The 233,891-nt window shown below is 40.5% G+C and overlaps 7 protein-coding genes across 10 annotated transcripts; 4 read left to right on the top strand and 3 right to left on the bottom strand.

Moving 5' to 3' along the window:
• The first annotated feature begins 32,276 nt into the window (after positions 1 to 32,276).
• On the top strand, positions 32,277 to 41,491 carry LOC118699780 (thioredoxin). The gene is made up of 5 exons (XM_036403951.2): positions 32,277 to 32,423; positions 38,184 to 38,288; positions 38,873 to 38,932; positions 39,747 to 39,812; positions 41,269 to 41,491. Exons 1-5 carry the CDS (start codon positions 32,400 to 32,402, stop codon positions 41,329 to 41,331), a joined length of 318 nt encoding a protein of 105 aa, XP_036259844.1. The 5' UTR covers positions 32,277 to 32,399; the 3' UTR covers positions 41,332 to 41,491.
• Positions 41,492 to 48,645: 7,154 nt separating this feature from the next.
• On the bottom strand, positions 48,646 to 71,668 carry PTGR1 (prostaglandin reductase 1). 2 transcript variants are annotated; one of them, XM_036404015.2, is made up of 10 exons: positions 71,591 to 71,668; positions 59,248 to 59,354; positions 57,365 to 57,410; positions 56,601 to 56,660; positions 55,217 to 55,384; positions 53,323 to 53,440; positions 52,882 to 53,037; positions 51,307 to 51,412; positions 50,172 to 50,290; positions 48,646 to 49,305 (listed from the first exon to the last, which is right to left on the bottom strand). In XM_036404015.2, exons 2-10 carry the CDS (start codon positions 59,351 to 59,353, stop codon positions 49,195 to 49,197), a joined length of 990 nt encoding a protein of 329 aa, XP_036259908.1. In that variant the 5' UTR covers position 59,354; positions 71,591 to 71,668; the 3' UTR covers positions 48,646 to 49,194. The 2 variants fall into 2 exon arrangements, with proteins under 2 accessions (XP_036259908.1, XP_036259909.1); XM_036404016.2 differs by lacking the exon at positions 71,591 to 71,668 and adding an exon at positions 60,024 to 60,146.
• Positions 71,669 to 71,876: 208 nt separating this feature from the next.
• On the top strand, positions 71,877 to 92,846 carry SMC2 (structural maintenance of chromosomes 2). The gene is made up of 25 exons (XM_036403166.2): positions 71,877 to 71,974; positions 72,543 to 72,791; positions 73,692 to 73,841; positions 74,750 to 74,872; positions 75,780 to 75,818; positions 76,001 to 76,111; positions 76,304 to 76,348; positions 76,835 to 77,068; positions 77,713 to 77,862; positions 78,517 to 78,750; positions 79,538 to 79,697; positions 81,563 to 81,680; positions 82,324 to 82,462; positions 82,695 to 82,814; positions 83,128 to 83,332; positions 83,896 to 84,031; positions 85,024 to 85,148; positions 85,950 to 86,143; positions 86,445 to 86,588; positions 86,833 to 87,027; positions 87,590 to 87,790; positions 88,585 to 88,701; positions 89,979 to 90,139; positions 91,337 to 91,484; positions 92,529 to 92,846. Exons 2-25 carry the CDS (start codon positions 72,624 to 72,626, stop codon positions 92,685 to 92,687), a joined length of 3,576 nt encoding a protein of 1,191 aa, XP_036259059.1. The 5' UTR covers positions 71,877 to 71,974; positions 72,543 to 72,623; the 3' UTR covers positions 92,688 to 92,846.
• A 4,103-nt stretch (positions 92,847 to 96,949) lies between these two features.
• ECPAS (Ecm29 proteasome adaptor and scaffold) lies at positions 96,950 to 155,719 on the bottom strand. Of its 2 annotated transcripts, none has more exons than XM_036402711.2 (49): positions 155,658 to 155,719; positions 148,011 to 148,141; positions 144,376 to 144,492; positions 142,712 to 142,830; positions 141,470 to 141,622; positions 139,250 to 139,418; positions 138,638 to 138,777; positions 137,367 to 137,448; positions 137,003 to 137,122; positions 136,747 to 136,832; positions 136,405 to 136,483; positions 135,272 to 135,321; positions 134,648 to 134,714; positions 134,417 to 134,539; positions 133,229 to 133,332; positions 131,998 to 132,121; positions 129,947 to 130,027; positions 128,998 to 129,238; positions 128,365 to 128,456; positions 126,504 to 126,638; positions 124,357 to 124,522; positions 123,772 to 123,944; positions 123,200 to 123,301; positions 121,295 to 121,418; positions 120,242 to 120,387; positions 119,250 to 119,304; positions 118,434 to 118,548; positions 117,445 to 117,510; positions 117,083 to 117,200; positions 115,196 to 115,363; positions 114,247 to 114,326; positions 113,383 to 113,488; positions 112,713 to 112,760; positions 111,618 to 111,739; positions 110,398 to 110,548; positions 109,551 to 109,616; positions 107,785 to 107,874; positions 107,242 to 107,308; positions 106,516 to 106,607; positions 106,360 to 106,426; positions 105,934 to 106,125; positions 104,730 to 104,938; positions 104,209 to 104,252; positions 103,491 to 103,683; positions 102,787 to 102,931; positions 102,085 to 102,190; positions 101,843 to 101,931; positions 100,566 to 100,637; positions 96,950 to 99,763 (listed from the first exon to the last, which is right to left on the bottom strand). In XM_036402711.2, exons 1-49 carry the CDS (start codon positions 155,677 to 155,679, stop codon positions 99,624 to 99,626), a joined length of 5,547 nt encoding a protein of 1,848 aa, XP_036258604.1. In that variant the 5' UTR covers positions 155,680 to 155,719; the 3' UTR covers positions 96,950 to 99,623. The 2 variants fall into 2 exon arrangements, with proteins under 2 accessions (XP_036258604.1, XP_036258603.1); XM_036402710.2 differs by lacking the exon at positions 155,658 to 155,719 and adding an exon at positions 155,292 to 155,360.
• A 2,455-nt stretch (positions 155,720 to 158,174) lies between these two features.
• Positions 158,175 to 166,475, top strand: DNAJC25 (DnaJ heat shock protein family (Hsp40) member C25). Its single transcript, XM_036402859.2, has 4 exons — positions 158,175 to 158,937; positions 159,920 to 160,072; positions 162,022 to 162,492; positions 165,428 to 166,475. Exons 1-4 carry the CDS (start codon positions 158,608 to 158,610, stop codon positions 165,548 to 165,550), a joined length of 1,077 nt encoding a protein of 358 aa, XP_036258752.2. The 5' UTR covers positions 158,175 to 158,607; the 3' UTR covers positions 165,551 to 166,475.
• Positions 166,476 to 177,441: 10,966 nt separating this feature from the next.
• Positions 177,442 to 183,630, top strand: GNG10 (G protein subunit gamma 10). 2 transcript variants are annotated; one of them, XR_004982033.2, is made up of 4 exons: positions 177,442 to 177,613; positions 180,870 to 181,001; positions 181,543 to 181,681; positions 182,757 to 183,630. XR_004982033.2 is itself a non-coding variant. In XM_036402862.2 (3 exons), exons 1-2 carry the CDS (start codon positions 177,533 to 177,535, stop codon positions 180,993 to 180,995), a joined length of 207 nt encoding a protein of 68 aa, XP_036258755.1. In that variant the 5' UTR covers positions 177,465 to 177,532; the 3' UTR covers positions 180,996 to 181,001; positions 182,757 to 183,630. The 2 variants fall into 2 exon arrangements, 1 of the variants encoding a protein (XP_036258755.1); XM_036402862.2 differs by lacking the exon at positions 181,543 to 181,681 and having other exon boundaries at positions 177,465 to 177,613.
• A 1,558-nt stretch (positions 183,631 to 185,188) lies between these two features.
• Positions 185,189 to 233,161, bottom strand: SHOC1 (shortage in chiasmata 1). Its single transcript, XM_036402858.1, has 29 exons — positions 233,093 to 233,161; positions 229,299 to 229,428; positions 228,618 to 228,699; positions 226,848 to 227,032; positions 224,355 to 224,517; positions 222,369 to 222,471; positions 221,510 to 221,666; positions 220,131 to 220,238; positions 216,646 to 216,775; positions 215,727 to 215,821; positions 214,501 to 214,743; positions 212,931 to 213,377; positions 210,454 to 210,579; positions 208,860 to 209,036; positions 206,286 to 206,393; positions 204,503 to 204,690; positions 200,859 to 200,931; positions 200,179 to 200,181; positions 199,360 to 199,429; positions 198,572 to 198,756; positions 197,971 to 198,076; positions 196,186 to 196,297; positions 195,113 to 195,234; positions 194,053 to 194,146; positions 192,865 to 192,996; positions 191,370 to 191,519; positions 190,189 to 190,357; positions 189,412 to 189,969; positions 185,189 to 187,034 (listed from the first exon to the last, which is right to left on the bottom strand). Exons 1-29 carry the CDS (start codon positions 233,159 to 233,161, stop codon positions 186,934 to 186,936), a joined length of 4,386 nt encoding a protein of 1,461 aa, XP_036258751.1. The 3' UTR covers positions 185,189 to 186,933.
• Between the last annotated feature and the right edge of the window lie 730 nt (positions 233,162 to 233,891).

Below are 233,891 nucleotides of genomic sequence, written 5' to 3'. Positions count from 1 at the left end.
TAGTCAGGTATTGCTAGGCCAGATGTCTGGTATGATTTTATTAAATAGCTTGGTTAACAATGTAGGGTAAGGGATAAACAGCTCATTAGTTAATCTTGTTTATTGCAGGGAAGTGCTATAAGCGCATGTGAGAATAAATTATGTGAAGGAAGGATAATCATAATAAAGGGAAATGATGTGAAATTAACATTAGAAATGACAAGTCAGTGCTTCCTGAGGGAAAAAGAAATTAAAAAAGAATGTGCTCCTGGGGAGAGAGGGAAGTGTGAAGGCAGGCTGGTGACCTGGCTAGTCCCACCCCCACTTGCTTTGGATTTCATGCTTGGGAACAAGCAACACTGGCAGAGTCCTAGGCAGATGAGAGGAGAGCAAAACCAAGATGAGCCTATGGCACTGGGGAGATGCAGCAACAGAGCTTGTAAGAATTTTATTTTGTCTTAGTTTTGGTACTATGACTTCTCTCTGGCCAGCACTAGTGAGATAATGTTCCTGCCATTCCTGTGTGCGCTGGCAGCTGGTATCCACATGGGAGGAGGAGGAGTGTCACAAAATCTTGAGTCGCAACACTCTAAAATGGCAGGTAAATAAGGGAAGATAAACACAGCCAGCCAGGGGCAGGGGGCAAGCAGACCCTGTTCATGCCACCAAGGATCACACTACACAGCATCTGTCCAGAGTGCGATTTTGCAACCTACATGTTCCAGAAGCATGAGGTTCTTCTGATTTCATCCCTGGTAGGATTACATAAACCAGATATGAGTGGCTGCCATGTATAAATACTGCTTTTGAGGACACTTCAGGGAGAAATCACTAATGGTAGGTAAAACAAAGGATTGAATGTAAGTGGAACTGATATCTCACTGCACCAAGAAGCATATGAGTTTTCTGGGTTATCTGTGGGGCTCTAAGGAAGCACTGGACTTGATGAGTTGAGTGTAAATCAAGGCATGATACAGCATGATAAGCACACTGTACAGTCAGAGAGCTAAATCCAGAAGGTTTCTTATGTTTCTGCTTTCAAGAAGCTACTGGGGGGTTTTGAGACTTTCATGTTATTCATGAAAAGATGCAAAAGTAGTATAGAATGCAGTTTGGCTGGGCATAAATGACTTGGTACATAGACACCAGCACTCTGAAAACCATCAAGTACTTAAGGACAAAGAATTAGAAAAGGGAGCCCTGTCTACCCATTTACATTTCCCAGAAGATCTGTAATTGAGCCTTAGGGCAATAGAGGTAAAAGCTATGCAGCAAAAGTGAACCAGAATCATAGAATTGTTAAGATTGGAAAATAGCTTTAGTAACACTGAGTCCAGCTGTTAACTTTGCACTACCAAGACCACCACTAAACCAAGTACCACATTTACATGTCCTTTAAATGGCTCCAAGGATGGTGACTTCTGGGCAGCCATTTTCAATGCTTAGCAACACTTTCAGTGAAAAAAAAAATTACTACTATCCAATCTAAACCTCCCTGGTGCAACTTGTTTCCACTTGTCCTGTCACTTGTTATCTGGGATCAGAGAATGACCCTCACCTGGCTACAATCTCCTTTCAGGTAGTTTCCTTTTCTCCAGACTAAACATACCAGCTCCCTTATGAGTCTCCTCATGAGACTTATGCTCCAGAACCCTCCCCAGCTCCATTGCCCTTTTCTGGACATGCTCCAGCACATCAATGTCTTTCTTACATTAGGTGTGCAATGTCAGGTGTACAAGTCTGGGCACAGCATTCAAGGTGGGGCCTCACCAGTGTCCAGTACAAGGGGACAGTCATGTCCCACAGCCCTAGTCCAAAACTATTGCTAAAACAGGCTAGGATTCCATTGTCCTTCTTGGCCACCCGATCTTCCTGCTGGCTCATGTTTAGCCAGCTGTTGACCTGTGGTCATGGTCCTTTTCTGCTGGGTAGCTTTCCAGCCACTCCTCCCTTCATCATATGAGGTTCTTGTGACCCAAGTGCAGCATCTGGCACTTATCCTCATTGAAACTCGTACAATTGGCCTCAGCCCACCATTCCAGACTGTCCAGATCCCTCTGCAATCCCTTCCAGCAGATCAACACTCCCACCCAGCTTGGTGTCGTTTGCAAACTGACTCCAGGTGCAGTCAATCCCTTCATCCAAATCATTCAATAAAGATTTTAAACAGAACTGACACCAACACTGAGTCCTGGGATACACCAGTAGGAACCATTTCCCTGGAAATTGTAGGGGCTTTATTCTACTCCATATCCCTGCCTTTCAGCTCAACTACCCTGAGGACAGCCAATCTTAGTATTAAAGGCTGAAGCAAAGAACACCTGAAGTAGGCTTGAAAAAGAACTTGTCTTCACTGGTGCCAGGTTCCCTGTCAGACCCAAAAAGGCTCAGGACCCTGTCACATTCAACACATTGCTGGGTGCATTGTCTCTCTCAGTCTTTTCCTCATCACCAGTGATTTTTTTTAATCAAAAGCAGCTGCAAATATCCCCAGCAATCATTACTGGGCAACAGCCCTTGTAGTTCAGTGAAATTCAAATCAAGTCAATGATCAGGGTCTCTATGAGGAATCAGTGGGCTAATGCAGGAAGTAACAGCCAGGGTGACCACCTGTAAAAGGACAAGAAGACCACAGCTGGATCTTCCACATTGTCCACCACACCAAAAAATTCCATTGGGAAATAATGTGACATCACTCAATCCAGACAATCTCTGCTATCAGAAAACCTTCACTGCCAATATTCCCCAACAGATGAGTTATTTCTATACCTCCCTCATACACACACATGTGCACAGGGGAGCCACTTTCTGTTACTTGAGGGGAAGTAGCTGGCCTCTTGTGCCAGCTCCACATCTCCCTAGGCATGGATGGAGAATGAGCTGCAGATCAGCTGCCCATGGTTAAAATTACTTCCCCTAATTTAAAAATGTCAAAAGCCGGTTGGTGGGAGATTTAGTTGTGCCCTGTCTAGCCAAGCAGGGAGGCATCTTCAGGACTACAAAGCAGTGAGCCAGATGCACAGCAGCCAGTGCCCTGTAGCCTGGCACAATCTTTCAGGGGCAGCACTGCTCCACACAGCAGCCACGTGGAGAAGCAATGCCCAGCATGTTGTCTCAGCTGCCTTGGGTGCTGAGTGCTGCACAGTGCTCGGGTGCAATCAGCCCTGCAGCAGGGTGGTTTAAGGTCAAAAGTGAGTGCCACACCTCCTGCAGGAAGCAGGGTGCCTTCACCCAGCGGGGAGCAGGGAAAATGGGACCCTGAGCAGACAACCTCGGGTGGGGGGGAGGGGGGTGGGAAGGTCTTGAGGGACCCTGAGGGAAAGTCAGTCTCCGGGGCAACAAAGCTGTTGTCCCTCTGGCAGAAAGGCAGACTGGCAGGAAGCTGCAATGGTCCCTATATCTTGAACTATGCAGCTGTCATGTCAAAATCCAGGCTTGGCCTCCAAGAGGAATGTTATATCCTGTAGGGCATCCTGCTATACTATAACAGGGCTACAGAAACTCCTTGGTCCTCTGTACTCAAAGGCAGAGCTGGCTGCCAGGGCAGTACACCATGCTTTTACATAAGGGTGCCAGAAGCTCAGGCCCCTCTGCCATCCCTGCCTAGATAGGATGAGTTGATGGGATGGGTGCTGCTGCCACCCTCAGTTTCTACCTGCACCCACGCATTGCTGCAGCTGGGTTGGTTTGCCACTCTTCTCTGACAAGATGAGGTGTGGATGTCACTAGGTGTGATGCCAGGCTGGTGTTCTCAGTGTCACGGGGCAGATCCTCTGCAGAGACAGGTGTGAGCTTGGCCAGTTTTCAGACCACAGCCACATGTAATTAATTTCCATAACAAGACTTGCAGGTATTGATGTCATCTACGAAGACGGGGAAACTAAAGTACAGGCAGCAGATAATCTGCCCAACCATGCACTGGAGATGGAGAGATACAGTCTGGGTTGGAGCTGGGACTTCTCAGTTCCTTCCTTAGGCTGTACTGCTGCCAGCCCATGTCTCCAAAGCAAAGCTTGTAATCAGTGGCTGCTGGGGCTCTCAGAGATGTGGTGGGGTGTCTGAGGATGCAGGAAGAAAAGTGCCACATGTCACCACTGACAGGGTGCCTCAAAGGCAGACAGAGGAGTATTCAAGAAAACTTGGGAGAGACACACGTCCAATCACACAGTAGATCATCAGGACCATAAAAGCAGCAAATAACTGGAAGCACTGAGAAACAAAAAAAGAACTGAGTGGGCAAAAAGCTGAGTCTTAGCATGCAATGGGTTTGGGCCTTCAGGCTTACCATTACCTTTCTGCAAGAGTGTGCAGAGCCTTGACTGCTGTAGCTCTCCAGGGCTCTGGGCTGCTTAGTCCTCACAAAATTTCTCTAGAAAATGGCAGGATTTCAGTTTCCCTCAGGCTCTAGCCACTGCATCAGCAGCACTGCCTACCAGATTAGTTACCAAAACTGATGCAACCAGAATTGAAGTACTGCAACTGCATATTCTCTGCTGAAAGTGCCTATTAGAATAGAGGAACAAAAAAGAGAGAAACTCAAAGAAAGCCAGACATGTTGTTTCATGGTGTTCCGTCTTGTCTGGAAGGATTCAGGTCAGACCTGGTGTATCCCTGCTTCTAGGAGGAGGCAGTGTGTAGCAGTCACCATCGCCTCCAACATCCTTGCCCAGGACAGAAACAGTGGAAGGCCTGAGAACAGGCTTTTAGCCCTGGTGATACTTCCCATAGCTACACAACCCAAAATCTGTCTATCTGGGGTCCCAGTAGCCTGTATTTTGACTGCAGACACAGCTTCTGCCTCAAACCATCCTGGCAACCTCCCAAGAGAGGGTCCCCACACTGGGATTTTTGTTGGGGCATTGGATCCTTCATCTGAGTAATGCACAGCTCCCACACCAGTGTAGAAAAGAGGTCTACACTGCATCATAATGAGAAGCTCCTTTACCTTCTCCCTGAAATGATGCTTGCACCCCAGTACCTGAAAATCTTTGCTACCATGGATAAAACAGTCCTGGAAAGTCTTTTCTAAAGGAATTTTGCTCTGCTCTTGGTGAAAAACAACATTTAGCTGCTGTCTTTTTCCTAAAACAGGCTGTTTTCATTGGTCTTCCTCCAAAGCATCTTTAAGAGGAAGTACTGCCTTTACCATATGAGCAAAGCAAGTACATACTGCTCCAGTCTGGCCAAAAAAAAAAGGTCAGATGAAGATGACTGTTTCCCTGCCAGCTTTCTGATGTTTCAGCCAGGATTTGATGCAGTCTGATTGATACGCCCAAATAAAATTCTCATATGAGCTGGCCACATTTCTGAACTCTAGCTTAAATCTCACAATAGGATAGTGAATCTCCTGCAAGTCTGAAACAGCTGCCTGTGCCCTGCCACTTTCTGCAGAAACCTTTTTGCTCCTACACCTTCCCAGTCTCTCCATGCCAGAGTTGAACTGGCAGGCATAGAGTGATTGCCCAAGACACAGTTTCACTTTCTCTGTGCTCTGTGTAACTACAGCTGTATCTTTCTCCCATCTCTGTAACATCTCATACAGCATTTTTGTCTTTTTTCCCCTACCTTTACCCAGTTTGTGTTTTTCTTTCTCTTGGAGATGCAGCAACTATATCCAGCCAGAGCCTTTTGCCTTCATACATATGGTATCAGCAGTTGTGTATCTCCACTAAGTGCTTCAGCAACCTCTGTTCAAAGCAGTGATGCAATCCAGTGAGCCAGGCCAGGGCTCCTGCCGGCCCTGGTGTGGGCTCATGGTGTGCTCCCAAACAAACCACTCATCCCTATCAATTGCCTTGCACACCTTGGACACGAGCTGCTTTTCCTGGGCAGGCACAGACAAGCCCACATGCAGGTATGAGTTGCACAAGGACTTGCACCAAGGGAAAAGCCTTTTCCAGCCCCAGTTATAGGCTGAATCCCAGCCTGAAGCTCCATCCTTTCCATCTTCACAGTGAGTTGACTGCAATGCTGGTGTGTCTCCATGCCCATAGCCCACCAGCCCTGGTTTGGACATAGATCCTGTTCTTAAAGGTGTCTGTAAACACACTTTTCCACTTTCTACTGCTTTTGTTTTGGTTTTTTGTTTTTTTGGTTTTTTTTTTTTTTCTGCAGCACCCAGAGGCTGCTTATTTAATGCCTCAAGCCCCTGCAGAATACAGTGGGAAGTACTGTATATGGGGGTATCCCTGATCCCATGTTCCCCTCCAGTGCATTGGTCTCTGTGGAAAGGAAGGTGGCAGAAAATCCACGCCTTCCAAAATAATCTGTATTTGTTACATCCTTTATCACAGCTGTTCATGGTCCCCCAGGGTGTTTTGGTTCCTGCTTGTCCTAATTTTATTTGTACAAAACCAAGGTGCAAGGAAGGAGGAGGGAGAGGTAAGGAGACAGGGAGAAGAGAATAATATGTTCTTACCCTCCACAGTGCATGCTTCCAAGTCCAGGCATCTCCAAGGCCATCTCTCCAGGGACAGATGGCCTCAGGGCCACCTAGCACCCAATGACTCAACATCCAAAGGTATTCTTGTGTTTACCCTTTTCATGGATGAGGACTCCCAACAGGCACCCTCATGTGGCACCCCCTGCCTCAGCCACCTCTCAGACATCTCTGATCAGCATGCATGAGCAGTATGAGATAACATCTTTCATGTCTTGTGCTGATGATGTAGGCATTTATATTTCTCCTTTTCTATTCTGTGTCCAGAAGCAGCTTTCCAGCTATCAGAAGGGAAAGAAGTTTGCCAGACATACTGCAGGGATGCAAACGAGTTGTTTGCACCTGTCCTTTTTCAAAATAATTCCTTTTATTAACCAAACCACTTTTCCAGTTTGCCAAGATCATTATCATTATTCCAGTGCTTCAGGGCAGTGCATCCCCTGAGTTAATCATCATCTGTAGATGTCAGAAGCACACACCACAGTCCAGCATTCAGGTCAACAATAAAAACAGTAATTGGGACCAGACTGAGAAAAAAAATAATCAAAATAAATCAAGAACTTCTGGAGTTTGCTTGAAGTATCTCATCTCTGTGCCCAGAAGTCATTGTCACCAGATGCATTTGTCCAGCAAAATCTGTACCCACCTTCTAGTAATCTCATTTAAACCATGCTCTGGAAAGGCTCACAGGAGAAAGTATAAAGAGCCTCAGAAGTGCCAAGAGATGTGTCAGGTGTCCTGCTCCAGCATGTCAGCATCACATCTTACCTCCCTTCAGGGGAAATCAGGTTTTTATAGTACAATCTGCTGTGCAGGTGTCATGATGAACATTTTGAGTCTTCTGTTACATTTCCTGCCTTCATCAAATTTTCAGTGGTAATTACAAATAGTTCTGGGATTAACTGAGCCAACTCTTGCATTGTTTGAAGACTAATTTTGTCAGGTCATGACAACCTGTCAGTGTCTCACAGCTGTGCGTTCTTCTTCTCCCCCCCTCCTTGGCTGAAATCTCATTGGCTGCTCTTACAGTTTAACAACTAGCACAAAACGAAGCCTGCACCTCAAAATTAAGACTGATGCAAATACAGAATTAACCATTTTAGCCCTTCCAGTGCCAAAAGTTGCTGCCTGGTCTTCCACTTTAAGTCTCACAGGCAGCTACCACTATAAGTATTTACTGGGAACTAGCAGTATATCTGCTTGTGCTGTCTCACTGAAACCTTGCGTGGAATAAAAACTAGGGGAAAAAGGCAAAAACTAAACAGAAAGAGCTTCTACTCTATTCTTAAAAATTCACTGTGTCTACTGAAAATATACTTCTAATGATCAACAGCAAACTTGTTTTTTCTTGGCATGCCCATGAACCCTCAAGTAGCACAGAAAGCACAAATGTAAGTTTTGGATCTACCTGAGGCATTTGGATCTACCTGAGGTCCCCAATGGAACAGCCTCAAAGGAGAAGTGCTACCCACCTGATCATCTTCTCTGAACATACACTTCAACTTGCAAACTCTGCTTGCATGAAGGTACAGGTGGTAAATGCCAGATATGTTTCAGCTGTCACTACTTCCCCATTTCCATTCATCTGGCTGGCTCCTGCTTGATTCAAACAGTCCACTGCAAACAAGGTAATTTTGCAGGAAGTTCAGCTCTGTGGCTTTGCTTATGAGAATGAGGGTGCTGGACCTTATGCCTTACACTGGCAATACAGCAAGGACAGGGTGCTGTGAAACACAAATTTTGTGTCTGTTTGGTAAGAGGCATAAATTAACAATGTTCACTCAATGCATGAATGCCCTGCTAGTACATTTTCATCCAGACAAACTACAAGCATGAGCTTCATTCATTAGCCTTCCTGTACTGGTGCTCATAAAGCTGGCAACACAAACAGGGCAAGAGCATAATCACTACACTGCTGCACTTCTGGCAAGGAAGGCACTGTGTGCAATGTGCATTTAATGGAGCAGATCAGGATGTGAATGCCAGGCTCAATGGACACCTCTGGGATTTGCCAGACAGGCAGAAGCACTTCAAATGCATCATACCACCAAAGCATTCAAGTGGGATGGGCACTTTTTTTTTGGCAGGTCACCACTACCATCAAATTCATCAGACTTCTCCTTAGCCAGTAGACAGAAAAGTTCATATGCCCCTCTCTCTTCTGACCAGTTGTATTGGTTTTGCATGGCAAGACTTTGGTAGCAAGGTGTGATTTCTGTGAGGAAATGCCAGAAGTTTCCCCTACATCTGATGGAGCCAATGCCAGCCAGTTCCATGACAGAGCTGCCTCAGGCCAAGCCTGAGCCCATTAGCAAGGGTGGTAGTGCTCTGGGATAATTGTAGAAGGGGGATAAACTGCTGCACAACAGCAGCTGAAGAGAGGAGTGAGAATTCTTGAGAAGGACAGTTCTGCAGAGACCAAGGTCAGCGTAGAAGAAGAGGAAGGAGATGCTCCAGAAACCAGAGCAGAGATTCCCCCTGCAGCCCATGGTGAAAACTATGGTGAGGTAGGATGTTCCCAGCAGCCCATGGAGGTCAACAGTGGAGCACATATTCACCTGCAGCCTGTGTAGGACCCCATGCCAGAGCAGATGGTTGCCAAAAGGAGGCTGTGACACTGGGAAGATTTTTTTTCTTTCCTAACGAAGAGCAGAACTAGTATGGAAAGGTTGTGGGACTATAAATGCCCATCATGGAAAAGCCCTTCAGGGGATGCTTTTCCCCCAGCCTCCGCACCACCACAGGCACCAAGGTCTATCCTCAAAGTTCAGTCTGCAGGTGAGGGCTGGGATGCATCGTGGTGAACCTGGCACCTGCACATTTCAAGAGGCTTTGGCGCACTTTGTTTTTCAGTGCTTCTTTGAAAAGGGAGTGATATGTTAAAGCAACAGAAAAGCTTTGGACTTTAAAATAGCTCCATGTTTTGCCTGGAAAAACTCTTCCTGAAGCTGTTAACTGGTCTTCTGAGCTGCTGTTAGTAACAAAGCAGTGGAGGTGATACATTTAAAAAATTAACTCTGTGCCTCATTTACAAAGTCTTTATCCAATGAAACTGCATTTTTTTGAGCCACTTATCTTTCAAAGGAAATGGTTCGAAAACAGAAGGTAAATTCACATCCTGGACTGTCTGGGGCCCCACTTGAAGCCAGACGTTTGGACTGATTGTGACCCTTGGGCACTGCTGAAGTCTACCTAAAAACACTCCCTGCATTTGGAGAGATGCTGCACAATCAAGACCATCCACCTGAGAAATCAGCAGCCTTGTTTCTTTTAAAACATTTAGAGCATTGTCTCCAGACTGTCCAGCCACTTGCTTCCTGTTGGAGCAGTGAGTGGCTTCTGAGAAGGCAGGACTCTCTCCCAACGCCCCCTCAGGGTGCATCCCACATTCTTCTGAGATGCCAGCCAGCAATCACTCCCTACCATCCAGATCAACTACACAGTGTTGTGTAACTCCAGCAACAAGGATTTAACCCAAGGATTTAACCTACACAATGCAGGTGGATTGTGTAGGTGACCATTTTCCTGAAAAGTTCTCCCTGAGACTTACAATTCTGTAAACAACTCTTCCAGAAAAAATGGTTTGCTCAGAAGCATGCACAGCAGAAACACATGTCCAAAACTCTATCAGCTGTAAAATAATAGAGATTCTCAGAGAGTCTCTTGGTTTTACTTATACAAGGCACTGTTTTGTTACCTCATGACTGTACAAGTAGGATAAGAAGGTTTACAAGGAATATGTCATTGAAGGATAAAGACCTGTTGTTGCATTGGGCAGACATATTCAGACAACTACATGAAAACATCGGGATGGTGTAACCATGAGTGATGGTAGCCATCTCTTGCACCATTAGCATGAAGTGGGGTTTGTAAAAGAGAAGGGGAAGGGATTTGCCTTCCTTAATTTTTTTTTTTTTTTGTGACAAATACAATACAAATAATACAAATACAGGTGAATATGGTTCAGAGAAGGGAGATGAGAAATGTTCTCACCTTGACTTTAACTTGGGGAGTTCTTACTGAGTAAAAGGGAATGATAATGAAAAGCATCCCAAACAGTGATTTTCACCTATTCTTTCAGTTGTGTGCCTTGTCTACCCAATGTCCAGTTTTGTACACTGCACAGGTTTTGTGGCTCTATCATGAAAAAGGTTTTTTTGATTGCCAGTTTTCATCATGGGTGGCACCTGCACCTCTCCTTCTCATTCAACAGGGCTAGCCCTGCCCCCTTAAACATAAAATGCCATGAAGGATATTTAATTTCTACCAAAAGCAAAGGTGCTGGGTACTTCCAGTCAGACCCCACCAACAGGCCCAGCACTACAGGGAACTCCAGCACCACTCTGGCACTCATTCCTGGTGGACCACTGCTCCACTGACACAAGTGGATTGGATCATCTACAAGGACCTGTCGTGGCCCTGTTCTCCTTCCCTGATGCATAAGGCCATTAAGACTCAGCATCTGGCCCGAAGGCAATGAAAAGAATTGTCCTTTATTGGGATCATCTGTCTTTGACAGGTATAAAAGCATTAAGCATAATTTAAAAAATGAGAAAGAAGTTGGTCTCAGCTGTCATCAGCTGCTGAGATGCCACTTCCAAGTAAGGGGGTACTAGCCTATCAAACCTCTTGCACAAAAGCTCCTACAGAAGACAGGGCTCCTCTCCATGCAGCAGAGCAGCTTTATGTTTCCTAAAAAGAAGCCACAGTCTGAGCTGCACATTTGGGTTGACTTATTTTGCCCCAACCCAGGCAGTGGGAGAACCAATGGGAGGAGAGTGGTGTGCAGCCACCTCCAGCAGCACAAGGATTAGAGCCTTCACTTTTGCAACCAAAGTCAGAGGGGCTCAGCTTATCCATCAGTCAGGTGAATTCCTTCTCTGTTATTATTAATTTCTTGTTTTCTTGCGGGTTTTTGCTTGTCATGGGTTTTGCCTCTCTGCTATAGGGTTTTCAGATCTCCAGAATGAAGTGAATTTCAGCTGGGTGGTCAACAGCAGGATTTCCTCCTGCAGACCCAGGCAGACCCGCACCAGCTAGATTATCAGGGCTTGGAGCTATAAATTAGCTTTCACCTAAAACCTTTGGTGTTGCAGCTGTGTGGTAAGGGGAAAGCTGGACAGGTGCATGGCTGATGCAGCAAACTCATCTCATGCTGTACTTAGAGGACTTAACTTAGACTGATTTTTCATCTGCCTCCACACCTCAGTGGCAGGGACAGGTCCCTGGGTGTGATTCATACTGCAGGTGGCTAGGCAGTAGCAGGAATCCAGCCTTTTCCTGGGTGACAGCTGAAGCATCAATGGCTAAGCCAGTTAGTAATGAAAAATTTATTTCCACAGCTGCCTCTTCATTGCAACAGCAGCCCCAAGGTTCTACAGAAACCCAAAGAAATACGTGTAATTGCAAAGGCACACCTGCCCCATACTCCTGGCTCTAGCACCAGCGCAGTCCTGCTCTGACCTGCTGAGGCATCACTGCATGTGCCCTGTCTGCAACCACCCCTGGGCACCACTGGCAACAATAAGACCTCGAGGTAGCTGGATCTCTGGTCTGGCTCAGCATGGCCCTTTCTGTGCTCCTGTCTCAGGTAAAGGATTACTGCAGACTCCTATGGCTCCCTTTGAAACCTCCCCATTTTTCAGAACTCCTGGGGTTGAAGAAGCTACATACAGTTTTCTAATAAAAATAATATGTCTGTTCCCTGTTTGCATTTAGTATTCCTATTTAATATCCTTAGTGCATGACAGCATGAAAACACCTGTTTCCTGCTGAAGAACATATCAAAGGCCTAAGTAAAACCAAAAATATTAACTGATAATCTCTGTCTTCTGAAGTCAGAGTTAGCAACTTTCCATCCTTGAGCTCTTTTCCACTCACACCATGTGATTTTTCATTTAAGGAGCCTTTCTCATTGTTATGTTCTGCTTGCCAGAGATTATGATCACACATTCAAGAGCCTTAATCAAACAGCAAGCCTGCCTAACTTGAGCTCTGCACTGGTTGCTAATGAAACCAGCTTTCCATTTGACTTCTACTGGATTCAGTTTGCAAATGCCATTTTCCTTCTGTTTCACAATAAAATTGGATTTCCAGGTGAGGAAACCACCTTGCTCTGATGCAGTGCTAGAGGAGATAAGTCCACAAAGCCATTTATGGCCTCTCTCCAGCCATCATTATGCTTAGTTTTACATTTCCCCTCATGTAAAGTTGATTACAAATATGCACCCATTCATACATATGTGTATGCACACACATGCACACACGTTGGCATGATCAGATGAGGAGGTGGGCAGATCCTCAGCTGAGGAGCTCCAGTTTTCCTAAGCCTGAAACTTGGCAGGAAGACCTGAAGACATCACAGCCCCGTGTCCCAGGCCTGTTGGGGGTTATCCAAAGAACCTGGTGGGGTTTATTGGGAGTACATCTCGCTGTGGTGCAAATGAAAACACATGACCCAGAAAGACTGATATGAAAGCCCCAGAGGCTGTCAGGGGATGTCCTCTTGTTGTTCCAAGGAGTCTAGGGAAAAATGTCCATCCAACAGACCCAGAGTTTTGTCTGCCAAACCCCAGCTGCAGCCAGCTCCCAGCAGATGGAGCAGGCTGCTCCCCAGTCTGAGCCCTGTCCCCTGAATCAGAGTGACTGAAGGGTGCCCTGGTGGACATGTGTGTCAGCACAAAGAACACTTTACCCTAAAACCCTCAGAAAAGGGCTTCTTTAATACCTGAGCTGACTTCTCAGACTGTCAGTCACAAAAGATTTCATTGTTGTTAAAGCAACCAAAATGAGAGTAAGGGGAAGAAGATCAACCTTACTTCCCTTCAGGTCTGTGCTTTCCTGTGATTGATGCAGAATTCTCTGGTACCTCATCACATTTTATTTCACCTGACTTCCATGTCAGGTGGGGCAAAATGTAAAAAGAATCTGAATTATTTATTATTGACCTAACAGGGGAAGAAGAAAATAATGAACAAATTATTATCAAGGAGTTTTTAAAGGAAAATTAAATGTTTCACTGCAGATTAGAAATTCTTTCTGCTGATAAATGAATGCCAGCTGTGACCACTGACAAAAACCTTTTTCTCTCCACTGTCTCAGCTCTGAGGTTTTCCTACAGTGCTGGTACAGTGGTATTTGTGGCACACACCACCACACCCTGGAAAACCCATGTGTGCAGACAGAAACGTGTGGAGGTACACCTGTGCACAGGCACGTGCTGCTGAGCCAAGGAGGTTCCATGCTCCACAAAACCCTGTGCCAGGTCTTGTTGTCAAACTGGGAACTCCATTTTTGATGTCAACACCCGGACAAAATGCCTTGCCTGCAGCAGGAACTTTCCTGAGCATTACCATCAGGATGTGCAGAATGGAGTCCACATTAAAGAAAACATCCCTAGGAAGTTCGCTAAATAAGAAAAAAAAATGTTGAACTGGACCTATTTTGCTGAGTCAGGATGAAGTAAAGGTGTTTGAGAGGAATAAACGCTCCCACTTCTGAGTCATCTGATAAAATCACATCCTTTGACTATCTCTTAGCTCTGCTGATATGAATGACTTATATGGAAAATACTCAGTAATTTGCAGATTGCCAAATTCAAGAAAGCTCTTGGGAATACACAGACTACCTAGTGGATGGGTGTGTGTTGCACCCTGTTTTGTGGATTTACACAAGCTTTCCTTCTGATTTCATTCGTTGACAAAGGAGGAGTGCCACAGCACTGAGAATAAAGCTGAGCTAGTATAAAAATGGTGTATGAACAAAGCCAGATGCCTCAGATTTTGCAAAGCCCAGATAGCAGAAAAGATTTTCTACCAGGACACCTTTTTCAGATCTGAGGCATTGCCCCAGTGATCTGCTACTTCTTGGATGAGCAAACTCGGCCTACAAATACAGCAAGTCCCTAAGAGCCCAGGTATAGGCTAGCAAAACTCTTGGGTTAGGGGAGTGGAGAGCAGGTAGAGGCTGGGGAGCCATCCTGCATGCTCTCAGCCAGTGCCCAAGAGGCTCTTTTGCCCCTCAAAGGTACAAGGGTGACATTGTCACCTCAACAGAAGTCATTAGCAAAGCATTGCCTGTGGCAACTGCATCTGCTCTGGCAGGGTTTGTGGATTTGTGTATTCGAGTATAGAAAGGGAGAGGGATGAGGGAAGATGTCTGTGTCACTAACTGCAGTTCTATTCACTTTGTCCCAGACTACTCTTTTGTTCATCTAGTGTGAATTTGACAGCCATTTTTAGCTGAAAAGCTACACTGGCTTTTAGCATCCTTTTTGTTCCACAGGGAGTGCTCATTACTCAGTGAACAAAAAGGTTTCTGGGTCAGAATGACCTGCTGGCTTGTGCCTTAGGATCAGGCATCTTAACTGCAGTAGGGAGGCTCCCAGCTGAGCACCTCCTTGGGCTCTGAGAGAGCAGAGACTCTTGACCCCTCATTCTCAGGCCATTAGCCAGACAGTGGTCTTGCTGCTTAGGATGAAAGTGAAGCAGAATCCCAGCTCTTGGTACTTAATAACCACCTATAATAAAGACAACTAATGCTACAAAATAGTAAAACAACCATCAGTTAGACGAGAATGTCATTAATGGATATTTTTCCAGCCCTGCTTCAAAGCACAATGATGGGCTTTCAACAGAGTGATTAGAACAATGCCTAGAGTGGAAATATCTCATATGAACCAAGTCCTTCTGGGTGCTTTGGCTGCAAATTTTCCTCACACGCTTAAGGTTCAAAGGATGTGAATAGGGTTCAAAAATTTGGGGAAGGGGAATGATGCACATTTTCAAAAACAACCTCTGGCTCTTCTTAAGAGAGACAACTCAGGAAATACAGTGCTATGGCCTGCTAGAGAGGTGACCTTACCTAAAATTGGCTGTCCAAGGGAAACAGACAAAACTGTTTCATCCTTATCTCTCTGTCCCTCAACATTGCTGTGCTCTGCTACATCCCCATGAAAAAGAAGGCTGCCCTTCAAGCATCCCCATAGCTAAGGGAGGTTTGGGGCCTGCTCACCTTGCAGGAAGTGGAGGGCACTGATGGGACAACCCCATACCCCTGGGAGCACCTTGTGGTGCTAGTGTGCTGTGCTGCACTGTTTCCTGGTGCTGCCTCAGAATCAGGCAGAGACCTGCTAATGCACAGTAAGCACACAAAAGTTGGGATCAGGTGGAGGGAGCAACATTGTGCTGCAATGCTGATCCCAGCAGCAGGGGGACCCTGAAGTAGTGTCCTTGATTCTGGCAGAGGCAACCAGGGTTATTGCTCATGGTGACAGCTGAACAAGCCTCCCCAGTGCAGGTCAGCCCTCAGTACCCTGTAGGTCCCACTCACAGGCAGCCACTCTGATCCTGAAACAAACCCCAAACCCTGAGCACTCAGCTCAAGCCATGCTATCTCTGGGGCTACAAGATCAGATAAACAGAACTGCAGGGTGAAAAGCAGCATCTGCATTTAGGATCAAATTCTGAAGTTCCCCGATGCTTGGGAAGATTTGGTACAAGATACTTTGCCTGGCTTTCTTCCCTTCTTCACCAGTAATCCCTCCCCCACCCAAAAGCAGGTCAAGCATTTGTATGGATTCAGGTGTAATGTTCACAAAAGGAAAAAAAAAAAAAAAACTTACTGGCAGTGCCATAGTCCTGCAAGGATCCTCTGTCTTTAGCAAGCACAGTGGAAACCTAAAGAAGCTTCCTGACTCTTCCTCAGTAGCTTGCTTCAGCAATAAACTGCTGCAATCATATCTTTTCTGGGGAGGAAATAAGGTTCACCTCTTAGCTTCGAAGGAATCAAGAAAATGCATTTCAAAGGAGTGGCTGTAAGTTTGTAACTGCTGTGGTTTGTAAATGCTGTGGTTTAATTGCAGAAGAGCAGCATGTCCAAATGTATCAACATTCAAGGACATTCTGAAGCTCTTCTCTGCCCATGAGTGTGTGTGCTGAAGACAGTGTACTCAGGTAAAATAGCACAGCCTCTGTGCTGCAGAGTTCTGAAAAGTGCTGGGCTTGTTACTTGTCATGGTGGCAAGTTCATTTATTCTACCTACTCCAAAAGGAATGAGCAACATAATGTTTTCTAATTTTGATGTCAGTTTGATATTGCTTAAGGGCTGTAAAACAAAGACTGAGTCACCTCTATTTACAAAGACCCATTGTCAACATTACATCTTGAGCACAAAACCCAAACTACTAAGACCCCCTGCCCAGACTGCAAGAATTTAAAACACCACCAACTCATACAAGTAAGGCAGTCCTGTTGACTGCAAGAGGCTGCCTTTTCAAGGGTCAGACCAGTAAGTAAACCAATATTTGCATGTAATATTTGATAGCTTGGGTACAAAGGAGATGTAAGGCATGAAAAAGATAGACACTTCCCCTTCCTAAAGTCTCTTGTGTGTACTCCAGCTTTGCTATAAAATGAGAAAGGAATCAGACTGCTCCTGGATTTGATTCTTGCACAACCAAAGCCTCAGATACATTGGAATATGAGTCCAGCACAAAACACCCCAAAATATCCACTTATTCAGGATTGTTGGAAACATATACCAGGCATCTAATGCCGTTTCACATGATGGAAGTCACATCAGGTAAGGTCCTACTCAGTAGACATCTTCCCTAGTAGAGATACCCATAAAAAAGGGAGTTCCAATGTATATTTCTACTAATTTTGCCAATCTTTGCCCACTTTACTTAGTGCTAACAGAGTATACAGCAGCTAAACAGGTTATTTTAACATATCAAATATAAAAACACACCTTTTCCTTTGGTTTTCTGGTAAGGATTCTTAGTTTCTGGAAACAATCCTGTTCTACTCAAGCTACCAAATCCATGCCAGCTGATAAAGAGGGATAAGCCAATCCAAGTCAAATACAGACAAATAAAACATCATGTTTTATTGCTGAAAATAGGAGAGGGTTTCTGGCCATCTGCCAGGAAGATAAAGAAGGATTAGCTGGACATTTTTTATTTCAAAACCCTGACTTTTTATCACTGTTCAAATTTCCACCTTGGTATACAATTTGGAGAGGTGGCTATTTCTTATCATGAGCAAATCTATTAATTGCAACAAATACTTAAGAAAAAAATGAGGAAGAAGATATCAGGAAAAAGCAAATCTGCTCCTGAATGGGGAGAAGCAGACTTTGTAGGACAAAATGCGAACGCATCTTGAACTGCAGGAAAGCAATGTGTTTTCTCAAAAATATTCTTCATGCAGCCCTCCATGGCCACTGTATTTAGTGGCCACTTATTATTATCTGTGTCAATAAATAACTGGAGCCTCAGCTTCTCCAGACCTGGACCTGGCTCTCTTGGGAGAAAATTGCATGCAACTCAAACACTGCTCTTTTGATTCTATTTCAGTCCTAAGGGGTCAGCACAGACAGGCCATGATGACAAAGGGCAGGTGCATTTTGAGTGAAATGGGAACTAGAAACTCAAAGTTTACACTGTCATGAGTGAATGGTTTAGGTCATTTAACAAATCACCATCAGCAAAAGTGGGTTTAATATAAATTTGTAAAAACACAACAAAGTTCAATGGCAGGGTCTACTTTAGCACTTACTACCTAGATGAAGCACGAAGGAAAATTGTGTTAGAATCAGTTTAGAATTAATTGTACAGAGGGTGGGGACAAAAAAGGGTAGGAGGGAGACTCTCCCATTGAATAACAAGGTTCAGTGAAGACTCCCTTTCATTTTAAACTCTTGATGAAGCCTAGATGTGGCTGTGCCAAAACTTAGAAGAGTTTACAGCTAAAGGATTTAATATCCCTTAGTCATTTACTAATTTAATACTTACAAAATTATTCATTAGGGTGTACTGTAACCACAGCAGTAAAAATGAGATGGCAACATTTAATCTACACCTGCTTTAGTCTGTACTCACATCTGCACATACACAGACACACGGAAGTATGTACAAAGTTATATGCGCCTGTTTAAAAAAAACCCTCAAGTTCAGTGAAATATGTCAAATGCCTTTGCATTTCTCAATCGTCAAAGAACTGACCTTCCAGGAGGATGGGGTATCAGCCCAGTCCCATGGGAACTTTTGGCAACAGTTTCCAGAGTCCCACATGTGAGAGCTGGTAAGCTCCAAGAGGCATCCCACTCAGAGAGTGTGGTGGGTTGACCCTAGCTGGACACCAGGTGCCCACCAAAGCCACTCCATTACTCCCCTCCTCAAATGAACCAGGGAGAAAGCTGCATCAGTCAAGAAAAAGACAGGAAGAGATTACTCATCAGTTACTACCACGAGCAAAACAAATTTGACTTAGGGAGATTAGTTGAATATATTACTAATAAAAATCAGAGTAGGAGAATCAGAAGGAAAAAAAAATCTTAAAAACAGCTTGCCCACACCCCTCCCTCCTTCCCAGACTTAACTTTATTCCTGAATCTCTATCTCCTACCCCACACTGGTGCAGGGAGACTGGGAATGGTCAGTTCATCACTTACTGTTTCTGCCACTGCTTCCTCCTCAGGGAGAGGAGCCCTTCTCCTGCTGCACAGTGGCATCCCTCCCATGGGAGAAGTCCTCCATTAGCTTCTCCAGTGTGAGACCTTCCCATGGCCTGCAGTACCTCATGAACTGCTCCACCAGTGACTCCCTCATGGAGTCACAAGTCCTGCCAGCAAACCTGCTCCAGTATTGGCTCCTCCCTTCATGGGTCTGCACATCCCTGACAGGAACCTTCTTCAGAGTAGGTTTCCCACCATGGGCCTGTGGATGGTGTATTTTCAGCATCCACCTTCTCCAGCATGGGCTCCTCCATGGGCTGCAAGTGGATCACTGCTCCACAGCAGTTCTCCATGGGCTGCAGGAGAACATCCTGCCTCATCATGGTCTGCACCACAGGCTGCAGAGGAACCTCAGCTCTGGTGCCTGGAGCACCTCCTGCCCCTCCTCCTCCACTCGCCTTGGTGTGCTCCTCTTACATATTCTCACTCTACTCTTCTTTGGCTAAAATTGTTCCTGTGCAATAACTTTTTTTTCCTTCTTAAATATGCTATCATATAGAGGTGCTGCCATGCCACTGAAGGGTTTGGCCTTGGCAGGTCCATCTTGGAGCCAGCTGACATTGGCTGCACAGCCTGGTTTTTGGTAGCAGATGGGGCCACAGAAGCAGCTTCTGTGAGAAGCTGCTAGAAACTTCTACCATGTCTGACAGAGACGATCTCTGATGACTCTGAAGATGGACATGTTGCTGGCCCAATTAGAGATGTTAGTAACACTTCTCTGATGACATATTTAAGAAGAAAATCAAAACAGGGCATCCACAGTTTTTTTTCAGAGGTAGCAAAGCGCCACCTCCAGGGGTCATCCCCAGAGTGGTGCGAGGCAATGTGCTGCCACAGCCACCACCATCTTGGCGTGGCCCACAGCAGGCCTTGCCTGCCTGGCCACCCCAACCAACCATGCTGCAGGTGAACAGGGCAGGGGCAGCAGCTCCCCGTTCCCAGCACCCTGCATGAAGAAAGGTGTTCAATATCAGCAGCGCCATGGCAGCCACCACTGCCCACTTGATGGCGGTGGGGCCGCCTGGCCAGCAGGGCAAGCGTGGTGAGCGACTCCCTGACATGGAACCTAGACAAGATCAACCTCAGCACCGTGGGATCCTGCAAGAATCTTTGAATTAGTGAAACTGGTTGGCAATGGTACCTACAAAGAGCAGTTTTTCTTCTAGTCAGAGAAGAGGAGGAAGAGAGGACATGTGAAAGAAAACAGCATGGCGACACCAAGGTCAGTGGGAAAGGAAGAGAGGGAGGATGTGCTTCAAGCGTTGGAGCTGAGATTCCTCTGCAAGCCATGGTGAGGACTGTGATAAAACAAACTGTCACCCTGTAATGCATGAAGTCCACGGGGCTGCAGAGATCCACTCACAGCCTGTGGGAAAAGTGCTCACGCTGGAGCAGGGGGATGCCAGGGAAAGCTGTGGTCTAGTGGGAGACCCAAACAGAGAGAGAGGCCCTACTTCCAGAGATAGAGAGAGTCTTGCTTCCTAACTAGAAAAGCCCATCCTTAAAAGACTGCACCCCATGGATGAGTTACCCAAGCCACAACAGTTTTGGGAAAACTGTATCCCTGTGGGAGAGACCCCATGGCATAGCAGAAAAAAGACTCCTCTTCCTGAGCAAACAGAAAAAGATTTTGAGTAACTAACTGACCAAACCCCCATGCCCTGTCTTCCTGCACTGCCAGTGGGAAGGAGAGAGGGGCTGGGAGGACAAAAGGTGTTTTAAAGGCTTATTTTCACTTCTTGTTATCCTCCTCTGACTCTAAAGTAAATAATAAATTTACTTTATACCTTTAAATTTGAACCTGTTTTGCCCTTAGAGTTTTTTTTTTTCTCCCAATCCTTATCTCAATTCATGAGACCTTTGTTAATCTTTTTCCCTCCCCTCTGCCCCACTCTAGCGAGAGAGAGTGAATGAATGACTCTTTTGGATGCCTGGCATTTGGCCAGTGTCAAACCATGACAATGGGAGACAAAATCAACGTGAACCACGTACAATAAAAGAGATACACACACACAAAAAAGGCAAGGTACATGCAGTTCAGAAGCCTTTTCTTCTGCTCTGAGCAAAAACACCCAAAAGGCCAGTGCCCAGTCAATGTAAATTAAGACAGAGGTCCTCTTGGAAACACCATCTATGTTTGGAGTCAAGAAACAATAGTGATTGGTGTCAACTGACATTGAGTAGGGGATGTGATCCAAGGACAAAGGCTGGAAATAACTCCCAGGTATAGCAGCTGTCAGTAACAGCCCAGCCCAGAGTGCCCTCACAGTCTTGTCCTCTCCATTTCACCTGCCTTAACAAACTTCCTTTGACTGCCCCCAGACAGACAACCACGGGCCTCACTCTTAAGAGAAGGAAGCCTAGGCTGGGCCCAGACCAAAACCCAGTAGCCAAACTCTAGTTTTCTCTTCGCTCCCCCTCCTGGCCACCAGCTGCCAAATGAAGTGTGTTAGCAGTGACCAGTTTCAGCGCTTTGCTGAACTGCAGCCTAAAAACACTGTCCTAAACCTCTTGGTGCAAGGTGGCTCCCAGAGAGGCACAAGGCTGTAGAAACCTGGTTACTGTCTCCCTATGACTTTATTTTCAGCAGATTAGGAGCAAAGTTTTCAAGTAACAGCACTTGGGAGTGGGTCCAGGCTTCTCACTGGAACATTTTCTTTTTGCACACAACCCTCCCCGCAAAATAAACCAGCTTGTTGCAATGGCAGCATGCTTTTCGTAAGAGCCTGTTGACAAAATCTGGGCTTTTATTCCAATACTGAAAGGAGAAATGAGTCAAGGGAGACCTTAATCTTGTTAAGAGCTCAGAGGACTCTGAAACATTAATTGGCCTGTCTGGACCAGCTCTGGACACTGTTATTGTAGCCTCTATCTCAACTATTGAAATCTGAACTTGGGACCACACACACACACACACAACATTTAATTTCTTGTCTTCACATTGTATATCCTATTTCCTGCTTGACGGCTCTTTTCTTTTAGTTCTTAAAAAAAAACAACATACTTCTCCATTTTGTTTTTTGTATTACTAAGTTTCTGTGCTTTGTAGCTGCTGGGAAGAAAAGCTACGGCTCTAATTGCTTTAGAAGGAAAATACATGAATATGATGCTAAAGAGTAAACTTAGGACTGAAAGTGCTTGTCTGGCATAGACATCATTGTGCAACACAACTTCAAGGGAAGGGTCCTGCAACACATCAAAGTTCAAGTTTACACCAAAAATTTGAGTAAAATCTGAAGAAAATCTCCAAATTTTAAAAAAACTTCTGATTGAGACAAGAATTTCCCCCAGACCACAGTCAGAGGGAACTCTATCTGGAGGAGAGGATGCCTCATCTATCCCTGTACAGCGGTGCTTGCCTGGTGCAGTGCTGCAACACTGGTGGGAAAAGCCAGGCTTTATCAGAAAGCAGATGCCAAGAAGAAGCCCTCCAGCCCATGTGGACTGTCCAGGTGCCCCCCTGTAGAAACCCCCACTGCTTCAACACCACGTACAGACCCCAAACACAGGGTAGTCAGGGAAGAAATTGATGTCTGTCATTGCAGCAGGGCACCTGCACCCAGGTACAGGTGTCCAGCCCATTTGTCTCCAGTGGCAGGCAGCAGTAGTGCACTCATGCAGAAGCATCTTTCATGAGGACAGGGGTGCCCCAAGGCTGTTAATGAGTATCACACTTCTCAGAAATGTCTCATAAGTCATTCCGAAGTTGTCATGAGAGGAAATTGCATGGTAATAAAGCAGAATTATTTGGCTCCTGTTAATTAACCAGAAAGGTGGTAAACATTAACTATCTTTGAGTATCATGTGATGCATAGAGATGTTCAGATTCCTCTCTGAACATCAGCTCAACATTGATGTGGTTTTTTCCATTTGGAGGTTTCTGGAGGTGGGCTCTCTCCAAGATCTTGTAGGATATGATGGCATGCTGAAAGGGAGTTTAATGTCCAGCACAGGAAGGAAAAGCAGCAGCTATGCCTCCCTGCATCATTAATCACTGTCATAGCCTTTGTCCTACAGCAGTTGAGGAACTTGGTATGACAGCACTGGCTACAGCAGCATTCACCTTTCCAGCAGAGCATGAAAATGAAAGGAAGATCCACACATTCCCCTGCATCTTCACTAGGCATATGACCACAGTTTCACTGGGAGGGCCATGGTCCATGTGTGGCATGGCCAAGTAACTTGAAAACTTCTTCTGGTTGGAGAGCTGAGGTTCAGCCTGGCTGTAGAGAGGGTGGAAAGGGACCCATTGCTCCTCTGTAGCACACAGAAAAGCCAAGGCCAGGTCTTCTCCTCGTGCCCTGTTGGTGACTAGAAAAAGGTTCCCTTGTAGTCCTCAGCTCCAATGGACAAAACTGGTGCTGACAGATGCCTGAAATGCATCACTGGCACTCATGTGACTTGTAGCCAGTCACATGAGGTACAAGCTTGGGTACCATCTGTCAGTGGTCACCCTGGTCATATGGAGAGACCCACAAACCACACATATATGTTGGCCAAACAGCTGTGAAATCCTTATGAAAGAGATGACACCTCCCACCAGCATGGATGTGACATTCACAGCATTGCTTCTGCCTGGATGTGACAGGCAGTGATGTCTGATGGATAAGTCTAAGACTAGAAGGCTCCTCTGTCCTGGAGCTCTGGCTGTGCGGTTCCTCAAGCTTGCTGTCATTGCATGAATCACAGCCACCTCCAAGCTTGTGGAAGGGGCAAGAGCACATGTCTCATGAGATAGCCAGCTAGTTTTGTTTCTTCCTGTCTGCTCTAGGGCATCTCATCCCTGTTTTTCAAATGCTTTATTAGAGATGTCTTCAAGGATCCTAAGTTTTTTCTGGGATGTGGTGACCATCTTCCTACTCATCCCTGCATATTTGCATATCCAAAAATATAATTGCTTTGAAAAATGTCAGCTGGACAACTTCCTCGGTGTAAACATGGGTTCTTCAGCACTATTTGTTTGGGCACAGAAATGTAATTGTATGTGCACTTTCAGAAACTGAAGCTTGGGCACATCTCTCTCCAGTGAACATCATGGTTCTGCTAAACAAGTATCTAGGAAATCACAGATTACATGTTATTTAAACTTTACTCCATACACACACACAACCATCCCCTGATCTGAGCCAGCAATAAGAGATTAAGTGCTGCTGGTTTTGGGTAAGAAAATGAGACACTGATGGTTTATGAATGCACTGCATTTGCAAGGCAAGCTTTTCATGGGGGCGGGGCAGGGGTGAGGGGGGAGGTAGTCTACAAGGGTGGCTTCTATGACAAGCTTCTGGAAGCTTCCCCCATGTCCAATGGAGCAACTGCCAGTCAAGGCCAAGCCCATCAGCAGTGGAGGAAGCTCCTCTGGAGTAATAGAAGGGGAAGAAGTTACTGTGTAGGAAAGGAGAGTCAGGAAGAGGAGTGAGAATATGTGAGAGAAGCAACTTTGCAGACACTAAGGTCAGTGAAGAAGGATAATGAAGAGATGTTCCAGGGACCTGGGGTGAAGATCATGGTGAGGCTGTTCTCCTGTAGCCCACAAAAGTCCACAGCAAAGCAGAGATCCACCTGGAGTCCCTGAAGAAATCCAGGCCAGAGAAGGGGAAGAGTGTGAGGAGCCCTCCCCCTGCAGAGAAAAGAGCAGCAGAGACAATGTGTGATAAACTGACTGCTGTCTTCTCCAGCTCCCTGCATTCTGGGGGGATGAGGTAGAGAAATTGGCCAGGAAAAAGGGAGACATAGGGTGGAAGGTGATTCTTTAGCATTTAGTTTTATTTGTTATTATCCTACTCTGATTTGATTGGTAATAAATCCAATTGATTTCTCCTCCAAGTCAAGTCTGTTTTGCCTATGATGGTAATCAGTGAGTGACCTCTTCCCGTACTTATTTCAACGCACAAGAATTCTCTCCTCTGTTCAGCTGGAAAGCAGAATGACAGCTTTGAGGAGCACATGGTCAGCCAGGGCTGACCCACCACAAGAGGCAACCGTACAGCTGCATTTTAAGAGACCAGCCAAGCCCCCCAGCCTAGGGACAGCCATGGGTGCAAGGACAGAAAACACTGCTGAGGCAGTGCTCCAGTGTTCTGAGGTACACCTTGTGAGAGGGATGTGATGCCGTCCCACAGCTAAGATGACATTAAGGCCTTGGCATGCACGTCCAAAGCTAGCTTTCCTTTCTCTTTCCATCATTTTTCCTTCACACTGGTAACAGCTTTACTGCATTGCTACATCTCCAGATACCACATCACCCATTTCAGGGTTGCAGGCAGAGCATGAAAGTAAGAGCTGCATGGAGTCCTGAGAGAGGGAATATACTTGCTCTCCTGAAGCCAGTGAAGATGACCCAGCACCCCAAACCCATTTTAGTTTTTGGAGCAGAGGACCATAGAGGCACTAAGTGTAGGGACCCTGGTGCCAAATTTGTCTCTGCAGTGGTCCAGGGAATGTACAAAACAGGAAAAAAGGAGTATGTGAGCACCACACCTTCCCAACAGGGCCATGAACAACTCTCAGTGTACAAACCACACCACAGGTTTTTAAATCAGACCTGTCAAATGCATCACTGCTGAAGGTCAAAGTCTGTGGGGCTTATGCATCTGGGTCCCTCAGTCTGCAGGTAGTGCAGGAATGTGGAGGTTCGTGTGGCAGATTCAGAACTACATAGAAATGTAGTAATTGACTTCCAGAAGAAAAGATGCAGAGCATGGTGGGAAGAAAAAAAACTAGGAGAGGTCAGGAATTAAGGAAAAAAACAAGACAGGGAAGAGGATGACACTGAAAGAGAAATAAAGCAGAACAGCTCTGGGCAGCAGACAGTCAAAACCAATGTTTGTCATTAGCGCTAGTTTGTAATTTGAATGCAATGCAAAGAAAAATGAAGAACTGAACCTTATTCCCACACCCCTTCTCACACACTGCTTCTTGCAGGCAGCCCAGCGTGGTCTGCCACAGCCAGCTGCCAAAAGGCACTGGACTCCTATACATTCAACTGAGAGATCAGAGCCAGGCTTGATGCAAGGACACCTGAATGGTGGCAGTCAGAACAAACACTTCAGGACCACAGAACAAGATTTGAGAAGGTAGCCAAAGATAATTACAGCTTGCAACTTCTCTATATTACATAAGCACCTGTGTGTGATGTCAATACTTTCAATGCAAATGTGAGCGTTAGTTCACTGGTAACACAACAACTCAGTGTATTTCATTCACAAACTTGCATTTAAGATGAAGAAAACCAAGAGAACCTGGCAAATTGTGCTAGTGGATTGGCTGAGCCCTGTAGATTTCCTGGAAACTCTCTGATGAAAAGGGTCCTGCCCACACAACAATGAACAGACTCATCTCTGGTGAAATATATACATTAGTCATTTCCAGGAACTAACTGTATTTCAGATAAATTCTAAATGAAAAGCACCGAACCAAATCCCTGGTGAACGGGAATTATGTGTGAAAGTTTTTGTAATAGGGAGCCTGCAGGGGTGGCTTCTGTGAGAAGCTCCTAGAAGCTGCCCCCATGTCCAATGGAGCCAATGCCAGCTGGCTCCAAGATGGACCTACCACTGGCCAGATGTGAGCCTGTCAGCAAAGGTGCTAGCACATCTGGCGTAAGAGATCTAAGAAAACACCAAGGTCAGTGAAGGAGAAGGGGGAGGAAGTGCTCCAGGAATCAGAGCAGAGATTCCTCTGAAGTCTTTGGTGAAGACTACAATGTGGCAGTCTCTGCCACTGCACCCCATGGGAGTTCATGGTAGAGCAGAACCTACAGGACCAGCAGTCTGTGGAGGACTTCATGCGTAGAGCAATGGGATGCCCAGGGGAGGCTGAGACCCCATGGGAAGCTCATTCTGGAACAGGCTTCTGGCAGAACCTGTGGAGCCATGGAAAGAGGAGCTTGTACTGGCACAGGTTTGTTGGCAGGACTTCTGACTCCCCCAGGGAACCCCAGATAGAGCAGTCTGTGCTTGATGAATGGCACCCCAAAAAAGGGACCAACACTGGAGCAGTTCAGGAAGAACCCACACTGAAGAAACTCATGGAGGCCAGTCTCCCACGGGAAAGAAGGGAGGGGTGGGGAAAGATGTTTTAAGGTTTGTTCCTATTTCTCATTATCCTATTTGTGATTTTAACTAGCAATACATTAATTTCCCAAAGCTGAGGCTATTTTGCCTATTACAGTAACACTAGTCTGTCCTCAACTCAACCCACAAGACTTTTGGTATAATTTCTCTCCCCTCTGCAGTTCAGAAGGGGGAGTGATAGAGTGACTTTGGCAGCCAGCCAAGGTCAACCCAGCACACCTGGAAGTAAAACACACATCAACTACTTTGTCATCTATGTAAACACCACATACACATTTATTCTGCATGGCCTGCTTCCTCAAAGACATCTCCACATGCATATCTCTACATGTCCTGAAACACCAGTGTTTGCCCATTATAAGGCCAAATCAGCAGATACTGTTCCCCAGACAAAATATTATGAAAATGCACATGTCCCAAAAAAGCAAAAATATCTCACATCCTCTTCAGGAGTTTCCTGGTCCTCCATTCTGCAGATACCCAGCACAAGCACAGCAACCACAAAGTGCTAAATTTCAGCTTCATGCTTTTGCACAGCCTTGAAATTCTCTTTTCCTCTTTGTCCACTGCTATCCTCAAGGTCAAAAGGTCAAGAGCCTTTTAATACCCTCCTGTGCCCCAAAGACTCTTGTTCCTGAGTAGCAGCAGGGGACATTTGGCACAGACAGATTCAGCATCATTCCCTAGGAAAATGTCTTGTAGAAAAAATTCCAGGTCTGCTTGCTCCAGCCTGCTCTGCTACCCAAGGAAGAACAGAGGCTGGGAGCATGGAGGAGATGACTGAGTTTGAGACACTCAAGGCAAATACACAACAGGTGTTAGTCTTGACATGAGACCTGAAGTGCCTCGAAACCAGAGAGTGCAGATGAGCATTCCTATGCTCACAGACCTCCTGTCAGGGTACCTTCTAATAAAAGTCTCAAAAGTAGCAGTTTCATCAGCTCTAGAGCATTTTAAAATTCTTTTTTCCAAAGAACTTACTAAAAATGAAGCAAAACTGAGTGTGAGGGAAGTAACATGGATGTTTTCTTGATTCGCAGAAACACTTTGTTAACCAACATCCCCATAGCTCCTGCAAGGGGAGATGAACTGTGGCAAGATCTTTATTCCCTTTTTTTTTTTTCACATTTTACTCAACTTCTCATTTTTAATCAGACATGCTACACAAAGCATTCAAAGGACTCTGGGCAATTACATCTGCAGTACATCAGCCTGGGAGAGAGAAAGAAGCATGTTTCCCCTGTGACTTATGCTGGCACAACACCTAGCACACTTATCCAATTATTAAACATTTATTGCACCTTTAATACATCAGTTACAAAAGCAAAATTTTCCAGAAGGGCAGGCTGGAAGGAAAGGGAAAGTACAATTAAAGGCTGCTGCTCTGTTGCAGTGTCAGGGCCAGGTGTTACGCTCTCAATTTCCATTTAGGACACTGGCAAATAACCTGGCTTTCCTATGGTAAAATCTGATGTTGCTATGGCTGGACTTGTTGCCTCTAGCAGCTTCCTAATTTCTGCAACTGGATGCACCATTTCTTAATGTTGGACATGACTGACCATCTGTGCCATGGCTGTAGTATTGTTATCCTTGTAGCTGTGCCTTTTACTGAATGACACATTTGAGTGGTCAGGAGACTTAAGAGTGGTTTTAGGAGACAGAAGTTTATCTTAGATATGGTCATGGGAGCTTGGAGAGGTTAACTTCCAAGAAATTAGCACAAGCTGCTGGATCTAGTTTCCTGCTCTTTCTTTCCTTTTCCATTTCCTTTGTTCTTCCTCTTCTTTATCCCTCTTATTTTTGTGTTTCCTCACTCTCCATTGCATGCCTATGAGGAAATGGAACACCAGTGACTATTGTGTGCCAGAGTCCAAAGCCTGCCAAGAGCAGGTTTTTTGTTGGTTAATGGTTTGCAACACCACATTCAGGAAGGACGTCCAGCTGCAGACCTCCAGCCTACCCTGGGTCTCACCACTCCATGGCGTTTTCTCCATCCACCAATACACTCTGGCACACAAAGAAGAAAATACAAAGCAAGCCCTGTAAAGGAGATTCATGGCTCCAAAGCCTTTAAACCACAGACAGGTAAACAGATTTGGAAAGCCATGTGGAGCTGGGGGGAGCATCACACCAGGACCATGTGTCACAGCTTTGCCTCGTTCATCCAGATGGACACCATGATTTACAACCTGCCTCACTGATCATCCTGTCAGGGATTACTGCTGCCCACCTCTCCCAGCAGCTCCGAAAGAACTGAAACTGTAATTTGCTCAGCCTCCCAAACCCTACTGCAGGTCTGACCCTGAGCACACCTTGAGCTCACCTCCAGCTGTGGGTGAAGCGCTTCCCTACTGCTTTTGCCCATGTTGCTCTCACCTAAGAGGTAACAGAAATCAATACAAGCAAAGCCCAAAAACATAAAGGGTGCCTTCCATCACGGTAGCCTTTTTAAAGGTGACTAAAACAAGGCAAATTGAATTCCCACCTGGATGTTTGTGATGATTGTGGCATAGCAAGAGCTCTCCAAAAATACAGTCCTTTTTACTGGCCTACACCTAAGCAGTACTGATTAATTCTCTTGAGGGCACCTAAATTTAGACCTTCTGACTTCCTCTCCCACATGTTTTCCACACATCCAAGGAGCATGGCATGTATATACTTATAGTGCATGGGTGGCTCAAGCATTTGTCTATGTCTCCAGACCTTCTGCAAGAGAAACTATCTAGGGACTGATTTTTGAGGCTTACATTGCCTTTCCACTCTGTCCCTCCTAAGGCCACATTTTCTGATTTCAGAAGCAAGCAAACACACCTTCTTGATTGTTTTCAGTGCTTCCTGGTTCTCGGCCAGCCCACATTTGCAAAGAGCCATCTATTGGCCACCATCCTATCCAGTGACTCCTGGGTATGACACATCATACAGCAGTCTGCTGAAGCATGAAATTCACATGATTTTCAACTTCTCCACAGACAACTCACATATTTTTAACATCCACTCTCCAGCAGCCTGGGGGAGAGATGTTGCATTTGTGGTTGTGAGGAAGGTGGGTGGGAGTGAGGGCACATGAGAAGCTGAGGCCCCTATGGTTGAGTGACTGTGTACATGGGACAGCTACAGCATTGTTGAGCTAAACAATGAGACATTCCACAGTTTAAAAAACAAAATGCAAAAATAATAAGAAAACAGGGTGTGTTTTCTAGGGGTGTAGATTTTTTTTCCCGATTTAGAGGACACACATTCCTCTGTACCATTTTTATTATGTTCTGTCATGATAGTAATTACTATGGTCTAAGAATCAAGCACAGATCACATAAATTATATTACTGTCCAGTTATTTTAGGCATCCATACAACAATCCTACAGCAACATGTTGGACTTCAAACTGCTGTATGCCTAAGCCTGTCAAGTCAAGTGACTGAGCACAGCAGGAGACAAGTGGCCATATATGGCACCTGAGAAGGGAAACACTTCTCCTTCTAGTTTAGATAGGGTTTACCCACCCACACTTGCCTTTAGAAAGCTGTTGGTTTATAAGAATTTATTATCTGGGTGGGTTGTTCCCTGCCTTTGCTTGCACTGGCTTCTGCACCAGCCACACAATGCTTGGCTGAGATGGGGCATTCAGGAGTTGGACTTTGAAGGTAGTCTGGGCTTCTCATTTTATCCTGCCAGGCAGCCAGTTGCAGAGCAAGGTGCCTTGCCTGATGAGGAATTCCTGCTTTCTCTTGAGCCATTGGCAGCAGTTGCACCTCCCCAAAGCAGCACAGGGCACATGTACCAGCTGTGTCTGTCAGCCACAGGCACACGGACACAAGGGCAGCAAGGAAGAAAATATGAATGCCAACAGAAAACACTAAGCCTTCACGATGCTGCTTCCTGGCTCCTCTAGTGATGCCACCAAAGAAAAAAAGCGGAGGCTTATGGCATCTAACAGGAGGGGGAAGAAGCAGGGAGAGCAGCATTCAAAGTGCTTCCAGCAGACAAAACCTATCAGGTCTAGAAAGAGCTAGACAGGAGGTGGCCTGCTGTGGTGCAACTAAAGTTGAGCAAAGGGGATGCAACCACAGGGCCAGAAAAGAGCTTACTAGTTCTGCTGCAGTAGTAGACCACACACTTAAAATTACTTACTCAGTTTCCACCACAAGTAAAGCAACATATGAGAGCACATCCTGTTGGGATGCGTTGGTACCTGTACTCAAGGAAAACTGTCTTTTGTTTTATTTTTCAGGAAGAAGTGTAATTTTTTTATCCAGGACCCGCACTAACTCTTCCCATCCTCTGCTCAGATGTATCCCAGAGCAAATCTTTCACAGGCCGGTAACCCAGCTGCTAAAACCTGCATTTGTAACACACCCGGCACCAATATCCCAACGCCTAACCTTTCCTGTGTTCCGTGCAGTGGGCGCTGGAGTCAGCAACGTCCAGAGTCCAACATTAAACCCTACCGGCGCAACAGAAGGAGAGCAGGGCTGTGGCAGACCTGTTTTGCACTGTGGGGTGGGCAGTGGTGCAGCACGTGGTGAAACAAAGGATGTCTCTAAAACACAGAGAAATAAAGATAGATGGGAACTTAAGGTTCCACCAAGGAGTCCCCCTCGGATGGGAAGGCTAAGTTGTTCCCATGAGGAGTCTTTCTGGTCCTGGCTGAGTCCCTCCATGAGGGGAGCTAGGGGAGACGGTCAGTGTTTAACCCCGGGCAAGCACCGCTCGCCTGGCTGAGCCTTCTGCGCTGCAGGAAGGGCCCACATCCCACAGAGAAACGGCGCCACTCCGTGCTTTTGGTGGTGGGAAGGAAAACAACAAGGGGAAAAAAGGGAAAAAAAAATATTCCCGTGATTTATTCCCGCCTTCCAGCTTTGCAGCAGCCCCACTCTGCCCGCATTACGGGCAACACGAGCTCCCTTTCTCGTAAGGCGAGCAAAAAGCCGCGTCAGGCAGGGCCGCTCCGCGGGGGGACGCGGGGGGGGAGAGGGAGGGCCGAGCACTTCCTGCTCATCGTTACACAGCACTTTTCCAACCTTCCTGGGCTTTCCTTTCTGCCGCTGCTGCTGCCCCGTCCCCATGGCAGCCGGCAGGGACGCACTCTCCCCGCCCGGCCGGGCCTGCGGGCGCAGCTGAGCTCACCTCCCCTCACTCCCCCCAGCGGGGCCCCCGGCGACCCCGGGCCCCAGCGGCGCCGTGGGCGGGGGCGCGCGGGGAGCGGCAGGAGGCGGGTCGGGCCCCGCGCATGCGCGGCGCGCCGCGGCGCTGACCATAAAAGGGCGGCCGGGGCGGCGCGGGAGACGCGCTGGGACGGCGGGAGGCGAGGGAGGAATCCGAGCCGAGTGCGGGAGCGAAGCCCTTGGTTCTTTGCCTTTACGCCACCGACCCTCCTTTCCCAGCCGTCGCCGCTATGGTGAAGATCGTGGGCAACCTGGTGAGTCCGATGGGCGAGGCGGCCATGTCCTTTCGCCGTGCGAGGGACGGACGGCGGGACGAGCATCCCTCCCCGGCGGGCGGGCGAACGGCGAGGGAGCGCTGCTGGGGGCGGCGAGGCAGGCGGGGATCAGTGCTCGGGCTGCCCCGGGCTCTCGGGAGGCCTTGGCCTGCGGGAGATGGCGGGTGAGAGCCCGTGTGCTGCCCGGGCAGGCGGAGCCTGCTTCGCCCATGCGGCGCGAACGGGGGAAGCCGCGCGGAGGGCTCGGCCAGAGCGGAGGGGGGGAACAAAAAACTGCGCGACCTGAGGCTCCGGGGAGTCGGCATGAGCAGGGGGGTGATGCAATTTCACGTTATGACGGGTTGTTGCTCATCGCACTTTAAAGCCTTAAAGAAAACGTTCCGTTTCTCAAGCGGACAGCAGGGTACTAGAGCGACAGGAGGAGAGGACGCAGTCCCAAGCTGCGTCAGGGGAGATGTAGGATGGACATTTAGGAGGACTTTCTGAAAAGTCAAGGTGATTAGGCGTTAGAATGGGCTTCACAGGGAGATGGTTGAGTCACCATCCTCGCCGATGTTTAAAGAAGAACTGGACGTGGCACTGAGTGCTGTGGTGTGGTTGACAGTGTGGTGTTGGGTCGCAGCTTGGAGCAGCTCGATGATTTCGGAGGTCTTTTCCAACCTAACTGATTTTGTGATTCAGTACCTTAATTTAGCAGTCCTGTTTGGCTTATGTACTGATAGCGTGTAGGGGACCAAGTGGCTTTCTTAGATTTTGGCCTAAGTTCTGTTGCATTTCGGAGCAGGACATAATGGAAAAGTTCATCCATTCTTGACTTGAAAGGAGCTGCTAGACCCGATTCCCCATACTTAAGCAGCAGAAGTTGCTGTCATAAGAAGTATTTCCCTTGTTATGGTGCTGTCTGACATATTCACAACCCTAATGCAGCACATCACTGTTTGGATGGTTCTGTGAATGCAAACACATCTGTGGCTCTGAGATACAAAATAGTAATAAAGCCTAGACCGACACATGGAGAATACTCTGCTGGTGATGAAATAGCGTGTGGTCTTGTGCACAGCAGCTGATGTGGTTGATAGACAACAATAGAGTTTTTGTTAGCTGTAACTTAGGAACCCAAGTCTCAAAAAATATTCTCCATGCAAACTTAGCAAGCTCTTCATTTCAGGAAAAATCCTGTTGGGCTAGTCTCACCTTTTTGAACTTGAAATTTGCTGCAAGTATCAGTTTGATCTCATTTTGAGGCATCTGCAAGTGATGCTGTGTGGGCATCCTGTAAGGCCCCAAAAAGTTGCTCAACAAGGTCTTTAACAGGGCTTAGAGTTGTTCTTGTACTCTTAGACACAGGAGAAATACCATCAAAGATATTCTCAAGAGGTTAAAACAACAAAAAAAGACTTTACTGGCGACTTTAGAAAATCAGGGAATTTTGGCAAAAGGTTTAATGCAACATTCGGTCAACATAAAACACTTCTCAAAGCATTAACGTGGCCCCTTCAACTTAGCAAACTCTAAATCTGTTTGATTTCAAGTTACTTAAAAATTCTGTGAGGAGAGAATTAGAAGACGAAAAGAGAGAAAAGACATTAAAAAGGGCCCATATAGCTACTAACTGCTGGGTCCCAGCAGTGTTCAGCTAATAGAAATTCCAAGAGGAGGAAGGGTCAAGACATACGCTAGCAGCAAGTTTGGCCTTAAAAACCCCTTGCCTCCAGTGTGCCCATGACAGGCAGATGCCAGTGTGTCTGGGATACGGGCTCTAGGCATGGGGGGTATGGGGCAGTGCACTGCCTCACCAGAGCCAGGCCTGACCTGCCCCTTCCCCCACGCATCTGCACCTCAAATTATTTCGAGACCTCTGTCTTTCCAGTGTCTCACGCATCCAAGTTTGTTTTCTAGGCTGTGCTCTTCTTCACTTTAAAAATGAAAGGCATGTCAGACCTCTCCCACTGGACCGCACGAGTGGTGGGATCTGATACATAAATATACAAACTAACACTTGTGACCACGGCTCAAAAACCGGTGAATGCAGGAAGCTCCTTGAGAGGAACGAAATGCCTTTCCATTCAGGTCCTTGAGAGAGAATGGTGTGTGAATTCCGCAACCTGGAATTGTTGTTCTGCTTTGTATCTCTTCCCCCTTCTCTGTTTATGGTGGCACAGAAGGGGCAAACTTTTGGTGTAAGGGTCAAGGTTTTTGTTACACGCAGGAACAGGTTAAACATGGCAAGTCAAATCTGGCTCTGCTCTAAGTTAGCTAGGCTTCTGCTATTGTCCTAGCTATGAGCCTTTTTTAATAGTCTGCTGTAGTTAAAGCGAACTTTGGTTACGTGTTCATGGACAGTGTGAGCTCAACAGTCATGCTGACAACAGCATTTTAACATCAGTGACACCCAGAGTATTCAAGCACAGTGCAGCTGGGATTTCTGGATTAATTCTGGTTTTCAGTAAAACAGGTTTGTATTCTTCTTGTATACAAAGGGGAAAGCCCATTCTTGCACTGTCTGCACTTCAGTGAGTGAGAGCTAGATAGAGGTGGCCCTTTTCCCTGCACACCTCTTCAGAAACAGACTAGCTTCTGAAGAATGTCTACTATCAGGGCGCTTGACTGATCCCTCTGTAGTACCTGCTATAGCAGTACAGAGGGAGCTGTATTGGTCGTTTTTTAGTGGCCCTGAGATGAGTGACTAGTGTTAACTTGTAAGAGGGTTTTACCATGGGACATACTGCCTTTTATAGTCAAAGCTAATGAGGTGTAAAAATTTAAAAAGCCACTTATTGTGGCTGCCAAAGCTTTCCTCTTCATTCTAGCTGCCTCTCTTGTTATTTAAGTTAAAGAAAATGCTGAAAAATTGCAGCTTTTCCTATAAGTGATAATTTTAGAAGTGGCCTGTGCTAGGGACTTCAGGCAGTTGAACCTTTGCTTTGTTTATGCTAGCTTCTGTATTTAAAAGCCTCACTAAATTACATAGTAACCATTGGCAGTCAGCCGATGATTGGGCAGTTCAAGGGTGACTTGATATGTGTTGAAAATGTTTACAACCAAGCTTTAATCAAATAAGCCAGATAGTATGGACCTGTATTATCTGTTGCTGAGGGCAGCAGACTCCTCCTTTCAGCACCATCTGAAGGAGGCCAGCAGCCTCCTTTTTGGAGCCCTACCTGGTGCTGGGAACCTTTGGGCCACTAGAGACTTTTCATTGTTAGAGCTTCTTACTTTGTGTTTGTTGAAGGTAGCATGCCCTTTTCTGCTGAATGACAATACAAGTAAAACGGGGTCTTGTGTGTGCTCAGAGAGGTTGTAGTTAAATATTTAAGGGAAAAACAAACAAACAAAAAAACAAACCAAAACCCCCCCTCCCAGAAAAAACATCGCCACAAAGAACAAACCGATATTGACCAGCATGCTAGCTGAGGTTTCCCCTAGTGAGCTGCTACCTGGAGAAAATGCTGTTTAACAAAGCATGAGAAATAGGCTTGTGATGGCAGGTTCCCCTTCTGGTAACAGAGATTTAGTTTTTCAAAAAAAAGCTTGTCACTTTACAGTTAACATTAAAGACAACTAGTGAAGTCAGTTGGACTGGTCAAGCAGCTTGTTTTTTGTTTTGCGCCTGCTACTACTGTCTTCCTTCCTCCGGGGAAATTAAGCTCACTAGAAAAACCTTCAGAACTTCTCACTGTTTCAATATTTTTTAACTTGCAGGGGTAACACCTTTGGACCCAGCATCTTATTTCACTGTCCTGCAACAATTTTGGCTGATAGTAGAGATGATTTGCAGGGTAACACCTGATTTGTAGTCTGGACCAGGTCACCAGTGGTGAATGATATATGTGACCAGCTGTAATTATGATGCTGTCCCACTTTCCCTTTGTTTTGTGCAATAACAAACCTCAGGTGTGTGGCCATATGATGAACACATTCCAAAGCTGGCTTCCTTTGACAGAATACAGTAATTATGCAGCTGGATAGGAGACTTAGGGGTTAAAATAGGATGGTCTAACTGGCAGCTGTGGAATTGGACTCAGTAGAGTGGTGTTCTTACAGTGCAGAGGTCTGAGAAGCTATACCAAAAATCAATAGCAGGATTTCAAGGCCAAAAGTAGTGAAGCTTGATTGAGGAATTTATAAGTACTGGGAGGGAGCAGTGAGTATGGATTGCTGTGTGCAGGAACACTAAAACATTGTAGGTGGGAATGGGCACAGGAACGCATACTATGTCAGTACAGGAGTAGGGGAACCTAGGGAGACAGGAAAACTTGACTTTCCTGTCTCTTTCAGAATGAGAGTAGGTGGTTGGAGTGTTACTATTGGTCTTGTAGCAGAGTAGACTGTGACTGTCCAAGATGCAAGGATAGAAAAACCACTATGTGCCTCTGAAGAGAGCTATGTGGAGAGGGAAGTCTGTTAACAGGGAGATGTAATGCTGAGTGTATTTGAAGTTACAGGAAGCTGTGAAGACTTTCACATAGGATTATGCATACATAAGAATGCTCATGCAGGATCTCTGCTTCCTTGTTAAATATATTCATGTCCAGTTTGACTTTGGCTCCTCAACTGCGTGGCATTCTTTAGCTTACTAGAGTCAAGTTGCAGCTTATTGTGGCTGATTGCAGAACCAGGTATGAATTAGTTAACCCCTGCACTTCAAAACGAACACCTGTGTACGTCTGGCAGTAACCATACTGCTTTCAGTTAGCTGTTGCTGACAGGATTCCAGTGCTTTGCTCCATTAAGCTGGGAGAGACTAAAGCAGCTCTCTTTTTAAGTTTATACCAACAGCTCTCCTGAAGCTTGATTGCCAAGACAACAAAGTTGAAAATTACTGAAGTGGCTTGTACTTTCTTTGACATAGACAGTATCAGAATGTAGGTGATCAGCACTTTCTGCTTCTGCTTGAGATATTTGTTTGCCTTTTGCTAGGATGCAAGTATTTATTGCTTTTAATGTCTTTCAGTTCTGTTAAAGCATTCACTTTTTGACCAGCAAAAATGAGTAATGGCATGTAAGATGTTTAGTTCCAAGAAATATTGTCCAGAGATGATTTGTGTGACTAAGTGCAACACAGACTGGAAGACTCAGAATAAGTATTGGGTGTTTACTTGTGTAGTCTATGTAGTAGTAGTAGCATTGCTACTTGTGTAGTATGTGTAGCATTGCTTTGGCTAATGATGTCAAATGTGGGTTCACTTGGCAAAATAACTATCCTATGAGGTTGCTTTCAAAAACATGCTTTAGAATAAAACACACAATATAATTTCAATGTTAGCCATTGATTGGAAAAGTCACCAGAGTGGATAACTGTACAAAGGTTTGTGTCTGTCCTTTCCAAATTCTGCAGATGAAAGTCTGTTCCAGATGAAGATGAAAGCCTTACTGCCAAGATGAAATGAGGAAATGGATTATAAAATCTAAGGATCGTATTTTGGGGATAACACAGAGCTGTCAGAGTTGAGCATCATGAGTAGAGAATTTCTATCTTGTTTCCACAATTCCATGAGTTTGAGCATTGTGGTTGTTTTCTAATTAGTGAGACATAGGACACTGACTGCTGCTAGCACCAAGAAAAACAATTCATACTGAAGCACAAATGATGGTACAAATAACCCAGTTAAGTGTTTAAGACTTGCCATAATGATTAGTGTGTTAGGTCTGAGAGCAAGCCAGCACTGGGATTAGTCTTATATCATTTAGGAAAGGAGGGGGAAATCATCAATGTGTTGTGTTTTTTTTTTTTTGTAGGTTGAATTTCAGGCAGAACTGCAATCTGCTGGTGAGAAGCTTATAGTAGTTGATTTCTCTGCCACATGGTGTGGACCATGCAAAATGATCAAGCCCTTTTTCCACGTAAGTAGTTTTTCTGGGTTTATTTCTGCATTAAATTGTATATAAATGTTTGTGTTGCTTGAACATGGAGGAAAGTTCTTTTGCCTTATGCGATTTTAAGTCTACCAAGTGAAATAGACTGACCATTGATATAGCTGGGAACTAATATGAGGTTTAGCTTTTGTCCTGGTGCTTACATGCATTTTGGGTACATGGAGACCTGCCAGTTGCATTGCAACCTTCTGTACACTGTTAATGTAACTCCTCCAGCTGTGTTTAGGTGGCCGTGTTATCTCCTGATAAGGTATGAGAAGCTGTGGCATCATTGGGTGATTAGCTGAAGGCTGCAAGAGAAGGCCTTCCACCTATGTCTTAGCATATTTTGGGTCTTTGTGGGGAGAATGTGTTTCCACAGACTCCTCCAGAAACAGTCGGCAGCAGAACAGAAAATTTTTGCTCTGGTAGTCAAATAGCTGCTTTAAGATGATAAAGCATGTTTCACTAGCAGTTTAAGCAGCACCAGGCTTTCCATTTATACAAATGCATCTTTTCAGGAAGCTTTCCTGGGACACTGTAACTGCATAATTCTTTTTATTTCTTTCTAGAGTTTGTGTGAGAAGTATGGTGATGTGATATTCATAGAAATCGATGTGGATGATGCCCAGGTAAGGTCTGGGGTGGTCCTGAAGGAGGACAGCTAAGGACTTGATGCAAGTGACAGCCAAGAATTCAAAATGTCTTCACACATTTTGAATCAAAATCTAAAACAAAACAAGAGTTTACTTCAACTTAAAATTGAAACATAGGGATTTAGCTGGAAAGAATTAGTTTTTTTGCAGGGAACACCTGAACAGAACTAACTATCTGCTGGTTATCAGCACTCTTGAAGTCCTATGGCATGTGTTGGATAACTTGGAAGCAATGACCCTTTACTTTGGGAAGGAGTGTTGGTCTAAGGTCTTAAGCTGCTTTGATGCAATCTTCCTTAAACCTAATGGTTCACAACTACTGATCTTTCTGGTCCCTCCACTGCTCTTGGCACTTTTTCCTCTTTCATTAAAAATGAAATTAGGTGTTGAATTAAGTGCACTATAATGTCTGCTGTATTGCAGTTTCAACATTGTCAAATAGGTACTTGAAAAATGTCATGTGGAAGCCCAAGAGTTGCCACAGGGCTCTTGAGTCTTACAAGCAGACATGTTTTGATGCGGAAGTCTGGCTTTTTCCAAGCACAGAGTACAGGTTAAGGTTTTTGCTACTGCATGAATTAAGTGTTGAAGAAGGGATCTTTAAGGTTTACTTCAGGGAGATGTTAACACTGCACTGGTTTTGCTAGTGATGAACTAGCAGAAGTTCTTTTGCTTTGTCTTGAACAGCAATGGCTTTACTCCATCACCTAAACAGAAGTCAGCTAGAGTGGGTTCTAAATTTAACATACTTAAGAATGCCCAGTTGAAGATGATTTTTTGTCTCTTCCAGGATGTTGCTTCACACTGTGATGTGAAGTGCATGCCAACGTTCCAGTTCTACAAGAATGGAGAGAAGGTAGGCTCTGCCTTTTTGGAACTGGGGCAGGAAAGATAAACACTTGAAAGAAGATTGGGAATGTTGGACTACTTAGTCTGCTTTCTCTTGATTATGTCTCTATGGTACCACTAGCATTAAGACACTCCTGAGAGCAAGCAAGTTCATCTTAGTACCACAGCAGATGTAACCAGCAGTTAACTGGTGATGCAAACTCTGTTGTTCACAGGCAGTGAACTGAGTTAGTTACAAGTCAATCTTACAGACAGTTTCATGAGAGACCATGGGGTGAGATGTCTGTGTTAAGACTGTTTAACACCCTGTCTATCTGCCTAGCACCCTGCCTTTTACTTGGCCAGTGTTTGTTATCTGGGTGCAGCTTGTTTTGAAGAGAGAAATGACTATAGGTGCCTATGGAATCCTGCCCAATCAGAAGTCTCTAACCTGGTTGAGGTTATATACAACAAGCAGCTGTTTAGTTTATTTCACAGAGAGGCTGTATAACCTTTGACGTGAAGGTCCTGTCCCTCTTTAAGGACTGAGCTGACCTCTTTTGTCTGCTCTGCCAAGAGATGGATGAGATGAGATGCAGATTGTGCTCTGACAGCACAGTGTGCTGCCTGTGCAGGGTAGTTTGAGTAGCTCTCTGCATGAACTTGCTGAGCTGATTGTGTTGTCTTTAGGCTTCTAGTTTGCTAAGCAAGCTGAAGGTAGGCTTTTCTGAAGGAAAACAGTGCTTTGGGTGTAAGTTTTGTGACTGAAGGTGATGGAATTGCACCTTGGGTAGTTGAGTGTCACAGGTAGGGTGACTTTCAGTTCAGTATGGGGTCAGTATGAACCTTTGACAGTTCTGTTAGACTGAACTTCTGCAACTTCATGATGTCATTGGAAGAATTGTGATTACAGTGTGACAGTCAATGTGTGGCTTTTTGTATCAAGCAAGCAGTTTCATGGCCTGTAGTGTAGTCTGCTCTCTGCCTTCCATCCCTGTAGATGCAGGAGGACAGAGCTGCAGTTATTAAAACAGCTGATTAATGTTGCCTCCATCTTTCTGCTCTATAAGTAGCAAGAAGATAATTTCTCACAGGAGAAGCCAGGCACAAGGGTAGGTCATTTGGAATAGTCCCTCCAGAACTTGATTGGTAGGGCCCTGAGCAACTCAAGGTGACTTAGAGCTACCTTTGATATGCGGGGACCTTCAGAATCCCTTCAAGCCTCTTTTTGAGTCTAACATAATACTGACCCAGGATTAATGGTAGTCTGGAAGTGAAGTTTGATAGTCTTCGGTCTCAACTTTTGCATGAGTTGAATTGAGTAGGAAATAATTATATGAACATCTGCAAAATACTCTGTGTTTTGAGAGTGGGAAAAATTTTAGTTTTTAGCAGAGTTGAATAGGTGTGTATGGAACTGGATGCTCTGCAACTAATGTTAAGAAGCATTGAATGCAGTTCTAAAAATCAATCTCTCTTTACAGGTGCAGGAGTTCTCTGGGGCCAATAAAGAGAAGCTGGAAGAGACCATTAAAAGTCTACTCTAATCTCCAGCCATGAAGACATTGAAGTGTGACTGCTTTGGCTAAATTACAGCCTGCAACTTTTCTACTTAAAAAAAAATAAACAAGCTAGCTAGATTAAATGATACAAACTATCTTCTTGGTCCATGTATATGAATAAAATAAAGTATAAACTCTTCACTTATGGATATTGTTGTTTGTTTAACAAAAAGCTTAAGAATTTCATAATGTCAGGTGAGTGTCAGGTTTTGCTGTGTTAAAAGAGTACTGTCTGTGTACAAAGACTTCTCAAAGGCAACCTCATCTATTGTTGGCTTGGGATCCATGACAGTTGCTTTAGGAGGAGTCTGCTGCCACCCTACTCAGATGGCAGTCGCTATGCTATAATCTAGTTTACAAATACCAAAAGAGGAGTTGGAGAAAAGAGAGTAGTCACTGGGTGGCATACTTCTTTCATTACATCTTTTTAGTTAAAAGATTTTTAAAATGTTTCAAGCTGCATTTTAGAGTTCAGAGCTCAGACTTGTCCTTCCAGAGCATTATACCAATCCTACCATGGAAGTGCAAGGTAGGACTTGGACTTGCTGTCTTTTTGCCTTTTCAATTTACCTTGCCATTTGTATGTGTACTTTCTGGTTCTATTAGTAAAGAAGTGTGTTTAGTCTGAGTTGGGCTGCTTTGTTCCTAGGCATTAGTCTGGAACAAATGACTGAAGAAGTAAAACTTGTAATGTCTTATGGTCAAGAGAATTTTAGATTTATGTACTCTTGTAATTTTCATTTGATTGCACTGTTGCACTCTCAGAACACATTTGACACTGTGTTGGACAGTAAACTGGACTCTGTGGTCCTCCAATCTTGAATCAGGCTGTCTGGATGAATGCTGACTTGCCAGCCTTTTTGTACCTGCCATTCACCTACTCTTGGCACTGTAACCAAGGGAACAGTGTTTTTTCCACTGTATCAAAATTGCTTCCTTGCTGGCTTGGATGTCCTGTATAAAAACTCAGTGAAGAAGGGAGCAGGGCTGTAGCTATGAGTGAGTACAGCTTAGTGAGCTGTGCTGCTCACTGAATATCACTCATGGAAAACCTAGACTTCCTGCTGCATATGCAGATAGTGTGGAATGAATAAGCCTCTTGTCTTAGTGGTAGGAAACTCACCTATGACTCAGCCTTACACTCACTTCACAGGCATGCATGAATTTCTTGATGTCTCTGGAGGACTGGGAGCCTTGAACAGCTTAATGTATATGTTCCTAATTTGAAACAAGATTTTTCTAGTCCAAGAAGTGGCCACACCCTTTACTTGAGAGTGAGCCATCAAGGCTCTTCTTGGATGTAAGTTCTGAGTTGTGATTATGCAATGAGAAGAACATGGAAAATATTTTCCATATTGTTCTGGCTATTTGACTAAGAGAAGTGCAGCTGCATGTTTGAACTGTTCAAAGGTAAATGGGAAACCACTACCCCAAGTGGTGGGTGCCATGAACAGACTAGTGAGGAGAGAATAAAATGAAGCTGTAGCAAGAATGCACTATGAACACATGCTATCTGCAAACAAGCATTGCTTTTGAAAGCAGTTTCTGCATGCCCTACTTAATCTCTTTGGGCAGTAACTGTGAACAAGAAAGGTTAAAAAAATTCCTGCTGAAAGTTCCAGATGAAGTTCAATAAGAGGCCCTGGCATCCCACTTCATCCTTAAATAATATTGAAGTGTGCTACCACATACAATATTTCTGCTGAGGCAAGACCAGACCAGGTTGTTGCAGAGGAAAAGTGTGGTCAGTGGTGCTTTGCTGCTTGTGTGTTGAATTTAACTTAATACTTCGTTTAGTTTTTTAGTAAAATTATACTCAGCAGTAGCCTTGGACAATCCAGGTGACAGTGACTGGAAATTCAAGTTGTGATTGGAAAGACCAGAATAGCTGGAATACCGCTTGTGCTGAAGCAAGGGGTGCAAAGCAGTTCTTAAAACAGCAGTGAGTTCAGCTTCCTGTGCTGCAGTATCTTCCCCTCCCAAGAGCTGGTATGTAGGCATACTGTGATGAAAATAACTTGCATAGCCTAATTTGAAAAGTGTTCTTTAAGGCTTGGCTCTTTGAGGAATATGCAGTGAGGATCTCCATGTTAGGTAAACTTTCTCTTTAAAGGAAACACATAGTCCTCAAATGCAAAGTTATACCAGAATGTGACTGTAGTTGGTCCTTGCCAAGGATGGAAAGCAAAGCCTATGCTTTGTTTTGGTTATATATAAGGAGCCTGGGAACTCCTCCTAGGAACCCTGGGAGGAGAGAAATCTAGTTCAGGATGGGAACTGGCTTGAATCTTTCAGCAGGCAAGGACAGGGTGGGTGTTTCAGTCTTTAACAAGCCTAGGTATACAAAGGTTTTGTTCTAAATGGAATGAGTATGAATATCCTTGCTAAAGCATAGGGCATATGCCCTCCCACAAGTATTAAGTAATAGAGAGCTGGCTAGGTGCATTTTTTTTGTTTGTTTTTCTGTGTGAAGGTGTGAGGCCAGTATTGCTGTGTGCCAGGCAGTAGCACAGCATTCACTCCTTCATTAAACCCTGTGGTCTTGCATGAACAGAATTAGCTGCTTTGATCCAATGATGTGCAAAGATGCCTGTAAGAGGGAAGTGGGTAGATAGCCAACTGACTTGAATGTTTGGTAGACTTGATGTACGTGGCAGAGAAAAAACAACATAGAAAGGTTTCTTTTGGGAATAAGGGTTTCAGGAAGAAGTTTTGCCCCTCAAGCAATGACTACAGTCTGTGTCATTTGGGTATGAAATAGGTGGGATGTGTCCCTTGCTGTCAAACAAGAAAAACAAGATGTTTTTGTATGCAGGCCTGTTACATAGCTTGCTTATAATGGGCTGGCCAACAGGATGAGAAGTACTTCCTTGAGTACAGCAATTAAAACACATAGCTGGAATAATTAAGCTTAATAAGAGAGGACTAACATGAAAGGAAGGGCCAAGAGGTCACAGTGAATGGACATGTGAACTGTGCTTGATCAAATTGCAGTGGCATAGTGACACTCCTTACCTCCATCCAGGGGTTCTGAAAGGACTGTTGTGCACTTGAGGAAGTGTGTGTCATGCATGTGAGGTGCTCAACCACCCACATCTCCAATCTCTTGCAGCAGTCAACCTAACTGCAACTACAGCTAGCCATCTGCTTTCCCTTCTTTTCTTGACCTGAATGAAGACTTTAATTCCCCTCTGGAATGATTCTAGTAAGAGTACTGGTAATAATTTCAATGTTTAATTTCTTAACTGTTCATACATTAAAACTAGTTGGATCTACCAAGATAAAAACTGCATTTTTTTTTACCAATGCCAACTGGCAGAGCAGCTCCTCTGTGTTGTGCTCTATTGACATGCAGCTTTCAGCCACGAAAGGAATTGGCTTGAGGAGCATACTGTTGAAATCCTTGCTGGATTAACTCTGTTGTGTTAGTCCCTGGCCCTTGTTGAAGGGTGGGAGAGTCTGACCTGGTGAAGGTGCAAGATGCTTTTTCCCATATGCTCTTGTTCCTTTCTCACTGCAACTATAGTTTAGAGCTTTTATTTAAACTCATATCACAGAGGGCTTGACTTTGGCCATTGGTTAAGTCCCCTCTGGAGCTGGCTGTCACTGGGTCTATCTGATGAGATGGCAGCTTATGGTCCTCACCAGAAGCCACCCCTGAAGCCTCCCCAGTAACAAAACCTTGGTAAGAATGAACTAGGTGAGTTTGAGAAACTTGGAAACACCTGAGGAGGTAGTGGAGATGGACATCCACCTGAAATGCAGTTTTTCCTCCTACGGTCCAGGTTGGTAGACAGACAAGGTGAGGGAGGCATGGGAGCTGCATGAAGTTCTATTTCTACCTGCAGCTGACAAACACAAGCTTGTGCAGATCACCACAAGGTGGCCACGACTGTCTGTGGGTTTTATACAGTGCGTATACACAGGCAGGCTCTGTGAATGCCTTGTGTTTGTACCTCTCTGACAGTGCTGGGGTGATGGTTGTACCTTGAGGGAATGGGCTAGAACAGAATGGCATGGGGAAAGGTGGGCTCCTACTATCTGGTGGCACTATCTGCCTGGCTTACAGGAATTGAAGTGTCTGTTAATCCTGCTGATAAGGGTGCAGCTGTAGCACCACTCTGCAGGGTTGCTCCAAAGGAGGCTGAGCCCACAATGAGCTAGTGATGATGGGTTGAGGATAGGGACAGGAGACTTCTCCCTACACTGTAGGTAACGGCCAGCAGCAAGCTAACCTGTCTGGAGCAGATGGTGGAGGTGAACAATTAAAGTAAGGGGTCAGGGTCATAGGAGCAAGATAAAAGCAAAGGATCGGAGGTATGGCTTGCTTGCTCCAGCACAGGCAGAGGTGGTGGCAGATTTAAGGTTGGATTTGATCCAGCTGGGGAATAGATCTCACCTCATAGAAATGGATGCTGTGGCTGGGCCATGGTGTGTCATGACTCCTCCTGTGGGCACTGACCCTGGGAGGACCATGAGAGAAACTCATGAGGCAGCAATGGATTCCAGGGATAGCTCCCTGGTTTCAACAACCCACGGCCCTTTGCAACAATTCCCAGTGCTTCCAGAGGCCATCTTTGGTGTGGCAGGCCATGGTGAACTCCTCAAGGAGGTACCCATTATGTCCTGAGCTCAAACAAGTTATTGCCACCAGACCCAGCTTGATGTTGCTTAGGAACAGGACATAAAAGTTACGTATTAGCCTGGTACAACTCTAGAGACTGCTTCATTTTGCACAGGCAAGCATAAGGTGTTAAGCATTTAAACCATGACTCCAGAAATGACTCCAGAAATAACTATATGTATCAATGAAGAGCTACTTGGCCAACAAATTATTAAACCTGCAGCTGTTTACATTTAAGATAAAATAAACTCTTCCTCTTGCTCTCAAATATTACATCCTCAATTAACTGGGATAATAGAGTCTCAAATTCCACTACAACCCTACTTGCAAACTGTAACTTATAGTGGCACAAACATGACCATGTGGACTGGAGAAAAGCAGCAGAAAAAGACCAGAGAGTATCAAATACCCCCAGCTGCAAAGTAATGGGAAAATGACCACTGCACCCTGGTAAGAGCTGACACCCTTTTCCACCTTTGCAGATACACACAGTGGAGAACTGCTGAACTGACCTAGCCCCAGGCAAGCCCTTGGAACACCTTCTGACAGCCAGTGGCACCACTGGAGCTCACCCCTTCCCAGCAAGCCTTTAAGATCAGCTGCAGAGTGATAATGTTAGAAGAGGGGGTGCCTGGCAGAGTGCTGTTCACAGGCCTGTGCAACTGTCAGAGGACAGGTTGGACTGCCTGCAAGGTACTACCTGTGCTCTGCCCCTAAAAACACACTGAGCTATGTACTGGCAGAAAAGCCAATCCCAGCAACACACTGCTGTGTCTTTGTGCTAGGCTGGACCTTGGCACCTTGTTGACTTCATTACCATGGCTGTACTCATAGGATTAGCTTGCTTCACTAGAAGAGTGAAACAGAAAGACCTTCATCCTGACTTGTGCCACTGCTACAAGGAAAAAACCCAAAATTTTTAATATTTCCATTTTGCTTTCAACATGTGGAAAAATCCAGGTATTATTCCACAAACCTAGAACTTTGAGGACAATAAGGCTTACAGTAAGAAACTACTGCAAGACCTCCAAATAGTGCCAGACAGTGAGGGATAACTGTCATTATAATTGTCATTATTCATGTGGTGGCAGTGTTCCAGACGTGTAACAGAAAACTTGGATTTTCAGGAGGATACAGCTATATTCCCCAGAGAAGTTCAGAGGCTCAGAGGTGTGTGGTGTTGGTTTTACATAGAAAAATTATATTTTTATGGTTAAACAGCCTTGCAAAATCAACTGCTATTTATGAAGCATAAAATCTGCACACAGCAAGGGGAATGTACAGATCAGTATTTTAGGAGGAAGCAGGCTGAGCCAGGATTGTTCTAACTGACAAATCTTTCTACAACTCCAACCAAGGGACAGGAACTCCATGTGGCTGTTCTTAGTCCATTTCCTAATCATCACTTTACTTGAAACAAGAGATCATTAATTCACTGGATTTAATTCAGTATTTTAGGAATTGCAAGCCCTCTGGCACAAGCTTGTGTTTGTCAGCTGCAGGTAGAAATAGAACTTCATGCAGCTCCCATGCCTCCCTCACCTTGTCTGTCTACCAACCTGGACCATAGGAGGAAAAACTGCATTTCAGGTGGATGTCCATCTCCACAACCTCCTCAGGTGTTTCCAAGTTTCTCAAACTCACCTAGTTCATTCTTACCAAAGTTTTGCCCTTGGAGAGCAAGAGGAAGAGTTTATTTTATCTTAAATGTAAACAGCTGCAGGCTTCATAATTTGTTGGCTAAATAGCTCTTCATTTATACATATAGTTATTTCTAGAGTCGTGGTTTAACTGCTTAACAGCTTATGCTTGCCTGTGCAAAATTCCTCAACAAAGAGATACCACACAACAGCACACCTCTAGTCAGTGCATCGGAAGCCTACTGACAAGAAGTTCCCTTTTTTGGTTTACCACTTTATGTGATGTGCAATGGTATTAGTCCACAGATCTTCCTCAGTGGTCAGTGTAAAACCACAGCACTGGAACTTACTCAAACTGTCAATTCATTCTCCTCAGAAAACACAATAAAGCTACCAGAACCTCTTACCCACTTGTGTCAAGGTTCATTATTTCCCCAGTGGCCAGCTGACCAGCATTTCAGGGTGTGTTTTGTTAAGTCCACTCAACAAGTATTGTCAATCTACATCTTAAGTAAGTGATCTCTTTTTGTTGACATACACAGCATCTAATCCCGGCACTGCAAAGATAATAAGACTGCTTGGGATCTCTCTTCACGGATCAGTAATGAAACCTTCAAACTAATGAAGAAGTCCTCCACAGTGACTGAAAATGGATCACCATCATCTTCAATGCCTCTATGTATCCCATAGTAAGAGGCCATTGTTCTTTTTCAGAACATCTAAGATATCTACAGTTGCTAATCTCTGTATCTCCTTTGTTTGGCACACTGTGTGTGCTGAACACCAATTTAACACAGTAGGGCCATCATATCCATCTCACCTTCCAGGAGAGCCAAGGTAAACACTATGGCAAGGTCAGCTCCAAGCTTGGACACCAATGACAAGTTTCTCAAGAAAATTAGTAATCTATCCATATCATCTGCATTGAGATCTGCTGGGATGAACAAGTCCTTGTAATATTTTAGCTCTTCTGTGTTAACCATAAAGAAGTGAAAGAGAGAATATTCCACAAATAGAACTATAACATAAGCAAAGTATACATTAAGGTATTTATTTTTCCTTTCCATATTCTCAGAATAACTGAGATAGCTACACTGTTTAATGAAAAAAATTTTTAAAAAGCCAGCTAGAGGTGAAGCTGGAATCCCCAAGTGTTGTTAGCTTAGCTTGCTCTCCGCTCCTTGATATGGGTTAAAAAAAATCCCCCTTGCAAAGTTCTGGGCCAAATCACTGGGTAAAAATTCAATGTGCCATCAGTTAGCAAAGCTTTTCTAATTGATTTTCCTTTCTACAAGCCTGCTCATAGGAAAGTTCAAGCTATTATCAAATCTGTTACAGGTCTGATTTTCAGCAATTTTAAGGCACTTTGTTTTGTGTAGCTCTGGGAAGCAAGTCTCAATTTCTTCACAAGCAAAGCAACTGGAATATACTTAGACTTATTAGTCAAATTATTAACAGAAGTTACCATCAACAAACATCTAGCAAAATGATTGAAACAAACTGATCACATGATTTGACAAGTGAATTAAAAGCATTTGACAGAATCACATTCTGCTGCGCCAGTCTCCCAGGAATATCTGATCTTCACACTTTTACAACAGCTTTTCCAAGATTTTCTCCTTTTAGCATTCTTATAAAAGCCATTGGCATGTTCTCAAATCCTTCAGTGACTTGTTCGTGGCACTTCACCTTCCCCTGTCAAAAGTAAGAAAGAAAATTGCTGAATTTTCATCCACCAAAACAGAATAAACTGCAGCAATATTTTCTCCAGCATATATATTTAATTTGAAACATGCAAGCTGGCATGCACAGGATAACTGCAAAACCAGGTGGGCTCTTGTGAAGATCTCCTTTTGTTGTAAAACCTTTTACCTGGAGTCATAACAGGAAGTAAAAGTCACTGCTGTAAAAATGTACCAGGACAGATTTATTGCTACTTGGTCCCCAAACAATTGACTGGTAGGGGATCTTTTACCCAAAATCAGGCCTGTCTCTACCCATACAGAAGTATGGAATTGCAAATCCAATGATCAAAACCTGACCCACCCCAAAACCTCATGTTTGTAAAAGCTAGAGCCTCTTAGCCTTTACTGGTCACACTCACAAACTTCTCACAGCCATGAACTCGGTTACTAACTCAGCCTCCACCTAGAAAAATAAAATACAAGAAATTCCCTATTAAATCCCTTTAAAGCCCAGCTCCTAATACTATAAATTCATTCTTGCCCGTAACTTCAGCACAATACTACAATGGAAACCCTGGCCCATACTACAAATATCAGATAAGTATTTTTGCATTATTCTGGAAGCATGCTTCTTCAAAGCCTACATGTATTTTGGATTATATCTGAGTCTACAAGCTGATATCACACATCTCAACAAAACAGAAGGGACCAGGCATATCTACTATTTGTGTCCCAAAGAGTCTCAAGGATCAAGGCAGGGAGAAGGAAAGCATCATGCTGTGACCTCACCTAAACAGCTATGACAAGACACCTCTTGCAGAGATGGACTCTGCAGTGTGAGTACACCTTACAAACAGCTGCCCCTTCCTTCCTTACCTCCATGACCCACTTCAGCAGGGCCTGCAGACCTTCCTCCCGGCGGTTGTTCCATCGGGACACCAGAAACCCTTCCATTTGAAGCTCTTTGAAAATCATGGGAAGCTGCACATAAGGGCCTGCAAGAGAAAAGAACCAGCAAGCCACCTGCAATATCAGTTTCATTCAGAATAAGTCCCGATGCATAAAGTGAGCTTTTAGCCAGTAAAGACCACTGAATCACTTCCTTTCAGCCAGAAGCAACAGATATATTTTCCAAAGAGAATTTCCAGCACAAAAGACTGAAGATTCATGGACAGTCACTTAGGGAGAAAAAGGCCTGATCCCTAAAGCTGTGGAGCTAAACAATTCTGAAAACAGAATTTATTTCATTCAGAAATAAAGTGCCTCAGCTTCACCTGAGAGACTTAAGCTGAATCTCAAAAATACTGTTTTAACAGCTTGTTTGATAGCCTGACAGGCTCTCATGCTCTCTCTAACTCTCAGGATCTGAGTTATAAACTCTAGAAAAACAGTTTCCTCAGTCACAAAAATGTCTGATAGCCTCCTCATTACCAAAAGCCTGTTCCATTTTTTTAAAGTGATCTGACAGTCCAAAGCCAGTCAGCTACCAAAGAGAATAGTCCTTCAATTTATTTTGGAAGGCAAATCTGGCAAATTTAATGCTATTGAAAACGAATATTCATTCAGCCACATTTCTCAGCAGTTTTATTAGTAGCTGAAACCTTACTGGAAAAAAAACCAACCCAGAAAGCTTAAGCTGCATCAGCTAAAAACCGGAAGGAAAACCATTATCTCATCTTAAAGTACATACTGCTGTATAAATGGCATCATGACACCACACTTGCTGATCTATATCTGCATAGGGCCATGTGGAGTCCTGTTTTAAGTATCTTAGCCACTCCTTCATTCCTAATCAGCTGATGTTCACCAGTGTGTGCAAAGGTGGATGAGCGCATGTACACACAAGGAGCATGGTCCCAGTGTCCCACATATCCCACAGCAGTAGTTAGTTACCCAAATGTATACACATATATACACTTAAATGGCACAGGGAAGTAAACAGTAGACTGTTGTTATGTATTTCTGCCATCACCAAAGACAAAATCATTTTAGATACAATAAAGACCCTCACCTTTCTGAGGCACAGAGTCATTGTACTGAGAGATGGCACCACAGACTGCAATCCTTCCATATTTCTTCATGTGGTTGATAGCAACACTGGCAAATTCTCCACCCACCTACAAGAACCAGAGCATGTGCAGCATTAGAGACAATTCAGTGTTTAGCATTGGCTGCCAAAATCTGCCAACATTGCATTGTTGCACCAACAGGTTCAATCGGGAAGCAACTTCCACTACCCCAAAGACTTGGTGGCTGCAGAAACCCTTGGATTTACACAGACCTATGAGGACTCAATCTCACTCTTCTAAAAATTAGTTATGAATGTATGGAATTAGTTTTAATTCCAAATCTGCTTCATGATGCTTGGTTTGGAAGCATCAGGCAGGACTAGCACATAGATCCCTCCTCCTAAGGGTGCTAAGAAGCACCAACTCTGCTTTCCCCACACACCAGTATGCAATTTTACATCTTTATATCATGTTGATGCAAACTTTTTACTTTATGGTTCTCATCTCCAAAATAGGGATGTGCTGTGAAAAGAAACTTTTAATAGTGAAAAGCTGTGAGAAAATATACTGCTGTGAGGAGCTCTGCACAAAGTTAGAAGTGAGAATGAAGGGAATGGACAAGACCATAAAACCTATTTAAGACCTTAGCTCCTGCTACAGAGACAAGCACTTTGCCCTGACACCAAACATTCCTTTGAATTGCCAGAGAAAGGCTAAACACCACGGGCCCTCATCCCTGGATTGGCAGAAGCATTTCTAAAAAACATGCTAAAGAGGTGATGATGGTTTCTTTCAAACCAGGCAGCTAGCCAGTATATCAGCTAATACCCCTGTGGCCAGATATTATATTTTTTTATTAGGTATGATACATATGTTAACTGTAGTAGGAAATCAAAAGAGACAGGGGTAGTTCTTTATCTTGAAAGTGAACTGACACAACTTAACTGCATCCATACTGTTAAATTTTCTTAGCCTTCAAAACAAGATGTTCACATTCAAACACTTATCAAGAACAGCACATTGTTCCCATTAATTCCAGCTATATTTGGAAGAGGTCAGAAACTTTCTGAGGGCTGCTCCAGTAGATTTGCAAGTGGGTCTTGCTACTGTTTTGTTTCAGGTACCAAGGCAGCCCCCATGACCACATAATGTGGAGCCATCCATACTCACTCCCCTTTCAGCAACAGCAGAAAACTGCCTGTGGTCGAAGGTGGGGCCAGGAATGGACTGGATCAGTTTCATGTTACTGTGACTGTCACTTCCCAAAATGTGCCACACTTTTCAGAGTGAAGTAAAACCTCTCTCTCCATTTACAAACACTGTCAACAATCCAGCTTTGCCTTTTCGGTTTTGTTCTTTCTGTTAAGTCAGAAAGTCTGCTTAAGTCAGCTGCAGAAATACGTGTGGGAAGAGAACAGAAAAGCAGTAAGCTCCTACAGACACCATTGCTTGATTAAATGGATCTCCACATTGAAATCCTAGTGTAGACTTCAATTAGATGATTACAATATTGAGTTCCTGCTACAGTTTAAAGAAAATGACAGATGCTTAAGGAAAGGCCTTCTCTCTGAACTTACATTGTCAAAGAAACAGTCATAGCCATCAGGAGAGGCTTTATGCAGTGCTTCATCCAGAGATTTAACACTCTTGTAATTAAAGGCTTCATCAAAGCCTATTTTTTTCAGATAGGCAACCTTGTCATCTGAGCCAGCGCAGCCAACCACTTTGCAACCCTGCAAGGAAAGGAGAAAAACATTTATAAACATCCCCTGACAACAGAGGCTGACACTCAGAGTGTGCTAGTTGAAGGGCTCACCCTTTAAGTAAGGCTGTTATCAGTATATGAGCTCCTGAAACATCCAGCTAGATTTGCTATGTACTCAGGAGCTTTTCCATCTCAAGACCCTAGTGTAGGCATGCCTTCAGGAATGCTTGTCCCATGATCATTCATGGCCCTGTTGCCCTGTTTAACACTTATATCTTCTCAGCAGCAAGTATGAGCAGTTCAAGCCACTCACCCCAATTTTAGCGAGCTGCCCCACCACAGAGCCCACAGCACCAGCTGCAGCATTAACCAGGACTGTCTCTCCTGGCTTCATCTTGCAGACTTCCAGCAGACCAAAATATGCAGTGAGGCTGCAAAGAATATGAAATAATGTTCAGTGAGGAATAAAAGATGATAGACACACAGACATGACTTGATCACACGGATCAAAAATATTGTCACTACCAGTACAAGATTAAGTTTTCCTACATTGCAAAATACAAAACTTAATCCAACCTTCTTAATTTGCCTTTTTCACAGCCATCCCAGAAAAAACCCCACAGATACACTGCTGGGAAAGAGATTGAGGCAGAAATCTCTCTAAGGTGAAAACAGATTTCGTTGTGCTCATTAGTCAGAAGGAAAAGCACAGATAACTCTGTGACAGTTCAGTTACATACTGGAAGAGATAGGAAATCCAACATAGACAGAGGTCAGTTGCCAATTGGTATCTACTAGATTAAATTATACTCCTCACAAATCAAAGCAGGCAGAAAAAGGTAAAAAGCTTGCTAATGGGCTCACTGCTCCAGAGGACTACTGTGCTATGGCTACTGGGTGAAACACAGAATCATTAAGGTTGGAAAAGACCTCCAAGATCACTGAGTCCAACCTTTGACCAATTACCACCTTGTCAACTAAACCTTAGCTCTAAGCGCCACATCCAGTTGTTTCTTGAGCACCTTCAGGGACAGTGAATCCACCACTTCCCTGGACAGTCTGTTCCAATGCTTGACAATCTCTTATGTGAAGAAATTCTTCCTGATGTCCAACCTGAACATCCCCTAATGCAGCTTAAGGCCATTTCCTGTTGTCCTGTCACTTGTTACCTGCAAGAAGAGACTCACCCCCATTTGGCTACAACCTCATTCAGGTAGTTGTAGAGAAGAGTAAGGTCTCCTTGAGCCTGTTTTTATCCATGCTCAACAAGTCTAGCTCCTTTAGCTGCTTCTCATCAGCTCTGTCACCCTTCTCTGGATATGCTCCAGCAACTCAAAGTCTTTCTTGTAGTGAGGGGCCCAAAACTGGAAACTGTACTCCAGGTCTCACCAGTGCATTAGTAATCTGTAGGAACTACTAAAGTAGCTCATCGACTGGCCCAGAATCCCACAGAAGTCTTCTAATTTCTAAATTCAAGCTCAGAGCTTCCCACATGGTCTCAACTGAAAGAGCTAAGTGAATTCCTCTATAAGACATCTAGAAAAAACATGCATCTTGAGTGATCTTAAAATGAAATCTGAGAAGCTGTCCACCACACACAATTTTACAATAATTTTGAAAGCCTTCCAGATCATTAGGAAGTCAATGCCAAAATCCTGATCTCCCATAAAAATTACAGAGAATGAAGTAAGGAATGCAAGCAGATGACTGACAGATTCCAATAGTATATACAGATTCCAAAGCACAGCACTTTTGTCTGCTGCAGTACAATTTAAAGAACATCTATTTTGCTGCATGACACAGCATCTGTCTTTTGCATTTTGGGGTTGATTCTGGAAATACAGTGAGAGCTACAGAGCCCACTCAGTAAAAGCAGACTAGTCCAGGTGCCAGTGAAATTTGAAACTTTCCACTGAGTTTAACACAGACTGAACTAGATTCTTTCCAGCTTTTCCTGGATCCTCTTTCCAATCTATTACAGCTCCTCAAGGAGAGGGACAATAATCTCCAAAGCAAATCTCCTCTGATGTTGAGGATGGGATAAACTTCATGCCCTATACAGGCCCAGAGCATCCAGAAGCATGCCTTTTTTAGCAGCATGAATAGGCAGTATGCTGGTAGAACAAGACAAAGGTCAATACAAAAAGGAAGAAACCTCCTGCACACCAAAATCCAGGGGATAGTTGCCTTTTCATCTCCAAACTTACCCTGGCATGCCAATTGTTCCAAGAGCTAGAGATTTGGGGAGTGATTCCGGCCAACTGGAAGGAAGAAGTTGTAGGTCTTTCCCATCAGAGATAAAATGAGTTCTCCAGCCACTGCCAGCCACGACAAAGGCCCCCACTGTGAAAGCAGGATTTTTGCTTTCTACTACCCTGTTTAAAAAGTAAAATAAAATAAAAAAAACAAACCACAAAAAAAAACAAAACCAAAACCACATCCTGTTAGAAACAAATCAATACTGGCTCTTCCATTCTTCCTGTGATTCAGAAAAGAAATATTTCACATAATGATTTTTAATCCATACCTGCTGATGCTGTAGGTGTCAAGTGTTTTTCCTGAAATGTCTACAAGCTCTTATCATGAGGGAAATACTGACAAGATTATTTTAGATTTAGCCCTGCCCACGATAAACCAAATTTTCACACACAAGTGCCAACTGTTTCTTTGACTAGCACCAGTTTGGTTTGAGATCAGACCAGGCTTCTGTGAGTTAGAATGCAGGAAAGAGGATGCTGGGATAAAGCATGGAACAGCAAGGAGTTGCTGACAGGCTGTCTGTTCTCAGACAACCTGCACCTCATTTAAAATTTGAAGATCCTGAAGATGGAACCTCTTGGGGTAATGAAACCAGATAAAAAGCAATATCTAAAATCAGGGAGATATCTATATTAGCATCTCTGTGTCAAATGAAAATTCCACTTTCTTAGCTCAACAAGAAAACTGTGTTGGAAAGGGGTAGATAAGCAGCTTAGAATTATTAGAAGCAGTTGACCTTCTGTTCATCAGCCTTGGTTGTTAATTTATCCCAGCCCTCAATGTTACTGCAGAGAAATGCAAGAGTCAAAGGCCACAGATGTTCCTTGGCAGCAACTTACAGGCAGCACAGCAGGAACAAACCGACAGAGGGAAACATCTGCAGCTACATTACCACAAGCTTGGGAAAAGGATGGATTTAAGGTTAAATAACCCTTTGGCTCAAGCTGTGATGCAGAGATATTTTCAGCTGGAGTAGATAGCATGCATGGTTGCAGACATGCAGCTACTAGCACATCAGGTTTTAAAATGTGAAGGTCAAAATGCGCCATGTACAATGATTGGTCCTTTATGCTTGTAAAAATTGCCTTTGAAGACATTATCACCAGAAACAACATACAGATTTTATCACAGGTATATATATGCTCTCCAGAAAGGCAAAAGAGATTCTTAGAGGAAAAACACATTCCAACCACTCAGTGGTAAGAACATCAGTAGCAGAAGTATGCAGACCCAAGTCAAGGAGGGGTAACATAGGCTGCAGATGTCTGGAGTGTCAGCACACTCCTGTTCTGATCTGCCATGCACACTGATAACAGGAACTGAAGGTCTTACCTGGCAACCTGCGTGCCTATCATTATGTCACCCTCCTTCATGTCCCTTCGACTGTAAGGTCTGCAACACAGGCAAACACAGCTTACTGTGTGAAACTTTAGTAACGTTCCAGACACACTAGGAAGTAGTAGCAGCTGTTTGACCCAGAAAGAGAGTATCTGTTGTTAACAGGTATCAATTAGCTTGCCATTGTAACAGCATGACCGGATGCTTTTCAGAGCCAGCTACTTGGGCATCCTGGGCAGGAGTGCTGGCGGGATGATAGTAATAATCTTCACAGCATGGTCCATCTGTACAAGAAGCCTGAGACCCAGAGAACTATCTCTGAATTTAGTGTCCACGATGCCTCTTCCAACGACCCAGTCTCCCTGTGCTTCAACTACCCCCTATTGGGTATATCAGCAATGTCCAACTTAAAATGCGTGTGCTTAAGTACAAGTTTGCTAAATTAAATTAAGCAGGAACTTCTATGAGGCTGCAGTCTCATTTGAGTACATTGCATTCCAGTTGAAGACATGACAAGGAACAACAGCTGATTCTAAGAAAAGTCTACGGCAGCAGAAATGTTACCCCAAGTCTAGTTAAATCTGGCACAGCTCCATATAGTGAGTCTTGTAATTCACATACATTTTTGAAAAAGCAAACAAAGACATTGGGACACTGATAACAGCAGTGGGTGCTGCCCACTGCTGTTTTGAGGTTTAAATTGCAATTCAAATGAGGCGCTTTAGCCAGAAATTCAGAAAAGACAAAAAGGTATATACCTCATGTAAGGATCAACACTGAGGAACACTGATTCAAGCAGCAACTCTGCAATGAAAGACAAAGCAAATTCCTGAATATTATCAGTGCAGTAGAGCATAGTTTCCCAGCCAATCTTCCAACTAAATTGATATGAACTCTGGACTGCTCAAAATCCCCCTTATCCCTTCTTTGTTTAGGAAAAACCTACCAGAAACAACTACGACATTCTTTAGTTTTGGGTTATTGGTATGCTGCTGAAAAAGAAAATTTCCCCAGTGTAGCTTTAGCTAACTATCTTATTTTCAATCTTGCAATTTTGCATGTATCTCCTCTCTCTACAGAAGAGTGAAGCAGCCAGAATTCCTAAACAAAATTCTCATTTAATTTCAATATATATAAAATGTCATCCCATGATTCAGCCAGAAGAGGGTGGCACAGGTCAAACACAAACTAATTGTCTGCCTTAAAGAGAAAGCATTAGTTTCTCTTTTCTAAATAGCCTAATCCACTTTACTGTCTCTAACAACACTAGTTCTTGGGAAAGACGTTGTTAAACATGTTTTAAACTTCTAATTTACACAGCACTTTTAGCGATTCATCTCCACCTGCTAATATTTTTCATTGCCTGTGCTGCAGGGGTCTAGCTGGAAATGTACTCAGATGTTAAGTACCTTCCCATTACTCGAGAGTGAGCAGAAAAGCCATGTAACATAACATAGCCTTTAAAAGTGTCACTGTAGTGTGAACTTATGCCTCTTTTTGCTTTAGGGATTAAAATATGAAGGAAAAAGTACTCCATGTTCTTAAATACCCACACATATGAAATTTTTAAGTGTATCTGTAAATGTAAGAAGAAATCCATTTTCAAATATTTCAGTTGTAAACATAATTGGTACTTTAATATCCTTCTGGACAATTCCTTCTACACACCTTTTAAAGTGTGGCAAATTTTATAACTGACAAATGGTGGGATGAGTCTCAAAAAAATATAGTACAAATGTCCATATGAAACCAAAAATCAAAGTTTGTTCTTTTACCAACAGCTCTTGCTATTGATATGATGGTAAGTTATCATATTCCTTAATCTCCTCCAAACAGAGAAACACAGGAATAAAAACTGTCTTTTTTTTTTCTATTTATATTCAACATCTCTTCTTGTAGGAACAGAGGAAATAAGATAAGGAATAACAACAAAAAAAAAAAAGATTTTGAATGCGGGCAGAAATCTTTCCATCTTTCTTCTTGAAATAAAAGATCAACCTTCACTGACTCCAGCCCCGAGGTCTTTCAGCTGCAGGCTCATTCCCAGTGTAGTCACTCTGCCCTCCCCTAACACTATCCTCAATATTTTCTCCATCAGCATGAAAACCTCCACTGAAAACCAACTCCTATAGGGTATCATGTTCTCTATCTTTTTCCAAAGGATTTTGAAAATTAAAGTAGATAAAAACATTTTACTAGTAAAACATGTTAGGAACTTAATGCAGTTACTTCACTGGTTCTGAGTCACAGTCCACATCTCTCTCTCTGCATTAAACAAATTGTCTTCTTGTGTTTGTTGGTTTTGAGGCCACATCACTTCTTCATGGTGATTTTCTCCATTTGCAAAAACATTCCAACAATGCTGCCTTTGTCATCAGGCAGCAAGTGTGATCAGGCAGCAGAAAATGTGAAAGGTAGGCCCAGTTGCTGTGTGATGGACTTAGAATTCAATCATTGTTCCTAAGGGACTTATCAGAAGGCAAGGTGTCTTTGAAACCACCAACCCCATCAGTATACTTCCTCATCAATTGTCCCTCTCCCTTAAGGTGCATGGCTTGTGACAAGCCAGCATTTTTTGAAATTGAAATATTTTGAAATAACCTCCAGAAAAATTAGTAATAACAAGTAGCACTCTGCTCACCTCCATCCTTTAGATTTGGTAGCTCTATCTTTTTCAGGTCGAAGTCACTGGTTTTGGGAAAACCATCAAAATGCTTCTTCAGAGCCCATGCCTTGGCAATCACCATCCTGTGTACAAACAAAGACAAAGCACACCTGTCAAAGCAATGCCCAACAGTGCTGGGCTGCTCATGGGGCTGGTTTATATTTCATCAGGCAAAACACCTATCTCAATAATGTACTATCACACAAGAAAGCCTCTGCTTGTATCTGTGGTAATATCACCAGATTAAGAAAATATCAGAAAAGTCTCCTTATTGCATTAGCAACCCAGATCTTCCTCTGACCTGTCAGACCTCTCTGCAAGGGAGACTTCTGGAAGCAAGTCATCATGTGGGAAGTCATTCCAGCAAAATGTACAACTCCCACCCTAAAGATACTAGAGAAGGAAACTCTACTAGTTCTAGGATGAAAAAAATCCCTTTAGAAAACAAAACTAAAAACTCATGTCTATTGCCCCTGGTTACCCATTATCCTAAACTTTTACAAGCTTGAACCAAAGTGCAAATGAGAAAAACAAAGGTAAGTAAGAACTCTTTCTGTGACATTCATCATATTGAAAGAAAATGCTTCTCCAACTGCAAAGCTTAGAGCTTGGAATTGGAAGCACATTGCTACCAGTATTTTCCATGCAAGACAGAAACAAACAAATTACTTGCATTAATTCTAACCTCACATGTCCTCTTCCCTTCTTACACCCATGTGAATCAATAAGAACAAAGAAAGAGAAGCTTATACTTTGAGCAAGCAGGTGAAAACTGGGTCTTCTGCTGACAAGTCAATAACCTTCTGCATCCGCTCAGTCACAGGCTGGACTCCTTCAGTCACACAGACTTATAAAGGGTGTAAATGCCTACTGTACCGCCCTCAGTACACTTCCCTAGAAGTAAACATACCATAAGGCACACCCACTGTGATTCACTTTCTTCCCATTAAGATTTGAGATCAACCCTTCAAACCACCCCCCCAGTTCAGTGCCCAGTCAGCTGCAGAGGTACGTTTTCAAGAACACAAAGCTAAATGCATAAAACCCGCGGTTCTAGAACTCACAAAATACTGCAGTCAGGAGACAAGACTATTACCACAGGAGTTTCTTCAAATTACATTTTTCCCATCCAGCCCTGAAACTCTAAAGAGTTCTACCTCTGTGCAGAAATACCTAATTAAAAATGAATGTCCATTTCATTGCTCAATTCATACCTTAACACAGCAAATCCGTTTGCCACTCATGGTGTGTGCCCTGACATGTTCCCTGTTCTCAGCACAAGGAGAGTTTGCATGGCTAAGCCTCTATCTATGAGCCACCTTAAGAAACAATAGCAAATTTTGGCATTTTGCCCCAACTATGTTGCAATGAAGTAGGTAGCAAGGGAGAAAACTCTGTGCAGGGGATTGTCTTTTGTTCTTTTTGTCAAAACTCACAAGTACAATATTGTAATATGTATTATGAGATAATTTGTGCTTATATGAGATATATATGAAATAAAGTTGTAAATAAAATTGTGCATGTAAAAAAATTCCAAAAAGCCTAAGACCACGGACAGTCAGGGGCAGATTGCCACACAGAAATTGCAAAACTCCAGATGGCAGCAAAGAAAGAAAGCCTAATTAGCAATTGAAAGAACATTGCCATTGCCTGTGCAGAGATAAGCCTTTCCCAAGACTATCCCAGAACACCCAAGAGCTATGAACACTTGATAAGTATCTTCAATCAAGACTGCCAGAGTCCAAGAACATACATCTGAATACCAAGTTCTCCATCAACATTCATTGCTTCCCAGAAACGGCATTGTCCAGCCCTGCACAGAGAAAGGAGACTTCATGCATATGCAGAATAACGAAAAGAACAGAAGAACCTCTGCCTCAGGCGGAAAAAACTGTTTAAAGCCAGCCCTGACAGAAACAGCATTTGTGAGCAGAGGGGGTCCGATGCCATGGAAGTCAGACCGAAGTTCACCCGGCACCGATCCTGGGCTTGACACTGTCCTTTTGATTGTGGCTATTGAAGACTGCATTTTCAGTCATGAAAATAAAATCTTTCATTATTATTATTATAAATTTAGCTTTATCAATTTTTACCTATAACAATATGAATGATGAAAACTCTAAAGAAACCAATATATAGCGACCTGTTCAACTACAAAACCGATGAAGACAGAAGTGCTAATTAGTACCAAGGATCTGAGAAAAAAAAAGCAAAACATGTTTAAAGATGCACATGCAAGTACCAGGGAGAACAGGGCAAGCTCTCCACTATTTAGATAAAAGAGTCTGCCACGAAATCCAGAAACTAACCAGCAGTCGACAACTTTCTGTGATGAAACAGAGATAATCCCTGTTCCACAATGACAAAGAAACAAAACACCAGTGAATGTTTCCTGCACCAGAAGTGTGTGCTGGGGAAATCACCTTTCACAAAATCAAGTATCAAAATTGGAGCATCCCACAACAGGTAAGTGGGCCAGCATTTTTATCTGCTGCTTTATGTATTTGCTTTGGTATCAACAGTGTTTGGCTGTAACAAAAAATACCATGATGCTGCAGCAACAACAAACCAAAGCGAGAAAACATGTTTACAGGAGCAAAAGTTGAGTTCAGAAAAACACAAAACTGATCCCACCCACTAGCTTACACTCACAGGCACTGAGAGGGATTTGTCCCACCTGTGTTCCCTGTATTCAGATAGTTACCCAAGTGCTCCAATCAGAAATGATCAGGGACAAAGGAATGGCTAGGCTGGCAGCCATTCACTGATGTGCCATTTGTACCCCCGGGGAGCCAACAGTGATTCAGAAATGCTTTGTCTTCCATCCTGTCACGTGTTTGTGAATCATCAATACTGAATCCTTGCTTTTTGTCTCTTTTGTCTGTATGCCTTCAAGGCACCAGCCCTGTTTTTTACTTTTCTACTATCCTATCTTAGTAGCTTGAGACTGTGATGGTGGTCACAGGGGTTTTCAGGTGAGGGAAGAGACAAGAATCTTGACTCCATGTTCAGAAGGCTTGATTTATTATTTTATGATATATATTACATTAAAACTATACTAAAAAGAATAGAACGAAAAGTTTCATCTCAGAAGGCTAGCTAAGCTAAGAATAGAATGGAATGAAAACCAAGGTCTGTGGCTCGGACAGAGAGAGAGAGCCAGCTCTGCCGTGACTGGTCACTAATTCCAAACATCCACACGAGACCAATCACGGATCCACCTGTTGCATTCCACAGCAGCAGATAACCATTGTTTACATTTTGTTTCTGAGGCCTCTCAGCTTCTCAGAAGGAAAAATCCTAAGGATTTTTAATGAAAAGACGTCTGCAACATGAGTCTTTCCGTCTGAGTACAGGACAATCTGCAAACCTATGTGCCATCAGTACTGGCGATTTCTGTCTCTCTTCTGTTGTTTCTTCAGGTGCTTCCACTCTTAGATCTCCTATTCACACAAATCCTCACCTTCCTATCAAACATCTCTACTTTTTGGAATACCTGGGTTTTTTTCTGCAGAGCAATGATTCTGCTTAGGAAATATATTGAAACACTAATTTCACTAAACCCTATTTTTTTTTATATTTAGGCCTAATTTTGGAAACAGGACAAATTTTCTGCCTACTATTTCTCTTTTTATTCTACTGAAATCACATCATTATAGCCACTTCAAGGCTAGGAGACTTTCCTGTAGGTCATAAAAAAACCCATAAACAAACCAAACAGAAAACAATACAGACACATGCTTGATTAATGGATCCACAAACTAATTTCAGGTTGACAAACCAAGATAGATATAAAATCATAAGAAGTGGTAAGGACTACATTGCTCAAGCAAGCATATAAAATAACTCCAAAGGATAAACACCAGTGATACAACACTCGTGGGTTCCAGCTAAATTTTACTAGACTAAGTATGTCATAGCCACAATATCAGTTCCAAGAACAGTAACCGGCTCTTGTAAACTGTAATACTACCTTGTTTTTGTTAGCAAAATTAATCCACAAAAGCCAGAGGTTTGTGTCTGGAATATGTGATGTAAAGTAATTCATGCTTGTGTGGAAAATGTATAAAGCAAAAATTGTAAAATAAATTATACATGTAACAAAAATCCAATGAGCTTCAGACAATGGACTGCCCAGAGACAGATTACCACAAAGAAGCTGCGAAACTCCTGGTGGCAGCAGGAAAGAATGCCTCCTCTGCAAGCAAAAGGACATGGCTGGTGTGGAGATGGGCTTCTCCTGGAACCACCTGGGAACACCCAAGGACGATCAGTACTTGATAAGTATCATCAGGGAACACCCAAGGACGATCAGTACTTGATAAGTATCATCAATCAAGATAACCGAAGTCGTCAAGACCATACATCTGAATACCCAACTTCTCCTGACATGATCAGGGCCTGCCACCTCCCAAGAAACAGCGATTGTCCAACACTGCACAGTGAAAAGAAACTTCACACGTATGCAGGGGGACAAAAGAAATTGGGGCACCTCTGCCTCAGGCAGGAAAAACTGTATAAAACAGCCCCAAGGGAGACAGCATTCGTGAACAGAGGCATATCCGAAGTGATAGAGTTCGGATCCAGGTTCACCCAGCGCCGATCCCCGGCTCGACACTGTCTCTTTGGCTGTGGCTATCGAGGACCGCATTTTTGGTCATGAAAATAAAATCTTTCGCTATCATTATTAATTTGGCTTTCTCGTTGTTCATAACATGTCCAAAAAGGAGACAGAGGAGTCCTTTCTAGCTTTATTTTATGCTATGGGGCATTCCCCTGGGATCTCTCTCAAATTTTTGGAGGACACAGACTTCTTTTTTTCCTAATTTCCGAGCTGCATTTTCCTTCTCTCTTTCCCCGTTGGCTGAGGTACTTGAGAGGTACAGACTCTCCGATACACCTGATCCCAAAGATTTCCTGAAGATTTCCCTCTAATGTATAACTCTGCCTTTTAATTTTTAATTCTTACAGAATTTAGGCATTTTTCTTCCCCATTGTTTCTTTCATCTCTTAATGTCTAATTTCGTTTATCAGCTAATCTAAAGTTTATTTGTAAAAGCAAATATCTTTTTCCATTCATCAATTAGTGGAATCCTTCCCATTGTTTCTTTTATCTTCCAGAGCTAGTTTTATCTACTAGAATACCCACAGCTTGTTTGTAAAACAAATCCGCTATTCCTCTAATTTTCAATGTCTGTAGGTTTGAATAACACATTTCTTTTGACAGTTAATTATATCTTAGTTAACCAGGAGTTTTGTGATTTTTAAAAAATTTTGTAATGAATTATATTTAATTAGTTAAAAAAAGTTTGACTGTGATTTTAGCTGGTTTTGATTTAGATCTGTGTTGGCTGAGTGTCAATAGAAAACCCTGAGAAATTACCTCACTGTAACTGCAGGAAGGAACTCCATGGACCCATACCACTTAGAGAACCTAATCAATAGTTGAAGAACAGAATTCAATAAAGACTTATTGAATGGCTATCAAATAACTAGAGATTAATTAAAAGTCATAGAACAAGAAAGATAAGGAGTCAAAGGTCTATACATCCCGGAAAACTTGATTAACACATTGCAGCTGCAGTAAGGGAGCCACTTCAGAGTTGAGTATACCCCAGAAAACTTAATCAATAGGAATTGTCTAACCAGGACAGTAAATTTAATAAAGGACTGTTTAGCTGGATAAAACCTGGGTTATCCATTAAACAGAGATTAAATGCTCTGAAAGTACTTAAAAGAAACAAAACACATATACCATGATGCAATAAATGCAGATGCAGATTTTTGGAGTATCTATAAAAAATCTTGGATGTTATAGTGTATATGAATGCCTGAAAATTGTTGTTTCTTTGAATATGTCTCTGCAAATAAATTGTCAACATGTTCCAAATTTTGACTCAAAACTGTTATTAGGAAGGTACCTCTACCAGCTTTTTGTTGGTAGATTTAAAACTCTTTGTTTCACTTCTGTGTGTTTTCTGTATAAAGTGTTTCACAGACCATTATAATCATTACAGTAAAGAGACTGCTATGATAACTTGAGAACAAACTTTCTCAAGTTAGAAAGAACTGAGCCCAGAGAGTGATAAGAAGACACCTTTAAAAATAAGGTGATGCATTTCTGCTTTTTTTTCTTACAAAAGAACCATCAAAGCTTTTGCTGAAATTGAAGTCCTAGACAGCATTTATTCTGATGTCCTTTAAACCCTCCTTGCCCTGTGGTCTAGCCCACCAAGTTATCAAATAATAAAGACTATCAAGGAAAGAAGTCATGGATTGGGAAGTCTTGCCTTTTTGCACTAACAATATACGTAATAAAGCAAGGACCCCACCTGTGTTCAGACACTGCAGTTGCTGCAAACAGCAGCAGAGAGAAAAGTGAAAGCAAAGCACCTTCACACAGGTAATCATAGCTTAGTCCACAACATCAGCATGAGTAAAGAGGTTCATAACTCAGGGGAAAATGGAAGAGAAGAAGGAAGAGGTGAAAACTGGAAGACCATAATACATACTAGCAACTAGAAAAGAAGAGGCAGACAAGTCTGAGAAAATTGAAATAGACTGAAGAGCTAATGGTGATACCCAAAATCAGGGAATCACCACATTAAAGCAGAAAAGCAGTAAAAGCTTTCAAGAAAGCATGAATCAAATCAGAAAAGTTTACCTTTCTTAAGTAACCTCAGCTGTTATTCCTGATTGGTGTAGTATAGTTTCCCAGCCTGGACTTGCCCAAATCTAACCTTGAGGACAAAATCCTTTCAGAAACCTGTCATGCATTCAATTCAAATTTTGGGTTAGCTTAACAGCTCATCTTCCTGACAGTCACAATTTGCAGATGTGATTGTGGTACTTCTCCTTTTATCTCCATTCTGAAGCAGTTGCACATTAGAAGGGTGTGATTTTTCTGAGGCTAAGTAAAGTGTATCTCAGACATAATTAGTTTGTAGATTGGTTCTGAGGAGAAATTTACCCATCACCACAACAGCAAAGTTTTTCTGGTAATCATCATCTTATCTATTTTCTTCCCCCAGATCTAATTTATTAATCTTCTGCAGCATTTCAAAACAAAGTGCCAGTCAGTAACCAGCATAAGCAACAAAAACCTTAAAAACAAAAAACCAAACAAAAAACAGAAAAGAACCAAGCAAACAAAAAAAAAACCCACCCAAACAAACAAACAAACAAAAAACAAACCACAAAAAAAAACCCCAAACAAACAAAAGAAACAAACCCACAAAAAGCCCCCCAAACTAACATAGAAGGATTTCTTGGCAGTAGATACTGCCAAGGGAGTAACAATCCAGAGGCTACCTCAGGACTTCCCATACACATACAAGGGTTACAAATTACCTGGGAGTGAATATGGCCTCAAATCCTATGTTCTTACAAGCTTTAGCAAAAGCTACCTGTTGTTGCCCTCTGGCTTAGTTCTTACAATTTTTCAATTGTATTTTTTTTCTCCTGTGGTAAGAACAAAGTCAAGGCAAACCACTCCCATGCTACTTTTGGCAGAGACCATACTGCAAATATCCACACAAGCATGACACTGCATTATGAAACAATAAAGCTGCAAATACACTTATGCAATACTATCAAATCTTGGAAGAAGGTCAAAGATTGAAGGCAACTGGTTTTCAGTCTGCTAAATGACTGTACCACCCTGCACTTTGTTATCAGGTTGCAATTCCAACAGAGGTTCAAAGGAGCAAGTTTACATGAGGAAGTGAAAAGGGAAGTCAACACCATCACAGAAACAGGTCAGCTGCATTCAGCCCTCAGAAACTGCACAAAAAGTAAGACCTTATCACTCTCTACAAATATCTGAAAGGAGGTTGTAGCCAGGTGGGAGGCAGTCTCCAAGTAATAAGTGAAAGGATGAGAGGAAATGAGCTCAGGCTGAGCCAAGGGAGATTTAATGTAGGTGCTATGAAAATATTCTTCACAGAAAGTGCTGTAAAGCATTGGGACATGCTGTCCAGGGAACTGGTGGGATCACCATACCTGGAAGTGTTCAAAAAACATGTATATCTGGCACTTGAGGACATGTCTATTACATGGACAAACCACATTCATTTACTGGTGACATGGTGGTGCTAGGTTGGACTTGAGGATCTTAAAGGTCTTTTTCCAACTTTAGCAGTTCTGTGGTTCTATAGGGCACAGCAGCTGATGTGGGCTGACAAAAAAAAGCTGAAGCTACTTAAAGGGCCAGCTGTGCTTTCCCAGTCACTGCATAGCACCCTAAACTTCTTTAAGGCACTTTTTTAACTTCTGCCTTACTTAAATGTTGATACAGGACAAACACATGCTGTAACATCAGTAAATGCAAAATTTCATCAGAAATTTTGCATTTGCTGATGCAAAAATATCCTATAGCCCAATTTCACTTCTTAGATTTGCTGTAGAAATATCCTATAGCCCAGTTTCACTTCTTAGATTTGCAGCAACAGGCCTGTCACTGCCCCACAGAGAGAAATGTTTAATCTGCTTGATTTTACAGCTGCCAAATAAAACTTTGAGTATTTAAAAGCATAGATTTCTACAAATGTTAAACACCCCCTTGCAGTGTACACGTCTTGCAGCATAGTGACTAAGTGAACTTGGAAGAGAAGTGACAAACTTCAAGCTGGTGCTTTCAAGCACCAGAGATCTCTCTGAAGCCCCCTCCTGGACTTCTGTACTATAACAAGGGTAGTTTCACCGTGGAACAAGTTCCTGCTTGCAACATGCACAACCAACTACCCCCACCAGAGGGAAACTCGCTGCTCAAGCCTGCTTAGCATGTATGTACATCTGACCTGTATCTCTTACCCATTATCTTGTAGTATTAAGGAGACTGATAAATGAAAAATTAAAGGGACATGAGAAAAAAAGAAGAGGGATGTCAATGAGAGGAAAGAAATTTTAAGAGTGGAAGCACAGATCAGATTGCACACAGACATGTGAAGCTGTATTACTTTGAAAGATAAAGATTTCACAATGTCTTTAGGCAACCTGTTCTAATATCTGACCTTGACATGGTTTGGCAGGAGGAAATCTCAGGACTCTCCACGTGCCATTGGAAAACACTGTTTAGCAACAACAGTTATCTCTTACTGTGCATTCCCCTCAGATGAGGGGGGTTCCATCCTCTTAACACTGTCCTGATAAGCAGCTAAAGATGGCAGCAGAAACAATAGCTTTTGTTTCTGGATACTGAAGAAAGCCATTTCTCTCTTGGTTTTCCTTCATTATCTTGGTGACTCTACACTGGATCTGTTCATGTGTATCAGGGACTTTCTTCTACTAAGGAACTGAGAACACTGGATGCAGCTGGATCCAAGTTCAGGGTAGTAGGGAAAGATTCTGCTCTTCCAGGTCATGATTGTCTAGGTCTTTCATAAGGATATCAAAAACTATGGCTAGTAATAGGCTGCCAACTGGACAATCCTCCAATTTAGGGACAAGTTTAGGTCACCAATTTGTCTCTGAGGTAGAGCTAGATGAACATTCACATTTACAGACCATAGGAAATATTTCTGTCAGAGCTCACACCCATGACCAGCGTTGATTTACAAGAGGCAAATCTGTTAGGTGTCACGTGTCACTGTAGGATGGCTCCTTTGTCATGACACTGGGACCCCAGGATGCCATTTTTCACAGATGCAATCCTACCACCAGGCCTTCATTTATAGTGGGAAACACTTTGCTACTCCAGTCTCCATGATGCTGTCCATCCATGCTAAGGGTATGGAAAGAGAGGTGGTTTGCCATTGAAGACTGAGGCAAAAAAGTTGTTGAGTACCTCAGCCTTCTCATCCGTTGCTACCCGTTTGCCAGCCTTGCATTTCCCACAGGGGTATGTGTGTGTATGCTTTCTTTGACCTCTCCTATCAAAGTAGCGTACCGGTACCGGTAGACACCCTTCTTGATATTCTTCACACTTCTTGTCAAGTTCAGCTCCAGATGCCCCCTGGCCTTCCTCAGCCCATTCCTACACAATCAAGACTCCCATTACTCTTTCCAGATACCTGTCCCCTGCTTCCACTGCCTCTGCATGTCCTTCTTGCCTTTTTGTTTGCCTCATCCATGCTGATTCCTTGCCTTCCTTACCCAATTTCTTGTGACTGGGGATCACTAGCTCTCATGCTCTATGGAAGGTGTCCTTAAGAATATGTCACCTCTTGTCCAAAAGGACAGTTTCATAGAGGATTCTAATGACTAGGTCCTTGAACAGCTGGAATTTTGCTTCTTGGAAGTTCAATAAATTTATTATAACAATAACAAAATCACTCCTAGATAGCCACCTGCTAAAAATATATTTTCCTTCCTCAAACCATGTGTTATATTCATTCCAAAGTGCTAACTGCATGTTACATAGCTACAACTGGACTTTATATTTCTTAAAATGAAGCACTCAAATTTAGGCCTTGTGAAAAATGCATGTATTTTATGATTGGCTTTTCTCAAATATTAAAATGAATATTATATGTGTTGTGTTAGAAAGTAATGCTGTATTAATTCTCTTAAGTAGTGTGTTCAACATAGTTTTAGGTTATAAAAAAATGTTAAAATAGAAACTATGCTATGTAGGATACTTTTTTTAAAGAAAAGACTCACAGGGAGATAGCAGCCATAGGACACCTAAATCTTTCAGAGAAAAAGAATTTATTGCCCTCTCGTCAGAAGAAACAAACTTCTTCCCACCTCGAAGGCACTGTTAGGATTCAGAGGAAGAAGCTGACGATAACCAGACAGAATCCTTTGTTTAAATGTAATTTATGCATCATGTATGAAGTGTATGAATATGCAACAGGCTATTGCTTTTAAGGGTTAATCCTTTGTTAACGGGTGTCCTTTTTTGGGCTCAGAAAAAGGTACCCGGACGTCTGTAACTCTTTGTATTTATTGTCTCATATTGTACTAATTCAGATTGTCCAAATTATTATTAGTCTAATTGTATTACTATTTTTATAACCATTTTATTACTATTAAACTTTTAAAATTTTAAAAACAAGTGATTGGCATTTTTCACAAGCCTTATGGCATCAAAGCTATTACAGATCTACTTAAGAACTTATTTCTTAATACTTAAGTAATTATTTTTCTTTCCCATATCTTATGTAAATAGGGAGCAAACCTGGCTGTCTTTATAGGATGAAGCTGCTCTCATCAGAATTGGTTCTGCTTTATTTCCATTTCCTTATTTCAGGCTGTGGTTAATCTGGATGGAAAAGGAGCAGCTGGAGCAGGTACAGTACTAGCTCTCCAGCTGCCAGCTCCATCAACCACCCATTAAGAATGACTTTGGCCATTTGAAGAACAACCAGGTGCCACCTTCAGTGTAGTTCAAGCAGCCACCTATAACAGGAACCTTCTTGCAGACAAGAAACACTCAAGCACCTTTGCCACAGGAGGGAGATTCAAAAATCATTTGGGAACACTTTCAGTTTGCCAAATAAAGAGCGGGTTGCATACTTACACAGTATCAATCTGATTCTTGTCCAAATTCAAAAGAATTTTTCCCAGAACGGGTTGCAGATGTAAGCAAGTGAACTGCAGATAAGGGACCATCAAGTACTTCTGGCTACAGTACTTCCAGCAGCAGTGCTGTCACACTAATGCCTTAAACAGCTGCATCCAATATAAATCCTGAAGCAAGCAAATACACTATATTTTTTTCCCTAATGTAATGTTAACCTGCAGTCTGAATTATTTCAAATTACTGAAATAACATCAAACTCAGCAGCCCAGAACATCAAGTTTTACAGCAGATCTCAGCAGTAACACTGTCAAGCTGACAGCTTGAGCCCTCCTGCAAAGTCCTGGTCTATTTACACAGCTCGACAAAAACAGGAATGAGTAAATGCATCCACCCGACTCTACTTTCCTGCTTTGACCAGTGCAGCAATAGGCAGCTACTGTTCTTCCAGGGACACGTACTCACACATTTTGAGCAAGTTCCCCTAATTCTGCTTGAATGGAAGCATGTATGTATAGATTACAGCAACAGATCTGAACAGGCATAAATGGCGCTTGGGTTTGGTTTTTTGGGTTTTTTTTGAGGGGGACAGAGTGGCAAAATAGGAATGCGTGTAGGAAGTATTGAGCAGCACTTCCTCCATTTTGATGTAATTTCAGGGAGGTACAAAGATACTTCCCGCCGCAGCCTGGAGCTACCGCTCAAGCTCCTCAGCCCCGCTAGAGAGCTCCCCAGGAATGCCCGAGTGCCTTCCCGTGCCCGCCCATCTCCCTCGGGGACCACAGGCCCCGGCCGCCCTCCCTCCCTGGGCTGGCTCCCGCCCCCCTCAGAGCCGCAGAAGCCCCTTCCCCGCCGTGCCTGCCGTAGCCTCCGGCCGCGCTCCGCCTGCGCCCGCTCCTCTCCCCGGAGGCGCCAGGCGCGGCCCTGCACCGCCCCTCTCCCGCCGGGGAGGGCAGGCCGGGCTGACGGCGCGGGGCGGCCGCCATCAGGCACCGCCCCTAACGGTTGCGGCTCTCGGCGCCAAAATTTGATCCTGGCGGGCATCGGGGAGCGGCTCCGGGCGCGGGCGAACGAGTGAGGCACTGGCATCGGGGAGCGGCTCCGGGCGCGGGCGAGCGAGTGAGGCACTGGCATCGGGGAGCGGCTCCGGGCGCGGGCGAGCGAGTGAGGCACTGGCATCGGGGAGCGGCTCCTGGCGCGGGCGAGCGAGGCACTGGCATCTGGGAGCGGCTCTGGATAGGGGTGAGCGAGTGAGGCGCCGGGACCAGGGAGGGCAGGAGTGCTGCCCGCGGCCGATTTGGCATCAGAGCCGGCAGGGAGGGCTCGGTGGGGGAGGGTCACTGGCGGGGACAGCGCGATGAAGGTGGCAGGGTTGTGAAAGGGGCTCTGAGGGGTCCTTGTTCGCGGTGCCTCAGAGCCGAGGCTGCCGCTTCCCTGGGATTTACCCCTCGCGGGCGGTGTGGCTGAGCAGGTACAGCAATTCTGCAAGAGAAAAGGGGAGGCTTTGCCGTGTTCTGGAACGTCCAGGGCTTTCCTTCTCCTTTGCTTGCGGCCAGCTTTGCGGCAAACCGTGGTTTTGCCGCGAGTCTGCGCCCAAGCGTCGCGATAAACTTTGTGTGAAGTCAAGGCGCTTAGAAACGCTGAAGTACCGTTGGAATACTGCCTGGATCTGCGGTCTGTTTGGATTTTTTCGTTTATAAATGCATGATATTTTTGTTGTAAAAGTCATACGTTCTTTCCATTTTCTCAGATCTAGTTGTTTGTTTAGCGGTATGATTCATTTGGTTATTCTTTTTTCTTTACTCTGAAGTATATAGGATTAAAATCCGGATACCTTTCTCAGTGCTTCTCAGAAGAATACTTTGCCTGGTCCCTTAGGAACATTGAGAAGATGTACATTAAGTCAATTGTTCTCGAAGGTTTTAAATCCTATGCTCAGAGAACGGAAATTAATGACTTTGACCCGTTATTCAATGCCATTACTGGCTTGAATGGTAGTGGCAAATCCAATATCTTGGACTCCATCTGTTTCGTGCTAGGAATCAACAATCTGTCACAGGTAAAGAGATGGGACATTTAAGAAAAGTCTTTCTTCTATTAGCAACTTCTCATGTTGCTCTAGTGAGTAATCTCCCATGGAAGACCTGAAGTGGTGCTTCTTTGAAAGAAATAGTTTCGTTATTTCAATTTTTCATTGCATGAATCTGGGTGTCTGTCCTTGTTGCTCAATCTTACATTAAGGTCGAGTTACAACTTTATCCACGTACCAAAGTTACACAAACTATGTGACTTGAAACAATAGACTAAAACTAACCACTTAAGAGCTAACAACTTCAAGCCAAAAGTTCCTTTTTGCATCTAAAGGCACTAATTTGCTCATTTGTAATAAATGTTTTCAGTTCTGGATTGGGTCTTAAAATCTGGCTACCTGATTCATAAAAAAACATTTAAAAGTGGTTTTCATGCAATGCCTGCTATTTAAGAGATAATATATATGCTTTATTTTCATTAAAAAGCGTGTGCTTTGACATCAATTTTAATCTCTGTCTGAAGGTGATTTTTCAATTTGCTTTCCTTTCCATCCCTACCTTCCCCCGGTTGTAGACAAAGCCAGCAGGCCTCCAAGGAACACGTTCTGAATCATTTCCCTGTGAACTGCATTAAGAAAAATAAATGCTTGTTAAATAAATTTACTGTCAGCTGGCTTTTTTTAAGATGTAGTCAGTGTTTGTCAGGAGCCTCATACAGAAACAGTTTATCTGCATGAAAACTAGACTGGCACACAATGGTTGTGGTTTTACAATGATAGCACCTTGCAGCTCCCATGTATCAGTTCACATGAACTCATAAATATGCAGCTAGATCTTTGTTTTTTTGGTTAATTTCTCCAAAACCTGCAGTAGTACAATTAAAATGTAAATTTCTGTCCAAAAACTGTTTATCTGTTCCCTGGATTTAGGTGCGAGCTGCCAGTTTGCAAGATCTAGTTTATAAGAGTGGGCAAGCTGGAGTTACAAAGGCAACTGTGTCTATTAACTTTGATAATTCAAACAAAAGTCAAAGTCCACTGGGATTTGAAGCTAATGATGAGATCACTGTGACTAGGCAGGTGAGTCTTTAACATCTGTATTTTTTTCATAACCTATTTACATTTTTACCATGCTCAGGAGTGGTCAAGGAAAAATAGGGTGATTTTTAAAGTCCCTGAGTTTCTGCAGTAGAGACAAGGCTTCTGTGCTGCTTGTAGTGTAGTTAGTTACACAAACTGTAAGAGTAGATCCAGTGTACTAGCTAGAAGTGTTCATAAAGCAAGTTAAAGTTTTCTATCTTGTGGCATTTTCTGCTTTCATATCTTTCCTCTTAAAATCTGGACTCTGTGTTAAATTTGGTCTCCAAGAACAAAGGAATCTTTATTGTTCTGATGAAGATGTTGGGGTTTTGGTTTTTGATTGTTTGGTTTTTTTTTAAAGTAGAGCTTTTGGAAAGCCTCTTGACAATATTGTCCTCAATGACTAATATTTCTTATAATTTAGTTAAATATTTTAAACATCAAACAAGTTCTGTTTTGACATTTGTTATCTTATATAGCGCAAAAGTTCTATTATCATTATAGTGCAAGGATTCCATATCACCAGCGTTTCATACCTCCTTGATGTTTCTCATAGGCAGCTCCTCTAAATACTGACTGTTCCTGGTCCTTGCAGCAGTCATCTGACTCCAGATCCCACCAATCCACTCTTTTATACCACTTGTTCTTATTGGCTACAGGTATGGCCTCTTAAGATCAGGCCTGCTCCTAATCTTTAGTAATTGGTCCAGCTGCAACTTGTTGGGAGATAAGATTTACCCATACTGTATCCCCCTATACATACTGTATCCCCCTACAGATGTTCTGCACAGTTTGCACATACATATGTATGTAAAGATATAGCAGGTGTGATTTCCTGAGATTTTTTTATTCTTTATTACAGTTTATATTCTCACAACACTAAGCAGTTTTTTGTCTTTGTTCTCTAGGTTGTTGTTGGAGGTAGAAGTAAGTATCTTATCAATGGTGTGAATGCTGCCAACAGTCGTGTGCAGGATCTCTTCTGTTCTGTTGGACTCAATGTCAATAATCCTCACTTCCTCATTATGCAGGTATTGTACGCATCTTTATAAAATCCAGAAAGAGCAGAACTTGCAGTAAATTTAAGACAGGGGAGATTATGGGAAAACACTAATTTCCTAGTTAGAGTGGCATCTTATGAAGAAAAAATGAAGTCTGTTAAGTTGTTAATATTTCTAGTACAGCATAGTTTGACCCTAAAACACATCTTTTAGCACAAGACCTCATGTGGCTCTCATGTTGGCAAAACTTTTCCAAAATATGTTTCCATTTTATTTCCTATTTTTTTTTCCTCCTTAACACATAGGTATTGCTTTCATAAATATTATAAAATGGCAGATTTTATTTGCTGTTATTTGTGCTCCATGTTAGACAGTATCTTGAAAGAAGTTGAGATATGTACCTTCTTAAGTCAAAGTTATCAAAAGAAGACTGACAAAGGAGCTAGGCAAATTCCTGAAATATTTGCAAGGAATAATAAAACAGAGCAGGATTTATTGTTTCAAATATAACTATCCCATTTAGATGGCAGAGGTGGGAACAGTTTTGTACATACTTCCTTTCCACCTGTTATGTATGAGCTACATCACCCATACAGCTGGTTTATGATTAGGAGCTTATTCAACATCAGCAACCCAGTAAGACTGTAGGAAAAATATTTGCATTACTCCTTTAAGATGTAATCAGGACTGTGGAGGATTAACCTAAGATACAATGTATGGGCCATTTCAAGTATATTACCTGAAAGAATTACTTATTTGAACTTTAAGGAGCAAAAGAATTGAGTAAACTAGATTATTGTTGTAGCAAATTAATTTTTTAAGTGCTTGAACTTACAATACAATGTATAAAAGTGAGTGGGGGTTTGGGGTTTTGGTTTTTCTTTTTACTACTTCATGGTACACAACCACTGATCTTGTTTTATCTTTCTGTCACCAGGGACAAATTACCAAAGTTCTAAATATGAAGCCACCAGAGGTAGGAGAGTTGTGGGAGTGTTTTTGTCTGAAGTTTTACTGAACTGATTTGAATGATAGGAATCTATATGTTGGGAGGGGGACAACAAAAATAAAGGTTGGAGGGAGATGAGATGTTCAGCTTAATTGAACCAATCTAACGTAAAAAGAAACATCAAAGTTTTTTGCATTGCTTTATTTTAGATTTTAGCTATGATTGAGGAAGCAGCTGGAACTAGGATGTATGAGTCCAAGAAAATAGCTGTACAGAAAACCATAGAGAAGAAGGAATCCAAACTGAAAAACATTCAAATGGTAATACATGTTGTAAAGTAGACTTTCATTCATGTTTGTTAAAGATAACTGAACAAGTAGTTCAATGTTGACTTTGTACAATGTTCTAGAATATTTCATTTCTGTACCTGGAACTAGATATCCATGACTAGACATGTTAAAATTTTAGAGTTCAGTAAAATCAGAATATAAATCTTCTGTTATATGTTTCAGGTCTTAAATGAGGAGATCAGTCCAACTTTACAGAAACTGAAAGAGGTATGGAAAAATTAGAAGGGTGGTAAGTTAGGTCCTTCAAGTACTGAAAAAATACTTTCACAACTACCATGAACCAGTAAGTTTTGGCTAAAACAATAGCATGTTTTCAAGTGCTGCCAAGTCTTGTAAGGGAAAGAATTTTGTCATATTTCCAAATACAGAGAATGTGACATTTTAGACTTCCAGGAAATCCTAGAGAGAGATGTAGGGAGAAGGAAGAAAACAAGAGAACTAGATAAAAATAGATTTAAAAGTGTCTTAGTTCTTAAAAAAACTAAGTCAAGCGGTATTTTTGGTGTGCAATCAATTAGATGAATGTTGTTTTAGCTGAGAATAACATGAAGAATCCATCTTCTTACTTACAAATACTGATGTTTAGAGGTGCTTAAAAGATTTCTGTAGTGGTCTTATGTAACTCTGGTTTTCCATCAAAATTTACAGCTTTTTTTTTTCTCTCTCTCTTTTTTTTTTTTTTTGTCTGTTCAGGAACGAGCATCGTATCTTGAATACCAAAAATTAGTACGAGAAATAGAGCATTTAAGCCGTTTTTGTGTAGCTTATCAGTTTGTTCTGGCTGAAGAAACAAAGGTATCCTCCAGTGATATGTTAAAGGAAATGCAGTCTAATACAGAGAAGATTCAGGAATCAAGGGCTGAAATTGAACAGAAGGTAAAACAACTTAATGAAGACATAGCGGAGATGGAAAAGGAAAAGGATAAGGTAAATGAAAACAGTTGTGCTCCTCTGAATACTTTAGAAGCTGGGAGAAATACAAAGAATTTTATAGATAATATACTATTGAATTTTTATCTTCTGGTGTGTTGCTTAGGTTATGCAGTTATGCTTAGGTTATTTGGTTTTATCTAGAAGACATCCATTTAAAAGGGTGGGTTTTTTGGTCTGAAATGCAAACGAAAAATAACTGAAGTGTAAAAAACTGTTTGACTTCATGTTTTTACTCTATGCATTCAACAGTAAATTTTGCCAGAGGCTTTTTTCTCCCTTTTTGTTGATGTCTCAAAAGAAAAGTAAGCAAGGTTTTGTTTGACAGTAATCAGTATTGATTTTGATTTTGGGGGCAAATTTAATGAGATGCAGGATGGCCCATAGAGTCTTTGAATGTCTAAATCCACCTTCTGTACAGGGACAGTGTCCCATCTTATGGAGTGATGTGGATTTTCAACAGTACCTTCTAGTTAGGTTGGATTTCAGAGGTGAGAGATGGTCTGACCTGTTTATCTTGGAGACTTCTGCCTGCTTGGTCAGATTTCCTTCTACATAAAGCTCTGAACAGAAGATGAAGTACTACAAATACTGCATTGGTTTTACAGGCTAAATTAAATTTCCTTTATTACTGGTTGTAGGAAGCTGGTTGTAAACTCCATGAACTAGAAGCTGCTCTTTCAGCACATCAAAGAGTTAATACAAAAGTACGAAGTGCTCTTGATCTCCAGAAGCAAAACTTAAAAGTTGAAGAGGTTAAGTACAATGAATTGGTAACACGTATGCAGAAGGTGAGATATTTATATATATTTTTCTTTACATACTAAATTCAGATTGTGGAAACAGCTGTTTTTTCTTTTCTGTTATGGTATGAAGAATCCTGTGATTGGCAAGAATTGCATTAAGGAAGTAGAGACTAATGTTAAGGGCTTTGCTTAATTTATTCAGCATAGGTAGTAGGTTCCCTGTAGAAAAAAACATGATGCAACTACAAATAAAGTGCAGCTCCTCAAGGTTCCAAATTTTCTCTTAAGCTCAGCTACAGAAGCTAAACTCTGTAGCTTCAAATGATTATGCTCTCTGGACATATGTTACTCTTAAAATTAAATGAGGAATTTCTGCCTTGCATATTTTTGACAATTAATGGTTTTTTGTGCAGGAGGATAATTTTTTAGATATTGGGAAGAGCAAGATAATTCTCCTAGTTCTTGGGGAGTTGTTACCACTTCCTGTATTTCATCTCTCTGTAAATACTCGGAATACTCATGGGACGAGTAACACATTGGGAAACATGCAAAGACATATCACAAGATCACAAAATCTGAAAAAGGGTCATAGAAATATAGTTGACTAAACTACTTGTTGCTCCTCACCTAAACAACATGAATTTCAAGGTAATAGACTGAGGTTTTCTCTCTCTTTTTTTTTTCTTTGTTTTGCTGAAGGATTCTAAAGCATTACTATCAAAGGAGAAAGAAGTAAAGAATCTAGAGAAAGAACTAAATGTTTTACTGGAAGAAAGTGAAAAAGATGCACATGCTTTAGCTGCAGCACAACAGCATTTTAATGCTGTATCTGCTGGCCTGTCCAGCAGTAAAGATGGTGAAGAAGCTAGTCTTTCAGGACAGATGATGATCTGCAAAAATGAAATTAGCCAAGCATTAACAGAGGCTAAACAGGTAAGAAAAAAAACCTCTCCCTGTCTCAGACCTGCCTTCATGCTTTTGAAAATTGCCTGAAAACCAATTGACACATGCTTGAAAGATCAATGAAAAGAGGTGCAGAATATCTATTCAAGATATTTTACATTTTGGCATATGCATTAAACTAACTTTTTGATAAAATATAAACGAAATATCCTTGCACGGGAAAATGCTGTAGCATTGCTGTGAGGAAGTATTAGAAACTGCCGTTTGAGATATAAAGTAGGATTCACTGTACTCAAGTGATCAATAGTATTGAATAGGAAAAAATTAGGACTGTTGTCCATGATACACAGTCAGAGATTTCGACAGTTAAACTTAATAAAATCAAAATAAAGATGCCTGTGATTGTGAAATGGAGGGCTTAGAAGAAACTATTTTCTCCTTAGTTAAATTGTATGCTCATCACATGACTGAAAGAACCAATGCTTGTATTTCCAAACTTCACTTTCCTTGTCTCACTTACAGAGAAATTCTGCTCTGTAGAGTAACAAGGACAGCTATATCCCATCTTAAATTACTTTGTTTCTTCTCAGAGTTATTAATGTTCTAATATGTTACCGCAGTTAAATAAAAGATCTGTGGTTTTGTGTCCAAATAACCTGTGCCATTATTTTCAAAAGCTAGGGCTGGCTTTGGCATATCTGCAACCAGTGCAAAACTTCATAAATTACATGGACAGTTTGATAGTGCAAATGTTATAAATTTGTGCCTGCAAAATTGTCTTTGAAGATTTCGTTCCACATTTGCTTATTCCTTATAGGCTCAAATGAAATTGAATTATGCACAAAAAGAATTAAAGGCAAAAGAAGCTGAAGTTAAAAAGATGGATGAAGGCTACAAGAAAGACCGAAATGCATTGGAAGCTGTCGAAAAAATGAAAATAACCCTAGAGAAGCAAATAAAGGAGCTGAACTATTCAGGTCTGGATAGACTTCTAATGCATAATTTTGGGTCAATCTGCAAAGGAGTATAAAATTGTCATGAGTTGATCCTGACTTGATGCCAGGTGTTTGCCAAAGGTGTTTTATCACGCCCCTTCTCAAGTAGACAGAGGAGACAATATACTGCAAAATCTCATTGGTTGAGATAAGGACAGGGAGAGATCGCTTGACAATTACTGTCATGGGCAAAATAGACTTGACTTGGGGAAATCAATTTAACTTAATTTCCCAGGCTCTATTTAATTTCTGATTTTCTGTACCTCCTCTCCATGAGTGATGCAGGTGGATAGGGAATGGGGGCTGCAGTCAGTTCCTCACATGTTGTCTCTGCCACTCCTTCCTACTCAGGGTCAGGACTCACACCCTTCCCCTGCTCCACCATGGGGTTTCTCACAAGGGAGGCAGTCCTCCTTGAACTTCTCCAGTGTGAATCCTTCTCATGGCCTGCAGTTCTTCACAAGCTACTCCAGCAAGGGTCCCTCTTATGAGGTGCAGTCCTTCAGGAACAGGCTATTCCAGTGTGGGTGCCCTGTGGGGGTCACACATCCTGCCAGCAAACCTGCTCCAGCATGGGCTCATCCGTCCATGGGTCTGCAGGTTCTGACAGGACCCTGCTCCAGTGTTGGTTTCCACAGGCTACAGGTGGACATCTGCTACACGGCCCACGTTGCTACCTCAGCATGGTTTGCACCACAGGCTGCAGGAGGATCTCACTTCCAGTGCTTGGAGCACCTCCTCCCTGTCCTTCACTGGCCTTGGTGCCTGCAGGACTGTTCCTCTCACATATTGTCACTCCTCTTTCCAGCCACTGCAGATAGGTTTGGCCTTTTTTTCCCCTTCTATAATATGTTTCCCAGATGCTTCACTACCATCAGTGATGGTCTTGGTCTTGGCCAATGGCAGCTCTGTCTTGGAGCTGGCTGGAGGATGCAGAAACAAATGAAAACAAAATAATTTATGCTCTGCTTCCCATCAGGAATTAGGAGGCAGTGTTCAGCCGCTTCCTGTGAAGTAGGACCTCAGTCTGCTGTTTTGGAAGAAAAAGGCCTTAATAATGGATGCTTCCTTCCGTCATCCTTTCTGTTAGCTTTTACTGATGAGAATACCTTCATAATAGTATGGAATATCTGTTGGACCCTATATCCTGTCTATGTCCCCTCCCAACCTGTTGCCCCCTCACAACCTACTGGCTTTTGGAAGGGGACTGGAAGGACAGCCTTGGTGCTGTGCCAATATTCTTAGCAGTAGCCAAAACTGTGTTGCATCTATGCTTTCTCAGTAGAAACACAAAGAACAGCACTACGGGGGCTGCTGTTGGGCATCTCACCCAGCCCCAGTGCAGGAGGGGAATGAAAAATCAAGTACACTGCTTTCATGCATAAATTCCTCTGATGTAAGCTCTGCAAACTCTTAAACTTTCACTGAGAGCAGCTTAAAATAATTTGATTATATCAACTTTGGGCTGACCATTTTGAAGTTTGATGGCACAATTGAATTCCAGCTACAATTTGATGGTGAAAGAGACCAACACCACTATTGCTTCCTAGTTTTCTGTACCTAAAACACTTCTTAGAGTTTGTTTCTTATGCCAGGTAACATTTGTTTCAGACACTACTGTTAGCTGATATTCCAGATCAACCTTTAGAGAAGAACATTACTCTTTAAACTTTTTCTTTGCATGTTTGGTGTCATGATGGTATTAATTTATTTAGTCTGAGAATTTACAAAGAATTTTAAAAGTCCTCTCTACATATATGTAGATAAGCAGTGTAGGATACTAATTTTTAAGCTAATAGATTTCTCTTCTCTGGATATATGTCTACTGCTTGCGTTCAACTCTGAAGAAGAAAAAGGAGAAGCCCTCCTAGCAAAAAAGAAGGCATTGATTTCTGATATCAGCCAGCTAAGAGAACTGAGTGAAAATTTAATGGCAAAATTTCCTCATCTACAGTTTACATACAAGTAAGATCTCAGTGTGATCCTGAAAGACACTTGAAAGGATTTTTGGGGGCATTTTACCACATCATTCTACCAATGTCTTAGCTCTTGCTGTCCTTTTCTTGCTGCCACTGAATAATGTCTGTCTTACCCATGCTGAAAAGTGAAGGGGAAAGTGAGGAAATGTTATAATCTTATTTAAGTCACTAGAATTTAAAACTTTTGTCTGATGGTGTTTCAGTAGCAAAGGTCTAAACTGGGAAATATGAAATCATTGTTTTCTGCCTGTGGACACAAGTAGACTTGCTCTTGGGAGGTCAACTCCAGTCAAATATCTGTATCCCCAGGTTTAATTTTTTGTGTAATGGCCTGAACATACTCCTATAGCTGTGGTAATAACAGAGCCCATTGGAAAAATCCATTGAAAAAATATGGAAATAAATCAGGAATTCCATTCTTTTAATGGCTATGTAACTGACTCTTTATTGTCTAATCTCTTTGTGTGGAGTATTTAATAAAACCATTTTTTCATGGGGTTCTTTTTCTGATAGAATTTAGAATTGCTTATGGGAAAACCCATTATCATGGGGTTTAAATATAAAATTTTTAAGGATGCATGCGAGAAAAACAAACATGATTCATAGTCATAATTTATATTTATTTTAAGACATCCAGAAAAAAATTGGAATCCAAACCATGTGAAAGGCCCTGTTGTGTCTCTTTTCACTGTGAAAGATCTATCCAATGCCAAAGCCCTGGAAGCGGTGGCTGGAGGGAAACTCTATAACATTATTGTGGACACAGAAGTAAGTTTATTTCATTAGCACACAACTCTGAATTTTGAGATATGGTCATATGATTTGGGGTTAGCAAGCATGTGCCTGAATGCATGAGGCGTTAAAACCACCTACATGTTTTAATTGGCTCAAGAAAGTCATGCACAGTTGGTGGCAACAATGTGTTTTCTTCCAATGCCCTATTGTCTTTACAAAATTACTTGTGTACTCAGGTATGCTTTGTAACTATTTTTCATTTGAGGTTACTGGCAAAAAGCTTTTAGAGAAGGGTGAACTAAAGCATCGATACACCATCATTCCCTTAAACAAAATTTCAGCCAGGTGTGTTCAAGAAGACATAGTCAAGTTGGCCCAAAGCTTGGTATGTAAATAAATACACTCTTTACACTATATTGCTTCTGTCCCATTTTAATTTTATTTCTATACTAAAAACTTGAGATTCTTAATGGTTATTATAATAAGAATTTGTACAGAGTTTGAGGATATATTGATTTTGTTTTCCTTTGTATTGTTTCAATTTTGTGAGGTTTAAATGGGTATTAATTATTCCACTTGTAACTGAAATAGTTTTAAAATGTGATTATACTTTTGGACGCGTTATTATCAAAAAACAAATCAAATTTGAGACGTATTAAAACTTAAGGCATACTAATTGCATTTTGTTTGATTTCTAGGCTGGGCATGGTAACTTGTATTTAGCCCTTTCTCTAATTGGATATGAATCTGAACTGCAGAAAGCAATGGAATATGTCTTTGGAACAACACTGGTCTGTAATAACATGGATAACGCTAAGAAAGTGACTTTTGACAAAAGAATAATGACGAGAAGTGTTACTCTTGATGGAGATGTGTTTGATCCTCAAGGAACTCTGCATGGAGGCAATTGCTGGTTCTATTCATATAATACTAATAATATTGTGTGTCTGTTGATATGTTTACTGCTTTTGCATATTTTTTCTAAAAATTAACAGTAACCTTTATGCTTAGATACATACTGGGAATAATATATTTGAGCTAAAGTTGTCTTGAGCTGAAATAATATTAATTAGTTTAAGAAAAAATTAATGACAAACTTCACATAAGGTAATTTAGATTTTCAATACTTAAATCTTATTAGACTGTATAATCCTCTTGGAAGCAAAAGTGCTTTTTTGAAGCAATTCATCATTGGTTTGCAATAATTTCATAAATTATGGAAAGTTAGCTGTTTGCATAAGTCACGCATGTGTAGTATTCGAAGTCTGCAGAACCATGTTCTGTAACAGAGGAAGTAGTTTTCTCTTCTGAGAACTCTAGCTTTAGCCTAGCTGCCTTCTCTGTTTCTCAGCTAAAATAAATCATTAACCTGCCTCATTATTAATGTTTAGAATTTGCAATTACCAGTGGTGAATCCACTGGTTTAATTCCAATTAGCCTGGCTTTTTAATTTTTTCATTGAACAGGTGCATCCTCACAAGCTGCACCAATATTGTCTAAACTTCAAGAAGCGAAAGATGTTGAACTAGAACTCAAGAAAAAGGAATCTGAACTTGAAGCTGTAGAGAATGAGTTGGCAAGCTTGAAGAAGGTTGCTGAAAGGTAAGGTTTGCACTATACAATGTGTATAATTTCTCTTAATGTGACCGAGTAAATTTAATGTAACAAGTTGTTTTGGGAGGCCATAGGCCTTTTAAGAATGTAATATGCAGAAAGTAATTCCCTTCTTCCCTCTCCTCCCAATATAATTAGTAAGTTCAGTAATCAAAAAGCAAATTCAGTTTTTAAATAACACATGCAAAACCCCTTTGTTTTGGATAACACAGGGGGAAAAAAAGGGTACACATTGGTATTTGAAATTGGTTGAATTTTCATGAAGTCCATTGAAGAATGGATCTGTTCCAGACATATTTTAACACCTGTACAGAATTACAATTTGTAGTCAGTCTTATTGTTCTCACAAGGAAATAAAAAGATGTTAAAAAGGATTATCTGAGTGATACCGCTGTAAGCATTTAAATTAAATAATATTAAGTATATTTGATTTTCAGCTACTCAGTTACTGAATACTATATTAAAAGATGGAACAGAAAAATGTATTTATTCAGTTCTGTAAAAATGCCATAAGGAGGGTAGTGTTGCATAACATACTACCTACCAGCTGGATTTATTTTTTCAAATTGTTTTGAGCTGCAGTAGACTTCCAGAAATATTGCTAAGAGGAGGAAGGAACTTTTGCTTCTAGATATCCTTTCTACAGTTCTTCACCCTAACATCTGTCATGCTGCCAGTTGAGAAAAAGGTGATGTCTGAATTGTTGCCAAAATTCCATGAGTTGCATTTGCTTTAATAGGTTGGATCAGGGCCAAACAGCAGGACCTGCATATATAATAACTTACAAGCCTATAAACCTCAAAATTATTATTAAAGCAATTATATTGGATTTTCATTCATTTAAGCTTATTTGCCCTACTGTCATCACTGTATCTCACATGAGAAATGGAATACAGATATTCATCTACCTACTTCAGCTTTGAAAGTGAGATGCTGGTTAACCTTCCATATAGCAGTGTGTGTCACTACTGTCTCCAAAGGTATCAGCAGCTGAAGCAGCAATGGGAGATGAAGTCTGAGGAAGCAGAGCTGCTGCACAAGAAGCTTTGTCAAAGTGCTTACCACAAACAAGAGGAAGAGCTGATTGCCCTGAAGAAAACCATTGGTGACAAATGTGTTCTTACTCTTTTACCTGAAAACTAATTATTGAGAATGAGATGGATATCAGGCTGTTTGAGTAACACATTCTTTATTTAAGAAGTACTTTTCACTTTAAAAATACTAGCTTTATATTTTTGAACATGTAACAAACACAGAATCACAGTATATTTGCATAGAGGTGATTCACTTAAAGGTGGCCATTCTCTTATAGTAAAGGTTATACTTTTATTGAATGTTTTTTATATACTTTGTAATACAGGAAAATACATCTTTGCAGGGAAGTTCAAAAATGGATTTAATCCCATATTTAAGTAATCTTTGCTTTTTTCAAGCCATCTGTACTTAAGGTTAGTAATATAGTTTGCATAACAAGAAAGCATAGGAAAGAAATAGTGTTTTGTATAGCTAAGGAGAGATAAATTTGCACAAAATGCAGCAGCAAGTAAAGTATTTAAAAAATGGACAGAAGTGATACATATCTAGATGTTGTATTCTAGGGATGAGATGGTATCTTGTTAGGGAGCTGTGCTTTTTGATCCTGCAATTTGACATTCTTCCCTCTGTCAAAAAAAAATTGTCATCTTTTCATATTGGCTGTTTGGTCCCCTACCAATAACTGATAGCAACAGCACACTATCTTAGAGTAATCATTGAAATATATGATTATTCAGACTTCAGCAACTAGTGAGTGTTCAACCACTTTTTTTCTGTTGGGGCAAAGAGAGATTTATTTCAGTTGGCATTTAGGATGTAAATTTGAAGACAAGAACAGTGCTCAATCTCAGTACTCTACTTTTTGATTCAGCATCTTGTGAAGAGACATTAAACAAAACTGAAGAGAGCAAAAAGAAGGCAGAAAAAAAATACAAGGAATTAGAGAATAAACTTAAAAATGCAGAAGCAGAGTGTCTAAAAGAGCGAAAAAATGCAGAGCAGAATCTAGATAAAGCCAAGAAAAAGGCAGACACTTCAAGCAAAAAAATAAAAGACATGCAGCAGGTAAAACTTTACTTCTGTTGGCAGTTCTCTCCATGTTAAAAGTGCAAAAATCAGAAAGTTTGATTCTCCCGAGGTTTTAATACTCTCAGTTTTGGGACTTAATATACTGTGTAGTCACTGACTGAGCTTTTTTGTAATTTTCTTTATTTATTTTGTGGGATTACACCCTTGCTCAAGAATGGGTGCTGTTAGTCTTCTACAGTATTCACTACATCAAACTGAATCTTAACTCTTTCCATCCAGCTGAATCTTAATTCTTTGCATTTAAGTATTACTAATAAATTAGAAAACATCTCTCTAGGAAGTCAAAGCTTTAGTTCTGGAACTTGAAGAGCTGAAACAAGAGCAGACCTCCTATAAACAACAGATAACAGCTGCAGAGGAAGCAATCAAATCCTACCAGAATCAAATTGATGCTCTGGTGGCTGAAGTGGCTAAAACAGAGGTAAAACTGAAATACTGTGTTTTATTATCCATTTTGATGTTACTCTGTGTGATCCTCTGAACCTCACATTATAATGTGTATTTTTTTCTGCGGATTTGCTTAGTATACTCAATCAGCCTAGGTAGTTATTTTTTTGCTTCACTTTGGCATGTGAATTTTTTTCTCCTTGCTGTGTCAGTTCTAATAAGGCTTTAATGCCAGCCTTAAAAGAGGCCAATAAATGTCTGCTGATTTGCTTTTTCAGGAATCTGTAGAGAGAGCACAGAAGGAGTTTGCCAAGCAAAAAGAAGTAATTGCATTACATGATAATGCAATTAAAGACAAATCTGCAGAGATGGCAAAATACAGAGAACAAAATAATGAATTACAGCTTAAGATTAAAGAATTAGAACACAGCATCACCAAATGTCAACAAGAAGCTGCTGATGCTGCTGCCAAGGTATTGCAAAATTGTGCTTTTCTTCACATCTTGTGACCAAGAATGGTTATTCCCTTGCCACATGCAAAGGAAATAGCCTTTTTCCTTTAAGCACTATTTGCAGCTCTCAATGTAAAATTTTTATCTGAGGAAGAGGGAGTGGAAATTGTACATTGTAAAAGGCCTGATCTGTATGGAGTAACAGAGGATAGATCACAGTGAGAAAGTGATCAGTAAGAACATTCTGACTGTCTGGACAAATTAGATAACTAATTAAAGAAGGTAGTTCCATGATGCAGTGACATTGGTAGAGTTCAGATGTACATAAAAGTTCTTCAGGTAAGTAAGATGTACATGAAAGCAATAACCTTAAATCTTTAAATCCCTTGTTTGTCCACAATGAAGGAAATCACACAAAGTATTGTAAAGAAATGTACCTGTGCTGCACTAGGGTAGAAGAATTAATGTGGTAATTTCAGATTGTAGGTGGGGTGGAGGTTTTTTTTGCTTTTGTTTGTTTAAATTTTTATTTCACATTTGAGAAGGGTGAGGAAAAAGCTTCAACATAACTTTTTGTTTAAAGGTGGCCAAAATGCTGAAAGAATACAAGTGGATAGCTTCAGACAAGCCACTCTTTGGCCAGCCAAACACAGCCTATGATTTCAAAAGTTGCAACCCTAAAGAAGCAAGTCAGAAGCTGCAGAAATTGCAGGAGCATAAAGAGAAGTTGGGAAGGAATGTGAACACAAGAGCTATGAACATGCTTTCTGATGCAGAGGAAAGGGTAAACGTTCTATGATTTAATCTATAAAAATTGGGCAGGCTGGTCATATGGTGTATTTACAAGATATACAGATATATATAATGTAGCTTTATGTTTTCATGTGCTCTATTTCTCAATATACCAAAAATAAAACTAAACCTTTTTCTGTTTTTTTCATACTAATCTTACATCTTTGAACTCTTCATTGGCACACCAGGTTTTTAGGTTACTCATAATCTTGACCTTGATGATAAAAAATACTCTTTTATTCCTTCCTACCCCAGATCATCCTAAGTTGAAGCATCAGCAAGCTTTGTGGCATCCATTATATTATTTGAGAACTATATACTGAATTAAAAATTGCAGACCAAAAATATGTTCATCTTCAAGCATGATAGCTTGACAGCGTAGCAAGATTGTCTTGAATTAATCCGTATCTTCAGGCTATTCCAGGATTGTCTGGAAACTGCCCACTGACTTTATCCTTCAACTTTTCTAATACTTTTCCTCCTGTCAGCCTCGAGAACTAACCTTTCTTCTATGGAAAAGCAAATGAAACATGATTAACTTGGAAGTGCAACTTTCAGAGCAATGTCCTTCCCCTCTGCTGATTGTTGAAAATTCTGATGCTTTAATTTGCAAAGAATCCCAAAGCTTACATCCCTCATGCAGCTAAATGAATGCACTGGATTTTAATCTTGTGGTTAATGACTATTTCAGAGCTACACAATGATACTGTAAAGCTGTAAGATTAGCACAAAGTGCATTTGAGCACAAGGGTCATTGAAATCAGTCTTTTCTTCTCCTTGCACCAGTACAATGACTTAATGAAGAAAAAAAGAATTGTAGAGAATGACAAGATAAAAATTCTTGCAGTTATTGAAGAGCTTGACCGGAAGAAAAAACAAGCTTTAGATATTGCTTGGAAAAAGGTATGACACTTGAAATTTATCTTCATGTTTTAGTAGAGGATCAGATCTATCTTAGATTACTATTTTGCATATTTCCTTGGGAAAAAAAGGTCTGTTTTCTGAACTAATATCCCTGACCTATATTTAAAAATAACTACTTTATTTCTCCTGTTTATTCCCACTTTGGAGAATAAGACATGAATTCTCTGAGAATTGTAAAGGTCCAGTTAGAGCTGCAAAACTACTTTCTCATTCCCTTTTAGTGTCCACAAACATTTCATGAAGGTTAGAGCATATTGAAATATAGCTGGGTTTTTTTGGTGTGTTGTTTTCTTTTCTTAAACCAATATTTTACCAGAATAAAAATTTTCTGTTGTTATATTGCTCTCTACAGTGCAGGGCTGTGGAGCTGGGGTACTGCTCCTGTTACTGTCAGGATACATAATATTGGGGTAGAGCAATGTCTGATTTGTGTTTCTGTTACCTAGCACTCTGCCTTTTTACCAGGTCTCTCATATAATGAATTATAAGAAAAGTATAAAATTATGCCTTTCTAGATAGAAATCTTTTGACTCTTTCTTTTCTGCTGTACCAACAGAACTTGTGTTTTTTGGCCTTTGAGAAAATTGGTTTTAACTAAGATTAAATTGCACATAGAGGAAGTATCTGCTTAATTATTAATTATCCTGCCGGTACTTAGGATATCACTGATAAAATGGTTCCTTTTCATTGTAAAAATGGTGTTTGGCAGAAATTAGTGAGTTGTAATGCAAAAGCATCACACATGGTGGAATAAGTGTGTTTTCAGATAATTCCTAAACCTAGGAAATTTTAATCTGCATTTACAAAGTTGCATCCCATCCCATACCTGGACATTGCTTAAGTAAACCTGGGAAGAAAAAGAGTGGGGAGGATGCCACCATGTATCTCTTACATGGTGCTTGTATTTTTAGTAGTCCATTAATTGGGAGAAATTGCAATTTGCCAGTTAATAAATCTGAGTTAGGGCATAACCATTTCCCTGGCTGATAGCATAAAGAAGCCTTCCAATACATCTTTCATTGGATCCTTATAAAATGCTTAGTATGAGGTGTCACATATCCTTTGGTGTTGCTTCTCTCTTCAGTACAGAGAAAGTAAAAGCTAGTGTTTTCTCACTGTCCTGTATGTGACATGGGAAGTCACTGTGTTGAACTGGGAAAGAGGTCTCGGTTGTCCTGCTGCTCACCACTAAGTTTTTCACTCTTTGTGCTCTGATCCAAAGCACACTTATACATTTTTTGTGGTCTGACTTCTAGGTGAATGAAGACTTTGGTTCCATTTTCTCAACACTCCTACCTGGAGCCAGAGCTGTGCTATCAGCCTCTAAAACTGGCAATCGCTTTGTTGGTATGGAGTTCAGAGTTGCCTTAGGAAACACCTGGAAGGAAAACTTAACAGAACTTAGTGGAGGACAAAGGTTGGTGAATTAATTTGTTTTCCATTGTCATTGTGTATGTAATTGATATGTCCAAGTAATTAAAGTTCTGAAAAGCAAAAACTTAATATTTTCCTTGTCAAGTCAGGGACTCTGCCTTCCAAATGGACTCAATATTGGAAGCACTATTAATACATTCTGACTTAGAACAATGCTTTACTTAGTATAAGATAACAAACAAGATTTTACTCCTGTCACACAGAAGTGGCAAAAAAAACAATTGAATGGTGAGAAAGCCATATTAAACTCTAGGTAGTACTGACGTAATGTTGAATTAAATGCTCCTCTCCTTGCATTGTAACCACAAAAATCTATATAGGCAAGTGTTTCCCTGGTATAAAGGTATTATCATGACAACAGTTTTCTTCTCCAGTGTCTAAGGCTACTGTGTAGGCATGGGCTTCTTTGCAAGTTCTAAGGAAAAAAGATCTTTACAAACTGAAAAGCAAAAACAGAATTTGGGAAGAAGTGAGACAGGGATACAGAACTTTCTAAGGACAGAATACTTGAAGAACCAGATGTGGAAAAACATAATTGCAAAACTCAGAACTGTAAATCAAACAACAGCATAATTTTAAATATCGTCACCCAACTAATGTGATCTTCCAATAAGAAGAAGTAATATTTGCTTTTTCTAAGAGAAGACTTCATGTTTTGAAATGAGGAAACTATCATTCCATCTCTTCAGAACCGTAGCAGTAATGTGCTTTTGAGGGACTGTTTCAGAATCATAGAATCATTTAGGCTGAACAAACTGTCTTAAGATCATCAAGTTAAACCATTAACTTAACTGCCAGGTCCACCATCTAAACCATCTCGTTAAACCCCGCATCTACATGTCTTCTAAATCTCTCCATGAGTGCTGACTTCTGTTGGGCAACCCATTCAAATGCTTGATAACCAGTTCAGTGAAGAAATTTTTCCTGATATCATTTCCTCTTGGCCTGTCTCGTTATCTGGGAGAAGAGGCCAACCCCCACCTGGTCACACCCTGCTTTCTGTAGATAGCAATAAGGTCCCTCCTGGGCCCCCTTCTCTCCAGGCTGAACAACACCAGTACCTGCTCCTCATCAGACTTGTGATCCAGACCCTTTGACACATTCATTGCCTTTCAGTAAGTGTTTTCAGCCAGAGTCCTTCAAACAAGACTAAATCCTAATTTTCTTGTCTCCATACTAGATCATTGGTGGCTTTATCCTTGATATTAGCCATGCTCCTCTTCAGGCCTGCCCCAGTTTACATCTTGGATGAAGTGGATGCAGCCCTTGATCTCTCCCATACCCAGAATATTGGGCAGATGCTTCAAACTCATTTCAGACACTCCCAGGTACGATCTTGAAATTATTGTGGTAATGGAACGGTCTGGGTTGGAAGGGGCCTTAAAGATTACCTAGGTAATTCTCTGCTATGGGCAGAGACACCTTCCACTGTAAGATTCCGTGCCTGGCAGGGCTGTTTGGGTCTAATCCAGCTAGCATATGAACTATTCAGTGCAATATAAAGACTACTTAGTGCAAATCTCCAAGCACCCTGTGCAAAACACAACTAAAAACTATTCAGTGCAATACAACATTCCACCAGGCCAGATTGCTCAGAGTTCCATCCATTGTTTCCAAAGGCAGTCTGGCACTGAGGACTCTGAGCTGTTTACCTCTTTTATTCTACAGATGTGTGTTATATTTCTGAGTTCTTTCAGCTGAAAGCTAGACTGATATGGCAAGTGGTGAAACTTGAATGTTGTTGCTGCACTGGTTAAAATGGAGCAATAGGGAGGAGTGTCTGTGAAACGCTCAATTTCAAGCATGACAACATCCTGAATTCTTTTTTCCTAGAGATTTTTAACTTGAGGTTAAAGATATTTCATGTTGACCCTCTTAAAATAAGTGAGGCACTACTTATTATGTCCTTATGGAAAGGATCTCTGTATCACTGTGACCTGTATCCCATCAAATAGACTACCCATCTCTATTTGATGCAAGGACTTGACCATTCCAAATTATGAGACTGAGGAGGGGAACCAGTATTGCAAAATTATTTGAGTAGTATCTTTTGACTAGGTAAAATCCTACATTCTTTCATAATTAGTGGCACAGTTATTTCCATGTTTACTTCCACCACAAACAGGCATCCTGCATTGTGGACTGTATCCCAGGCCAGGTGCTGGGATATGGACAGAAGTGTCATTAGCTGCAGAAAAAGTGGGTTTACATTGACCTGTGTAGCACATTCTGTTGTGCCTTGGTTAGTTTTAGAATATTTTTAAAAGATTATTACTGAGGTATTAGCCAAATGAAAGAAAGGAGTCCTCTCTTTGGAAATCTTTTCTAGTGTTGTTGGGATAGCAACATTAAGTGTTTCTGGTTTGTTTTAGTTTATTGTGGTGTCCTTGAAGGACGGAATGTTCAACAATGCAAATGTCCTCTACAAGACCAGGTTTGTGGATGGTGTATCCACTATTGCAAGATACAGTCAGACTCGAAACAAAAAAACGAATCAGCCTGCAAAAGACTTGCAAAAAATAAAACATTGACTGTGAATGGTGAGCTGGGAAGAATTGGTCTTCTACATGCAGTAGAAATCAACTGTTACCTATTGCTTCCTAATGTTTATTTTTATAATGTTATGTTTTTGTATGTGTTAGTTCATATCTGCATTTCATTAAGAACTGAAATAAATAGGAAATAGCCTGTAACAACCTGTTTTGTTAAGTTTTGATATATCAAAAATATCATTTTTATGGTGTGCTGTAATTCCTTTCATTCTTCTGTAATATTTACACATAAATGTATATAAGTAGTAGCTTTGTAAAGTTAAAGCCTTCAGATGAGGAAGAGCTGATTCAGCTACCAGAGTTCTATTCAGAAGACCTATTGCAAAGTGTAGTAACAGTCTTCCTCACCTGACGCTGCTGAGTCAGGGATGGACGGAATGACTCTGTGGTTCAGAAGGCAAAAAAGAGATTCCTTATTGAGAGGTATTTATTAGAGGTTTTATAACCAGGATTGCTCAGGTCTCAAAGTAAAACCCTTTCACACTATTGCTGAACTATGAGTAGCACACTCTGAAGGTACATATCTGTAAACAACATGACCAGAAAGAGAGATCATAATTGTTTTCATTCTTCCTCTCTAAGTTTCCCAGGCCTGAAGCCTGGGAGAATTTTCTTTGACTGAACTGAGAATCTCCACCATTCCCTCTTTTCATTTAAAGAGGGAGCTGGTGTTTGTAAGTCCTCTGCAGGACCCCCTGCAGGAATGAGAACAAACACAGCTCAAGACGTTTGTCAACTGTCAATCAAACCTCTAATCAGACATTGGATCAGAACAGTCAAAGAGATCTCTAACTTGTATTATAAATTCCAAGAAATCAGTTACCAGCTCCAGTATAGTAACAAACCATTGTCAGTCTGCCAAAGGACTGGCAATCTGACTTGTCAAAATCCATTTCCCAGTATGAGCAGATGCCCATGTGGCAGAAAAGAAGGTATTAATAAACATGCGCACATACCCAAATCAGCCAAATTTGGCAAAATGAGACATCTGTTTCCCACAGCTGCAAACCTTTAGGCCTCTGGGATTATCCCAGCCAGTAAGGTGCAGCAGGTCAAGCCTTGGTTGGCTTTCATAGGAATTGCTTTTTGCAGGATGTGTGCACTTTGATAGAATGCAACGCTTTTGGCCTGTGCAGTCATGTCCTGAATAGAGTGATAAAACTGAACTCGGGTCCAAGTTGCATCCTCAAAGTTTTCAAAACAATTGAGTACAATTGACCAAATTCAGAAACACTTGAGAAAAATACTGGAAAGCCATGGCAACAGCCCTTTCTACAACCAGGCTGAGCCTAAGTTGTGACGTTCCAGTCTGATCCGAGCTGTCTATGAATAAATGTCCATGTGTTGGGTTTTTTTTTGTTGGGGTTTTTTTTGGGGGGGGGGCGGGGGGAGGGTGGTGGTTTTGGTTTTTTTTCCCAGAAAGGCCAGGGGGTTTGCAACAGCGGGTTTTATGACCGCGGGGCGGGGCGGGGACCCCGGTCCCGGTGGGCAGACCAAGGACCCCAAACCCGGCCCGCGGGGCGAGGTCTTTGTTTCCACAGCCTGCCGCCACCATGCGGCGAGTGTCCTCGCCGCAGGACTGGCCGAATGCCTCCTCCTCCCCACACTCTGTCCTTCCCATCTGCCACCTGGTCCATGCAGATGGGATGGAGAGGTTTTTCCGGGAACATAGCATTTCACCCTGAAGTTGGGGTTCTTGGCACCACCCACGTCTGCCCAGGACAAGCGCGTCGTCCGCACTGCCTCCTGCGCCTCCTTTCCCCCCGATACAAGTGATTGTTGCCCAGTTCCCTGATTCCCGGCCCACCCCCATCCCCCGGGACAGGAGACCCGCGGCAGCATTCCTGCACACCTGTTTCTCCCACCCCGCAGACGGGAGCGGGGGGGCCGAGGTGCCCCGCGCCCTGGGGGCAGCCCCACAGGGCGACGGCATCTTCTCTCCAACAGGGAGTTGATCCCAGAAAAGCACTGGGTTTCAGTGTTTCGGCACCGGCAGAGAGGAGCTGCGCGGCGCCTCCGCTGCAGAGGCCGCTGTCTCCCTGTCCCCGCCTCAGGAGAGCACGGCTCGGGACCGCCCGAGGAAGGGGAAAGGGACACTGGGCTGAAGGAGGCTAGGCTGGTTGCAGGCTCCGATGCAGGCGGCGGAGCGGAGCACAGAGCTACTGCAGGGGCAGCCGGGCAGTGGAGGGAGCAGCGTTCCCTGGCGGATCGTAAAGGCTCTTCCAGCGCCGCATGGCGCGCCGCCAGTCCCCGCAAAGCGGGCTGTGGGGCGGGCCCCCCGCCACAGCTGCAGAGGCGGCGGGCGCTGGCGCGGGGGGCGATCGGTGCGCCGGCCGCGGGTGCGCGGAAAAGCGGCGCGGCTGCTCCCGCTCCAGGGGCATGTAGCGCGCTGGCAGGGCGGTGGCTGCAGCCGCTCCTGCGCATGCTCGGGCGGAACAGGAGAAAGCTGCTTGAGCCGGGGGCGGAGCCGTCCCGCCCCGTGCGGGGCCGGAACCAGCGGCGCCGGGCGTGGCGGTGGTCGCAGTGCGCGGCTCGGGTCAGCTCTTCCCGAGACCTTGCGCTGAAGGGCTTTAGAAATGCGTCTCCAGGCAGGCAGTGAAAACCTTGCGACCGCATCGCCGGTGGTGGCTGCAGTTAGCAAACAATCACCTAGGGATTCCCAAGTCTCCGAACTGAATGGGGCGCTCACATCTGCTGCGAACCCGCCATCTCTGGCCCAGGCCAGCAGACCGCGGAGCTCTCCATCAGAGACAGCGAGTCTCATGGGCGGGAAAAAAGCTGTCCACGCGATCAGAACTACTTGTTCGTCGCTAGAAAGTTGGTTCCCCTTTTTTAAGGAAAACCCGTCCCTCGGCAGGCATCCACTTCAGGAGACACTCTGCTGTGTTGGGAAAACCACTCATCCCCACTCAGTTCCCGGCCTCTCGGGGCCGATGCCCACGGTCTGAACGGGACCAGTCCTCTCAGGAAGACACGGGGCACAGTCAGCGTTACCTCACTCAGGAGGGCAAACAGCGGCCAAGTCATGAGGGGTCTCCTGCTCCCTCTGTGCTCAGCCTCGGCTGCAATCTCGGCCAGACCCTCCAGGATCCCGTCCTTCAGCCGAGGCTGTGATCACATCGGGGTCACCAGATGACACTGCTGAGTCGGGAATGGACATAATGACTCTGTGGTTCGGAAGGCGAAAAAGGGAGCTCCTTTATTAAGAGGTAGCGTCCTTTTATAGCCAGGATCGCTCAGTGAAATCCGATTGGTCTCAAAGTAAAAACCTTTCACACTATTAATGAACGATGAATAACACACTCTGAAGGTACATAGCCATAAACAACATGAACAGAAAGAGAGATCATAATTGTTTTCATTCTTCCTCTCTAAGTTTCCCAGGCCTGAAGCCTGGGAGAATTCTCTTTGACTGAACTGAGAATTTCCATGCTCGCCTGTCAAATTCCACAGAAAAGCGTAATTGGTATGTAATTGGTTTTTAAGGAGCAAAGCAATCCTCAACAACTAATCCTCCCAAGCTCTTTTTACAATTTTTAACCTGTTATTACTAAATATAAACTATGCTATATAACACAGCCTGGTTGTGTATGTGCTTTCCTTCCTCAAAGTTTTTCACTGAACAGTGCTTTCACAGAATTGAACTGTTTCCCAGTTTTTAACTTACTTGAACGTATCCTGCTACTTTCACTGGCCAGAAATGACATGTCTGTGGGGCTTAAGTCCAAACCAGCTTTATCACAGCACTGCAGAGTAGGTCTCTGCTCACCACAGCCCAGGACCTATGCATGCTCTGTGTATGGTGGGTGCATGGTCTGACAGCATTTCCCTTGCCAGATCATGCTTCAGCCTCTTGGTGGCCAGCATAGGCAAGGTCTGTGTTTGCATGCTGTCCTCTGCTTACCTCATTCGTGTCCCTGAATATTATTTTACTAAGTTTTCAATTTCACGGCCTCATCTACCATGTACATGTAATACATACAAGACTGTATATATAATAAATGCAAAGAATGTGTCTGTAATACAGACACATACCCTAACCCTGCCTGGTTTCAGGAGACCAAGCTATGGGTTCAAAAACACACACTTCCTTCCAGGGCTGCAGAGCCACCATGTGTTTCCATGAGGGGAGGGCAGTGGGCCAGCACGGAGCACAACAGCAGCACACACTGAATCTGGAGCACAGGAACACTATAAAATACCCACTGCAGGAGAAAAAAACACTACCAGTTACTCCAGGGAACAGGTCATGCAGCTTTTATTTAGTTTTTAGCTTTTTGGTAAGCAGGAGGGTTTTCTTTCAGTCAGACCATTCACATATTTGGACAGTACAGATTGCAGTAAATTTGATGGAGATCTTGCAACATTAGAAAACTTTTCTCAATATACATCCATTTAAGCAACAGCTTGTAAGTCAGAGCAGGAGTGCTAGAGTCAAGTCTGCACACTGCACTCCAGGTATACAAAGCATTGCAGCAGCACAAGAAATGCCCGTGCTGGGCAAAGTACAGTGTGTTTTACATAGTGCAATCACTTTTAGAGGAGAAACTCTAGGAAGGCCACATCTATTTATTAATTTTTTTAATTCTATCAAGTTTACAAATGCGAGGGGGGTAGAAGTCAAACCTCTGACTTAATTAACTTTTGTACAGGTAGGTTTTGTGTATAGGCACATGCTTTAGAGAGGAGCTCTGAATCCGCTCTGTAATCACGAGAAAGACATATTGCTTTGTGATTCAGAAAGTGTCATACCATCTCTAACCTTCCTAACACTCTTGGCCAGAGTTGTTAATCCAGCTGTTTTATAGAGTTCCTAGAATACGCTCTTCCCTCTAGTGTAAATCCCCAATAGAGAAATTCAGGTTGCTATTGACAATGATTACAGTTATTCTATGTACAGTCATTTGACCATACTAGGCATTGCCTCTGAATACTCCAGTCCACAGTGAAAGCTCAAATTACCAGAGACATGGAGGCTCTTGCTTTTCTGTTACTGTCACTCACCAATATGAAAAAACCCAAGTCAGACAATGAACTGCTACAGCAAAGCATCACTGGTAATACTCACCTAATACAAAAAAAAAAAAAGAGCACTCATGACACTACATGTCACAGTAAGCAAGTTTTTAAAGATACTGCAAAATGATTTGCCCAGTAAAATTTTAAAATGTACACTGTGCTCAATAGTTCAAACTACACGTAAACAAAGAGCAGCTCCCTGCAACAAGGTGTAAATCAAAACATTGTAGCACCAGCTCCCAGCACCAAGGAGTTGCCCACTGACCAGTTCTAATGTACAATGCAATAGTGCTTGCTGAGGTTTCTGCTACACAAGAGCAACTGTGGGACAGCTCTGCCTATTTCTTCCTGACATTCTCTTACCAGGTGTGCACAAATTGCATTCTTCCCTATGGAGAGCAAGTCAGACAACAAGATTGTTACAGTACCAGAAAACACTGACTGGGGAATGGCACCTGAGGGGAAAGTAGGTACTGCATACCTGAACCTGAATAAATCGGCATGGAGGAAACATGATTTCATCTGAGCAATCCTCTCCTTAAGAGAGCAGATCTAAAAGGAGCTGCAGACTGCAAAAAAAGAAAACAAGCCTCCTGGTGCTGAAAACCATGAACATGATATTGCCCACACTAATGATTTTATTTCACCATCAGCAAAGCATTTATCCCCAAAAAGTTGTACATATACTGGTCAGATTATGGAGCAGTGCTATCTTCACACTATTAAAGTTTGTTGTTATAGTGGTCAGATTTGTCTTTTGTCAGAGGAGGAGGAAAAAAAAGGAGACAGGCAGCAGGGCCACATCACCATATAGCAATTTTACTCCCATGTTAATGCAGATATAATCTTCATAAGTGCAATTGCTAGAAACCAGCATGACTTGGGCTCTGATAAATGACAGATGATTCCATTTCTTACAAATATTGACAAGTCTAAATTGTTACAGGTTTCCAAAGCAAGAACAGGTTTACGAACAGGAAGGGAATAAAACATTACCACTACTATTAAAAAAATGTGTAATTTCAAACTTCAAACGCTCTTCAAAAACATATCTAAAAAAGATTGTTTTCCTTTTTTTTTTTTTTTATTTCCTGGAGCTAAGCAGTGTCCATGCAAAACAATTTTGAGAAGAGCAGTGTTCCACCTGGGTAGCAACTAGGCTCAACTTTGTCCCACACAGCTCAGTAAAGTGCTCTCTTGTGCATCCTTTTGGGGAAAAAGTTCTCATTTAAAGTTTGGGAGGCCAAGGTTGCCAGCTGGGGAAGGCATAGTCTTGGTCAATCCATGCTGAGGTCAGAGAAGGAGGAAGGAGTGAAGTTAACAGTACTCTGCCTTTCATCATGCACAGACAACAGGCTGCAAGGGAGGAGCAAGCAGAAGCAGAGGTGGGTGTCAGATGAAACCCTGCCCCTGGGAAACCACAGGAGTCGAACACAGGCCTCATCAAGGGAAGCATTTTGTTCTCTACAGATAACAAACACCAGCACTACTGGGGAAGACACCAGTTAACAGATCTCTACATAGAAAAAATGTGAAAATGAAATATGGTTTTACTTTCTGTGCTGGTGGATTTTCAACAGTTTTTCTGAAGGACAAAGGGGGTCTGAGTAACATTCTTCTGCCTATTTAAAAAAAAAAATCTTGCCCTTGTGTTTTTTATGCTGCACACTCACAAACATTATAGGGCAGATGAGAGGTATTTGCTGATAAAACAACTAATGATCAGCTTAAGAGTAAAAATAATATTAATGGGGAAAAGAATTTAAGGCATGTTTTATTTTGGCCAGTACTGATGCATCCTACAGAGTAATCTTCATTTCCCCACTTGAGTTTTCAGACCACTGCACTTTTTTGTTTTTGTTTTACATGGCACTTTGAAATTTATGTTTTACAAACTTAGTCAAGATTTTCAAGTGTTCTCTTCAACACAAATGCCCTCTCTTGTAGCTCAGGTCTGCTATCTGATGCCATCGTAGACAATGAACGAATGAGGTGCTCTCTGCTTTCCTGTGTCAGGCTTTCCCACTGTTGAGCTTCTGTGCAGATAAAGACAGACAGACATTGGACATGAACACCAGAAAACAAAACAAAAAATTCCAAAAGGACATTGCTTTCCCCAGATAGGCTAAAAGAGTGACTGCTTCAACCTTTCACTCACAGTTCATACTGCACTTCCAGGAGAACTCAGAGTCACCTGGCTGCTCAGGTGCCTGTGCTGCCTCCTGACAGGGAGTTGCACCTCTCTAGACCAGGTGTCATCGTCTAAGCCTGCAACATGGGACCACGAGGGCCTGAAGAGCCACAAGTTTCCCATGTTGCAAATGGCTCATGAAAGAGGCATGTAAGGTTTTTGCCAGAATAAAGGAAATGCATACCAGAAACCCAAAGGAAAAATTTGCTACATAACAACTGCATATGAACCTGAGACCTAAGAAGACCCCACCCCATGAATACAATTCTGCAAGTCTTGAATACTAAATAATAATGAGAAACCAAACTTGACACTGAAAATGTAAAAATCACTCTTCTGTACTAAGAGGAGCTCTCCCCTCTATGGTGTTTGAACATAACACAGACAGATCTGACAAGACAGTTCTGTGAGCTCCATGTGGGACTCTCCTTGATGAACATTCTCCTCACCAACAGAGATAATATCCAATGGTACTTTAGAACTTGATATTAATTTCAAGGCCTTTCCTACTTCCAAGTCCCAGCTTCCCCAGAATCACCCAGTACTGCAAGCAGAAGGTAAAGTCATCTCTCCAGAGTTCCAGGCCATACAGCCAGGTGCCATCTTTACCAAGCAGTGACTCTTCCAGGTGGCATGGAAAGTCTCACCTTGTAGTCTGGTGAGCAGAAGCTGTATCACAGACAAAGCTTCTGTTCTTATGGATGTGTAGCTTTTGTTTTCTAAAAGATTTAAAGAAAACAGACAAGAAAACCCAAAACCACATTGAGAACCAAATGCATTAACCTTACAAAAAGCAGTCACCTCTGTGATCTCCAGACCACCTTTGCTAACACAGTTCACTGAGCTCTCGTTTGTGCTGTCAGTCTGCAGTTCCCACTTGAACACTAGGCACATTTGAATGGCAGAAAGTCAGCAACTGGAGGCTGAGAAGTCAACTAAACATTGTACATTGCCTCTGCCAGTACCACAGAGAAATTTGTGGTAAATTTCCTTACATATTTCAGTGGGGAACAAAATGCTGCCATAGCTGCAGGGCAATGGCAGACAACTTCTGTGTGTAACAGAATGTTCTAGTGAGTTGTACTGGTTGGAGACCATACAAACGTTAACAAGCAGGATTAAGTAAGGGTACATAAACCCCATGCCAGCCATCAAGCACAAGCTTGTCACAAAAAGTTACTTGGTCTCTGAGCTAAAATCTTACTAAGGTGAGGACCCTAGTCCTCATTCCATGAGGACTGATACCTAAAAGAAACTTTCTCCAAAGGGGTCTCTGAATTGGTAGCTAGCACTAAATTAAGTCCTGTCTTTTAGGCACATCTGAAACAAGACTACATGCAGGTACAAGATATGAGGCACTGTTAGAGTCACAAGACAAGTGGGAACATTACCAAAGTAACAAAGAGGCCCATGACTGTCAGCATGACACACGCAGCACTTATATATGGGTGCCCAGCTCCAGTAGAGCACAAACTGCCTCTGAGCCTTGGAGCTTCATGCACTGGCTATCTGAGAAAATTTGGGGTATCTTTTGAATACTATAATCTTGGATACATAATGCATATGTATCCAAGAAGTCTGAATGGTGGAGGAGAAAAGCTTGTGTTTCATTAAATCAGGATTGCTTGCTTGTGTTCTGAGAGGTTGCACAGTCTGCTGTCTGCCTCTCCCTGCCCTTGCAGAGCTCTCTTGCACCAGAGAGAGCTCTCTTGCTCTCTTGCACACTTCTCTCTGAACTGCACCCTGCATGCTGCTGTCTTGAACACTGCAACTTCACAGTAATCACTACAGTGCAAGGAATGGCTAAATGTTACCCCTGACAACCTCTGCTTATTCTGCATTTCCTCTACCACACAAACCCCCAGAGGACAATGGTATCACAAGCAATTCATCATCCATCACAAATCAGGAGAAGTCCATTTACCTAAAGAATGGGTGATAGAGGAACAGGTTTCCAACAGTATTTCTGTCAAAGCCACAGGGTCAGAGTGCTCCTCATCAAACAGCATTAGCCTGTCAAATGCAAAAACAGTCAGGCATCCTGCATCACTGGGACAGAAGTTTGCTCAACTTCTCCATTCATTCAGTGTCATCAAATTCATAGAACAGTTTCAAGCAAGAAAGAGAAGACAAATCACTGAAGTGGACTGCAGAAAGAAGAATTACCCTTGAAAGTAGGCATTCATGGCTTGTAGCACTCCAAGCTGCACTTTCCATGTGCTGAGTTTCAGACGGTCACACATTAACTTGCAAAACTCTTGGCGATAACAACCTACAGGAGAACAAGGACATACATCACTGTGTTACCACATGGAAAAGCAGAAGGACTGTTTCCAAAGTGCTCCTCAACAAGTGACATCAAGCATTTAATCACTGCATATGACCAAGTCAACATCCTGTAACAAGTGACCCTGAAAATCTTCACCACATCAACTCATTCATTACAAATGCTGGCAGATGAAACAGCTGCATTACATACTCTGGCATGCTAATAAAAGCAACCTTTTCCAACCCTCTCCAGGTATTCCCAATTCTTATACAAGCTTTGTTGCAAAAGCAAATGCGAGCAGCAGAATTAGGCTTCTTTTCATTAGACAAGCCACCTCACTCATCCTGCTTATCCATAAACTCACAACATTTTCATGAAGTGAATTTAAGACAACAGTAAATATTTTTCCCAAGGATGGGTTATTTTGCATGAAAGCAGTTGGGGCAGCTATCTCAATGAAGACCCTCACAATCTGCCTGCAGTGAGATCCTGCATCTTCTCCTGCACTCTTCTCATTCTCACCTGATCTCCAGGTCCTGCCCTTTTGCTTTTCATTTTAAGAAAAAATAGTTTGTTCTGCATGTCATCAGCTGACTTACGCTGTGTCTCCAGGCTCCTTGGCCAGGCTTTGCCCAGGGTCTCGAAGGCACAGATCAGGGACTCCATCTGAACCTCTTTCTCCCTCATGTCCTCATCCTCTTCATCATGCTTTGGAAAAGCTGCTCCCATGCTCTCCAGAGAGTTCTGCGGAGGCCACAGGGGAAGGTGTGACTGACAGAAGGATGAGGGCGGGCTAGGCACACCCTGCAGTGCAGCTCCGTTCCCTGCAGCCGCACACACCAGCCCTCGCGCCCAGCTCTGGCGCTGCTGGGGCACAGCTGTGAAGGCACAGCGGGCTCTGTGGCCTGGCACCCAGCACAGTGCCTGTGCTACACCAGTCCCACCCCCAGAGCTGCAAGGTTCTGCTGATACTAAACACAAGCACTCTACACAGCTTCCCAGGAGCCTTTTGCTGCCTGTAGAGCAGTCAGGAATTAACTTTTCAAGTGGTAACAGGATAGTGGGGCAGGACTCTGTCTAAAGAACAGTTGGGCTTATTCAGAATTTGGGCAGCACAGGTAGAACCACCCCAGGGCTCACCACTGTCTGGTATTCAGCCCCACCAAAGATCTGTCTGTGTGAGGAATCTCTCATATCATCAGCTCTTTGGGCAGAAGTCTGGCATGCAGCCAGCATCACTGGTACTATCACCACTTGGGTGTTCTACTTTGAAAGAGAGAAAAAACTCAAGTTGAACTGTCACCTTCTTTATCATGGGGAAGATGATATCAGCAAGTTCCTGGAACCGGTCTTCCTTTGTTGCCTGCAGCACCCCAGCTGCACAGCGCAGTGCCACCATCTTATACTTCAGGTTTTCTTTACGACATTCTTTCAGGAGAGCCTGGACAACATCTGTGATGGTGGGCTGACCTGGCACTGACTTCTGCAGCTCTGCACTGAAATGCAAGGCACATGGACACTATCATGTTAATCTCTTCCCAAAATCCACTGTTCCCAGAGAAGAATTAATTCCTGTGTCCAGGCACTCAGTCGCCTACCAGTAATTGTAAGAGGGGTGATCTTTCTCACTGTTTGTCTGCTCTCCCTGTTTTATTCTCTTCTTTTCTCATATGCTTCCAAGGCACTTGCACCCTCACTACTCTTTTACCTCTTCCTCCTTTTCCCATTTAAGGTCTCAATCTTCCCCCTTAGTCTCTGCTTTCCTCTTAGCAATCATGGCCTCTCAACATCCTCCACTTCCTCTCTAAATTAACCATTTACTTCTGTAGGTCTCGCTGAAGCATCACTTGCTCCTCACAAAAGACGAGCTCCTCACTTGCTCTCTCCTGAGAAGACATCAGGATGGTGATGACAAACCTTCTATAATATCTCCTTAGTACCCTATCTGCAATAACACTGTATAACAACCTCCCTTTTGAGATCTCAGATCCTGAGGGTACCACCTCCTTCAAGCCACTTACCTGCACGCAGAAACAACACTGGCAATGGCCTTTAACAGCTCCTCCTGCAATGACAGAAGAGACATCACTGAGAAGTGCCACAGAGCCAAAATGCACAGTCCTGCTGCATGGGGCAAACCTTTGTGCTCTTCTGCAAGGGGCAGTGGGGACACATGCCTGTGACACCAGTTTGGAGAAGCAATGTCTGTCTATCTCTTGCCACTCCTCCTAGAGAGGACTTAGCCTTCAATCTGCACAGAACTGGCAGCAAAAAGGGGCTGTGCACATGCTAGCTAGTATCCCTCCAGGCTAGAAATGGTGCAGTGGAATTAGTCTAAGTGGGAACCCAACTCCAAAGCATTCTGAATTTCACCTACCTATCTTCCCAGTCATTTCTGTATCTGCTAAATGCAGGACAAAAGGCAGACTCCCTGCATCAGCATTCTTATTGTGCTGCTCTGCAGCAGAGAACATTGCATTTCCTGATGTAAGGGCTGCACGCTGCTGGGCAGCCAACCATGAGGTGACAATTCCCTCTTTACCTTTCCAGTCCAGGTTCTCCCTGGCAGGCCTTGCAGCAGTGCAGAGAGGACCATTCCCAGATGTGGCGGTACAAGGGAGGTGGTCTGTTTGGCAATTGATGCCATGGCAGCTGCTCCCTGAGCTTTCATCTTCCAGGACTGTGACTGCAGAGCCTTCTGGGTGATGGATATTAACTCCTGCAAATACAGTCTGATCCCACCCTGAGTACCTGCATGTCAAATGGAGGAAAACTATAATTTTGCTACTAAACAAACATACCTTTGATCTTACTAAAAAAAAAAAAAAAAATCCCAAAAACAACACAACAAAAACCACCACAAGTGAACAAGACCAGTGCTACCCTGGAAAAAAACAAAAAACAGCCAGTTATAGATCTCTTGTCTCTTGGGGTTTTTCGCTATGAGATACATCAGAAAGGTCTACTTCAGGCAAAAGCGTGTAGAATTCCACCCAGTCTGGTTGAAGGTGGGTTCTTTTCTAGGGGTTCCAAATACAGTCTTTATTGAGTATTTAGACACAGAGCTTATGTCAGTCCTTCCATATAGCAGACACTAGACATTGTGTTAGCCTGTTTCTAAGGAATATAATGTCTTTTTTTTTTTCTTCCAAAAACAGGTCACTAGAGAACCTTTTCCAGCTCCTTTCTCAGACTCCCAAAAAATCATCTGGTGACTGAGGAACCAAATCTTAAATCTGAAAGAGTCAGCAAGACAATACTATAATGCATCCAGATCTTCATCTATAGAAAGAACTGCACTTCTATAGCATAAATTCATTCATTGAATCTAAAACCAGAGGTATTGTCACAGAGATCTCCTAAAGAGAGAAAGGGCAAAGCCCCTGAAATTTGAAGTACGCAGCAGCCCTATATATAGAGGGCATATAAGGCTGGCATAAAAATTTCTGAAGATGTCTAGTTATCTGCACCATCAGGGCCATATTACAGTGGCATTCAGTGTATCACAATTTAAAAATACTTCTACTGTGTCTGTCCACCCTTGTGATCAATGCTCCTGTAATTATTTTAAATAGCCAGAGAAGGCAGACTTCATACAAGAAATCTAGAGCAAGGAAGAAAATAGAAACAAGCTTCCCAAATCTCTTACCATGAAAACTCTGTATTTTCAAAATGGAATTCCAGAAAGCATGCTACTCCTTGTCCCATGCTTTCCAGAAAGCTTTACTATTCTTAATACAACGTACCAGGTACATTTTCCTGCCAAACTTCAGTCCACAGAGTAGAATTCTCTTTCTCTCCTTTCTCTTCTTCAGGAACTTCATGCATCCCAAGAAAAGCCAATGGCAGCACCTGCTTGGCATGGTTCTTCAGTACATCTGGGCTGTAGCGTCCCATAGCATGCACAGTTAAAGCACAGCCTGCTCTGTAAACTGGCTCTGAAAGAGCAAAACAAGCACCTTATGACTGGGAAGCAGGATTATCCTTTTAACTGCTTGGTTTGCCTCTTGGAAAGCAGAGTAATGCACAGTATCATGTAACATTGTATAGGAATTATTCAGCCAGTGAAACCAAGCATCAGGACATAGAAATGTTTCTTTACTAGCTTTTGATGTCACCAGGAACTTTTTCTGCACTGTATTCTGTAAGTGAATGCCTCAAAAGCAACACACCTTCCTTCTCCATGTACCAGCTGCTGAGTTTGTGTAGCAGCTTCTCAGTGCTACTGTCTCGGGAAGTCTGTAAGGAGGAAGAGACTCAAATTATTCAAACGCTTCAAAGAAGACCACCTATAAAGAAGCAAAATAAAATTTACAAGCCCAACTTACCCTGACTAGATGCCCCATAGCAAAGGCAAAAGACTTCTGTACCACACTGTTGCGATCAGTCAGGCCACTAAGTAAAGCACTCATAAGTTTGCCTGTTGGAAGAGACTTTACTTTATCAGAAACATTATGTTTTGTTACTCTGGCAAGAATTGCAATAACCTGCATTTCATTAGATTGCCTGAATTTATGCATTTTCCCTCACTGCATGTATGCGGGGTTATTAAGTCTCTAAGTCCTTTTGTTTAAACTAGTGCTAGTGTTTTGCACACCTTGACTGATAATGTTTCTATATGCAAGCACTCCATGCTTTCAGCTTCATTTCTGTTTTGCAACAGAAAGGTGAGGTTCTTTCTACTATCACAAGAGACCCAATGAAGCAAAGTTGCTGTTCATGGTCCACCCATAGCTCAAGTTGAAAGAACAATGCATAGTGACGGTGCTGCACTAACATAGGCATTGTTAGACTGCTCCAAGAAAAACCAGAAATATTTTTGCCTATTCCTACTCAGTGCTAGTGAATTCCTCAACTCCTTCCTCTACCTCTTCCAGCTTGGTGGGGTACCGAACCTACTTCAAGCATGCCAATATCAAACAAAAAAGGTAACTTCAAACAGCTCTCTGATAAAAATAAACATGTAACAATCATTCTTGTGCTAAACTCAAGGGAAGAAATACCACAGCAACAAAAAGTCCCTTTAAATCCTGACACTAAGAGACAAACCTTACCTGAATAAGGTGTTAAGTCTTGAGGGCACTGTGTGGTTAATGACACAATTACACTGGCACAGCCCCCCTGGAAGATTGCAAGGGAAAACAGAGGTAAGATAAAACAATATTTGCCACTGGTTATTATTGTTAATACTTGCTACCTGCACTTGTAAGACATGATCTACATCCGCTGACCTCTGTTCTTATAATCCAAGATCACTAAAAGTAGAAGCAGTAAAAGTTTGCAAAACATGAATGACAAGAATTGAAATAGGAAGTGAAAAAGGAACCACAGTCAGGATAGATGATCCTAGAAGATTTGCAGCAATTGCAGCAATTTTGCACTCAGAGCACAGCAGCCATGTAGCCTAGAGGAGGCTAGGGCAGCACACATTCAGTAGAGTGATGTAGTGGAGTGGGGCTCAGATGTCAAATGACTCCAGTATCTATCCACCCAAGCTGTTGCTTTAAAAGACATGGTCAAAGGAACTATATTTACATTGACACTGCTCTATACTCCTTTCTTCATTTCCAAAAGAACTATTAAAACCACAGACATACCTTTGTGCCAAGGCCAACTCCACTTTTGATCAGTTCACACAACCGAGGGACCAACTCACCGAGGACAGACACGTCCAAATACTGCAAGCTCTAGAGAAAGGCAAGAGACAGGGAGAGAGAGAAAAAAAAGTTAAAAAAGAGAAAGGTAATGATGATAACTGAAGTTGGTGTATTTCTAGCACAGGCTGCCTCAGCACTGCTGGCTGGTCCTGATCTGAATCACAAGAGCTTGCTGCATGATGAGAAAAAGCCCACATGAAGTGGATTCCACCATATACAGATTCTCCTGTCTCACTTCTCTGTTGAGCTGACCTTGCTAAAACTACCATTTGCTTAACTGATGTTCTCTGGCATTCCAACTCTTCAGGAAGCCTGAAACTAACACACATGTGAGAACGAGATGCAAAGGCATCTGTATCTTAAGACAAAACCCAACATTTTCCCAGCTCCCTGAAACCAGGAAGCAACAATATATCCAAACTAGGGCCAAATATATCCAAAACTGGGCCTCTGTTACCAGCACTCTATGTAACACATTGTTTCCAGAGGGGATATCCATTCTCTAGCAAATTCAAGGATCAAAGACATACTAAATGAATGTAACTTCATGAGCTTCCAAAGTCAGATCAACTGTTACTTCCCCCTCCATCACTGGTATGGTGAAGGAAATATCCATATAAACTCCCAGCCAGCCCCAGAAGAGGGCTTTGCTCATAAGAGGAGGTTGCTCATAAGCCACGACATCTTCACAATACTCCAAGAAAGCCATTACTATCTCTCCCCTACCCTACAGAAGCCCAATCAATGATCAGGGCACACAGCTGCTCCCCCAGGGCTGGCAGGGTAGGGCATGGCCTGGAGGAGGGACAGCAGCAGCTGCTGCAGCCTGCAGGGTTGCAGCAAGTACACTTTTACATGGGGCCTTTCATTCCCAACTGCTTTACACTCTATTTATAGAGAGCACTTCACCTGACCCCAAAACTCAACTCCACATGTTGTTATGTACAGGAGGGCTTGCTGTTGCTGTTTTTCCAGAAGTCAAGGAAACAATAATTGTTCTGGTGGCTACAACTCCCCGAAAACTTGCTCAACCCTCACATTCTCTACCTGCCCACATGCCCCAGGCATGCAATGCCTGAGTAGAAAAAAGGTGCCTTTTTTTGGGAAGGTTCCTACAGAGAACAAGGAGTTCTGTCAGGACAGATCCTACAGCACAGCATCTAGCCATCAGCAACTTCTCCTCCAGCAGCAGGAAACACTGGTGCTAAACACCACTTGCTGACAGGTGAAAGTATTTCCACCATGAAAGTATGGGCAAGGCCCAGATAGGAATATCTAAGGCACCACAAGGCAATGGTTGAACAGCATTTATGCCTTACCAACAGTGACTATCATCAACTGAAGACCCCGGTGAGAAACTGGTTTTGGACTTGTGGGCTAGAGATGAAAAGACATGCTAGCTAACATAACCCAGAATCAGCTGAGGCCCCATCCAAAGAAAAGCACTTGAAGGATGCCCTTTTCATCAAAGCAGGCAGGTCTTTAGATGAAGAAGCAATCCATCTAACTCCAAGTGGAGCTAAGTTATTCACAACTGATCTGAGGGGAAAGCACTGGTGCCATGATGAGAAGTCTGTACATGAAAAAGGAAGTGGACATACAGCCACATGGAGATGTGATAAGAGATATTCTGTAAAGCTTCCATTTTAATTCCTCTTGTTCTAAAACATACCTCACACTGGAACCCTTCTGAAATCAATACTTACCATGTTAATGGTTTCCATCATGGGAGATGACTTGACAGCACTAAGTCTGGCACTATCCATTGCAGTCTAAAAACAAAGAAACAAACAGAAAAAAAACCCAAACAAATCCAAGTGTAAACACAACATGAAAACAGTAGAAAGAACAACAACATCAGCTGTAACTCACTACCTTACACTAAAACCTATTTCAGCTGCATCAAGAAAGAAATTATGCCTACAGACTATGATTGTTTCCCCATCAGAGAGAGACAGATGTTCTAGAGGGAGAGAGAGAGGAAGAGAAAATAAAGGTGGGAGAAAAGAGATAAAATCTCACACTGAACTGTTCACATTGTTTACTCCTTTTTCATTTGCAAAGGGATAATCTAATTGAATCACAATGAAATTAGCTAAATTTGTTTCTAATCAATGGGTTTCAATCACTTTCTCAAGAAGACTGTGATTGCTTAATATGGTTCTTTGACAACAATTAAAGAACAGAGTGCTGACAACATCCACCTCCAGCTCACAGTGCTACAGCACACCTTCCAATTGAAGTTATATGAAGTTCTGAAGGTAATCTCTTGGGAAAAACAGTGGTGACATTTAAAAACAGATTACTAAAATTGCTCTTTATTTTGAAAACATACAGTGGTCTAAGGAATAAAAATAATCCCAATCCTTCAAAAAAACTCCACATTTGTCCAGTCATATTCCATGACCAAACTTTTTAATAACTTATTAGCTATTTCTCTTTGCTTTTGGAACACCTCTCTACCAAATCTGCTATTTTTCTGTTCAATGAATGAAGATTAAATCTTTGTCATCTTTGCTCTGTTGATATTTCCTCTGTTATAGCTGCACTTACTTTCTCTTGATCTGTTGCAGAAAAACTCAAATAATTGAGGACTTGAGGCTCCAGCACACTCAAGGATTCCAACAGGGCTGGGATAAGTTTTGGTGCATGAGGTTTCAGCATAGACCCAGCACTTTTACTGATCTTCACAAGAGTGTTAATGCTGGAAAAGGATTAAAGGGTAGGTCAACACAGATACACACAAAATGATCTGAAAAGCCTCTCTCATCTACTGTAATCCAGATATACTAACATAAATGTTCCTTCAAACAAAAATGTGCAATTTTTGCTTAAACAAAATTATTCCCTAGCCCTAGGCTTCCAAGGGATGTTATGTATATTTTGGGCAGAATTGTTTACTTTGGCCCTGGAATCACAAAGGGAATGGGCAAGGAGGTACTACTGCAGAGAGATAAGGAAGAACTAACACACCCCCCAGTGTTTTAAACAAGCACTGGGCAAAGTCACCCTGAGACATTCATTGTCTCTGCCCAAGAAAAGGTAAGTTACAATAATCTATTCAAACCTTACTAGTCAGTTTCAGACTGATCACATCTCTAATGCTGCATTTTGAAAAAGGGGTTTTATATATTCAAAATGAATGAAAAAAGTTCAGGAAATACCCTTTTGTTAGAAGGCTTTCCTAATAATTATTTTTGTGAAGACCAGCTATCTATTCTTCAACTCTGAATTTTCCAGTTTTTCTGACCCTCAGTCAAAGGAAAGAATAAACAAGTTTATAAATTGACAAGTATATAAAGTCCCTACCCATCAAGGAACATTGAACTGTTACATGACATAAAATGTATTTGAACAGTGTGATCAAATGCAGCCACATGTGGGATGTGAACTGTCAATATTCATAAGAACTTGTGAAATCAGACACGGCTGTTTGAAGAACCATGGAACTTTTTGTTTGCAACCAGAACAAATATGCCAGTCCCAAAGGACAGCCTAAGCATGGCACACTGCTTCTGGATCAGCCTGCCATTTGTACAGGGAGAAAAGAACTTCCTGCTGGGAACTGAATCTGGGCATTTGCAGAGAGGCCAAATACTCCCAAAAGACTGGGCTGCTGTTTAAACTCTGTGAAAAAAGAACTCAGCAGGAAAGCTCTTTTGGGGAGCAACTTGTCACTTCAAACACAAAGAACATTCTGCATCTCAGGTGAATAAGCTTAGTGTCTTTGGTCAAGACCCGACCCCCAGGAACTTTCATAGGGCAAAACTAACCTGAGAGATCGAACTTCAGCAACTGTGCTTACTATTCCTTTGTCTAGGAGGCAAGGGAGCAACACAGCTATTGTCTTCTGACCTGCTGCTCCTTTAGAGGGGTCACACATTTTCACACAGACCTGGGGACAGGTGAGAATCAGTGCTGTAAACATGTACAAACCTCCCCCACAGATTATATTAAAGCACCATATGTTCGGAGAGAAGAAGCCAACAGCAACTAAACAAACTGCTCATGGCCAAGCCCAGGCTCTGTTACACCTTCGTCTTCTCTCCACAAGGTAGTTAAGCCAACTAAGTCAAGTCAACTACAATCTACTTCCAGAAAAGGTAAATTCAGAGCCCAGCAGGCCTTGACCTGAATCTGGATGAACAGATTAATCAAACAGCCTCTCAGTTGAAGAACAGCCTATCTCAGCCACAGGGACTCAACCACTCCACACAGCAGAGCAGCAAGTCACAGAGGAGAACAGATTCTGCAATCACAACCTTTCACAACATTTGGAACCAGATCCTCACTTGCAGCATTAAAATGTCATGCACTATGAAGACTGTGATTTCAAACATAGCACTTTAGATACCCTGCCACCCATATGACTTTTTCAGAGGATCACCAAACAAAATATCAAGTGTGTACTACACCCAAAAAACCTTGTCAGTAACAGCATCACAGAGAAGTCCATACACAGTTACTCCACTTCATACCAGTGACGTACCAGCAGGCTTGGTCAACTACATCAGTCAGTCTTGGTAAACTGTTGAAGTTACAGTAAGTTTACTGAAATCCCACCCCCAAGTAATGAAAAAACAACATTGGAGCAAAAACCCACAGTTTAGTATATCCTTCCTTTGCTTGTATAGACCTTAACATCGCATTACCCTTAAGCAGCAGGACTTCACTAGCATCAATAAAAGTACAGGGGAGTGGTGATGCTTATTATGATTGCTCTCTTGGGCAGTCTTTCACAGTTCAGTCTTTCACAACTGGATCTTATATTAGAAATCCTCTGAATAAATACAGTCTAAGTCACCCCTGACATCAAAACCATACATGCCTTGTCTACATGTACATATGACAAAATTGTAGAGTTTTACCTTGCTTAAAGTTTTTAGGGCTAATTCTGCTGCCTTTCGCACAGTCTCCTAAAAAAAGAAGTTACCAATTACTTCTGTTATTTTTATTCTTCTAGAATTAGAAGAATTCGAATTCTCATTATTAGAATAATTAATATTAATAAGCATTAACACTAGAACAGACAAGGCTATCTTCTTGGCCAATACTTAATAGAAAGCAGCAATATCTTTAGAAGAAAGTATTAGAACATTGTTAAAAGATGGCTTTAGTCCATCTGAGTATCTGGTACAATCAATACATTGGCAGAGTTGAAACCCGGAAGGACCCAAAATCCAAGTTCAGCACACCATATATCACCATGTATCAGTTCAGCACACTAGAAGTCCAAAATAAATGTTTTTATATTCAAAAAGTTAACCAACTAATCAGGAATTCTTTTATATCAAGAAAAAATCTCAAATCATCTAGAAGTAGCCCAGCCAGAATGAAACCCAACACTTCAAACATAAAGAGAATTTTCAATGTGGCAAGGAAATTTTACTTTCAAGGAGCATGAATTTCTAGTATGCTTAATACTCAAAACTCCCACTGGCTTCAAGCTCACTTGTCAGAGAAATTTGTCTTTAAACCTCAGAGCTTGATCACTGTACTGTTTGTTGAAGATTTCTATTCAGTTCTCAGTTCCATTACCTTAATGTCATCTTGCACTCTGAAAAGGACTTCCCAAATCTCTGGAAGCTTGTCTATGACATCATCCAAAGGTCTTCCTCTTAGTAAGTCATTTAGTGCCAGACAACTGCAAACAGGGAATTTTATTTCTTTCACACAGTGTTCTTACTTGATATAGGTGTATATATTCAGATATCCTTATAAATATGAATAAATAGTTTAGAAAAATGAGAACTGTTTCACACTCCTTACTTTCCCCATACACTAAATCTACTCTGTCACAAGAATGTCTTCTTTGGCAGAGAAAAAAAAAATGCTCAGTCATTCAGGAAAAACCTGAAACACTTGACAGGAAGTAAAAAAGGCTGCCGTGGTGAAAACTGCTACTGCAAACAATCCAGTGACAATGTTGTTTTAGTCTTCTCTTCTTTAAGCATACAATAAGAAGAAATCAAAATGATATGAAGTATGGAACTGAAATTAAAATGGAGGTTTTCAATACAGCATAGCTACAAACCATTAAAAACAAAAAGTAGTATGGTATACTGCTGCCAAGTACATAACTGTCAGATTGACAAGGCTTCTAAGAGAAAACATTATTCCAGATGTAAGGATGGGCAAGAACTAGTAGCCAGAAAACTCAGTTCTTCAGACAATGTTGTTTAGTGTAAAGCAACATGCAATAAAAAATTTCAGGCAAATAGCTTCAAGATTGTGTCATATTTCCTAGGGCAGGCTTGGAAGTATGAGTACAAGGCTGGGCTGTATCCTGATGAAAGGATATGTCCTCTTTTCCTCCTCAACCTCTTAAGGTTAACAAGTTTACAGTGAACAAGAGAAAAGAACCAAGTTCAAAGACAGATCTAATACTTTTCCTGGCAATACCTGGATTCTCTGATCCTCCAAAGACTGCTGGTTAAGTTACTGATCAAATCCCCAAGAATTTCCTTCATGTACTTATCAACCTATAATTAATAAAAGGAAAAATCATGAGACAAGTACAGCTATGCATCCTTATCCAGTACTCTGTAAAAAAAGAGTCCTCTTGCACAAGACAACCTGCTTTCAGACACATCAGATGAACTAATGCTTGCCAGTGCTGTGCAAACTTTCTCCGACTGTGCTTTAGACACATCTTTCTCTGCACTGCTTGAGTGCTTAACATTGTGAAAGATTCAACAAGAAAAGTCCCCTATGGCCTTTATCAGCTGAACTGTTAAAATGCAACACCACACATGTATTTACTCAAGAAGCAGTTGTGCTTTAATGCGTGATTAGAGTGAACGACTTTACATTAAGATCAGCTTTCCTAGAGGAAAAAAATGCAAACCCAATTCCAAGCCTTGCAGAACCAGAGCAAGGGTATCTTATGAAAATCACTTATTCCTGAAATACACCTGGGAAGAGTGCTCCTCAAACAGATGGAATAGCCTCCAACCATGAGCTTCCTCCCACTTAAAAATTGAGGAACTATATTTAGATGATCTTACTTCAGGAAGGCATCTTAGGCCATAAGGATTCCTGAAAAACTTATCATAAGCAGTATCAAAGCAATATCAAAGTGGAAAGACCCCATTTTAAGTAAATCATAAATTTTAATGCTGGCTGCACAAACAAGGTCAGCAAAATCCTTTCACATATGAGAGAGAGTGCAAAACCTTTGTGCAAGCTCCAAGCTCATCCATGGAATTAAATACCTCCTTTCCAGCACAGTACCTCACCCCTTTCTGCACTGTCCCTCCTTTCACAAAATGCATCTGTCTGTCCCATGAGGATCTCCAAGACACTGCTGGCTGGCAACAAAGCCCCTTGCCACACTGTGCTGGTCACTCACCATGGACTTGTCAGTGACCAAGGCATTCCAAATGCTGGTCATTGCCTGCCGAATGCCCAGGTTGGGGTCAAACTGGTAACGGTAGAGCCGGGGAAGAAGCTGGGGCAAAAATGGAGCCAGCTGCTCTCCAGCCTTGGCAGCTATCACATTGAAACCAAAAGCTGCTCCCTGAAATAACAACGAAATAGTATCTGTTGAAACATTTTTCACTCACCCAGTTATTGCTCATGGGCACATCAGTCAGAAGCAAAACTGACTGACATAGTTCAGATTTAGACCAGATCAAAAGGTCTAGAATGGTACTAGAATTAGCCCATCCTCACTGTTACAGTAACACAGTAATCTCACACTCAGCAGACAACATACTACTTCAAAACTTTCTTCCAACCTTAAATTCAAGATACTGATTGATCTCATTTGCAGAAATAGTAGTGGTGAATTAAAACTCAGATTTATACAGATTTAAATACATTCTTCAAAACGAGATTCTTTGTTGGCTAAACTGGTGAGGGTGGGCCACTGTTTCCTTAAAAATCGGCTGATTTAGAAAAATTAGAGTAACTCAGAAACTGAAAACTTAAAACCAAAATAACTTCACCTTATTTCTAAAACCTGAAATTTCTGGGGACTATAATTTTGCATCTGTCCATATTTACTTTAAACTTCAGTATTTTTCTATGACCTTTTCTTTCTCCAATACTGTCTGTTCCACTGTCACTTCTAATACAGTGGAACTGACGCTTGCCTATGAGGTCCCACGAGATTTGGCAGGATAGCCCAAGAAGAAATTACTCAATGAAGACAGTGCAGTGACTGCCTCTAATGACTGCCTGTTTTCTGACTTGCGGTGTCAAAAGCTGCCACTCAAACCCCACACTAGGGATTTCAAAGGACAGGATGTATCGCTTGGGTTAATCTAGAAAACAGGAATAAAGACACATTTTCAGTTAGGACCACTGCCATGAAAAGCAAGAAGCTGCAGAAAATGTAAGGAAAAGCAAGGCCTCCAAGGCCCTGAACAGCATGCTCTCTTTAGCTCTTGAGGGGGATTTAGAGCACAGATTTCCAGATGTCCCCTTCAAATTAAAAGATTTTGTAAATTCTTCATATGCCAAAGCTCAACCCACACCTTCTAAATAGATTTTTTTGGACTCATCTGGGCTGGAGAAATTCCACAAGGGTCAGGAACCTAACTACACTCCCATGCTTTTGAAGTCACGGTGCTGAGGGAGGTCTTGAGACATGATGAATTGTCAAACTCTGGATGAGAGTTAAAGCTAGGACTTGTTTTTTGCTCTAAGTGGTGTTGTCAGGGACTCAAAACAAGTTCTTCCATGCTTCTGTGAAGCCAGTGAATAGTACACCTAAATCTTCAAGCTTATGATGCTCCTTTTTTCACCTGGAAGTGGATCCAACAGTATTTTGGCTTTGTTAAAGCTCCCAGCTGTTTTAAAATATCAAAACTTGAGTTAAAAAGGAATATTTTTGACAACAATGCTTTTTAGCAACTTACTGATTACTTTTTACTCTGCCTCCTTAAATAACAAAGATCACTTTCCCTAGCATCCAAAATTTCATCCAGTTTTCAAAACATTATCACTGTTCAAACACATTAAGGATTGTCCTTCTAAGCACAGTCAAAAAAAATAACAGGATGTCAGATAATTCAGAGGGGAATGTAGGATTTTATGAATACTCTCATACCAAAGTTTTAAGAATTTCAAGCAATCCCAAATTTTTTTCTCAGCCTGCTAAATTTGCCTTGGACAATACGAAAGCATCAACACATGCAGTTATTCATAAAACATATAACCAGGAATAGAGAAATGGATTGTTGTTTCCAGAGTTCAGAGTGGGAATGGAAGTTGTATGAAAGCAGAGCATTACCTTACGAGAATTCCACATGGCATGATGGTTGGCCAGATTCATGAATTTGTACACCAGGTCTGGCTGATTGAGGTCACTAGCCAGTGAACAAAGCTCCTTATAGGTAGAAAGACCTTGACTTTGAAAAGTAGAAGCGAAATCAGTGTTACTATTTTTATTTAGACAAATGCTACAACACTAAAGCTATATTCAATTCACATTGTAAAGCAGGCAGAGAAAGGTGAGTAGCACAGCTGTATTACACAGAAATAGTTACAGTAAGTTAGAGAACAAGAAGGAACAAAATGTCAGGAAGCAGATTTTTTAGAGAATTCTGTTTCAGCACTGACTGTGTCTTTGTCAGACACTATCAGTAAACTTACCCATCTGGGGTTTTACTCAGACCTCCCTGAAATACCACGGTTTCTCCAGTCATCTCATGTTTGGCTCTGATAGAAAAGAAGTCCAGTATCAGCATTACCAAACTCTACAGTTGAATACACTGCAAACTACAGAACAGGTAATTTTGCTTTATTAACTCAGCAACTTCACATTTTTTTCAGTTCCAATCCCACAAAAAGCATACAGGTGGGCAAAGCTACACACACTGCAAGGAATGTCATTCACCTATATAATGTGTAATATTAAGGAGACATTACAGGAAGTGAGAGTTTTGCTGTGCAAAGGTAGAAAGTCAAAACACTGAATGATGACTTTTTAGTTCTGTCCAGACATGAGCTATATAATGGACAGCAAATCTGTACTTAAAAATGAAATATTATCATTTCCATCCATCTTATTTCTTCCTGCCTACAACCAATGAGTCCCTACACTCAAAGCCTAGGTTTCTATGATTCAGTGGCCAAACTACACCAGGTTAGACAGAAGTCTATTAAAGAGCATTTCCAATACTGACCAACATGATCTCTAGCCATAAGTCTTGTAAGACCAGCATTTTTCATACTAAAGCTGACAAGAGACCATTAACAGCACTTAGCAAAAGGTGAGTTTCAGTACAAGCAAGTCACCACTTCCACAACACCATAATGTGCCGAGTTGCTGCAAGTGGTCATTGCTCTCTGCAATTACACAATGCAGCAAGTAGCAAATCTAAGTAAATCCCAACCCATTTGAACCCGCTTGAATCAGGACTGACATTATTTTGAAGCTTTGCTGAGTGGAACAAAACCAAAACAACTTCAGTCACCAAATACCCTAAGCCAATTTAAGAAATGTTTGACTCTCTGTGAATGGATATTGGCTTGCCATTAACTCCAAAACATCTCTTTCCACACAAAAAAGAGGCACATTTTTATTCCCACTAGACACATAACTCAGAGTACTCTCTCACTGTGTTCTGAATTCACTGTACCTTTTCCCAGTCATAAGGGTATCAACGAGCGTAGTGACTAGCTCTTGCTGATCCTGTTCACTTCCTAGTTCATATATCAGCCCAAGACCTTTTGAAGCAACATCTTGACTGAGCTCTGCAAGAGATTTTACCAAGCAAAATTCAAGATAAGCAGTACACAAATTCCAAAAGTAAGGTTCAATCAAAATCACGACATAGCAAACACAGCTGTGTTGCACACAAACTTTGCATTCTGAAGCTGCAAATTGTTCTGAAGGCATAAACCCCTTCAAATTAGGTGACATCTTCATATAACTATTGTTACTGCGAGTTTTGAAACAGCAGAAAGAGTTCCAAGAGGCATAGGTATTCTCACATGCTAGTGGCACCAGAAATCAACTGTGGTAATACTCTCTTCAGCTTCAGTGAGCTTTGCATAGGCTGCTGGATGCCACTCTTTCCACTAGCTGCCATGGGTAGAGCTGTAAGCCAGAATGTGCTAGCTTGAAGAGGTCTCAGTGTTTCTATTCATGCAGAACTCTGTGATATGCATCCTGCTGCCCAAAACAGAGCTGAAGTAACACCACTTCTGTTACTACAGTCTGAAGGGGCAAATGCAGTGTGCTTTTTAGCCAAACACACAAAAAAGTTGTGCTTCTGATCTCTGCACATGATGCCTAGAAAAGAAATCATTCCTATCAACATAAGAAATGGGAAGTTTCTAGTCATCTTTTAATGCTGACAGAGTGTAGCTGACTATATGCCTGTGGATAGATTCCCTCCAGTCTGCTGAATGCCAAGGAAAAGACACAATTTTTAAGATACAGCAGTACTTACCATCACTATCTGACAGAATTGAAACAAATGCACTTTGAATATCCTTGAGATGAGACTGTAAGATGAGAAAAGAGGACATTATTTTGAATCCTTCCTTTGGTCTCCAGACAAGTTTCTAACAGAGGCTACTGTATCAAAGGAGTTGCCCATTTGAGCTACACTTATGACAGGAATTGTCCTTGTTTAATACAAGGCAGCAAACATCATAAATCTGGATTGCAGCCAGATGGGGCTTTCTCCATCCCCAAATTGGTGAGCTTTGCCACCCCCCAACAAGGTGCACTGTTTAGATGAGTACAATATGAGGCAATGTTTTATATATAAAAATTTACATTTGCAAAGCAGCTTGTCCCAAAGCTCTTTATCAATACCTGTAGAGTACAAAATGGTTACTTGATCCCATCGCAGTCCATAGTAACTCTATGCAGATAGAGGACATTTTGGTTGGGAATGTTTTATGTAGTCCTTGTATAGGACTTTTCACATTTTCTCATTATGGACAAGCACTTTATATTTAAAGTTCATAAAGTGCACCAAAAATACACAGCACACGAAGCACATTGTAACTGCTCTTGCATACCAAAGATAAATACAGTGAAACACTTAAGCTCTGCTCTCCTTCTGCTTGCCTCCTAGACCTCTCAAATAATATTCAAATATAAATCCTAAACACTATACAGATACCAAACTCTTCTTCCCAAGGGAGGATGTAGTGGTACTTCATCTTACAACAGCTATTTACATTGAGATTACTCTGACTTGGATGCAAGTCAGATGTTTACAAAGGTGACAAGCACCCTTGTTCATCTGCCAGATCATTTGTTCCTCTAGAAACAAAAGATAGGCCACATCTCAAAAACCCCTCAGTAAGGGCTGTACCAGCACGTGGAGAAAAGAGACAATAGAAGTGAAGGGGAAGGAAGGGACAGAAACAAGATGAGAAGCAAAAACAGGGACGAGGAGCCAGTGTTAGGAAAAGGCATAGTTCTTACCTTAATTGCTTTGTGGGTGCTCAGCTTTTTCACCAATGAGAGAAGCCAGATGCAAGCTGCCTGTCTAACATGTGGGTTGGGACTGATGATGTACTTGTTCAAAATAAGGTCTAGGACCCAGGGCACCACGTCATTCACTTTCAAATCTATATGAAAAAAATAAAGGTGGAGGACAGGAACTCTGAGAACTGTCTCCACCCATTTAAATGGAAATAATGAAAAACCTAATGAACTCAAGAGTACTCATGTGACATCTTAATCTCTGCTTATTTAGGAACTCACTGGAATCACTGGGAAAGTAATAATAGTAGAATAAATAACAGACATGCAGAATTCTCCTAACTCTTCATGAACATGTTTTAGAGCCTGTGGCCAAGAAGAGGTACCATTCACATTGCCTAAGACTCAGGGCAAAACTTATTTTTTTGTTAAGTCCCATAATTTCTGGAGCAATGGCAAGGTTTAATTTTTACCACATGCTCAGCTTTCTGTACACTGCACATCTAAGACCACTCTCACAAAATTAAAACGTAGTGTTTGCAGGTCTGAGACTGATATTTACAATTGCCTGATTTGAAGCTAGCCTATTGTGACACTTGTATTTCAATGGGTACAGAATCTTAGTTCTTTAACAGAATTTCTGCATTTAATGCACGTAAATTTCACTTAATTGTATTACTTGAAGTTATTGGAAAACACTTGCAATTTGATTTTATAACCCTGTTTTCCTGTTCAGGGTTTAAAATGGTATTTTTAAAGATTTGTGTATTAAAACCCCAAAACTAACTCAACAAGGCAAACAAAAAAAGAAAAAAACAAACACAGAGTCAAGTGGCAATGAAGTACATAAGGAGCTATTTAAACAGCCCTTTAAGGAAGTCGTCTGCCCTCTGAGCAGACGGACATGACGAGGTAAAACAATCTGTATATAACCACAAACACAAAACCTCTCTTGCATATTCTGTTATAAACCAAACACCACAGAAATGAAGCTTGGGGCTAAGTGTTAGCCCAGACATTTCCCAGCCTAGCCCCTGCATTAGGAAGACCTACCTGGCGGAGGGATATATTCCTCCTCTGTGACTGTCCATGCATCCCGCGCAGCCACTGAGCTGGTTCCAACAGCAGCACTGGTAATAGCTTCACCAACAGTGAACTGCAGCTCTATCTGTTTGGCCTGAAAAACACATCAGAGCATCACTGCCAGTACTAACGAAGCATACACCAAAACTTCTGGCACTTAATCCACAAAACCACAGCCTCTCAGTCCTAGTCCCAATGTTCAGCACCAATTTACAGCAAGATCACTCTTCTGGTGAGCTTCTGAGACTATGTGGCACCTCAGACCCACTAAAGTTGATGAAAAATGAGGCAATGCCAAACTGTCTGACATGAATGATAAAAGCTAAATTTCCACGTTTTTTTAAAGCATATCTTTGACAAAGTATTTACTAGTCTCTGCAGAAGCTCAACTTGGTGAAAAGAAAGAATTCAATAGAATGAAAATAAAACCAAGTTAAAATTATGCTGATAGTGATTAGTGAAAATTACTATGGCTTAACTATAATAGGGAGTACTGAAAGAATCTCCTGTAATTCCATCCAGAAGCTGATGTCTTAAAAGATGCAGAAACCTTTTTTTCACATTAAAATAATTCAGATGGTACTTGTTTTGCTTCACTGTCCTCCTTACACTATCCTCTGAGCCTTCAGGAACAAGACATGCCACTTTCTTGTCAGTACTTATGATGAATTTTATGTTCTAAGAATTGGTTTCCATAACTGCTGAGTACCTCCTAGATAGTTTTCCTTATGCTCTAGAAGTACAAAATGCTCAGGGGTCTTGGAGAATTAAGCCCTTAGCTTCCTACAATCTAAGACAAATAGGTTTTTTTTCAAGTACACCTTTTATAAGGGAAGTTGTAATGTCCCCATGCAGTTACAGGGGAAAACATGGTACCCAGAAACATCTTTTGTTGTTTGGGTACACAGTATTCTCAGTATTTTTAGTCGTCTAAGTATAGTGATAGGACAAGTGGTTAAAGGTTTCAAACTGAGAGTAGGCTTAGATGAACTATTAGGAAGAAATTATTTACTGTGAAGGTGGTGAGGCACTGGAAGAGGTCTCTAAATAGATGCCCCAACCCTGGCAGTGCTCAACGTCAGGTTGGATTGGGCTTTGAGCAACTTGGTCTAGTGTGAAGTGTCCCTGCCCTGTCAACAGTAGAGGGGTTGGAACTAGATCACCTTTAAGGTCCCTTCCAGCTCAAACTATTCTATAATTCTATGGTTCTTGCACGTTTGATCAGACCAGAATTGGAGCACTCAGCAAAGCAGGCCTGTCTGATACTCAACAGCCACTTCTACAATGCAGAATCCTATGTCAGTATCAGCAAGGAAGAAGGGTACTAAAAAAGCTTTTTTTATTTAATTTTGTTATCTAGCATATTGCAATGTATAGAAGCTCTGAAATACTGTAAAAGAATGCAGTGTACTTCAATAATGAATTTAGATGGACAAGATATATATATATATATTTCTATAAACTTCCAATTCAAGTGAGTTGTATTAGCTAATGTAGCTCAGAGGTATTCCTATTACCTACTTTCAGGGTACTTTTGAAGGCCAAAGTACAGGCCTAAGGCTTCAATAATATAAGCTCTGGAGATTTTAAACATACAGTGTACAAAAAAATATCTATAAGCCTCTTGGAGGGGAATGAGTATTTCCTCAGACTGAGGCAGAGACCTAGACTAGCAAGTTTTTAAACTGTGGCATAAAGCCATGTACCAGCCCGAAGTCTATCTCTGCTCTCTATTTCAAGGCAGTTTTAAAAAACCCAGAGGCACTTTTACAAAAAGTCAACTCCCTTTGTAAATCTGGCTCTAGAGTACATAAAGAGCACCCAAAGAGAAATATTCACTGTAGTATAAAGGCTAATACACTGATAGTGTCTCACCTCCACAGAATCCATTAAACCCTGCAGCAGTAGCTTCTGGTGGGGAAAATCTTCATCTCCCACTGGGAAGTAACCTAATGTTTGTATTGCTCGTTCCTTCATCTTAAATATAAACAAAAAATAACACCATCATATAACCTTCCTGTAAGTCCATAAGATGCACTTTAAACCCACTACTTCTCACCCTTGATGAAGTTTCACTCAAGGTATCAGATGTACATGCAAGCAGCTTATTAGATCAATCATTGCACCTCTTTTCAAAAGTAGATCAGAACAAATGTCCTGTTACCTTTGAGGATTATATGCAGGTAGAAGAAGATATTCCCATTTTTCTTGAATTAAAATGAAGACTATTCATGTTTTTACCTCTTAAGCCCCTAGTTATGACTATAGAAAGCACAAGTGATCAGTGCTAAACAATATTAGAAAGACCTAGACCCTAGCCAACTCACTAAAGCCAACAAAAAGCCTAATTCCTTTAAAAAACAAGGCTGAGTTTAGCATGTAATACATATACCTAGTGAGCATTCAAGAAATGAACAGGAATCACACAAACACTACAAAAATCTTGCCTTATTTGTTTCCTTGCTGGAAGGGATTCGGGCCAGTAAGTTTTCAACAAGTTGCAGCTTTGTAAATCCTGTTCCTTCATTGGGGATTGGCAAGGGGCCATTCCTGCCAATCTCTCCAAGAGCCATACAAGCACCCACCACAAGGAAGGGAGAGGTACTGTCCAAAAAAGAACCTACAGGGAAAAGCAAACCAGGATGACTCAGATTTTGTATTATTATTTAGCAGTGGACAGACACTTGTACTTTACCCATGCAAGAAGCAAAGCATTAATCTCCTCTACAGTTGATAGGAAGGATTATGTTAGAAAAAAATGGGAGTGAAAGGAGACATTGAGAGGAATCTAGGCAATAATATCACTCCTGATTGTACTCTGTTGGTTTGCAAGTTACAAAGTCCACCTAGGTTTTGCTGAAATGTCCATACATCTAATCAGATTATATTCTTACAAGCTGTAAATTCTATCACAAAAATTGAATTCAACATTACTCTGTCTATGGGCTGAGCATCTCAGAAAAATACTCAGCCTGGGGTGGACTAAAAAAAACAACTGTTACAATGCAGCAAAGTCTTAGGCAGGAAGTTACCTATTGTCTCTGTTGTCGACTTTATAAGTTGTTCTTGTTCCGGCATGACTGAAGTGTTTGGCTGTTCTATGTCATGTAGCTCCATTGTTCTGATTTTCCCTTTGGCCAAGTACCTTCCTACTGTAAATCCCAAAGCCAACAAGGATCCATGTTGGACCTCCGGGCTCTACAGACAATACCAACAGTGCAAAAAATCTCATTTTCAAAGTAAGTAACACTTTGCACAAAGCACTGATTTAAAAACACATATGGACAAGCCAGAAAGTGCCCTGAAAAATGCAGAGCTCTAACATATAATAGAACAATAGAGAGTTTGATATTGTTAGTGCTCTCTGATGGATGGAGTTCTTTAAGATTCATTAACAAAACTTAAAAAAGATCTAGGAGGCAGATTAGACAGATTAGAAATTTATCACCAGCACTCACATTCCTAAAGACACCCTTTGGTAGCTAGACTTAAAAAAAAAAACCCAAACTACATTGTCTCTGCTTAAAAACCAGACTGTATTCAGACTAGGGGACAAAATGTACTCTGGTAAAAAGCAGTCCAGGGTAATCACTCTACATCTGCTCTACATGGCTAAGAATGAGTTCGGACCTGGCCTATGCTGAAGGCAGTGCTTCTATAGCTTGGGAGGCCACAAATCGTGAAATCTAATCAACACAAGTAAATGTCAAGAATACCAGTTTCTCCAATGCTGATTTGGTGCTGGAACTGTTTAATGACCATGTTTATTCCTGTAACTGAATTCTAGCAAAAGGATTTTGTGGAGAAACAAGGCTGTGAGACTCAAATGCTACCTAACTGGAAAAAAAAAACCAAAGGGAGGGGTGCAGGAGCTTAAGCTTGGATTAGCTCATACCTCTTGTTTCTTAACACTACAAATGTTGCACCAGTGCAATTGTGGTGCACAACAGGATCCTCAACCTAGCCTGGCCACCAGGAGCTGTTCCTTGATCTGGTCTCACTGCAGCAAGCCAGCAGAAGATGGATCCTTCCTCTATCTCCACTTTAGTTATCCATTCCCACTGCAGTCCTTACTGAGACACTAGGATCACCACCACTCCTAGGTGTACAAATTCAAGTGGTTTTGTACAGTAGCAGCAAGTCAGAGCTCTACCTGACTCAGACTCACAAAGGCATGGGAACACCCTGCTTTTTTTTTTCTTTCATGGTTCACATGGGTGAGTGGGGCTGAAAGCAGTGGGGGGTTGGGGCCCATCTACACTGACTTCATGACTGCAGGAGCTCTGCCCTACACAAAACTGAGCAATGACATGGCTTCGGCTCACACGCAGAACTTTCACAGATTCAAAATAAATTATGTTTGCTAACTACAACATAATAAAGCAATCAGCACTTCTCGTCAGCCTGTTACCTGCAATGTTACCTTTAAGTCCATTAGAGAGACTGATACAAAACCATTTTGGGGAAACAGAACCTGGAAATACTACCGCTTTCCGTCCCATGCAGGATTCAAGACACACCAGCACAGAAACCAGACCAATTTGTTTTCAGGATTCCTTTTCCATGCTTGCAGTGGCAAAATGGAGAAATAAGGATAAAGGGAGGCAAAAGGAGCTGCTGGAGAAGGGAAGACAGGTAAACCCAGCATATACAGACACAGCTGTGGAGGCCTGCTGAGCAGTCCATGCGGGGCAAGAGAGAAGAAGGCATAGCCCTAACACAGCACAAGATCCTGAGCTGGTGAGGACCCAGTAGGTGACTATGGCTCAGGAGGGAAGAGCTGCACATTTAACAAATTAAAAATTTTCTTGACTCTGTGAGTGCTCAGGAAAAAGGAACAGGTAAACAGTTTGAAGTAGGTAGTGTGATCCATTACCACTCAATGGGATGTGGCTATTTAGCTGGCTAAAACTGGTTAAATACATGATGGTGCTTTGCTTGGGATGTGCCTCCATGAAATCCTCCTACTGACCTTAACAGCTTCAGGTATTAATTTATTGAAAGATCTATTGCACTCACCTACAACAAAAATCCTTTCTCACCATCCAACTGGAAGCCAGTTAGTTAATTTTACACCCAGATGAAGGTTAATACATCCTGGACACATGGTGAGATTCAAATATCCTACCAGTTACATGACATGAGAAAAAACAAGAAGCAGACAAAGGAAGGTAGTTACATGGCTGTCTTTTGTCATCTTGATCAGCTGCTCCAAGGATGCCCTAAGCTCATCTCCAGACATGGTAGACAGCACAACAGAATAAAACAGGGCTGCAAGCTCACGCATTTCCTCTTTGTTAGTGTTCATCAAGTTCTGTGGGAATTTAAAAAAGAAAAGCAAGCCATAAAATATAGAAGCAGCTTCTTACCCAGTCTGTTCATAAAGACCTTCAATATACAAAGACAATTGTCATGGAGATACATAAACAGTTCTTAATTCAAAAAGCACACTTTAAACCAAGAGCATTATCACTTAATAAGAAACATAGTCCTCAATTCAACAAAGCATTCATTACACACTGAGCGCTTTGGTGAAAGAAGACCGCTAGTCATAACAGGGCCACCCACCAGTTCTGTGTCAAAACCATGCACATCGAATTCTTGGCTGAGTTTTGTCTTTAGCTAAGAGCTCCCAGGTTTTGCATTCATACTGTGCTAAAAAAACCCATACCCTAAATCACTACTCTTTCTCTGAGCTGCTGGAGGCTACCATGCCCTTCTTATTAATCAAAGGGAATTTCAAAGCCTCAAGAGGGTTAACCATTCAAATGCAACAAAAAAAAAGTGTCAGGAAATCACAGTTCTAAAAGCAAAATTACCCAATTTGAGATCTTGTATTGTCCAAATAAGTTATTAAAATTTAAATTTTGGAAGCTTTGGGTAATTTGTTAAGACATAACCTTACCTCTACCAGCAATTTGATGTATAATGCAACACACTCCCATGAAAAATTCATACCCAAATCTTTGAGTGCTTTGGGCTACCACAAAGAAACCAAAATGAGCCCACGCAAACAAACAAGAAATAATCCTTCAGGGTCATGAAATGTATTGTTAACTTCAACATAGCATCAGATCATATATCTGACTTCTAACAAACCCCTCAAACTGTTTGTTTCATTTGACAAGGGAAAACCACATGAAATACGATTTACAACACTATTTCTGAAACTCAGTACTATCAATAACTACCTCTAGAAGCTTAATTCTGCAAATGGACACTAGGCCAAGGTAAAGAAGTTTCCTACAAATGATGAGGAATACTGAAAAGGGCAATGTTTTTAAGTGTTCTCCTGGGCAATTCATACCTGCACGTAAATGAGAAGTAATAACCTGCATACAGCGCAATGCAGCACAGATATCATGAGGAGAAACTATTAGAACACATTCTAATGTTTTTTAATATTTGACTAAGTATTTGTTTCTGCCAGATTGCCCCAGTGAAAGCAATGGCAACCTGTAAGACCTTCAAAATTCCTAGGTGTTTGAGGCAAATAATGAAAAAGCAGAGAGCTGCCTGAGGAAAGAAGCCAGAGAATACAGATTTCCCTTTGGCTTATTCCCAAGCAGACTCCAATGTAAGGGTTTTTTTTTGTCTGGGGTTAATAAATAGAAAAAAAACATCTCCAGAGGAAGGTCCCTGAAACAACTAGGGATGTAACTAATCTCATAATCCAAGAAGTCATTCACATCTTCCCACTGAAAACATTCACTCTGTCAAAAATGTGCAGAATGTTGTCTTCAGTTCTCTTCTGCAGAGAAAAAAATGGATGACTATACCTAGGCTAGCTGACAGACTACCTAGAACATGTAAGTGAATGAACGAAAACAGTAATGTAGAAGAACAAAAAAATAATTTTCCCCATCCTGGCACATCAACATTTCATGAGGTGCTGACTATGAGTAGAAATACCAGATTTCAAATCAAATGCATGTTTGGAAATAATACTCTGTTTCATCATGGGAAATGTGCCAGATTTTACTAATGCCAAATTCCATCCATCCCCCAGAAAAACACCAAAAAAGGGGTTTTCACAATACCTTAATCCAATCCATTTTGTCTACAAATCTGGCAGCTAGTTTTTCTGGATACACTGAAACAACTTCTAGAAGACAATACATGACTGGCAAACCTAAACAATGATTAAAGAATGAGGTTATTAAATAGCTCTAGTATTTACAACAATGTAACATTCAGTGCTAAAAAGAGGTAAAGAAGTATCAGGCATTTCAGGCATTTATTTGTAAATCACTAGTAATAACAAACAATACAGAATAATAAGGTATATTTCTCAGACATATTAGGATTCTAATAAAAGCAAACAGTCTAGTAGCAAATAGTTCAAAATGCATTCAAATTTTAGACTACACTTGTGGTAGATAGGCTATTATCAGAGTGAGGAAGATACAACATTCTCTGGTGAAGAAGCTGTTATATACAATGGCTTCACAATTTTACACAATTTATTTTATTATGTCAACTGATGCTACAATTTTACAGTTATGATTTCTCCCACCTACAAAACAGCACAGAAGAAAACAAGTTTAAATGAAATAGTATATAGTCTGTGTTTCAACTCTATGATTGCTGAAGCCAAGTTCAAAAAACAAGACAACTCATTTCTAGTAGAAGACGCTTATTTCTTCAGGATACTGCTGCACACAGTTTCTTACCTCCAACACCAGCTAAGAGCTGCTGAAGAAGGCCAATATATATATGTACAGGGTTGGTTTCTGCACTTTTTGAAGAGGAGGAGGAGGAGGAGGAGGAAGAGAAAGGTAAGTGGTTGCCAGACATGAGGTTTCTGATGTAACGTCCAATGGCTGGAGCATGATCTTGCATATCTGCCAAGCTCTGTGAGGTTGGCACCACACCGGCACTGTGAGCAAGGCACATCCGCAGATAGAGAACTATCTAAGTAGAGAAGATAAAAAACATAGGATCCTGAATGCATAAGCACTTGAAAAACCATGCAGGAAACAAAAGAGCAGAGAATATGCTGTACTCAGTGCAGCCAAAATGGATTTTTTTTTTCTTTTATCAAATATAGGCAGAAAAGTTAGCATAGAGACAGGAACAAATATAAAGTGTAACAAATCTTAGGATCACTTGCCTTACAATCCTACATCACTTCCTAAAGATTAAATCATATGCAGACTTTTGGTTTATCACCAGCTGATGTAATTCCTTGCAGGAGTTCTGTACTCTATACCAATTTGGCATGTGTACAAATGCAACCCAACACATTGCTAATAGAAATCTCACTTCCCATCTCAGTTTGTTTCTACAGATCACTGGATCCTGGGATTCTGTTAGGAAAAATGTCCCAAGGAACACAATGGGACCTCTGCACTCAGAGATGCCTCTGTCTGTATCTAATGCTCCTCCATTAGAGACGCTGCAGAAAGCAATGGAGCAACCCTCTTGTGAACATTTTCCCAAATCCCCCATGACAATCTTGCTCAGACTGCCATTTAAGGACAAAGGATGGACAGTTAATCCCAACATGTGTTTCAAAGAATTTTACAATGTAGGGTGACTTATGGTACCTGTTAGCTTCTTACACTGTCCTCTAGATTAATAGTGGTACACATACCTGAGGAAGTAAAACCAGACAATTACCTCTCCAAATGTGGCAGGATTAAAAGGTAACGCTGCAGTTCCAGTCATATATTTAGCTGGAGTTTTCATTCGGTGAGTGGCCTAAACAACAGAATACATTAAGAGTGGACCATTCAGCCCCATAATAACAGAGATGTTGGAAAGCTCAGTGAAATTTTGCTGATATGAGTGTGTTAATCCTCCACTTAACAACTAAAAATGTGTAACAGCTCTGTAATAAAAAGGGCACAGTGTACTTGATAATACCAGTTCCATCTACTTTACACTAATTCAGAAAGTGAAAACTCTGAATGCATAAGAGAGAATATCAGGGGAGGCTGAAGGAGTACAACATTTTTTCTTCCTTTCAGGAAACAAAGAAGCACTTAAGAATTTAAAAGTAAAGTACCTCACAAACTTCCAAACTCTGAGCCTCCCCCCTGAGAGGCAGCCAGAAAGCTTTAAAATGGCAGCTCTGTCAGGAGAGGCTGCAGAGCAGCCATGCTTCCCCAGTACTGGGAGGTGGGTGCCCTGTGCTGTGCCAGCCAAGTCTGGGGAGCCTCTCAGACTGAGAGAGTCTCAGAGGATCTCTCTACTTGCTATGTGGAAGGCTGCAGCAGCAAGCAAGCAACTCCTATCCATGTAAATGTTAGCTTTCACAAGCAGAAATATGCCAGCAGAAAAACATCCAAGCAGGAGGTTTTAAGTGACAGTCACTGCAAATGTTGCAGAAAAGCAGTATGTATGTATTAAACAGGCAACGTGCACATCAATGTGCATGTCAGTCAGGCAGCCTTGTACCTGAGTAAACACACAAAGCAATCACAGAAGAGAATGACCCTTAACACGCCATGATCTTTTGCAATGCTAATTTTAATGACATAAAGAATTATTAAAGAAAATCTGATTTAGTGAACAGACAGTGACTCCCTTGAGGAATGGTTTCCCACCCATACCCAGCAGACGGGATCCTACTCTTTCATGTGTATTTTTTTTTTTAAAGGAGAGAAGGATCATACTAAATCATTCATTTTTCATCTCAGCCAATTGTGTCAAGTAATGCATACAAACTTCTCAAGCATCTCCAAACATCACAGATTATTGATAGTATGTGAAAAATCACACTTTGAGATAACTAAACAAATAATTATACTTTAGAATTTTTTATACATCTTCAGGACACAAAGATCTGAAAAGTGCTCAAAAACATTTTAATTCCCCCATGATTGAGGGACTCTTGCTTTTGTCACTAGTGATTGAACTACACTGATCCATAATTATTTAGTGACATTATGAATGTTAAGGAAAACTTTAAAACTAACTACAGGACAACAGAATTTAAGAGTGTTATCTAAAACTGAATCTTGGTTTCCTAGTTTTTTTATATCTACTTAAGTAATCAGCATTCTGGACAAAAAAGCAAGTTTTCTGACAGAGCTTCAAATACTTCAGAGTATTAGTAGAGTACAACACCACCAGAGCACATATTTCACAAGAAATCTCTCAGGTGTAAGCATTCTGCTATCACAGATCTCATGCTAAATCACATGTTCTTCAAAATTACATACTTCTGCCATTTTTTAAAAGGTAAGCTATCATAAGAAAAAATATTGTCAGTGACTCTCCACATCTCCTTTACTGCTTATAAGCCTAATACAGCTACTATACACAGAGGTGTGTAACATAGAAAATATTTTAGCCAAATAAAAAGTAGTCTTCTTACACCTTCAGGAACTGTGTTTGTAAAACATGCTGGATTATAACCCTTGAGAACTGGATTCCTCATTCCACATAACAACTGCACAAATTGCAAGAAAGCAAAACATTCCCTTTATTAAAAGATCTGTCTCGCTACTTAACACTTGGATCTCTTGCAATCACTGCCAGCAGAAAGTGATGACGAGTGGTAATCTTGGCAATGAAATACTATGCATGGTCCTTACTTTGATTTTCACTAATTTTATTCCTTGGGGCAGCTGTAGGAAGCAGACACAGGGAAGGCAAGACCACACCTATCCCATGCCTGAGTATCACATATCTATTTGTCATTTTCTGTGTCAGAAGCACTGTACCTTGTCTTGAATGTAGTGGACCATTTCAGGGAAGGAAGGCATCTGCTTCCCAGAACTCTCCTTTTCATTTTTTCCAGAAAATGTTCTCAGTACTCGCTGGGCTTCTCCATGTACCTCCTCCCGCCTTTCAGAAGAAAAGATGAGAAACAGACATTATTTGCACAGAACAAAAAGCCTTTAATGAGCAATACAATATGTTGGGAAGCTGGGGGAGAAAGAACAGTTTTTAAATGAGATGTGGGGTTTTTTTTGGTTTTGGTTTGTTTTTTTTTTTTTTTAAAGAAAGAGAGAAAAAAATCTTCCACTACAACTTTTAATATTTGTTTATTTTAGAGACAGGAAAGAAAAAGGGATAGTACTGAGTGCTCTCTGCAAAACTGTCTGGATGAGCTCACTTCTATCCCTCCTACATCCTTCTAGGTTTCACCACCAGTTTCTGGTTCCCACATCCTGGTTTTCCTATCTGCTACTTCTCCCTATCACTTCCTATAGTCAAGCTTCAGCTGCCACCTACTAGGTTTATCATTATCTACTTAACAATAGATAAAAACTCCTGAAACAGTGCTGACACTGCAATGACAGAGTTGGTTGTTGCAGCTAATCTGCTTAGCTTTCCTTAGTTACACAATAGCTGCTTTCATCAAAATTTTAGTAATTAAAGTAAGTTGGGGAAAAAACCCCACAACTTACACTGCAGTAACAGAAAACTGCAGAGGAAATGATTACTGTAATTTAAGGAGTCACCTACTCTCCAGCAGAGTGGCAACTCTCAAAACCGCATGCTCAACTCTCTGCAAATACAATCTAAAAATAGACTGACAGAATTTGACAGGAAAAAATAACTTCTAGACACTGTAAAAGTGATTTCAGTTAATGCATTTTTACTTTTGCAATTGCAACTGATCATTAGAATGAAATGCTTTAGTGACTGCAGTTCATCTGAAACAAGAAAAACAATCTCAAGACAGTCACTGAGTAACAGTTCTCCTTGAGACTGCTGAGAAGTTTGATTTCCAAATTACCATATTTAATTTTCTTCACGTTATTTATGTGTAAACTTATGAACACACAGATACATGTATTCATACTTAATGCAAATATATGTATATTATACTGAATGTATATACATGTATGTACAAGTATATGCATGTAGACACATATATATACACATATACACAAACATACATAAGTATATATGTGAGAAAATACTCTATAAAGGAAAACAACTTACGGGTCTCCTGCAGCTAACAGGAGTAAGTATCTGGAAGGGATATGATCTGGAGGGAACACTGTGCTAGCAAATTTTACGGCCACTTGACGTACTTGAACTTCAGGCTTAAAGGGAAAAATACAAACATATGGTTGAGTCTTAAATGACAGCAGTAATGACTTTCACTCACCACTTGTACGTCATCAGTCTTTTTTTTTGACCTCTGGTACCAACATGATTCAAAGTTTAGTGATTTTGAGACACTACTCATGCTTACAGTTCATTTAGCACAAGACAGGGCAAAGAAAAGCAAACTTCTCATATATACACAGGTGGGGAATTAAATATTTAATTAAACACATAGACGCTTCAGGGAATCATACTAATTCTTGAAAAACTGAACTGCTCCATCCAGGCAGTTTTGAAATGAAACTGACATATATCATCTTGCCACAGAAAACAGAGCTATGCTTAGGAAAGGTGGGAAAGAAATACCAGTTTATGGTGGTGATTGTGTCTGTAAGGTACACATTGTCTCAAAAAGGTACTGCCTGGAAATTTAGAGCCCTTGAGCAAAGGAGATGTCAGCATGAAAATTATCTCTTATACTAGAAATACATACAACCTTCGCAGTCAGACTGGGTACTCATGCAAACACAGAGTATACAACACTCATTCCTTCTGAAAATCCAGACTTCTGGTGTATTCTGAACACAAACAAGGTACTAAAAATATGAGTAAGTCAAGTCTCATTTAGTGTCTCAAGGCTAAGCTCCTGGAGAGGTCCACAGATGCCTTATGTCACATATCACACAGCCTGCTGAAACCCCACTTAGCAGTGAATGATCCTTTCTACCAAACTCTCCATGTCCCACAGTGTTTCAGAAGACTGTCCCTGAAGCATTTACTTCTTGAAGTTTTCTACGGAGAAGACTATGAGAAACATACAATGCAATTGTAATGGGTTTGGTTTTTTGCTAAACAGAACACAGATAGAAAACTGCAGTATTACCTTCCTTGCCCTCACCGAGCCATGTTAAAAATATTTTATCTGAGCATACACACCCTGCCTTCTCCCAGACAGGCCAGTTCATTCAGTAAGAAAAGAAAGATCTGATCCAGAATTATCTAACGGGAAGTGTCAGGAAACAGGAAGACAATTAATCACTTTTTTTTTAAGGTATGTGATTTCGACTCCACTGAAAATACCTTTATTAAATAAGAAGCTACAAGAGCTTCCATCAGGGTACGCTGGGCTCCTTCCAAGTTACTATATGCTCCAACCATCATAGACAACGCCTCTTGAATGGCAAGCCTAGTATCAGCATCTTCCTGCAGTAAAAAAACAAAGAGTTTTCACTTTACAGTGTATAGTGTCAAGAATCTAGCAAAATCAGAAGAAAACAATAATGATTTCCCCAAAGCCCCATCAGCACCCACCTTGCATAGGGCTTCAAAAAACTGCTGTACCAGTGCTATATCCTTGGTAAAAAGCTGAGGCATTCGGCTGAAACAAGACATTTTAATCCATGAAGCTTTTGTTTTATTAAATTGAAATGCTTCACACTTCATTGGTCTTCCCCTCATTCCAAATTTTAAGTGTCAAATAATTAGAGCCAGCACAGACAATTTGCTCTATCTTAGCCATATCCACCATAAAGCAGCACATTCTCCCTCCCTTAACACAGTTTGGAAAGTGAGACATTTTATGGACAACCACTTGGATCACCAGCACATGACTGAACATACCACTTGTCTAGCTTCGTGCACTCTAGTCTTTGCTGTACATTCCTTAAATTTGTATTTCTGGCAATCCAGAATGCAGAATCATTTCTTAAATTCTGTGCATAATTCATGAGCTGCCATTAATCACTGCTAGAGAAGCTATCAGCTGAAAACATATTTCTTTTTACATCTCTGAAGTTATCACAAGAAGAACACTTCTCTGCACTGTGCACTCAACTGCAAAATTGGTAGGTGGAATAAAACTTGCTGCTGATAAATTAACTGGTTACTCTGGAGAAGTTGTTCAATGTTCCATTGTTTAAATGATGTTTCAGTTACCTGGAGAGCTTTCCAACTGCTGAATATGCCATTGATAGCAGTTTTGAATCCTTGAATAACAAAACAATAAACAGAATTTAGCAAAACCAGAAATACACACTGGTATATCTTTTATAAATAAACATTTACTTTAAATCCTGTCTTAAAATTGCTCAAGCAAGCTTTCATGGAAAAAGAATCCTAAAATATAAAGTATTTCTATCCAAGAATAAAAACATATAGAAACAAAGGGAGCACACTTTTGTCTAAGAAACAGAGAAACTGCAAATTGTGGCAAAATGCAAATCTCTCTTCTGGTCTCAGCTAACCACATTTTAGTTCAAGAGAAACAAGTAAGGAGATTCAGTGAGGATATGAAACAGTAGCAAAGGGGCAGAAACCACTGGCTCTGAACAGCAGCTGTAAACAAAGGAAGCTGTTTGCAAAATGCATCCTGTGGATGACCAATACAGCACATTTATACACAGGGGCTTACTTCCTCTTTTTTCATTCCCTTCTCTATGGCAGGGTATCCCATGCATTCAAATGCCAACTCAGGCCAGAAGGTCACATTCAAAGGTCAAACAAAGCAGCAAGAAGCTCAAAGCTGCAGAAAAGGTGATCTGCAACATCTGCCCTTTCTACGGTACATGTAGGGGTATCATGGAGAATTTGACTTTTGAAATGGCCCTGGAAACACCTCATCAGGGCAGACTGGTATTTGCAGTTCTCTTTGGTAAAACCCTTCTCACAGTAAAACTATCCCTGGATAAATAAGATGGAATGTATAATAAGCAGGCCTATACAGATGCTTAACACAATGGGATTAACATCCAGAGTTGAGGTCCTTGTGTGCTCCAGAGTAAGGGCAGCTAGATACTACTTTGATTTCTCTCTTTATATTACTAACACTATTATTTTCTATAGATTTTGCAATTGGTGCCCAAGTACATATTTTGCAGTGTTACATAAATAAAACAGTTTTACTATATAGCATTTTAAAATATCTGCTTCTCTTGCAACAAAAATTCTTAAAAGGTATTCTCCAGCAACCTCTCAAACACACAAAAAGATACATCAGTTCCCATCATAAATAAATTTAACTTTTTCTTGTATTCACATGAAGAATTATAGTAAAAAATTTTTCATCTTACCTCTTTGTATTCATTGATCAGCTTTGTAAGTCCATTTAAAAGCATTGGACCTAAGGGCTTTATTTTACTCTCCGGACAACTGCAATTAGAGAAACCAACAAAATATTATCTTTTGCATCCCTGAAAAGGTTCTTCTCTAGTATCACTTCTCTCGACTATGTTAAGATCAGATATTACAACTTACTGTGTGCAAGCACAGACACACTGAGCTTTCTAGATTAAGTAAAAAAAAAAACCCTACTTGCCCTGCGTTTTAGTACTCATTGGTTCAGTTATATCTTTATGGAACAAAGTGGCTTCTAGGCAAATGCTAAGAAACACTATGCTCTCTGAACTACTTACATGATACAAATATGATGTACAAACTGCAAAGACAGACTTCTCAGTTTTGCATTTGTGTTTGCACCGAAGAGTCCATCATACACCACCTGACAAAAAGGAAGGAGCAGATTACAGTGTCTGGCTTCACTTTCAAAGATTTTCATTCCCCCTCTTATTTAAACACTGTCATCAGTAACAATGCTTCCTAACTCTATGTATTGGAGGAACTGTATCATCAAACTTATTAGGAAGTGTAGCTTTGGAAAATAAGCATCACCTGAATGTTAGCTGGGAACATTTCTGCAGCTTGACGGGATCGTAGAAGATGAGGAACTATCTTTAATTTAACACGGGTGCTGACTGACTCTCGTTTCATTTCTGGTTTCAGCACAGATCCCTGTCAGAAACAGAGATTAAACAGTGCATCTCTGGACAATAGTAAATTACTTTCTGCTGCAAATCAGAACACACTGGCACAGAGAAAAAAATTATTCAAATAGCATAAATATTCAGTGAAAGCAGCTATCAAAGGAAGTGATAGATTAAAGAAATACAAATATGTTTTTTACTTTTAAAGTAAGACAACTAATATTACTTCTTCAGCAATTAAGAAGATAGACAACTCTGGAGGAAAATCTTACCTCCTTGGTTTTCAGTGGTATATCCCCAAGATATACTTTATACATTTTGTTGATAATAGCAGGATTGTTCCAGTCAATTAAACTGAAGGAAAAAACCATATTGAACAAAAACATGTTATGATTCTGACCTTTGACTACTTCTTAAAATACAGCATTTTGCATCATATTCATATCAGTCCCAAAATTTACATAGAACTTCACAGTTTGACTTCTGACCTCTTTTCCCACATCCACATAATATATACTCATAAAGAATGCGAACTAATTACACTTTAACAATTTCTGACAACATGATAGCAAGAAATTTGTTAGAAACTTACATGCTCCCTACTCTGCTACTGAAACAAGACACACAGACCATGGTAATCTACCAATTGAATATCAATCAGTAATCTGTGAAACAGCATACATTGCTTATAAAAGACATTTAACATTACATATTGTACACACAGTTATTTTTCTCTCTGGACATCTTTCTCATTAGAAGAAAAGATAAGACAAGAAGGAGAGACCAGCTTTCTTAATCATGCTTCATCATTTAATAGAATCATCTCCCCTGTCACGACTGAGCCACCTGAACAGACTTCAGCTGCAGAAAGTTTCACATGAAAAATCTGACTCCATGTTAAATACCTCTACAGAAGCCACCTACATATTTCAAAGATGGCCCTATCTTGCTCCAGCCTCCTACATGAGCCAGCAAATCTCCCATTGTCAATGTCTCAGCAAACAGTATCAACAGCCATTACTCTGGCCTCTTGATGAGTTAAAGACAGAAGCATTTTATTTTAGATGATGAGGAGGGGCGAACTGCAGGTGAGCAGAAGCTTCACTAATAACTGACAACAGTGTTTGCCAAACTTTCTGGACTATGATCCATTTCACAATTAGTCTCTTTACTCTCCTAATAAATTAAATGCAAGTATACTTTTCTGGGAATCATTTACTAAAGCCTTATTGACAACTGATAATCCACAGGGGGCAATGTGGAAACCACCACTATTTTTTATGATTTGGTAAGAAAATGGCTCAGAAGTGATACCAAAAATGATCAAACCCACACAGCTAAAGCTGTCAGCTCTGGAGACAAGCGACATTTCCAGCTGCAAAACTGCAAACCACATCATTCCCAGCCCAGTGGGAAGACATGGCAGCTTCACAGATATACAGGCCTTCCTCACCTCCAGCACAGTCTCTCTGGAGCACTACATTCATTGCAATAGCTGTTTCAGGAATACTAAAACCATATTTTCCAACCATCCAGACCTTACCTTTGCTTACTCTTTAGTTCAAGGTCTGCTGCAGTGGCAACACTGTGTCTTGTATCACTGGAGGCTACAACCAGGTGTATAACAGCTTCAAGTTCGGGCACTTGCTCAGCCTCAATGAACTTCACTATCCCCAGCTTACACTGTTCAACACCAGGGAAAAGCAGGGTTACTGACAAGAAAGCGGATGTTACAATAACTGTAGCACCTCAGCTGTCTCAAATCACAGCTTCTGCTTGCTTAAGGAGAAGTTCACATGCTCTCCCTCTCTTAGCTTGCCTCCGGTCAAAGTCATCTGCACCAAGTACTAGCATCACCATTATGGGATACTCTGTTACCACTGCTGAAAAGGGATCCTTCCGAAGACACTGTTGCAACCTTTCCGAGTAAAACACAAGAGTAGGCTGCAGTCATGGCTGCTTCCCAATCACCTTCCTCCCTGGCTAAATTCCTTAAGGCATCATGCAAATTTCCTTAGTAAATTCCCTCAGGACAACTAAAGACCTGGTCAGAATCAGTTACATATTTTCCCTCCAGCTTTGCATTCCTCCATCTGCAACTGTCCCATTAACATACCCACAATTCAGCACAGACCAGCCCCACAGTTCTAAATACCTGTTCTAGCAGCTCTGGTGTCCATGGACTATCTCCAATAACCCTTTTGGCTGCATAAAAGCTCATCCCTGGAGGTGGCTGAGGGATTCCAGGACCTCCCACGCTACTTGATGAAGACCCTTGGGTCGAGGGCATGTTTTGTCGACTTTGAGATTCATTCAATACAAACCTAAGCAGGCAGGGAAAGATTTTTATTAGAGCCTTTTCCAATCCACATTACCAGCTGAATTAGATTCTGGAATTGAGAAAGACACATAACTTGTCCAACTTGATTATTTTTCTCTAATTAATCCCATGACTCTAACATAAGATAGAATTTGAGGCTCTGCTGCCAATTATCCCCACATATTCTGCAAGAGCCATAACAATGTCATTGTAAATGAAAACTTCAGTTAGGAAAGGGAAGGGCCCACCGGCATTTCCAGAAAGAGTCCTTAGCTTACAAACCAGAAAAAATTATTTATTTTGTATTAGAAGTAAATACTCATGCTGTACTACATGAAACTCATGTTAAAAGCTCCAATAACATTTGTATGATTTCTATAAAAAATGCAAACCTGACAAGGGAAACAGTGAAGCATAGGCAACACAAGTGGCAGGAAATATCCTGATGTAAAATAATAAATAAATGAGATACTGTCTTGGAAAATGGCAGTTTTAATACTGGGGAGAGAAGGAAAGCAAAAATAAAAAGAAGTTTATGAAGCTTGTTCTTTCGTAAGACCGGCTAGCCCAGTTGCCCTGTGCTCACCTTCATGCTTTTATAAAAGCCACGCCACTGCTCCATGTATCCTTGGAAGACAGCCAAATGGCCTCAAAATTGCACTGCAGAGACCAGCAAGAATTCTTTTGCCCCAGCCAGCCTCCCATTTTGCATTCAGCACACAGGCAACAAAAAGGTGAACAATCTCAATAATAGGAATTAATTCCAAGTCTCATTAGTTAAAACTTTAAATACTTTATTCTGAGCTTTAAACCCTACAGTTAAGCTTTCTGGTTGCTTTACTGCAGCAAACTGGTAAGGCTACTGGACAATGATGGACCAAGTTCTAACAAGCATAAATTAGCTGTGAACCACTGCAAACAGCTTGACCCTAGGGAGCAAGACTTCAAGAGACAGACAACTAGGGCCACAAGCTAACTCAAGAAACTCTCTAGCACCTTCTAGAAAGAAAATTAAAACCTTCACCTTCTACTTTGAGTGTCTCTGAGTGTTTTGTCAGAGGTCTCTTTCAAACTAAATGATTCTGTGATTTAAAAACTCATGCTTGGCCAGAGTATTAAAGTGTGGAAGTGAATGAAGTCTCACTGGAAAGCCAATGATTCATCTGCTGAAGCTATAGCCATGGATGAAGCTAAGGGCGATTAACCTGAGCCAACTGAAGAGTGTGAATCATGAGCAGAAGAACAGGCATTTGAAACTCTGTGCTGCAAGATTCTGTATATTCAAATGAAAGGGAAGTGGCCCCCTAATTATCTGATGAAAAGCATGGCCCTCAACAAATGGACATGGAGAAAGACCATGTGCTTGCTATTTTAAATTCATTCCTTCAGGTTAATCCACTCAGGTGAGCAAGAAATATGAGCTCAAATAGATCATACTGGCACCAATCCTACGAGACTTTTATTACCAGGAAAAAAATAGAAACACGTTCATCCATCAAAACTATTTCTATTTTTTTTCCAAAGCAAAAGTTCCCCTAGCAATACAAAGACACAAAAAATCCCCAAAAAACAGTTAGTGGGAAAAACATTTTGAGAAAGTATTGATTTTAGACACTAGAAAGTTCCTAACAAGCAGCGATCAGTAAATTCAAGTTGTTCTGTACATTCTTCTTGCTTTCAAAAACAGTGTTCACACTAAGACAACATCACTGCAGTTTGAACATTTTTCACCAGAAGACAGACAGGAGACCAATCATGTTCAAAGGTTCAACTCTGGAAAGCACAAATTTTTAGAGATTATTCTTGCTTATGATCTCAGAACAATAAGCCTTAAAACTCAGCTGCAGAAAGATGGGCACACATTTTTGTCAGGCTTCTCTTTGAAATGGTTGGCTATCTGGTTCTTACAATTATCAACTTCTTTTGTACTTTTCTACTGATTTCATTTGAGCCAGGAAGTAACAGCACACTTTAAATGTGTTTTCAAGGGTGTAGTTTGTACTGTTTCACACATAAAGAACACATCAATGCTAGAGAAGACTGGTATCAACTCACCCATAAGGCATAAGAAGAACATCCAACATAAAGTCCAAAAGCAGCTGTACAGTCTTTGGTTTTTCAGCAAGATTAAACGGAGAAGCTGCTGCTTTCAGTGGTTCAGCAGGGTATTTCATGTGAAAAAGGGTTGGTATTAGAAGATGCATTAGGCTGAAAAACAATTATATTTACTGCAACCATTTAAAAAAACCACACCTGTTTACTTATAACATACAAGAGAGAAACCTTTTACAACAAACCCGTTCCTTAATAGCAAAAAAAAAGAAAATCTTAACAGAAGTTGAATATATTCACAACCCAGTGGCTTCTATTTACCACCTAATGTACTTAAAAATGGAAAGCAGAAGATAAATTAGGATTTGTCCTTAAAATGGAATATATGTGTCTGCATGCATGCAGACACCTGGAGAGATAAAGTCACTGTCTTTGTCCAGATTTTTGAGTTTCACAATTACGCCACAAAATACAGTATAGGGCTGTCTCATCCTTAAGACCCACTGGCAAATGTCTAGCAGTACAGCTGGATTTTCCAAAGCTCTCTTCACTCATGTACTTGCCTTTTCAACAGAGAAAAAAAACGCTTCAAGTATTTTCACATAAATCTCATGAATGGAACAAGATTTTACTCAAGACCTTTCAATAATGTAATTTAAACATATTTTTACACCATTACAGTATATAGATTGAATGAAGACATGATTTTAATGACATTTTGCAATATCCACACAGTTGAAACTCATCTGAGTGTAGGTAAGAACTAGAACCACCCATAGAGATTCTAAGTATACAGCAGGTCCCAACGCTCTTTTTTTCACATATTACAACTTAGTTAGAACTCCTACTTACTCGAAACACTACCTCTCAATTTAGAATGGCCAATCTGAGACATCTAGCACTGCTCCTACAGCTGGTCAGAGGGCATCTACTGAAGGTGTGGCCTTAAGCTGGAAACCAGAACTTGATGAAGATGCATGGACAGGCATTTCACTTCCACCATAACACAGACCTCTTATCATATAGGGAGTCTGCTGCTGCAGATTCCGTGTATTATTACAGCTTTAGACTGTAGCAATTTCTTGTACCACTCAAATAACTGATTTACTGATCCAAATTGTACATGGCAAGAACATCCTAAGTCATGAAGACAGCACTAAGGAAAATAAATCTTTTAACAACTAATACAAATTATTTCAGTAAACCAATATCAACAAAATTCACTCCAAGACTAAGAAGTCATACCTGTCTTGTTGTGGCTGAGGTTTCCCTTCCATTGCAGTGAGAAGGGTTGGAGCCAATTCACATTGTTTTTCCACAGGCAGACGGGGGTATCCCATCTTAACATAAATTATGGTAAAATTCTAAAGGGGTAGAAAAAGCACATAGTATTGCAGCAATGGAAAAGAAGTATGTGTTCCTTAAACTCTTGTTGTATGTTCTGTTACATAATTGGGTATTGGAAACGACATATGTTTTGCAAGACCAATTTCTTAAGTCTAAGACTTATCAGATTGACAACCATTATCAGTGGACACTCAGCAAGGACTAGTCAGAGCAGGTCTTGCTGGGCCTCTGCTTTAAAAGGTGGAAAAAAAACAATGAAAAAAGCTCTCTCTGGTTTGTCTTTTTCACTGTAAATTTCACCAAAAGCAGCTGCAACTAAGCAACAGCTTAAAACAAAGCAAATGTAATGATCTCTCTTACCTATTTCTGAAATAAAATAGAATACAAATACTGAATAAATAAAAAGTCAGCAGCATAGACAAAATTTCTCTTAAAAGCATTTTCTAAATCACCTCATTTAAAAGCAGCAAATGCAGTTAAAGAGTCCAATGACAGGACAGCACAGCAGAGCAGTACTGAATACTGGACTATGCAGTTCATCTAAATCCAGCCAAGAACCGCAGAGGCAAGACTTGTATTCCATGACCTGGCTGAAAGCAGTGCCAAAGAGGAGTGTTGTAGTACACTACATTACTTTGTAGATGACACTTGAGTCAAAGTGCTATGAAGCCTTATGATGCAAAGGAATATGCATTGCTGAGATATGTGAACAAAAACATCTTTTGACAAGTACAGCCAAATACAGAGTTTGTCAGGTAAGTCTCTAACAAGACGGTTTGTTTTGCTCTACAAGACATATGTATACCAGGAGTCTTGGTCATTTCTAAAAAGTGAATTCCAGATATGCTACTTGCTGAGGACAACCTAAGACTACTTTTATGTATGTCACTGAGTTTAAAGTCTAAATATTTCTCCATACATTTCTAAGATGTCATATTTTTAATTTATGCTACACACAGGACTTAACAGTAAAATGTTACAAAGTACAAAGTTTCCCTATGATTTAATTCCTTTTGTTTCACGATGATGATTTGCAACAGACCTATCAAAGCTTAAATGTAAACTGTCTCATAGTTTTGGAAAAAATATAAAACTATTTTCTCTTTTTTAAATTAGATTGAATGAAATAATCTGTGAAAGTTTCACAATCTATAAAATAACATTTTTTTCATCTTGCTCAGCTAAAGTCCTGACCCTAAAAGCATATAAAAATACAGGTCTTCATGAGTTCAAAGAGATAAAGATGTTTTAAGTAAAACTCTGATCCTGCAGATATCAGGATAAGGATTGGTAGCTGCTTGCAAAATGCAGCTTTTACCAATGAACAGACCCTTTACATGAAATATCAAGAGTAACTGTCTAATTTGAACAGCAAAATGCTTTATGAAACCAAGTTTCACCCACACCAGACTATAAAACTGAATATTAAAAAAGCTCTTAAAACATCAACCTCATAACAATTACATACTTGCTAGGAAAACTGACAGAGCTAAATACAGGAGCTTTAAAGAATATTCTGCTTGCTAAAGTAAAGCAGCAAACAGTCTTGGAAGAACACTTACAGTGACAAATGACACTGCAGAAGGATCTTGATACTGAACTAGCAGCGTCTCTACCGGAAGCTGAATTTTTGGTCGACTTTTGATGCGCTTATTCAGATGAACCAGCAGCTCCATGACCTGACAGGAAGGAAAAAAAATTAACAAACTTGAAAGAGCCACCATTAATGTTGCTAATTTGGGGTCCAATCATCAACCATAATCCATTAGGCAGGCTTAGTATAAGCAAACCAGGCCTGATCTAACTGATTATTTAATTAGTAAGAAATCAGCAGCCATCATTTATATTATTTTGAAACCATGCCACTGTTAAGACAAACGCAAAAGTCCCAAACCACACCACAATCAATAACATCCATCAACAGAAATAAAAGAAAGGATTACTGAAGATGACCAGTTCTCTCCACAGTTTGGTTACTATCTGTCAAAACTGTCTCTAGCTTGGAAATCTGCACTCCTGCTCTATACTGAGCTGCAGAATAACTCCAATTCACAAAGCAGGCAAAAAAAAATATCCCCACCCATAATACAGTTACCAAATAAGTGTACGAGAACTGTTTGGACTAGAACATTACAGAAATGAAATCTTTCAAACAAAAGGAGAAGCCAACAGGGGTGCTGTGAATGTCAGGCAGAAGCAATGTACACTCCTGCCTGGGCAGGGAGAGCTCCAGCAGCAATGCCAATAGGAACAGGCAGATGCTCGAGGGGAATGACCCCAGACTCCGACAGACTGCAAAGCAAAACTGGGGCCAGAGTGTGTAGAAACAAGAGAGGTGCACTGTGGTATTCCCTCACAATGAAGACTATCAAGCAGTGAAGTTCGGACCCAGATGGTTTGAACAGTCTTTATTCTCAGAAGTTTTCCAAGACCCATCTTGATAAAACCTTCACCTTCATCCTGAACTGAACTTGTAATGGACTGTTTTAAATAGGAGATTGGTCTGGAGACCTTCTAAAGTCCTGAATTATCCCATGATTCTACAATCCCATTAGGTAGTTTCTTAGCATCACCAAAGTGCCAATTGTAAATCTCCTGAAGGAGGTATCGTAACTGAATGAAGAAAATTGAAAAACTACAATTTCTACTCTGGAACCATTATCCATTCTGAGAAATCACACTGAACATCTGCATGTTGCTTACAAACTTCATTAGGTTCTCAAAAGAGGTGGTGCAAAAAAATATAAGTGACATTAGATGAAGTCAATTCAGTTCCGGCAAAACCAGTCAGAGCCAGTTCTAGATTCATGTTGACTTCAAACAATTCAAGCCAAAAAGACAAGATGTCCTGTGTTTTCAAGGGATCATTGCCTTGGTCATAATATGCTGTCACTGAAGCCCATAATGGAAACTGCAGAACCATATGGATGCTGAGCTGCATATAAGCAGCCTCTTAGACACCATCTTTACATCCACTCCATGACTAGGTCTTAAACAAAATAATGTCCAGCTATAATCCAGAGAAACTGCAGAGCTGACTGCAAACATGTGATCAAAACTTTGTTTATCAGAGAGAAACTAACAAACTAAGTAACACTGACAGCTTCCAAATTTTGCTGCTGTAAATCTATTGCAACAGTTACAAATTCATACTATTTTAGAGAGGAAAAAAACCCTGTCTACACAGATCTCTCTGAGAAAGGGTAGAACTCAATAAACTACTTGGAACTATACTTAGAACTCAAGAAAAATGTTCAAATGATCAAGAGCTATAATTGCTTGTATTATAATCATCTGGTGAGAATGAAAATCAAGAGTTTAAACACCTAAAAGAAAGAAGAAATGCATTCTATTTCATTATTCACTCTAATGTAAAAACTATTAACAGCTACCACTACAATACAGCCTTAAATACGCTTGTGATTTCAAGAGGCCTCTTAAAATTTAATTTTCAAAAGACTAGTCCTCCCCCTTTCCTGAATCTTCCAACACTCCCAAATAACTGACAATAGATTTCAGGTTAGAGAGAAAAGAGCATACAAAAATACCCTAGGAAATTTCACCAGCTGGTTAAATGCCTTTCTTCACAGTTTCAAGTACACATGGTAAGCAGGTATTCAGAACACCCCATCTGAGTTGGAGTATCTGTCTTTCAGCACAGTGGAATGGTATGACATCCATGGATCCATGACAAAGTCTCTGGTGTTGAGATGAACCCGAGGTGTTAGAAAGTCTCTTTTTCCCAGCCCCAAGACCGAAGAAGAAGACAGGGTTCCTTGGCTCTCATTCTCAAGGTTGTTTACTTTCTCTTATATAACACACTCTTTCTCCGACCCGCTGAGGTCTGTCTGGCAGGTCAGGTTCAGGCACACTGACTGCCCTCATGGCAGTGTTATCTTTTTATGCTAAAAACTACGTGTACTTTATTTACAATAATTTTCCAATACCTATCACCTATGTTAGACAGTCTGTCTCTACTCTAAACCAAGCAGAAGATGGAGGCTAAGAAGAAACAGGAGGAAGGACAGGACATGCCCAAATCCCTCCATCTTGCCTCCAGAACCCCCATTATAAAACCCCAAAATTGTCCATTTTCACCCGGTGAAAAATTCACTATCATTCTATTCAAACTCTTGTGGCTTGTAATTCTTCACAAAAATTGGTAATTGTTTCCATGGTTAAAATCAAAGGCACAGGTATCTTTGACTCCGTGCCAAGGTCTCTGAGCTCCCTGCCAGGGTCTCGAGTCCTCCAAGGCAGTCAGAGGAACATCCTGGATTTCGACAGATCCACTTTCATGTAATCACTCTTAGAGACATGTTTTGCGCAGAACTTTGAGAAAAAACTATGCTTCAGTAACATGCAGGTTCTGAAATCTGCTTATAAATGCAGTGACAGTATGATCATTTCCCTATTTCTACAAGACAGAGGGACTTATGAAAAACTTCTTTTCCACCACTAACCCCTACACTTCATCTGCACTCTATTCTAAAACATTTCACTCCACTCCTATTACCAGACCTAAAACCTAATGTAGGAAACTGAATTCCCCTGAAACTGAATGCTGATAGTTACATATTAAATTCCACCTCTAAAACTGCTTGGTCCTTCCTCCTTATGCCTGGTTACAGGCAAAAATCCAACAGTTTTGGTACATATTAAGTAAGGTATCTGAATAAATTTTGTGATAAAGCCATCTTATGTACCATGGAACTGATTTTTTTCAGGTAGGTATGACAGTTCATCTTCAAAATTACTTGGTTCTTGCTCTTATTCCAGTTATCAGTCAAGTGAATGACATCAATGAGTATGGCTTCATGGTATTTTGTGCACAGAAGGCAGCTTGCTTCACATGTGCCCTAAGTCAGGTGGAAGCACAGCAGCCCTGGAAGCCAAGGCAACTGTCCCTATGGCAGCAAGCCTTGATCCCAAGCTAACTCGGAGCTAGCTGGCCTCAAGTGGAAAAAAATACAGCCTCCACACATCTGCAAAACCCATGCTGACACAAGCACTAACTGTGTTGTTTAAGCTCTAACAGGTGTAATGAACCAATTCTCTATTACGGTAATGATAAAATTTCCTCAAAGAGTAATTTTCTCAACAGAGAACATCCAAGCATAGCAAATCATGATACATCGTAGGCATTTCCTTCTCCCTGATCAGGACAATATATCTTTATGGTAAATTGAACCCTTACCTTTTTGCGAACTCCTTCCTGTGTGCTGGACAGCTTGAGGAGAACAGGGGGTAGGAATTTGGAAATAATGTTCTGTAACTGCTCATCTGTTTCTGCATGGCCAAGACGTAAGAACACACGCTCCAGCTGATCTGCAATTAATTAAAGAAAGAAAAAAGAAAAAGAGAAACTGGTTGAAACGCAACATTTCTGTAGCACGAAAACTTTTTCTGAACATCCCCTAATGGACTTAAAAGAAATGCTGTACAATGTCATTAGAGTACTTATATCTCAAAAGCACTCATCACAGATTTTTAACACAAGAAAACAATTCATGGTAGAATCCAGCCCAATGGCTTCTAGTACTAGCCTTCACAAGCACAGAGAGACCTCTCCTAGCAAAGACAAAAACAATTAAGGCTGCCTTTGCATGTACAGTCCACACACCAGAAAACACAAGAAACAATTTAGTGAAAAATCAGTTTTTTTGAACCTTGAGACAACTGTTCCAGGGTAAATTTGATATGCATAAGTTAGGGTTACAGGAGTATTCATACAACATCTTGACACAGGCTAACCTGTCCAGCACCTGTCCACTGGGGCACTTAGGTCTCCCAGAAAATCTGAACAAATGTTGGCTGAGCCAGTTACTTGTTTGTTATAAGTAGCTGATTTGTTTTCAAAAACACAGCACTATCATCAATAGGAGTAAGAGCACAAGCATGAAAGGTAGGATACACTGTTGTGATCCTACTATCACTCTACAAAGCAGCTGGGGTGTTTCAACTTGCCTTCCTCTGGCCAGCTGATCTACTCCCCAAATCCAGAAAGGAATGAACAAAAAATCATTTCACAAAAACAGATGACAGCAAAATCTTCCATCAATAGCTCAAGCATAAAGGCTGAGGATCATTTGTTTTTATAAAAACAAGGTTGAAAGTCCTTATTTTAATGGCCAGCATGCAGCTGCCCCAACAGCTACGCCAGAAGCAAAGTAAAGCTTCCCCAACAACAGCAGCATTCCCAACAGCTAGACCGAGCAGAGTTCTTGTGCACAGGACCAAGAGCATGTTTGTCATCCTGCAGCAATGAAGCCCGGACCCACAGGGAGCAAGGTGACCCAATGCTTTTGAAGGGCTAAAGGTCTTAAGACATCTTACCAATAGGAAATATTTCCCCAGAGACTAATGTAAAGTGACCTATGGTAAGCTGAGATTAGAGGGAGACCAAGGAGAGGCCTCCTTCAGCAGAGGAGGATCATCAAGCTGACTGTAAAGGACTACAGTGGGGAAAAAAAAAGAAAATAAAGCACTGGTACAGGGCAGCAGTAAAGACTGAGGTGAATGGATATCGTTAGAACCAAAGTGAAAAAAAGGGATGTTGAAATGCAAATACAGCTCTAACCAGCAAACCTATGATGATTTGGCTTCAGAAGCTTTTACTGTCCTATTTTTAAAACCTGTGCTATTCCTGCATTCGTAGCATCATTCCTCCTCTGCTAGATGCAGATTAAACACAAACATACCACTTCCAAAATTTCATTTTCTGCTGAGCAAATATAACAGGCAACTGAACAGACAGAGGATGATGAAATTTTACTGTCAAGGAAACTACTGCCAAAACTCTGCAGAATCTCTACAATAAACTGAAGATATGAGTCAATCTCATTTCAGACAGATTTCACAGACCACTCAGGTTGTCACCTAGTCAATGGCTTTATAACACTTATCTCATGTTTCAATTTTTAAAAAAATCATGATATTTGATTTCTTTTTACCTTCCTTCTTGTGTCATCCTTCCCCCACCCCTCCTGTCCCTCCCTTCACAATGAGCCCCCTATTCAAGAACCTCCTTGGTGTCTCACTACCACATAGGCAGTAAGGGACTACAGAAGTCACATCAAGCAGCTAAAATTACTCTAACAATTAATAAAAACTACAGAATCTTTCTCCTTGGACCTAGAACTCCAGGAGAACACTGTAGATCCATCATTCTCAAGCAAGTCAACTGAGGAACTTTCTCAACATGTTCTTCAATATTGCAACAGATCAAAAAGAAGTGTAAGGAAACACAACTGAAGTTAGTTCTAAAGCCATTTGTTGGTAGTCACTGGACTACAGACGGACCTTCTCAAAGGGAGAGAAACTGACCGAGTGCACTTTGCATGTGCTCTCAGGAAATGCAGCAATGCACTGAATTGCAAGCACCTGCCCCACTTCCAGTTTTCTCCATTATTCTCATTTCAAGCAACAACCAGAATTGTGGAAATAATAATATCAAGAGCAAAAATAATAGAAATCAGGAGGGAAAAAAGCTGTCTGTGAAATAAGTCTATTACTTTGCTCATACCTCTGCTGCAAAGTCAGTTAAGCCCTCATACTGTCATCAGATATTCTTCTTTAACCATAATCATAACAAGACTCTTCAGCCAATTCAAGGATACTGGTCACCTGGATGAAGTTAAGAAACTGGCCAGGAGTTTGTCAGAGTACTCTCTCATGCTGCTGATGGAGGCTGTATCCATAGCAGTGGGACAGGAAAACAAAGAGCTATAAAACCTCCCAAGTATTGTACATCAAAAATTTCCTCCATGGTTTTTATTCTACTAACAATTAAGACCATTTCTCAAGCTGACAGCATTCATTACAAGAAAGCATAAACATTCGTGATTTAAAGCACCACACTCAATGGCCCAGAAAAGTAATTGTAGATAAGTATCTGCATCTCAAATGCTGTGTCCTGTCTTCATGTGTGCTGCAGACCTCCTGGCTGACATGAGGAAAGTGCCTTTCCCTGAATGTCTCTTCACAGCCAGCAAAAAGACCTCTATGGACCAGACATCAAACAATACAGCTTGCTCGCAACTGGTCTCAAGTCCCCATGTCATGCATTTCCAAAGTTTTAAGTACAGAGCTAAAATCTTCTCCATCTGATTTTACAGCCCCTACTACCAACTGAAAAACTGCACTATTGCAATTTTAGGAGCTTATCTGATAGTAGAAAATAAGTAAAAAATAAGTAAAAAATTAGTAGTTAGACTACTTGCTTGTAGTAAAGCAAGATGTCTAACTTGCTTTACTACATACCAAGGAGGATTGGGGGACTGGGGGGGGAGCAGAAAGGACAAAAACTGTTTGCAAAAAGCCTTAGCAGCTGGAAACCAATCTTAGAAAAATCATATGTGTGCCACAGCTATGACAGTTAGCATTTTACTATGGATTAAAAAACACAATACAACAAAGAATAAGGTGCTTGAGTAAAAAAATTGGTAAGTAGATTTAAGTAGATTTACTTTTAAAATACATACAACTAAGACATACAACTAAGTCCATGCAGAATTTGAAACAGTTATTCACATATTTTGGCACAATCACTTCTTTTCATGCTGCTGTGTAGTACTTTCACAAAAAACGCCATTTTTGTGGCACTTTTTTGAGGAAAAAAAGGTGTTTACAAGAAGACAAAGATAAATATGGAGAACCGAACAAAAGGCATTGCATATGAAGAAAACATTTCCTTTCCTTGTATGCAAAAGAAACGAGGAGCAGAAAAACAAGATATATCTTTGTATCTCTATTTCCATCACCAGTGTTCAATTTGTGTAAACTGACATGGTGTATTTGGAATCTGCAATTCCCAAGTTACCATGGCAATGTAGCTACCTATCTGTGAGGAAACGCATGTTTCACTTCTGGTTCTTTCCAATCTCCATTTATGACTATAAGGAGGAACACTGGTTTCAGCACTTAACAACCTTGCAAAGACAAAAAAGAAAGGAATCACTTTCAAAACACATATAATGCATAAAAACTCTACAAAAAACTACATTGACAATGAGACACTAACTTCCAAATCATGCAATACTATCCATAAAAGAATCAGCGTTACTTTAAGTTTTGTTACTTCAGAACTGACCTTGTGGTCACCCAAGGTAACAGTAAAACCCCACAGCCTGCTCTCAGGAAAAACATGCCCTTTCCTTCCATTTGGTAAATACTGACATGGAGCTCATCAAAGATAAGTGAGAGAAAGACAAGGAGGGAAAAAGGATAAAAATATGGACAAACGGTAAAATAGCTACCTCAACAGAGCCAAGAATTCAAAGAATTTACCCTCATTATTTTAATTACCAAAAAGAAAATGAAAAAAAAAGTCTTGCTATGCCACTGTATATCTGTATTTTTGTATCACAGAAATCTCTCAGTTCAGCCAAGCACAGTACCATTTCAAATCAGTTCCCTCTGGCATTTATAGATATTACATCCAGCACACCAGTTATTCCACACAGAACCCTCAGCATGCACATTTGTGTAGCGGAGTATCAAGTAAAACACACCCTTCCTTTTATGAAAACTGACTCAAGAAACTGCTGGGGCTAGGACATGTCAAACTAGCTGTACTTCATAGTTTGACTGTTAACCACAAAACATCTGAGGAACTAAAAAGAGTGTCTGTCTGCAAAACAGAGCAAATCTGTGCACGAAGTCAGAATTTATCTTCACTTTCCTGAGAAAGAACTATCAGTTTGACAGAGTGGTGGAACTGCGACAAAATAAATAATTTCTACAATGGTTTCAGTAAATCAGACAAAAACCCCTGAGACCCTCCTCTATTACCTGAACACTGCAGAAGCATTACATGCACAAGCATCCCCCCACATTTTCTCCAAAGGGCCCTACATCAAATAAAGTGTTTTGGGAGGAAAAGCATTTCAATTTCAGCTCCTGATGGCAGGGGTAGTTTTAGGGGCAGGTTCTTACTAAAGCAAAAGCTCTAACACACCCTTTTGTCTCTCTAGAACTAAGCAATTCTTCATTATTCCACATGCAGAAGAATAAAGTTCCCATCTGCTGCTCAACTACTAAAATAGGAGTCAAATTCTTGTTCAAATGTTATTAGACGCTGGGAGAAAATATAACTAGTATGATTATAGCAGCAAACAGTGAGTCAGGATTTGCTGGTGCTATTCTTGTCTCTACCAGTAACCCCTTGTGTGCCTACAACCAAAAAACTTAAGGGAGCACTTGTATGAACAGGCAGGTTGTTTTACAAGATTTGACTGGAAAAGGCTAGGAGGGCCTGTTGGAGGAGGGATATATTATGGTTTTTTTCCCATTCTATTCTTTCACTTCTTTAAATGTAAAAGCTGGAATAGTACACCAGAACCCATGTTGCAATTTGCAATATTCCAGTCACAAGTTCTCCATTTGAATGGATGACTAGTATTACTCAAGATTATCTTGCCTTTCTTGCATCTGAACTCTTGTAGCTTTAGGGATAATTTACTGATTTTGCATTAATTTTTAAACTGCCATATCTTATGCTGCCTTTAAACAACCTGTCCTCTAAAATGAGAAGCATCCTTTACACAGCATTTACACAGAGTTTCCATGTTTGACAGGGGCTATAGATGAAAACTTCCTACAGCCATGTGAATATAAAGCAAGGAAACTTGGTTTTCCAATCTAAAACTAATGGTAATTATTTTTGTTATTTCAGGACTAGTCGTCCTAGTCCTGAAAAAGAAATTATTTCTTTCCAAATATGCTGAAATTTAACTATTTGAATGTATCAAAAGACAGCAAGCCCATATGGAGGCTTAGCTTCCCTCTCTTTCTCTACATGAAGTTACTCTTTTTTCCATTAGTTTTAATTAATTTTTAATTTAAGATTACAGTACTTTCTATTCAGCGACAGAGACGTACCGCAAAAAACCCAAACTAAGCAAAAAGAAATTTCCAAGAATAGATTCCTCCTCCCACCCAAAGAAAAGATTTCTAAGCCAACCAATAAAACTCTCTCATTTTTGAAGGATGTCATGGTCAAATAACCTGAATGACATAATGTAATTATTAATGTGAATCTCAGTCTAGGGATATTTGTCTTTTTAGCCCAGCTTAAGAGAAAGGGCTGTGTAGGAACAGGCACACGGCTGAGGACTAATTTTTTGCAGGATCAGATCTGGAGCCTGGAAAGTTAGATTACACACAGATAAAAACCAAGGAGTCACAAGGAAGAGATCTCATACTGACTGGTTTCACCAAGGGGAATCATGATAGCATTGTAAATCTAACAACACAATTTCTTCGATAACAGCAGCAGTAAGAGCTTTCAGTGTCCTTATATCAATTTATCCCAGGTGTCAATGGAAAAAATATCTTGGCATTTGGGTCCTCCAGTTCTAGGATCAGTACAGGATCAAGATTCTTCTCTACTCCACCACGGGACCTTGGCTACACAAGGGATATTGCCAGCATTATCATATCACTCAGCCTAGTTCCAGTAACATCTAACAAAGAGGAGGACGTTGTCTACACAGAAGCTACAATTAAAAAAAAAAAAAAAAGCAAACCAAAACCAAACAACCAACAGCAACAACGAATAAAATAAATAACAAATGAAGAAAGAGCACACAGAAATTCTTTAGTACTGAAAGCCAATAGTGCTCAAATATGCTCAAAGTATTTCTTCTGCCCTTTCTCTCTGACGACTGCCAAGTACTATTTCAGGGCAACCAAAGGCCCTCTCATTTGGCTGAGTCATATGCTATCTAGCTATTAACTCCTCACAGATAAGAACCATCTTTATGTCAGGCCAGGAAAAGCAAGGGAAGAGAAACCGCTTTTTTTGAAGTTCCATAAGCTCCTCCACAGAGCAGCTGATCGGGTGCTTTCCCAGAGTCCCTGAGAAAGGGTTTTGGAGATGACAAGAAGGCAGGGCCGAGCTCCGCTGTCTCGAATGCCCGGCGGCAGCGGCACCTCCGGTCATGCGCCGAGCGCCGCAGGGGCGGCCGCGATGCGCTCTCGCACCCACCGCCCGGCACAGCACTCGGGGCGAACCCGCCCCTGGACGGGCCAGCCGGCGTTGTGCTCACGCCGCTGCCGTGGTTCAAAGACGGCAGTCGCACAGCGCAGGGCGAGAGTACCGACGGGCAGAGGCGCTGCCGCCAGTGCCCGTACAGGAGCGGTGGGCGGAGGCCGCTCCCCCGGAGCCGGTGGTCCCGGCGACCCCAAGCTCCGTCCCGGCCAGGAGCCGCCGCCACCTCCCCGCAAGGTCAGGCAGCCGGCGTGTCCGCGGAGGAGCCGGGGATGCGGGAGGTGCCGCTGCTCCCGGTTTCCGCTTCCCGAGATGGCCTCCCACCGCCGGTCCGGCCCCGCGCCCGTCACCGCCCGGCCGGGCCGGAGGCCGAGCCCCACTGCAGAGGAGACCCGCTGCGGGGAAGCTGCGGGGAAACTCCGGGTGGGTCGCCCGCCCGCCCGCCCGTCAGCCCCCGCAGTGAGTCCCTGCGCCGCGAGCACTTACTGAGCTCGTCCTGGGCGGCCGCGGCCATGTTGCCGGCTGGGGAGGGAGGGGAGGCGGCGAGAGACGCTCCGCACCTCCCACCCCTCTCCGGCACCGGCACCGGGCCGGCGGCGGCGTCTCTTCTTCTTCTTCTTCTTCTCCTCCTCCTCCCTCTCCTCCCTCTCCACCTCTTCCACCCCCTCCTCCTTCTGCTCACGGCAGCTCCCCTCGACAGTAGCAAGCTCCCTCTCGTCTGTCACCGCCAGTTTATATTTAGAGAGAGCTGCCGTGGCCACCGCCCGCCCCCGTCGCGTACACGGCCCGGCCCCGCCGCCGCCGCCCCGCCCGGCGGGCCCCGAGGAGGAGGTTTACGGGGGCAGCACTGACCGGAGTCCGCGCTGACCTCCATGGCGGCCGCGCCGGCTCCGCGCTCGGCACGGCGGCGCAGGGATGGGACGGGACGGGAGCGGCCTAGGGCGCCCCCGCGCGGCCGTGGGTGCGCTAGAAGCAGGGCGGAGAGCCCCGCCCACAGCTTGGAAATGCCACGCCCACCGAGCGGCAGGGCCACGCCCCCCCACCACAGCCGGCGCTGCCGAGCCGCTATTCCAAAGCCTTTTCCTGAAGGGATAAAGCTGCTCCCTAGACCTCCTCCCCTGCCGTTCTGGGGTTACTCAGAGAGATCACCACACCGCGTCTTTCTCCCAAATTCTGCCATGTCATTCGTGATCTCTGTAAGGAGCACCTTGGCAACATGCCCCAGCCGAGGCGTCGCTGGGGTACCTCTGGAAGCAGACAGCGTGGCGCCCGCTCCCACCTCCCTCACTGCTTCCTGCAGGCGCACGGGGAGAAACAGTGGTGCCTCCTGAAAGCTCCAGGGCCAGTCGCAAGGCAGACGTGACTTCAAGCGACAGGTGTCAGAGGACTAGCTTGTTTCTCGAGTCAGGAAAAAAGGCTTCTGTGCACCATTTTTTGCTTCATCTGTGCAATGTTTCTGGCTGAGCTGGAGTTCATTTCCCCCACAGCAGCCCTCACCTTGCTGCACTTTGCACTGGTAATTGGAAAGGTGCTGATAACACACCGCTGTTTTGGCTATTGCTGAGCAGCACTGGCACAGCATTAGCGCTGTCTCTTCAACATTCCACTGCCTCCATCAAGGGGGCTGGGGGTGGGCAAGATCCTGGGAGGGGACACAACCAGGCCAGCTGACCCAAACTGACCAAAGCCATATCCCATGGCATTTGATGTCAGCTCAGATATAAAAGCTGAGGGAGAAAGGAAGAACAGGGGGCATTCATTTTTACAGTGTTTGCATTCCAAAGCAATCTCTACAATCCTGAAGTCCCACTCCCCAGGAAATGGCCAGATGTGGCTTGTGGATGGGAAGTAAAGAATAAAATTATTTTCCTCCTCTTTGCTTGTGTGTGCATAAATTATCGCTTTTGCTTTAGTAAACTGCTTGATCTCAACCAATGTGCTGTTTTCCATCTTATTCTCTCTCTCCCATCCAGCTGAGAAGGGGAAGTGATAGAGCAGCTTGATGGGCACTAGCAACCTAGCCCAGGGTCAACCCATAACAATTTTTTAAGGTCATGGTGTGAAGAGTTGACTCACAGCTTCCGGTGCTGAGAGGCTGGGCTCTAATGAGTAATGAGATGCAAAGAGGTGGGCCTTTTTTTTTTTTTTTGCAACCCATCCACAACTGGTGGAAATTATAAGCATTTATTTTTGCAGAAAGGAGACAGGCAGAGGAGGAAACCAGCCACATGGGAAGCACACTCATTTCTAGCTTTAAGAACAGCACATGCTCTCTAATGAGCTGACTATTTTTGTGGTGAATATTTGCAGCATCATGCCCATATCTGCTTTCCTAAGAAAGGTCCAACACTGAGGTGATGTTCCTGCTGGTTACACCACAGCAGAGATACAATCCTCCTCTCCAGGAGAAGTCTTTGGGTACAGGACATCACAGGTGGCAGACCAGCTGTCAAAGCCACCATTTCAGGGAGCAGTGCATACAGAATCACTCAGAATCACAGAATGGGTCAGGCTGGAAGGATATCTGGTACAACCTCCCTGCTCAGGCAGGGCTACCCTAGAAGGCATGGCACAGGATTGCATCCAGGCAGTTCTTGAATCTCTCAGGTGAGGGAGACTCCACAACCTCTTTGGGCAATCTGTTCCAGTGTGCAGTCACCTGCCCAGTAAAGAAATTCTTCTTCACATCCATGTAGAACCTTGTCACCCTCCCTTAGGACACTTCTAGACACTTCTAGATAGATGAGGTCACCTATCAATTGTGTCTTTGGGCAGCAGCAGCAGGAGGAGTGTTCTCCACAATTCCTTGCCATGGAGGCGGTGCACCAGGCAGTTCCCAATGTGGAGCCAGTTAAATTTTGTTGGACCCTACATGACAGGTGGTCAGAGCCTGAGCTCTTCTGCCAGGAGCAAGCCTAAACCAGGCACAGGCTCAGGAAGTACTTCAAAAGTTTCTTCCCTGGAAGAATCACAGAATCATTAGGGTTGGAAGGGAACTTTGGAGATCACCCACTCCAACCCCCGGCCAAGGTCACCTAAAGCACGTGGCACAGGAACGTGTTCAGGTGGGTTTTGAATACCTCTAGACAGGAAGACTCTGTGACTTCCCTGAGCAGCCTGTCCCAGTGCTCTGCCACTATCAGTGTAACGTTCTTCCTCATGTTGAGGTGAAACTTCTTGTATTTATGGCCTTTGCTCCTCATACTATCTCTGAGAACCACTGAAAAGTCTGGCACCATCTTCTTGGCATTGCCTTTGAGATATTTGTATACATTAATGAAATCCCCTCTCAGTCGTCTCTTCTCCAGACTGAACAGGCCCAGCTCCTGCAGTCTCTCCTCATGAGGGAGATGCTTCAGATCTCAAATCAGCTTTGTGGCCTCCTCTGGACCCCTTCCAGTATCTCTGTGTTTTTCTTGAGCTGTGGAGCTCAGAAGTTGAACACGGCAGATCAGATACGGCCTCACCAGGGCTGAGTACAGGGGGCAGGATCACCTCATCGACCCGCTGGCAGTGCTCTTCCGAATGCATCCCAGGATTCCGCTGGTGTGGGTGCAACGCAAGGGCACACCGCCGGCTGGAAGAACGGGCCGGCACAGCCTGTGAGAAATCGGGGACAAAGGAGCGGTCCCAGCGCTCGGCGCCCCGAGCAGGCCCCGCTCCCTCGCTCCCCGCGCCGCCGCCGAGCGCGGGCTCTGTCGCGACCCGCCCCCTGTCGCGCCCCCGCCCTCCCGCGCCGGCCCTGCCGCCAGCCGCGCGCACGGCGCCGAGTGCGGCCCGGCCCGGCCCCGGCGGCGGAGCAATGGCGATGGCGGCGGCGGCGGCCGCGGCGGCGGCGCGGTGGTGTCCGGGCGGGCGGTGGGCGCTGTGTCTATGCCTGTGCGCGGCGCTGCTGCCGCGGCCGGCTCGGGGCCTCACCGACCGCCTCTACTGCGGCCGCCGAGTCTGCTACGAGGTGCTGGGCGTCAGCCGGCAGGCCAGCAAGGCGGAGATCGCCCGCGCCTACCGGCAGCTCGCCCGGCAGTACCACCCCGACCGCTACCGCGGGGAGCCCGCGGGCGGCGAGGGCAGCGGGGCGCAGGCGGCGCACGAGAAGTTCCTGCTCATCGCCGCCGCCTACGAGACCCTCAAGGTGAGAGAGCGGGACCGCCGCCGCGGCCGGAGCCGCTCCGGTAAGCAGTCAGGGAGGGGAGGAGAAACACCCCGAAAAATCCTCCTTCCGTAGCCAGCCCGAGAGTGCGGGAAGGAGGATGGAGTGCTCTTGAAGAACCTTCTGTGTCTAGAATGAGTTATTTTCAAATTTATTTATTTAATTTATTTATAACAAACCGACTAGGCTTTATCTTGGAGGTATACCTTTGCAAGTAGCAGTGACTCGAGTAGCATATGGGATCTGTAAGGGAAGGCTTCTCAGGGCAAAGCATGTGTGACTTGGCAAAGATGGAACCCAGGAATGGAAGAAGGAGACGTGTAAGTGTTTTAAGGCTACAAGGGAATAGAAAAGGGAACTTTGTTGTTTTTTTTTTTTTTTTGGGGGGGAGTGAAGGGAGGGACAGAGCTTGAAAGGAATTCAGTTGAGCCTGGCAAAATTATATTTCCCATTCTGCAATTACGTGGAGGAAAATGATGAAAAACTCAGAAGACATGAGAACAATGAGGTTTTGAATTGGCCTTCCATTGGACAGTTTCCATAGCCCTGAAAACTAATTCCTTTAAGTTTTGTAAAACAATTTCCTAATAGGTTCTTCATCTGAAAATCTTTTCCTGAGCAATACTTATTAACTCCAGTCCAGCTGGACTTCCCATTCTGAAGTTAAACAACTTACACTGTGGATTTTAGTTGCTTGTCTGTTTTCTAGTTTTAAATGGCTTTGCACAGTGCCAGCTTATTCATTTTATGACTAAACATATCATATGTGCATGGGCAGATAAGTGTGAGAACAAATTAATAGAGAATATGAGAAAACAACGAATTTCCTCTATGTTTCATACTCCCTTGGGCTGCTGCCAGTTTTACAGCAGCATGGTCCTTAATGAGGTGTAAAACACATGTACAATAGAGCAAGTGAAAACGGGAATTTAAACCTGAATGAGTTTTTCATGTCATCCTGCAGGATGAAGAAACACGTAAAGATTATGACTACATGCTGGATCATCCTGAAGAGTATTACAGGCATTACTACCACTACTACCGCAGGAGATTGGCACCTAAAGTAGATGTTACAATAGTGATCCTAGTTACAGTGTGTGCCATCTCCGTGTTTCAGGTAAAATTTCACCTTTACATCCTACTGCTCTCTGAGTTTCTGAACAAGAAGAGAATTAGTGGCAGTTCTCATAATGTGCCATTTAATAACAAGTGTCAGTGAGGACCTGTTCCTCTGTGCTGTGGTTCAGGTCTGTGTGGTGTCCATAAAAATCCTGAAGTCAGGAGGTACTTAGCAGATTTTTGACTGCCCTTGGTACCTTGAACAAAGGTAGAAATTAATTTTGTTGAGACAAGGTGCATCTTTTCTGAAGAATTTACTCAGTTCTTCCTGGCAGGCTCAGAGTAGCTCATGCAGGACGAGTGCCCCAAGTAACGTGTGTCAGTTTGTCAAGATGCATAAGTAAATTTAAAAAAAAAAAACAGACTAGCAAACTGAATTCAAGACTCAATTCAGATGATAGAACTGTATATCAGGAGTTTACTAAACTTGAGTGAATCTCACATTGTGGTGTATTTTAAACACCACATTGATGAAGTCAGGAGAGAAGCAAATTCAGTTCAGCAGAGTTTACTCTGAAGGTGGTAGATCCAAGGCCAAGAAAACCTCCTGTGTTTTAGGTGAAAAAGCTTGTGTTGTTGCTGACAAGAGAACAAAAGTGCATAACTTCTCTTTAGAATCTTTAAAATCACTGGTTCAAAACATCATTAAAAATACCCAAGAAGTTTAAGAGATGAAGATACAGCTTATGCTGTGGTGCAGGTTGCTCAATGTTTAGTAGGATATTGGAAGTTAGAATAAAAAGTATGTTGATCAGAATTTGAGAACTTGGAATAATAAATTCTAATGGCATATTCAGCCAGATACCTAATTTATCTTCAGATTTAGTAGCAGCAATGTTTCATTTCACATCTTATTTCTTGTCTGTAAATGCAGACACTTCACTTTCCTGGAGTCCCAACTGCAAAATGCTTCCAAATTCTGTGTAAGCATCTATGTAAACTGGTTTGCCCATCTTGCTTTCTGTTGTTTCTGCTCCTTTGCCTTTGCTAAGGTTGTAATAATGGGTTTATGTCTGCGCTTGGTCTTGGTAAACAGTGTGAAATGCGTCATGGTTAAAAAAGTTGCATCAGTGAGACATGCTTGGATGTCCCAAGAATGAAAGTGAGCTGCTAACTTTTTCCCTCTTTGCCTATCTAGTTTCTTCCGTGTTTTCTGTGCCTCATGTCAGGTCATTTACAAGACACTAGAGGGGAATAACATCAGCTCTCAGCTAGTCTTTGTGCTTCTTCTGTCTTCAGAAGGAAGCATTCTCAGGGTTGTGCTGCACAGGGCTAGAAGTTGGACTTGGTGATCCTTGTGGGTCTCTTCCAGTTCAGGATGCTCTATGATTCTGTGTTCATCCAGGCAGTAAATTTCTGGTTTGTTGTCTGGGGGCTTTTTTCCCCCACTCCCTTGAAATCCAGAGGGCAGCTGGAGATCAGAGAGGTATGTTGAGTCTTGTAAAGTGGACACTGCCAGACTAATGAGATTGTCACGTACTTAGTCGATGTTCAGTGAACTGTTTTCAACAGTTAAATTAAACAGTTTAAATTGTTACTGGGTAACAATTTTATACTTAAATATTCATATACTAGCTCCTATATTTATAAATCTAAGAAGAGGGGCTTCTGAGAATGGCTGGCACAGCCTGGTATTAACTTGCAGGAGATTGACATCTACTCAGGAACAAAACTGTTCAGAGCAGTGTGTGCTTGGCCTTCCTTGTCATCACAAATTGCTGTGAGATACACTTGTATTCATCCATTTTCCAGGTGCTTCACTCAGTCTGGAGGGATAGCTTCTGTGACACCACGGAAGTACTGTTAGCTTCACTTTTTACCCTTACTGTAATGTAACTGTGGTTAGAAGTGTGTGACAGCATTACTTATTTCTTTTCCTCGCAAACCCCCAGATAGGAATGTGTCTATTAAAACATGGTTTTTACATTTGCTGTTCTTAAATTACAGTTCTTCAGCTGGTGGAGTAGTTACAATGAAGCTATCAACTACTTAGCATCTGTGCCAAAATACCGTATACAAGCTACTGAGATTGCCAGGCAACAAGGTTTACTCAACAAGACTAAAGAAAAAGGCAAGAACAGGCGGTCTAAAGAAGAAATTCGGGAAGAGGAGGAAGAAATTATCAAAGACATTATTAAAAATAAAATAGATATAAAGGGTGGTTATCAGAAGCCCAAAATATACGATATCCTCCTATTTCAGATCCTTCTCGCTCCTTTTTACTGGTGCAAATACATAGTTTGGTACTGTTGGTGGATTTATTGTTTCACTATTAAAGGGCAAGAGTATGGTGTGGAAGAGAAGTTGTATATCATACGAAGGTACATGAAAATGTCTCAGTCTCAGTTTGACAGCCTGGAAGATCATCAAAAAGAGACCTTTCTTGAACGACAGCTTTGGATACGAGAAAACTATGAGGTGGGTAGCAATACTGAAATTGGCCAGGAAATAAACTTTCTAACACAACTTGAAGTATTAGAAAGCAGGCATTCTTTATTACAGCACTGGACACACCCTAAGCATATATCCTCTAATCAAATGTGTGTCGTGAAACTTTACAGTAGGGTATTTATTCCATCATGATCATACATACTCATTACAATATACTTCCTAGCTTATACATAAACATCACTTTTCCTAGAGCTAATTTGCATGCATCTGAGTCCTGCTGGAAGTCCTTTTATGGTTCTGGAGGCTTGTCTGAAGGGGTCTTGTATTGACTGAGTGCTTCAATGTTACAGGTGTCCTTTCCTTGAACTTTTTTTTCCAGCGTGTGCTGTTGCTTCTTATTACATGCAAAAACGCCACTGTTTTCCTTATTATCTTATTAGTTCCTTATTACTTCCTTATTAGTTCATCCACTGGTTCCAGCTACTTTTACATACCTTTACCTTTTTTTGGTAATTAGTCTTTAAGGTCTGTCCAGCAGCTTCAGGGAAACTGAAGATCTCTCTTCTCTATGTTATTTATCAGTAGCCCTGGTGGAAAAACTAATGTTGGTTATCCAGCAGTCCCAGCGCAGTAATAACAGTGTGCTATTATGGTAGGTTGAAGACTGCTGTCTGTTCTCCAAACAGTAATAATTTTTAATAAGAATTACCCAGATTGTCTGAAACTCCTATTTATAAGTCTTCTAAGCTGTTAATTTCTAACTCCGACTGTTTTGATTGGTTGGTTGTTGTTGTTTTGGTTTGGTTTTCCCATCTGTCCTTTGATAGTGCTTTGACCTGTGCTGAGTCATAGACTGTTCTTACAGTGCTGTATACCTGTTCAAGTAGGGATGCCATAAAAACCACCATTAGGCACAACTTCTGCTCTTGCCGTGGATAGTCATTAAATTAATAGTCAATAGTAGATAGTTACTATACAATTTTTAAAAATTGTGTGAGAGCAGAGAAAGAACATGAGCCACAGCATGGGATCTGCAGTCGAGAATTATCTGGGATGCTGGGGCATTGACAAAACACTGTTATTCCACAGAGGTGCATCTGTGAGCCATTTGGATGAGTGGTTTCTGAAGAAAAACATGAGAATGTGAACTTAGTCTGCTTCAGGGGAAAAAGAGTTGGTGCTGCAGTTCTGCATACACTGAGAAAAGAGATGGGATGATGGCAGGACACCAAAGAGTGTTTTCTCGCGAACCCATCCTAACTGAGCACATATGCATACCTGGCAGCTAATCCTTTCCTTACATTAACAACTATTTTATCATTTTCCTCTTCAAGTTTGTAGATAACTTAACCCTGCCTGCTTTTGAAGAAAGAGTCTGGAAGTCCAAAGACTGAGTAATGCTGCTAGTTAAAGCAGATATTAATATGGAAAAAGATTGGATGGATGTCCTGTAGTAGAGAAAAACTGCCCTGGTTTCTCATCCATGCAGTTTTTAACTAAGGATGTTTTGGTCACTGAATGTGAAAGAGCTGTATTTGCCACAGGTGAAGTCTTTGTAGCTCACGCTTCTCTCCTGTGGTGGCCAGCAGTTCATTTTCCCTGACAAATACATGACAACTGCACCTCTATAGTAATAGTTATCCAACATACTTTGCGCTTTGTAACTTTCTGAAAAGGAAATGGTGTCTTTGTAGGTAATTGCTTTAGTAGGTTTTACCTGGTCAGTTGTATGCATTGAAGTTTTCAGTCTCTGCTGTGCCATCTGGTCATGAGTTGATCAATACTTGTAGAAGGTGGTAGAAGAGGATTTTTGAAGCCACCTGGACCTCCTGCTCATTCCAGTATTACTGGAAATGGAGAATGATCATGCTTTATTCTGTTCTTGTGCTAGCTGTGCTTTTGTGTACCACTGCCATATCCTTACTTGAAATGTAGCAATGTATTTTCTAGGCTGAAAAATATTGCTGTCATGTTTCTCCCCAAAAGCTTGTCTGTTCCTTCATCACTGGAGATGTCTATCTACATATTGTTCGGTTTTCTGGTGTTTTAGGATGGGAAAGACCAGGAATTCAATACACAGGCCTCCACAATATTTTTACTGTTTCCTAATGATTCTTAAAACCTTTATGATCACTGAGCATTGAGCTTGTGTATTCATGTAGCCATCTATAATATATTTTTAAAATCTTGTTTGTATAGTGGAACCCTAAATTTAATAGGCCTTTGAGTCAGACTAAGTCATGTGACACTGAGATGATAAAATCATGGATGGTTTTGAGATTTATGCTGGCTGCATCTACATAAACTGCCTTCCAGAATAAAAATGCAGATACTGTTGCATTTTTGTGTCTTTTATTTTTTTTTCAGATTATTGACTTTGCTGATAACTGTTGATTCCATTGCAGTGAGGGAATATTTCTTGACAGAATATAATTGTTTATCTTTTTGTACTGTAAATACTGGATGCAGAGATATTTGAGATACTCTCAACTTTGTTGAGAACCTTACTTGGGAAGAAAAAGTTCCACAGTGGTATTCTGTTGGATGATTACTTTGAAAAGGGAGAACAGCTAAAAGTGAGGAGCTGAACAGCTGCATTGAACAGTGTGTGCTGAAGGGGACTCGTGAGGTTAGCTTTTCAGAACATGAGCAGTTGCTTAGTGTGTATTTTGTTGAATTCATTGAGCATCTACTTCTCTAGCAAAGAAATGTTTTGGAGCTTTCAGGAAGGTTGTTGTGCTCTCAGCAAAAACACAAAGCATCTTGGGCAGTAAGTAGTAGGCTCTTGGGCTGCAGGTGCTCCAACACTTCGTGTTGGTCAGGATCTGCTTCTGCACTGCAATCCAGTCTTTTGTAAGAAAAATAGGCTGGCAAACAATTGAAGAATAAACACTTCGACCCCAATGAGGCTTGGTTAAGCTGTTTCTTCATCCTTATTAAAAGCTTCTCTCTGTCTTACCAGGTGTATAAACGAGAACAAGAGGAGGAGTTAAAGAAGAAGATGGCCATGGATCCTCGATGGAAAAGGTACCGGCGGTGGATGAAGAATGAAGGACCTGGAAGGCTGACTTTCATTGATGATTGAAGGTTGCTGAACAAAATGTGTGCTATTGCTGAAAGTGATTTGCAAAACTTTTCATTACATCGTTCAGAGTTTTGTCTGCTGTGGCTTAGCAGTGATCTAAAACTCAGGAACTATTACATCAGGCAGAAGCATAATACAGGTTTACCATTTTTATAAATCAGACCTATTAAAACAGGCTCAGCCTAATATATATATGCCATTTACTTGGGGATATCAGTGTGGAATTCATTATTCCAAACAATGTATTTTTGCTAGATACTTCATATTCATCAATGAACCCATAACTCTAGTCTTTCTGAAAATGTTTTTAGTTCAAACCTTGACAAGTCCCAGTTTTCCTCTTTAAGCTGAAGGGTTTCTGCAAATGGAAACTGAAAATGCTTATAAAAGATTCTGAAGTAAGGGCCATTTTCTGTTTTCCTCTCTTTCCCCCTACTTTTCAATCTAATTTCTAAGATGCCAAATTGGTTGGTTTTCATGTAAACAATATGGGGATTATACAAGACTACTGCTATTCCTGCTTCACTTGGAAATGGATTTTATTCTTTGTGGGAATAAATGATGCATGATTGATCATCATTGTGATGCAAACAAGCCTTAATTCTTTGTTCTACAGAGTAATTAATGAAACAGTATGCTTGGATATTTTGTGGTTTTTCATCTTGTACATTGGATTATACCTGCTTGTTCAGAACAAGTATACCAGTGAATATTAGTTTATTAAATGTGACATTTCTTTCACCTAAGTATTGGTTAAAGGGAAAAATGACCCTTTTGTTAAAAAGGGCAGTTTTGATGCCTTATGTAAATAAAAGTTTATATATGCAGACTTAATTAGTTTAAAATTCTAAATCTTAAGTATTCATTACATTTATCTCTTCTGATCAGACCTCTGAGTACTTAGAATAAATAATGCATAAAAGCAGTCTGTGGTTTGCTCTGTAACAACCCAGGTCAGAGAGTTTCTGTGATTTGCTGGTAAAAGGGATTCTGCTACCTTATTCCTCTTCAGTAATTTTACTGGGGAAGGAAAGATGGGAGCATAGTCTCTCTCCTGTCCTCACACTTGTAAAAGTGAGTTCCTTAGAAGGAAACTGCTGAAAATAGTGCCTTGTTAGCTGCCTTCTGTGGAGATTGGTTCCAGGAGCACAGGTTTTGAACTTGCTGCTCCTGACCTTTTGCACATTTTTGAAATGTAGTTTCAGTTTTCTGTTTAAAATAACATATTCAAAAACATGTGTTGTAGTTTTATGCCCAGCTGGAGATGAAACACCTCATAGCCGCTTGTTCAACTTCCCTCTCTTTGCCCCCTGCCCTTGTAGAATGGGGACAAGAGTCAAAGTAAAACTTGTATGTTGAGATAAGAACAGTTTAATAATTGAAAATACAGTAAAATACAATAATAATGGGAAATAATAAACAAGTGATGCAGGATGCAATTGCTCACCAGCCACTGAGATGCCAGACAGCCCTTTCTGTACCCAGATCCACAGGCCTTCTGGGTAACCCCCCAGTTTAAATACCAGACTTCTTGTTCTCTGGTGTGGAATATCCGTTTGGTCAGTTTAGGTCATTTGTCCCAGCTATGCTCCCTCCCAGTTTGGTTTTTGGGTTTGTTTTTTTTTTGTATCTTCTCACTGGCAGAGCATGAGACAAGAAGAGAAAAAGTCCTTGACTTTGGATAAACACAACTTAGCAAAACCCAAATATCACTGTGTTATCAACACCATTTTCATTCTGAATCCAAAACACAGCACTGTATCAGCTACTGAGAAGAAATTACCCTAGCTGTAATCAGGACCATGCCCATTGCTTATTCCATATCATCTGTGTTATCTCAAATTTCACACTCCCCAATATCCCATCACCTTTCCTATTTATCTGTTTTGCTAGATACACAAACATTATTCTCTTAGTCAATGGAACACTCTGTTAAGTGTTCATAAAACATACACACATTTAAAAAAAAAAAGTTAATTGAATTCATTTAATCCATGATTTTGGCCTTCATCCTTGGTTAAGAATCTTTCAAGCAGAAAAGATGAACTGAGGTGTTGGTTTGTTGTATGCTGCACATTTGAGCCAGTTCTGACCCCGGTACTCCTGCAGTTGGTGGTTTTATCTAAGTTCATTTTTGTGAGCGTGAAGATCAGAGGGAAGTCAGGCTCAGATCCCCAGAACAGTTGTGATTAGGATTGATGCTATGAGGTGCTCTGTGAGGTGATACACATGCAGCTATTATTACCACTTCTGTGTGTAGAAGTGGTAATAATAGCTGCATGTGTAATAGAGTGTTGCATAGTGACAAACATCATACAATTTAACTCATTGGCTATGTTCACCTAAAATCAAATTGTCTTGAGGCACACACAGGACTTCCCCATCCTCCAACATTACCCACCAAGTGTACCTGGATCCTTGAGCAAAAGCAATCCCACAGATGGGTTTGCCTTTGCCTGGGGCAGGAATAACCCAGACTGTTTTCCCCAGCATGTTTTTAGTATGCGCTGCAGGAAATTTATCCCCTTCTATACCACAAAAAACTTTGGGCAGGGCCACCCTGGCTGGCAGATCCTCTGGTATCTAACCAGGTGACCTTTGCTAAATGTGTATCCCAACATTTGAATGTCCCACCACTCATTGTTCTCGGTGTATCTTTAACAGTCCATTACATAATTCATTCTTTCCAGAGGCTGGTGCATGCTAGGGAATGATACATCCACTCAATGCCACGTTCTTTGGCCCACATGAGGACGTTTAGGAAGGAAGTTCCACTGTCTGATTCAGATCTTTCTGGGGTGCCATTTTGCCACAGGACTTGCTTATTCAGGCACAGGATGGTGTTCCAGGTAGTGGCATGAGGCACAGGACACTTACTCCAGACATCCAGCAGCTGCTTCCACCACTGTAAGCACATGGCACTCGCCACCACAGACTTAGGGGGCTATGATATGGTCAATCTGCCAGGCCCCCCATATTTATACTTCAGGCATCATCCTCCATACCAAAGAGGCTTTACCCACCTGGCCTGCTTTTTGGCAGCTCATGCTTCACATTCATGGATAACCTGTGTCCTTGGTCAAGTCCACCTCTCAATCCCAAACCCATCTCTATGTTGCATCTCTTCCTTGGTGTCCCAAGGTGTCATGGGCCAACCAAGCTAGAAATAATTTACCCTTGAATTGCCAGTCCAGGTCCACCTGAGGCTCCTGAGTCCTGGAAGCCTGATCTACCTGCTGGTTATTCTGATGTTCTTCAGTGGCCCAGCGCTTGGCTACATGGTACACCTTCACAACCAGGCTCTCCTTCCAGGCAGCAATATCTTGCCACCATGCAGAAGCTCAGATGGGTTTACCCCTACACTGCCAATTATTCTGCTTCCATTACTGCAACCGCCCCCACAGAGCGTTTGTCACTGCCTGTGAATCAGTATAAAGCATTGGCCATTTCTCTTATTCAGCCATGTCTAAGGCCAGCTAGACAGCTTTCAACTCTGCAAACTGACTTGATTCACCTTCTCCTTCAGCAGTTTCTGCAACTTGTTGTGGGGGACTCCATACAGCCACTTTCCATCCCTGGTGCTTTCCCACAAGGACAGCAAGGACCAAAATAAAATAGGCATATTGCTCCTTCCTTTCTGATAATGTATTACATAGTGGAGCCTCTCCAGCACATATTACCTTTTCTTCTGGTGACATTCCCATATATTTGCCTTCTGGTCAGTCCATGATCCTTTCTAAGATTCCTGGATGATGAGGTTTCCTATCCAAGCTCATTGTGCAACCACTGCAACCCACTTACTCCACATAGCATTGGTTGCATGGTGTGTAGAGGAGATCCCCCCTTTGAATATCCAGCCCACTGTACAACCAGCGTACCAGGAGGAGCTGTGCTTCAGTACCAATCACCTCCAAAGTGGCTTGCACACCATAAGCTGCCTTGTATTTCCTTTTCAGTTGGAGTATAATAGGCCTCAGATCCTCTGCATGCCCAATTCCAAAAACCTAGGGTTCAACCTTGAGCCTCACCTGGTGCTTTCTGTCAGAGGCTCCAGGAAGAACCATTCTCTTCAGCTTCAGTATAAGGCACATTTTTTACATCTTGCCCTATTCAGACTGGCCCAAGAGACACACCATGAATTATCTCCCGTTTGATTTATTCAAAGGCTTCTTGCTGCCCAAGGCCCCATTCAAAATCATTCTTCTTCTGTGTCACCTGCTAGAGGGAGATTACAATCAGACTAATTTAAAATGTTCATTCTCCAAAATCCCACAGTGCCTAAGAGCTAGTGTTTATTTCTAGGTAGTTGGTGGGCACATCACTGTTATCCTATTAGTAATGTCCATTAGGATCTGGCGATGTCCATCTTGCCATTTTATTCCTAAAAATTGCATGTCCTATGCAGGTCCCTTTACCTTACCCTGTTTCATGGAAAATATGGACTTTAGAAGGATTTGGATTTTCTTTCCTTTCTCAAAAATCTCTCCTACACTATTCCTCCAAACAAAGATATCATCAATATATTCCAGGTGTGCTGCTTTATCCTGTTCCAGGGCAGTCTGGATCAGTCCATGGCAGATAGGGCAGTGTTTCCATCCCTGGCACAGTCAGTTTCAGGTCTACTGGACATCCCTCCAAGTGAAAACAAACTGAGGCCTGCTCTCTGCTGCCAGAGGGATTGAGAAATCACATCAGCAATGTCAGTGGTGGCACCACTTGGCTGCCTTTGACTGGTGTTCGTATTGAAGCTCCAAATGTTGGGTGTGGCAGCACTCAGAGGCAGCATTCACTCAGGCCATGATAATCTACTCTTAGTCTCCCTCCCCATTAGACTTTCACAGTTGCCATATGGGGCTGTTAAGGGGTAAGCAGGTCCTGCTGATCACTCCTTGGCTCTCCAGCCAGCAAACCACCTCATGGCTAGGAATTGCAGAGTCTCCATTGGAGCCTTATTACCTCCCATGCACCATTGTGGTTGGTGGCTGGCACCTGCTGTTCTTCAGCAACCCCACAACAGGAGACTCCTCTGAGAGACCAGGCAAGGTAGACCACTGTTTAATTTCCTCTGTCTCTGGAGAAGTTATACCAAAAGCCCACCAATACCCTCTTGGATCTCTGAAATATCATCTCCTGGCACAGTCTCTGCCAAGGATGCATGGACCCTCCAGTCCAGGCACACTGGGGTGCTTTTGCCTCTAATTCCCAGTTGGACAAATCACAGCCTCCAACAGAGTTAGCTGTCACTCCAGAGATACAACTGGATTCTGTCCCTGTATAGCTTGATGGCATTAGGGTACAATGTGCATCAGTATCTAGCAAAGCCTCTAATCCTGTGGGGCTGCTGTGCCAGGCCATTGAATCCACGCAGTCCAGTAAACCCAGTCATCCCTCTCTACCTGGCTAAGAGGCAGGGCCCCTCTAATACTGATCTGAAAGTTCCCCACTAACATCTTGTAGAAATGGACTAAAACTTCTCTCCACAGGGCCAGTAATATGACCAGACCTTCATTCTGCCTGGAAAACTGTCTGCTGGAGACTAGAGCAGCAACCTCTCTGGAAAAAAAATGCACTGTGCTTGTTTTCCCCTTCAATTCCTGCACCTGTGCATCTAGGAGCAAGGTGGATTGTTCATCCCACTTCCTCTTATCCTCTCTATTGTCCTGCTGATAAAAACCACGGAGTACCCTGAGGTGTGTACCTTTTATATCCTCTTTCTTGAGCAAGAGGACACCTGCTGTCAGTCGTAGAAATAGGGGCCCCTATGGGTGAGGAGCAGGACATATTCCCTCTAAAATCCTGAAAATCCTGAGTCAGTTTATCTACCAGTTTATCTGATAGCCTTTCCACAGCTACAGTGATGGGGGAAGGAATACTGTCTTTGTAATCCTGGATGTGGAAAATCACCCACTGTTTGTTGTACATCATCTTTCCAAACTATTGTTGACAAGGGGTTGGCATGTGCTGTTGGTGCACTCTGTAGAAATTCCCACCATGAACTGTGGACATAAGACATCATCTGGACCTGGGTGAGCTGCACATCATCTGTGTCAAAATATATCACTTCTCATATGGCTAATTCCCTCAGGTATTTAATACCTTTCTCTATTGGAGCCCATTTGCTTAAGTTTCATGGAATATCTTCTTTATAGGGATACCTTGCCCTCACACTTGATAAGAGTCATGTCCACAGACAAAGGACTTGTGTCTTTTTTCCCATTGCTTTGTCAATGCCCGGTTTCTCAGCAAATGGTCCCAGCTCCCTGCTTTCCTTTCTCTCTTGAAGCCACACTGTTGGCTCTGTTGTCCCAGCACTGGAGCAGCCAGGTGATTATACAGGCACCTGGACAATGACTGAATATTCACATATCTCCTGCAGCTCACTCCGGGAAAGGGATCAAGTTGTGGCTGTCTCTTCTGCCTCCTCTTCCAGTTCCTGTGACAGCCTTGATGATGGCTCTGTATTTCACCCTTCTGACAGTGCTGCTTCTTTGTCCTCTTTATTCTTCCTGTCCTCCTTGACTGTTTTTGCTAAAGGTTTTTTAAAGGCTGACTTTCATGTACAATTCTTCCACTTTTGTACAGGGGTAACTGACATTGGTACCTGTAGATTCTGTTTCAATGGTTTCAGTGGCAGTTCCTCTTGCTGGGGTTGGAGAGCTGCAGTGTCTCACAGTAGCTGGATCAGCTGCATGGTCTGTTTTCATCTCACTGACAGAGACCTTCTTTTCCCCCGGAGACTACTGAGCAGTGTTGACCGTGGCTCAATAAGCCTGGGCCAGGCCACAACATGTTGCAGTGATTTGGGTTCTTTTTGGGCTGCGACGGTGACAGCACACTTTTAAAAAGTAGTTTACTAGTTTCTGGATTCTGTACTTGCTCAGGTATAAGATGCAAACATCTTGAAGTTGCCCACTGCCCTATGTACTTTCTCAAAAAACCCCACACACCCTGTCACTCCAAACTATTCAGCTGTTCAGGAAACAGCTAGGGCAGAGTTAATTTCTTCTCAGTAGCTGTTACACTGCTGTGTTTTGGATTGAGAATGAGAATGGTGTTGATAACACAGTGATGTTTTGCTTTTTGCTAAATTGTGCTTATCCAAAGCCAAGGACTTTTTTCCCCCTCCATATTTCATGCTCTGCCAGAAAAAAAAACAAAACAAGCTGGGAGGGAGCATAGCCGGGACAAGTGGCCTGAAATGGCCAAATGGATATTCCACATCAGAGAACATAATGCCTGGTATATGAAGTGGGGAGAGTTACTTGAAATGGCAGCTGCTCTGGGCTTGGGGAGGAGGAGTCTTATATCAGTCAGCAGGTGGTGAGCAATTGCATTGTAGATCACTTGTTTGTTTTCTTCTTCTTCTTCTTCTTCTTCTTCTTCTTCTTCTTCTTCTTCTTCTTCTTCTTCTTCTATTTTTAATTTTTATGTTTTTAATTTTTATTTTTGTATTTTATTGTATTTTCAATTATTAAACTGTTCTTATCACAACCTATGAATTTGACTCTGATCGTTCTCCCCATTGCACTGGATTGGAGGTAGAGAGGGTGGAGTTGAGCAAGTGGTTGCTTTGTGCTTAATTTCCATCTGGCCTTAAAGCACAACAGTCTTTTTGGCACCTGATCATGGACCCAAAAGGCTGATATAAGGGCAGGTCTGAAAGTATGTTAAAAGAAAATTGTTATAAACATTCATTGTAGTACTTTAACAGTTGCTAGCTACAATGTGGACTTAGTCTCATATTTGTGACATTTTGTCTGTATTGTACTAGTGATACTTTACTTGCAGTACTTGTTCTCTGTGGTGTATTTTGTAGGGTGGGACTATGATATGACGGTGCTGCTGGCCAGGACACCAATCAGGTATATGTACTCAGTATTGCAGGAACATCTGTGCTTTGGGCGTTCTTTACTGTGAACAATTCATAATCTTTGTAATTTTTTCCTCAGAGGAACAACCTATGGGAGAAACACCTTCCTATTTTTTGTCCCTCTCCTTTTTTCCTTCCTTGCCCTCCAGGCTGATTACAGTAGTCAAGAATTTTTAAGATTTTGAATATCCTTTGACTACCTTTGAAACCCAATTGGTCTTCTTATTGGGAGCCAGCATGTTGTTGCAAATGGTTCAAGTCTTTTTTAAGGTCAAATAAATAACTGAGAACCATACCCAGAGGTCTGCCCAAAAGCTGGACAGTTTGGGGAGGTGGGAAGGAGAGCTGAATTAAAATTTGTATGTTGAAATAAGAACAATTTAATAATTAAAGTAAAATAATATAACAATGATAACAAAAAGGGAAAAAAAGCAAGTGATGTACAATGCAATTTTTTGTTCACCACTTGCTGGCTGATGCCAGACTCCCCTTCTCAAACCCAGATTGGTGACTCCCCCCAGTTTAGGTACTGGGCATGACATTCTATGGTGTGGAATATCCCTTTGGTCAGTTATGGTCACCTGTCCCTGCTATGCTCCCTCCTAGTTTGGGAGAGCACGAGGAAAGGAGGGAATAAAAAATTCTTGTCTTTGGATAAACAGGACTTAGCAAAACCCAAAACATCAGTATGTTATCAACACCATTCTCATCCAAAACACAAGACCGTAACAGCTACTGAGAAGAAATTAACTCTATCACAGCTGATGCCAGAACAGCATGATAAAATATTATGCTGAATCTCTGTACACAGTAGTAAAATTGAAGAGGAACGTCTGGATTGTTCCTTAATCTCTGTTAAATGTAGAGAAGCAATGAACTTAATTAATTTTGCATCTAATTATCAATTAAAGTCTAAAACTTGTTAAAGAAGGTATGCAGAAAAAGCTGTGCTTGCTTTTATGAAGCAATCTTAGGGACACTGCAAAGATGTGTATGAAGTGAGAGACCACAGCTTTGGTGTAGTGCTGCTTCATCCTCCAAAACACAATCAGTCTCCTGCAAGAGTGGAAGGAGGGAAGAATAAGTTGCTGTGGTAGAAACAGAGAATGAAGCTAAGCACAAATATAGTGGTGCTGATTATTAGAAAAGACAGTTACATCTGGAAATGTACAAGGCAATTGTATTCAGGAAGATCTAAACCTGTGTGTGCAGTTTCACAGGCTAACAGCTCTGCTGCTCTTGCCCTTCTGCCACATTTTGCTCTGTCCTTTTCCAAGCAAAATATTTGGGTTATGCAAATATGAAGCTGAAACACGGATCTGTTTTCCCTTGACGTCTACCATCCTTGCAATCAAGATTAATTTCATGACCTGATAGTACAGTGGAAATCAATGCAATGGAGGTACAGTCCTGGCAGAGGACAGAGCTGTATCTTTCAGTGGCAATGGTGTTTTGTTTCAGTAGCACTTCTGGCCTGATATCAAGTGCCTGGAGAAGTCAGATATATCATACAACCTGCTTGAAATGAACCATTTTACTGAGTTCACTTTGGAGTTTTGTCTTCTCTAGACATGTCACCCCTTTGAAAATAATCAGATGCAGACATAAATTCATAGAATGCAGCAAAAATTTGCTGGGCAGAAACACTGCAGTCACCTTCCTGTAACAAAGGATGGAAAATCTCAGGTGTCTTTAGAAAGCTGCCAGCAGTGCAGGTCCACCTCATTAGCAGAGGCTACTACACATTTCTAGATTATTATGGTAGTTCTAAATTATGTCAGTTTTCTGGGCATAAATTTTCAGAGACTGCTGAGAGTTGCAATAGTACGCCTAGCATAGCCAGTGTATGTTGAATAGACTTGAGAGAGAAATGTCTACATGAATAAGTATTGCTGGTACTGGGTAGTGGTGAGATCATTGTGGGGAAAAGGGTTGCAAAGTATTAGGATCTTGGAGAAGATTCAGTGTGTCTTTTCCATGACCATGCTGAGGCCCTGACTGAGGCACAAGCATGCGTATACCTGGTTGTCCCTACAGAATTATAGAATCATTAAAGTTGGAAAAGACCATTAAGACCATCGTTCTGCTGGACCTGAGATGAACTTTGCTTGAAACTTCGTAGAGGACACCTCCCCAAATGACCAAGAGCGACCACAAGAGACCCCAGAAGAAGCCCATGTAGCTATGATGACAAGTCATAAGGCTGTGCAAACTAAATGACTATGCATGAGGTAGGTGGTAACTAGGTATTGGATAGGCAGGATTATGTAAAATTTTGTGTATAAATTCTCTTGGTTTTTACTCCTTGGTGTACTTGATTTGTAGGAAAACTTCCACCTTGCACCCTCTGTACTATAAGCAATATCACCTTTCTGGACCTAAACGTTTGTCTGTGTTCCTAAAATGTCAGAGTCCCAAAAATTTGGGAATACCAGCACCTCAATGTTTTTCTTGTTGTGAGGGAACCAGAATTGGGCACATGACATGAGGCATGGCCTCACCATTGCCAAGTACAGAGGGACAATCACTGCCCTGGTCCTGCTGGCCACACTACTGCTGATATGGACCAGGATGTTATTGTCCTTCCTGGCCACCTGGGCACATGCTGGGCCATGTTCAGCTGCTCTTGATCAGCACTCCCACATCCTTTTCTGACAGGCAGCTTTTCAGCCACTCTGTTCCAGCCCGCAGCACTGCCTGGGGTGTTGTGACCCAAAGGCATCTCTCAGCACTTGGTCTTGTGGAACCTCACACAATTAGCCTCCGTCCATCAATCCAGGCTGTCCTGATCCCTCTGAAGAGCCTTCCTGCCCTATAGGTCAACACTCCCATCCAACTTGGTGTCATCTGTGAACTCCCTGGTTGTGGACTTTGTCCTCTCATCCATCGAGATAGGTGATGAAGACATAAAACAGGGCTGGCCCAAATACTGACCCCTGGAGAACACCACTAGTGACCAGCTCCCAGCTGCATTTAACTCCATTCACCACAACTTTCTGGTCCCAGCCATCCAGCCAGTTCTTACCCAGCAAAGAGTTCACTCATAAACACCATGACCTGACAGTTTCTCCCGGAGAATGCTGTGGGAGACGGTGCCAAAGGCCTTGCTGAAGTCTAGGTAGACAACATCCACAGCCTTTCCCTCATTCTCTAGTGGTGACACCTTGCTACAGAAGGACATTCAGTTGGTCTGGCAGGACCTGTCTTCCAGAAACCCATTCTGGCTGGGCCTGACCTCCTCATTGTCCTGTCTTATGTTCAGAACAACCATTTTAGGCTATAAGCTTAATTCCAACAACTTTCAAACAAGCCAGCAAAATAACAGCTGTCAAATCCCTGCCAAAAGTGAGAGGACTTATTTATGTGAGAGGTCACTGCTGAAATGTGGTGAACAGCTCTGGGTGGGGAGATGCAGCAACACTGGCAGCAGCTGCTAGGCAGTTGGAACCTCACAGCTGTCTGTGGGCAGAAGACATGTTTAGAACTCAATCTCTGTCAGTGTTCAAGACTAAGTTTGGTAGGTCTCTGAGTAACCTGATGTAGTGGGTGGCATCCTTCCCCAAAGTAGTGGGGTTAGAACTAGACCATATTAAAAGTCCCTTCCAATCGAAACTATTCTATGACTCTGTGAATCCCCTTTCTCCTCTGCTTCTCCCTGGTTTTCCCCCACTTCTTTTCTGCCTTTCCCCTCTATTTTTTCCTTTTTCTCTCATTTTCCCCGTTTTTCCTCTTTTTTGTCTTTTCTTTTTTCCTCTTATTCTACCTCCCTGTTTTTCCTCCCACTTCCCCCTCTATTTTTTCTTCTCCCCTCCTTCCCCCCGTCCCACTTTATTTTCTGTTTCCTTTTCTTCCCTTTTATTTTTTTCGGCCGTGCTGCAACCAGCAGGTTTCCGGCCCCCATAGCAGCTCCAGCCCGCACCGATCGCCGCTGCAAGGCGCTGCAGGCGTCGGCGAGCAGCGGGGTCCCGCCGAGAGCCGGGGCGGTCCGCGGGGGCTGCGGGCGGAGCGGCCCCGGCCCCGGCCCCTCCCCGGGGCGGAGGGAGCCGAGCCGAGCCCGCCGGAATCGTGTTGCCTGCCCGCTGCATCCCCTCCGTCTTCCCCGCGGCTCCGGTATGTCGTCGGGCGGCAGCCTGAGCACCATGCAGCGGCTGGTGGAGCAGCTGAAGCTGGAGGCGGCCGTGGAGCGGATCAAGGTGAGCCGGGGCCGGGCTGAGGCGCGGGGTGCCGCGACCCCCGCGGCGGGCCGGGAGAGCGGAGCCGCTGCTGCCTTTCCCTCCGCACTGCTGGGCGCCGCCCGCTCGGGCAAGAGAGGGGTGCGAGGTGTGCACGGCGGGCTGCGAGCCCCGGCCGCACGGGAGTGATGGAGCCAGTGCCGTTCCCTGGTGGAAGGAGCCGTGATAAATAATACAGCAGCTCCTCGTTAGTTCTGCACCAGCAAACAGATAACCGAGAGTAGTTCCTCGCAGCCCAACTCTCCCCTGCTTCGGAGCGCTGGCAGGATCTGCAGGGGGAGGCGGTGCGGGGTGGTACCCGCTGGCACACTAGGGGAAGGCAGGCGATTTGCTACGCATGCATGAATCTTGTCCTGCTTGCACATTTCCAGACAAAGGCAGCACGATGAGGCGGTCCTGTCGTCTGCCAGGTCCTCAGGTTTGGTGACCTGACCGAGACAGCTCTTGGTTTCCAGCAGATGTGGGGGGTTCATCACCACGCAAAAAAAAAAAACCCAGCATAGTCTATGGAGTGATGGAGGTCAAATTAATTTATATCCTGCACTTTTCTCATCTCTCTGCTTGCATTCGCCATTTTTCTCTGGCCAGTCACAAAAGACTAGCTTCCTCAGTCTGACGGCAGTGCCAACACATTGAGCTGCAGGAACGTAGCTAATTGATTTTAAAATAATTCCTAATACTTGTTCCTACTACTCCTGACCTGGGCTGGTGAAAATTTGAAGTGCTTGTTGCGAGGTGAAACCACTCTGGCTTTTGGATATCATTCTAATCAATTTGGTTTTGTTACTACATTTTAGTAGCAAAACAGAATCAGCAGATGCTTGATTCACTAAAAAATTGCTGTGCTTATCACCACAGTAAGGTGTGGGAATATGTGAGAAACAATATATTTCAGAGTAGAAGTGTAGACTCTTGTAGAAAGAGGAGTATTGCCAAACACTGAAACGGTTTCCTACCACTTATTGTTGGTGCCTGGATCTCTGTTCCTGCTCATTTTGAGTCATAAACTCAAAATACTCATATACTCCTCCCCACTATTTTTTTGTGGGTGCGAAGTGGCAATAAAATACATAGTTTGTAGTTTGCAGGTGTTACTTTGTGGCAATAACATATTCTGGAGCTGGACTTTTCAAGGCTGCCTATTTTTTTATGAGTTTGCTCTTGTAATCCGGGTAGGCGTATCCTTGATGACCTTAGACTCATCTTTCTTGCAGCACTGTGCACAGACCTCTTTCTAGGTCTGCTGTGTTCTAGGAGCCTGTTCATGGCTTTGAAATGACACATGATAAAAATGTGTCAAATAAATTGTATCATCTGGGTTTCTATACATACTGTACAAAAATAATGTGAAATATATTCAGCTGATAAAAACCACTTGGTTCAGTTTTTGCAAGCACTGAAATGGGAGAAAACATTGTTTCAGCTACTTTGAATAGACAATGTGTTTCCAGACGGAAGCTGGTTATGAAAGGATTTTTAAAAATACATTCCATACTGCCAAGTTCCAATGGTAATTTTGTTTACCCTGCTGGCTAAAAAAGCAGACAGGAACAATATTTTCAGAAAGAGGAAACTGAGTAGGAAGAAGTACCCATACACATCTTGCAAGTCTGAAGGGAGTGTGTTTGTCATGTGATGAAATACTGCAGAAATTTTCTGTGTGAGCAGGAGAAAAGAAGAATGTTATGGGGCATAGGTAGGACTAAGAGTAGGTTTGTATCTTTTGAGGATATACCAGGATATACGTAGCTCTGTCTGTGTTGAAGGGTTTGGCAGCAAAGTGCACGGAGATGCTGTAGGCACTGCTAACTCTCAAAGGAAAAAGCTCCACATGGCCTTGGCCTGGCCAGTGTTGGCATTTGGGATCTCTGCCTGATGGCCCCGTGGTGCACAGTCGGGCACCACAAGGGGCAGGTGCTGTGGTTGAGGCAAGCGTGCTAATGCTGCAGGGGGTCCAAGGGGCTGAGCAGGGCAGGAGACCTCTGCAGCCTCCAGAAAGGGCTTCTCCTCAGGTAAGGAAGGAGTGACAAAGCCTGCTGACTTAGCAGGAATCCTTGCTGCAGACACTTCTCCCTGTACTCTGCTCAAGAGAACCTGGGAGGCTGAGGGGAAAAAAACTTCTGATAACAACTCCCTGAAGTGCCATCAGCTCCTGGCTAAATTCAGGCAGTTACTAGGAGGAGTGTCCTGGAGGAGAGCCTGGGGAAGAATTGGAAGACAGTGAACAGGAGAGCAGCAAAATAGCAAACAAAATTGTGTGCCAGGCCAGACTTCCCTTGTGTTTCCAGATGCTGTTAGATGGGATGGCCAAGAACCAAAATTCCACTGGTGCTCTGGGGTGGTTCCTTTAGACAGGAGGCTGGGAAATGTGGATGGTCCTTCTGGTTATTGTTTTGGCAACACTGCAGAGTGGTGCAGGAAGAAAAGTCAGTATTTCAGGAGTCCTGTAACAAAGGCAGAGGGTGAGGTCAGAGGGGAACTTACAGTTCCATCAATATATTTAGTATTTCCTTTTATAAAATCTGTATCAGACAGCATGAGTTTTGTACAGTTCCCTGCAGCTGTTCCTAATGTGTGTCTGGGAAACTGGAAATTCCTCTACATTTTCCTTCAAAAATGTAGGCACATGACTAACTTGCCATCCACGAGGAGAGCAGGGGAGTTCAGTGCTGAGGACATTTTGCCTTTGGGATCTTGGGCTTGTTCTGCAGCTCTGGACTCTTCTTCTAGGGGGCCAGAGTGTGGATTTGAAGTTCTGACTTCACTGCTGGGGGAAGACGACAATTTGGACTTCAAAAGCTTTTCATCCTCATCTTTTTGCTTTCACTCCTTGTTATACTCTGTGTTGTTTAGAACTTTGGAATGAAAATACTTTTAATAAATTATCAGAGGATATAAGAGTTCAAATATAAACCTCCAAACACCACAGAAGATTGTAAAATTGTCAGGGCTCTGAGCATTTTAATGGGAAGAAATTGCATCACACTGGCACCTCAGTCCTTTACACTCTTCTGGCTTATCACTGGTGTAGTATTTCATACGTGCTTCATGAGAGCTTTGTACATTGTGCTTCTGTGCTGATTTACTTGATGTTCTAGAATCTGAGAGGTGACTTGGCTGCACTCCAGCTCTGTTTGACAATAGCTCTTCAAGAGGAAATGCTTAATAGATGCTTGTGAACGAATTAGTTTCCTCTCTGGATTTTTTTCCTTTCCAGGTCTCTCAGGCAGCTGCAGAACTCCAGCAGTACTGTATGCAAAATGCCTGCAAAGATGCCTTGCTTGTTGGGGTTCCTGCAGGGAGCAATCCCTTTCGTGAACCCCGATCCTGTGCTCTGCTCTGAAATCAGGTAATAAAGTCACAGATGCCATGACAACCACTCTAATTTGAAACTCAAACCCTTGGAGAGACAAAGACACATGGTGATACTTGTTTGGGTGTTGAGTTCTTGCTTGAGTGTTCATCATTTCTCTGCTGCCTCTGCAAATGGTTTTCTGGGTTTTTTAGGTGGTGCAGTGGAAGCGTGTCTCTTTTCTACAGATCTTTCTAGAGGTGTTTTCTTTATGAGTTGTTTTTTTGTTGGGATAGTTGTGTTTCTTTGTGTTTTGTTGGGATAGTTGTGTTTGTGCAGCGATAAGGTAATTAGCAGCATCCAAAGTAATTAAAATTGTCTAAGACACACAGCTGTGTTTGACATAGGCAGACAGTAGACAGTCACATACCCAGCTTGGAGAAGTAAGACAAAGCTGTGGCAATTTTATATGTTCTGATGACTAGCTTACAGCCTAAGTAAGAATTATGTTAAAATACATTTTGGTCTTTAATGTCATATTGCAGTTCATTTCACTGTGTCTGTTCTTAGGCTTTTCCTGTTCTTACTGTTGGTACAGCACCAAAACCTGTGGAAGCAGAGAGGAGCTGAGACAATCTGTAGTCATGTCCTTTGCAACCTTTTTCAGCACAGATCTAAAGGATGAGCTGCTCCCTGAACTCTGCATTGCCTGTACCCCTGTAACACCTGCAGAGTAGGTGGGTGGGTGGCTGTCCAACATTTGCAAACCTTTGGGATCCAGTTTCATGATTCGCAGTCTGGCCTCTCCCATTTGTCACAAAGGTTATCAGTGATTGCAGCAGGAGAAATAAAGGCCATGCATGCTAGTAGTCTTGGGCAGAACCACACCATAACTTGAAAAATCTACTTCTTTTGCTTGACACACAAATGCGGAAGTAGGATATTCAGAAGGGGTTCTCCTCCTTTAAAGAAAGAATAAAAATAGTTCCTGCTAAAGAGCTGAAAAATCTACAGAGAGAGGAAGAAACACTGAAGTCTGTTCATTTGATGAGAGTGCTATTAAAGAAAAAATGGATGTTTTCTCAAAGGGCAGAATTTAAGCTAAAACATAAAGTACTTATAAAATCTTCCCCTTGCTGCTGCCAACTGTTCCTGACCTTGCACTTGAGTTTTTGCCGCATCAATAGCAAGGCCTTGATTGTTGCTACATAGGTTTAACGAAACAGGACTGAACCTAAAGAAATGAAACAATTGAACATGAGATGCTCTTCTGGAAAAATTTAGAGAGGGTGAAGCAAAAGCAGATTTTCTTATTTTGTGTGCTACCCAAATTAATTCTTCAAATAAGATAAAATTCTTAATACCATTGCATATGTTCTTTTGTTATTTAAGCAGCCTTTCTACCTTTTGGTTTTCTGGGGGTCTGTGTGTGTATGTGTCTACATGTTCTGAGTTGATCACATCATACAGATACATTACAAAATATTTTCTCAGAAGAACTTGATGATTAATGTATAATACTTTTAGAAGTGCATTGCTCAGCCCAAGATGTCGTTTGGTACTTTTTGCTGGTAGATCAAATATTTAGTTTATTATTCTTCTGTTACCTTAGGATTATAAGAAATCCAGAGCAAAGTAAAAAAGCCAGTTAAAAACTTTATGATATTCTGAAGATATCAACATTCAGCAAAGGAAAATCATTATTTGTTTTTTCTCAGTGCAAAGGAGCTTTTCTATTACAATTTTTAAGAGCAATTACATCTATCAGCATAAGAAAATAGCATTTAATAAGCCTTTTTTTTCTTCTTGTAGGGAAGGTCATGGAAAATTGCCTCCAAGCATGACATGAATAACAACTGCCTCTCCTTCACAAGAAAAGTCTCTGTCTTTTATGTGGCTAAAACAACATATCCTAGATATCTGTTTCTGTGTTCTTGTGAATCTGTATTCCACTATATTTTAGTAATGTTCTTGAAGTTTTTTAACTTCATAATCATCACCACTTTTACTACACTATGCTAACTATACAAATATTACTTGAGAAGTTTACATTTTAGAAATGAAAAACGTGAATTTTTAATCAAATTACTTACTCTCATCTTGATAAACCATAACACCAGAATACTAGCAAAAACTACCCATGGGGATTTTTTTTTCCAAAATAAAACAACCTCAAAGTGAATAATTAAAGTATAAAGCTAAATGCTGTTAGAGCTGAAGTAATGTCCTCAGGGGACATTTTGCTTCCATTAGCAAGACCTGGAACCAACTTTAGCTTTTTTTCAAGTGCATCTCAATGCATAATGACACATTTTAGTAACTGCTGAACACAATATGTAACAGAGGCCTGATTCCTAAATCATGTTTCTTGCAATACTTCTCATCTGTAAGCCTTCTTCTACTTTGTAACAGTACTGCTGCAGTGGAATTTTCTTGACGTATTTAAAATTACCAAACAGACACTAAGAATCTGTGAACACCCAAAGATAACTGCATGCATTGTTGTCACGGTTTGCAATCCACAGAATTTACTAAAATATACTTGGTCATTTGCCTTCACTTTTTTGATAGAGCACTTTTACAAGAACAACTTTTTAAATAGGTTTTTAATTTTGTGTACTTGCTATTGTTTGTATTAATCTTTTAGAAGTTTGGAAATAAAATTCCTATCCCTCTTGGCTTTGAACTCATTGTGTAATTGTAACAAAGAGCAGCTACTGTAAAGAAAAAGATATGTGGATTTTGCAGTGGGAGTGAAGGTCTCAAGCTCTTTGCTCTTTTGGGAAGAGATGGTTGCTGTTGGATTTTTAGAAACTGTATCTTATTAGTAGAAAAATCCCATTCATATCTGTTGACCATAGTTGTAAATACTAACAATGTTATAAGGCTCACACATTTTGAAGCTGTAAGGAAGAACTCTGCAATCCGAGTACTTAATGCTCATGAATGTTAACTGAAATGGGGTAACAGTGTCCTCCAGGCAGTTGTCAAATATTTTCATGTTGCTGTCCTGCAGAAAGACATCAACATGAGAGCTGTAATACTGCCAGCATGTATTGTGCCTTTAAAAACAGAGAACATCCTTCAGAGCTTCTCTTCACTCAGACTTCCTTTCACTGCAGGCTATTTAAGTATGGCAGTTTTTCTGTTAGTACTGGACACAGTTACAGAAGTCTAGAGAAAACCAAAATACTGTTGCACAGAGGCCATCAGAGGCTTGGTTTGAGACCAAAATATCAAAGATACTGGTGAGTCAAAAGCCTTTGGACAGCCAGTATTTTGCTGCTGCCTACTTTCTCCTAGACAAGCCCTTCATATTTCTTTTCCCTCTTGCAATAAACCCTCCCCTCATCTCCACACCTCCACACCTGTTTCTCTCCCCAGAACCTCTGCTGCACATGCTTTCAGGCTTGGCAATGTCACTTGGCGCTTGGGTTTTGAAGTGGCTGCTGAGCTGGCACAAGGAGTGGCCAAATCACAGTGTGCAGCAGAGAGGCACCACTGCTAGACAGCCAGTCAACCATGGCTGTCTCTTGGCTGCCCTGCCCAACTCCATCTGGTCTCTTGCAGCTGGAGCAACTGCAGGCAGGCAGCTGTGTGCAGCATCTCAGCTTCCTTCACCAAAGACTATGCAAGAAGGCTATCTGCTGTGCAGATACCATCTGATGGCAGCAGGTCCTACTGGACACCCAGGGTTAAGAAGATTGAGTGAATGTCCACATTTGTATGCTCAGTGCCTCACGGGAGCCAGAAAAGCCCCACTTTTCTCACTGTCATCTCTCCCAGCTGATCAGCTCTTCTCCATCTACAGCTGCCTCCTGCCTGGTCACTAAAATGTTTATGAACTTGTTCCAAGAATGGAGTGTCCCTACCTCCTTATGTAAGACTGGAGATTGGATTTTTGTACTATGCCTTTCTGTCTAAGAATTAGTTGCTTCCTAATTCATAGTAATAGGTAATTTGGCAGGGTAGGGGTGGGGTAGAGGGGAGGAGGGAGTGGAGACTGTAGTTTAGCAGTAATTTTATTCCACATTAAACAGACAAAAGGAGGGGGAAGAATGTAATAATTTATAAAATTGTCAATGTGTCCATATTTTTGAGAGACTGAGATTTGTCATTAACAAAACCAGTAAAAACCAATAGTCATTGCAAGCCCTTTCCCTTATTTTCCAGTACATTACCAGTAATTTAACTGTACGCTAACATTTTTTCTACCTAATGAAAACTTAACACAGACAGCATTTGAATTTTTTTATTTAATGTACACAATATATCTTTGTTTTCAAAGTTATCTACAGATGATCTATGCTATGCTTTCACAGCTGTTCATGTGGAAGTTCTGGTGTCAGCCTTTGCCTTTGGAAGAGGAGAACATAAATACACAGCTTGGCACTGGCAGATATAATTTTCTCAAACTGTGGTCATCTGTGACTGAGGCTTTGTAGAGCTATACTTCAAAAAAACCAGATTCCTGGTTTTTTGGGAGGTACTTCTTAACAACATAAACCACGATGCAAAAGAAGGAAAATGATTAGGTCAGGTGACCACAAAAATGGAACATGGATAGTAAGCAAATTGCAACTTATATTTCAGTCTTTCTCTTATTCTAGGAAACAGTGGCTTTTTTCAATTTTACTAGAAATCTTTCTATGTTACCACCTGTGAAAGGTATTTTCTCAAATCCTGCAAACTATCAGTGTACAAATAATTCAGGAATATTACTGTGAACTAAAATTGCAGTTAGTGCAGACATAGCTTATAAGAATTCAGTCAAAAAGCAGCACTCTGTTTTCTCTGAGAGACCAAATCTTTCTTCCCTAAGTGCTGGTTTAATTTACTAAAATAGTGAATATGTGCTTAATGAAGGCTTTATGTCAAGTAAGTATTTAAGTGCAAACATAAACCTTAAACTTGGTGGGTTTTCTTTTATTACCTCACCCCGTCACCCCCCCCCCATTTCTGTTACTGCATCAAACTTAAGAAGATTGATGAGTTTGAAACCTGAATCATCTCAGCTGAACACCACTGAACAGAGAAAGACATTCTGGAGCTGGCTGGCATGCTGGTGCAAACCGTTTATGCATTCCTGTGGCAGAATGGAGTTACTGTCTACCATTGCTCTCACACATATTTCCAGTTTTGTTGCCAAATCTTTCGATGGAAAGTGAGGCTTTGGGTACTATTCTATCATGTTCTTTAGATTACAACTGAGATTTTTTTTTAATTCAATCTTTCACTCCTTGTAGTTGTACCCTAAATCTGGATCTGCCTCCCAGATCCTTTCATCCCCCCACTTGCCAATGCCCTGCAGAACGCTGAAAAACATGGATGCCAACAAACGGCCTCCAGGTTATGCAAAAGGTGAGGGTCACAGCTTAGTCCCCTGAATTAAATCTATGAGAATGCTAAATTTCAACACAGTCTTATTAGCATAAGTTGTCGATAAAACAAAGAGCTTTTTCCTAGACTGATTATGATTAAAAGGAGCTCAGGAACTTATTGTTCCTGAAGGACCTGTCAGAAGAACAGAAGTGGAACAGAGCCCAAGGGACAGCTGCAAAAAGTCACAGCTGTAATTGCAAGAAATCTCTAAGACTCTGAGAAGCCTTGAGATGCCTTGAGATTCTGGCAGATCTAGCCCATCTTTACATTGGAAAAGCAGTAGACTCAGGCAGCAAACACAGGTGCCTTAAAAACCCAGAGTGAGCCTTGGGTTTCTGTTTCTGTTTCTTTTTCCTTTTTTTTTTTTTTTAATATAAAGAGTGATAAAGTAGCTGTATATCACCCATGACAACAGAGAAGCCATAATTATCCAGCTTCAAGAAACTAGTTTGTTTAGCAACATTTTAAAAACATACAGAAGATTCCTGAGCTAGTAAGTATTTCCAAATCCTAATTACTTTCTAAAAACTAATAACTATAATTCATTTATTTCCCTTTAAAGAACGGAAAAAGAAAAATGTATGTAATATGCAAATCTTCATTCTGTTCAAAAGAATTTAAGACGTGTTTGTCCATCTCTTCTTCCAGGGACTCTTTCATATGTCAATCTCCTTTTTTTGAACGCCTGCACTTCTGGAAATCCTGAATCTGTAAAAGAAGTGGAAAAAAGAAAAACCATGATAGTACAGCATGTATGCAGACTTAACTGTGTGCTTCTCAGAAGCAGGAGCAGACTTTGGCTTTAACTAGTGTGCTCCCTAAGAAAAGTATCAGCTGTCATAAAATAAAATGTGTACATATTAATATTTGCTACTTCTTACTTCTACTGGCCTGTTTTATGCATATCATCCTGCAATAGGAATATGGGACCTCATACAAAAATAAATAAATCAACCTATACTTAACCACAATTCAAAAATATTTGTTTATTTCTATTTCATTAATACTACACTTAGAATTATTCTATAATTATTGAAATTTAGTTCTTTTTAACCAGACAGTCATGTTTCTAAGTTGTTTTAAAAAGCTACTTACATTCTTAAGACTCAAGAGCTTTTACAATAATGTATTTGAGAAATTGCTTATTCAAAACAAGTTACTCTAAGGAAATGATATTTAGCCTTTACAAAAAGTATAGTCAGAAAATGCCAAAACTGACCTAAGGATTTGATCTGTTCCAGTGGAAATACTGGCTTGGCATGGTGTCATGGATTATCTGTGGTTTAATGAGAGTTTTATCTGACACCAGAAGAAATCCTTGGGGTTTGTTCCCAGTGTGTCTGTCTAACTTGACTCTCTACATATTTCTTAAATTTTTGCTCTCTGAGGCTTTTATTGTATTAAGGTGAAGTTATGGGTTTTTTTTGATAGGTTGATTGGGTTTTTTTGGTTTGATTGGTTTTTAATTTTTTTTTTGGTGGGGGCGGTGGGTTTGCATTAGCATGCAAGACTATTTAGTGTACTTATTTTTCCTCTGGTTAGTGAATTATAAAGTAGAACAAGCCTGTTCTTCCAAAATCTAAACAAAAAATCACTTTTCCTTGTTTTGTTTTGATTCACATTCAAGCATACTTTTGTCCTACTAGGCAAGAATAATAGAGAAAGCTTATCAGTTGGAGATGACAGTATTTTCAGAAACTGTAAAATGTGGTACCAGGAGAATCTGCCCTGATTTCTACTGAAATATATTGTAGAATTTTATGCTATCAGTGCCAGTTACAGGTTACTGGAACATTTGTTTTCTACTCAGCAATACTGCAGGTCTGAATTTTAATTCCAGAGAAGCAAAAGGTCTGTTTTGTATGAACATTTAAATTTACACAGGCTGAAAATTAAAAGAAGTTTACTATATCCAATTAACTTTTTCTCTCTTTACTTCCATAATTACCCTAAGCAGTCAGTGAAAGAGTGATTTAAATTAGTTACTTAGGTTTTCATGAATGAGTCTGATCTGATTAGTGAAAGCATTTTAATACTGTGCTGACCTTGTACCACCAAGAGATTTAATGACAGCTATGAACAGACAAATCATAAATTAAGTCATCTGTAGTAGGTGTTAGGCACTTTTTAAAACAAACTTAATCTTGGATTTTTTTTTTTTAATGTGGCATCTTACTAGCAGGGAAATAGAAGAATTAAAAGAAATACTACAATAAATGATCCAGCAATATGTTGTCTGACAAGGACTGTCTTAGTTGCAAGACTCCATGGATACATATTATGATTTATTAAAAAATATTTTAAGATTACTATATTTGATGGAGTAAACCATGGATAAGAAAAGTACAAAAAAAGAGAAGCCTAATATTTTGTATAAGGACTGAACATACTTTCAGGGTAAACAAAGTTTTGAAGTACACATCTTACCATCTTTTTGAAAATATAAGCTTTGGAATGATTTCAAGTGGAGAGTTTAACCCTGGAGATACTAGCTAAAAATATTCCAAGAATAAGGAAGTTTATGAAACAAACTTAAGAGATTTTCAGAGTGCCATTTTTACTCCATTAATGCCAACAGCAAAATATAGCCATTAGTAAAATCTGAATTTCACTCTCAGGATTTGCTGAATCTCCTTTTGGTCCTATGAAGAAAATACAATCTTTTATCTAAATCTATGTTTACGAAATAATATTTCCCATAACTTTAAAATTAATTCTGGCATGTTCATTATCTATATTTTAGGCAAGAGAAAAGAAGCTGAATCTTATACTATTGAAGAGCTACGCTTTTCAATATTTACCAGGGAAAAATAATGGCAGTAACACAATTCTAGTTCATTTGGTTTGGCTTTTTTTTTTTTTTTAATACCCCAAGACATCTTTATGCTCAAAACAAAACATGTAAGGAACCTTTTATCACAGAAGAGATATATATGCAAGTAAATATTAGCAAAGGGAACATGCAATTGTTGGGCTGAATTTGATTTAGGAACTATTTAAATAAAAGATAAAATACAGTCTTACAACTTTACAGTTGAGTAACAAAAACAATTTCAGCAAAATCTTCAGCTTACTTTGGACCTACCTGTTTTAATTTTTTCTTTTGCCCATAAGAATGGAGGCCTTTTTTTTCTCTTTCCTTTAGATGTTTCACCTATTTGGCTAAAATTCAGATTTTGAAGCTCATCCGTATCATCAAAGAAATCAGAGAGAAAACCATCATGAGCAAATGAATTACGTGGGCCTGTGGATGAAGAATCATTCCACAGGGACTGGTCAATCTTAATTTCTGGGCTTTTAAATGTTGTGTCTCTAAATTCGTCTAGAAAACTCTTAGAGCTCTCCCGAGGTGCACAGTCACTGAAAGCTGCAAAGAAATCCTCTTTTTCAGAGTCTTTGGAAGAATGATCAGAGCTATTATGCATTCTGAAAGGCTGTCTTTGAACATGGAGAGAATTTTTAACTTCTAGATGAGCAAAATCTTCATTGTCCTTTGATACAGCAAAGAAATCCAGCTTTCTCCTTGTAATTACATCTGACGAGCATGCTTTCTTTTGCATACAACTTGGAAGATCAGACTTTAAAAAACCCTTACGATGATTCAGTGGCGGAATTAGGGCTTCAGCATTCATATGAGATGTTCCTGGTAGAGAAAAATTTGAACCATTTTGTATGGAGAATGAAAGATTAGCTTATCTTCTACATTTTAGAGAAAACCAAGATGTCATTGAGAATTGTGATTGCAGTCTCTCTCATCAGAATAACTGACCTTACCATGACTAGAAGATAAAGATTCTAATACATTCAAATTTTTCACTTGGTTTCAAAGGAGACACATTTTACTAGTAATTCAAGATATTACCTGTGCTGTTTTGTGCCTTATCAAGCAGCTCTAAAATCTGACAATTTTGTTTATTATCAAGATACAATGTGTTGACTTTATTCTGGTTTTCTGGGCGTGATGCACCTTTCACTGTTTTTTCTAGAGCAGCAGTATTTAGGCTGTATGAAGATATCATGTCACTGAAATGCTGAAATGATGAAGAAAGTATTTGTTAGTAATGTTGTTGGTACATCACTACTTGGTCTACATTTCCAAGTACGAAAAGTTAAATCAGTTGTTAAGATTCTGAGATGTATAAATTTTTGTTTACTGGAACCAAAAAAAGGACTTACCAAAGCAGGAGAGGCATGTACAGTACACAATGTACCTGTCTTACATCTATAAACAGATTAAGTAATAGTCTCTGTCTCAAAACACAGGAGAAGCAATATCTTAATAATACAATTTATTCTCCTTCATTACTCCAAGACTGTAGGAAGCAGTCTGCAATGGATTGGCACCTATCATGCATCACAGAGGAATTTAACTGAGCTTTTTCTGTCAATAAAGATGGCTTTACACATTTACAGTTAAAACAATAGTATGCAAAATTTCACATCCAGTGCTCAAATACCTGTTCACTTGCTCCTTCACCTTAATGGAATGCTTCACCTTAAATGAATGGTGTCCTCAGCCATTTTCTTGAATGATAAAATATGTGTATTTTTCATTGAATTAGATTACTATATTCAGTATATAATTTTCCCAGACTTGACCCAAAAGTAGGAACAGTTCGAGCACACAATTCTTCATCTCTACGGCTGTGTCAAACATTTAGTGCTATGAGGGAGGGAGGGAGGCAGGAAGGAAGGAAGGAGGGACGGAAGCCCTGGAAATACTTAATTGGAGAACATATTTTCATTAGAAATACACAATATTCAACATTGTGAAACTCGAGGAGGAAGCTGATCTAATGAGTATTTTTCCAGTTAAGGAAATGCTCTCTATCTTCCCACAAACAAAATGGTGACTTGACAAAATCTGCTGAGAATCAGCAGACTCAACATTTGGGACATGAATGATATGCTAAAACCTGTAATTAATTTTTAAATTACACCGGCAAATGCACATTTAGAGTAAGATTTAAAAAACCAACAAAACAACCACATATTACAGCAGAGCAAAAAAATGATATCGTACATAAAATAATTTTCACCAACCTTTAAAACCTTTTTTGGAGCCTGTGGCAGTAGTTCCTGGAGTTGATCAAAGCTTGCAAGAAATAACCTGTTCAGTGTCGATCCCTTCTTTAACATAAACTGAGCAACCAAAGGATTGATACATGGAAAAGTAAGCAGGCATTTCTCTGGCTGGAAATGGAAGTTATTTTGTTAGACTGAGATTTGACAAATTTTTATCCTTTTTTTTCCTGTTCTACAAAGTCACATCTTATTGAATAAGTCCTAGAGTATATCATAGAAAGACAGCTTTCAAACAGTGCACTTTTATAGTCCAATAAAAACTAATGTTTTTTTAGTATCATTTCTGAAAAAGAATAAGTTCTGCATAACCATTTGACAAAAAGCAAGTCTAAAGATGTTTATTTTCTAAACCTTAAAACAAGTGAATAACTTAAACTTCATTTTAAAATGCATGGCCAGATTTACTAATGCTCCATTTTAAAGTGAATTACCTAGATCAACATAAATGGACAAAACTGGTTCTGTTTTACAAAAGTTGTATTTGCTAATGGCAATGAAACAGGTGGCAAAAGCAGGAGTCGTCAAGGGGAGGATAAATGTCACAAACAGGGCAGCAGTTTGAGAGTAGCTTGTTTTCAGTGTCAGCTTCCTGTTCCTGACTTTCATAAAACACTGCCAAGATTAAATATCTTTAACAGACACAATACAATGACTCCTCTACATTCTTTACCAGTATCCTTAATCTCTAAATTGGAAAACTTACAATCAAATACACCCCCCTCTTGAAAGGCCATGCCAATACTTGCTTTCTAATGCCTCTGAATTTTGCAAAGCGAAAAAAAAACCTCAGCTTTACAACAGTTCAAAGCTGTCACATAAAATGAACAAATCCATACATTTAATTTGAGAAAATTACTAGACAAGTTAAAGGATATAATATATTTGATCGGGATTGATGGGTCTGTTCCAGCATTTACTGGAATATGAGTTAAACAAGTAACTGCAGGAGTTAAACAAAGCTTTTCCCATCTGTTACTGAAGCAAGTCAGCAAGCAACACCATTGACTTAAGTAATGGATCAGCACTGCTGAACTTTGCTTCCTGCCCAAATGAGCCACTGTATGTTTTTCTTTTACAATTTGGGTAGTTTTTTAAACCTACTGCCTAGAACTATAGAACTGTACAATTTGGCAAGTAGATGTGGTGGATAAACCTCCCTACAGGTTAATTGTGAAGGCACAGGGAAAGTCCAAGTTGCATCTAATTGTACTGACAAAGATGATGGAAATATTACATATATATATATATGTATGTATGTATATACATGTCTTTGCATGTGTACTAGAAATATGCTTGTATATATATCTGCATATATATATATATATATATACACAAATATAATAATGCTTATTTTAGAAATATATTTTAAGAGAACTACAAAAAAAACCCCCTAAATCTTTATGAATCTTAGAAACAGGAAGAAAACTGTCAATTCATAGGAAGATGAGCAAACCTCAGATGGCAAGACAGAAAGCCAGGATTTGTCCAGCCACTCATAAGGACTGATATTAGATGCTATCAAAACGTTGTCAGCAATCTGACGAATTACCAGTGCTGTCTCTTCAATCCCTGGCGTAAGAACTACCTAAAAGTGATACATAATACTCTTGGTTAAAATTTACTCTAAGGAGTGTATTAATTTGCTCCAGACATTGACATGTAAACTAAAGGTCACCCTGAACACAAGAGTCAGTACCGCTGAGTGATTAAACCTGATCAAACCTGATCCATGCTTATCATGAAGAAAAACTCCAACCTTCGACCTGGCTGCAAATCACACTCCTTATTTATGAAGATCCTATGTAGGTGAAATTAACTTATTTATCCTAAAGGTCTTTAATATGTGATCAAGTTTCTGGGCATAACATGAGCTCCTAATAAAACAGGCAATTGTGAGATGCCTACTACAGTTAAAGATGATGTGTAACACTTTGAACCTATAATTTCCATAAAAGCTACACTGGTGAGTACATGAAATGAAAAAGCTTTGTCCTCTCTTCATCCTCGTAACTTTCATTTAATCAGGTAAATTTTATACAAACTTTAATATGCAAATAATAATGACTTCATAAAGATCTGCACTCAATATTGGCTGCAAATAAATGAAAAAAGTGCCTAAAAAGATATCAATTCATTCAAAAATATAAGTTACCCACAATTTGGTAAGCTGAATGAAACTTTTGCCCCATTTTTTTAATGCTGATTATTCTGGATACTAGAACAGATTTTCTAGATTTCCTGATTTTTAAAGAAAGAAGTTAACCTATCTTGTCACATTAAAAAAGCACACTAGCTGACAGCAAATTATTTATTTTTTTCTTCTGTCACATCAGCAACAAAATATTGATCTCAAACTTCAAATTAAGACATAAGCAAGATTAATATATATTCTAATAATTTATTAAAGGTATGATTCCATTTTTTGACTCCTAGTTATGAAAAGATTTCAAACTGCTATTTGATTCTGATTCAACTTGTATTGCAGCCAACACAGTCTTTTCACTGACTTTAACAGCACTGAATTAAGACCTTCTCCTATTTAAGCAATTTTGAGCTATTTTATGTTTTTGATGTAGAAGGCACATTTGATTGAGCTTTTTAGAAATATCATATCATGAAGATTAATACAGAAAAAAGTTACCTTCACTTCAAAGTCTTCTGTCTTCTGTGTAAGTTCAATTAGAGTGGCATAAATTAAGACAAGGTTAAGCAGAGTATTTCCCTTGAGACTGTACCTGTAAAACAGTTTCACTGGATCATTAATATTTAATATGCACATGTAATAATCTCAAACTATTTTTTCCACGTCTTCATAAATATCTGTTTCATTTTCTGGAATTCAGAATACTGGTACAGTTGGAGCATTAATATCTGTGGAAAGAAAACTAGAATGCATTCTAGGGACTGACTGCTGAAGGACTGTAAGGAAAGAAAACAGTAGTCTACAGAAAAGCAAGTCTGGTCTGAAGCAAAAGGTCTGGATCAAGGTCAGTCACACTGGAGACACTGGAGGAAAAACAGAGAGGAAATTACCACTTGCTTATAGAAAAAAAGAGGTAATAAATTTATACCTCTCAAAAGAGGTAATAAATTAATGTTTATGAACTATGTCAACAGAAGTTGTGCTTCCACAGCAAAAGGAGAACTACTGATGCACTAGAAGAACACTTGAAGAATATTTCAAGTTGCAAATAATATACAATGGTATTAACACAGTAATTCATAACCATGCATTCGTATGGGTTAATTTACTTCAAACAGATGTTAGAATAGTTCCAGTATCTCATATCTTTGGAGTTGTGAAACTTCTGGACCTGTTGATTTCAAATATACCTCATGTTAATATTGGCTGCCTCAAACTCTGTTATTTATAACGACCATTTCTTTAACATTGGTGTAAGATTGAAAATAGTCTCACAAATACAAAACTTTTCTGAGCTTTTGGTGGTCTCCAGTGATCACTATTACTTTTACAATTCCACTGAGTCTTTCAATAGGAGCATGACAACATTTTAACTAAGTGAAAAATCCAAAGCACACTAGAAATATGAGCTTACAATATTTGTATTGTTCTAAGAGAAATGTATTCCTACAGAGAAGTTCAAAGATAAATGAGTATCAACTTGTTTTAATAAGCAGTTTTCTTAAGTGACAAGTTTGTTTTAAAAATACCAGGATAACAAAAGAATTTAGTAACTTACTCTAAACTCAGTCTTTCTTTGGAATAAAAAATAATCCAACAGCACATATATTGGAGTGATAATGCCGTCAGCCTTGATATTACAGTGTCACAAGAGTCCTCATAATTTAGTTCTTCGACAGTCTACCATGGAATTTAAATAAAGAGTAAAAAAAAAATAAATACATTACCATGGCTGCCCCAAGCTTTTAATGAGTATCAATATAATATGCAGAAACTAGATCAAACATAAATACAGCTAAATAATGTAAGCATTAAGGACACATATGAGAGTTGGGAGAACTAGTCTGTATTCCCAACTTTTATTTTCTTTGAACTTCAAAAGGCTGATTCAAAGCTTTATGCCTTTTCTTCCTTCCTTCCTTCCTTCCTTCCTTCCTCTAAAAAGAAACAGTGTTAATACCTTTTTAGGCTACTCTCAATATTTTTTGTGAACTTTAATAATGCAAGATATTGTTATAAACTTCTGAAGTACTTACTTGGCCTATACAAGTCATATCATACCTACACTAACTATATAAAGTACATCACTAATTGCAGCAGCTAGTAAGAATGTCTATGCTGTACTTGCAATACTAATTGATTATTATGTACCTATCTTTCAGAAGCAGTTCTTCTACCTGTAATCTATCTTGTTGCATACCAGAATATAAGTAGTATGCTATTGCTTAAACTATTATTTTTTATTAAAACTAGGACAAATTATTCTATAGATCAATTCAGATAACCATCTGAAATGGAAGGAATTAATATGCACACTAGTAAGAGAACAGAACCACAAATACATTTAATTGGTTGCTACAAAATTTCTTTATATAACCCTCTTTTCAAGTATGCATTAACTACATTTTGTAAAATCAAATCACAGGTCAAATGTTACTTCAGTGAAGAAACTGAGAACATTTTAAAGTAGTCAAACTGGCACAGACTTTTAGGGTTAATGATTTGTGATGTGAAACAATGCATGAATTAAATACGATTATGAGGAAGAAAAATGTGTCAGAAGTCTGAAGATATGGCCTAGAAGTGACTGAACACATAACAGAATTTGGACACAGTAATTTCATTTTGTACCTGCAGAAAGATAGCAGTGCATTCATCTACTGTCAGCACAACATATTGATCTGCACTTCCAAAGAGCCTTAAGGAGTAACTGCTGCTTCTTTCAACAAAGGTAATGCTGTACCTGAAAAAGTAAAATTATTTCATTAAAACTCAGACAAGTTATAAATAAATACTATATTAAAATAAATAAATAAATAATAAAATAAACACAAAATAATAATATTTTCTTAAAGGAAATGGATAACAGACACCCTTTAATACAGTTTTTTAATTATATAGTCTTGATCTTTCTCAAATGCTCAGTTCACTTTAAGATATGTTCACATTTGAATAAAACATATCAATGTAGCAGTAATTAAATTATATTGCTAACTGCATTGAGTATGACCTTGACATCCAGGCTTTGAGTTTACAAAAAATATGGTGGTAATATAGAAACTAAGATAGATACTTAGAAACTTTTTCTGACTTTACATACTACATTTCTTTTCCTCCTTTCATGATTGTGCAGCATAAATTAGCAAAGCAAACTGGCTGATTGCCATTGGTATGATCCTAAAATTTCTGAGTGACTTAAAACTGCCAGCAGTAAAAGTTCCTGTTGTGTTTTACTAGGAAACACAAGAAACCTAAACCTGAATCTGCCAGTATGTCCTCTAGAAACTTGTATGGACAGTGTATTCAGGTATTTTAAAAAAGTAAACTCTTCCCTTTTCTGAAATTGTTCAGCTCTTTGCCCACCTATTTAACTCCCTCACCAGTGCTAAAAGAAGCTAGTGAAAAAGTAATAAAACATTGTTCGCTATGGCCAGGCCAAACAGAGAACTTGAACAAGTCAGAGTAAAGCATATCAGATTACATGTTCAAATTTTAAATGTCAAAGACATATATTTTTTTTCCCTACTGAATTGTAATTAGAAACAGACCAAAAATGCTCCACAGGTGACTCAAGGATATACCCAGGATTAAAACTGGCATGTCTGACCCACAATATGGTGAAATCAACTATCTGTATCTCTGTCACTATGTTTGAGAGATATTGCTGCTCTGCTCCCTATTTCTTTGTTTCAGTGTTTCTTTGTTTCTTTCATTCTTTTTTTTTTTCTTTCCCCTCATGAGATACAAGGTAGCTTTACCAAGTACTTATTACTGTGAGAGCAAAATTCAAGAAAATTATGTCAAAGAAATAATAAAGAAGCACAATGGTTTACAACTCTTGCAGTATTCATACAGGTTATAGAGTATTAAAAATTATTATTAAAAGCAAATAGTGGATCTGAACTTTATGAATAAATTAGCTTTTGTTTTAAACTTAGCCTCTCCTAAACACTGTGATGCACCAGAAAATAAGATGTTTTACTATTGCTCAGTTTGAGTATTTAGTATAGCTTAAGTGGATAAAAACAACAACAACAACAAAAAGCAATTTTTATGAAGAATTAAATATAAAGTCTTCCAAGGACCAAGAAGCACTAAAGAAAAGAAAAGTTTGTGAACATCATGATTTTCAGAGAAAAGTAGACAATTAAAAAAGTTGTTCTGATTTAAAAATACCAGCTACAATTTAAAAATTTGTCCAATTCCATTCTGGTTGGCATGTGTGTGAATCTCTAGTACTAAGTTATCAACTTCAACAGAAAAAACTATATTCTTGTCTCTTAAAGAGCTAATAGTGTAATTGCAGAAATGTATGTGATAGCGAAGTAGATGACTAATACATGATAGAGTAGGATAACATATGTGTGCTGAAAATCTGAAGATAAATAGCCCACAGAAGCCCTTCTTTTCACTTACTTGGATTCAAAAAGCTGAAGAATATCTGGCATATTAAGAAGACCTTCAGTTGTCAGAAATACATATGGAATCTGTACTTGCAGAAGAAAGGAACCACCACGATTCCCTGAAACATTTTGTATAAGATAATAGTTTAATAAGCAAAAAACTACAGATACATCAAATGGACATTCAAAAATGCATCTTTTATTAATCTCCAATAAAATGCTTCCACTCTATCCTTTTTTCCCCCCAAAGTGAAACTCCCTTGAATCTTTTTGAAATTATGCTTAAATTCAGATTTTTTTAGATCTGCAGCGTTCCCTTAGAATGAGGAAGGGTGGATACAGCTTGCAGAAGTTGTAGACAACTTATGAACTTGGCACAAGTCTCTTATAAACCCACATGTACTCCTACATCCTGGCCAAAACTAGGCTTACACTCTAATAAAAACACCTTCTTGCTGCATAGATAACCTAGCTCTGTTTGTTGAGCTTTAGCCCTCATAATGTTTTACTCACTCTCTTCCACAGGCATAAGAATGTAGCATTTTATGGAACAGAAAATATTTTCTTTTCATATGTCAGTCTAACTGTTTATTACAATTCTGGAGAACACTTACCCATTTGTATTTTTTCAGGGAAGGTGGTTTTAAAAGTCATGTAAGTAACATTCAGATTTTTGCACAGATTTTTCCAGCCAGAATTTTCAGAATAATCATATTCCATTACTAGTGAGAAGTGTGTCCAAGGGAAGTCAGCTCCAATTTGCTGATTATGTACAATAATGCAGGAATATCTACTAAGACTTAAAAAAACCCAACAAAATATGAATAAAAATAAATGCAGGTAGAAATACCCTCAACAAAATAAACAAGAACAAAATAAACTCAGTTTCACTTTGACAAATTCTAACTGCTTAAAGTCTATTTACAAAAATATATTTACCATTCCTGGCTAAGGTTCCAACTCCTTTAAAAGTTAATTTAAAAATCAAAAGCTGTACTCTTCCTCTTACAATTATCTGCCTAAAATATCATATATTTCAGAAAGTTATGATTTGTAATTTCTTCTGTTATGCCCTTTCACCATCTTTTTCTATAACAAGCAAAAATCATGTTTCTCTACATATTTATCTTTTTCTAAACAGGCAAAACAACATATAAAGAATATGCAATTGTTTGTCTCTAAAGTTCCTCTAGGCCTCACTAAGCATTTTTCTAGAGTGGAAAAAATTCTCAACTCTAAAAATGAAGCTATAGGTGAAAACTACAGCTATCAAACTAATACTACCATGAAAACTTTACTCCAGACTGGAAAGACCCATGAAAAGGAACTAAAGTAACTGAAGTTTCACTGACCTTAGTCTAGACTAAAGAATTTGTTCTCATGAATAAAGAATTTAACTTACTTGCATATGATCTCTTTACAACTTAAAGGGCTTCCTTTTTTCTCAGAATTCAAATCCACAGCTTTCAAACCTGTTTAAAAAAATAAAATTAAACAGTTGATGAAATAAATAAGCCTCTGTGACTATGAATCAACACACAACAGTAAGTAGCAAATGTGGAAAACCACAGGTTATTAAAATTTTAAGTATTACATAGTCTATCTTGCTGAAGTCCTCTACAATTTCTGCATTGTATTGTTGGATGTAATGATTTAGAAACTTCCTTCTCAGAAACCAAGGAAAAAGTAATGCAAACAAGTTTAATATCTCAGAAACTCACAACCCTATTACCTTAAAATGAAAAATTAAAGGGTAATATAAAAGGAAGCACATTTGCCCCTTTATAAATTAAATTTCTTTACACTTTTTGTACATTTGAAATTTTAACTGGAAGATGTATCGAAGAAGGAATGTTGGTTCTACACAAGTGCCTTTTTTCAAAAGCGTAGTTGGATTGACCTGTGTTTGCAAACAAGTCTTAAGATCTTAAAACAAATAAAGCTCTTTTCATTAAATATTATTATTAGTAAAAGTGCTGTGAACATGCCTCCTCCCTTTCAAAACATTCTAAAAGACAGACTTTCTTCTTTTAAGAGCACAGGAAATCTATTTTTATTTTTAAAGGCAAAAGAACAGCACAATACACAACACTTGATAAGGTTCAAGCAAATAGGATTTATGAAAATGGATTTTAAAAAAGCAATATAAAAGGAGTCAGTGACTTATCCTAAACATAACTATAGGCTCAAATTCTAATTTTCCTGAAACATTTTGTTTTACCAGCTGAATTTGCAGTGTTGAACAAGCTTGTACTTGTGAAATCACTCAAGGTAAAATGTTGAAATGATGAAAATGTTGCTTGTATCAGTAGGGAGGTGGGATATTGGAAACAATATATTTTTGTTTTGAGCTTTATAGATTGATACAGTTTATGCTGACATATTTAACAAATTTGCAAACAAGATCAGCAACATATAGCTAAAGGAAAATTTGATCTGTACCTGAATACTCATTCAAGGCTTTATGCTGGGGAACTTAGTTAAGACTTCTAAAATCTAACTGCTCTGAATATGCTTGCAAGGAAGAAAGCTTGTGACTAATGATCAGCTAAAAACAATGAGACAATCTGATCAAGATAACAGATAAAAATATAATTAGGCAATGGGCTGTCCACAGCCCCTTCATGTTCTGTTAAAAAAAAATCTTTGACTTGGCAGATAAATTATTACTCTCTTGAAATAGAAGACATTAGACCAGAACTCTTAAATGGGAGAAAACAAAATTAAAAGATAAAAGGCTGATGGAAGAGTTATGAAATATTAAACACTGTGAAAAATATGTAGAAAGGGTCCTGATGAGAAGGGAGAAACACCTGCACCAAGCATCTACACAGGAATGCAGCAATCTACAGAATAACAGCCACTTTTTATTTCAAAAATACACATAAAATAATAATTCACCTTCTATCCTAGATAATGGGTGAATGAAGGTATCTTTTTCTCTTTCAGAGTCCATCCTTGTAATGATTAGTATCTGTATGAAGACAATTAAAAGAAACTCAAGTAAGGTTAATTTTTTTTTCTTTCAGCCTGCATAGACCTTTCTTTCTCCTCTGCACAGAAAACACAAGATTGAATAAACAGATGGCAAACCCGGAAACTTTGGAGTTTGACAATCAAAGAATATTTCAAGTTGGAAGGGACCCATAAGGATAGAGTCCAAAACCCTGCTTCTCACAGGACTACCTAAAACTAAACCATATCCAAGAGCTTCTTGAACTTAGATAGGCTTAGTGCTTTATGGACTTGACTAGCTCTGTGATGAACAGTTCATCTAGCATACTGTAAGAGACATTTGCTGAAGTTAAAAACTACACTCAGTGGCTTCCCTTGGTCAACTAGATGGGTCACTTTGTCGTAAGTGGGAAAAGAAAGGAAATTTAGTTGGTTAAGTGGCACTTTTCTCTTGTGATCCTGTGCTGGCCATGGCCAATGACTGCATTGTTTCTCAAGCATTTTTCAGTAACTCCCAGAATAAACTTTTCTATAATTTTAACAGGCACTGAAGTGGGACAGACAAGTCTGTAATTACCAGAGACTTCCTTCCTTCCCTTCTTGAAAATTGAAACAACATTTAACATCTTTCAGTCAGCTGGGATCTCTCCAGACTCCCAAGACAGCTGAAAAATAATGGAAAGAGTTCCCATAATGACATTTTTGAGCTCCTTCAGTACCCTGGGATGAACCTCACTGGGCTCTATACGTCTGTGCACATCCAGATGGAGCAGCAAGTCTCAAACAAGTTCAGGAGTGGCTGGGAGTTCAACATTATCCTTAGTCACAGTCTTCTAACACTGGGCTCTGGGGATTGAAGACAGAGGCAAAAGAAACACTGAATGTCTCTGCTTTGTCTATGTCCCAATTTTGAGGTGACCAACTGTGTTGAGAGTTAATGATGTTGTCTCTGTTCTTATTTTGCTCTTGACTTATTTAAAAAGCCCTTTTTGTCATTCTTCACAGTGTTGGCCAGCTTGAACTTCAACTGAGCTTTGGCCATATAAATTTTCTCCCTACAGGAGTGGACAGTCCCCTTTAAAGTCACCTGCTCATAAGTGACATCCCAAGTCCATACACATTCCTTTTCCACCTAAATTCTAGAAGATCCCTGCTCAGGCAGGCCAGGCTTCTGCCTTGCTTGCTTGGCTTTTGACTTGACTTGCTCCTGAACTCAAAAAGAATGCTAGTTAAAGACACTTATCTAAAGATATTATACTCCATTATGACTATTGTACTAGACAGATCTGTCACATTAGAAAAATTATCCTCATGGAGACAGAACTTAATCTGAAGATATCTGGAATTCAGCCTGCAAGGTACTTATGAACTGGTTAGAAAGATCTTCCAATACGTAGATGGAGTCACAAAAGTGTTTCTGCCAGAGATCTGAGATGCATTGAATATTGCTTAACACAAAAATGTTAAAAAGAATTAGAATCTACCAAACTGACACAGTCTTAAAAAGAATCCCCATCAGAGAAGGTGTTTACCTTGCCCATCATTTTAACTGATACAAACTAAACACATGCTACACTAAGTATAAAAAGAGGAATATGTACCTAAATACATCACCATACTTTCTGACAGGATGGTCTCTGAACTTTTTTGCCGTTGTACAAATAGTTTTCATGTTGTACACAAGGTACAGATTTTAAAGAAGGCACATAACATTGTTTGATTCTTAAGATTTACAGTCATAAGATAATGGTACGTGTAAATATTAAAAGCATGATAGATCTTGTCAGAAAAGGACTCCTGGTCTGACAGGCAGAGGCAGATTTCAATTTCCATAAGCAGGTGCACAGAAGAGGCACTCAACAATCCACTGGCATCTTTATAAGCAGTTTTGGACAACTGCATTTAAAAATGTAGACCTGCTTTTCCACACACAATTCAACAGCAGACTCATTATATGTTCATGTGAGCCACACGAAATTTTTAGTAATTTTCTATCTAATAATGAGTACAAAAGATAATGAAACAAAGAGCAATTTTTTTTTTTTCTAAACCAGCAGTAACTTCTTCCTTACAAAGGAAATGTCCTATTACAATCCTGCATCAATAACAACTTTGGCTAATAAAAGGATAATGAAACTATCCTATTTCACACCATACTAACAGATATTGATGTGATATGATAGAACAGTAAATAGTTCATGGAATACAACTTTTATTTCCTATTGAACTGGAATGCTCCTTCTACCTAGTCTGGCTCATTAAAACCTGTCTCTGAATGCTAGGAAACAGGAAACAATTAGTAATTGTGAATAAAATCATATATGCATATATAAATAAAATAATAATGCATGCATTATATTGCATGCATATCTCTGCATGACTAAGTCAAGCAAACAAGTCAAAACTCAGGAGTTATAGCTAAAAAATTTAAAAAATAATGGTTAGTGGAGTTCAGAAGAAAAGCCAAATTGCCACTTAGCTGACTTCAAAATGACATCAAGTTCTCATACACCTCCTACTACAACATAATCCTAGTATCACAAAGCAAAATGTGCTGCTCTTAAGACGACAAAAAGGATGCAAAATCATCTTAGTGTGTCTGTTGAAGGACAGACAACAAGACAATTAGCACCATTTTATTTTTGTTGCTTCGTTTTAATTTTAAATTCAAAAAGGGTGTATTATATAAGTTATTATAGTGTTCTTCTCAGCAAAATTTAATCAAAAGATATTCAGAGCTCCCAGTGCAACTCTTAAACACAAGAAGAATAAATCCTCAGGAAGTGAAGTATGGAAATAAGCTAAAATGAACTTAAAGATCTTTTTTGGCTGTGTTTAGGATCATAAATTCTATGACAAACATTTAAAACACTTTAAACACTATGTACTTCATCCTGTTTCTTAATGTGATTAGTTTTCTGTAAAGAAATAATAAATATTCTGCAAAGGAAGGTGGTACTTGGTACTGTGTCATATCACCCAAAATATTCACACGTCCAGAAGAGAGAATCTCTGGGTATTTTGAATATCCTCCAAAACTCTCTCTTCCATGCCAAAGCTATCACTCACAGATATTTGCTTCTTTTATCATTCAAATGCCTGGAGGTTGGCCAGATACACTGGTTAAGCAGAGGTTATCTGTGGATAACACCATCCACGCTCTCCTTGGCGTATGTGTGCTCCAAGTCATGCCATGAAAGCACACAATCATGACTTGCACTATGATTCTGTCTATGCCAGATGAATGAGGCTTTCAACAAAACGCTATATTATAATTTTTAGTAACTGATGTAACTGATACAATAAACTTACCAGGAAAACAAAACCACCTGCAACAAGATAAAGCCCTGGCAATGCTAAAACTCTTTTGCATGTTATTTCATACATGCAACAAAAGGAGATTTGATCAAACAAAACCTTGTACTGCTGTGACAGAGTTCTAAAAATTTATTTAGCCTTATTTAATAGATACCATGAGGTAATTTTTAGACTTTTTTCATAAATGAATGTTTGTTCAAACACCATCTTGCAATTACTCATGTAATCTAGAATGATTTTGTTTGTTAAGAGAAATTGATTACTTTGTTAACCTTAACACTGCATTTCTCTCCACAACTTTTCATCCAATTCAACATTTCACACTGAAGTGCTGTTATTTTGGGATGAGTTTCGTGCTTTTTCTGGCTGCTGTACTGTACAATCTTCAGCTGCCTCCAGATATTATTCAAACAGGATTCTAAAATGTTTTTGTAGATATCCTTTGCCTTGGACAAATAACCTGTTAATAAAGCAACAAAAGAAGTAAATGGAGTGACAAAAGATAATTGTCAAGCATTGTGTTCAATCTGCACATCAATTTAAAATCTATGTGAAGGTATCTTGCACAAAACCAGATGAAATGTTAATGGCTCCCCGATGTGGAAGGAGAATATGATCACTGGTACATAAATGGTGTTTATAAAACTGCTGTACTTTATGTAGTATCTGCTATGTAACTCCAGATAGAATTATGTAAGATTGCATCCTAAAGCTGCAGATGCTAGCAGCAACACTCTTATACTTAACTAATCTGTATTGTTTACACTGAGCAACAACAGTATTTCTATCACTGTTGTCTATAGCTTGTTTGTCCTGTGTGTTTCCCACTCTCCATATTATCACAACTACTCTCAACTCTGAATGGTGCCTTCTATGTATAAATGGTGAACAATGCTGGGCTTATCTGAAAATGCATAAAGAAAAAATACATCCAATATAACTACATGATGAATCACACAGCACAACAACATAACAGTGAAGACTACAAGGCCTACTTAGTATCTTGCTCAATTTTCTAATTTTTTTTCCAGATCTTTTTTACTTGTACAATTTCCTATGAGAGCTGTTCCTCAGGTTTGGAAACAAAGGTGCTTTTGTAACTCTGAAATATCATCTAGGAGTGCTTCTGCTACATAAAGAGAAGGGGAAGAACTGCTCATTTTTCTTCTCCCATCCTTCTATATTGTTTATAGGAATGATGGAAAAGAATTGTACTTAGGCTTCTACTTATATATTCATTCTGTATTCTTCTTCCTACTCTTTTATTGCTAGAAATATTTAAGGAAATACAAAGTATTTTCCCCTGCAGTTCAGTTTATGGTAGATGTTTTACATTTTACATCAATATTAAGGAAACACCTTCCATCAAGGGATAGTTCAGACTGAAGGTAGATGCTCTGAAGCAACTTTATCTCCTATAAAGACAGAAGGAGTCTGACTTTCCTAGGGCATTCATAAACACTCACTTCAACATCTTGTAGACTTATCTTGATAGAGGTATTTGAAAATTCAAAGCACACCTATAGGAATTTGACAAGCTCAGCATTATCATTTCAGACATTAAACTGGGTTACAATGGATTGCCATATTCCAAATTTGAATAAGACCAGAAAAGCTCAAAAAAAAATCTTCTACGTAAGTTCAGTATTGGAAGTTCAAACCTCTTTCCTCCTGACACATTAGATAATATTTAAGATTTTGCTTAATATGCTCTCAGATTTAAGTAGCTCACGTCCATGGAGCCTAACAATATTTTATGTGGAATGTGTTCCACATTCACAAAAGATAGATGGTAAATAGAAAAGGACTTGGCTTTTGCATGTTCCTCAGTTTCCACATAGAGATTCCAATGAAAATTTGTCATTCTGAGATACAAGACATATTATATATGTGAAAGCTGTTAACAAATGGAATAACAAACAGCATTCTATTAGTCATGAACTGAGCACCTACCCTGATGGTAAAGAGTCAGAGCTAAAAACATGAGGGGTTGTCCGCAGAATGCACACAAAGCTTTGGGTTTCTGGGTATCATTATTCAGGACTGAAAACATACCTAGAGCAGTATCCAAGCCACATGTTAGTAGCAGATCTCGAACTGTCACCAGCAGGTGTACCAGAGCAGCATGTCTGAACAGCATGATCTCCTTCTCATCTATTTTACCTTTACAAATAGAAGACAGAGGTGTGGTCTACAAAAGATGTCAGAACTCACATTTTATATGTATATATATGTAGTCAGCTTAAAAGATCCTGGTATCTAAGCATTTTCATTAAACACACTTGAACATAGATAATCTTCAAAGCTTAACCTTCAGATCTGGTGGTTTTGCCAAACAGCTTAAGATATAGCATAACATTTCCCAGGCGATGTGACCCAGGGCAAGTGGCACACAGGCCAATGTTTTTGAAAGGTGTGTACAGATAAATGGTGCTCGCTGGAGGAGGAGGTAGCAGGTCCCCTGGGCATATCATTAAAACTACATTGCTTTACTGATTTTAGTGTGGCAATTCTCTGCACTTAATTAACACCCCATTATTAGAATCTTCACCCTCAAGAAGGTAAATCTGAATGACATTTGCTCCTTCTTAGCCCCAAAAACATCAAACAAATTTATGGGCTTTCTATTCCGTAGTGTGTATCCATTTTGAATATATATTAGTGGACTTGATTGAAGAGGAAGGAATTTCTAGTCTGAAGACAGAAGGTATTTTTGAAAATTGCACACAGTTAATTGTGCAGTTCATCATCATAAACCAAAAATTTTTGAAAACACAACTACAGAGTAAGCGTGCTTAATAACAAAACACATACTTCAAATTGCTTAAAAAGGTTGAGGAAGATAATTAATGAATAAATTACTACAGCTGAAGGTGCATTCTAGGAGAAAAATAGTAGCTACTTCTGTGTACTGGGATTAACGTAACTTTTAATTCAAAAATACAAGCAACACATTTGGGAAAGAAAAATCAACTTAAGGACACAGCATACAGAAGGACTTAGCTGGGAACTGCATGAAAGATCTTGCAACTGCTGTGCATCAAAAGATAGAAAGTCAATGTCCAGCTCTGTTAATGAAGGACTATATCCAACTCTTTACACCAATCACCATAACAACTCAGTGAGGAATACAGGTCATTTAGAAACAACGGAACACAGTAAGAAACCATTTTATGATGAAAGACTGGAGCACTTGGTGATATTTGATGCATAAAAGACCAGCAGGGGAATAGTAATCTGCTAACAGATCACTACCATTACAGTAAGTGATTGTTTTCTATGTTCACCCAGGGATTAAGGGACAAATACATCAGCATAGTCTGGAGGAAAGTGGAATAAGACTGGATATTGTGAAACTATTTAAAACCAGGAAGGAAATAAAAGAACTACATTACTATGTAGTTGGGAGATTTTTGTATCTCGTACAGAGACAGAGAAATATTCATTAGGAATGAATTAGGTATTTTCTCTCTTGCTTCTGTGGACCTTCCAGCAAGAAAGTTCTTACTTTCTTCTGCTGCTTTAGTTGAGGAAAAATGCAATTTCTATAGCATGTAAACTGCATTTGAGAGGATATAAGTTTTCTTAAATTAATCTTGAATTGAAATGCAGACATATTCTTTTCCTTGATTCAGAGAAGCAGTAGTAATTCTCTGTACACTTTTCTCACAAATGTTTTCCTTTCTGTGATTCACTGATACAGATATAGATACCATATATCTGTTTATCCCTCATGTTTGTGAAGATGGTGTTTGCTTTTTTGTAAACTCCTTCACATTAAAAGAACACTGCTGCTGATAATTTTAATATGATAAATCTATAAATCACAGTCTGTCATTCTGTAGGGCCAACTACAGTTTCTTTTTGCTTTCCTTCTCATTTGTGGTTTCATGGTTGTTAATGTTTTCTTTGAGAAAAATACATTCAACACAGAAAGTAATGAAATTGAGACATCAAGAGTCTATTGCATAATTTGTGACATAGTATAGAAACCTGGCATGTAGTAGACAGCCTACTATGTTATCCTTACAACTAGTTCTCAACTATGAGCTGTACAAGTCAAAAAATAGCACAAAATACAGAGTAACTTCCTAATGTTCCTCAAATTCAGTCTCTATTTTGTTATGAAGTTTTCCTGACTCTCTTTACAGTCAAAAACCTTTGTAAGGGGTCACTAACTTTGATGTCTTTCCTTCTAATTTTTCTGTTTTTATAGGGCTTTCACATGCCTCATATGAAAGAAATGAAGTCAGAAGGAAACCAAAGTATTATGGATTTTTTTTCCTCCTAATTTCTAACACAGACATAGTGTTTGGCATTATGCAGGTGTAAAAATAAAGAACATTGTTTGCTATTGTTTATATATATATTTTTGCCATATATTTCTGAAGCACATGTAAAATCTTTTAAACTGAAATCCAATTAGAATAATTCTGTATTGCAATATTCAGGTTAATAAATGTAATGTTGAACAATGAGACATTTTTGAAATAAAAGAGGAAATCAGTTGTAACTCTATAAGATAAACTGTTAAAAGATTTACCATTCATTTATAAAACATCTTGAACCTTGTCTCACCAATTAAATCTGAATTAGTTTCAAAGAAGAACAGATGTTTTAAAGACATACCTTGTTTAAAATTATCACATATCACTTTCTCTTGTTGTTTCAAGAAAAACCTTGTATGATCAAATTTAACACCATCAAAGCTCCAAGTAACAGAAGCAAGTACACCCAGGTGTGTCAAATCTTTTAGTACAGGAATAGCTGCTTCTTCCAAGAGGCAGTATGCCTGGCATTGGCTTTCTGGATAACACAACGAACAAAACGTAATAATGAAGTTTGGCTTTACATGCCACTACTGGACACAAATATTAAAAAGACCTAGCAAAACATTAACAACTTTATCTTGTTCATGCAAGCTGCAACATTAATGGAAAAAAGTTAACTTGCCACAGGCTCTCCTGAGTGTAGCAATCAGCTCATCCTCACAGCAGGTAACCACATTGCATTTGATAACATGATCAAACTCCATGAGGAGAAGCTAGAATTTTTTACTCCTGTGACCTACACTAAGATTGTTCTACTATTCAGTTGTTCTACAGCAGCCCGTTTCTACATCACAGTCATTTTCAAAATGCTGATTTTTGTTTTGACTGCAGAAATGCTTTAATTTCTCTCTCCTGTTGCATTAAAGGAATTTTGCTTCAAAATTTATTAGAAAAATAATTTAAAAATAAGCTTAAAGCTATGATTCCCATCTCAGATGCGAACAGATGAAAAGACTACTCTACTCTTTCACTGGTTATGTGAAAGAAAATCCTATTAAGCACATGGCTCAAATGAATGCATTTCTCAGAAAACCAAACTAATCTCTGCTAGGCCTACAACTTCCTAGGGCTGGATATTTTTAATTTGAGGTTATATATATATAGCTTGGATAAATATTTTCTAGGTTCTCCTCTACCATTTCTACTGCATGAGAAAGGTGTTGTCAGTTATGTTCTTTGATACAATGCCTCATACAACAGCCAGAGTTCAAGGGGTAAGGCCCAGTCATATCTGAGATAAATCCATTGCTGATTTCTACTGTGTTAAAGACCTTTCCTATCAAAACGACTACTTATCTCTTCCATCCCCATTTCCCATCTACTCAGACAAAAATGTGCAAAATAATAAATGGAAAGTACTAAATGGCATTAAGAGATTTCATGTCTGCTAATTTTGATCAGACATAACTCTAAGTCCCAGTTACTTTTCTTATCATGCAATTGGCTTTAGTCTTAAGATGGAGCTCCATAGCCTGGCTCTCATCTCTGTGCCAAATAAATATCTGTCTACTTGTACTTCCAGCCACAAAGAAAAGAGACTAAGTCTAATAATTTCTGTATTTTTCTGAGCACCACTATTTTATATAAAATTCTATTGCAAAACTATATAGAATCATAGAATAAGTAAGATCATTGAGCTCAACTGCTAACCCATGTTCACCACTAACCCATGTCCCCAAGTGCCACATACTCAGGTTTTTTTGACACTGCCAGGGATGGTGAGTCTACCACTACCTTGGGAAGCCAGTTCCAATGCCTGACTACCTTTCCAATAAAGAAGTTTTTCCCAATTTCCAATCTAAATCTCATCTGGTGCAGCTTGATGCCATTTCCTCTGGTCCTGTCACTTATTACCTGCGAGAAGGTAAAGCAGTTCCAAAAACAGTGTATACCTGATGGCTGAATATTGATAGTGATACTGTCTTTATTCTCTTGGGTATTTTCCTCTGTTTTTACAGTCTCACAAAAAGAATCATCCTCTTTGAGAATACTCATATGCTGATCTTCAGGCTGTACCACTAAATAAGAAACCACAAGTGAATATTTAGCTAATCACAAAACCAGCTCAATAAATAAGAAAACTGCTCTATAAATTACTCTACATGCAAAAAAAAAACCTTTCAAATGAAGTTGTTTTTGTGAAATATACATTTTCTCTTTATGAATTCTTTATTGTTTTCCTGGGCTTATACAGTACAAAAATCCACAAGATGCAAAAGCAGATTAGGCCCTCTCAGCCCTCACAGCCCAAGAAGTTAAGCATTATCAGAATGCTCTTCCTAAGAGTAGAAATACAGACCTGGGAAAGTTAAGGAGCTGGTACTACTGGTCTATAATATAGTTCCATAGGAAACCTCATATGCCTTTATATGGAGAAAAAACATGCATGACAGAAAAATGCTGCTGATCATAAGGAGCTCAAAGTACGAAAAATACATCAGTGAATGTGAGTAGAAAAGTTTAGATACTTTAAGCCACGTGGAAAGAACACAGAAGTTGCAAATGGAAAAAAAAAAAGATAAAAAGAATTGCATATTGAAAATAATTTTTCTCCTCTCATCTAGCTATCTTTTGCAACTTGTTAATATTTCTAAGTAGCCTTCCCTTCTTCTTGATACATACAGATGCATGAGCTTCAACTTCTGGCCACAAAGCTTCTTCTCTTTATTTCTGATTATTTTTCTGTGAGAGGGGTTCTTATTGAATAAGAATATTCTTATAAATATTATTGACTTTTCTACTTAAGAATGCCACTTCCCTCAGAAAACAAACTAATAATACAGAGACAGAAGGCAAAGAAAAACTGAATTTTTATTCTAGTTAACTTAGATAACTTGCCTTACTTTGAAAAGATATCTGGGGTTCAAAACTGGATCACTGAGTTGTTTCTACTATTTTCTTCCTGCGTATTTTCTAAACATTACACACAATGATATCTTTAAAAAAATAAGTCAAACAACAAAGAGGCCTTACAGGCACCTCTAGCCTTTCTACTTTTCAGTTAGAGTTAGAATGACCCTTGATAAAAACTTTTCTTTATTGCAAAAGGATGCTACGTTTTATATCATTTCTACATCGATGTGGCTCATCACAGACCCCTCTATTTTAATGGCTTCTCCACATGTCAGGTGTAACTGATCCGCACACTGTGGTCTACCTGTGCACATATCCTAATCTGCATTGAATCTTCTTAAACCCTCCCAAGCCTACTCGAGAATGCGACAGCTTGTCTTTCAATACGCTTGGATTCCTCGTTAGGCGATGCAGTGCTGGCCAGGGTCCACTAGACGGCAGCATAAAACTTCAGGTACCTCGGTCTCTTAATTCTAAAATTTGGATTATTGCTTTCTGACGCCATGAAAAGTTTTATGCATCTTCGACACAGTCAGAAACACATGAATTTTACAAAAAAATAATTACTCCCAAAAGATTACATAAGCTTTCAATTAAACAAACATCCCAACTCTACAGGAATTATTGCTGAGGCTTTTATGTAACAACTGTTTTGTTTTGTTTTGTTTTTAATGCTAGGACATTTAACTAAAACACAGATAAAAGTTAATGTAAAAATTCTCTCTTGAAAATCCAAAAAGTTTATAAAAATTTTTTTTACATATAATTACATTCTGAAAAGTGAATTTGGAGGTATGCCACTGTTACCTGCCACTTTATGTCACAGATAATTGATAATTCTTTTTCAAAACAAATAAGAAAGTTCTTCTACTTTTTTTACCTCTCTGCTATTTTGCACTCCTTCAATGCTGAGCACATAACCTGATATTCTTTTCCAAGTACTGCCATCAACAAGAACATGCCTACCAACAATTTTCTGTTTTCCCTAATATCTGTTCTGGTGCATTGTTTGATGAATTGATGGGGTTTGCACCAACATCAATAGCTCAAATGAACAATTCCTGTTCATTTCCTAGGCTACAGAAGTGAGTACTGATATTTGCCATCTGACAACTACAATGAATTTGAGGATTACTACTTCTTCAAAGTGGCCAGGAGATCCAATTTAGAACATATGGATGGAAGAGATCTCCTGAATTAAGTACCATTTACAGTTACTTGGTCAGAATAGGAATAAACTCAAATATTTATTTTATGAAATATCACTTCCAACAAAAAAAAATAGCACCCCCGCCCCCAGCTCATCCCAAGTAAACCAACCAATCAAAATCCTCTAATATATCTAAGGGAAAACAACAAAAGGTAAGATATGTAGCTAAAAATTCAGTTTAAGACCATAAAAATGTTGCCAATTTACTTCAAATAATTGACTAGGATGAACTAGCATCTGTTGTAACTGGTGAAATGGAGAAGAATTTAATCTGGATAAAATGGCAGATTAAACTGGTTCACATACCTTTTTCAGGTCTATCTACATAATATTTTTCCTCTCTTTGGGTGACTGTATATTTAGATCTCATCATAATAAAGCTGTTCAGATCAGAATCATCGTTGGCCCATTTAGAAGCAAGTGCAAGTGATGCAGGCTTTCCACTACAGGATGATTTGTCTAGTTTAGAAGACACATCTTTACAGCTGTCTGATTCAGATGGTTTGGGGGTTTTCTTTTCTTGGTTTAAGAAGAAAATTGCCTCTTCTGTCTTAATCTTGCTTATGCTTCCTCCAGTAAGCTCTGCCACAGATGTATTTGTACTGTGAATTTTGGCAGGTAACAGAGCACTCACGGCAAAGTTCTGCCTTTGAATCTGCAGTGACAAGTCAGGATTAACTACTTTCTCTGATGAATGCCTTTCAGCAGAAAACAGCTCTTGGTTTGTCACACAATTCTTCTCCTCGAGCCATCCTAAAAAATACAATTTAATTTATGTGCTGCGACACAGATTTTTCTCTTTTCTTTCTCCTCATTGGAATTAAGGACTTTGGGTGATTTACAGAGAAGGTATTTTTACAAACTTCTTCTTTGCGCCTTCTCAGATCACTAGGATCCCTTTTCAGAAAACTTGCACTGACTAGTTCTAAGTAAAAACGCACAGTATTAAGATACAGAAGGCGAGGCTATTGTTTGAAGTTTTCACCATCTACATGGAATTTATTGATGTTAGATTTCTAGAAAGTGAGATGAAATACATTTCATTAGGAAGAAAAATTGTCAATTTTTGTTTCCTAGAGGGAAAAAAGAAGAACGCAAAGAGTTCCATCTGAAGACATGCTTCACTAGAACTACAACTTTTTTGCACTCTGGCTTCACATCCATCTGAAACACAGTAGGTAAACAATTAAAGAATGTAAAAAGCAGTTAATTGGAAATGTTCCTCCATGAGCAGTATCTATGTGTTTCACAATATATCATGTTACTGAAAATCCTTGGAGTTCTACAACCACAACTGGTGCCTTGCAGTCTAGCCATAGTTATACAACAAAATCTGAATAAGTTTTTGCTTTTTGTGTTGAAGTTTGATTACAAGAATGCAAAAATGTCCATGAAAAATTCTGAAGTGATGAGCTGTTCAAATTTGAAATAGTCTGCATAAAAAAAACCCTCTACAGTCTCACAAAACAAGTTTTCACTGTAACATACTCCCCTCACTGACCTTGTGCAGGTAGGACTATGTGAGTATCTGCTTTATTAAAATATTCCAAAGCAAAACTACTACTTCTTAAGAAATTATCCTGAATGAAACTATTTTATTAAAAAATGACTGGTGGAGGCTATTCTTCATCTGCACAGTAACAGAAAAAAATGACTTTGTGTAGTTCAACACTTTTTTCCTCCAATTTCTTTTAAGTTAGTGAAAGTACACCTTAATTGCAGTAGTGCCCTTCCTTCATTTTAATGTAAAACATTTTGTTCTTAAGAAAAAATTAATTTCCTTTGTTCTTGAAGATCTGTAACTCCCTGTGTGATTCTCTGTTTAAGTACCAATCTTTGCCTTTTTATCGCTTTTTTTAAAAAAGAAGATACTTACTTTCTAATTGATATGTTGTAAATTGTGTGAATGTTTCTACTTCTGTTGGAAGCAGACTGTTTGCATTACTTCCATCCATATAGAATTGTTCCAAAATTTCTACAGCTGCTGGATTTAAACCCCTATGAAGCCACCAGCCCTCCTCTAGTGAGCCAAGCATTGGTGCTTCAACCTCAAGTAGCAGTTTTTTCTGCAGCTCTCTCAGTGAATGATGCTGATGTGCAAGGTTAACAGCTGGATGCTCTACAAAAGAACCAGAAATTAACATATAATATCAATAAACTAGAAAGATGAAAACAGAATGTCCTTTCCAAAATGAAAGCTCCCAAGTACTGCTGGCTTATTACATGTATCTGTTATTCATACTTCCATTTGTAACTCTGCGTCCAACAATAGATTTAAGAGCAAAGTGGTTAACTTTATCAGAAGAAGTGTGTTTTTCTGAGTTCTGTGAGTAAAAGGGGTGAGGGTTTCAATTTTTTTTTTCCAAATCTAATAATGTGCAGCTGCATAACTTAAGCTACAAATTATCTTGTTAATTATCTGTGGGTTATTGTCATGGTTACAAAGACTTATCATATCCTTAGCTGAAAAAAAATTAACTGAAACAGTAATGAGCATACCATATGTTATTTTCAATTATAAATCAAAGTACAAATGAATTGGACAACAAAACAAGTCAATATACAGAACTTAATCCTGAGACTTGTAAAATGAAGGCAAATAAAGTGAAATGAAAGAATAGTAGTAATATATACTCTGGCACTTTCATGAATAGCCTGCAGCTTGTTTTGGTTTTGTGTATTCTGCTTCTCTTCTACTCTTGTGAAGTTACAATATTATTTTCCATTAACAGTACTACTGTATTGGTTGCTACATATTTTGAAACATTATTTATAGGAAAATAGCACACAGGAATGAATTAAACAGATTACCAAATTTCAACTTATTTCATATAATAGTAGTGAACACTGTCATAAAAAAATAAAACTCTTGCTTAATTCACATTTTCTCCATAGAAGGATACATGGCATATCAACTTCTCTGTTGCCATACTCTAACTTCTTCACATAATAAAAACTTCACAGGGTTACAGTAACTGAATAAACTTCAGTGGCTCAAATATGTGCTCTGGAATATAACATTATATTTTCTGCTATATTTCTGCATGTACATGTAACTTTTAAACATCAGTTAGAAATTGATCATCAATTAGAAATCCTTACCAACAAGCAAAAGAGAGCTCATATTATCCCGATACTTCTCTGATTGCCATACCAAAGATTCTAAGAATTCCCTAGAGGGCTCTGCAATCAAAATACTATGAAGAACATAAAAAAAATGTGCAGGTATGAAATTTAGGAGCATTAAATTTAGCATTAAATTTTGATTTATATAGATACACTTTTAAAGATACACTTTGTCTTTAAATTTTCAGTTCATTCATTCATTCATTCACTCATTCCTGAATTTTTTTTTCCTATCCATATGGAGGACAATAGGAAAGAGTAAGAGAAGGAGCCATCAAGGTTGGGTAATGAAGTAAAGCAGCACTGAGTGAAAACTCTGTCTAGACCGTGGCTCCCATCCCAAAGGCATATTGAAATTCTTCCTGCATATGTTAGAAAGATAGCAAGGCAAGAAACGCTAGTCTCAAATAAGATGAGAAAGAAAAGAGGGAGCAATCCTAATCCTATATTGGCATGAAAAGGCCTGAAATTTATTGTTGGAGGGTATCCCTGAAACAGACAATAGTTTCTTACTGTATCTCTTCTGGACATTTTGCAAGTGATCCTTGTGCAACATATGTGCTTGCCATAAGCATAAATACATGCATATACATGCCCATACATATACTTGCTAAATACTTTAAATATTTACTGTTGTCTACTGCAAAAACAAGACTGGATTTTCAGGCTATAAAATCCTCCCAGAGAAAGAGGACTACAGAAGCAACTTCCTTTCCTTTTTCAGACACCTCTAGAAAACCACACATATGGACTGTGCATTCCATCACTCTTTCACACAAAATACAATATATTTGCAGCTCAAAGAATAAGTACCAATTCATTAATACAGCGAAGCTATTTTTTCATTAATTTTGAGGATTCATGACAGAATTTGTCACTACCAAGGTTTCATTACCTGTTACCAGAGAGAGAACTAGGTTCTTCTTGAAGTCCTCTGCACAGAAAATTAACCCATGATCTTTGTTGTCTGCATGGAGGAGTTAAAGGCACTTCCATTTCATCTTTCAAATATGGAATATATTCAGCTGGAAATTGCATAAAGCCCCAGCCAAAACAAAAATAAAAATCAAAATCACAAAGCTACTTGTGAATGAAATATACATGCTTATGAATCTTACACAAGTGAAGTTCTGGATTAAAATAGATAATATTTTCATGGGACAATTCAATAAGCTATATGCCACACACATATAATTTCCAGAGAGTTTGGGGAAACAATTGTAGATCACATTCCTTGATGTAGTTCTGGGTACATACGCTTCACAGATAAGATTATTTTTATAATTAAATCATCAGGTATCACAGCTGAGATTTTGATATTTATCCATAAATGAAGTTAATTAAGTGGGAGAGAGACTATAGGCAATATTGTGGTTGCTGTAAGAAAAGCCTCAGGAACTTCAAAAGCAGTCAGGATTTTAATGAAAAAAAATACTCTTTCAAGCAGAATTAGTTCTCATTTAAATTTCTAGGGAGATCACTAAAATGAATTACTACACCAGTTTTTGTTTTTAGTTAAAGCAGTATACAAAAAACCTGGCATGTTAAAAGTCCTCTACAAGTAATTTTGAACATTCTTTTTTTCTTCCTCCCAATTATATTAAATGTGGACATATTAATGATTACTGGGTTTTATTCAAGTCTTATTACAAATTTGCGACTTCAATGATTTTGGTGGTTCACATGATTGACCTGGTATTAGTCTCTCCAGCATTCTACCAACCCAAAAGTAGAAACCACAAAAACCATAGTTGTTCCATGTTCTGTGATAACTAAGGCAGAAAAATTGTGAATAAATCAGTGCCTCCACAAGGAAAAACACTTATAATGTTCATTCCACCAGGCAGCAAGTAGATGCAATCATCATATACCCACATTGCCTGGACAATTGGCACAAAGAAGCCTATGAATCAGTCACCTGTCCAGCTGTTCACAGCTTCTCCTTGAAGGACCTAACAAGCTGATTGTTAGGCAGGAAGAGTAAGGGACAGTGATAGAAAGCCAGAGGACATAAACATATCAGAAAAATGGGGAAAAAAAAGTAAGAAATTAAAGTGGGTACAAAATAAAACAAGACACTTCCAGTCAGTATAACTTCTTTTCCACTTAGAACAAAAAAGGTTCAATGAACTCATACTGTGAACTTCAGCTCACAAACCAGTTTTTGTGAGGAGCAACAATTTTAGGACTTTACTTTGAACAGGACAGAAGCTGGTCTCAGGACAGCAAAAATACCTGCTGTATCTAAAAAGAACTATTCTTTCTCTTTGAGCAATACTATTCATATTTGTTCTTGTCTAGTTATTTATGCCTTTGAGACTGGAATTCTTTATCAGCTACATTAGTTAAACTCTGCCTACACTCCGAGCAACATTCCCTTCTCAGAACATTGCTGACCCAGAGAACTATCTTGTCTCTCAATGCCTTTTTTAAACAAACTCAGTGACTAGAGAAAGAATGCTCAGTCTTATAACTGCTTCTTCTCTGAATTCAAGCAAACATATTTCACTTCTGGTAACTCATAAAGAGCAAAATTAATTAGAAGGAGAAGACTGCTTGATAGCAGAAGTTTCTGTATTGGGTGTGAGGTTTCAGCTGAGATACTATGCTTGCACACATTTGTAGGTCTCTAGCCTACAGACCTGAGTCCATCCTAAAAAAAAAAAAAAAGAAAAAAAAAAAGAGAGAGAGAGAGAGAGAGAGAGAGAGAGAGAGAGAGAGACAGAGGGATGGAAGCTGATTGTGGCCTAACAATAGAATTCTGGTAAACCAGAATTAGGTAAATTAGGTAAACAGAATTAGGTAAACCAGACCTAAGAGAGCAACTGGTAATAAAGACTAACGCAGCCACTTTTTTTAAAAGACAATTCAAGATGGCCTGACCACTCATCTACTGCAGAAGAATGGACAATACCCAAGAGAAGATCACAGTCAATTTTTTAGTACTACATACAGGGCAAGAGTCAGATCTACCACACTTAAGCCCCTCCTGCTTGTAAGCTTTAGAAGTAAAGAGCAGTCAGAGAGCTGACTACACACAGATTACAGTTTATCATGCTAGACAATAATCCCCAGATCTAAAACAGGCTTCACTTTATCTTGATGGTACTTGGTGTGTTTGCATTGAGCTTTTATATCAGACACTTTGAACGATATGATTGTTCCAACCAAAATTCCACTACAATATAGTATCTAAAGCATGGTACTATTAGTACTATTAGCCTGCAGGGGACAACTATCAGCTAAATTTAAAACTTGTTGAAACTAGGATGAGAAGAAAGGTCTTGGTCTGGAGAAAACTCAACATTTCTTGAGTATTTCAATAACTCCTGTATGGAAAACTATCAAGTAAACAAGCACTGATGGATAATACTGCTACTGTCCACTGCAACAATGGATAGATCTTTTCATAGATAGGATATACATGAGGATGAGATGTACATGTATCATCATGCTCAGATCACATTTATTTGTAAATGTTGCTCTTTGTGCAGGCTCTTCTACATTAAACGAAGGGTGAAAAATGTCACCAGCACAGCCATTTTCCTGCCTTGCTTAGTCAGCCAGAATTTAGCTGTGAATATAGTAGCGCTGGCAAAGAGTGTACATTACTTTGAAAGGTTACACCTGGAACCCAAAAAAACTTTAAATAAGGTTGGATGACTAGGTTGAGCAGTAAGACACCAAAGCTGCTCAGCACTGGTCAATGGTGTAAACACCATGACTTGGGTTTTCAACATAATAAAGGTGGACACCTAGTGTGCATTCCCTGATTCTAGTGCAGGAGAAGAAAAGATTCAATGCACATTAGCACATACTTAACAGGTGGAGTTAATTTCTGTAGAAAACAGTTCTGGCTTTATTTCCCAATCACACATAATTACTGAACCATTTGCAAAACAGGATATCTGCACAGGAGTTTTCAGTCTCTAGAATTTATAAACACAGCACTGCTACCTGAATTGTTCTCCACCACCCTCTTTTGAAAGCATTTATATCAGACTTTAACAAACTTTAAACTGTGCTGTTTGACTCCACAATTTTAATCAATCTGCCTTAACTTTCATCTACCCGCTCTCAGTAGATGAGTTGCTAGATATAAAAAGATCTAAAAATCTAATAAAGTGCAAAAGTTATAGACATTGCTTACAGCCAAAAGCAACATGAAGGAATTGTAAAGTTGCTTGTGTTTAGACTGTAAAGCTCTACAAAGGAGCATTTCACTTCTACCTCCTTATGGTGTGGGTACAAAAGAATAGATTACACAAAGTGAATCTTCTTACCTATGTGGTACATGTTTTCCCAAAAATAGAATATTAGAGAAACTACTTGAAAAATTTATCTTCAATATCCCCCCTTGATTAATACAGATCTTCCTACCTGACTTCCCAAGTTCCAACATACTTGTGCTAATACTGGAGCAAACCTCTTGTGGAATGGCCCAGTACTTGGAAATTTCTACTTTGCATGTAATTTCTCCTTTGAGATCTGAAAACAGATTTTAAAAGGTGCCATAAATGAACAATTTATTAATTTTTCCAGTCAGACTTTCAGTCTTTTTATAGAACCTCCATGATATATTGTTATGAAAAATTAATCATGCTTGGTAGCTCCAGATGCTTTAACTGACTAGAGCAGTGCTCAGTCTTGTCCCTTAAGTGACAAAAAAATCCCCCCCCAATATTGTACAGTCACTATCTGAATTATCCCAAGATCTTATGACTACAATGATTTCCAGAACAACTAAGTAGCCTAAATATAATTTACTAGGAGTATGTGTCTGTAGATCCTTTTGCTACCAAAAAAGGACTAAAACAAAACCACCCACAATAGGTTGACTTTTATGTACGGAATCCTCAAATCTCTGCAATCTCAGCTTGAAACATGACACATACTAAATATATCAGGGACTGCACATGAAACTGTTTCAGTCAAATATCCACTTTTAAAAGTGGATAAAAGTATTGTTTCTGTCTTCAGTTAGAGACTGGTTTACTTCAAACTGTTGTCCTATGAGACACAGAATTCAGCACACATCCTCCATCTTCAGATGCATTAAGCCTCCTTCTTTGAGCTGCTTCCTGTCCACCAAAAATGTGGAAAATTATTTATTTTGACTTTAAAAAAGCTCAACCCTCAGGCAATGCCTTTTTCTTTTAACTAAACAAAATACTGTCATACAAATCAATCCATTAGCCAACAACTGTCATCAAAGTTATATTTATCAGTAGTCTAAAAGCATTCAGTAATTTTTCGAAAATTCCTTTCAAGAAACTATTACTGTCATTGAGAATAATCCTGTTATGGAAATATTTAACCATTTTCCCCCAGAAGTCTGCTTTTGTGTTTGCAATTACAATGCAACAAACGCATTTTTTATAGTATGACTGTTCTGCATATAATCTTCTTAGAGATGACTCTGAAAGTAAACTTAAAAACATATTAGAGAGCACAGCACCAAATTATTATAGCTATATTGATTACATATCACGAATCACAGCTCATATTACTTTTGTGTTCAAGATTACAACACAGCCCTGGACTGAGTCAAATGGCAAGTTGTTTACTACCCCTAAAGGAGACCTTTCTAATATCAGAAATTTGGATGTAACAAAGGTCCTAGTTCATCAGCATAACTTCTCATCTGATAAACTGTGAAGTAATTTTTAAGTGAACTCAATATAAAAGAGTTTGATTATGTCAAATGAGTTCAAATGAAAGGAAAATCAGGTCAAGCACTTAAGAAAACCAGCCCTCACCTTCTCTGATCACTTTTTTGCAAAGGTCGTCATCATCTACAGTGACTGGAGCTAAATTTAACACCTCCTTTAGTTCCAAATATGTTGGAATCTTAACACAATCAGATCTGCCATTGTTAGGTTTGCTGAATTCTAAATCAACAGGCAACAGGAAATACTGAAAAAATATTAATCACAACAGAATGGCCAGTAAATTTCCTTTCATATGACAGTACAGTCAAAGCTTCTTAATATCTTCAAATAACTTTTATCCTAAACCAATTTAAGAGCTCTTAGGAGAGAAATCATTTGACATTTACACAGCACACATGAAGCTTTGCTCAATACAGGGTAAAATACAATGTTACACAACTTCAGATTGAGTCAGTGGAGCATAAAAATTGGGCCTTAATTTACAGTTCCCAACCAAGTACAATCCTCCTTTATTTTACTGAAAGTCTGTTTTTTAGAATTTTGAAAAATGGAGCAAAAAGTAAATTTGACTTCTTTAAAAAAAAAGCCAATATGGACCCCCAAATCCCAGAACATGTCTTGTAGCCTTCTCTTTCCCAAGCTCATGTCTTGGCTTCCCGTTCTAATTAATTTTTATTCTTAGCGTAACAAGTATCTACATAAAACTGCAAACACATCAGGTACCAGGACAAACAGCTTGTCAGAGCAGAGATTCCTAAAAACAGCATCCAAGAATTAAAAAACCACAAATAGTATCAGTGTTTCCTAATATTGGAAACATGAAAGCTCGAAACATTTGGCAAATATGAAAAGAACTCAGTAAGATGACTTGCAGGTGAACAAACACACATGCATAACAGAGAATAACCACTAATGTAATACATAGTATGAAACAACAGAATGATACCTCTTCATCTTTTACAGATACAGTACAGAAGCTCTCTTTAATCCCTGGCAAATCATTTTGACTCTCTTCCATCTTCATTCCATTTTGGAAAGTCAAACATTCTCTTTAAAAGATCATAAAATCAAGTAAGTGACTTCTCTGTATTACCTAATGTCTAAAACTGAAATTCTTGGCAATAGTTTTGATAACCATATACATGGCAAACATATTTCTAAATCCATGCCTTTTCTAAGAAGGCAATTCCAGTGCTGATCTGTGTAATCAACCAAAGAAAATTTTTAAGAAATATTTCATTATATGCAGAGTAGAATTGCTTAATATTGGGGTTTGCCTTAGACAGTTACATCAAAAAACCTTCATATTATAATTCTTCAGCCTCCCAGCACAAAAGTCCCCACATGTAAAAGCCCTTTCTGCAAAAGCTGCAGATCTGATTTATTCCAATGTACAATTTTTTTACTAGACAGAAAATCTCTGTAATCTATTTGCCTTATTTATCTTTTGCCACCTTTTGTTCCTATTTTCAGGAAAGATTCAGCATGAAAAAAGGCAGAGTGTGCACATTACTAGTTAAAGTGAAAACTAAAAGTATGTTCCTGATTTAACTGAAAAACTTTAAAACACTTGGAAGTAAAACTCAGGAATGAAGCTAATACTTGCATTTGTAAAGCACGGACACATGCAGCACATGGATGAAGATTTGTCAGGCAGAAAGAAAACGTTTCATTAGGCGTTTGTGCCAATTACAGGCACTAAATCTGTAGTGACTTGTTAGGAGAATAACTTCTTCATCAGTCCCTCACACCACTATCTTCCAAATGAATATTTTAGACCGCAGAGTACAAACTGTTCTGTGTCCAGCCTTGGGATGCTCATTAATTTGAACTCAAGCTGAAGTCTGTCTAATTGAGTCCCTTTCAGCAAATGCATCTCCCTGTGTGCTGCACTAGGAGATCTGGACTCCCACTTTGGACAGGTCCATGGTTTTGCTAGTCAACCACAGGTCAGGAGGTCAGAGCTATTTCTGTAAAGCTTCACATTAGTATTTTTTTTTCTCCCATTACCGGTATTTCTGAAAGTCATTATAGAATTTGGATCATGGTTTCTTCATGATCCAACACCCACCTCTTTCACTGGGTATTTACAGTATTCACACAGTCTTACATCCAAGATTCACTGCAAGACTGGGGCTCATCTTTGAAGAAACAGGCAAACAACCCCATTCCTTCTTGTTCTACTGTATGGGTACAGTTGGTTCAGTTAGAACCAGTTTTACCTTGCCTGTCAGTCATGCAACCCTTCCAAGTGCAAAGGAACCAATACAAATAGTCCAGACATGAAGTAAATCAGCACAAATATTTAGTCAGGCTTTATAAATGCATATACACAATGAGTGTATTAACAAAATACTAAGCCCATTTTTGATACAGCATACTTGTTTAAATGTGCTGGTTTGTTCAAATTCATGACATAGGTATCATTCTATTAAATTCAATCAACCTAGCAATACAAAACTGAGCAAAACCATAAGAATAAATAATATTTCAACTTGAAGAAATACAATTCAACAGGGTAAAAGCATGGATTTACTGGCAGCATATCTGAGAGGAGAGAAAAAAGGAACATTGAAGCATGCGTAAAATCCTAGCCCTACTAAATTTAGTGATACTTTCGTGATAGGGAATCAGTCAGTTTGAGGAAGGACTAAGTCCCTTAAAGATGCCCATTTTTTCAGTATTCCAAAACTAATATCCTGATTGCATTTCACACCTACAGAATGTAAGAATGACAATTTCATTAATCCAGTTTTCTTAATGCATGTAAATTTCACCCTCCTCATTTTATCCTAAGATGAAAAGCTGAAGTCTTTACCTGTTGCAAACATAAACTAGTTACAAAGGTAAAATACAACAAACATAAAAATGTTAATGGCATTAAACACAGATGATGTTTTATGTTTAATATTATAGAGAAATTTGTAGGTACCTGAAAATATTCTCTGCTGTTAAAAACTGTCCTTCAGAAACCAAAAGGGGATCTTTCACTAAAAAAAACTGTAGTCTGCTCAGAAGTATTGATAAATTTGGCAACTTTTTACAAAAACTTTCAAGATTGTCAATAAAAACAAACTCCTCTTCCAAACATAAATCTGACAAAATAGAAGAAAAAACATTATAAAACAAGATAAAAATACTAAGAATTATCAGAATAAAGAGAATTGTTGAGCAACTGTCGGAATACTATAAATGTCAGCAAAACAATAACCTTTTTACTTTAAAGTTAAATCTTAAAGCATTTAAAGTGCAACGAAGTCTAGACTTCTATGGCCCACATGATAACCTCTAGTTTTCTTTAGCTTTTTCTTTTGTCTTGTATAACACCTGTTAAAAACAAAAGGTACTTTTTTTTCCTTGTTTGCACTTTCAAGTATGATAAGGGAACTTCTGAAGTAGGTTCTGGCCAAGAAACTTATCTCATTGCAATTTTAAATGTAGAAATGATGCACTCGCTCCTCTAAATCTAATTACAGTTCCCTAACTACAAAGAAAAAAAAAATTACAAAAAAGGTTGCAAATTACTGTGATTTCAAGAAAGATGACATTGTATCAACACAGGCTGGGAAATGAACAAATCAAGAGCAGCCCTGTGAGCAGGACTGGGGGGTGCTGCTGGATGAGAGGCTGGACATGACCCAGCCATGGGCACTCACAGCCCAGAAACCCAAACGTGTCCTGGGCTGCATTCAGAGCAGTGTGGGCAGCAGGGGAGGGAGGGGATTCTGTCCCTCTGCTCTGCTCTGGTGAGAGCCTGTGGGAATCCATAAAATTAGAGGGTTTTGGGAAAGCTGCAAAAGGCAGGCCCCAGATACAGCAAAATTGTGAGTAGAACTAAAGCAACAGTCATGAAACAGGTCAGCAGAAAAATTATTTAAACTGTAGAAAAGGCAAAGGCAAATAGAACAATAAGCTTGTGTATTAATGCTTGTCTGAATAGCTCTCTAAGCTGCAGAAAGTTTATCTAGTAAGATATTAGGAAGGTTAAAGCTTAATAATAGAGCTCTGTGCATTGTGTTTTAAGGCTTACAGGTAGGTATTGTATTCGAAATAAGCAAGCATTGTTTTAACCAAAGGTACGTGTGCTTATGGTGATTGGATAGAACTACTGTCAATATGCTTTTGCTTTGTGTGATTGGTCAAGAAGCTTATAAAGTATTTTGCAACATTAAGTTTTTTGGCCTGCTGCCTAGATTGTGAGCTGTTAGCATCTTCCCATTGTCATAATCATGTAATGAGACTGATGCTGAAAAATAAAACAGCTCGAGGCACTTTCCACAGCAGCCCCGCCTCATTCGCGTCTGTAAATAGACCCCCTTGCCAGCGTCAAGAGCCCACCTGGAACCCTGCATCCAGCTCTGGCATCCTCAGTAGAAAAAGAAACATGGCCCTCTTGGAGCAGGTCCAGAGGAGGAATCACAAAAACAATCAGAGGAAAGGAACACCTCTCCTGTGAGAAAAGTCTGAGAGAATTGACATATGTTCAGCCTGGAGAGAAGATGTCTCCAGGAAAACCCTATTGTGGCTTCTCAGTACTTAAAGAAGGCTTATAAGAAAGGTGGGGATAGACCTTTTAGGTCTTAAGTTTTAAACTTAAAGAGGAGTAATTTAAATTAGATATAAAGAAGCAGTTTCTTACAACAAGGGAGATGGTTGACAGCCCATCCCCAGAAGTGAGACGGTTCCATCCCCAGAGGTGAGGTGCTCATGATGAGGTTGGATGAGGATCTGACCAACCTGAGCTAATTACAGGGGAGCTGGATCCCCGTAAAAGGTCCTTTCCAACCCAAGCCATCACATTATTCTATTTCTTTTGAGTTTAAATTACTGCTCTCCTGAGACAGAAATGATGCAGTAACCACATTTGACACAATCCCTTACATTTCCAGTATCTACATATGTATCTATGTATATATGAAATACATATATATGTACACACATATTTTACACATGTATAATACATATAGAAGGGCAAAGGAAGTTTTTTGTTCTTCTTCCTTATTTTTTACCAATATGGCAGTCTCCTTATTCCCACATCTCCCTTTCACTTCTTGGATGATTCCCTGTCTGTAATAACTCTCTGCTCTCTCCTAGTGCCTGGAAATGATGGACACTGATTATGTTCCCACCAAACTGTTTTATGATGCTAACTCAAACAGATCTCCATAAAGAAATCTATCTTAAACTTCTTTTGGCTTGCATCTCTCTTGAGCTATTAAAACAAGCCCTGCTTCTCCAGGGAATAAATCTGTCTTTTATTCCCTGTCTTCTCCAGGGAATAAATCTGTCTTATACCTTATGCAACTGCAAAGTTTTTGAACACTCAAATGATTTCATCAATATTTCTGGAACATGTGCAAAAAATTTCAAAAGTTAACAAGATTACTCAACCAAAACTCAGAAAACAGCGAATTGAACATTTTACCTTGCTGTGGTTCTTCAGTGGTATAATAAATCTTCAAATATTTGTCTTGGGTGGAGTCTTCCTTATAACCATTCTTCATAAGTAAAAAAGATTCTTCTGTGTCAGTCTGAGAGCAAGGATTTGAACTTGGAATAACTTCAGTTAAATCATTACTAGTCTGAAACTCTACAGAGGAGATAGGTTTCCTAAAAAACACAAAGAATATACCTGATGCTAAAGTTGTAGCAAAATCAATGTTGTAACTTCCCTGACTCCTCAGTGAATCAACAGCACTAAGATGCTCTAAGAAATTTGATAATCACCATATTTACTGAAGAAGAATTGAATTTAGAGTTCTCTTTATTCACTGGATCCATGGTCAAACTACATGTTCTATTTTTCCGCAAGAAAAGTCCTTTAAGTTTACATCTGGCATAAAATTGCACAAAAATAAAAAAAATCAAACCTATTGATGTCGTAAGGTTTGTGATAAAAAATTGCTGCTGAAATGTACACTTCTGTTTCAAAAGCCATGAAGAGATAGCAAGTAACAGCAATAGGAAAAGGACAGGGTAAGTGAAGAAAACCACTTCTATTTGCTGTAACTTTTCACACTAACCTCAGTACTACTGTTATTTATTAAGAAAATCTCCCTACTGTTTGCCAAATAAGTAGGAAAATCATTTGACTACAGAAAGGAAAAAAAAACCCATGATTTTCCTGAGCTAAGCATGCATCTGGACAAAACAGTTACAATAGTTTATTAAAATATGTGTTAATGCTCTGCTACCTATATAAATTGACTGCAACAATATAGTAACACTGACAAGTGCTGACATTTCTGAAGCACCCAAATCAGCTCATCTACAATTATTGTACATACTATTCTCATTTCAGACAACTGATTTCTCAATTTTGCATCCTATTGATTTATTAATATTTTTAATAATACTTAGCATTATATCATCTTGCTATTTGCTAGTCAAAGATAATGCCCATAAAAACAATCAGTATAGAAGTACATGTCTGAAATTCAGTACAGGACTTCATGTGTAAACAGCAATAGTGGGGAATCTCTGCTACCCATCTTAAAAAAATCAACTATTTTACAACATTTTGACGGTAATTCAGAAATTATTTTAAAGCTATAAGTAGTATACTTCACAAGTAATAACCATGTGGTACTGATAATAACTAATATCCAAAGTTTCACATGGCATAAGCCTCTGAAAATCCATGAACCTTAAAACATTGCCCAAGTTAGAACTTCACTGAAATCACTGGGTTTCACTACAGTTTTATAGATAGAACAAACCTAACTGAGTTGCTTATTTTGAGACCACATAGACCACTTCTTCCAAAGTCAAAGTACTAGTAAGGCTTTTCTAGAAAATGGCAAATATTTTAATGCAGACCATTCTAAGTACGGAAAAATATTTTTAAGTCACATAGCTATGCTTGTACAGTTACATAAGATAATTGCCTTAGAGAGGAGAGGGGAAACAGCTTATTTTCATGTTCATGCAGTTTTCAGAGACTTTCTCCAATGTTATAAATAGATTACACAACCATTAAAAATTATATAAAGAACCAGTGAACTCCATAAAAACACAATGCTACTTTTAGTGAAAAAACCCATCTTTAAGTTATCTGAAAGAGTGTACAGCTCCAGCACACTTGCTACTATCAGGAAACATCTTCATATTCTGTTTTCATCATTAATACATAAATCACAAAATACCTGAGTGATATAAAAGAAATCATAAATGTTTTTAACTTAAAGTTACTGACTTCTCCAGGAAATCCTCCACAGGTAAACTTTTCTTCCATTGATCCAATACTGAAATAGCCATCATGTTCTGTGTTGAACCAACTAAGATGAAAAGGAAAAAAAAAAGTCATGCAGAAAATATTAAAATTAATTTTTATATATTGATTAAATCATTGCAGAGGTTAATCAAACTTTACACATGATGCATAGAAGAAACAACACCTTTAGTTCCCATTAGCAAAGGTAATACAAATGCACAAGAAAGATACAAACATTTTTATGCATGTATTTCCCTTTGTCATTTGAAGACCTCATTTTTTGCCACATCTCATAAGCTCAGCATCATCTTCCAAACCTCTCCTAACTAAACAGATTTGGTATTTTACTTATCTCTGATCGTTGCTTTTCTTCCATAAACACTTCTCTGGAAAGAAATCTATCCAGAGAACTCTACAAACTAATCAAATATCATGTCATTTATGATGCCTCATATAAAATAATATACTCAAATAAATATCCATTACCCATTTGCTTCAATTTGGACAATGAAGATGTTCTTGAACCTTCAAGAGCTATAAGAAAGGGCATAGTGCTATGTCTGGAATTTTTTTTTTATCAGATTTATCTTATTATGGATAAACACAAGCTTTTTCTTTAATCTACAGTAAATCTAAACTAAACTTAAGGATTATATTACATACTTCTAGTCCATGGCTTCCTATACTTATCATCAGCAAAGAGTCCATTGAGATGATACTTTTCATCTTGACGTAAACAGGGAGGAAAGCAAAGTGATAATTTCCAGATGGAAAACTTCTGCCTTGCCATGCTCTGAATAAAAAAAAGGCATGTGATAAAATCATGAGAGAGAGCTCCATTCTTTTTGTGCACTGCCTCTTCAAACATTCCCACTGCTTTCAAGGGTTTTCTTCTTCTTAAGAGAAGATACTAACATCTACCTGATTTGCTATTTAACTTTTAATCTACACGTCTGAGTACGCAAAATTGAACATACGCTTAGCTAAACTTTAACTAAGCTTTGAATGTGCAATTACAAGTGCCTATCTTAACACTTGGAATGGTCTCCTGAATGGACACATGGATAAGCTGACCAGAAACAATTTAGTATCATTCCTACTACTGCTGTTTCAAGTGCTTTTAATATTCTAAGGCCTCTTGTCTTTCATGTGTCATTATGAGCTAATGAAAGCCCTTTTAAAGCCTTTCCTTTTCTCTAAAACCAGGGACAGTAATCAATTGAATTCTGGAATGAAATACTTTATGAATGAAATACTTTATACTTTTTCACTGAATCCAAGTTCAATAAACTACCTTACAGTTCTTTTGTCACAGAAACCCATGCCTAGAGCATGCAATAGAGCACAGAACCAAAGAATAACCAGTGAGTTCAGGAAGCAAAGAAAAATTATACTTACACATTTGTGTTTAATGAGTTTATAGAAAGAAGAAGAAAGAAGTTGTTCTTTAAAAGTCTGTGGAGTTAAAGGCATATTGGAAAAGAGAACTAGCTATAGTCACGTGGAACAACATAGTGAATGAAACCAGAAACCTTTCTCTAGCTGTAAACCCATTGCCTCACTTCAGCTGTGTTGCTTCGGCTCCCAGAACTGCCCGTCCATTACAACATATGCTGTCAAGCCAAATATAGCCTGTACTGCTAGAAATCTCAGGTGACAGACTAGAAATATTTGAAGTATTTAACTGATTTGGACTGCAACCAGACTAACCATGCTATTGGTGTACTTTTCAAACCTTCCTGTAAGAAAAGAGAAAACTTAGGGGCAAAAAAATCCCAAAACCACAAACCAAAATAAACCAACATTGACAAACAAACAAACACATGGGAAGCAATGAAAACAAATACTGCCACTGCATCAATACAAATCCTTTTTCCATTTCCATTTAATCCTTTGTGGGATAGTTACAATTCTGTAAATGCTAATTAATTTTAATTAAAAATCCAAAAACTCCTGCCATCATAGCATCTTTTCCTTGTGAAAAAACAGATCTGATCCAATGGAGTCCTTCTTGCCTAAGTCAAAGCATGGCATTTTCTCACTGATCTCTTTCACAAATTCTGAATAAAGAAGAGAGAATCAGACAACTATGGGCAGCTGGACCTATGTCTTCTTCATGTTACTGGCCATGTATCAGTTTAGGTAATCTGTATCGAAGTTACTGCTGAATCAACTGCATTTATCATAAAATAAAGGGCAGCAGTAACTTTTCTAATAGAGATAACAGGAACAGGAAATGCTACAGATAAGCCTTCCCTTCATTAAAAGAAGCTATCGGAATTGGCACATAAAAGTTGTCAAAGGACTTATAGGATAAAGAAGAATGCTACTGCTACTTCAGAAGCTGCTGAACAAGTAAGTATATGCAATAATAAAACAGAGATCAGAAAGAAATTTGAAACACCACTGTGTAGTTTTACTGAGGCTAACTTTAGCTTAATAGCTAAAATTGTTTTCTGACACTGATATTTGTGAAGTGGAAGAAATACATCCTAGAGCTATTATCACAGGTAATAGCTTTAAACCAGGAAAATGGTGCATTTTACAAAATACTTTAAATGAAACAGTTCAAAGTGTAAAGTTTAAGCTAGATTAGTTCACTTTATAAAGTCTGATAAAACTCAACTTTTCTTGACATTCTCAAATATATAATAGTATTTTTCAAGGCCATTATTAATAGCTGTAGCATTCAATCAGTACATGTTTACCCCTGTTTATCAAGAAAATATAAAGGTCTCTGCACATTTTTCTTCCAACTGAAAGATATTATCCCAGTTCCATTCAGTTTGCATGTATTGTTGGCTTATAACACTAGAAAAACTTGCACTACCAAGATGACTTTGCAATCACACCTACAACACTCAGGAGCATGAAGTATGTAACTCTTGTGTCTAGGATGACTGAAAGTATCTTTCTTCAAAGATACTTATAAAGAGAAGCTGGAAAAACTATACCTGGAATTGATATAAGTGCATAACAAGTATATTAGGAGCAGGATTCTGCATCCACTTGAGTGAGCTAAGTGCAGGAAGCAGTTTGATATAAGGTCATTGAATTCCAGTGTTTCCTAAAACCTGGAAGCTTTAGTCAAGCGCAATTGATAGAGGAAAAATCAACGTAGCTTTTTCTAGAGGGCAGCAACAAGGCACGAGAGTGGAACCAGATACTGCAGTTCGAGCACAGCATCTCCCTTGCACAGTCAGATCTGTATACCTTTAAATGTGTAATCACATCCATTGGCCCCTTGTGGTAGAACCACAGAGCAAGATTTACACTGCTCCAGAGCAGCCATTCAGCAGATCCCTCAGCATTTCTCTTGTAAAAGTTTTCAGTTATCCTGATGTCAGCACCATCCTCCTCAAAACTCAGGCAAGAAAAGCCATGTAATTCTCTTCTGCATAAAGCCCATGACATATTTTGCTAACACACCTATTTTTGATTCGTAGATAACAAGGAAACAACTGGTGATCAAGCTGAATGGAACTACATTGAGAAGATACCCACACAAACACTGCATGACAGACTGCATACTGCAGGAATTACAACAGAAAAAGAAGTTCTGGTTGCTACAATCTAAGAAAACAGCAGGGACAAACACAGGCATTATACGGAACAGCTGCTGTACCCTAAAGAAAGGGATGTGGGCAATGTTTCATAATACGGATCACAGCTCAACCACAAGTACTACAGCCGGACCACTTCCCAGGCTGCAATTCTCCAGTTACCTGCTAGGAGCGCTTCTGACTGTCCTTTTACTCTCCCTGAACTCCCGAAGGCCTCATGCCTTGCTACATTGTTCTGCCCACACACTACAAATACCCCCCTCTGGCAAAGCACCACTCTGCTCCTCTGCAAGAGAAGTCTTGTATTTGGTCTGTGGCCTTTCTTTGAAAATATAAGTAAGTGAAAACCAGTTATGACAGGGTACTTTGGGGATAAGAGGTTGTAAAATAGTCATTGTTTGTGTGAGAAAAAAAAAATCTCCTTTCTATGAATTTAATCTAAAACATGGCAAAAACTTTTCCCTACAATCATTAAGGAACACAGCATTGTGTATCACTATTCTAATACACACCAAAGTAGCTAAAAAGTTGGATTATTTCTCCAGAAAGTAATTAATTTAATTTCACAGTGTATTCTCCAAAGAAAGCTCTAAGCAGGAAACTTGTATGTGCAAGTAAATCAGTATAAGTAAATGCAACAGACACTAAAAATAACTGATGTTTTACAGTCTGTACAAAATTGTACCTAATTTTTTTTTATTAAAAAAGCCTGTAATCACTTCACTCTTATCCCACAAAGTGCAGCACAAAAACCTCTCTTAACGAGAATTTGAAAAAAAGTAGTTCTTGTTATCTTTTTTAATGTGCACTCAATCTTTTAGCATAATCTTTTCTCAATTTCACTAAATTTGCTATATTTTGTTCAGACAATTAAGAGAAACAATAAAACCATACCTCATATAAATAGTCTGTTGAGTGATACTTCAAAGCTGCAAACATCTTGTTTTGTGACATTCTCAGCATTTCAGTTGTCTGGAAGACATACAGAATATGGATCACTTAAAAACTTTTTATATCACCTCAAAATGTTGAAAGAGGAGGTTGAATTTCAGGTTGAAATTTCAACATGAATAGCTTCATAATTTCTAGCACATGCACAATGGACTGAATTTGCTGTAGCAGAAGGCTACACAAAGCATTCAATATTTTTCCTCTGGAAGGATGTAACAGACCAACTACAGACTATGAACATTTGATTTCTTTCTGAAAGAACTGGGTTTTAAAAAATTTTTTAGCTACGCTTCTTGGTGTTTATTTCTCAGAAAACCTCTAGCACCATTAACAGAATGTAGGCAATACAAATTATATCCCTTAAGTAATAACTCTTAAATTAACTGATTCAGTGATTTTTTTTAATGGATTATAAATTCGTTTTTAAAGGCACTAATTCAACTGTCTAGACTATTAACTTCTCACTGCCCCATGTATTTGTGAGGGGGCTTTCCCCCTGCTTCCAGTTATACAAGAAAAAAGGAGATACTGTATAAGCTAGCTGAGAGCACGAGGCCCTGATGGAACACCAGGTCTCTAAGTGAGTTGATGCTTCTGAGGGGAATCAGGAGAAAGGCAAAAACTATACAAGGCTCGAGACACAGTGTGAATGCAAAATAGGATATATTGTAGCTGGGATCCACACAAGCTAATACAGTACTTTTTCTTAATTGAAAATAGGTGGAAGACTCAAAGTCAGATA

Source organism: Molothrus ater, chromosome Z, assembly GCF_012460135.2.
Source record: "Molothrus ater isolate BHLD 08-10-18 breed brown headed cowbird chromosome Z, BPBGC_Mater_1.1, whole genome shotgun sequence".
Lineage (NCBI taxonomy): Eukaryota > Metazoa > Chordata > Aves > Passeriformes > Icteridae > Molothrus > Molothrus ater.
Note: the sequence above shows the minus strand (reverse complement) of the source record. Positions and strands in the feature narration are given on the sequence as shown.

Bases quoted from the DNA above. Each gene is read 5' to 3' on its own strand.
- PTGR1 (XM_036404015.2), bottom strand. From the start codon at position 59,353: ATGGTGATTGCCAAGGCATGGGCTCTGAAGAAGCATTTTGATGGTTTT. The intron at 53,038-53,322 runs GTGAGTGGCTTG...CTTTCCTTGCAG, and splicing joins GGCAGCTCGCTAAAATTGGG to GGTTGCAAAGTGGTTGGCTG. The intron at 50,291-51,306 runs GTGAGGGTCTTT...TTTCTCTTGCAG, and splicing joins TGACTCTGTGCCTCAGAAAG to GCCCTTATGTGCAGCTTCCC.
- LOC118699780 (XM_036403951.2), top strand. From the start codon at position 32,400: ATGGTGAAGATCGTGGGCAACCTG. The intron at 38,933-39,746 runs GTAAGGTCTGGG...TGTCTCTTCCAG, and splicing joins TCGATGTGGATGATGCCCAG to GATGTTGCTTCACACTGTGA. The intron at 39,813-41,268 runs GTAGGCTCTGCC...CTCTCTTTACAG, and splicing joins TCTACAAGAATGGAGAGAAG to GTGCAGGAGTTCTCTGGGGC.
- ECPAS (XM_036402710.2), bottom strand. From the start codon at position 155,319: ATGGCCGCGGCCGCCCAGGACGAGCTCA. The intron at 123,302-123,771 runs GCAAGATTTTTG...TTTATATTTAAG, and splicing joins CCAGCAAGGAAACAAATAAG to ATGAAGGAACGAGCAATACA. The intron at 117,201-117,444 runs GTAAGTTTACTG...TACTTTTCAAAG, and splicing joins CTGAGTAAAACCCCAGATGG to TCAAGGTCTTTCTACCTATA.
- SHOC1 (XM_036402858.1), bottom strand. From the start codon at position 233,161: ATGCTGAGAATGTCACAAAACAAGATGTTTGCAGCTTTGAAGTATCAC. The intron at 220,239-221,509 runs GTGAGGGCTGGT...ATCTGTTTTCAG, and splicing joins CAAAAAAGTGATCAGAGAAG to ATCTCAAAGGAGAAATTACA. The intron at 189,970-190,188 runs GTAATATCTTGA...TTTCTCTACCAG, and splicing joins TAAGGCACAAAACAGCACAG to GAACATCTCATATGAATGCT.
- DNAJC25 (XM_036402859.2), top strand. From the start codon at position 158,608: ATGGCGATGGCGGCGGCGGCGGCCGCGGCGGCGGCGCGGTGGTGTCCG. The intron at 158,938-159,919 runs GTGAGAGAGCGG...GTCATCCTGCAG, and splicing joins CCGCCTACGAGACCCTCAAG to GATGAAGAAACACGTAAAGA. The intron at 162,493-165,427 runs GTGGGTAGCAAT...CTGTCTTACCAG, and splicing joins GGATACGAGAAAACTATGAG to GTGTATAAACGAGAACAAGA.
- SMC2 (XM_036403166.2), top strand. From the start codon at position 72,624: ATGTACATTAAGTCAATTGTTCTCGAAGGTTTTAAATCCTATGCTCAG. The intron at 84,032-85,023 runs GTAAGGTTTGCA...CTGTCTCCAAAG, and splicing joins TTGAAGAAGGTTGCTGAAAG to GTATCAGCAGCTGAAGCAGC. The intron at 86,589-86,832 runs GTAAAACTGAAA...TTGCTTTTTCAG, and splicing joins CTGAAGTGGCTAAAACAGAG to GAATCTGTAGAGAGAGCACA.
- GNG10 (XM_036402862.2), top strand. From the start codon at position 177,533: ATGTCGTCGGGCGGCAGCCTGAGCACCATGCAGCGGCTGGTGGAGCAG. The intron at 177,614-180,869 runs GTGAGCCGGGGC...TTTCCTTTCCAG, and splicing joins CGGCCGTGGAGCGGATCAAG to GTCTCTCAGGCAGCTGCAGA.